We start from the raw sequence: 247,681 nt of genomic DNA, 5'->3' as shown, positions 1-247,681 counted from the left end.
CCCAAAACCTAACAGTATGAAGTTTGTTTATACAGAGCCTGAATTCTCTCCCAAGACTTAAGGAGCCCAAAGGGAAAATCAAAATGTAACTGGGCAGTGGGAATGTAGTATGTGATAAATATAAAGTTGAGGGATTGGTGTCGGACAAGGCTAATAGATGAATTCAGATCTGGGATCTTGGAGAAGCGAGCAAGAGATGGAAAAGTCTTAACAGGTTTGAGAAAGATTACAGCATTAGCAAAAACATAAAGGTGGAAATGAACTAGGAGTATCCGAAGAGCTGTTTGAAAGGTTTTTTTTTTTTTTTAAGATTTTATTTATCTAATTATGAGAGACATAGAGACAGAGACACAGGCAGAGGGAGAAGCAGGCTCCACGCAGGGAGCCCCACACGGGACTCGAACCCTGGTCTCCAGGATCATGTCCTTGGCCTAAGGCGGTGCTGAACTGTTGAGCCACCCGGGCTGCCCAGATTTTATTTATTTATTCATGAGAGACACGGAGAGAAAGAGAGGCAGAGACACAGGCAGAGGGAGAAGCAGGCTCCATGCAGGAAGCCTGACGTAGGACTCGATCCCGGTTCCCTAGGATCAGGCCCTGGGCTGAAGGCAGCGCCAAACCGCCAAGCCACCCAAGCTGCCCTGTTTTGAAAGGTTTTTGAATACTAGACTAAAGAGGTGTAGAAGAGCTGTAATAAAGAATACCTTACCATCATATGTTCTCAGGCCAATAGTTAATTAGTCTTCCCTTATCACTGGTTATAAGGATTTTGATTTTCTGTCTCGCTTCATCATTTTCTCTCTCCAGTATGAAAGAAACAGATGCTTGTTGAATTGAATTATCAAAGAATTATATGAAAGAGATCTTAAGAGAATATATGAGCTGTCCTTCTACCTTAAGGCCAATAAAATGGTAGCTTTATTACACAAGTAAGGGAAGCTTAGGACATGTAAATTATGTTTCTTGGATCACATGATTATTGAATGGTGGAGAGGGGTGTAAAATACACCTTTCTAGGGATCCCTGGGTGGCGCAGCGGTTTGGCGCCTGCCTTTGGCCCAGGGCGCAATCCTGGAGACCCTGGATCGAACCCCACGTCAGGCTCCCGGTGCCTGGAGCCTGCTTATGTCTCTGCCTTGTCTCTGCCTTTCTCTCTCTGTATGACTATCATAAATAAATAATAATAAAAAATTTAAAAAAAATCAAAATTTAAAGATTTTATTTATTTGAGAGAGACAAATAGTGAGAGAGCATGAGTGGGGAGGAGAGGGAGAAGCAGGCTCCCCACTGAGCAGGAAGCCCCATGTGGGGCTGGATCCCAGAACTCGGGACCACGACTTGAACTGAAGGTAGATGCCCAACCAACTGAGCCACCCAAGTGCCCTCAAAATTTTGAGTTTTAAGAAATGAGTTACTTTGGCAAGGAATGAAAAAATAATTTATGGTGCAGGATTATTTATTGAACCATTTTTTATGTTTGTATCAAGGAAGTAGCTACAACTTTAAAACTTTTGACCAAAGCTTTGATGTTGGCTTGAATATAAGAGTACAGCCCCCTGGGGCACCTGGGTGGTTCAATTGGTTGAATGAATGACTCTTGATTTCAGCTCAGGTCATGATCTTGGGGTAATGGGATCAAGCCCTGAGTCAAACTTTACCTTCAGTGGAGAGTCTGCTGGACATTTTCTCTCCTCACATCTTGCATGTTCATGCGCTCGCTCTCTCAAATAAACAAATCTTAAAAAAAAAAAAAAAAGCACAGACCCTGTAGTAGACTGCCCGGTTCAAATAGATCTCAGCTCTGCCATTTATTAGCTTCATGATCTATGGTAAGCTACTTAATGTCTCTGCCTCAGTTTCTTCATCTGTAAAGTGGAACTAATAATAAAATAGCACCTACCTCACAGAGTGGATGTGAGGATTAAATTAGTTAATATGATTAAATTGCTTAGAACAGTGCTTGGCACATAGTAGGCATTGTGTGTTAGTTATTTTCATAATTTGGAAGTCATTGTAAGGAAGATTTTTACCCTTTTGGTTTTGCTTTGTGGGTGATTTGTTTGCTTATTTATTTATTTATTCATGAGAGAGACAGAGACATAGGTAGAGGAGAATCAGGTTCCCTGTGGGGGGCCTGATGTGGGACTCCATACCAGGACCCCGAGATCACTCCCTGAGCCAAAGGCAGATGATCAACCATTGAGCCACCCAGCTGTCCCTGTTTATTTATTTTGAATGATTAAAAATTTACTGTAGCTGTTTTTTCTCTATCTTCCTTGATCATCAGGTTATGCTCAAGGTGGACTGAAGATGAAAAGATAAGAAAATTAAGCCTTTTTTTGTCATGGTGATCCAGTTTGCTGCTGATACTGGAAGGACTTTTCTTATAGATAGTGATACTTCCCAACCAAGGCTCCTCTTTTTAGCCTATTGCTAATCGTATTTTGATTTTTTTTTTCAATTTTTATTTATTTATGATAGTCACACAGAGAGAGAGAGGCAGAGACACAGGCAGAGGGAGAAGCAGGCTTCATGCACCGGGAGCCCGACGTGGGATTCGATCCCGGGTCTCCAGGATCGCGCCCTGGGCCAAAGGCAGGTGCCAAACCGCTGCGCCACCCAGGGATCCCGCTAATCGTATTTTGAAATAATAGCATTTATTCCCCCTGTATGCTCTGCTTTCTCATCTCCATTTCCAGTTAAAAAAATTTAAAACCTGAAAAACAGGGACTCCTGGGTGGCTCAGTGGTTGAGCGTCTGCCTTTGGCTCAGGGCGTGATCCTACAGTTCTAGGATCAAGTCCCACATCAGGCTGCATGGAGCCTGCTTCTCCCTCTGCCTATGTCTCTGCCTCACTCTTTCTGTGTCTTTCATGAATAAATAAATAAAATCTTAAAAGAAAAAACAAAAACCCTGAAAAACAGAATATTTCTAATTTCCTCCCTGAAGGTGATCCTCTTTCCATTGATGTTAGACTTGAAGAAAACATTAGGCCTTCTACCTTCTGAGAGAAGACTTTTCTGGTGTCTTTGGGATCTTTCTAATTAACTTAGAACCAAATGTCTGTATATCTACATCTTCCAAAATCCGTATTTAGCCAATATATTTTTATTTTAATTAACATTAGAGTTTTTCTTTTCCATTTTTTTTCCTTTTTTTCATTTTCTCTAAAAATCCTTCCTGATTCCAGGTGCAAATGGGTGGTAGGTGAGAGAAGAATAAATACATGGCAGAAGGTGAGGCATGTTTGGTTTTCTGCCATCTGGCCTGGCCTGGCACTATCTCAGATCTTGTTCTTAGGTATCTGTTTTCATATTGCTCTTTTTTTGTCTTTCTTTCTTTGATTCTTCTTTTTGTTAAACAGCAGCCCCATACTTCTTTTAAGATTCTCTTTGTAGGTGAATGGCAGTTTATGCATACTTTTTTCCTAGGTATAAGTGCTAATTTTAGTCAGAAACCGAAGGAAACTGGCCAGTGTGACACCATGTGGATTTCAACCCTGGCTGCCAATTTGGAATTACTTGGGGAACCTTTAAAAAACCTCTTGATGCCAAGGCCCCCCTCGAGACTAAGTCTGGGCAGTGGCATCTGACCAGCAGCATTTTTTAAAATGTCCCATGAGATTTTAGTTTTGAGCCAGGATTGTAATAAACTTCTTAAGAGCAGAGACCTGTGCATTTTCATTTTTATATCCCTTACATTTGCCAAAATGTCTGGCGCATAGAAAGCTCTCAGTAAGTGTCTATTTAATGAATGTAAATGTTTCTTTATCTTTTGTCAATCTCTTAATGTTTGTCAGACCTTCCCAAAGGTATCCTTAACAGCAAAGGAGAGTGAAAGAACTATAGGGATTCTGCTACTATAAGCAAACATGGGTTCTCTTTGAAGTTTCTCTTTTTTTAATGAAAATTTTAGGTGATTTTTTTTTTTTAAGATTTTATTTGTTCATGAGAGACACAGAGAGAGGCAGAGACATATAGGTAGAGGGAGAAGCAGGCTCCTTGTGGAAAGCCAGATGCAGGATTTTATCCCAAGATGCTGGGATCACAACCTAAGCCGGAGGCAGACGCTCAACCACTGAGCTACCCAAGCATGATTTTTTTTTTTTTTTAATTCATTGCCATTGCATCTGTTTTAAGGGTAGCACCTCCACCCCTGTTCAAGTTAAAATTGTTGGGTTTTTTTTTAGGATTTTATTTATTTATTTGTGAGAGACACAGGCAGAGGGAGAGGCAGGCTCCTGGAGGGGAGCCCAATGTGGGACTTGACCTCGGGACTCTGGGATCATGCCCTGAGCCAAAAGCAGACACTCAACCGCTGAGCCACCCAGGCGTCCCTAAAATTGGTTCTTTGGGCAAATGCATCAACTTTATCCAGAGACTTTTGTCTCTGGATTGTACTCTTGGCACACTGTCAATTATCCTAGTTAAGAAATATAGCATTTCTGGGGCACCTGCGTGGCCCATTTGGTTAAGTGGCAGACTTGATTTTGGCTCAAATCATGATCTCGGTGTCTTAGGATCAAGCCCCACGTCAGGTTCCTTGCTCAGCCAAGAGTCTGCTTGAGGATTCTCTCTTCCTCTCTTTTTGCCTCTCCCCTTACTTGTGGTTTCCCCTCAAAAATAAATACATATATCTTTTTTAAAAAGTGTGGCATTACTTTTTTAACTTTTATTTACTTTTTTTACTTTATTTCAGGTATTAGAACAATTTAGGAATAGCTTTTGGAAAAAAAGAACTACATATTAAAAAGGAAAGAATTTGATCAGAAAGAAGAGGAATGGTTAGAAACAAAAATATACGAATAGATTCAAGTTCCAGAAACTTAGGGCCTGAAGATCTCTTTTTGGCTTCTTTATGAATTTAGAAAATTCATACTTTGTGGCTGGGGTTATCCGGGATTATCTAGGAAAGCAGTACAAGAAGTGCATATTGTTGGGACACCTGGTGGTTCAGTTGAGCCTTTGGCTCAGGTCTTGATCTCAGGATCCTGGAATACAGCCCTGAGTCAGGCTCCCTGCTCAGAGAGTTTTCAGTCTAATGAGGGAGATGTTTATATAAATAACTATTAGAATGGAGGAATGAAACAATCGCTAAGTAGTTCTGCAACAAAATAAATGATTTTCTTTAAGAAGATCAGAAACTTCTGGAAAGGTGGCGTCTAGGCTTGGCATCAAGAAGATGAGGGAAATTTCAGAAGGTTGGCAACTGGAGGTGGGGTGGCATTCTAGGTTGTGGAAACAGCATGAATAAAGACTTGGTATCAAAGGGTGTTTAGGGAGTAGTCAGCAAAGTAGTGTGGTTGGAGCTTATGGTACATGGAAAAATGATGGGTGAGGCTTTTATTTAATGCTCTTATTTGTATCATTGGTGTGATAGCCTCTTTCCTTGTATTAAGTAGGTCCGGGGATATCTCAGGCCTACAGAACTTCAGCTGTGTCAGTTAAACTTTAGAGATGGGACAGCATTTGCTGTCTAGGAATCACTCCTAGTGATTTGTTTTTCCTACTACAAATGACCCACCCCATCTGAAGATTCTGAAATGACCCCTTGGTTGAGAATCATTGCTATAGAGAGCCCTTGTTCTTAAGGACTGTGTCACATCCCTCAGGCGTGCTGTGGTAGAAAAAAGGATAGAAATATGATCCTGACTATAAACTTCCCAAGAGCAAGGACTGTGTAATTAATTGCTTTGCTGTTTCTTACAAATTCCTATATAGGACCTCTATAAGTAGGCAGTTAATGCTATATAACCACCATTTCACATCATGATTTTTATAGACACCAATTGTTTGTCAGTTGACTTCTGGCCATCTGTGAAATTGGAAAAGAATAATAATGAGCCCACATTTCTAACTTCATTCCCTGCTTTAATACAGAATCCTCACCATGGATGGGCTCATTGAGGACATTAAGCGACGACGGTACTATGAAAAGCCTTGTCGCCGAAGACAAAGAGAAAGCTATGAAACCTGCCGGCGTATCTACAACATGGAAATGGCTCGCAAAATCAACTTCTTGATGCGAAAGAACCGGCCGGATCCATGGCAGGGCTGCTGAGGCCTGTGGATAGTAGGCCCAGTATGAAAATCCCTATCCAGCTAATCTCCTTTCTTTCTCTGATCCTATTTTCTCTTACTTTTCTTGTAATAAATTCAGTCACATATATGTAAGAAGACCTGCATACATAGAAGCAGTCGCATAGTTAACAATGGACTCTGTCTTTTATTACATGAAAAAGAAAGTAAGTCAGAAAGTAGTGTAAGAGTAGAATGGTAGTTGCCAAGCACTGGCCAGGAGTGGGGCATGGGTAATTAGTGTTTAATGGGTACAGAATTTTAGTTGGGGAAGCTGTACAAGTTCCAGAGACAGATGGTGGTGATAGTTGCACAACACTGTGAATATGCTTAATGCCACTGAACTGTACATTAAGTGGTTAAAATGGCAAATTTCATGTATATTTAGCTATAATAAAAATTTATGGGGGAGGGACAAAAAGGGGGAGGAGGGGAAAAATTTATTAAATAGTCTAAGAGAGGTGAGGAACTTTTCTAAAATGTAGTGAAATATATCTACCATTTCCTACCCAATTCTTATGAAACCCAAAGCAGGAAATTACTGGAAAAGCATCTGTTACTCTTTACTGAACTGTCCCCCCTCTACCAACTGTTAGATAAAAGGAGAGGAGGCATCTATGTATTTGGAATAAATTGCCACTGAAACACCCATCAACCAGACTAGTGCTGGAGTCCTTGTCCAGAGGAATCCTTAAGACCTAACATTTGCTCCTGTTTTCTGTCTTTTTTTCAGTTTTCCTAAAGGAAGCTAATGAAGGGATAGTGAAGAAGAAATAAAGCTGTAGGTGGATGGTAGAAAAGAGAGAATGAGCGAATATTAAGAAATATAAGGGCACAGAGCCAGAAATATCTACAGCAGTGATTCTCAAAGTCTGGTCTTCAGATCAGCAGTATCATCATCACCCAGGAAATTGTTTGAAATGCAAATTCTGGGGCCTACTTTAGACTCTCTTGAATTGGAAATTGGAGTTAGAGCCCAGTAATCTATTTTAACAAGCCCTGGAAGTGATTCTGATGCTTGTTAGAGTTTGAGAATCCCTGGCCCATCCAATTCAAAGTAGTTTGCAGGCAGAGATCCCTACTGTCTCCTCTACTCCTGTTCAACAAGCACTCTTTCGTATGTTATCTCTGTGGGAAGACTAGCTCCTCTGGTTCCTTTTTCCTTTGGCCTTGCTCCCTGATAGCTACGCTGCTAGTATAAGGAGAGTTGGTGCCAACCTCTGTAGGAGAACACAGTGGGTAGGTGGAGTGACTAGTCCATCTCTCCTTACCAAGGCTCCAGCCCTCAGTATGGTATTTAAAAAGGAGGGAGGGTAAACAGCAGACTGCCAAGCACTCCAGATTACTAGTGTTCAAACACTGCCCCCTTGTGCTATAAGTGCATGAAATCCAATTCTCTGGTCTTAATTTTAGTCTTCAATATCTTTTTCCCTTTCACAGTTAACATACCTAATTGACTTAGGCAGGCCTGCAAAAAGATATGCTGGAACCACTGTTCCTTGCCTTTCAGGACTTGATCATTTTTCTTACCCTCATCAGTAAGGCCCAAGGTGAACAAAGCATATTATAGGGCACAGCATAGAAGTAGCTTAGCTTAGAAATAGATCTCATCCTTGCCCTCCAGAAACTTACACTGTGGTTGAAAAAATTCTGTATACAGGTGGTGTTCAATTTTGTTACCTTTGTACAACTTCATTTTCAAGTTAGGTCCCTTTTTAGTCTCTGAATGTGGTTTTTTTTTTTTTTTTTTAAGATTTTATTTATTCATGAGAATACACAGAGAGGAGAGAGAGAGAGAGAGAGGCAGAGACATAGGTAGAGGGAGAAGCAGGCTCCATGCAGGGAGCCTGACGCGGGACTCGATCCGAGGTCTCCAGGATCACGTCCTGGGTTGAAGGCGGCACTAAACTGCTGAGCCACCCAGGCTGCCCTGAATGTGGTCTTTAATGTCACTTTTGAGTGATTTTGAGTCCAGGCATTGTTTCACTTCTGGCCAATTGCTGCTGCTGAAGAATAAAGTCTTGGCCTTTGACAAAATGGTAGGGTACCGTTTGTGATAATAGAGCCAGGCCTGTTACTTGGCAGTATTCCTCTGAGATTACAGTTGCTCCTGAGCCCCCTCCAAAATACCAAGGAGTGGTTAAGATCTAGAATTTCCTTAATCTCTGAAAATATCCCCTGCTTGTTCTAGTCACTTTCTTGACCGTTTTCCATGTCCCTCAGAGCAGTGAACAATGATGGATTTTAGCAGATAACCAGTTGAGAGGCCTCATGTGTAAAGAGGGTAACTGAATAGCTGCCTGAAGTCCAATCAGTTTGTGCTGTCATGGCAGGGAGAAAGGCCTTCCACTCCCTGCTCTGAGAAGCTAGAAGATACCTTATGGTCATAAAATGAATAGAAATTTCCCTAATCCTTTTATCCCTGCATTGGGTTCAGGAGAGTGGTGGTTTGGTACTTACCCAGTTGCAGAGTGGTAGATGCAGTACCTCATATTCTGATCTTAGGCATCTGTGACATTTCTTCAGTGTGCACTGGATTGCCTCTGACAGGTTGATTCCAATCACAATTTAAGAATCTCAAAATGTTTAGTGCTCTGGAAACAGGTACCGCTTTAAAATTGGGACTCTGTTGTGAAACTTTGACATTGTACTTTAAAGTTTTCAGAAGTGAACTAAGTATGAAACGAGAGTTTGCCTATATGTTAACTGAAAACACTAAGGAATAATACCTCACTGAATACTAACAAGATAAAGTAATTATGGAGTGATGTGTTAAATGTAGGTATTTGAAGGGAAAGGAAGATATTGGGACTTGCACTATGTGTATTTAAGTTTTTTTGTTTTTTTAATTCAATAATGAGAGACACAGAGAGAGAGAGAGAGAGAGGCAGAGACACCGGAGAGAGAGAGACAGAGACACAGACACAGGCACAGGCAGAGGGAGAAGCAGGCTCCATGCAGGATGCCCGATGTGGGACTCCATCCCAGGTCTCCAGGATCACGCCCCAGGCCGAAGGCGGCACTAAACCACTGAGCCACTAGGGCTGTCCAAGCTTTTTGTTTAGAAAGATCTAGATTTAATCATGATCTTGGCAAGTTATTTAACATAAGTTTTAGTTTCCCTTGTAAAATGAGAATAATTGTATATAGGGATTTGTGGAGAGAATTAAATGAGCTCATGCATGTCAAATGCTTAGCGTGGTTTCTGGCACAGATCTTAATAAATGTTAGCAATAATCTCTGGCCAGTTGTGCCAGACAGAAGCCTGGTCATTGAGTCCTCCTCCACACTCAGCCATACTTAGCATTCACTTAATTCCTGTGTTGAAGACTAAAGTACCACAATAGCCATTTAACTATTTTGCATCAGTGTTGCCTGGCCTTCAATCCCTCCACCCTTACTTATGTCAGAATGATTGTTCTAAAATGCAACCCTGGGGATCCCTGGGTGGCACAGCGGTTTGGCGCCTGCCTTTGGCCCAGGGCGCGATCCTGGAGTCCCGGGATCAAATCCCACGTCGGGCTCCCAGTGCCTGGAGCCTGCTTCTCCCTCTGCCTGTGTCTCTGCCTCTCTCTCTCTCTCTCTCTGTGTGACTATCATAAGTAAATAAAAATTTAAAAAAATAAAAAATAAAATAAAATGCAACCCTGATCATTTCACTTTCCTGCTAAGTAAGTAATTGGTTCCCATTAATTTATTTTTTATTTTTTATTTTTTTTTATTTTTTTTTAATTTTATGATAGTCACACACAGAGAAATTGATAGTTCTTAGTTTATATATAGTTCTTAGTTTATTTATATTCATTTATGAGAGGCATAGAGAGAGAGAGAGGCAGAGGGAGAAGCAGGCTCCATGCAGGGAGCCTGATGTGGGACTTGATCCCGGAACTGCAGGATCACTCCCTGGGCTGAAGGCAGGCGCTAAACCACTAAGCCACCCAGGGATCCCGGGTTCCCATTAATTTCAAGATAAAGTCCAAAATACTAGCATGGCATTTAAGGCCTTTCATGACTGAATCATGCTTTTCTGTCTAGCCACTTGTCTTCTCCAATGAACTCCTGGGACATGCTGTTTTCTCCCTCTGCCTATACACCAGCTCTCAGTTTGGCTGTTCTCTGAGATGACTTCCCTGATCTCTACCAACTTTTCTTTTTCTATTCCTTTTTTTGTGTGTGTCTTGAATTTATCTTTACAAGCTTACTTCTATATTAGTAGTTGATTTCTGTAATTTGTTGTGATGTATTGCTTATTTGCTTTTTTCTCTCCATTAGATTTTCAGTTACCTGGAGGTTGGGTCTTTATTGTTTTTTGAACCACTATATTCCCAGTGCCTAGAATAATGCCCAGCCTTTATATGCTTAATAAGTGGGGCAATGGGTTGCTCAGTCAGTTGAGCATTTCACTCTTGATTTTGGCTCAGATCATGATCTTGGGGTCGTGGGATCAAGCTCTATGCTTGAGATTCTCTCCCTTTGCTCCCCCTAAAATAAATAAATCTTTAAAAAATAATAAATGCTCAATAAAGATTTTTTTAAAGATTTTTTTAAAGATTTTTTTAAAAGTCCTCTCTAAAAAAAAAAGAAAAAAAAAAAAGTCCTCTCTACAACCAGCATGGGCTCAAACTTAAAACCCTGAGATCAGGAGTCACATGCTCTACTGACTAAGCCAGCCAGACGCCCCTCAATATATATTTCTTGAAGGAACAGATGACAATAGTAATAATCAATTGAGTCTTACTATGTGCCTGGCACTGTACTAAATATTTCTTTATTGTAACAAAATATACATAACATGAAGTTTACCATTTAAACCATTTTTAAGTGTATAATTCATTGGCATTAAGTACTTGCACAATGTTGTGTGACTATCAGAACTATCAATTTCTAAGACTTTCATCACCTGAAACAAACTCAGTCATCATTAAGCAATAATTCTCGACACCTCCTCTCCACAGCCCTTGGTAGCCTGTATTCTACTTTCTATCTCTCTTGTTTCATCCTTGTGCAGGGGCCATGCTAATCTTCTCTGTATCGTTCCAATTTTAGTGTATGTGCTGCTGAAGCGAGCACTCTCTCTACTTGTTTATTCTAGATAGCTCATATATTTGGAATCTTACAGTAGTTATCCTTTTGTGTCTGGTTTATTTCACTTAGCATATTTTCAAGGTTTATCCATGATGTAGCATGTATCAGAAGTCCGTTCCTTTTAATGGCAATAGCCCATTGTACATATGTACCACATTTTGTCTATTTTTTCATCTGTCAGTGGACACTTGGGTTGCTTCTACTTTTTAGTTATTGTGAATAATGGGTGTGAACATGGGTGTTCAAATATCTCTTTGATACCCTGCTTTCAGTTCTTTTGTGTATCCTCAGAAGGAGAATTGCTGGATCACATGGTAATTATATTTTTAATTTTTTGAGAAACCACCATACTGTGTACCATAGCAACTGTACCATTTTACATTTCCACTACCAGTGTACAAGGTTCCAATCCCCCCCCCCCCCCCCCCCATGTCTTTATATCCTCACCAACACTTGTTATTTTCTGGGGGTTTTTTGGAGGCTTTTTTTTTTTGTCGGTTTGTTTGTTTGTTTTTAGTAGGCTCCACACTCAGCATGGAGTCCAACGTGGGGCTTGAACTCATGACTCTGAAATCAAGACCTGGGCTGAGATCAATAGTCAGATGCTGGGCAGCCTGGGTGGCTCAGCGGTTTAGCGCCGCCTTCAGCCCAGGGTGTGATCCTGGAGACCCAGGATCGAGTCCCACGTCAGGTTCCCTGCATGGAGCCTGCTTCTCCCTTTGCCTGAGTCTCTGCCTCTCTCTCTGTCTTTCTCTGTCTCTGTCGTGAATAAATAAATAAAATCTTTAAAAAAAATAATTAAAAAAGAGTCAGATGCTTAACTGACTGAGCCATCTAGGCACCCGTTTTGTTTATATTTTTGATAGTAGTCATTTTGATGAGTGTGAGATGGTATCTCCTTGTGCATTTTTTTTCCTTGTGGGTTTTGATTTGCCCTTCTCTGATGACTAATGATGTCGAGCATCTTTTCATGTGTTTATTGGTCATTTGTATATCTTTGCAGAAATGTGTATTCAAGTCCTTCACCCATTTTTTTTTTTAAGATTTTATTTATTTATTCATGAGAGACAGAGGCAGAGACACAGGCAGAGGAAGAAGCAGGTTCCACACAGGGAGCCCAACATGGGACTCGATCCCGGGTCTCTGGGATCACACCCCAGGCCGAAGGCGGCGCTAAATCACTGAGCCACCTGGGCTGCCCCTCACCCATTTTTGAATTGGGTTGTTTTTTATAGTTGTTGAATTATAGGAGTTCTTTATACTCTCTAGGATATTAATAACTTATCATATATATGACTCAGAAATATTTCCTCCCATTCCATGGATTGTCTTTTCACTTTCTTGATAGTGTCCTTTGATGTACAAAAAGGTTTTAATTTTGGTGAAGTACAATTTATCTATTTTTTGTTGTTGTTAACATGTGTTTTTGGTGCCATGGCCAAGAAATCACTGTCAAATTTGATATGAAGATTTTCCCCTATGTTTTCTACAAATTTTATAGTTTTTGTCCTTAAGTTTAGGTCTTTGATCCATTTTGTGCTGATTTATGTATATGATGTGCAGATACCCAGTTATGTATATGATGTGGATACCCGGTTTTTTCTGCATCATTTGTTGAGCAGACTGTCCTCCCATTGAATAGTCTTGACACCCTTGTCAAAAATCAGCTGGCCGTATATGTGGGGTTTGTTTCTAGGCTCTATTCTGTTCTGTTGTTCTACATGGCTGCCCTTGTGTCAGTACCACAGTAACTGTTTTTTTTTCATTGCATTTAATCCTTAGAATATTCTTTTGAAGTAGAGATTTTTATTTTATAATTGAGGAAACAATCTCAGAAGAGTTAATTACCCGAAGGAATCATAGGTAGTAACTGAGAGACTAAGGATTTAAACCCATCCAATTCCAAACATTAGAAATAAAATCAGTTCTTAGAAAAACATATTCCTCTGGAGAATTGAACCCAGACAGTTAAAAGCACTGAAACAGAATAAACTTACAACTTTGCAGTTGGACTCATTAACCCATTCAGCAGACTTTGAATATTCTGAGAGACATTGGTGTTACATGCCATAGTTACAATGGGGAAGCTGAGTTAACGTAGTGGAGCTCCTTCAGTTTGTTACTCAAAACCAAGCTTTATTCCATTATGTCATGGTGCACCATCAGGGAAGGTGGGTCTTGGTATGTATTTCTAAAACTTCTTTAAAGCCAGCCATTAGATATAAAAATCTTCTCTGGGAAAGTCTAATAACTCCCTAGAGAATAATTGCATTTCCTGGTGAGTCTATCATTTAAGAAGAAAACTTGGAATTTTAGTTTCTATAGTTTGCAATCTGGTACAGAATGGTTTATTTTCCACATATGAAAATGTGCCATAATATTGGATGTGTTTTTTCCAAATTATACTTTGCCCACATATGTGCTTTTCAGAAGCAGTGGTTTAAAGGGTTTAGAGCCTTATTTTGAAGAAAAGGAAAACTGCAGGCTTACTGATAGAATGAGAAAACAAGTTCTGGCAAGTCTTACTGTTTCATCATTTTTTGAGCCTTTTAACTTTATTTGGTACTATCCTAGGTCCTGGAGACAATGTGAAACAAAATGCCTTAGGCCTTTCTCTTCTTTAGGTGAAAAACAGACTTCAGCAGGTTCTGAGGCCTGCAAGATCTGCCAAAAAATATTCATTCTTCAACAGATATTTGTTTAATTGTGCCAGGTGCTTCTGTAGGCATTTAGGATATATCAATGACAATGATTCCTCTCTTTAAGGAGTTTATATTCTAGCAGAGGGAGTCAAATGATAAGCAGTAAGCATAAATAAACTAGTACTGATATGGTAGGTGGTACGAAGTTCTATGGAAAAAAGAAATATAAGGGGAATTGAGAGTGCTAAACAGGCTTCAGAATTTAACAGGGTGATCGGAAAGGCTTCACTGAAGTCATATTTGAATAAAAATTTGAAGGGGATGGAGAAAGCAAATCCTATACTTGGATAAAGAGCAATCCATGTAGAGAATGTCAAATCCAAAGACCTTGAGGTGAAGTTATCCTTGGCATGTTCAAGGAGTAAAAGGGATTACGATTCTGGAGTTGAATGACTGAGGGAAAGAGTGGTGGTAGGTTGAGATCACAAAGGTAATAGAGTGGCACATTTTACTCTGAATTGTATGAAAAGCCAAGAAATGGTTTTAAGCAAGGACATAATGACCTTTTTGAGGTGTTTACATGGCCACTGTAATAGCTGCCTTTCTAGTACTAGATAATTTGCTTATTAACCTACGTTATGAGACAAAAGGGGGACAGACTGGAAGCAGGAGGCTCCTAAAATAATCGAAACATAAAAATGAGAGTAGTGGAGGTGGTGAGAAACAAGTGGGTTCTGTATGTATTTGAAAGTAGGATCAACAGAACACAGGAGTCCAGGATAATTCCAAGATTATTGGCCTGCCGAAACTGTAATACAGTTGTTCTTAACTGAGAATGAAGACTTGGAGCTGGTATTTTGGCAGGGCGGGTGCGGTGTGAAATCATGAGTTTAGTTTTCATCATGTAAACTTAAGATGTGTTACAGACTAAATAGGCAATTGACTATTATATGTAATATAGCTTATTTAACTCTATGAAAAGCACTGTTTTAAGTGCATTACCCTCATTCTGTCATTGTTGACCTCAGAGCAGCCCCTGTGAAGAGGATTTTTTTTTAACAGGTGAGGAAACAGGGCTTCAGTAATTTGCCTGCTTTCATAGCTAACGCGTGAGATCTAGAATACAAATCTCGGTAGTCTGACTTTAAAGCCCCTGTCCTTAGTTTAAGCAATATCGATTTTCAGAGGATGTCTGGCATATGGTGGTAGGCAGTCAATAAGTATTACGCCAATGAATGAATGAAACCATAAAAGGCACAGATGGAGGGCATGCTATCTTCGGAGTCGTCCTATGTTAGTCATTTTTCTTGGTGGTCTCTGACACTACACTTAAGTAAGGGAAAAAAGGTTAAAGGGGTGCCGCCTCTCAAGATGGTTTACTGCCTACCAGAAAGGCTCAGTTTAGCCCGAACGCAGAAGCCTCGCTTTTTAAAAAAAAAAAAAAAAATTTTTTTTTTTTTTGATTTTTATTTATTTAATCATGAGAGACGGGGGGGGGGGGGGGGGGTGGGCAGAGACACAGGCAGAGGGAGAAGCAGGCTCCATGCAGGGAGCCCGACGTGGGACTCGATCCCAGGTCTCCAGGATCACGCCCTGGGCCCAATGCAGGCTCTCAACCACAGAGCCACCCAGGCATCCCAGAAGCCTCGCTATTAGCGCATTTATTCACACTGAGTACTGCAAGCCCAATTTCTGCTTCAGGCAACATTAACTTCGCAGTAATCTAGTTACCAGATTTCGCTGGAGAAACCCAAAGACGCAGGAACTTTCATGCGCAAACTTTACTTCCCTGGCACGCATGCGCTCCGCCGCGGAGAAAGTAGCTACTACGGCTGCGCAAATCGGTGGCCCGGCCCTTTGCCGTCACATGTGGGGGACCGCGGCGTGGCGGCAGCTGTGGCGGTAGCGACGGCAGGCCGTAGGGCGGTCCGAGGGTTTCCGGTTCCGGTGTAACGTTCGGGCTCCGTCTCAGAGGCTGAAGTTTGTGAGGTGAGTAGTGCCCCGGGCCCTTTGAGGGTATCCTCCTGTCTGAGCAGCGAGGGCCGGGACTCAGCCCAGGGGGAGGACAGAGGCGGGAACGTTCAGTGGGAAGGAAGCTGAGAGAAGTACAAGGTTCTGAGGGAGAATGGGTTGGAGTGAGATTGTGAGGAGGAAAAGGGCGGGGGCGGGAAGGGGACGGGGTGGGGAGACTAGCCCTAAGATGAGGAGTTTGGGGAGAACAGGGTGGGGTAGGGAACCGGTCGGAGATAGCAAACAGAAGAATGGGAGTTGCAGGGGGGAAAGTCAGGTTAGCAAGGAAGAACACGGAGTAAGGAAATTTTTCAGAAGATTTTATTCTCCTACCTGTTCAGAGATCCTGCCTTCCTCTACTTCCACCCCCGCCCCGCCCGAGGCAGTTATTGTCGAACATTTGATTAGTGACAAAAAGCTAGTTACTGTTTGAAACTTTTATTTTTGCCCACTGACTGTTTAATTTCCTAGAGGATTGGGTTGAAGTTGAATACATTTGTTAGTATGGTACTTGAGCACACATTTCATCTCATAGAGTGGTACGTCATTTGTTCCTTGGATTTTCAAATTGCTTACCCTTTCTAGCCCATGATTCAATTCTGGTGGAATATAAGCCCCATTAAGGCGAGGATTGTCTGTTCACTTGTATCCTCAGCACACAGTACACTGCTTGAGACCTAGTACTTATGCAGTGTTTATTGAATGATTAAGGATTATTTAGATATGGCAATTGGCTTCATTTTGTAAGACAAGTAAACTGAGGCTCAGAGGAATTACTTGCCAAATAGAGTTCGATATTTCAAATGTTCAGTGTGAATTTTTTCTTCACTCATTTTGGGGTCTGAATCTGCTTCTTTTGAGTAACGTACATTTAATATGTATTGATTTATACAGTATACTGCTATATCATGAGAGGTGAGTAGAGCTGCCATAGAATTATTCATATAACATGTCCCTGAGGCACACAAAATCTTGCACTCCTATTTTCATTACGTTAATCTACTAGCTTCCAGTGGTTATACCAAAATTAAATACACAGTTTAGCAACAGGTCTTATAGAGAATAAACCTGCCAAGAAAGTAGAAGTTAATTAGACCATCTTTTAAGAGAAAAAAGATGTCTTAAAATATCTGGAGGGGTGCCTGGGTGGTTCAGTCAATTTGGCATCTGCCTTCAGCTCAGGTCATGATCCCAGGATCCTGGGATCAAGTCCGGATTCAGCTTCTCCCTCTCCCTTAGCCTCTCCCCACCGCTCATATGTTCTCTCTCTCTCAAATAAAGTCTTTAAAAAATAAACAAAAAATCTTGAAAGATTGACTCTCAGAGACCCTGATTTGGAGCATTGCTGTGAGGAAGTTAGCTTGGAAATTGAGGTCAGTGCTGTTTATTAGCTTTAGGCACTTAGTGAGAAAATCAGGGAAATAACATTTTCTCTCTGCTCATGAGCTTTGCTATTTTTTTTTTAAGATTTATTCATGAGAGAGACAGAGACATAAGCAGAGACATAGACAGAGGGAGAAGCAGCCTTCTCGCAGAGACCCCAATGTGAGACTCGATCCCCAGACCTGGGATCACTCCCTGAGCTGAACACAGACGCTCAATCACTGAGCCACCCAGGCATTCCAAGCTTTACTGTTTAACTAGGAGAGCAAAATGTAAACATGAACAATTTTGAAGAATTGCTAACTTGGGTAAATAATAAAAATTTGTTGTAGAGAGTTCTTTATGATAGTGTTTTTTCTGCTAAGCTAAAAGCTAAAAAGAAAGGAATAAAGATGTAAAGGGAGAGAGAGGAGTGCCTGGATGGCTCAGTGGTTGAGTGTCTGCCTTTGGCTCAGGTCATGATTCCACGGTCTTAGGATTGAGTTCTGTATCGGGCTGCATGAAGGGAGCCTGCTTCTCCCTCTGCCTATGTCTCTGCCTCTCTCTCTGTGTCTCAAATAAATAAATCTAAAAAAAAAAAAAGAAAGAAAGAAAGAAAGAAAGAAAGAAAGAAAGAAAGAAAGAAAGAAAGAAAGAAAGAAAGAAAGAAAGAAAGAAAGAAAGAAAGAAAAAGGGAGAGAAAGTACATCCAAAATGAGGGTATTCTTTTCTGAGCTGAGGGATTAATTTTGTGAAGTCAACTGACAGAGATCTCGTAGAACATAAAATGATCTGGGTACAGAATTTCCACGGGGATGACTATGACTACAGAGAAATGTGACAACATTCTTAGGTATTATGAACTTTATTGTTTTTAAAAAATTATTTATTTGAAGTAGGCTCAACACTCTCTCAATGCGGGGGCTTGAACTCCCAACCCTGGGATTGAGAGTTGCATGCTCTACTGACTGAGCCAGCCAGGTGCCCAGGATGATGAGCCTTTTTTTTTTTTTTTTTTTTTTTTTTTAAATAACCTGGTGGAGGGCCAGTGGGAGAGGGAGAAAGAGAATCCCAAGCTCCACACTAGGTGTGCAGCCCAGTGTAGGAATCTCAGTCCCATAACTCCAAGATCATGACCTGAACTGAAAATCAAGAATCGTATGCTTGACTCACTGAGCCACCCAGGCACCCCAGATTAAGAGCTTTATTTTATTTTTTTAAAGATTTTATTTATTTATTCATGGGGGTGGGGGGCGCAGAGATACAGGCACAGGGAGAAGCAGGTTCCATGCAGGGAGCCTGATGTGGGACTTGATCCTTGGTCTCCTTGGCCCTGGGCTGAAGGCAGCACTAAACCACTGAGCCACTTAGGCTGTCCAGATTAAGAGCTTTAATATTGGATGGCTTACCTGGATAAGCCCTCTTTTTTTTTTTTTTTTTTTTTTTTTTTTTTTTTTCATCTCTAAAAAGAAGGGAAACCTGCAGGTCAAGGCTGGGTTAAGGAATACCTGCCTGGAAGTAGGAGGAATAGAAAAGCTGGTCTTTGGGTAGGCTTTTCAGTCTTGTTTTCAGGTTGTATGTTTGCCAATCTTTGTTATGAAAGGATCAAAAAAGAAGCTAGAACTCATTTCTCAGACTGGGTTATTCCCAGGGTTTGCTTGTTTATTCCACAGTTTTCACTTATCCACTGATACTTACTGAGTTAGGGTTACAAATAGAATGTAGTTTTTTCTGCTTTGAAGTATAGGTTTTAGGAAAAGTATTTGGCTTGAAATGAAGTACAAGAACTCACCTAAGGATTGAGAATAGGGGTGGAGATGACATTCTTGATGTACTAAATATTGCCTGGAACGGTCTTTTCCTATCCTCTAAAAGAACTTTTTCCTGGTTTCTTTTTAGGTGCAGTACCGAATCCGATTTGAGCTACCATACTTTTCCTGAAGAATGGCTCTGTCTAAGAGGGAGCTGGATGAGCTGAAACCATGGATAGAGAAGACCGTGAAGAGGGTGCTGGGTTTCTCAGAGCCCACAGTGGTCACAGCAGCACTGAACTGTGTGGGGAAGGGCATGGACAAGAAGAAGGCAGCTGGTATGTCCTTTTATGAATCTTTGGACTTAACATACAGCATGACCGCAAATATTGATTTGAATTTTCCCAAATTCTCTATTGGAAGTATCTGAAAAAGATCAGGCCACATTTTATTTTCTCCTGCATTATAATGGAAATAGCCTAATGATGAATTTTGCTTTTTTTCTTATTTTTTATACTATTCATGACTTTTTTTTTTTTTTTTAATGTAAACTCTACGCCCAATGTGGGGCTTGAACTCATGACCCCAAGAGCAAGATGCCTGCTACCAGCTGAGCCAGCCCAGGCACCCCTTTGTGATCTACTTTGAATTTCATACTGACTTCCTTTGACCAATGTATTGAACTGGCTAAGTTATATTTACTTAGGAAATATGCTAAAGTCATATAGATATATTCAGATTCAAACTGACATCTGAATATATCGAAGTCTGAAAAAAACAAAAAAGTTGAGGAAAGCAGAATTTGTTTATGGTAGTCCCCTATAGCTTACTGTTTGGGAAGAGTTAGGTGATTATTCATCATAAACTTTGATGTTCAACCTGAATAGGTTGCTCTGGCCATGCTACTTCCTACTGCAAAAAATTCTAACTGTACTTTTACCTCATAAGGTAAGGTCTTTCAGTGTAAAAGGATTTATGGGAATCCTACAAAGAACTAACGAAAACATTTCCCTCCCTCTTGGGGATAAAATTGCAGTGTTGGCGTCTGCTATATGCCTAGTATTGGACTAAGTACTCTTTATTTTTTCAACCCTACCACCTCTTTTTATCCTGTCAGACCATCTGAAACCTTTTCTTGATGATTCTACTCTCCGATTTGTGGACAAACTGTTTGAGGCTGTGGAGGAAGGCCGAAGCTCTAGACATTCCAAGTCTAGCAGTGACAGGAGCAGAAAACGAGAGCTAAAGGTAGGTTACAGTTAACTATCTAATGAGCTTGGGAGTGTTTTGAATGGTAACAAAGTTGCTGAGCTTACCTGACTTACACTTTGATATTCACTATTAGAATACATAATATTCAAGAGAGGTACTTAGAAGTCAAAGGAGAGAGGTGAACTTGTATTATCATCATTTCATGGTGATAAACCACCTAAGTTCATGGGTTGAAATATTCCAAGGAAACCATTGGTAGCTTTGTCCTTTTTTGTGTACAGTTAGGGTTTTGGTTCTTATGTTTCCCTTTGTCTCCTCCACTCTCTCCTTTGCTACTACCTATACATTGATTGCTTTAAGGTTTTATGCTTTGAATTACTTGATAACTAATAGATTGATTGAGAATGTGACTCCACAGCTATAGACCTCACTGTTGTTCCTTTCAGAGGTTTCTCTGCAATGGACCTGTAGATGGGATACCTAACAAAAATTATTTACTGTATGTCTTGAGAGCTTACCGTTTGCTGTATAGCATAGCATATTGCTGGTCATCTGGCCCCATGAGTGGAGTACTTAAAAGGACCATCATTACTATCTGACCTCCTTCATTTTTTATTCGGTAGTTGCTAATTTGTCAGGCTTTCTTTCAATATTAGCAGCGTCAAGTGGCTAATTTCTCTATATCTTTTTTGTCTCTTCCATTAAAAATGTCTTTTCTGTGACTCTCACCAAACCTTCCAAAGTTCATTTGATACCTTGGCTATCCTGTTGCTTTTCCTGAGGCACAAAGAGTGAATAAGCAATGTCTGCTGGTCCCTGGCCAGGCTGTGGAACCAGGAGAAATAGAGAATTGTGTGCCTTTTGTGTTTAAGGCATTGTAAGGTGTTCAGAGGAAGGAGAAATAGGTCTTGCCTTAAAGGAATTTGCAGTTGGGGGGGAGGGAGGGCACAACAAAATAAAGTCACAAATTATAAATAAAATCTAAGTAGCAGTTTCTTTTAAATTTTAGAGTTGACCAGACAGTCAGACTGATGTTGAATTTTGTTATGTTTAGGGGAGGAATGCTTGATCCACAATATACACAGATCTATGGAGTGAAGTTAATGCTATAATAGGGTGTGTGGCTATGAAAATGTTGAGGCATGCTGTGAATGAAGTGACTACATTGGGTGGGATTAATAAAAATGGTTTCTTGAAGGAGGTATCTAGATAGCCTTGGGATATGGGTCCCATTTTGGTCCATTCAAGTCCCCACCCCACACAATATATTATGGGAGAGTCCTTTTTCTTGAACTGTAGGAGTTCCAGGAAGCGCTCGCCCCTGGCCGAGGATATGTCCTTGCAAAACACGAGCCCTCCTAGTGAAGAGGGGATGTCACCCAAAGCCTACCACCGGTGTGTACATTTGCTTTTTCCCATTGTCCCTTCCAGTTGGCCACTCTTCGTCCTGTTAAATTCACCTTGCAAATTAGTCAACATATTTGAGTTCCCATTGTTTAATGAGAACAAGTGTTACTGGGGAATACTGAAGAAGAAAAAGAAAACCCCTGTCCTGGAAAAGCTTAGACTCTAGTTGGGAGAAAGTACTAACATTGAAAGACTTAACACTTGGCAAGCAGAATGTCAGCAATGTAATTTTATGTAGTATGAACCCAGGCCTTAAATTCTAAGAGGATGTGAAGCAACAGTTTGATCAGAGTGGGATAAGATTATTAATGAAGAAAACTTCCTGGAGGAGGTGAGTTTTAGGCAGGATTTGGAACAGGGATATGACAAGTTGAGGGAAAATCATTACAATTGTAGGTAGTAGCGTTTCTAAAGACTTTGAGATGGGAACATTTATAAGGACATGGAGATGAAATTTGCTTGACTGGAGTAGGAGAATGATGAAGTTGGGTGAGATGGTCCATTTGGTGGAGGGTCTAGAGGACTCTGGGAAAAGCCACAAAATGCTGGTAGGGACTAGGATGATTCTTCCTTTGTCCCGTGGGCAGGGAGACAACTCTTATTTTGTCTTGGGTTTCCTTAGGAAGTGTTTGGTGATGACTCTGAGATCTCCAAGGAATCATCAGGAGTAAAGAAGCGACGGATACCCCGTTTTGAGGAGGTGGAAGAGGAACCTGAAGTGATCCCTGGGCCTCCCTCAGAGAGTCCTGGCATGCTGACTAAGCTCCAGGTGAGTAATTAGGAACTGAAAGCAGTGATTTTATGAGTTGAAGAAGCAAGAGATGCATGGGTCCAGATTCATTGTGACCTTAATTTGAATTAGTGTTTAGCATCGGGGAACATTTATTTCCTGTTTTATGTTTTGTCATTTCTCAGTTTAACGAGGAGTATTCCACTGAAGACTATTGAAATTGCATTTACTCGGGCACCTGGGTGGCTCAGTGGTTGAGCATCTGCCTTTAGTTCAGGTTGTGATCCTAGGGTCCTGGGATCAAGTCCTGCATCGGGCTCCCCACAGGGAACCTGCTTCTCCCTCTGCTTATGTCTTTGCTTCTCTCTATGTCTCATGAATAAATAAATAAAATCTTTTTTAAAAATTGCATTTACTGAGTACCTATTATGTGGCAAACAAGGTGTATTACACATATCATTTGGCCAGTTGTGTACCTCATTGGATCATTGAGAAAATTGTTGAAGTAGGGGCGCCTGGGTGGCTCTGCGGTTTGGTGCCTGCCTTTGGCCCAGGGTGTGATCCTGGAGACGCGGGATCGAGTCCCACATTGGGCTCCCTGCATGGGGTTTGCTTCTCCCTCTGCCTGTGTCTCTGCCTCTCTCTTTGTGTCTCTCATGAATAAATAAATAAAAATCTTTAAAAAGAAAAAAAATTGTTGAAGTAATCAGAACTCAGTTTGATGGCAGAGGAGAATTTGTAAATACAATGCAGAGACAGTATAACCCACTAAAATAATTTTTAAAAAAGATTTATTTATTTTATGATAGAGAGAGAGAGAGAGAGAGAGAGAGAGGCAGAGATACAGGAGGAGGGAGAAGCAGGCTCCATGCCGGGAGCCCAACGCGGTACTCGATCCCGGGATTCCAGGATCGCACCCTGGGCCAAAGGCAGGCGCCACACTGCTGAACCACTCAGGGATCCCCCACTAAAATAATTTTAAGTTGACTTAAAATTGTTGTTTTTTTAAAGATGTGATTTATTTAAAATTTTTTTTTAAAGGTTTTATTTATTTATTCATGAGAGACACAGAGAGAGAGGCAGAGACACGGGCAGAAGGAGAAACAGGCTCCATGCAGGGAGCCTGATGTGGGACACAACCCCAGGACTCCAGGATCATGCCCTGGGCTGAAGGCGGGTACTAAAGTGCTGAGCCACCCAGGGATCCCCCAAGATGTGATTTATTTAGAGAGCATGCACAAGTGAGAGAGGAAGGCAGAGGGAGAGAGAGAGAATCCCAAGTGGACTTTGCTGAGGTCAGTGCAGGGCTCCATCCCAGGACCCTGAGATCATGCCCTGAGCCGAAACCAAGAGTCAGACGCTCTACCAACTCAGCCACCCAGGTGCCCCGACTTTGTGTTTTTGTTTTTAATAGGAATTATCTATATCTTTAGAATGGACTCTCTTGGGGTGCCTGGGTGGTGCAGTTGGTTAAGTATCTGTCTTCAAAAAAAAAAAAAAAAAAAGTATCTGTCTTCGGTTCAGGTCATGATCTCCGGGTCCTGGGAGCAAGCCCTGCATGGGGGTCCCTGCTCAGCAGAGAGCCTGCTTCTCCCTCTCTCTCTGCCTATCCCCCCTACTTGTGCTCTCTGTGACACTCTCTCAAATAAATAAATAAAATTCTTAAAAAAAAAGAGATTAAGGTAAATTTTTTAAAAATATTTTATTTATTTAGTCATGAGACATACAGAGAGAGAGACAGGCAGAGACACAGGCAGAGGGAGAACCAGGCTGCATGCAGGGAGTCCGATGTGGGACTCGATCCCAGGTCTCCAGGATCATGCTCTGGGCCGAAGGCGGTGCTAAACCACTGGGCCCCTGGGGCTGCCCTAAATTAATTAATTTTTAAAAATGGGCTCTCTTGGGGATCCCTGGGTGGCGCAGCGGTTTGGCGCCTGCCTTTGGCCCAGGGCGCGATCCTGGAGACCCGGGATCGAGTCCCACATCGGGCTCCCGGTGCATGGAGCCTGCTTCTCCCTCTGCCTGTGTCTCTGCCTCTCTCTCTCTCTCTCTCTCTGTGACTATGATAAATAAATAAATAAATTTTAAAAAATAAATAAATAAATTAAAATGGGCTCTCTTAAAACAATTTTGATACTAGCGCACCTGAGCAGCTCAGTCAGTGGAGCATACAACTCTTGATCTTGGGGTTGTGAGTTCAAGCCCGTTGTGTGTAGCGATTACTTAAAAAAATAAAAAAATAAAAAATAAATATATAGAATAAAAAAAAAGGAACAAACAGGTTTGATACCATATGAACAGTAAATACTTCTTCAACCATTTAAGATTTCTTGGAAGGGGAATAGAATATATACATATGCATATTGGTGGGTGAATGGTGAATGAATTTTTTTTTTTTTTTTTTTTTTTAAGGTGAGGGAGGCAGAGGGAGAGAGAGAGAATTTTAATTAGGTTCCATGCCCATTGCATCTCCTGTCACCCAGCACGTTGCTTGTCTCTGGGCTCAGTCTCCTGGCCCTGAGATCATGACCTGAACTGAAATTTGGAGTTGGACTCTTGGGGCACCTGGATGGCTCAGTTGCTTTAGCCTCTGCCTGCAAATCAGGTCATGATCCCAGGGTCTTGAGATCAAGCCCCACATCAGGCTCTCTGCTAGGCAGGGAGTTTGTTCTACCTCATCCTCTGCTTGTTGCTCTGCCTGCTTGTGCGTGCGCGCCCACTATAAATGAATGAATGAATGAATGAATGAATGAATAACTTAAAAAAAGAGAGAGACTCCTAACTAATCGAGTCACCCAGGAATCCCTAAATTTGCTTATTTGTATCTGTAGATGATAGTTCTGCAAGGAAAGAAACTGATAACTGGTGCTTTATGGAGAATAGAGGTGGAAGAAATAATAATATACCCTACTGTACTTTTTTGCATTTTGAACTACTCAAAAGAAATATTAAGAAAGTAAATTTTACAGGGGTTCCTGACTGGCTCAGTGAAAAAAGCATGTGACTCTTGATCTTGAGGTCGTGAGTTTGAGCCCCAAGTTGGATGTAGAGATGACTTAAATAAATCTTGAAAATAATTTAAAGTAAATTTTAAAAAATAGAGGGGCGCCTGGGTAATTCAGTTGGTTAAGCCTCTACCTTTAGCTCAGGTCATGATTCCAGGATTCTGGGATCAAGCCTGGCATCAGGCTTCTTGCTCAGCAGGAAGTCTGCTTCTCCCTCTCTGCTGCCTCCCTGCTTGTGCTCTCACCGTTTCTTTTCAAACAAATAAGTAAAATATTTTTTTTTAAAGATTTTATTTATTTATGACAGACACAGAGAGAGAGAGAGGCAGAGAGACAGGCAGCGGGAGAAGCAGGCTCCATGCAGGGAGCCCGATGTGGGACTCAATCCCAGGTTTCCAGGATCACACCCCGGGCTGAAAGCAGGGCTAAACCGCTGGGCCACCGGGGCTGCCCTAAATAAGTAAAATCTTTTAAAAAAAAATCTTGAAGCACCTTGACGCCACAGTGTCTTTTTTAGAAAATTCAAGAGTTACTTGATTGTATTCTCAGAGTTTATCATTGTCATATTCTTTATAATTCTTTTTTTTTTTTTTAAGATTTTTTATTTATTTATTCATGGAAGACAGAGAGAGAGACAGACAGAGACACAGGCAGAGAGAGAAGCAGGCTCCATGCTGGGAGCCTGACGCTTTAAACTTCTTAAAGAAGGGTTTTACAAAGGCTGGGAAGCAGGTCTTTGCTTTGTTGTCTCCAGTTACCCAAAACAGAAATTCTTAAAAGGTAGGATAATTTGGGGCACCTGGCTGGCTCAATCAGAAGAGCATATGATTCTTGATCTCAGGGTCCTGAGTGTGAACCCCATGTTAGATGTAGAAATTCCAATAAGTAAATAAACTTAAAAACAAAAAAGTAGGATAATTTGTGTGGATTCTGTTTTGAATGCTCATAATAGCCATATAATGTAGGTACTGTTTTTACCCTTTTTAGACAGTTGGAGTTTTAGAGATTAAATACCATGTCCAAGGTCACACAAGCAGTAAATGGGAGAGTTAAAATTCAAGCTCAAGTTTCTCTTAACCTGAGCCTTTCTTTGGTTTTAAAGATTTCTTTGAGAGACGTGGGAGAAGGACAGTGGAAGAGGGAGAGAGAGAGAATCCCAAGCCGACGTAGGGCTCCATCCCTTGATTCATGAGATGAGATCATGACCTGAGCCAAAATATGAGTCAGACACTTAAGCATCTAAACTATCCAGGCACCCCTGAGTCTTAATCATCAAATTATGTTAACTACCTAACGTGCCAATCCTGCCACAGAATGATGGGTTGAAAAGTTTCAATGCCCAGTATAGTAGGCTTATCTTTACTAAATATTCTAGCCAGTGGTATGAGCAGAATATGATGGGTTCATTCGAAAACTTTTAGTTCTCTAGACCTGAAAGCCTTTTGCATTTAGGAACTTATGCAGGAGAAATAAAAAAAGAGATGTTAACAGTTTTTCAACTTTTCTCCCATCGAGCACAGATCAAACAGATGATGGAGGCAGCTACACGGCAAATTGAGGAGAGGAAAAAACAGCTGAGCTTCATTAGCCCCCCTACACCTCAGGTATTGTGCCCAGGTTACTCTGAAAAGAAGACTCTGTAGCAAAGCATTTCTTGCTATCCACTCATTTGAGAGTCTGGAAGGTTACTGCACGTTCCACCCCACAGTCTACCAGAGTGAGTCTGTGTGTATATATGTGTAAGTGACCTATCTGATTCTTCTGATTCTGACTTCTTTTTCTCTATCTAACAGCCAAAGACTCCTTCTTCCTCTCAACCAGAGCGACTTCCAATTGGCAACACTATTCAGCCTTCCCAGGCTGCCACTTTCATGAATGATGCCATTGAGAAGGCAAGGAAAGCAGCTGAACTACAAGCCCGCATCCAAGCCCAGCTGGCACTGAAGCCAGGGCTCATTGGTAATGCCAATATGGTGGGCCTGGCTAATCTTCATGCCATGGGCATTGCTCCCCCGTGAGTATCTGTTTCATGGAACTCCTTTTTATTGCTGAAGCTGGAGCAATAAATACTTTTGAAAGTGAAAACAACAACTTTGAATGTTATTGATCCTCTTCTTCTTCCAAGGAGCCTACATCATTTCTTAAAGTTTCATATTTCTTACATATGTTTAATACCAGTTGAGGGACACCTGAGAGGCTCAGTGGTTGAGCATCTGCCTTCAGCTCAGGACATGATCCCGAGGTCCTGGGATTGAGTCCCGTATTGGGCTCCCTGTGCAGAATCTGCTTCTCTCTCTGCCTATCTCTTTGTCTCTCATGGGTAAATAAATAAAATCACAAATAAATAAATACTAATTGAATTCTTTTAGCTTCCTTGTTGCAGAATTTAACTTTTTTTTACAATTGGTAGAACTGAGATTAAGATTATTCATCTATTGTTGGAGCTGGGAATAGAACCAGGTCTCCTGGTTCCTAACTCCAGAGCTATATCCATTAAACCACAGTGAGAGACAGATCTGAGAGTTCTCTACAATTGGATAAAGATGATAAACTATTTTTAGCATGTACAGTTGATTTGGCATACTATGTCTGACTTAGAAATTCAGAAGTGAAATAGAATTACAAATTCTTGTCAATGTAATTTCAATTCATCAGACTATAGTCTGTACTCAAATATTTAGTGTGATGTTTTCAATCAGAGTGTTACTATTCACTGATGAGCTTATGTTCCCTAGACTTGTGTAACCTATTCTCTTTGTTGGATTCGACTTGTTTTGTTTGTTTTTGTTTGCTGTATTGTCCCATATGGCATTTATTTATTTGTGCACTATTTCTCAGGAAGGTGGAGTTAAAAGATCAAACTAAACCTACACCACTGATTCTTGACGAGCAAGGTCGCACTGTAGATGCAACAGGAAAGGAGATTGAGCTGACACACCGCATGCCTACTCTGAAGGCCAACATTCGTGCTGTGAAAAGGGAGCAATTCAAACAACAGCTGAAAGAAAAGCCTTCAGAAGACATGGAGTCTAACACCTTTTTCGACCCCCGAGTTTCAATTGCCCCTTCTCAGCGCCAAAGACGTACTTTTAAATTCCATGACAAGGGCAAATTTGAGAAGATTGCCCAACGATTACGGACAAAGGTATCTGGTTTATTTTTTATTTTTTATTTTTTTCTGGTTTAGAATATAATCTAGAACTTCAAAGAAGTTAGGGGACAGAGGAAATTTAATACAGTCCTAAAATACTATCAATTCAATTCTCTTAAGTTTTAGGCAGTTAGATACATAAGTAATAAAGCAGTGACTAATTTTTAAAAACTTCATTTATTCCTGGAATACTTGATTTTTAGCTGATTTGTCTTCTTAATTACATTCTACTTATGTGAAAAGGAAAGTTTGAAAATTCACATACAAACAGTGGAAGGAGGTTATGCCTGGGTGGCTCAGCAGTTGAGCATCTGCCTTCAGCCCAGGGTGTGATCCTGGAGTCCCGGGATCGAGTCCCACGTTGGGCTCCTTACATGGAGCCTGCTTCTCTCTCTGCCTATGTCTCTGCCTCTATCTCATTGTGTCACTCATGAATAAATAAATAAAATCTTTAAAAGAAAATAGTGGAAGGAAATAATTCAAAATGCTCTGAGTGACTGAGGAAAGCTAGCCTGTCTTAACATTTACTGCAGATAAATAACTCCACACGTGAAGAGTTAAACTGACTATATATATTCAGTGAATTTTGCTTCTTGTTTTTATCTTCTTAGAATGGGGTTTTCATAAAATGCCAATTTTTGTGTTTTGCTACAGGTATACACTGGGGTGAGAGGTGGTGATGAGGGCAGTTGCATGTAAATCAACTAAGGATAAAATAAAGTAGAATGGCTCTTCAGAGTTTTCAGAAATTATGAATTCTTTGCATTAGACATAAACAGTTCAATGAGGGTGCTTTAAAATTTGGGATTCTTTCATGTCCTTGTTTTCTGTGACTCTGGTTTATCTTCGCATCTTGGTTTATCTTGTCTTTAGGCTCAACTGGAGAAGCTTCAGGCAGAGATCTCACAGGCAGCTCGAAAAACAGGCATCCATACTTCAACTAGGCTGGCCCTCATTGCTCCTAAAAAAGAGCTAAAGGAAGGAGATATCCCTGAAATTGAGTGGTGGGACTCTTATATCATCCCCAATGGCTTTGACCTGTGAGTTTGTTAGTTAATATTTTTTAATAAGGCTAGAATTTTATTGGGAGAGATGATACTCATGCATTAAGTAAAATCTTAAAATCCTGAGGAAATAGGTAACCATCCACAGGCTTATGTATTGGTGAAGAATATGTTGTATAGGTTTCTTTAGTTTTGGGGGTTAACAGAGGAAGGAATAGGCACAAATCTAAAAGGGAAAGGATGTAAATTTTGTACTTGCTTTTGTTATACATAATTATTTGTTTTCTTAATGATTTTTTTTTTTTTTTTTTTTTTTTTTGCTACTTATAATAGATTTTTATATTTCTTAAAGATCTGGTCCTAGAACAAGAGGAAGGATAATTGATTCGGGAGAGAATGGTTAAGAAACATTTGGAGAGCTTTAATTATATTTGTTCTGTAATTCTGATACATGGCTTTAAGAGACCGTGTCTCAGCCTTTCTCCTTTCCCTTCTTTTGTCAACCACTGTCCCAGGGAGTTCTTGTTATTTGTTAGAGAATTTTACATCCATCAGGGATGTTAGGGTAGGAAAAAAGTTGAGAATGACTAGTGTGGAGAGTATGTCCAACCTTAGTGGGACCCAGTTTTCTCATCTTAAAAATTATGTGTAATATAATTACATGTTGTAGATATGCAAACACTAAAAACTGTTAGAATGCATTGTGAAGAGTGCATTTTTTCATTGTGTTTCTGAGACTCCTTCTCTTGGAATTGTCTCTACCCACATATCTTGTTTTCCCTTTTTCCTCCAATTTTAGTACAGAGGAAAATCCCAAGAGAGAAGATTATTTTGGAATCACAAATCTTGTTGAACATCCAGCCCAACTCAACCCTCCAGGTAATGTGTAGATTACTCAACTAAGGTTCTAGTTAAATAGAACTTCATGTGATAATGGACATGTTCTCTACCTGTGCTGTCCATATAGTAGCCACTATCTACTAGTGACTTGAGCTCTTGAAAATTGGGTTGCACTAATAAAACTGAAAGACTGAATTTTAAATTGTATTCAATTTTAATTAATTTCAATTTAAATAGTGTATGTATCATGATCTTAGTTAGGGTTGTGGGATTGAGCTCTGCTAGGTATGGAGCCTGCTTAAGATTCTTCTCTCTCTCCCTCTGTCTGATGTGTTTTCTGTCTCTCTCTCCTATCTCTAAAGTAATCTTTAAAAGTAGATAGAATATGTGGCTATTGACTACAGTATTGGACAGTGTAGCTCTAGAGCACTGAGGCTTAATCTAAAGATAGTTTCACTGATATATATTACAAGTTAGGTTTTAAAAAACATTCTTGGGGTGGCTGAGTGGCTCAGTCAGTTAACCATCTGACTCTTGATCTCATTTCAGGTCTTCATCTCAGGGTTATGGGTTTATTTATTTCTTTTTATTTTTTATTTTTTTAAAAGATTTTATTTATTTATTCATAGACACAGAGAGAGAGAGGCAGAAACACAGGCAGAGGGAGAAGCAGGCCCCATGTAGGGAGCCTGATGCGTGATTCGATTCTGGGTCTCCAGGATCACACCCCAGGCCGCAGGTGGCGCCAAACTGCTGTGCCACCAGGGCTGCCCTTATTTTTAATTTTAATTTTAATTTTTTTTATTATTATTATTTTTTAATTTTTATTTATTTATGATAGAGAGAGAGAGAGGCAGAGACATAGGCAGAGGGAGAAGCAGGCTCCATGCACCGGGAGCCTGATGTGGGATTCGATCCCGGGTCTCCAGGATCGCGCCCTCGGCCAAAGGCAGGCGCTAAACCGCTGCGCCACCCAGGGATGCCTATTTTTTATTTTTAAAGATTTATTTATTTGTTTATTTATAAGAGACACACAAAGAGAGAGAGGGAGAGATCGCTAAACCGATGGTGCTAAACCGCTGAGCTACCCGGGCTGCCCAGGGTCATGGGTTTAAGCACCACATTGGGATCCACACCGGGCATGGAACCTACTTTAAGAAAAATAAAAAACATTCTTATCTCTGACTCCCAACTCCACTCTTGTATACTTTTACTAAATACCTGCCCTTTTTCAGTCATCTTTGTCTTTAGCCTTTCTCTCTATCATTTTTGTAGCAAAAGCTTATTGTCTCACTCAAAAGAGAAAGGTTTTAGTTGTGGCTGTGTTTTTAACTAGCTGAATCCCTTGGGTAAATCACTTAGCGCACAGAACTTTCTCATAAGTAGAGATAATATTAACTGTTATACCTTCTGTATGTATGTATGTTATACCTTCTGTATGTATACCTTCTTTTATGACCTTATGTAGGTCATAAAAGATTTTTACACTTTGATCAGATTTGGGATGAATAGAAGATATTTCAATTAGTAAATTTGGAAAAATAGATTAAGACCTTGAGGTGTTACAATGTATGATAATCATTCAATATTAGTTAATCAGAGTATACTTAGTTGTCATCATTGTGAATTATTAGAAGAACACGGGGGATTTTGTTTGTTTTAAAAAGTGAGTGGTGCCTGGGCAACTCAGTTGAGTGTCTAATTCTTGATTTCACCTCAGGTCATGATCTCAGAATCATGAGATCGAGGGGAGCCCTACAGGCTCAATGGGGAGTCTGCTTGATTCTCTCCCTCTACCCCTCCCCCTACTAGCATGTGTACAGGATCTTTCTCTATAAAATAAATTAACAATTTTTTTTTAAGATTTTATTTATTTATTCATGTGAGACACAGAAAGAGGCAGAGACACTGGCAGAGAGAGAAGCAGGCTCCACACGGGGAGCCCGATGTGGGACTCGATCCCAGGACTCGAGGATCACGCTCTGAGCTGAAGGCAGAAGCTTAACCACTGAGCCACCCAGACATCCCTAAATAAACAAATCTTTAAAAAATATTACTAAAAGATTGAGGACACACCTGGCTGCCTCAAATCAAAAGAGCATGAGATTCTTGATCTCAGGGTTGCGAGTTCAAGCCCCACTTTGAGTGTAGAGATTACTTAAATAAACTTTTAAAAACTAATAATAAATAAAATTTAAGAAAGTTAAATAAACTGCTTTGGGAGTCCAGAGGATTTTCCTGTAACTCCAAAATTATAAATTTCATCTTGGCCCCACCTAACCTAAATACTCATGCAGAGCAACTAGAGCAGCTCTAATTTTGTTTTCTGTATTTGCTACTTTTCAGTTGATTAAAGGGTTCACCTGCTTCAAGAAAAAACAAGTTAGAACACTTATGAAAGATAAGGATGCTTTTAAAAAATGTAACATACTACCATTATCCAACTTAAAAATAGCAAATTTCTTTTAATGTGAGTGATTGATTGTCACCTACCTTCCTCTAATGGGCTTCTTGCTTTTATACTTTCATTTCTCTACCTGGCAGTTGACAATGACACACCAGTTACTCTGGGGGTATATCTTACCAAGAAGGAACAGAAGAAACTTCGAAGGCAAACGAGGAGGGAAGCACAGAAGGAACTACAAGAGAAAGTCAGGCTGGGCCTGATGCCTCCTCCAGAACCCAAAGGTACGTATCTTGGAGGCAAAGAAGAAAGGGTGGTACATTTGTTCATCTCTGTATTTCTAGAGGAACTTTTACATCTCTCTGTATTTGGGTGCTTTTTGTTTTCTATGAATCATTCATTGATTTTTTTCTTCCTATTCTAAATTTTCTACAATCTTGTTAAGACAGGTCAACATATTTGGTGTAGAGGTCATTTAAGGTTTATTTGTAAAGTGTAAAAATATATAACACTCTGATCTTCCTGGAAGAGTAATGGTCTTGAAATTCATGAAGATAGTAGTTACAGTGTTTGCATAGAGTGTTTTGTACATAACTCTTAATATTTGAAAAATGAAAATACTGTTGATAGAAACCTTCACTCCTGTAGTTTCCATTATCACTCAGTAATATTTGAGTGAGCACTGTTATGTGTAGGATCTTTCATTAAATGCTGTGATCTGGGGCAGCCCGGGTGGCTCAGTGGTTTAGCGCCACCTTCAGCCCAGGGCCTGATCCTCTAATGGGCTGGAGACCTGGGATCAAGTCCCACATCTGGCTCCCTGCATGGAGCCTGCTTCTCCCTCTCTCCCTCTGCCTGTGTCTCTGCCTCTCTCTCTGTGAGTCTCTCATAAATAAATAAAAATCCTTATTAAAAAAAAAAATGCTGTGATCAGAGTGAAAAATACCAAAGAAATTAAAGTTCCTTATCTTTCATAAATTTTCAAGCAGTGTAAATAAATGTATACCAACTATATAGATTGTGTGACCTTCCACAAATACTGAGTTAATTGGATGGGCTTTTCAAGGTGTAGGGGTTTTTGGAGGAAATAAACTTGGAGCAGAGATTTGAAATAGGTGAATAGTTGAATTGATTGAGAAAAGGTGACAGGTTATCCCAGCTGGAGAATTCATTGTTTTCTATCCTCTCTCCACTTGCAGTGAGAATTTCAAATTTAATGCGAGTATTAGGAACAGAGGCTGTTCAAGACCCCACGAAGGTAGAAGCCCATGTCAGAGCTCAGATGGCAAAAAGACAGAAGTAAGTGCCATGGGATTGGGTGGAAACCCGGGCAAGTACCTTTCCCAGACTCTTCTGAGGGGATCCATATTTGGAGGGAGGGGAGAGTCCTCTGTTGCTCTCTCTTTCCCTCAGCTTTGCCTCTGATCTTCAATGCCTTTCTCACTTGTGGATGTCCTTCCTGTCACGACAGAGCGCATGAAGAGGCCAACGCTGCCCGAAAACTTACAGCAGAACAGAGAAAGGTCAAGAAAATTAAAAAGCTTAAAGAAGACATTTCACAGGGGGTACACATATCTGTATATAGGTAGGTGTCCAAACTGGGCCAGCCTTTGCCTTAGAAATACCAAAAACTTTTCCAAGTGCTTGAGGCAGAATCACTGTGGTCTAACGTCAGTCCCTACTCTCTTCTATGACCTCAACATGAATCAGGAGCTAGTAAATCTTTTTATAATGAGGGAGGGTTAAAGACTTACTATTCTATCTCTGAGAACTTCTCAGTGAACCAGTACTAGTTCTGAAGAATGAATGAATGAATGAATGAATGAATGAATGAATGAATGAATATACCTGGTGAGACCAACATATGAACTAAGGATCATTCTCTTTGTGAAATATAAATATAATCTATTTCTTCTGGTAACATTATAAGCATCTAGAAGGCAAAGAATTTGTTGATCATTACACTGTCAAGAACAATTAGCTTGCAAGTACTTTTGGATAGTGGTAATACCTCTTCTTTCTTAGAGTAAATTTTGATTACCTGCTATTTGTTGTGTGTGTGTACAATACTGGTCTTTGAAGTATAAGACAGTGGAGTTACTTCAAGACTTACTGATTCTGCCTTTCTTTCAAGCGTTAGTGTACGTGCTTACTCCAGAGGCTGTTGTTTGTAGAGAGAAAACCATTGTGGAACATCTGTTTATTTGCCATTCCATTCAGGCAGCTACTGATGCTAAAACAAAAGCCATAATTAAACTTTCCCTTCTCCAGAGTTCGAAATTTGAGCAATCCAGCCAAGAAGTTCAAGATTGAGGCCAATGCTGGGCAACTGTACCTGACAGGGGTGGTTGTACTGCACAAGGATGTCAACGTGGTAGTAGTGGAAGGGGGTGAGTCCGAAAAAACTGAGGGAGACTGTCCCCACACAACCCTAGGCCTTGAAGTGAATAGAATGGTGGGGAAAAGGAGGAGAAGATAAGTGTTTTAGAGCCACACCTAGGTATAACGTCCTGGGTTTCTGTTTCTGTGTTTATTGGAGTAGAAGAACTTAAATGTGGTTTCCAAGATTGCAACTACCACCTTAGGGTCTGAGTAACAAATGAGCTCAGAGGTTCTTTCTACTTCATCATCTTCCACCATTCTGGCAAAATTCTCCTTCTCTGTTTCCAGGCCCCAAGGCCCAGAAGAAATTTAAGCGTCTTATGCTGCATCGGATAAAGTGGGATGAACAGACATCTAACACAAAGGGAGATGGTGAATGGGGGTTAGAGGGGATTAAGTGGGAGGTGGGGATGGTACTCTGTCCATTCATCTATTCCCTCCCACTGAAACTTGATCACACTACATATTGTGGAGGAATGTTAGAAAGACCTGTTTGGACTATGAACATAGTAGACATTCATAGAGTTTTTATTGTGTGATGATATGTGTGAGGGTTAGTTATTCTTCTGCCTGACCTTTAAGGCCTTTCTATTAGCTGGTTTCACTGTCTGCCTATATTTACCCAGGTTATGGGCATATATTTAGTTTGTGAAATTTAGCAGGCTATGCATTTATATGTGCATTGTCTATATTATATTATTTTTTAAAAAGTTTTTTAAAGTTTTTTAAAGGCAAAAAATATATATACATATATATATATATATACACACACACACACTTTAGCCCAACTTTATATAGATATAAAATAAAAAATATAAAATACATGTATATATTTGATACCCTCCTGTTATTCTTCTATTAATATTCATTCTTAGCTTCTTTGAAGCCCTGCTTTAGCAATATGTGCAGAAAACCTTACTTTTCTTAATTTTACCTAGCTTTGCAGACCCTCTTATGTTTTTTGTCTTTATTTTTGTGCCCTACTTAAAGGACAGTTTTAAACTGATCTATATTTTCTTTTGCTTTGCAAGGTTTCTAAGATATTTTCATTTGGTTTATCTGTCCTTCTTCATTAGATTAGAAACTCCTTGATAAGGGACTCTGTCATGTTGGCATCTGAAGCCTTGCTCTCTCAAAGTGTTTAGGACAACTTTTTATTAACAATAAAAACTTGTTAATTGCTTGTGTTTTATTTATCTCCTTATTCCCAGTACCTGATGCAGCTCTTGATATATTGTAGTGCTCAGTAAATGTTGAGTTTGAAGCTTTCAGTCTAATTTGGGGGAAATAAAGATAATACAAGACATTTGATCCTGATATATGGCAAAGGAACATTTAAAAGAATTGGGGTAGCCTTGAATACTCTTTGTTTAGAACCTAAACCTTGGTCTCTAGTGTAAGTCTAGAGCAAGATTTAGCTATATTGTCTTTTCCAGATGATGAGGAATCTGATGAGGAAGCTGTGAAGAAAACCAACAAATGTGTACTAGTCTGGGAGGTAGGTGATTTTTTGTTAAACACTGAAGCAGACTGTTAGCTAATTCCTGGTTGTTTATACCATTCTAGTGGAGCAGTGGAATGGTACAACTACGCAATTACTGATTCCTTAAGTAATTCATGTTTCTTTTTGGAACCCATGGTAAATGTTTGGCAGCAGATTCTTCCTGATTATATTTTAGTGAAATTGATGAGTATATAGGATATGTCATCTGGGGAAGAGTATGAAAAACTGGTGGAAAGAATACAAATTCTCTACCAACTCGTTTATTTCACAGTCACGGATATGAGCCGTGGAAAGAGGGAAATGAATCATTGTGAGATTTTGTATTGTTTTGTTTTGGTCTGGATATAATGAAAGAAGTACTAGACTTAACAATATGAAGTTGGGGGTCTGGGCATTACCACTCACTAGCTCTTTAACTGGGCAATACACTTAACATCAATTACTGTTGTTTTATCTGCAGAATGTGGATATTCTTTTCTCTTTGTCAGTTTTTTCTGAGAGCAGGATTAGATTACTATGTAATAGTGCTCTGTAAAATGGAGCTTGTTTATGGTTATACAGTTCCCTCATCCCTGAAATCTTAGTGAATCAGTATTAGTTCTGAAGAATGAATTAATGAATAGGCTTATTCAGGCCAATATGTGAATTAAGGATTGTTCATTGTTTGTGAAGCATAAAATACCATCCTCTTTTTTCCAGGAAGCATTAAAAATTTCTTTCATGGGGCCCCTGGGTGGCTCAGCGGTTGAGCGTATGTCTTTGGCTCAGGGTGTGATCCCAGGGTCCTGGGATCAAGTACCCCATCAGGCTCCTCACGCGGAGCCTGCTTTTCCCTCTGCCTGTGCCTCTGCCTCTCTCTGTGTGTGTCTCATGAATAAATAAATAAAACCTTTAAAATTTTTTTCTTAATTAATTATATTCTTATCCTGATGTTTTGCAGTAATTCTTTAATTCCCACTCCAAAATACATTTTTTTACATTGTAAATATTTTGTACCTTTATGTTGATTTAATGTTTTCATTTTATTCTTTTATGTTGAGTACATATATATCCTTTTTTAAAAAAGTACTGATGTTTAGTACTAGTTCTTTATTATAAAAGTATTACATTATTTTAAAAGTGGTGAATGTTTATTAAAATAAATTCTAGGGATGCCTGGGTGGCTCAGTGGTTGCGCATCTGCCTTTGAAGATGGTCCCAGTTCTGGGATTGAGTCCCATCGGGCTCCCTGCATGGAGCCTGCTTCTCCCTCTGCCTGTGTCTCTGCCTCTCTCTGTGTCTCTCATGAATAAATAAATAAATAAATCTTAAAAAAAATAAAGTTCTAATAACACAAAAAAGCACTTAACTGAAATTGTCCCCTTCCAATTCTCTGATTCTTTAAGACCACTCTTTATAGGCAATTGTTACTGTTCTTCATGTATCCTTTTGTCTTATCCCAGACTCCTCTAATTTATGCATACAAATGCATACAAATTAGGCCATAATAACCATAATACCCCACCTGCATATTTAAGAACCCAACCCCTACATCTCTTCCAATTTCTCTTCCATTTATCTCTAAGAATCCACAGGAATTGTATCTCAGGTTCAGAAATAAGCCAGGTTCTACTCTAGCTTCTTATTATAATTTGATCCCTGAAAGCCTCTTGAGGTATACTTTATGACTGCCGTTGCTGCTGGTACCTTTGGTGAGAATGTGGTTACACCCAGTACTGTATATTTTTCTATTGTAATTTTCTTCAGGTACCTCCCTCACTGCTCCCATTCCCCTCTTTAGCTCACCCTTATACTGTTCTTGGTCAGTGGGCCCCACAGCCTTCTGCTTGCATACAGGACCTCACTGAGTCTGTGGAAAGAATCCTTTCAGCCTCCAGTTCTCTCTCCTTAAAGGCTCAAATCTAGGCCTAGAGGTGCCTGGTGGGCCAATATTCATCCCATTTTACCCAGATATCAGAGCACAGAATTCCTCATCCTCCATTTGGTTAAAAAAAAAGACCTGAAACCTTTTTGCCAATAAATTCATGAAGACTCACGCGAACATCTAAGGGAGTGGAGGTTTAAATAGCTTTTACCATAAACTCATGCTCAACTAGGCATATTGCTATGAAAATGTTATTAGGTTATACAGATTCATTTATTTAAGAGTTGCCTGGGTGGCTCAGTCAGTTAAGTATCTGCCTTTGGCTGTGATCATGATCGCAGGGTCCTAGAATGGAGCTGTGTGTGGGACACGGAGAGTCCGTTTCTCCCTTTCCCTCTGCCCCTCCACCCAAGTTGTGCATACATGTTCTGTCAAATAAATAAAATCTTTAAAAATAATAAAGATTCATTTATTTGTTTGAGAGAGTCTGTGTGTGTGTGCATGCACACAAGGGGAGGGGCAGAGGAAGAGGGAGAGAAGCAGACTCCCTGCTGAAAGAGTTAGCTATATCTGATTTAAATTAGAAATTGCAGTGTTGGGACGCCTGGGTGGCTCAGCAGTTGAGCGTTTGCCTTCGGCTCCGGTTGTGATCCCGGAGTCTGGGGATCGAGTCCCAGGATCAAGTCCTGCATAGGACTCCCCATAGGGATCCTGCTTCTCCCTCTGCCTATGTCTCTGCCCCCCCCCCCCCATCTCTCATGAATAAATAAACAATCTTTTTTAATTACAGTGTTTTAGGGCCCTGGCTGTCTCAGTACTTGGAGCCTACAGCTCTCAATCTTGGGGTTGTAGGTTGGAGCCCCACATTGAGTACAGAGATTACTTAAATAAAATATTTTTTATAAATTTACAGCATGTTTATTACAGATTTTGTCTCTTTCCCAGGGTACAGCCAAAGACCGGAGCTTTGGGGAAATGAAGTTTAAACAGTGCCCTACAGAGAACATGGCTCGAGAACACTTCAAAAAGCATGGGGCTGAACACTACTGGGACCTTGCGCTGAGTGAATCTGTGTTGGAGTCTACCGACTGAGACTACTGTGAGCCCTTGCCTCCCCTCCTGCCTTTGTCTCTTCAGTCCTCTTATTCTACTTCCCAGCCCAGTCCCACTTGTGTGTGTGATCTCAGAACTGTGCCAAGCTGACATTGGGACAAAGGAAAAACACCTTAGTCCCTTCCCCAGTCAGCCTGGTGCTGCCCCTTATTCCCCTTATGTGCATATGATTAAAGAGTTATTTTTAAAGTTGGTATGATATTTTTCACACACTTATAGGTATTGGAGTTTCGGTCTTCAGATGATCTTTTCTCCCAACTTCTAGAAATTGCTGTGGAAAAAGAAAATTTTATCACTGATATCTGTGTATATATAAATGGATGAATGGGTGGGTGGATGAATGGATGAATATGTATTTTTGATGTCTAATGGAAACTTCTGACCTCATCTTGGAACAAGAGTGATAAATACTGTTTTCCTGGAGCGGAGTGAAGCAGAAGGTGTTAAGTGGGTAAAAGAGTGTGGAACAAATGAGTGTCCATCTGTTAACCTACAGTAAAGTCACAAGGTAGATTACCTCTGATCTTGGCTAAGTAATCTTAACAGGAAGTCATTTCCTCAAGCAGGTGTATATATGAGGTGTGTTGTGGGTAAAGTGGGCACAGGGAGAGTCCAAGGAGGACATTATGGGTCAGCTTGTAAAATGGAATAGAATTCAGGAATTTTAGTCTGTTTCCTCTCTTTACTAATTAAAGAAACGAAAGAAAATCTTTTTCTAAGAAGCATTGTGTAGTTTCTTTTTTCTTTTCTGAAGAATCTAAGTGTGATTCTGTTTAAGAATTTAATGCTTCTGGTTTGATTTTAGGAGTATTTAGGTCAGCATAAGTATCCATTGGAATCCAAAATTCTTGCCACATCTACACTTCTATTTCATGTTGCCTGTTGAGGACATGCCTGGAAATGCATTGAACACAGGAGCCATTAGTCCTCCCATAAATTCCTGTAGTTTGAGCTTACCACAAAGTGGTGTTGCAAAATGGATATTTGATCAGAAGTTAAAACATTCTGTGTTGTAAAATTAACCCTTTTAAAAAAGTTAAGTGTTGGGATGACTGGGTGGCTCATTGATTGGTTGAGCATCTGCCTTCAGCTCAGGGCGTGATCCTGGAATTCCGGGATCAAATCCCACATCAGGCTCCCTGCAAGGAGCCTGCTTCTCCCTCAGCCTATGTCTCTGCCTCTCTCTTTCTGTGTCCTATGAATAAATAAAATATTTTTTTTTAAAAAGTGTTTCAGGTCCTAGTTAGAGTTCCAATTTTTTTTAAAAGATTTATTTATTTATTCATGAAAGACACACAGAGAGAGAGAGAGAGGCAGAGACATAGAGAGAGAAGCAGGCTCCTCGTAGGGAGCCCAGTGTCCCAATGTGAGACTTGATCTCAGGACCCCAGGATCACACCCTGAGCCAAAGGCAGATGCTCAATCGCTGAGCCACCTAAGCATCCCTAGAGTTCCAATCTTACAGCAGTATGAGAGAGCTTTAGGAGAAAAGGTGGAAAGCAGACAAAGACTGCTAAAGGCCTTAAAGATAAAGTAGTATGACCTTTTTTTAGAGATAGTAAACTATAACCCAGACAGGTGAAGTTATTCCTGGAGCAGGATGAAATCCAAAAAGCTCACCAAGCCTCAGCAGTGAACTGGGTACTTGATAGGAATCCTCTCGGTATATATGAGATGGAAGCCAGAGAATTGAACTTGTTTTTGATATTTCTTGACTTAAGCAAATCCAGGGGAAAAATTCATTGTCATAGAAATAAGTGCTTTTGGTTTTATTAAAGGGTTTACCACAATGTGTGTAAATAATTTATATACAACTTCAAAAATGTATTGCACAAGGCCTAAAAGGAATATTTATACTATAATACACAATTGTTTGATATAAAGTATAGTAGTATAGTAAGACTTCACCATGCCTTGAGCAAATCTTCAATCTCCCTGTGCCTCACGATGTTTTTGATTGTCTTTAGATTTTCTTGAACCCATGCTGTATTGAGCATTGTGTTCCATAAGCATTGCCTCCTTTATCAGAACAAATTTAAGAGAAAAGTAGATTTTAAAGATGAATCTGAGGCTTAGAGAAAGTAATTTGCGCAAGGTTAGAGCCAGTGAGTAATGGAGCTGAGTTTGAACCCAGGTTTATTTGACTAGAGCTCAAACTCTTAGCCCCTACATAAGCTGCTTTGTTTGTGAAATAAGGTGGTAGGGAGAGCTACGTTCTTTCAATAATATTCCAATATTCCGAATAATTATTTTTGGATAAGACAATTCAGTAATAATGCTGTTGAGCATTTTACAGTTTTCAAGGTGCTCTTCCATGTTATTCAATGCAGTATTCTGGGAGGTAAGAAAATACAAATAATTGCACTCAGGGTAGAAAATGTTATTGTACAGAGAAATTCCATTCCTGGTTGGAATGATCAGGGAAGTCTGCATGAAAGAAGCAATTTGGGCAGCCCAGGTGGCTCAGCAGTTTAGTGCTGCCTTCAGGCCGGGGCATGATCCTAGAGACTCAGGATCAAGTCTAGCATTGGGCTCCCTGCATGGAGCCTGCTTCTCCCTCTGCCTGTGTGTCTGCCTCTCTCTCTAGTGTCTCTAACTAACTAACTAACTAACTAACTAACTAAATAAATAAATAAATAAATAAATAAATAAAATCTTTTTAAAAATTTTTTTTAATTTTTTATTTACTTATGATAATCACAGAGAGAGAGAGAGAGAGAGGCAGAGACACAGGCAGAGGGAGAAGCAGGCTCCATGCACCAGGAGCCCGATGTGGGATTCGATCCCGGGTCTCCAGGATCGCGCCCTGGGCCAAAGGCAGGCGCCAAACCGCTGCGCCACCCAGGGATCCCCCCCCCCCTTTTTTTTTTTTAAAAAAAAAGCAATTTAAGATAGCTCTTGAAAGATGGGTAGAATTTTGATAACAGAAAAGGACATTTTAGGCAGAAAGAGCAGAATTATAAATAGAAAATTACCAGATATGTTTAAAGAAAATAAGTTTGGAGCCCAGGGAACCAAGGAGGGAAGGCATTTGAGATAATACTGGGAAGTTAGATTGGATCCTACTATGGAGGATTTTAAGAGCCAGTGCTTTTATTTAATCTGATAGGTAACGAGGAACACTTTTGTTTTGTTTTTGAGGGGAAGGGACTAATGTTCATCTAGTAATAATGTAGAAGTTAAAGAGATAGACTGGGAAGCTGATTGTGATGCTGTTGAAACATAGTTTATTAGAATGGTAATAACCATAAAAGTAAGTAGAGGGCAAAGGAAGTGGAAAGGGAATTGATACAAGAGATTTCTTGGTAAAAGTCTATAGGATTTGATAACTAGATGGAAGAGGTGGAATCAAAGATAACCAGAATATCCAACTTGAATATATCTGAATGCAGGTGATAAAATTTAATCTTTAGGAGAAGGTAAGGAGAAAGATGACAGAAGGGCTAAAGAATGGAACTCTGGCAAACCAGGGTAAGAAAATTAGCAATGGGCAGAGAAAGGAGCCATCAATTTAGTACAGTCTGATTAAGGATTATACATTTAACAAAAGCAAAAGGAAATGACTTTTAAGAAAAGTTTAAGTGTAGGGGCACCTGGGTGGCTCAGTGGTTGAGCATCTGTCTTTGGCTTGGGTCATGATCCCAGGGTCCTGGGGTCGAGTCCCTCACTTGGCTCCCCATCTCTGCTTCTCCCTGTGTTTCATGAATAAATAAATACCTTTTTTCTTTTTTTTAAAGGAAGCTTAAGTGTAATAATGATATCATCATCAAACCTTTTCTGACTCAGGTGCTATGCTAACTTATTTAATAATTACAGCACCACAGAGGTTAAGAAATTTACCTAAAATTGCTGCTGGTAAGTGGCAGAGGCTGAATTTCAGCAGTCTGGTTCTAGAGGTCTTGCTCTTAACCATTATGCTGTCAGAAAAATGGAAAGTGAAGCCTGTAAATAATACACTGGAGGGACAGCTGGGTGGCTCAGTGGTTGAGCATTTGCCTTTGGCTCAGGGTGTGATCCTGGGGTCCTGGGATCGAGTCCTGCATTGGTCCCTTAGGGGTTCCTTAGGGGGACCTTAGGGAGCTTGCTACTCCCTCTGCCTCTGTCTCTGCCTCTCTCTGTGTCTTTCATGAATAAATAAAAATTTTTAAAAAGTTGCATGCTCTTCCAGCCAAGCACCCCTAAATACTGACAATTTTTTTAAATGTAACATACAGACTTTATTTAACAAAAGTAACAAATAAGGTCAAACAGGCACTTATATTAATAGAAAAGCTGCATGGAAGGAACTTTATCTTAAACATCTTACAGTAACCTACTTGGATTTGCATTTAACTGAGTTCTGTGGCTGTGAAGACTATAGCTTGTGCACAGGTATGGATGAACAATTTGTACATTTTTTACATTTGCACAGGTATGGATGAACATTTGTACATTCATTGACTACTACCTTATACACACATACATTAAATTTGAAAAAGATTCTATTGATCTACTTCATATTTGTTGATCTTTTGGAAGAGGTCATTGGAAGAGAAGAACGTGTGGTTCTGGCTCATGAATCATGCAATCAACCCAGCCTGGACTCTGTTATATACCAAGTCTCCTCTATTCTTCAGATGTAAGATAGGTTTTTGGTACTTGTTTGGAAAGTTCTCTGGGTAACGTGACATGCCAGGTCACCAGTTTATCATAGAAAGCTACAACTCAGGAATTGCCAGGTGAAGAAATGCACAGGGCCAGGTATGGGGAAGGCCATGCAGCTTTCATGCCCTCTCGGGGTACTTCTCTCCAAATCTCCATGAGTTCACCAACCCAAAAGCTCCAATATTGACTTTTTTTTTTTTTTAAGATTTATTTTTGAGAGAAAAAGTGAATGTGAGGGGAGAGGGGCAGAGGGAGAGGAAGAGAATCTCAAGCAGACTCTGTGCTATGCATGGAGCCTGACTCAGGGCTCAATTGTGGGACACCTAGATCGTGACCTGAGCTGAAATCAAGAATCAGGGATGCCAGTGGCTCAGTGGTTTAGCATCTTTCTTCAGCTCAGGGTGTGATCCTGGAGTCCTGCGATCAAGTCCCACATTGGGCTCCCTGCATGGAGCCTGCTTCTCCTTCTGCCTGTGTTCCTACCTCTCTCTCTGTCTCTCATGAATAAATAAATGTAATCTTAAAAAAAAAAAAAATCAAGAATCAGATGCTTAACCAACTGAGCCAACCAGGAGCCCCCCAATACTGACAATTCTTAAATTGATGTTTCCTGCCTAGATCTTTCTCATGAAAGAGATACATTTATGTGTCTAATATCTCAAACTCAAGCTGTCTGTAGCTGAAGTCCTCTAACTCCTGCTTATTTCTCACACAACTGCTCCTCCATCTTTCTTCTCCTCTTCCATCTGAGAAAATGGAAACTCCATTCTTCTATTTTATGCATTTTCAATGGGGGCAATATCATTCCACAAAAGGGAAAAATTTGCTCTTTGGTGATGAAGAAATCTTAGATATTATGGTTTGTTTTTTTGTTTTGTTTTGTTTTTACGGTAGTTTGTAACCCTCCAAAACTCAAATATACCCAACACAATTTTTTTTTTCTGCAAAGATTTTATTTTCTTTAGAAAGAGAAAGAGCTGGTGCATGGAGAAGGAGGGGCTGAGGGGGAAGCAAAGAGACAAGGAGATTCTGTGCAGAGCCTGGGCCTGTGTTGGGGCTCAATCCAATGACCAAAATGACCCTGAGATCACAACCTAGCCGAAACCAAGAGTTGGATGCTTAACCGATTGAGCCACCCAGGTGCCCCTACTCAACACAGTCTTATTCCTTACTTAATTCTCTATTTTTGGGATGCCGGGGGTGGCTCAGGGTATGATCCTAGAGTTCTGGGATCAAGTCCCACATCAGGCTCCCTGCATGGAGCCTGCTTCTCCCTCTGCCCATGTCTCTGCCTCTCCATGTCTCTCATGAGTACATAAATAAAATCTTTTTTAAAAAATTCTTTTTTTTTTTGATATGACACAAGCAACAAGAACATTGAGTTCATAGAAGATATACAAAATGTATGCAAAGTCAGCGCTACAAAACTTTGAGGCTGTGACTGGAGAACTTTCTCTCCCTTCATTTTGAAATTCTAAACACAGGAAGTGGGGGCGCCTGGGTAGCTCAGTGGTTGAGTCTGCCTTTGGCTCAGGTCATGATCCCAGGGTCCTGGGATGGAGTCCCACATCAGGCTCCCCACAGGGAACCTGCTTCTCCCTCTGCCTATGTCTCTGCCTCTCTTTCTCAAGAATGAATAATTCTTAAAAGTAGATAAACACAAGTGGTCTGATTTTTTGGCTGTCATGTAATGCCTTGTGAAAATCATGTTTGATTCTGAGTGTTTTTGCATATGACTTGGCCTTTGAGGAGCAAATAAAAATAGTTTGTATTTGGGGCGTCTGGGTGGCTCAGCTGGTTAATATCTGCCTTTGGCTCGGGTCATGATTTCAGGATCGTGGGATCCAGCCCTGCATTAGGCTCCCTGCTCGTTAGGAAACCTGTTTGTCCCTCTCCCTCTGCCTGCTGCTCCTCCTGTTTGTGCTCTCTCTCATTCTATCAAATAAAATCTTTGAAAGAAAAATAGTTTGTATTTAATTATTTAATTATATTTTTGTTTTTCAGTTTATCATTAACTGTCGAATGCTGAAAAGGAAAGAACGTCAATATTTGAATGATTAAGCAGACAGTAATTTTCTCATGTCAAATAAAAGTTTAAAGTTCAGGGGCAGCCCGGGTGGCTCAGTGGTTTAGCGCCGCCTTCAGCCCAGGGCCTGATCCTGGGGACCCGGGATCGAGTCCCACATCGGGCTCCCTGCATGGAGCCTGCTTCTCCCTCTGCCTGTGTCTCTGCCTCTTTCTCTCTCTGTGTGTCTCTTGTAAATAAATAAATAATCTTAAAAAAAAATAAAGTTCATTAAAAATTTTGAAGAAATTTATTTTTTAATTGTTTTGCTGGGAATATAAACAATTATGAATGATTTGTAAATGATTACACTGCTATTATGTATTTGTGTAAACCACTAATTTGCATATTACAGTGTAATTACACAAGTTGCAATTTATGTAAGTAAGTAAATTACGTTAAAGTTCACCCAGCAGGGACACCTGCGTGGCTCAGAAGTTGAGCGTCTGCCTTTGGCTCAGGGCGTGATCCCAAGTCTGGGGATTGAGTCCCACACTGGGCTCCCTGCATGGAGCCTGCTTCTCCCTCTGTCTATGTCCCTGCCCCGCTCTCTATGTGTCTCTCGTAAACAAACAAATAAATAAAATATTTTAAAAAACAAAGTTTACTCAGCAAATGCAGTTATAAAGATTTTAAATATTAATATCTTTAAAATTTTTTATTTTTTAAAAGATTTTATTTATTCATGAGAGACAGAGAGAGGCAGAAACATAGGCAGAGGGAGAAGCAGGCTCCATGCAGGGAGTCCCATGTGGGACTCGATCCCGGGACTCCAGTATCACACCCTGTGCCGAAGGCAGGTGCTCAACTGCTGAGCCACCCAGGCATCCCATAAAATTTTTTATTTTTAACTGAAAGATATTAGTATTAGTATTAGATATTAATATTAGTATAAAAGTATTCATTTAAGTAATCTCTACACTCAACATGGGGCTCAAACGTAAGATAAAGAGTTGCATGCTCTTCCAACTGAGCCAGCCAAGGCACCCTAAAGATTTTAGTACCTCTTATTTTTGCATGGACTAAAACATAGAACACATAAACAGATAAACAGTGTATCTGTGGCATTTAAATTCACTGTAGGCTGCAAGATTAGGAAAAAACATATAAAAAAGAACTTTAGGGATAACAATAATGAAAAAAGGCTGAGAAATCCCTGTTCTAATGGCTCAGGTCACAAACCCTGGTATCATACTTGACTCAATTTGTTTTTCTCATAATCTTAAATCTATGAGCAATTTTTTAAAAGATTTTTATTTATTTATTAATGAGAGACAGAGACACAGGCAGAGGGAGAAGCAGGCTCTACGCAGGGAGCCTGATGCGGACTCGATCCTGGGACCCCATCCTGAGACCCCAGGATCAGGCCTTGAGCCAAAGGCAGACACTTTGACCGCTGAGCCACCTAGGCGTCCCCATGAGCAATTTTTTTGACTCTCTACCTTCAAAATATATCCAGGATCTGACACCATTTCTCACTATCTCTTTGCTACCACTTTTGTACAATCCATCATTTCCTTGTCTGGATTATTCCAATAGCCTCCTTGACTGGTGGCTCTTAAATCTGTTTTCAACATTGGAACCAGTTAAAAAATTACACGGCCTTGTAACTTCTCTCTCTCTTTTTAAAAAGATTTTATTTATTTATTCATGAAAGACACAGACAGGCAGAGACACAGGCAGAGGGAGAAGCAGGCTCCATGCACTCCATGCAGGGACCCCAATGTGGGACTCGATCCCGGGACTCCAGGACCATACCCTGGCTGCAGGCAGATGCTCAACCGCTGAGCCACCCAGGGATCCCCGCGTTGTTACTTTTCTTAAAACTCCGTTGCTTAAAGGGTCTCCGCATCTCCAACTTAAAAGCCAAAATCCTTACAGTGGCCTGCAAGGTCTTACACGAACTCTCCCTCTTCACCTCAGACCTCATATTCTGCTACTTGTGCCCCTTCTTACTCTTTCCAGGCACAGTAGTCTCCTTTTTCTTCCTCAAATATGTCAAGATATAGTTTTAAGTCCTTTGCCCTTGGCCGTTCCTTCTGCCAGCTGCTGTTCCTTCTTCTCTCCCTTCCCCATACCTGGTTGGTTATCTTATTCTCAGCGTTCAGATATTGTCATTTCCTTCCAGAAGCCTTGCTGGATCACCAAACCATTTCCCTTCCCATATAGGCTCACACACACAATATCCTCTCTCTTCCTTACACTGCTTCAGAATTCTTCATAGAACTTGTTACTTTCTGATACATATTTGCTTATGGCCTCCTGCAACTAAGCACCACAGGGAGATTTTTGTTTTGCTGTTATACTTACCAATGTCTAGAACTGTACTTGACACAAAACATTCAAGAACTTTTATATGAATGAATGAATGAATGAATGAATGAATACTAGAGATGAGCTTCACAAAACATGTTCCTTGCCTCAAGAAGCGATGAATCCATCGGGGAGAGGTAAAAGACTTAAATAATTGCATGTGCTCAGTGAAACACATGAGCCTCCAAATCTGTCCAGAGGATTTACATAGGCAGATACGATGGAATTGTTCATCCAGGTTGTGCTAATCAATAGAATAGCCAGGATTCTTGTAAACTATAATGTATTATGCCATAGTGACCGGCGAAGGTGAGATCACGTCTTGCTTTTTATTCTTTCCTCGTCTCGAAAATTTTACTAGGAAATTTTTCGCTTCACTTGAAACTTCCTCTTACCACATCTAAAGAACCTACTGGCTATGAATGGTATCGTCCAAGGGGAGTGTAAAATATTGTTTGGTCTGGGAGTCTGCGTAGTGAACGGCTCACTGGAGCTGGCGCATGCGCACCTTTTGAGACCCTGCAAGATGGCTGCCGGCCACTTTGTCGCGAGTCGGTGCCCCAAGGAGTTAGCGGCGGCGGCGGCAGCTACCAGAAAGTAACAGTAACCTCTGAGCGGTGGGAATTTCCCGGCCTGTTGTGGGAGCTGGACATCCCCAAGAGGGGGACCTCCCTAGGAAGTAAAGGGCAGGACAGAGCGGTGAAGCCCCTCCCCCAACCTCTCCTAAGTTTGACCAATTCCCTCACCCTTCCTCCGGTTTTTCCTCTTAGCCCGCTACACGCCGGTCTGCTGCGCAGGCGCACAAATAATCGTAGCGCCTCCTTGGTCCTTGGGACTTGCAGCCTTCTGCGCGCGCTTCTCGTTCTTGTCCTTTGATTGGCCAGGCCGCCCCGCCATCACGCCTCCTCTGCTTTCTAGGTTGAGAAGGAAGCGGGGAGGCGGGGCGAAGCAGCGCGTGCGCGATACTGTTGCTGTCCCTTTGCTGCTATTGCGTTGCAAAAAAAAAAAGTCCTGACTAGGTAGCCTTGGGCCTTTTCTGTGCTAGAGGAGCTAAAGGAGAAAGATTTCTGCAACTGAAGGGGTAATCGGATAGTATTAAATTTAAGGTATTAACGCCTACCCTTACAGGAGTGTGGCGACAGGAGTGGGGACGAGCCTTAGCTTTGAGAGCTGAACAGTGTAAAACCATTAGTTTCGGGGCCAGGCGTTTTGAAAGGCTTTGCAGGATCTGTTTTCTGCGCAATTCTTCCCGTGACTATTGACTGGTTTAAACACAACCCCTTGAACAATTCTGATAAACCTTCGATGCCCGCAGCCCCTCCTTACAGCGTGTAGGAGTCACCAGCGTGCCCAGCAGCTGGTCCTCCCGACCTACCTCCAGAAGAGCCTAGCGCGTGTACCCTCCCCACCCCCTGACCTCCCTCCCCACCTGCGGCTTTCACGCACTCGCAGTGATTGTTTTGCCCGCTCCGGCTCCGGCTCCCGCTCCCGCCGCCGCCGCCGCCGCCACCGCCACCCCGCCGCCGCCGCCGCCGCCGCCGCCGCCGCCAGAGGAGCAGCAGCGCTTGTGCAAACCGGGAAGATGGCGGCCGGCGGCGGCGGAGGCAGCAGTAAGGCCTCCTCCTCGTCGGCCTCTTCGGCAGGGGCTCTGGAGTCCTCGTTGGATCGAAAATTCCAGTCGGTAACTAACACCATGGAATCTATTCAAGGCTTATCGTCCTGGTGTATAGAGAACAAGAAACACCACACTACTATCGTCTACCATTGGATGAAGTGGCTCCGGAGATGTGAGTGTCGGGGGTGACTAGGGAAGGGGAGACTGGGGAAATGGGAGGAAATCCTTCCCGAAACGCCTGGGGTTTTCCCTTGGAGCCACTGCATTCGGTTGGCCTTGTTCACATTAAAGCTTTGACGCGAGTGTTCCCAAACCCAGACTCCATTCCTAGGTAGGGTTGTCCTGAGCTGCAGGAGGCTCATCGTTTCTTGAAAATTTTTATCAGCTACTTAACTGACTTGGTCTGTGTGACCTTGGGCCGTTGGGCCCAGATCTTCAGAAATTTAGGTATTATTTCGTTTCAGAGCCTTTTAAGGTGCTGTTATCTTTATTGAACCTTCGCGGAAATTATCGCGTCCGTTTATTTCACAGAGGCCTTGACGTGCTGATTTCTGGTTTTCTTGATGATGGACAAGCTATGGTTCAAGCAATAGCAGAGCCACTCACTTGGTTGGAATATTTTGGACCGCTCTGTTTTACACTGACCTAAAACTCGTGGTGTTATAGGAAGGGCCTTACTTGGATGAATGTTACGAAGTAACAGGAGCTCTACTTAGAACTGAGCCGACCACCTGGGAGGTTTCCTTGTACCTGAGTTTGCTGCAATCAGATAAATACGGGCTTCTTGATACCGGCCAGAAATAACTGTAGTCGGTATCATCATTAGTACCTTAAAATGAAAACATGTCCAGCTACTTTTCAGTCACTTGAAATACCTTTTTAAAGAAATGGGTTTGCCTTCAGAGGTAAAACAGGAAATCAGGAAATGGGCTTTTTGACTGTATAATACATCCCCCCCACCCCCCCGTTACTGCTTTTTTGTATCCATCGGAGATTTTTTTCCACTTTGCTTTTTTACTACAGAAAGGAGGTATAGTAAACTGTCAGGAAGCAGGGATTGTTTCCAAAACATTTCAAATCTCTTAGCAGTAAGTGTTGGAAAAGTCATTGTTGTTTCCTGCTGAGAAGAGGAGTTAACCCTAAATCCATATATATCTATTTGACTTTAAGGTCTTTTGTTGCTTCTTGCCTATGGCATGTTACCAGTGAGACCCATCATCCAGTTACTCTTCTTATTCCACTTCTACCATTGTCTTTGTAATGTTTTGATTTGTGTTTACGTCTTGGGGAACAGATGGATAAAACTTACAAAATCATAGGCCCCAATCTTCAAACTATTTGTGTATATAAAGTTATTGGTGGAGATGTTTTGTGCCACTTTGAATATATGCTGAAAAGATTGTAGGACCAAGACAAGATTATCTATATTTACTTTCCAAGAAGTAAAATTAGAACATACAATATAGGCAGCCTGGGTGGCTCAGTGGTTGAGCCCCTCCCATCAGCCCAGGGCATGATCCTGGAGTCCCGGGATCTAGTCCCACATAGGGCTCCTTTGCGAGGAGCCTACTTCTCCTTCTGCTGGTGTCTCTGCCTCTCTCTCTGTCTCTCTCATGAATAAGTAAATAAAATCTTTTTTTAAAAAAAGAAAAAGAACATACAATATAAAATACGGTAAGTCATTAAAGGCTCACATATTAAGTATCTGCTATGTGTATTGCCATTTACAATATATCTATTTCATTATATTTTAAAATAACTCTAAGAGGTAGATTTTTAAATTTTTTTATCTTTCTTTAAAGATTTTATTTTATTTTATTTTTTAAAGATTTTATTTATTTATTCATGAGAGACAGAGGGGGAAACAGGCTCCATGCAGGTAGCCCCATGTGGGATTCGATCCCAGGACTCCAGGATCACGCCCTGGGCTGAAGGCAGGCGCTAAACCGCTGCGCCACCCAGGGATCCCTAAAGATTTTATTGATTTGAGTGAGAGCACTAGTGGAAGAGGTATGGGGGGGCAAGAGAGAGAATCTCAAGCAGACTCTTCTCCCCTCCCTCCCCATGGGGCTCCATTCCAGGATACTGGGATCCTGACCTGAGCTGAGGGCAGCCACTTAACCATCTGAGCAACCCAGACACCAGAGGTAGATTTTTAATTTTTATTTTTTTAAGTTATTTTTTAAGATTTTATTTCTTTATTCATGAGAGACATAGAGAGAGGCAGAGACATAGGCAGAGGGAGAAGCAGGCTCCCTTTGGGGAGGGGAGCCTGATGCAGGACTCAATCCCAGGACACTGGGATCAGGACCTGAGCCCAAGGTAGATAGATGTTCAATGACTGAGCCACCCAGGTGCCCCCAGAGGTAGATTTTTTAAATCATTGATTTACAGGTGAGGAAACTAAGGCCCAGAAATGTTAGGTAAATTGTTTAAGGTTACACAGAAAAAGGGTGAAGTTAGAATTTGACTCCACCATGTCAGATGACAGTGACCACATTTAACTTTGTAATAATGGTTTCAAGATTTAAAAAAAAGAAAAGATTGTTCTTTAATGTGCTTGGTACACCAGTGGTAGCAAATGCTCCTGTGAGTCTGAGAACATGCGCTCTCTCTCTCTCTCTCTCTCTCTCTCTCTCTTTTTTTTAAAAACATTAGTACTCGGGATCCCTGGGTGGCGCAGCGGTTTGGCGCCTGCCTTTGGCCCGGGGCGCGATCCTGGAGACCCGGGATCGAATCCCACGTCGGGCTCCCGGTGCATGGAGCCTGCTTCTCCCTCTGCCTATGTCTCTGCTTCTCTCTCTCTCACTGTGTGCCTATCATAAATAAATAAAATTAAAAAATAAAAATAAAAAAATAAAAACATTAGTACTAAATTATACAAACATTTAATGTTTCCTACCTTTGAGTTCTGGTGCTTTAATCGTATGGTTACATCATTTGCAAGACTGAGTTGGTTCCTGTACCTGTCTTGTGGGATTTCATATGACAATTAGAGTTTTTTTCTAGTTAGCAGTAAGAGATAGACTGGAGCCAGAAGTTTTCTGCCTCTACTATTGTTGATATCTTGCCTGAGCTTATTTCCCTTGTATTGATATCTTGAGTGAAAAAGTGATTGCTGTAGTTAGATAATACTTCATTTTGAAGTGCATTATATATAATTTGTATAGGTAAATGCATTAGGCTTTCTAAAAACTTGATTCTTTTTTTTTCTTAGTGGAATAGAACTTCCTAAACTGTTAAGTTATTTGTAGTCATTTTGTCTTTACATTTAATGAACATCTATCTCAGGGTAAATCCTTTTGAGATAAAGTTTCAGGAGAGTGATGAAGGGCACAGTGAAAATAGTTTATGCATTAAGCCTCATTTAGTTTCATATTTCTTTACAGTTGGGATTATTTTAGTTTGAGTTTGTTTCTAAGTCAGCTTTAGGCAAGTTTGTGAAGGAGGTCTCTCTGATGGTCCCAGACTTTGTGTCGTTTTCCTGATGTCACTTTTGCCTCTCTTTTTTGTTCTGGCATCCATTACTTAGGAATTGTGTTTATTTTTTATTTTTTTAAAGATTTTATTTATTTATTTATTCATAGAGACACAGAGAGAGAGAGAGGGGCAGAGACACAGGCAGAGGGAGAAGCAGGCTCCATGCAGGGAGCCCGATGTGGGACTCCATCCCAGGACTCCAGGATCTTGCCCTGGGCTGAAGGGAGGCGCTCAATCGCTGAGCCACCTAGGTGTCCCAAGATCTAAACTTCTTTTACTGTGGTTTACAAGTTCCCACACCACCTGCCCTGCCTACTACCTCTCAGACTTCTTCCAGTTCTGTTTTTGCATCATTTAGAGGCAAGCTCGTGTATTACCTTCAGAAAGGCCCTTCTCTTATTTAACCTTATTCCAGGTGGTCCCTGCACTTGGTTTCCGTCACTTCACATTATTTTCAGTATATGAAATTACCTTGTTTATTTGTTTATATGTTTTTTTGTTTATCTTTTCCCACCAGATTACAGAGCTAGGTCTTCTTTGCTGCTATATCCTCAAGCAACTAGAACAGTGTTTGACACAATGTAAGCAGTCAATAAATACTTGTCAGCATAATTTTGTGTATTAATCAAGAACTTGCATTGTTTTAATTTCTGTTTATCAGAAAGAAATGTTTGTAATTCAGTGAAAGAAATGTTCAATTATGGTTGTCAGGTTCAAGATATGGCTCTTTTTGTTTTGTTTTTGTTTATTTGTTTTCTAGATATGGCTGTTTTTGGACTTGATATGCAGTTGACCAGATTTTCGTTTAATTTACTTCATTTATTTCTCATTTTAAAATGTGAAATAGGAATCAATGTAGAAAAATGCAGACATAAGAATTAGACCTATATTTAGACCTTAGTTCCTTCATTTAATACCTGGGTGAGGGGTGCCTGGGTGGCTCTGTGGTTGAGCGTCTGCCTTTGGCTTAGGTCATGATCTCGGGGTCCTGGGATCGAATCCCACTTCAGGCTCCCTGCTCCATGGGGAGCCTGCTTCTCCCTCTGCCTGTGTCTCTAACTCTCAATCTGTGTGTCTCATGAATAAATACAATCTTAAAAAAAAAAATGAAAATAGGTCCTATCATATAAAAAACATTCAGAGTATTTATTATAATGACAGTGATAATACAGATAAAGATTGTCTTAAAATCCTGAGTATCCAGAATAATTACAGCAGAACTTTGTTTTGGGTATAGTGCTGGAAATTCCCAGTTAGGGGCAGATGGATTGGACCAGACTCTGTAATGAATTAGCAAGTCCCCTGAAGAATTAGTAGGACAAAATCGAAATTATTGTGTTCGTTAAATTTCCATGTCTTCTAACCCTTGAATGAGTTGGTTTGTTTTAGAAGGTGTTATGAGAATTTAAGTGAGTTTTTGAAGAAAATGGGGATATAGGAGAGTAGTGTAATTTGTAGAGCTAAAAATCTGTTAAGTCCCTTCAGTTATTTTTGATACAAACTTTAAGTATTTACACCCCAACCTTGACCTTCTGTTGAGTATCCTATTTTAGTAGTTATCACCTTAATGACCAATCTTTTTTTCTTCTACTCCCCTTACCCTCCCCCTCCCCCTCACTTGAAGGAACTCTCAGTACAGTCTTTTTTTTTTTTTTTTTTTAAGATTTTATTTATTTATTCATGAGAGAGAAAGAGAGAGAGAGAGAGAGAGAGAGAGAGAGAGAGAGGCAGAGACACAGGCAGAGGGAGAAGCAGGCTCCATGCCAGGAGCCTGACGTGGGCCAGGGCCAGATCCCGGGTCTCCAGGATCAGGCCCTGGGCCAAAGGCGGTGCTAAACCGCTGAGCCACCTGGCCTGCCCATTCCACAAAAGAAATTGTTATATAGAAATAGTCTAGCAAAAAAAAAAAAATTATCTTTTTACAGGATTAAATTGTTGCAGAAAGTTTACGAAGTGTGGTTACCATTTTTTTAATTTATGACAGTGGTTTCTCAGTTTGGGCCTCAGGGATCCTTAGATAGACCCTGAAGATGGTGATAATTTTATAGCTAACTTTTATCCAGTGGTTCCTATGTGCCAGGCACCTTTCAAGTATTTAATACATACTAATTAATTTTAGTCTTCATAGCTCTTTGAAGTGTAGGTGTTATGATCTGCATTTTACAGATAAGAAAACAGACACACTAAGAGATTGATTAATTTGCCAGTGGTTACAGAACTATTACATGATAGAGCTAGGATTCAATCCAGGAATTCTGGATTTAGAGTGTGTATAGCCACTATATTATACAGCCATTCTGATTCACAAAATATTTCCTACCATGTAGAGAACTCTTGACTACTTGCTCATTTATTCAAGAGAAGGCCATATAGATTAACCAGAATGTTGAGATGTTAAATCTTTGTGGGTGTTTTGTTTTTGTTTTCTGTGGCACAGCTGATTATCTTGTGTGAATTTTGAGTTCTGATAGGCATTTTTGTTTTTGCTTGAAAACTTGTTAGCTATGAAACCTGACTACTAGATAAAAATTTCTAAATGTGAGGTGCATTTGGATTAAATAATAAAAGTAGTTTCTTTCTTTCTTTTTTAAGATTTTATTTATTCATGAGAGAGAGAGAGAGGCAGAGACATAGGCAGAGGGAGAAGAAGGCTCCTTGCGGGGAGCACCATGTGGAACTCGGTCCCAGGACCCTGGGGTCACGACCTGACCCAAAGGCAGATGTTGAACTATTGAGTCACCCAGGTGTCTCTCTCTCTCTCTCTCTCTCTCTCTCTTTTTTTTTTCTTGAAGTAATCTGTACACTCAGAGTGGGGCTTGAACTCATGACCCCAAGATCAAGAGACACACAGTATACAGACTGAGCAAGTCAGGTACCGCATAAAAGGGTTTTCTTGACAAAAAAATTTGAAGCGCAGTACTGATAAGTGGGGAGTGCGGTCTGCTTTTGTTTATTTGATATTCCACAAATCTGAGCGTCTGGGACCATTTCTGCTGCTTTGGTTTCTGAAATGTAGTTACTTCTTTATTTACTGTTTTTTGGGGGCACAGATTTTAGAATTTTTATTACTTTTTTTTTTTTTTCTTCAAACAGCAGAGGCCAGGACGCCTGGGTGGCTTAGTTGGTCAGTTAAGCATCTGCCCTGGGATCAAGTCATGATCTCGGGGGTCCTGGTGTCCAGCCCTGCACAGGGCTCCCTGCTGAGCAGGGAGTTTTCTCCTCCCTTTTCCTCTCCCCGGCTAGTGCTCTCTCTCTTTCTTAAATAAATAAATAAAATCTATAAAAACAACAGAGGTCAACCACAGATATGGACCTCCAACAATAAAAGCAGTATCTTGAAGCACCTTGGTGGCTTAGTCGGTTAAGATCTGCCTTCCGCTCAGGTCATGATCTCAGGGTCCTGGGATCAAGCCTCGTATCAGGCTCCCTGATCAGTGAGGAGCCTGCATCTCCCTCTCCCTCTGCCTGCTGCACCCTCTGCTTGTGCTCTCTGTCAAATAAATAAGTAAAATATTAAAAAAAAAAAAAAAAAAGCAGCCTGGGTGTCTCAGCGGTTTAGCGCCACCTTCAGCCCAGGGCATGATCCTGGAGATCCCCGACAGAGTCCCCTGCATGGAGCCTGCTTCTCCCTCTGCCTGTGTCTCTGCCCCTCTCTCTCTCTCTCTCTCTCTCTCTGGGTCTCTCATGAATAAAAATAAATAAACAAACAAAGAAATAAGTAAAATCTTTACAAAAGAAGTAAATAAAAAGCAATATCTCAAGTGCCAGATACTGAGTATATTAGGTTTCCTACTTAGTAATATCTGTATCTACCTAATAAGTCACAGGGTAATAGTTGTGAGTTTCTATGATGTGATCCAAAAGCCTAAAAACAGAAAACAAACGCAAAAGCCTAAAAGCAGCTGGCATAGTTAACTGTTTATTTTCTTTGTAATCCGTCCTTTGTAGCAGGTATGTAGGCTAGACATTTAGAATATATAACAACATTGTCATAGGCATAAAGCTTTTTATTTTTTAAAATATTTTATTTATTTGTTTGTTTGTTTATTTATTTGAGGGAGCAAGAGCATGAGAGGCGTGAGGAGTAGAGGGAGAAGCCAACTCCCTCCTGAGCAGGGAGCCTGATGCAGGCTTGGTGGGGGCTTGGTGTAGGGCTCAATCTCGGAACTCCACGATCATGACCTGGAGCTGAAAGCAGATGCTTAATAACTGGGCCACCCAGGTGCCTGGTGTAAAGCTTTTTAATTACATGTCATATGTATATGAACGAGTAATACAGGGGGACTAGATACAAAGTCTAACTATGAGTAGTATCAAGATGAATTTTACTTATAAGTCCCGGGATTATATTCAGTTCTTTTACGAATATTTGTTGAATACCTGTTGTACTAAGCACTGGAGATACAGCATGTGAACAAAATGGAGAAAAATGCCCTTTTGGAGCTTATATTCCAATAAGGGGAGATAATAAACAAGATAAATAGGTAAAATATTAAATATATTAGAAGGTAAAAATATTAGAAGTACTGTAGAGAAGTATAAAGCAGGATAGGAAAATACAGAGCGTTATAGGAGTTTGCAGTTTTAAATTAGGTGGTTAAGAGAAGGCCTCACTCAGAAAGTGATATTTGTGCAGACAGATGAGGTATTAAGCAATATAGATAATGAGAGTGTGAGGAGAATGTTCTAACACAAAAAGAACAGAAAAATACAAAGGTCCTGAGATCTGCCTGGGGAGTTTAAGGAAGAGCAAGAAAGCTTTTGTGGTGAAAAAGGAGTAGTTTAGCAGATGAACTCAGATTATGGTGGGTGATAGTGGAAGGAGGGGCACATCACAATGTTTTATAGGTATTTTAAGGACTTTGGCTTTCATTCTGAGTGAGATGGAGAGCTATTTGAGCAAAGGAGTGATGTGAACTGATATATATTTTTAAGTGAGCTCTAGGCCCTCTGTGGGGCTTGAACTCCTGTCCCTGAGATCAAGAGTCTCATGCTCTACCAACTGAGCCAAGTAGGCACCCCCCATGATTTATGTTTTTAAAAGGTCATTCCGATTGTTGCAAACAGGGATACCAATTAGGTGTCTGTTGTAGTAACCAATTAGGTGTCTGTTGTAGTAATCCTGGAGTAAGATGTTAGTGGTTTGGACCAGGTTGTGGCCTGTGGAAGTGATAAGTAATTTAATTCTGGATCTATTTTGAATGTAGATCTAATCAGATTTCTAGATGGATTAAACATCAGGTAAGAGAGGGAAGTAATCCAGAATGACTGTTTTTTTTTTTTGCCTGGCTAGAAAGAGTTGATATTTATTAATATGAGGAAGGCTATAAGTAGAACAGATTTTGGTAAGAAGATCAGAAATTTAGTCCTTTTTTTTTTTAAGATTTTATTTATTTATTCATGACAGAGGGGGGCGGGGCAGAGACCCAGGCAGAGGGAGAAGCAGGCTCCATGCAGGGAGCCCGATGCAGGACTCATCCTGGGTCTCCAGGATCACACCCCAGGCCGAGGGCGGTGCTAAACCGCTGGGCCACTGGGGCTGCCCAGAAATTTAGTTTTGAATGTTAGGTTTGGATTGCCTATGTTTTAAAATATCTTCATTGAGATATAATTCACAAATATAAAATTCATTCATGTAAAGTGTACAATTCAGTTGTAGTATATTCACAGAATTAGGCAACAGTCACCACAGTGTGTGTGTTTAATGTATAGGTTGTCTTTGGAGCCGCAGGGCTAGAAGAGATCTACATCAGAATTAAGTATAGATAGAGTAATACGTGTAGATAGAGAAGAGGTCGAGAGAGAAGGATTTATCTATTTATTTATTTATTTATTTATTTATTTATTTCAGATCCCTCTTTCTGCTTATTTAGTCTAATGTGTTCTTGGCTTATATTCTGAGGTTTAAGGTAAACCTTATTTCAGTTCCCCAAAGAAGTAATAAATCTATTTTGAGCTCTTGAATGTTTCTACTCTTGGTTTAGGCTAAAAGCACTTATGGATTAGTTAGGCAGTAGCTGTATCATAATTACCAACTATAAAATTATTGCATAACTGGTTCTCTCTCTCTCCTTTGGATGCTAAGATCACTTCTTCTTCATTCTATTGCCCTAAATTCATAGAGATATAGATTATATTTTCCATGTTTCCTGACAGTGTTCAAAACATGAACTACCTAATTATGACATATAATTATTGCAATGGTATGTACTAAATGAGCTTTTTTTACTTGGATTATGATACTTTTATAATCAGTCATTATATTCTTCATTTAGCTGGGTTGTCTCTCAACTGCAGAAGGGTGATGATACAAACGTGGCCCTAGGTGGGTTTGAAGCCTTGTATATGACATAATTTTGTTATATATTCCATAGTAAGCTAAATGTTAAATTATGTAGCAAGTAAACATTCCTATAACTAAAAGTGTGAAACAATATTGACAAACTTCAAATTATTCTTTGTTATGGAAAGGAAAATTTCATTGGCAGTGGAAAAATGCTAATTAATATTTGCTCAAATAGGTCACACCAAAATTACTGTTTTGTCTGCAAAGAAAGGGTAAGTGTGTATATGTGTATAATTTTTTTAAAATTTTAATTATTAGAGAGCATGAGCTGGGGAAGGGGGGGGGCTGAGGGAGAGGGAGGAGACTCCCCACAGAGGGTCTTGGGGCTAGATTTCAGGACTCTGAGATCTTGACCTGGGCTGAAGTCAGATGTATAACCAGCTGAGCCACCTAAGCACCCCTGTATGTGTACAGTTTCTTAGGGAGTAGAGGGTTACTGATTTTATTTTTAGTGATTGGCTTCCTGCTTTTCATAAACTAATAAATAATAGATGCATCCAAATTAGTTTTTCTCCTAAGCTTTTGTCAATTAGTTATGATATTTGTTTTAAAATTTCAACTGTCTGGGCAGCCTGGGTGGCTCAGCAGTTTAAGCGCCTGCCTTCTGCCCAGGGTGTGATCCTGGAGTCCCCGGATCGAGTCCGACGTCCGTCCGGCTCCCTGCATGGAGCCTGCTCCTCCCTCATGCCTGTGTCTCTGCCCCCCGCCCCCGTGTGTGTGTGTCTATCATGAATAAATAAATAAAATCTTTAAAAAAATAAAATTTTAGCTGTCTGAGGTGTCTGGGTGGCTCAGTGGTTGAGACGCCTTTGGGTCAGGGTGTGATCTGGGGATCCTAGGATCAAGTCCCTCATTGGGCTCCCTGAGAGGAGCCTGCTTCTCCCTCTGCCTCTCTCTCTCTTTGTATCTCATGAATAAATAAATAAAATCTTAAAAAATATATTTCAACTATCTGAGAAGTAAGGATATAAGAGGTTTTTTAATGTCTAGAAGAAGTTCAGAGACTAGTAAAAATTACTCAGGAACTTAATAGTGTTATACAAACCAGCTAGACTGAGTTTCTCATCCGTTTGTCAAGGAAACAAGAAATAGTTGGTGTTCTGTAGTGCTTTCAGATCCCACTGCTCCCACAGATTTTAATTATAGAACACTGGAGGAATGCACATCTTGTAGAGAAAGCAGTAGAACCTAGTTACTCTTTTTGGAAAAAGGCAACAATCCCATCTATACTTTGGAAAATTAAAGTTTTTCTAAGATATGACAGTTTTTAAAAAAAACAAATTTTGATGCTTACAAACATTGAAATAGAGCGTCTTTGATGAAAGAAAGTGTTCAGTGTGCTAGGTTTATTTTGTTTGTGACCTTTATCTTTCCCTCCTCTCTTCCTCCTTCACTCTCTAGTGGTTAGTTTCTTTTTTTTTTTTAATTTTTATTTATTTATTCATAGAGACAGAGAGAGAGAGAGAGAGAGAGAGGCAGAGGGAGAAGCAGGCTCCATGCAGGGAGCCCGATGTGGGACTCGATCCCCGGTCTCCAGGATCATGCCCTGGGCTGCAGGCGGCGCTAAACCGCTGCGCCACGGGGGGCTGCCCTCTAGTGGTTAGTTTCACTTTGACTCTTTAGTTCTTTGGTACCCACTAGCAAAGAGAGTGTGTTTCTTTATTACCCTTTAGTAGCACTGTTACAGGGAGATCTCTTATTTTTTTATTTTTTTAAATTTTTATTTATTTATTTATTCATGAGAGACACAGAGAGAAGGCAGAGACATAGGCAGAGGGAGAAGCAGGCTCCTCCCAGGGAGCCGGATGAGGGACTCGATCCTAGGATCCCAGGATCACACCCTGAGCCAAAGGCAGACACTCGACTGCTGAGCCACCCAGGCGTCCCGGAAAAGACCTTTTAATGTTAGAAATTAGAGCTTACCATTTTGAAAAAATATTTATTTATTTGAGTTTATTTAATCTCTACACCCTATGTGGGACTCAAACTCACGACCCCAAGATCAAGAGTCGGATGCTCCTCTGGCTGGGTTAGCACCCACCAGTTTTTATTTTAAAAATACCAGAATGGACCCTGTACCGTTTTTGTGTTCCCTTTACCATCAGGTTAATTTAAAAATTGTAGCATAATGCATTATTTTAAAATGATGATCTCTGTGTCCAGGGGGCAGTCATTATTTGAATTATTAAGGTTTCTTTTATAGTGTGTTCCTATGTCCAAATACAGAGGATTTAGAAAATGAAGTTAGAAATACTGTGTGCTTGCTCTGTGGAAAACTCTGTATTGGAATTATAAGGAACTTAATTCTTAGTAACTTAGGAATTGAACAAAAATAACTGGTTCTGGGAAGTCTGATAGTATGAGGTTTTTATAGGTTTTTATATGCTGTAACATTTTAGAAGAGAGTATCACTTTTTGGTTGGGGTGAAGTTGTCATAGGTATACAAACATAGATTACCTATAATCTTGACATCAGCTCTGCAAGATATGAATTGTCCCTAGTTTAAAATTTTATTTTATCTATTTTTTTAAAAGATTTTATTTTTTTATTCATGAGTGAGACATGGAGAGACACAGGTAGAGGGAGAGGCAGGCTTCCCTTGGGGAGCTTGATGGGGGACTTGATCGCAGCACCCTGGGATCATGACTTGAACCAAAGGCAGACGCTCAACCACTGAGCCACCCAGGCACCCACTTTAATATTTTACAAATTGAGGAAAGTTAATTGGTTATTTGAGGAAATTGTCAGAACATTTATTGCATAGAAAAAGGAAACCAGGGATCCCGGGGTGGCTCAGCGGTTTAGCGTCTGCCTTCGGCCCAGGGTGTGATCCTGGAGTCCTGGGATCCAGTCCCCCATCCCGCTCTGCATGGAGCCTGCTTCTCCCTCTGCCTGTGTCTCTACCTCTCTCTCTCTCTCTCTTTCTCTCTCTCTCTCTTTCTGTGTGTGTCTCTCATGAATAAATAAATAAAATCTTAAGAAAAAAAAAAGGAAAAGGAAACCATACCTGATTTCAGAGTAGCTAAGCTGTAAGGCTAATTTTCATTTATTTGTTTTATGTAGGCAGAAGGTTAAAGTGAGAGAAAAAAGAAATGCAGTGGATTCAAAGCCTGAGTTACTTACAAGTACTTTGTTATTATTTAGCAACATTCTTTATTTAATTTCCAGTCATTTATATAGTCAACTTCACAAATGTCACTAATAAATTTAATGATAGCTAACAATGGTACACTAGAATGTGCAACTCTTGAGATCTCAGGGTTGTGGGTTCAAGTCCTATTTTGGGTGTAGAGATTACTTAAAAATAAAATCTTAAAAGAAATGGCCTACATATATCAAGTTCTTATGTGATCTCCTTCAGTATAAAAACTCATGAGGTAGGTACTGTGTAATTTTTATTACTGTGTAAGTGTACAATTAACTACACTGATGACAGGCAAAATAATATAAATGATAAGTGAAATACTTCATATCTTAGTGAGGGAAAATAAATTGAAGGTACAAGGATGGTAAACAGTAGAGCTAGGATTCAAATCTAAGCAGACTTTTTTTTTTAAGATTTTATTTATTTATTCATGAGAAACAGAGTGTGAGAGGCAGAGACACAGGCAGAGGGAGAAGCAGGCTCCACGCAGGGAGCCCAATGCGGGACTTGATCCTGGGACTCCAGCATTACGTCTTGGGCTGAAGGGAGGAGCTCAACCGCTGAGCCACCCAGGCATCCCCCTTTTTTTTTCTTTAAGGAGTGAATAGGAGCAGTGCGAGAGAGGGAAAACGTAAGCACACTCCATGTTCTGTGCAGAGCCCCACATAGGGATCAATCTCACAACCCTGAGATCATGACCTAAGCCAAAATCAAGAGTTGGATGCTTCACTCACTAAGCCACCCAGGCGCCCCCAAATGTTTTTTTTTTTTTTTTAAGATTTTTTTTTATTTATTTGAGAGAGAGTAAGTGGGCATGGTGTAGGGTTGGGGGAGGAGCAGAGAGAGAGAGAGAGACCTACCCAGATGCTTCACTGAGTGTGGAGCCCATCATGGGGCTCCATCCCACAATCCTGGGATCACAAACTGAGCTGAAACCAAGAGTTGGATGCTTAACCACCTGTGCCACCCAGGAGCCCGCAAATCTAAGCAGTCTGGCTCCAGAGTGTATACTCCACCATCATGCTAGATTGCTTCCCACTTCTTTCCAAGTTTATTGGTATTTTGTAGTGTTCCATAGGCAGTATGTTATATATGGTGTAATGGTTTCCGAACAGCATTGTGCTTATTTTTTTCCAATTTCATTGAGATATATTTGATGTATAACATTGTGTAAGTTTAAGGTATATATTGTGATATTTGACACACAAATGTATTGCAAAATAATTACCACAGTAAGGTTAGTTAACATATCACCTCACATAATTACCTTTTTTTTTTTTTTTTTTTAGTGTTTTTTAAGATTTTATGTATTTCAGGGAATCCCTGGGTGGCTCGGCAGTTTAGCGCCTGCCTTTGGCCCAGGGCATGATCCTGGAAGTCCTGCATCGGGCTCCCTGCCGGGAACCTCCTTCTCCCTCTATTTAAGTCCCTGCCTCTCTCTCTGTCTCTCATGAATAAATAAATAAAATCCTAAAAAAAAAAAAGAAAAGATACAGAGAAAATTAAACATGACAGTGAACAGAAATAAGAGTATGAATTTGTACTTTTTTTTTAAGATTTTATTTAAAAAAAAACGATTTTATTTATTCATGAGAGACACACAGAGGGAGAGACAGAAACACAGGAGGCAGAGGGAGAAGCAGGCTCCATACAGGAAGCCTGATGCAGAACTTGATCCTGGGACTCTGGGATCACACCCTGAGCCAAAGGCAGATGCTCAACTGCTGAGCCATCCAGGCGTCCCTGAATTTGTACTTTTTACAAACTGTAGCATTTCCCCAAAAGTGATATTTACATGTCAGTATCAGAGTTTAGGAACTATCATGTTAAACCTTGTTTCGTGCTGCTGAATGTTAGTGCAGTTAATAAGGTGCTTTATGAATTTCCAAGAGGCAGGGGGATAAAGATATTCAGCATTTTCCAAACTTACTTGACAATGGAATCTTTCTTCTTTAACCATCTCACATGATTAGTGTTCCATGGAACACATTTTGGGAAACTTTGTTAAAGTTTTTTCTAGGGCAGCCCGGGTGGCTCAGCGGTTTAGTGCCACCTTCAGCCCAGGGCATGATCTTAGAGACCCAGGATCGAGTCCCGCTTGGCGCTCCCTGCATGGAGCCTGTTTCTCTCTCTGCCTGTGTCTCTGCCTCACTCTCTCTGTGTCTCTCATGAGTAAATAAATAAAAATAAAAATTGAAATCAAATCCGTGAAGCCAGAGATTTAATATAGTTCATATTTTTAATATTATCATTAAAACATAAAGTAAAATATAAATTTATACTATATTAAATATAGATAATCTTCTAATATAAATCATTAGCAGCTCCTGGCTTTGCTGCTTCCTTTGACTTTGGGCTTTTTGCCTGGGTCACCTTTATAATTGCCCTGTGTGATACAGGTGGCTAGATTGGACTTAAGCACCTTTTTTGCCATGTTTAATTACCCTGACTAGTGCTTTCAGAACCATCTGTCTCTGTTCAGTAGTTCAAAATTACTGGTTTTCATTTTTTTAACCAAGTTTGGAAACATTAACCTAGTGGAGATCTAAATCCTTTCTTTCCCCAAGGATCTTTCCTTTGGGTTCTTGCCCTGAGATGCAGACTCACCCTATAAGTGGGGGGGGGCGGGTGTGAAGAGTGGAGGGGATTGAGCCCAGGGAGTTTCTGAGCTGGGTAGTAAATAGTAGTAAATAGGGTAATGAGTTTGTGGTGAAAGTGAGAGGGGTGGTGATGGATGAGTAGGTGAGGGAAAGATAACCAAGGAAGATGAATGAAGCTGCTTTTGTATAATGCCAACAAAAGTGTTGTATTTTGGGATTTAAAATAGCACAGTAGGGGATCCCTGGGTGGCGCAGCGGTTTGGCGCCTGCCTTTGGCCCAGGGCGCGATCCTGGAGACCCGGGATCGAATCCCACGTCGGGCTCCCGGCGCATGGAGCCTGCTTCTCCCTCTGCCTGTGTCTCTGCCTCTCTCTCTTTCTCTCTGTATGACTATCATAAATAAATAAAATTAAAAATATATAAAAAAAAAAATAAAAAAAAAATAAAATAGCACAGTAAACTGTAATGCCTGAAGCTGATTATAGTTACTAAAAATAAATAATATATTTCGGGAAAATGTCAGGAGTCCATTATAAAATCCAACAAATGACCAAGATTCGAATTAGTATAGCGGTAATGGGGAAGGCAGAAAAGATCTAAAAGGTATTTAAAATGTGGAATTTGATAGAACTGGCTGACCAGCTGGATGTTGGGGATAAGAGGAAAGCTTGGAAGACAGAGTCTGTGGATTCTGTCTTGGATGGCAGAGAATTTGGGAGGAAGAGATAGATAATAAAAGTAGGCTTCAGTATATGGATTTGGGAATGTTTGGAGAGCATCTGAGAAGAGTTGTTTGGTAGATAATTAGCCTTATAAATGGTGCTTATAATCCTAGTATTGGCTAATATTTATTGATAGTTATGGGCTTGATGCTCTCCTAGAAATTCTATGTGTATTATGTCATGTAATCTTGACAACCTTTGAATGGATAGGTACTATTGTTATTCCATTGTGTATGAGGAAAGCACTGTTTAGAATGGGTCATACAGGGGCACCTGGGTGGCTCAGTGGTTGAGTGTCTGCCTTTGGCTTGGGTCATGATCCCAGGGTCATGGGATCGAGTCCCACAACGCTTCTCCCTCTGCCTGTGTTTCTGCCTCTCTCTGTGTGTCTCATGAATAAATAAATAAAATATTTTTAAAAAAATGGGTTATTCAGTTGGAAATGGGGCTGGGCTTTGAAACTGGTTCTGACTCAAGAAAGATGTTCATAACCACTTTATTGTATTTGGTGGGGGAGGGGGAGATTTGAACTAGAGTTGCAGACTTGGGAGTTGTAGACATATTGGTAGTAGTTAACGAATGAATACTTCAAGGAACAGTGTTTGAGAAGAGAATACGGCCAATGAAAAAATCTTGGGTAACACCAGAGTTTCAGAAGTTAGCAGAAAAAGAGTTGTCCTAAGTAGATGCGAGAGGATCAGAACAAAGTGATTTTTCAGAAACTAAGGAAAGAAAGTTTGCCAGAGGAATTTTGGTGGAGATGGTTTTGGGAAGGAGCATGATTATTTTGGGCAGAAGGGTAAATAGAAAGACCTCTATTTCTGGTGATACGTGACATTAGATTTTGTAGGATCTTCCCACTAAAAACAGCAACAACAAAACAACTAAATCCTGCAAAAATTGCAACAAATATTATTTTTTAAAAATATTTTATTTATTCATTCATGAGAGACACAGAGAGGTGGAGGCAGAGGGAGAAGCAGGCTCCCTGCAAGGAGCCTGATGTGGGACTCGATCCCCGATCCCAGACCATGCCCTGAGCTGAAGGCAGAGGCTCAACTGCTGAGCCACCCGGGCATCCCCAAATATAATTTTTTAAATAAACTTGTAATTTAATTAAATTTTTTATTTTTTCATTTTTTAAAGATTTTATTTATTTATTCATGAGAGACACACGCACAGAGAGAGAGAGAAGCAGAGACACAGGCAGAGGGAGAAGCAGGTTCCATGTAGAGAGCCCAACGCGGGACTCGATCCCAGGTCTCCAGGATTATACCCTGGGCTGAAGGCGGCGCTAAACCGCTGAGCCACCAGGGCTGCCCCCTAATTTTATTTTATTTTATTTTTTTTTTCCTAATTTTATTTTTAAAAGAGATTTTAATTTTTTTGTTTGAGAGAGAGCAGGTACATGTGAGCAGGGGGAGGGACGAAGAGGGAGGGGAAAAGAATCTCAGGCCGACTCTATTCTAAGCACAGAGCCCAGTATAGGACTCGATCCCAGAACCCTGAGATCATGACCTGAGCAAAAATGAAGCATCAGATGCTTAACTGATGAGGCATCCGGTGCCCCAGTAAACTTTTTATTTTATAGTAGCTTTAGATTTACAGAAAAAGGGCAGCACCACCTTTGGCCCAGGGTGTAATCCTGGAGACCCAGGATCGAGTCCCACGTTGGGCTCCCTACATGGAGCCTGCTTCTCCCTCTGCCTGTGTCTGCCTCTCTCTCCCCACCCCCCACCATGTCTCTCATAAATAAATAAATAAATAAATAAATAAATAAATAAATAAATAATCTTTTTAAAAATTTTACAGAAAAGTTATAAAGGTTGTATCACCTGTGTCTGCTCTTGTTAACATCTTACAATAGAAAAAAAAATAACATCTTACAATAGTATGGTGTCTTTGTTAAAACTAATGACTTAGTATTGATACATAATTATTAACTAGAGTCTGTACTTTTTGCCTAATGTCTTTTTCTGTTCTAGGCTCCCATCCAAAATTCTGCATTATATTTAGTCATCTTTCTTTAGGCTTCTTTAAACTTCAACAGTTTTAAGCAGTACTATTTGGCTATTTTGTGGAGCATCCTTCATGATTAGCTGAGGTTATAGGTTCTTGAGAAGAAGCATGCAGAGGTAAAGTGCTATTTTCTTCACACCATATCAAGAGTATCCTACAAGACGACTTATCACTGATGATGCTAACCTTGACTGAGGCAGTGTTTATCAGGTTTCTTCACTGTAAAGTTATTCTTTTTCCCCTTTTATCATACTGTATACTTTGCAAAGAAGTCACTGTACACAGTTCACACTTAAGGAGTGGGGAGTTATGCTCCATCTCCTTGAGGGGGCAGTATCTATGTAAATTATTTGGAATTCTTTTTTTTTTTTTTTAAGATTTTATTTATTCATGATAGTCACACAGAGAGAGACAGAGAGGCAGAGACACAGGCAGAGGGAGAAGCAGGCTCCATGCAGGGAGCCCGACGTGGGATTCGATCCCGGGTCTCCAGGATCGCGCCCCGGGCCAAAGGCAGGCGCCAAACCCCTGCGCCACCCAGGGATCCCTGGAATTCTTCTATATAGAAGGTTCCATGCATAATTTTTAATTCATTACTGGGTATGCTAAAAAAGTAAGGATGCTCTGTAAGGGTCTGTTCTCACTTATAAGAGTGAAGAATCCGCTAAAACAGGACAGTGAACAGTGAGCCAACAGAAAAGGCAAGATTGCCTCCAGGGCAAATGGCCATATTAGCATTAATGGGAGATGTTGTCTTTGGCCCATAGCAAATATAAGAACCCTCTGAGAAGGATGCTAAATTGGACCAAGGACTAGTTTCCATCCTCAGTTCACCAGAGCAAGTGCAAATACATTTTGAGAGGTAGCCTTTTCTTTTCTCTTTTTTTTAAAGATTGATTGATTGATTGATTTGACAGAGAGAGTTTGCGTGCACACACAAGCAGGAGGAGTGGCAGGCAGAGAGAGAGGAAGAAGCAGGCTCTGTTCAAAGCAGGGAGTCTGACACAGGGCTTGATCCCAGGACTCTGGGATCATGACTCAAGTTGAAGGCAGATGCTTAACCGACTGAGCTACCCAGGCAACCCCAAGAGAAATAGCCTTTTCTGGTTAAGCTCTCTGAATTACCACAGATAAAATTCAACAAAATATAAATTCAAAATTAAAAAAATAAAAACTAAAATAATAATAATAATAATAATAATAATAATAATAAAAACTACCAAACACAAGGAAATAAGCCAGTATGAGTGAGATTTGGTAGAAAGAAACCCCTAAAGATTTAAACTATTAGAATGATAAAATATAAAATATAAAATGTTTAAATCAATAAAAGGTAGAATCTAAAATACAGTAGGAAATGAAAGACTCTCAGACTTGGTTATATAGATTTTGTAAAGGAACCAAGTGAAATGTTAGAAATGAAAAATATAGGGGTGCCTGGGTGGCTCAGTCTGTTAAGCAATCTGCCTTGGGCTCACATCATGTTTTCAGTATCCTGGAATTGAACCCTGCATTGGACTTCCTGCTCAGCGGGGAGTCTGCTTCTCCCTCTCCCTCAGCACCACCCCCCCATCATGAGTGCTCTCCGTCTCTCTCAGATAAATAGATAAAATATTTTTTAAAAAAGAAATGAAAAATATAATTGTTGAAATTAAAAGCCCAATGGATGGATTGACTGAAAAATCTAATTTCTCAGAATATAATGTTGAAAGATAAGTTGATAAGAATGATAATGAATCTAACATATGTGTGATTGAAGTCCTAGAAGGAGAGAATGGAGAACAGGTGATACTTGAAGGAATAATGCTGAGAGGTCTGAAGAATTAGTGAAAGACCTGAATGTACAGGAAGCAGAATGACTATGAAGGAGATTAAATAAAAAGAAATGCATACCTATACACTCTGTGGCTAAACTGAATACTAAAGTAAAAGGGAGGCCCTTAAAAACAGATAGAATAAATAGCTTGCAAAGGAAGATAGACCAATAGCAACAGTAGTAGCTAGAAGACACAAGATAAAACTTTCAAGTGCAGAGAGAAAACAACTATCAATTGAGAATTGTATACTTAGCAAAGCTATTTTTTTTTTTAAGATTTTATTTATTCATGAAAGACAGAAAGGCAGAGGGAGAAGCAGCCCAATGTGGGATTTGATCCTAGGACCCAGGACCACGAACAACCCAGCTGAAGGCAGATGCTTAACCAACTGAGCCACCGAAGTGCTCCCTCTAAGTTATGTTAGATGGAGAGAAAAGTATGAACTTTAAAATATTTATTTATTTATTTTAAATTAATACCTCTACACCTAATGTGGGGCTCAAACTCAAGATCAAGAGTTGAATGCTTTTCTGACTGAGCCAGCCAGATGCTGCAGAATGGTTTTTAAAGATTTATTTTCTTATTTTGTGTGTGTATGTGAGAGAGAAAGCATGCATGCACACAGGGGTTGGGGGGAAGGAGGAGGCATAGGGGGAGAGAATCTCAAACAGACTCGGATTCTGTGCTTAGTGCAGAGCCCTATGTAGGGCTCGATCCCATGACCCCGAGATCATGAGCTCAGATGCTCAAGCAGTTGCACCACCCAGGTGTTCTCTGCCCCAGAACAATTTTTTAAATCCATGAGCAAACAGCTCAGCTGTGTGATTAACCAACATTGAATCATGTATGAGCAGAGTTTGGGTTATAATCAACTTTTTAAAACATTTTGCTGATTAAATGATATGTGCATAATTATTATTCTGTGTGGTTATTAGGTATAAGTAATTAAACAACTCATGTAAATCTCTGTATTTAGTGTTACTATAGCAGACCAAGGCAGACCAAACATTTTTGAGGTCACCTGAGAAGACAATTGACTTGAAGCTCTAAGACTTCTTTGAAGATGAGAGTTTCCAGGAGATTGGGCCTCTGATTTTTTTGCAGCCTAGATGTTTCAAGAGCCAGAACAGAGCAAGGGAGTTGTAGGATTGGAGGAGGTAAAAACCATAAAGCCTTTTTCTTTCCATTTTCAGAGGCCAGAGTTAGAAGTAAGAAACTTGTCATACATACTTAGTTTAATTCAATGGCATTTTTTTTCATATACTTACCTGATACATACCAACCTAGAAAGAAAACTGAGAGAAAACAACTACACTTAGTGAAGTATTTCACTTGTTCTGTAACAGTAGTAGGTACTACAGACAGATATTTCACATATATTATTTATTTATTCCTTCCAAATGTATTTTGAACTATTGCGTTCATTTATTTTAAAAGTATTTTTTATTTATTTATTTATTTGAGAGAGAGACTACAAGGAGCCTGATGTGGGGCCCAATTCCAGGACCCTGAGATCACAACTGAGCCAAAGTCAGACACTTAACCCACTGAGCCATCTCAGGCTACCCCTATTGTGTTCATTTTTAAGATATGGAAATTAGGGGCACCTGGGTTGCTCAGTGGTTGAGGATCTGCCTTTGACTCAGGATGTGATCCCAAGGTCCTGGGATCAAGTCCCACATCAGGCTTCTCAGGGGGCCTGCTTCTCCCTCTGCCTATGTCTCCACCTCTCTCTGTGTGTCTCTATGAATAAATAAAATCCTTAAAAAAAAAAGATGATACGGAAATTAGGGCTCAGAGACATGTCATGACCCAGTTAGTAGTTACTGAGGTACAGTTTGAATTAATGTCTATCTGCGTCTAATTTCCAACGCCATCCTCTGAAAGGAATGAGAATTCTGATATGTGGATTTGAGAGAGGATTATGCTTAGCACTTAAGATGGGACAGATTACATTATTTATTTGATACTATTTGATACTCCTCTTTTCATTATTTTCATAATGGTGAAAAATTAGGTCAAACTTTGAAAGAGTAAATGTTTTATTTTTTTTAAATGTTTTATTTTTTAAAGTTATTTATTTATTTATTTATTTATTTATTTATTTATTTATTTATTTATGAGGGAGATAGAGACACAGGCAGAGAGAGAGAAGCAGGCTCCACGCAGGGAGCCCGACGTGGGACTCGATCCCTGGTCTCCAGGATCACGCTCTGGGCTGAAGCAGCTCTAAACCACTGAGCCACCCGGGCTGCCCAAGAGTAAATGTTTTAAAAGAACCTGGGGCAGATTATCTGAGACTCTATAATAACAGACATAGAAGGTGGAGTTGGTTAACAAGGGACAGGAGTAAAAGATTCCTTCTCCTTCATATCTTAGGTCATTCCTTAGTGTCATCTAGGGGAACCCAGAAAATTTGGGGTTAGTTGATGAGAGAGAGAAGCAGACAGTTTGGAGCAGAGGGGAAGAGGATGCCTGGATGGGGGTGATTTTATTTTATTAAAGATTTTATTTATTCATGAGAGACTCAGAGAGAGAGAGAGAGGCAGAGACACAGGCAGAGGGAGAAGCAGGCTCCATGCAGGGAGCCCGACAACGTGAGACTCGATCCCAGGTCTCCAGGATCACACCCTGGGCTGAAGGTGGTGGTGCTAAACTGCCGAGCCACCTGGGCTGCCCATGAATGGGGGTGATTTTAGAGGGATGTCTTGGTAAGTATTTATCCAATAGAAAGTGTTGTATACCTGCTAAGTAGTTGATTGGCATTGAGATGCAAAGCCACTGTGCTCAAGATCTCTTGGTCTGGTGGGGAGACATTTGTCAATGAATATTTTCAACTCCAAGTGAACAATACCATATCTATGCACAAGGTGTTTTAAGCAGTATTAAGGAAGAACATGAAGTGTAGCAACATAGTGGAATTTTCATTTTATTTTTAATGTATTGTTTTGAATAAATAAATATATTCCCAAATCAAATTCCAAAAAGTATATAGTAAAAAATGAATTCCTCTACTTTAACTGCCCCTGCCTCTCTTGGTCCCTTGGTTTCTTTATGCTGAGGCATTATTATTAACAGTTTGTTATCTTCTCAGAGGTATTCTCTATGAATATAAAATATGTTTGTATTTTTTGTGTACCTATAGTGGCATACTTCACCATTGTGCTTTTCACCTTATATCTTGAAGAAGATTCTAAACTTGTGTTTAATAGTTATGTGCTATTTAGTTGGATTTAGCCAATCTTCTTTTAATGGACTTGCAGGATATTTCTAGGCTTTTGTTGGAAGTAGCACTGCAGAGAGTATTTTTATACGAAGTTTGTGCATGGGGGCAAGCATATCTGTGGGATTAATTCTCCAGTAATGTGGAGGATGGATTGAAGGGTAGTCAAACTAGAGGCAGACATCACTTATTAGGAAGTATTAATGATGAAATACTAAAGTCAGTGGCAAAAGGAGTGGGGAGGGAGAGAATGAATTACAAATCATGGATTCTATCAATTCTAAGATGCACATTTTTCCCCCACATTTTAACATGTTTGAAATCAGTGTGTATTTTATAGTCAATAGTTTCATTGAGTTATTTGGAAGTACTTTGTAATTTTCTTCATGGTTTATAAAATGGTGCATGTTATAAACAGTGGTATCATAAATTCAATAAAATACAGTGAAAAGGAGGAAGGATTGACAGGAGTTAGATGTAGAAAAAAGGGGGAAGTAAGAGTCAAGATCAGCAAACCGTTTTTGTTTTTCACATTCAGTATTAAACCATTTTACAGTTTTCATATGGTCTTCATATTTGATTAATGGTTACATCAATTTGTTAATTTTATAAACCAATTCCACTCTTGATGGATATTTAGATTCTAATTTTCTTTTGGCTCTTTATAGATCATTGATAACACCAAACAGTTTTCTGTTTAGAATTATGGAAGGTGTGACACCTGGGTGGCTCAGCAGTTAAGCGCCTGCCTTCAGCTTAGGGCCTGATCCTGGAGTCCTAGGATTGAGTCCCACATCGGGCTCCCTGCATGGAGCCTGCTTCTCCCTCTCTGCCTGTGTCTCTGCCTCTCTCTCTGTATTCTCTCATGAATAAATAGATAAAATCTTTATTAAAAAAAATTACAGGGGATCCCTGGGTGGCTTCAGCGGTTTGGCACCTGCCTTTGGCCCAGGGCGCGATCCTGGAGTCCCGGGATCGAGTTCCGCTTTGGGCTCCCGGCATGGAGCCTGCTTCTCCCTCCTCCTGTGTCTCTGCTCCCCCGCCCCTCTCTCTGCCATAAATGAATATATAAATCTTTAAAAAAAATTACAGAGGGTTTGGGGCCCCTGGGTGGCTCAGTGGTTGAGCCTCTTCCTTTAGCTCAGGTTGTGATCCTGGGGTCCTGGGAGGGAGTCCTGCATCAGGCTCCCCTCAGGGAGCCTGCTTCTCCCTCTGTCTGTGTCTCTACCTCTCTGTGTCTATCATGAATAAATATATAAAATCCTTTTTTAAAAAATTTGGGAAAAAAGAGGATTAGAGAAGATTTGATTTAGTAGATTTCTAGATAATTGTGTATAATGATATTTAACACACATCCTGAGTGGCAAATTGTTTAAAGAACTTCTAAGTGGATACCTTATGAATATTAAGAGACTACTTTGAAATTTTTAGTTTAGATGTGGCTCTTTCAATGTACATTCAAGTCATTTTATTCAAGACTCAGGCTCTAAAATCAGTACTTAAGAGAAAAGGATTTGCTTTCTAATTTTTCACTAATTACAATATTCATGTTTTTTTTTTTTTGTAAACACCTTGTACAAAAAAAATATATATATGATGAATACTGTAATGGGTTGTGTATAATTCCTTACAGTGAGTCATTCAGAAATTAAATCAGTTGAGTGGGGGCACCTGGGTGGCTCAGTGGTTGAGCCTCAGCCTTTCGCTCAGGACGTGATCTCGGGGTCCTGGGATCAAGTCCCACATCAGGCTCCTCGTAGGGAGCTTGCTTCTCCCTCTGCCTATCTCTCTGCCTCTCTCTGTGTGTCTCTCATGAATAAGTGAATAAAATCCTTATAATAGGATAAATATAATAAATAAGTATCCTTACAAATAAATACATATTTTTTAACCACTGAGCCACCCGAGGCATCCCTCCTCACAAAATAGATATATTTTTAAAGATTTTATTTATTTAAAATTTTTTTTAAGATTTTATTTATTCATAGAGACACAGAGAGAGAGGCAGAGACACAGGCAGAGGGAGAAGCAGGCATCATAGAGAGAGCCTGATGTGGGACTCGATCCAGGGTCTCCAGGATCACGCCCTGGGCTGCAGGCAGCGCTAAACTGCTGCGCCACTGGGGCTGCCCTATTTAAATTTTTTTAAGATTTATTTATTTATTTATTTGAGAAAGTGAGAGAGCACTGGCACGCAGGGTGGTAGGAGGGGCAGAGAGAGAGAATTGTTAAGCAGATTCCATGCTGACCTCAATCCCACTACCCTGTGATAGTACCCAAACCAAAGCCAAGAGTGGGTTGCTCAACTGACTGCAGCACCCATGTGTCCCAAAGATTTTATTTATTTTGTTTTGAGAGGGCGAGTGAGCAGAGGGAGGGACAGAGGGAGAGATTCGCAGGCAGCCCTGTGACAAGCACGGAGCCCAGTACAGGACTTGGTTCCACCATGCCGAGATCACAGCCTTAGCTGAACTGAAGAGTCAGACACTCCACCATCTGAGCTACCCAGGGACCCCTGTTTTTCCTTTCAACATCCTCATTTTACAAAATAAGTCAGACTAAAGATAATGAAAATTATTACTTTTGGGTGCCTGGGTGGCTCAGTCAGTTAACCATCTGCCTTCGGCTCAGGCCATGATCCTGGGATCATGTCTCTGCCACCCCTCCCCCACCCTGTGTCTCTCATGAATAAATAACTAAAATCTTTTTTTTTTTTTTTTAAGATTTTATTTATTTGTTCTTAAGAAACACACACACACACAGAGGGAGGCAGAGACACAGGCAGAGGGAGAAGCAGGCTCCTGGCAGGGATCCTGACATGGGACTCGATCCAAGGTCTCCAGGATCACACCCTGGGCCGATGGCGGTGCTAAACTGCTGAGCCACCCGGGCTGCTCAAATAAATAAAATCTTAAAAAATTTTTTTGTCTAAATTTTTCCCTTCTGTAAAACCAAAGATAGACATTGGACAATCGTTTTCAGCACCTTTACTCATGACTTGTTCTTGCTGGAGTACTCTTCCTCTTTGTTCCTGTCTACAAAAATTTAACGTCTTCATCAGACATTTAATTATTATTATTATTATTTTTAGCATTTTATTTATTTATTTGAGGAAGATGGAGAAGCAGGCTCCCTGCTCAGCAGGGAGCCCAGTGCAGGACTCAGTCCCAGGATGCTGGGATTATTTTATTAATTTTTTAAAAAGATTTTATTTACCTATTCATTAGAGACAGAGAGGCAGAGACACAGGCAGAGGGAGAAACAGGCTCCATGCAGGGAGCCTGATATGGGACTCGATCTCGGGACTCCAGGATCATGCCCTGAGCCAAAGGCAGACACTCAACCGCTGAGCCACCCAGGTGTCCCTTTTGTTTTGTTTTTAAAGATTTTATTTGTTTATTCATGAGACACACAGAGAGAGGCAGAGACATGGCAGAGAGAGAAGCAGGCTCCTCACAGGGGGCCGAATTTGGGACTCAGTCCCAGACCCTGGGATCACACCCTGAGCCAAAGGCAGACACCCAACTGCTGAGCCACCCAGGTGTCCTAGGACCTGGGATCATGACCTGAGCCAAAGGCCAACTGCCTGATCCATCCAAGGCTCCTAACTAATATTATTTGAGCACCTGTCAGATACTCAGTCATTGAGGACATAGCAGTAAACAAGACAGAATTCCAGCCTTTAAGGAGCTTATACTCTAGTGGAAGATACAAACAAGTACACTATAGTGTGATAAGTATATGATATGTATATTTTCAGGATGCACTAAAGGCCTTGTCTTATGGAGTCAGGAAGCTTTATGGAAGATGTGACATATAAGCTGAGAATTGAAGGAAGAAAGAATTAGCCAGTTGAAGTAAGTGGCAAGATAAGGAAAGGAAGTGGGGCTTGATGTTAAGAACAAAGTATAGCTCACTAAACTGCAGCTGTTAAGGAAGAGTAGCTAAAGTTGAGGCAAGAACTAGGTTGCAGAGGAAAAGCATTCATGATGGGTCTTCTTAAATCCCATTGCTTTTAGACATCGTCTCAGACAACCTCACCATTTTTCTCATTTCCTCCTGACTTTCTATAATGATTTGACTATAGAGTATAGGGTATGCATTGGGAAGAAGCTGCATTAAAATAGTTGGGGGTAGTTTGTTTGGAGAAGTAGTAGTGATAAGATGGGAGCAAAATCTGACATGAATTTAATTTAAAATTTTGGACTTTTTCCTATGAATGAGTAGAAAACACAATATATTCAGGATGGGATATCTTAGAAAAGGAAAATTCAGAGAGAAAGAGTGCACATGCAAGGTTTCTGCTAACTATACTTCATTAAAGATAGAACTTTGAAAGCGAAAAGATGAGACTAAAAGAGAAGGTAAAGGTAAGATGCAGATCATAAATGGAGACTAAGGTGTTTAGGCACTTCCCAGTAAGCATTTGGAAATCATTGATGGATTTGATATGAGAAACAAATTGGATAATATTTGTGTATTAGAAATGAATTTAGAAATTTAGAGAGTAACTGAGGGGATTAAGTCAAGAGGTAAGATCACATTAGGAGGGTACTCCAGTAGTAGTCTAGGTCAAAGATGAACCAAGCAAAGAGCAATAGTAAGAAGAGAAGGAAAAAACGAGATAAATTTGACAGATATTATTGGAGACAAAATTGGCTGGACTTGGAGATGTATCAGATGTGAAGAGGGTCAGGTAGGGAGCAAGAAGAGTCAAAAAAGATTGCTAAAATTCTGACTAAATACAAGAGCAGGAATGATGGAAGAGGAGGACAGTTATTAATACTGAAAAATTAAGTTCAGGGTGCCTCTGAGACTTGGATGTGGATGTGTGCCTTGACTGATGAAAAGGAAATCCAGGCTTGGTATCTATAGATCTATAGACATGGGAGTCATGATGTATAGGAGTTAAGTGGATGATTATGCTGATAGCATTTCATTTTCTGCTAAGCACTGGCCTGAATGCTTTATATACATTGTTTCATTTAATTCTTGTAACAACAAAGAAAAAAAGTGTCATATAGAAGAGTCAAGTAGTGTATAAAACCCCAAAGCTAATAAGGGACAGTCAGGAATGGAACAAACTAACTTAAAACCTGAAATCTTGGGCAGCCCAGGCTGCTAAGTGGTTTAGCACCGCCTTCAGCCCAGGGCGTGATCCTGAGTACCCGGGATCAAGTCCCACGTCAGGATCCTTACGAGGAGCCTGCTTCTCCCTCTGCCTGTGTCTGCCTCTCTCTCTGTGTCTCTCATAAATAAATAAATAAAATCTCTCTTAAAAAAAAAAACACCTGAAATCTTAAACATGATGCCATGGGTGAATGGAGAAGAGTGCTTAGGAGAGAACGCTGGAGAGCTTCAACATTTAAAGGAGGATGGTCACATCTCCTATCTACACATTCCCACCCAGTAGAGAAGGAATCTGAGAGGTAGGAAAACTAGGAAAGTGGTTATACAAACTGAAGGAGGAACTACCATAACGGATTATTCTGTGTGCCAGAAGCCACAAAGAAATAATATTTAAAAAAATTTCATCAGGAGTGCCTGGGTGGCTCCCTTGGTTGGGTATCTGACTTCAGCTCAGGTAATTATCACCGGGTCCTGGGATCGAGCTCCACATCAGACTCTCTGCTCAGTGGGGACTCTGCTTCTCCCTCTCCCTCTGCCCCTGCTCATGCTCTCTATCTCAAGATTTTTTTTTAATTTTTTTATTTATTTTTATTTATTTATGATAGTCACAGAGAGAGAGAGAGGCAGAGACACAGGCAGAGGGAGAAGCAGGCTCGCTCCATGCACCGGGAGCCCGATGTGGGATTTGATCCCGGGTCTCCAGGATCGTGCCCTGGGCCAAAGGCAGGCGCCAAACCGCTGCGCCACACAGGGATCCCTCATGCTCTCTATCTCAAATGAATAAATAAAATCTTTAAAAAAAATTTTTTTTAATTTCATCACATTTAATAAGTTGGAATTTATTGGTAATTCCTTGTTTGAGTGGAGTGGTGGCAACATAAATGAGATGGCATTATTTATATAAAGCTCTTGAGCATAGTAGATTGCATATTTTAAGTACAGGGGAAAAGAGTAGTTCCTACAGTTATGAAGTTAATCAGAGTTAAAGTGGAGACAGTGAGAACTCTTTCAGATACTTGAATCTGAAGGATCTTAACTAACTCAGGTAAGTTGATTTGGTTGGATATAAATAATGGATACATTTTTATTGAGAGAACAGAATTTCCATCTATGATTTCTGCTTTCTCTGTGAAATAGCATGTAAGCTTATCTCTGCTGAGAGTGAGAAGGAATGTGGAATGTGGTGAAATAGGGGACTTGATAAGAGTGGTCAAAATTTGAGATCCCTCTTACTGCAGATGAGAGAGGATGCTGATTAAGAACATGTGGGGGACACCTGGGTGGCTCAGTCAGTTAAGCATCTGCCTTCTGCCCAGGTCATGATCCCAGGGTCCTGGGATCGAGCCCTGTGTCAGGCTCTCTGCTCAGAGGGGAGTCTGCTTCTCCCTCTCCCACTGCAGCTCCCCCTGCTTGTGCTCTTTCTGTAAATAAATTTAAAAAATATTTTTTAAAAAAAGAACAGAACCTGCAGAAAAGAGGTATGTGGATGACTCATTGACTGGACTTCTAACTCTTGGTTTTGGCTCAGGTCATGATCTCTGAGTTCTAGGATCAAGCCCTGTGTTGGGCGTCACACTCCATAGGGAGTCTGCTGGGGACTCTCTCTCCTTCTCCTTTTGCCCCTCCCCCATGCTCTTCCTCTCTCTCTAAAATAAATAAATCTTACCCAAAAAGAGAGAGAGAATATGTAGAAGGAACAGTATAATGTAGCATTATATTGATGAGGGCCCAGCTAAAGGAACTAGACTTATATGGTTTCAATTCTCTTGATATGATTTTTCTTCAGGAGATCCCAGGAGCAGAAATAAAGATGCAGTAAAGGTATCCAGTTAGGTTGATCCAGATTTAGGATTTTGTTGAATGTGTGTGATAGAAAGGCTAAATAAGGGGAGAGGTGAAAAAAAAAAAAAAACGAAGGTTTTGATGAAAGAGTGATTTATGGGGCACCTGGGTGGCTCAGTGTTTTGAGTCTGACTCTTAATATCAGCTTAGATCATGATCTCAGGATTGTAAAATCAAGCCCCATGTTGAGCTCTGCACTAGGCATGGAGCCTGCTTAGGATTCTCCCTCCTTCTGTTTGCATGTATGTTCACCGCTCGCTTTCTCTCTCTCAAAAAAAAAAAAAAAAAAAAAAAAAAAAGTGGTTTCAATAATAATCAAAGACTGTGGAATTGATAGAGGAAAAATTGAGTACTAAAAGTGACTGTAAAAAAAGTAAAAGTGACTGTAAAGCTAGAAAAAATATAGAACTGAGATTTTGATAACAGTGACAAATATAAGGGGAAACAGAGGCTATGGTCAGAAAGGGAGATTTTAAAATGTACAGAGCAGTGGTTCTTGGAGGTCACCGAATTTAAGATCAAGATGCTGAGAGACTAAAAAATGTGATGGATCATCCAAATGGACATTAAAATTGTCCAGGATATAATGAAACTTGGGGTGGTTTTGCTTGAAAGCAAATTGACTGGGCCTCGTCATGGGCCTTTGAAAAACTTTACCTCCTTGTGCATATGGGATCAAATTACTTATTTCCCAGGACCTGGTGCTAAGAGTAGGGAGCAGATCCTCTCTTCCAGTTAGATGGCAGGATTTAGGTGTACCCCAGGAGTATCTGGTCTAGTTGATGAAAAGAGTCTATCTACAATTGCAGTGTAGAGGAGGTTAAGCAGTTTGCCTAAGGTCATACATTCTTGGTGGTTGGAAAACCTCTGCTCTTTCCACTAACCCTGGTGTTTGCACGATGAGTTGAGCTGCTTCAACAGTTTTTCTTTCCAAATGTTTGGGAAAACAGTTTTGTTTTATTATAGTTAATAAGTTTTTTAGTGCCAAATATCTGTAAAGTGAGATGGAAATCTACTCAGGGAGCACCTTGAACAGAGAATTAACCGAACATTTTTTAGTTTCAATAAATTGATCCATTAGTTCATTTGCCTATTCTCCACCCACGTAATAGTGGTTACACCATTAGAGAACGTTTTATTTGGAATAAACTGAATTCAGTATAATTTGACTCATTTGGTTTTATTTATTGTGTTTTATCAACTCTAGCTGCCTATCCCCACCGTTTGAATCTCTTTTACCTCGCCAATGATGTCATACAGAACTGCAAAAGGAAAAATGCAATCATTTTCCGTGAATCATTTGCTGATGTCCTTCCTGAAGCAGCTGCTTTAGTGAAGTAAGTACATTCTTACTGCTTTGGGGGAAGCTAAGCTTAGAAAATTAGGAATTTTAGTTTTCCTTTTTTACCTGTCAGTAAGAACTGTTAACAGTTATACATGCTTGAAGATCCAAGGATATTTTGTCCAAATTGTTCATTTAATTTTCCCACTGATAGACACATTTTTTTCTTTCAAAAATACTTCTCGGATCCCTGGATGGCGCAGCGGTTTGGCACCGCGCCTTTGGCCCAGGGCACAATCCTGGAGACCCGGGATCGAGTCCCACATCGGGCTCCCGGTGCATGGAGCCTGCTTCTCCCTCTGCCTCTCTCTCTTTCTCTGTGTGACTATCATTTAAAAAAAACAAAAAAAAACAAAAAAAACTTCTCTCTCTTTAAGGTTTTATTTATTTATTCTCTTTTTGAAAGCTTGCTATTTACTCTCTGTCTCTTCTCTCCTACCTTGACTATATATATCTCCTAGTTATACTCTTTAGTTGGTACTTTGTTCCAATTACTACTTCTGTTTTTCATAATTTTTTAATACATTTCCTTTCTTTTTTCAGTCCTCTTGAAATCTTGCCCCCTCTATGACATCTGTATAATTAATTAAAAAGAAATGGAAATTTTCATCCTGAACTTCGTATTTATTTATTTATTTATTTATTCATTCATTCATGAGAGAGGCAGAGACATAGACAGAGGGAGAAGCAGACTCCTCACAGGGAGCCTAATGCGGGACTCTGCCCCCAGACTGGGATCATGCCCTGAGCCAAAGGCAGATGCTCAACCACTGAGCCACCCAGGGGTCCTGCAAACTTCATATTGATTTATTTCATCCTTGAGGTTTTCTCTATCATTTCTCAAAGTGCTAGAATACTTATATTTGATGTTATTTTTACTCTGTATTAATAGTGTCTTCCTTGTTTTTCATCCATATTTGCAAGTTATTTAGATGGTGCAAGAGACATACACACAAAATTAGAGGATAGACAATTCTGTAAAACAATCAAAATTGCTAAGTATTCCTCAAATTATAACTCATTAACACATTATATATTTATATAAATATGTGAACATTACACGTTATCAATCCATTTGTTAGTATTAACCCATTCAAAACTGAATGATCGGGAGACCTGGGTGGCTCAGTGGTTGAGTGTCTGCGTTTGGCTCAGGGTGTGATCCCAGAGGCCCAGGATCAAGTCCCACATCGGGCTCCCTGCATGGAGCCTGCTTCTCCCTCTGCCTGTATCTCTGCCTCTCTCTCTCTGTGTCTTTCATGATAGATAAATAAAATCCTGTTTTAAAACAAAACAAAACTGAATGATCCTTTTTCCTTCCTTTGGATTGTTAACTTGTGTTTATTTTGGTACTACATGAATGTACTAAAAGATTTACACGCATGTCAGAGGAACATAAAATAAGGGTACCCAGCTGGCTTAGTCAGTAGAGCATGTGACTCTTGATCTCAGGGTTGTGAGTTCAAGCCCCACATTGAGGGGAGATTACTTAAAAATAAAATCTTAAAAAAAAAAGTACATAAAATAATAACAGTAACACTTAGCATTTATTGAACACTTGTAATTGACCAGATGTTATATAGAGTGCTTTGTCTGCTTTAAGTCATTGAATCTTGAGAGCAACTTTTTTTTTAAGATTTATTTATTTATTTATGATAGAGAGAGAGAGAGAGAGGTAGAGACACAGGCAGAGGGAGAAGCAGACTCCATGCCAGGAGCCCAATGTGGGACTCGATCCCGGGACTCCAGGATTGCGCCCTGGGCCAAAGGCAGGCACCAAACCGCTGAGCCACCCAGGGATCCCCATTGAGAACAACTTTTTAAAGTGGCTACTACTGTTGTCCCCATTTAAGGAGGAAGAAACTGCTTTAGAGAGATTCAGTAGCTTGCCTAAGTTCTCACAGCTGGCAGGGTTGGGGGGAGGGCAAGGAGGGAGCAGAATTCCCACCTAGGCCTGTCTAGGCCCCAAAGCCCATGTTCTTTGCCACTTAACCACAATCTGTGTTGTTTCTTTATATATATATAAACCCAGTATAATATTGAGTAAGAAAAGCAGTATGCGATGGTTTCCACTTAAAGTTTCTGCTATAAATACCACTATAGTCCTTTTATAACTTAACCTACTGTTTCCTAGACTTAGATTTTGTGACCTAGTTCATGGGTTAATATAGGGTTGTCAGCTTTTACTTTACTAGGTAAAGATATTTTTTTTAAACAACTGCTTTGTTTTACTATAACTGATTTCCAGAAAAAGGTTGAGAAGGACATATTCTCAGAATAAAGATCAGTCCTTTAAAAAAAAAAATGAATTTATTTATTTGAGAGGGAGGAGGGGCAGAGGGAGAACAACAAGCAGAGACTCTGCTGAGTATGGAGCCAGACACAGGGCTCCATCCTAGGACCCTGAGACAATGACCTGAACTGAAGGCAGATCCTCAGCCAACTGAGGTGTCCCCAGTGCTCAATGAGAGTACCTTCAGAAACCTGGAATAAACATAAGACTTGGCAGTGAAATAGAAAAAGCATTCCGAGACAAGGATGCCTTCTGACATCATTCATATTATGCTGGAGATCCCATTTTTTTCTCTTCTTTTTTTAAATTTTTTTAAGACTTTATTTATTCATAGAGACACAGAGAGAGAGAGAGAGGCAGAGGCAGAGACACAGGCAGAGGGAGAAGCGGGCTCCATGCAGGGAGCCCGACGTGGGACTCTATCCCAGGTCTCCAGGATCATGCCCCAGGCTGCAGGCGGCACTAAACTGCTGCGCCACTGGGGCTGCCCCCCATTCGTTTCTAAATAAATAAACAAAAACTACATTTAAAAAGAGAGGTATGTTAAGGCTTTTATAAAGAAAGCTTTTAGATTTTACTAAAGGGAATTAAAGATTTGGATAAATGAAAAGATACATATGTAACCATTTTGAAGGAATATTTGGTATTGTTAAAAAATAGATTCCCAGTATGTAATTTATAAATTCATCGTAATCCCAGTCAAAATCTCAATAGGGTTTAATATGGAAGGATAAAATAGATAATTGTTATAAAGAGTAGTAAGGCTAGATTTCCCCTATCAGTTAGTAATATATACTTTAAAACTAATAGAAACAGAAGACTGTGTCAGTGAAACAATATAGTCTTATAAAGAAATTAGTTACACAGTATACGATAAATGAGATTGTAAAATACGAGCTTTAGTATTCCATAAACATCCCATCCCAAACACTACTACCCTCTTTAAATTTCTTTTTTTTATAGAATTTAAAAAAAAAATTTTTTTTTATTTATGATAGTCATACACAGAGAGAATGAGAGACAGAGACACAGGCAGAGGGAGAAGCAGGCTCCATGCACCGGGAGCCCGACGTGGGATTCGATCCCAGGTCTCCAGGATCGCGCCCTGGGCCAAAGGCAGGCGCTAAACCGCTGCGCCACCCAGGGATCCCCCTCTTTAAATTTCTATTCATTTAAATTTCTATTCAGACTCTAGATTCATTTGTCTTGTGAATTCTCTCCCTAATTTAAGGCTATTGTTTTAATCCCTTTAATTCAGGAGGAGCAAATGACCAAAAGTTTCAGGCAGGTCACATAGATGAATGAGATGGGTTGAATGCGAAGAACCCTGCTGAAAGGAGCAGCTGCTACTCAGGCCTAGCCCGTGGCCATAAAGAAATAGGAATCCAGTGTTAACACGTACTGCCAAACCTTCCAAGGACTTTTTCACTTTTTATTTTATTTTATTCTCTTTATTTATTTGAGAGAAAGAGCACAGGAGCAGAGGGAGGGGCCCAGGGAGAGGGAGAAGCAGACCTCCCAATAAGCAGGGAGCCCAACACAGGACTTGATCTCAGGATCCTGAGATCATGACCTGAGCCAAAGGTAGACACTCAACTGACAGAACCATCCACGTGCCCCAGGAGTTTTTCACTTTTTAAGCTAGGTCAAAATCTGGAGTTTTATATGAAGTCTTTCAGTTGTTTTTTGTTTTGTTTTGTTTTGTTTTTAAGATTTTATTTATTCATAAGAGACACAGAGAGAGAGGGAGAGGAAGGCAGAGGCACAAGCAGGCTCCCTGCAGGGAGCCTGATGTGGGACTCAATCCCAGGACTCCAGGATCACGCCCTGGGCCGAAGGCAGGTGCTAAACCACTGAGCCACCCAGGGATCCCTGTCTTTCAGTTTTTAAAATATGGGAAGCTGAATTACCTTTTTAAAAAAGTTATTGCTAGCCAAACAAAACATATCTGTTGACTCAGGCAACAGGCAGCCTGTTAGAGACTTCTGCATTAAGGCATTCATTTTATTTCTTTACTCGCTTTAAGGATTCCTTGGTTTCACCTGACTGAAAGTTGGTATGGAATGGACTCCTGCCTTATGTTAAGAGAGATGACCAAAGAGGGAAATTAGTGCTTTCAGATGGGTTAGAAACTTTTTTTTTTAGGAAACTTTTTCTTTCCAAATAATTATCTAATTATTCCAGCTCTTTTTAAATTAAATTTCAGTTTATTCTTCCCTCACTGGTCTGAAATTCCATAGAGTGAGAACCTGGAGATTTTGTTTTGGACATACTAGTCATTATTCTAGTGAAAATTGTATGTGAGAGGGCCGGACATAAGTGAAGGTAAACCAACCTGATGGTATTTGCTTTGCCATTTGTGTCCTAGAGATCCTAGTTAAAGACAAAAATACCATTCATCTGAACATGTACATCATGGAACAGAGCAGTAGAAAATTCATTTTGAAGCACAGGGAAAGAGTGTTTATGAATGTCAGAGTTGAGTTGGAAAACTATAGCCTATTCTCCCGCCAGCAGTGATGTGCATGTGTGTGTGTGCATACACGTTATATGTAGATGAATCCCTATGAAAACTGAAGGTCCACTTGTATTACGCCAGGATCGTATGAAAGTGGGTTATATCTTTGATATGGGTGGAGCTTACCTAAGTCCTATTTCTATCCCAAGCTTTCATAAAAGGCAGTTTTTTTTTTTTTTAATTTTTATTTATTTATGATAGTCACAGAGAGAGAAAGAGAGAGAGGCAGAGACATAGGCAGAGGGAGAAGCAGGCTCCATGCACCGGGAGCCCGATGTGGGATTCGATCCCGGGTCTCCAGGATCGCGCCCTGGGCCAAAGGCAGGCGCCAAACCGCTGCGCCACCCAGGGATCCCAAAGGCAGTTGTTTTTGTTTTTTAAAATTCTCTTCTTTAATTGAACTGAAAAATGAATTTATACTAATTATTATTTAAAGTTTAATGATATCTTTTGACTCTCAGGGTGTAGAGAAAATTGCATATATGTCTGACCTTTGTTGGGAAAAGATGTCATAACAGATTTGGGAGAAACTGTGAGCTTGGTACTTTGAAATAAAGCACCATAAGAAGGGCTTCTTATGACTTTATGGCTAGTTGGTTAGTGAAGAAAGTCTTGAAACCACTTGGGAGTTTGAATTTGGACAGTTTTATTTCTTTCTCTCTGTCTCTGTCTCTGTCTCTCTTTTTTTTTTTTAAGATTTACCCATTCATTTTTAGAGCACACGTGCATGTGGGTGTGAGTGAGGAGAGGGGCAGAGGGAGAGAAAGAGAGAAAATCTCAAGGAGACTGTTTTCTGAGCAGGGAACCTGACTTGGGGCTTGATCTCAGGACCCCGAAATCATGACCTGAGCCAAAACCAAGAATCTGACACTTGGCTGACTGAGCCACCCCATTTTTCTAACTAAACTGACAGCTGCATTTTCTTTCTTTGTACACATTCTCTTGGAGATTTATCTGCTCATGGATTTAACTTTTACTCATGTACTAATAACTACTATATTTCTCTATCTAGATTTTGGGGATTTTGTTTTGTTTTCATTTTTAAAATTAGTATTATTATTTAAGATTTTATTTATTCATGAGAGACACAGAGAGAGAGAGGCAGAGACACAGGCAGAGGGAGAAACAGGCTACATGCAGGGAGCCTGATGTGGGACTCGATCTCGGGACTCCAGGATCATGCCCTGAGCCAAAGGCAGACACTCAACCGCTGAGCCACCCAGGTGTCCCTTTGTTTTGATTTTAAATATTTTATTTTTACCTAGTCTCTACACCCAACATGGGCTCGAACTTAGAACCCTGAGATGAGGAGTCACCTGCCTCTACTAACTGAGCCAACCATGTGCCCACCCCCCTTGACCATGTCTTCAGTCTCTTTTTGTGAATTACTGCTTCATTATTATACGATGATATTCGGCTTAGAACATCTACAATAATATATCTTTCATTCATATAAAGCCCTGTTCCCCAGTTTATGCGAAAATTGGTTATAAATGGGAAATTGTTATACAAATGTTATATGAAACCTACGGTAACCAACTTTGCAGGTAAGCAAATTGAATTTTATTATTTCTTCTTACAAAATGAGAAAACTGAAGCCCAGAGCAATTAAGAAATTGTCCAAAGTAAAATACCATTTTAGTAAGAGAGGTGAAAATAGAACTAAGATTTTCCTGACTCTTAGTCTCCTGTTATTTCTGTTTTACAATATAGTCTGCCTAAACTTAATGTACAGTTTTGATCTTAAAATGGCCGCTAGGTAATTTTAAATTCTTGTCCCTTCATTTCTTAGTCACTTAGCAGAAGCTGATTCTTTGCCTATTTCTTCCTCTTTTTTTCTCTGTTTTTAAATTTCCCATTACCATTTCTATTATTAAGATAGCTTCTAACTACTTTCTCATAGTCTGATATCTTTTTCATTCACTTCAGGCTATGTACACATTGATGTTTAGAGATATGATGATTTAAGATTATAGGCTCTGGCACCACTGTACATGGGTTTGAGTCCCAGATTCTGCCACCTTCCAGGTATATAACTTTAGACAATTTAAATTAGCCTTTTTTTTTTTTTTTTAAATCTGTATAAATCTGCCAATAGGGGCACCTGGGTGGCTCGATGATTGAGCCTTTGGCTCAGGTCATGATCTCAGCGTTCTGGGATTAAGTCCCTTATCAGGCTCCTGAGAGCCTGCTTCTCCCTCTGTCTATGTCTCTGCCTCTAAATAAATCAAATCTTAAAAAAAATATCTGCCAATACAGTACCCACCTCACAGAGTTTAAGAACTACTAAATGAGTTAATACTACAAGATAAAATGAGTGCTTAGAACACCAACTGGCATATAATGAGTACTTAATAAATGTTAGCTGGTGCTGTGATAATGAGGTTGATTAATGACAATTACTCCTACAATTATTTTTTTTATATAAATTTTTTTTCAATTTTTATTTATTTATGATAGTCACAGAGAGAGAGAGAGAGAGGCAGAGACACAGGCAGAGGGAGAAGCAGGCTCCATGCACCGGCAGCCCGACGTGGGATTCGATCCCAGGTCTCCAGGATCGCGCCCTGGGCCAAAGGCAGGCACTAAACCGCTGCGCCACCCAGGGATCCCACTCCTACAATTATTATTAACAAATTAATGTTACCAAATCACTGCTTTGATCATTCTTTTAAAAATATTTTTATATTACTATATAATTTAACAAATTCCTTTCCATGTTTCTTTTTTTAAAAAAGATTTTATTTATTTATTCATGAGAGAGAGAGAGGCAGAGACATAGGCCAAGAGAGAAGCAGGCTCCCCACAAAGAGCCCGATGTGGGACTCGATGCTGGGATCACACCCTGAGCCAAAGATGGGCACTCAACCGCTGAGCCACCCCAGGCATCCCCCATGTTTGTTACTTTGTTTGACTGTCAAATCCAACTATATAAGATAAGTAGGGGCAAAGAATATTATTCTCATTTTACAGATAAGGATATTGATAATAAAGTAAATGACAAAAAGATACTTCAAGATAGGAAATTGAACATTTTAAAAAAATAAGAAAGAGTGAGATCATGTTAGTAGGGTTTTTTTACTGGGCAGTCCCGTTTTCCAAGCTCCTTGGGAAGGCACTTAAAACCCTTTACATTCAGTTGTCAACTTCATATCCTTGTCACCAGCTCTCCTATGTTCCAGTAATGACCATTGCTCAGCCAAACACTCATACAATGTGTCTTAATACAAGTGCTTGGGAATTTTTCTTCTTGGAATATTTTTCCTTTCTTGAGAAGCAGTGAAACTTAGAAGAATCCAAGTTTGGGGATCAGGTTGCCTAGGTTCAAATTCTTGTTAGCCACATGTTAAACTGTTTAATTTTTTTGTGCTTTAGTTCTCTCACCTATAAATGAAAATGATAGTACAGTTTGTATCTTGGGACTGTTGTGAGGATTAAATAAGCTAATATATGGAAAGCACTTCTAAAAGTATCTGGATCACAAAAGTGCTCCAAAAATTAGTGAGCTCTAAGTATGTATCTCAAGAAGTTCACAAAAGAAGAACAAAATAAGACAAAGGAAGGAAGAAGATATAATAAGAGCAGAAGCTCATGAAATTAAAAAAAAAAAAAGCACACACACAATGAATAGTCAGATTTGTAAAGAAAGCAGAATGGTAGTTGCCAGGGACTGGAAAGAGGGGAAGTGGGAGTTTAATACCTATTGTTAAATAGTTATAGAGTTTCAGTTTTGCAAGATGAAAAGAGGCCTGGAGATGGATGGTGGTGATGGTTGCCCAATATGAATATACTTAATACTACCAAGCTGTTTGCTTAAAAATGGTTAAGATAATAAATTTTGTATGTCTTTTACCACATTAAAAAGAAAAATGGGGAAAAACCATAACCACAACACTGAACAAACATACAATTGAAGGGTTCAACAAAGGAAAATGTTTTATTTTTTTTCTTTTTTGAGGAAATAATAAAATTGATAAACTTTAGATTAGTTTGACCAAGAAAAAGAAGGCATAAATAAACAGTATTAGAAATATAGAAGGTAGAAGTGATTACAGATGTTGCAGACTATGAAAGGATAATATAAACAGCTTTATTCCAATAAATTTGAAGATATAGACAGAATGGTAAAGTTCCTCGAAAATATAAGTAAAATGGCTCGAACTAGGGGTGCCTGGGTGGCTCAATCGGTTAAGCGCCTGCTTTCAGCTCAGGTCATGATCCCAGGGTCCTGGGATCAAGCCCCACATTGGGTTCCTTGCTCAGCAGGGAGCCTGCTTCTCTGCCCCTTCCCTGCTTGGGCTCTCTCTCTGTCAAATAAATAAGTAAAATAAAATAAAATAAAATAAAATAAAATAAATAAATAAAATATATTTTTTTAATGGCTCAAATTAAAAACTGCGGACCTTATAATCCTATAACCATTGAATAAACTCATTCAGTCATCAGAAATCTTCCCAAAAGAACATCCCCCTGGGGACGCCTGGGTGGCTCAGCAGTTAAGCATCTGCCTTTGGCTCAGGGCATGATCCTGGAGTTCCGGGATCAAATCCCACATCGGCTCCCTGCATGGAACTTGCTTCTCCCTCTGCCTATGTTTCTGCCTCTTTCTCTCTGTCTCATGAATAAATAAATTAAAATCTTTTTTTTTTTTTTTTTTTTTTTTTAATTTTTATTTATTTATGATAGTCACAGAGAGATAGACAGAGAGGCAGAGACACAGGCAGAGGGAGAAGCAGGCTCCATGCACCGGGAGCCCGACGCGGGATTCGATCCCGGGTCCCCAGGACCGCGCCCTGGGCCAAAGGAAGGCGCCAAACCGCTGCGCCACCCAGGGATCCCAATAAATTAAAATCTTAAAAAAAAAAAAAAAAAAAAGAACATCCCCCTGTTTTGCAGTGGGTTTGCCACCAGAACACAAGTGTTGTGAAAGTCACCGCTAAAGCCAAACCAGAGCATAAAGGAAAAGATTTATATCGACATTGTCATTGGAAAATAAGTCCACCACTCACAGCCATTTGATCACAAATGTGATGGGATCAGAAAATTTGAGAAGGTGGCTGCCAAGGTGGGAATAGGCTCCTTCAAGTATGCCTGGGTTTTGGAAACCTGAATGTGAGCATGGTATCACTGTTGATATCTCCCTGTGGAAATTAAAAACCAGCAATTTATGTGACCCTTAGTGATGTCCTAGGACACAGACTTTATCAAGAACGTGATTACAGGTACATCTCAGGCCAGCTGTGCTATCCTGATTATTACTGCTGGTGTTTATTGAATTCAAAGAAGGTAACTCCAAGAATGGGCAGACTCATGAGCGTGCCCTTTTGGCTTCCTCACTGGATATGAAACAACTATTTCTTGGTATTAATAAAATAGATTCCATCAAGCCACACCACAGCTAGAAGATACACAAGGAAATCATTAAGGAAGTTAACACCTGCATTAAGAAAATTGGCTACCACTCTGATACAGTAGTATTTGTACCAGTTTCTGGTAGGAATAGTGACAGTATGCTGGAACCAAGTACTAATATGCTTTGGTTCAAGGGATAGAAAGTCACTGGGGAAGATGGCCATGCAGTGGAACCACACAACTTAAAGCTGTGGATTGTCTTCTCTCACAGCTTGTCCAACTAATAAGCCCTTTGTCTGCCACTCTAGGGTGACTACAAAATTGATGGTATTGATACTTTCCCAGTTGGCCAACTAGATACTAGTATTCTCAAACCCAGCATAATGGTCTTCTTGGTTCTGGTCAGTGTTACAGAAGTAAAATCTTTTGAAATGCACCATGGAGCTTTGAGTGAAGCTCTTGGGAACAGTGTGGGGTTCAGTGTCAAGGATGTGCCTGTCAGAGATGTTTTTCATGGCTCACATAGTTATTCCAAACCATCTGGTCCAAATCAGAGCTGGCTGTGTATTAGTGCCAGATTGTCACATAGCTTACATGCTTATAAGTTTGCTGAGCTGAAGGAGAAGATTGATTACCATCCTGGTAAGGAGCTGGAAGATGGACCCAAACTCTTGAAATTGTTGATACTATTTTTGGCAAGCCCAGTATGTTGAGAGCTTCTCTGGCTATCCTCCTCTGAGATAGTCTTTGTTGTTGTTTTGCTGTTCATGGTATGAGACCATTGCGCTGGGTGTTACCAAAGCAGTGGACAAGAAGGCTGCCAGAACTGGCAAGATCACCAGTCTGCTCTGTCTATAGAAAGCTCAGGAGGCTAAATGAATATTATCCCTAATATCTGCCCCTCTGTTATTTTTTTTTTAAGATTTTAATTTTTTTTTAAGATTTTAATTATTTGAAAGAGGGACAGAGCATGAACAGGAGAGGGGCCGACAGCGAGAGAGAAGCGGATTCCCCACCGAGCAGGGAGCCCAAGACAGGGGCCCAATCCCAGGATCCTGGGATCATGACCTGAGCCACCCTGGCACCCCACTGCCACCCTGTTCTTAATCAGTGGTAGAAAACCTTTCTCAAAACTGTTTGTCTTGGGATGCCTGAGTGGCTCAGCAGTTGAGCATCTGCCTTTGGCTCAACTGGATCGAGTCCCACGTTGGGCTCTCTGCATGGAGCCTGCTTTTCCCTCTGCCTGTGTCTCTGCCTCTCTCTCTCTCTCTCTCTCTCTCTCTCTGTGTGTCTCTCATGAATAAATAAAATCTTTAAAAAAACCTGTCTCAGCTGGCCATCAAGCTTAATAATAATTTAATACTTAATGCCTCTAAAAAATAAAGTCTAGGGACATCTGGGTGGCTCAGTGGTTGAACGTCTGCCTTTGGCTCGGGCCATGATCATTCCCACATCAGGCTCCTTGCATGGAGCCTGCTTTCTCCTCCCACTGCCCATGTCTCTGCCTCTCTCTCTATGTATCTCATGAATAAATAAAATCTTTTAAAAAATAAAATAAAAATTTTAAAGTCTATTAAATTAAAAGTATCACTTATATGGTAATAAAAGCTAAAGGACAGGGCAAAAGAAAAAGTACTGATTAATGGTAACAGTAGATCATAAAACCTTCAGAATAAAGGGAGAATATTTTGTAGACAATTTGTTTTGTGTGTGGCAGTTTTAAGTTACTAGTTTTCAAAATCGGTACTTTTCAGTGGGAACAACCTGACCAAAAAAATCTGTCACAGAATTTTGAGACCCATTAAAACAGTTTAATGAGAAAAACAAAATCTTTAACCTAGATGCTTCACCAACAAGTTCACCAGATATTGAAGAAGTAATTCCAATCTTACATACACTTGTTCAGAGAAAAGAAAAAGATGTTCCTCGGCCTACCTTAATAAGACTAGCATAACCTTGATGCCAGAGTTTAACTAGGAAATATGAGGAAAGAAAATTATAAACTGATCTTATTACTGAACAACTTGAGTCTAGTGGAACATAGAGTATAGTACATCATAACTATGTGGGGTTTATCCCAGGAATGGAAGCATGGTTTAATATAGAAAATAAATTCATCATAATTCACTGTGCTTAAAAATAAAAAGAAAAATTGTATGACCTCAAAAGATATAGAAAAAGTAAATTAAAAGTCCATTCATATAAAAACCAGGAATAGAAAGGAATTTTTCTTTTTTTTTTTTTTTTAATTTTATTTATTTATCCATGAAAGAGAGAGAGAGACAGAAACACAGGCAGAGGGAGAAGCAGGCTCCATGCAGGGTGCCCAACATGGGACTCGATTCCGGGACTCCAGAATCACGCCTTGGGCTGAAGTCAGGCGCTAAACCGCTGAGCCACCCAGGGATCCCCAAAAGAGATTTTTCTAGTCTAGTAACATGTATCTTCCAAATATAAAAACCTATAGCAAACATGCTATCTATATAAGGAACAAAGCAAGGATAATGCCCAGTATCAACATTTCTGTTCAACTTTATAATGACATTCCTAGCCAGAATAGTAAGGCAAAAGGGAGAGAGGGAGGGAGCAAAGTGTATAAATGAAAGGATTAGGAAAGGAAAAAACGAAAATCGTCATTAACTGCAGATAATATGATGAGCAAGGTTGCTGAACACAAATCAATGATAATAATTATTTTAGCCATATACCAGAAACAAAGTAAGAAAATTTTTTAAAAAATCTTAATTCTTTATACTGGGGAGGTTGGGGGAGAGATACAGTTGATTCTTATTATTCACAATAATTATGTTCCATGAAGTTGCCTTGCCCAGTGAATCAGTGAATACTGAATCATTGTTCCTGGGGCTGATACAGAGTTAGGTTCCTGCAAACTCCCTGGTCACAATATTTTTATCAACTGATCAGTACATAACCTTATTTAATGTAGGTTTCTATATACAGCTGTCTTATTTAATATATATTTATTAACATTTTTGGCTCATTAACATTGAATTCATAGCTAACAGCACCATAATTCTCAAAGTTTATCGAATACGTGTATGTTTTCTGTAGGGCACATCACAGCCTTCTTATGCTTAGAACTCTAGACAGAAGGGGCACCTGGGCACCTGGGTGGCTCAGTCAGTTAAGCATCTGCCTTTGACTCAGGTCATGATCCTGGGATCTTGGGATTGAACCCTGCTGAGCAGGAAGCTTGCTTCTCCCTCTCCCTCTCCCCCTCCCCCTCCCGTTTGTGCTAGCTTCTGTGCTCTCTTTTCTCTCTGTCAAATAAATAAAACCTTTTTTTTTTTTTTTTTTTTTTTTTAAGGAACTTTTGACAGAAGAACTTTACTATGCTTGGGGCAATTTTTTTTAAAATTTTTTTTATTGGAGTTCAATTTGCCAACATATAACATAACACCCAGTGTTCATCCCGCCAAGTGCCCCCCTCAGTGCCCATCACCCAGTCACCCCAACCCCCTACCCACTTCCCCTTCCACTACCCCTTGTTCATTTCCCAGAGTTAGGTGTCTCTCATGTTTTCTCACCCTCACTAGTATTTTCACTCATTTTCTCTCCTTTCCCTTTATTCCCTTTCACTAATTTTTATATTCTCTTGGGGCAATTTTAAACAGCAAAATCATCTATCTTTAAAAATTTTAAGATAAAATTTTTTTTTAAGATTTTATTGGGCAGCCCAGGTGGCTCAGCAGTTTGGCGCCGCCTTTGGCCCAGGGCATGATCCTGGGGTCCCCGGATTGAGTTCTGTGTCAGGCTCCCTGCATGGACCCTGTTTCTCCCTCTGCCTGTGTCTCTGCCTCTCTCTCTCTGTCTGTCTCTCATGAATAAATAAAATCTATATAAAAAAAAGAGAGAGAGGAAAATGACACCCCAGTAATTTAAGCAAGGACATTTTATTTTATTTTAAGATTTTATTTATTCATGAGAGAGACACACAGAGAGAGGCAGAGACACAGGCAGAGGGAGAAGCAGGCTCCATGCAGGGAGCCCGACACAGGACTCAATCTGGGGACCCCAGGATCATGCCCTGGGACGAAGGCAGGCTCTAAACCGCTGAGCCACCCAGGCGTCCCAAGCAAGGAAATTTTAATATAGAGAGTTGTTAAGTAGGTAAAATGTAAATTACTACTAGAAGGAATAAGAGAACTCTAAGGTGTAATGGGATAGTATGTGCTGAAAGCAGCTGCTACTTTTGGACCTGAGGGGAAAGTGAAGAAAGGGTCCTCTGCTCCCAACTGAGATTCAGACCTGAGGAAAGGGTGGATTTCTGCAAGAATATGCTACCTGCCATTGTAGCAGCAGAGACTGGCTGGGGAGCCCTCATCACTGACTGCAAGAACAACAACACTGCACTGTGCTCAGATCCAGCCAGGATGCCTATATGCTGATCCATTTGAGAACAGAACACCAAAAAGAATCCCAACCACTTCTTTCAGCCTGTCAGTGTGGCTCCAGGGACCTCTATTGGCAGAGATTAACACTGAACCAAGGGGAAATAGAGTTTGCAGTCTGGCTCATCTATCACAAAGAAGGGTGGGTTTAGAACTGAGAGGCAATATATTAATAACTGGCACATACAGCTGCCAGATAGGGCATACATTTTAAAGTCTACCAATACCAACATTAGCAAGACTGTGGCACAGTGGAAGCTCTCGTATACTGTTAGTTTAAGATATGATTGGTATAAAACCGTCTCCTTTTTGAAAAATTTGTTATTTATGCACTGTGATCTTCGTATTTTACCTAGAGGCTTTTGCTCCTGAGAAACTTGCATTCATACAGCAAGATCACTGGTAGAGAATTCATAGCAACATTGTGGTAATAAGAATTTGGAAACAATCCAAATGTTTTTCTGCATTAAAATCAATGTGTTAGGAAACCTGGGTGGCTCAGTGGCTCAGTAGCTGAGCATCAGCTCAGGGCATGATCCCAGTCCGGGGATCAAGTTCTGTATTGGGCTCTCTGAAAGGAGCCTGCTTCTCCCTCTATGTCTCTGCCTCTCTCTGTGTCCCTCATGAATAAATAAAATCTTTAAGAAAATCAATGTGTTGTGGCATATTGGAATAATCAGACAGCAAAGAATATTAATGAATTTCAGTTATATGCAACAACATAGATAAATCTCAAATTATTAATTTGAAGTATAAAGGAATACATATATGGTATGGCATGACATATGTGATATTTATTCATGAGAGACACACAGAGGCAGAGACACACAGGCAGAGGGAGAAGCAGGCTCCATGCAGGAAGCCCGATGTGAGACTCAATCCCAGGACTCCAGAATCACATCCTGAACCAAAGGCAGACGCTCAACTCCTGAGCCACCCAGGCTGTCCCTAAACATGATTTTTTTTTTACAGCCTAAACATGAATTTTAAATTGCAATATTGAGTAAATAGAATAAGTTGATTCCTTTTAAAAATTGGATTGGCAACCTATAAGTATAAATTATATAATAACCCATAGAGCAGTACAGTATTCCTACTTAGGTGATAAACTCTGTGAGATTTTACTCACTCCATCCCTCTTTGAGATTCAGTATCAAGAAATTTTCCCTTCCTGACTTCTTTGTTTCAGTCTAGATTAAGGAATTTTTTTTTAAGATTTTATTTATTTATTCATGAGAGACACAGAGAGAAAGAGAGGTAGAGACACAGGCAGAGGGAGAAGCAGAGGGAGAAGCAGGCTCCATGCAGGGAGCCCGACATGGAACTCTATCCCGGGTCTCCAGGATCACGCCCTGGGCTGAAGGCAGCACTAAACTGCTGAGCCACCTGGGCTGCCCTAGATTAAGGAATTTGTATTCTTTGCTACCATTATACCTTGTCTCTTCTATTCTGGCACCTAACATATTACATTATAATTGATACAAGTGCTTTTTATCACGAGTTTATGCTCCTCTGACTTTGAGGTTCTGCTCATAGAAGTGCCAGGCACTTCCTAGGTGATTGGTAAATGCCTGTAAAATGGATGACTGATGATGATTGGTTGGGATGGAGATATTGTGGAGTGCTGAAAAGCCTTGTGTCTTTAACTACAGGCCCCCCAGTTATTCCTAGAATGTAGTCTATAAATATCTTAGTCTATGAGAAAGAAATTTTTAAATTTTATTTTGTAATAATTCAAAAGTAATTATAAGCATATTTAGTATCATCTGTATGATTATCTTACAGAACAGTTCTGCAGCTCCTTTTCAGTGGCTGTATTAATGTATTTGTGATTGCATTTTTTCTTTGGTTTTTGGGGGTTTTGTTATGATTGCATTGTGGCATGAGGCAGTATTTAATCAGAAGCTAATGAGAACAGATATACATAATTGTTTGCATCAAGTGAAAACATTAATGATTTCACTGTACACTATGGAAAATATTTCCAGTAGTTCAGATGGTGAAATAATTGAATAGTAAGGGTTGGTAAATTAAAAGCAATGTATACATTGTCTTGCTCGCATTGTAATTTGTAATTTGTTTCAGCAAAGTCAGTCCCTTTAATGTCAGTAGGAATGGTATTTGCTTTATATTTAATTTGTAAATTCTAGTTTGTAGTTGTTGAAGAACTATAGAATGTAATCAGTGGGATCCTATTAGGGTAAAAAGATATATGGAGATTTTGTAATCATCTTCATAGGAAATCCCAGAGAATTCAGACTAAAAAGGATTTAGCGGGGTTGTGGGGTACAAATCAACGTCTAGGAATTAAGAGCATTTCCATGCACCAGAAATAATCAAAAAATATAATAAAAGAACAGATATTATTAACAGTAACAACAAAAGCAAAGTAAAGTGTCTAGAATAAAAGCATGTTAAGACTTGTCTGGAAAAAAAAAAAAAAAAAGACTTGTCTGGAAACAAAAAGACCTGTCTGGAAAAAATTACAAACTGTTACAAAAAGGTAATAACTAGCATGTAAACATAGTGGACTTTAATAAAAATCCCAACAAGACATTTTGAGAAACTTGTTATAATGATTCTAAAATTCATATAGAAGAGGCACCTGGGTGGCCCAGTTGGTTAAGCATCTGCCTTTGGCTCAGGTCATGAACCCAGGGTCCCGAGATTGAGCCCCACATTGGGCTCCCTACTCAGTGGGGCATCTGCTTCTCCCTCTCCCTGCCTCTGCCCATTCTGTTTCTCTCAAATAAATAAATAAATAAATAAATAAAAATATTTTTTAAAAAATTCATATAAAAGAGTGTCTAGGAGTAGCCAGGTAGCCAAGTCTATTTGATAAACAGTAAGTAGAACCTAACCTATGAACATGAAGATTTATTATTTGGCTATAATAATTATAAAAGAATTTGGTATCAGTATAAGGTAGATTTAAGAAACAGAGAAAGCCCAGAAATGGACCCATACATATATGGGAGAAGTTGCATTACAAATCACTGGGGGAAAAGATGAACTGGGACAGATGTCTGGGACATATGCTTTCCGTCCAGAAAAAACACAATTTATTGTTAAATGTTTTTCAATACCATACACACAAATATATTCCAAATAAATTACTTAGTGTATAAAACGAAACTTTTTAAATGTTAGAAACAAATGTTTTTATGACTATGAGGGTTAAAAACTCTTTTAAAGGGCACCTTGGTGGCTCAGTCAGTTGAACATCTGACTCTTGATTTCAGCTCAGATCATGATCTCAGGGTTGTGAGATTGAGCCCCTTAAGATTCTCTCTCCTCTCCATCTGCCCCTCCCTGCATTCCCTCTCTTAAAAAAAAAAAATCTTAGAGAGACACAAAGAACAGTACAATAAAGAAAATACTTACAAATATAATGACATACAAATTAGACTTCTGCATTATAGAAAACACCATAAAATAAAGACAGGTAACACGCTAGGGAAGATATTTGTTATAGGCAAATAAAAAAGAAAAGTTGTATAAATAGGAACTATTAAGGAGACACAGAATAGCAAGTTTTTACAGAAAAAGAGCTATCCAATTTCTGAGCTCCAAGGTTTTTTAAATGTTGATTATTTCCTTAAGTTGCCCTATTATTTAGTCTTCCATTTATTTATTTATTTTTTTAGTCTTCCATTTAGTTAGCAGGTATTTACTAAGAACCTGTAAGACTTAGCACATGACTTTATAAGAATCCCAGAATAAGATCTTAATAAATAAGGGAGCCTGTTTCTCCCTCTGCCTGTGTCTCTGCCTCTCTCTATGTCTATGAATAAATAAATAATCTTTAAAATAAAAAATCTTTAAAAAAAAAAGAATTTTAGAGCTAACAAATTATCTAATAAAATCATTTTTACAGTTGAAGAAACCTAGGGGCACCTGGCAGGCTCAATTGGTAGAACACATGACTTTTGACCACGGTGTTGAGTTCAAGCCCCATGTTGGTTGTAGAGATTACATTTTTTAAAAAAAATTTTTTTTAAGATTTTATTTATTCATGAGAGACAGAGAGAGAGGCAGAGACATAGGCAGAGGGAGAAGCAGGCACCATGCAGGGAGCCCAACATGGGACTCGATACCAGGACTCCAGGATCACACCCTGGGCCAAAGGCAGGTCCTAAACCGCTGAGCCACCAAGGGATCCCTCCCCTACATTAAAAAATCTTAAAACAACCTCATAAAAATAAATAAGGAAACATAGCCCCCAAAAGACTACTTACTAAAACAGAACTAAAATCTCTAGTTTCTCCATCTGGTGCTACTTTTACTATATTATACCCTAGTCTTACTTGTATATTTTCTAGCAGTTGCTCTTTTTTCCAGCATATTTTACTTAAGGACACAGAGAATAGTTTGGTTTGACAGTAACAAAATCCAGCTGCCATTTATTCAGTTACTATTTATTATTTTTAAGATTTTATTTATTTAACAGAGAACACAAGCTGGGGAAGCAACAGGCAGAGGGAGGAGAAGCAGGCACGCTGGAGCCTGATGCAAGGGCTGATTCCAGGACCCTGAGATCGTGACCTAAGGCAAAGGCAGACGCTTAACTGTCTGAACCATTCAGGCGCCCCAGTTACATTCTTGACAAAATAATAAGCTGCACTAGCAACAGTGGACATACTAGAATGACATTAACCAGAGACACCCGGGTGGTTCAGTGGTTGAGTCTCTGCCTTCGACTTAGGGCATGATCCCAGAGTCCCGGGATCGAGTCTCACATCAGGCTCCCTGCATGGAGCCTGCTTCTCCCTCTGCCTATATCTCTGCCTCTTTCTTTCTGTGTCTCTCATGAATAAATAAAATCTTAAAAAAAAAAAAAAAGAATGACATTAACCAATATGCCTATGTCAGTAGTACCATGTGGTACTACTGTGGTCTGGCAGTTAGATTAAGACTCTGGAAAAAACGGTTTCCTCAGAGTCATAAGAACCCCCTGGCTTCTGATAAAATTTTCTCACAAGGACTGCATCACCTACTTAGATCACCTGGAATTCCACCAGATCAAACAAATATGTGCTTACAATAAAAAAATCACCAAACACATTGGGAAACAAAACACCATAAAGAAGAATCAGCAGACTTAGCTCATCTGCCCCCACCCCTATGAGATTCAGAAGTTAGCATTATCAGAATATATAAAACAACTATATAAGAAATTTTAAAGAATGATTAATAGAGGGGTACTGGGTGGTTCAGTTGGTTAAGTGTCTGGCTCTTGATTTTGGTTCAGGTCATGATATTGAGGTGGTGGGATTGAGTCACACATCAAGCTCTGTGTTCAGCACAGAGTCTGCTTATCCCTTTCTCCCTCTGCTTCTCTCTCTCTCTCTCTCTCTCAAATAAATGAATAAAATATTTTTAAAAAAAAAAAGGAAAAAAGAGAAAAGGGCACTGGGGTGGTTCACTGGTTGAGTGCCTTTGGCTCAGGTCGTGATCCCAGAGTCGGGGATCAAGTCCCACATCAGGCTCCCCACAGGGTGCCCCTTTATCCCTCTACCTATGTCTCTGCCTCTCTCTCTCTCTTATGAATAAATAAATAAAATCTTTTAAAGAGATTAATAGAATAAAATGAACAATGGATGTTTGGACAGATTTGAAAAAGAACCAACAAGAATTCTAGAAAGAGGGGATCCCTGGGTGGCTCGGCAGTTTGGCACCTGCCTTCAGCCCAGGGCGTGATCCTGGAGTCCTGGGATTGAGTCCCGCATTGGGCTCCCTGCATGGAGCCTACTTCTCCCTCTGCCTATGTCTCTGCCTCTCTCTCTCTCTATGTCTCTCATGAATAAATAAATAAAATCTTAAAAAAAAAAATTCTAGAAAGAAAGAAAGAAAAAAGATTAAGCTAGAAATTAGTTCTGAAGAAATTAGAATGCAGCAATTAGGAAGAAGGAAGTGAAAAAAAGATTGGAATGAGAGGCCTAATTAACATCAAATTAGCTTCCAGGAGGAGAGAACCTTTGAGGTTGTCTGAGGAGGTAATAGCTGATGACTCTGAAGGTGATGAAAAACATGAATCTGCAGTTACAGCAACCACAACATGTACTAAGCAGGATAATTTAAAAGGAAATTCACACCTAGTCATTGTAATGAAATTACAAAACCAAACCAAACCAAAAAATAACAAGTGTTAGGATGAGGGGAAAGTTCTGTTTCTGAAAGGCATGTAAAATGGTAGCACAGCTGTGGAATACAACTTGATGGTTCCTCAAAAACATTAAATGTAGAATTCCTGTATGATCTAGCAGTTCTGCTTCTGGGTATGTACCCCCAGAAATGAAAGCAGGGACTCAAACAAATATTTGTACACCAGTGTTCAGAACAACATTATTCACAATAGCCAAAAGGTAGAAGCAAACCAAGTACCAATTTTTAGAGCAGTGGATATGTAAAATGTACTATATACATAAAATAGAATATCATCTAAACGTAAAAAGGAAAGAATTCTGGCATATGCTACAACATGGACGAACCTTGAAGCATTATGTAAGTGAAATAAGCCAGTCGCAAAAAGGTAAGTATTGTATGATTCTGCTTAAACTACAATAGTGAAATTTACAGAAAGTATAGTGGTTGCAGGGGAATGGGGGAGGTGATGTTCAGTGGGTATAGAGTTTGAGTTTTGCAAGGTAGAGAGAATTGTGGAGAGTCCTTATACAACAGTGTGAATGTTGTATGTGAATGAATATATCCATAGAGATAGAAAGCAGATGAAAAGTTGTCAGTAGCTGGAGGGAGGTGGTAGTGGCAAGTTAATTGTTTAATGGGTACAGAGTTTCTGTATAGGATAATGAAAATTTTTGGAAATAGATGGTGGTGGTTGTACAACATTGTGAATATAATGAATACCCCTGAGTTGTACTTTTAAGAAGTGGTTAAAAAAAAAAGTGGTTAAAATGGCAAGTTTTATTTTATCACAATAAAAAATAAAAAGTAATGCCAAAGAGAAAAGACAGAAAGACAAATCACATACATACACAAGCCTGCAATTAGATTGACAACACACTTTTCAACAATTGCAATTGTTGAAACAACTGCAATTGTGGAAGCCAGATGGCAGTTATGAAAAGTATTCCATAGCATTTCTAGAAAATAGCTGTCAATATAGATTTGCATACAAAGCAAAACCTTTCAAGAACCATTCAAATCATATAAAAATATTTTCAGAGAAACCTAAGCTGAGATAATTCACCATCAACAGACTTCTGAATCAGTTTTAGTCTGAGAAGTTAGCAATAGGAGGGTTGGTGAGTCAAACTGGCAGTAAAATAAAACATCTAGGAATAGCCTTAACAGGAATTATGTTGAAACCTACATGAATAAATTATATTTGGGAATGTTGAATATAAATTCATAAATATTAGTGTTTTGCTGCAGTGAAGGATAATGTGTTGATATGTTATATCATTGTTAATAGATAATACTTTCTCCAAATTAATATATCAGCCTAATATAATCCAAATTAAAAATACCAAAATTTCCTCTTTGTAACTTTTATTCTAAATTTACTCTAGAAAAATAAGCAAATGAGAATATGAGAAATGTTTTGAAATGCAATTGGAATGAGGGAAGATAAGCTACAGTTTTGAAGATAATACAGTAACAGTTGACCCATGGAAAATATGGGTTTGAACTGCTCAGATCTACTTATACATTGATTTCTTTTATTAGTTGGCACAGTACTGTAAATGTATTTTCATTATGATTGTAATAACATTTTTTTCAGTTTAATAAGAATGCAATATATAATGTACAAAAACACGTGAACTGTTTATGTTATTGGTAAGTCAACAGTAGGCTATTAGTAGTGAAGTTTTGGGGGAGTCAAAAGTTATGTGTGGGGATCCCTGGGTGGCGCAGCGGTTTGTTGCCTGCCTTTGGCCCAGGGCGCGATCCTGGAGACCCGGGATCGAATCCCACATTGGGCTCCCGGTGCATGGAGCCTGCTTCTCCCTCTGCCTGTGTCTCTGCCTCTCTCTCTCTCTCTATCATAAATTAAAAAAAAAAAAAAAAAAAGTTATGTGTGGATTTTCAGTTATGGGGGATTGGAGTCAGTGCCCCTAGCCACCCCCCCTACATTGTTCAAGATCAACTGTATAATTTAAAAATGGATTAATAGAACAGAATTCACAGCCTAGAAAAAGATTAATATTGAATATATGCTAGAGGAAGCAGTAAACCAATGAGGAAAAGAGAAGTTATGATATTGGAACTATTAATAGGAAATCTGTTTATAGATTAGAGTTTGGCTTTTACATTCTGTATCAACTAGATTTCATTATTTTATTAAAAGAAACATTTTTATTTCTTTCTTCATGAGACTCATGGAGAGAGGCAGAGACACAGGCAGAGGAAGAGGCAGGCTCCCTATAGGGAGCCTGATGCAGGACTCGATCTCATGACTTCGGGATCTCTACCTGAGCCAAAGGCAGTCGCTCAACCACTGAGCCATCCACTTGTCCCTGTACCCAGTAGATTGTAAATGAATTACACAACTTAATTTTTTTTAAATGTTAATCATTAAAAGAAAAGTAAAAGAAAATAAGTTATACTTTTTAAAGTTTCTGGTAGGCTTCCTATACTTAAAACGTGGCACTAGAGAGCACTTTTTATTTTAACAAGGATACATTTTAAAATTATATGATTTAAAATGTAACTTAAAAATTAAAGTGCAAAGTGGAGAAAAGATACTTGCGATGTTGGCAACATAATATTTTATGTATAAAACTTGTTTAATCCTCAGATAAACACTAACATGCTAGTGAGTAGATAGGCACAGTTTGTAAGAGAAAGTACTGCCTTATTCCATTGATCAGGCTTAGTGTTACTAAAGGTGGGATATCAAGAGATCGTGTATGTCCTGATGGGATGCAGTATGAACGATATAGTATCATTTATTTAATATTTGCTCCCCCAAATTTGAAAATCCAGCTGATTTTCAGAGGAAAATTCAGGCAATAGTGGAATAAGCTCAATGACTCAAGAGAAGCAAATAAGTAAAGCTGGAGAATGTGGAATGTTGTGCTGGACTGTAACATCAATGAATGTCATGGGAAAAATACTGAGAACAGTTTAATCTAATTGCTCTAGATTAAAAGAGATTGAAGAGACATTACCAAATGCAATGTGTTGACCTTCTTTGGATCCCGATTCAAACAAACCAGCCGTGGGACGGGTTAGCTCCCATCCAACTGGCTCAGCTCAGCAGTTGAGCATCTGCCTTTGGCTCAGGCTCACAGTGGTGTGATCCCAGGATCTGGGATCGAGTTCCACACTGGGCTCCCCGCATGGAGCCTTCTTCTCCCTATGCCTGTGCCTCTGTCTGTCTCTCTCTCTGTGTCTCTCATGAATAAATAAAATCTTTTAAAAAAAAACTGTAAATTGACAGTTTTGAAGCATTTAAGAAAGTTTTAATGTTCAATTAAAAATATTAATAGAATATGTCAATTGTACTCCAGTTTTGAAAAATTAAAATCCTAGGATCAGTCCCGGCATCATGCTCCCAGCTCAGCAGGGAATCTGCTTCTCTGTCTCCCTCTGTTCCTCCCCTCTGCTTGTGCTCTCTCTTGAGCATTCTCTCTCTTTCAAATAAATGAGTAAAATATTTAAAAGTTTTTTTCATTTTACTAAATTCACCTTCCCTTTTGGGATCCCAGTTGTATCAATGAGCTCATTGACTAACCCTCATAACTTCATATACATCAGAAAGCTTGGTGTGCTGTCATAGCCTCATGTATGTCATTGATAAAGAGGATTAAATAAGAATGTTTAAGATTTTATTTGTATTATTTGAGAGAGAGCATGCACACAAGCGTGGGAGGAGCAGAGGGAGAAAATCCCAGGTTGACTCCATGCTAATCCCAACTCAGTGCTTGATTTCACAACCCCGAGATTATGGCCAGAGCGAAAACCAAGAGGGTGATGCTGATCTGACTGTGCCACCCGGGCACCCCAGAATATTTAAGATTCTAAAGTGTTAACTATACTTCAATTAAAAATAATAACAAAGTGTGTCAACTATACTTCAATTTAAAAACTTTTAAATTAAAAAATTTTTTTAAAGAGTGTTTAAGATTTTAGTCCTGCTAGGCACTAGGAAAAAAGTCTTAAACATCAGAAGACATTTGGAAAATAATTTTGTTGACCACTTTATTTTCTGAATTCTAGTTTGAGACACAAATTAACATTTTTATATTGTCTTTGTCACTTTTCTCCTCAGGGATCCATCTGTCTCTAAATCTATAGAACGAATCTTCAAAATCTGGGAAGATAGAAATGTGTACCCGGAAGAAATGATTATGGCATTGAGAGAAGCTTTGAGTAAGTGTATTTTCTCTTCTAAAAGAAAAAATTGAGTCTTGAGTCTTTATATATATTTTTATAGGTCTGGTCCTGTTGCTTAATAATGAAAAATATAATTCTGGATTGGGTCCTATTTATTTAAAATTAAGTACTTATAAAATCTGTTTGAATTAAAATTTAATTAGAATTAGTTTGCGGAGGATTGGATTTTGTTCATATTAACTAGAGAAAGTCAAGCATATTAAAGAATGGTGGCTATCTGATTATTTTTCTTCATTTGTTTTACTTTGAGTGTTTTAAACTACTCATTTTTGTGTGTGTTTAATAATTACTGCCCTGTCCTATTACTGTTGGAGAATTTTTTAATGGGGTTTCTGTTTCCACTAAGTTATTTAATATTAAGCATATATTGACATTCTTTATCTCTTGGTTTAGATTTCCAGTAAGTTGTGTACTTGTTTTTAAAAAGTTATTTATTTCCTATGTATTAGATGCATGTAGTTGAGCCATTAAATATAAGTTGGTGATATCATGACTCTTATTTGACTAGAAATTTGCTTTTAAAAATAGCATCTTCTAAGAAGCTGTTAAATTCTATTTTGAATGTGTTAACTAGTATTTTTAAGCTTCCTGCCCTGTTCTTCTCAAAATCAGTAGTTTTATTGATTATAGAAATCACGTTTATTTGACAGCTTCTTAGATCTGGTGGGAGTTTTTTATTTTTTAAAAAAAATGAAAGAAAAGGAAAGAAAGAAACAACACACAGTCTCGGATTGCCTTTTTTCAATGCTACAACTTTGACACTGAAGTGGACAGACAAAACAGCTTCCCATAATGCCAGATTGCAAAAACTGAAATGTTTTCCAGGTACCACTTTCAAAACTCAGAAGCAGCTGAAAGAAAATCTGAACAAACAACCGAATAAGCAGTGGAAGAAATCACAAAGTAAGGAACAAAATCTCAACTAATATAAAATTACCTCCTCTTTTTGGAGCAGAAGAAAATGTAGACCATTTGACATCGTACCTGGCATAAACCATGGGGAAGCCTGTGTTTTCCAGGCCTGGGAGAGTGACCCAGTGACTTATACTAAACAAGCCATCATGGAGTTACTTCTTTAAAAAAACAAAACAAAAAACAAAAAAACAAAACAAAAAAAAAACCTACTTTTAAACAAAGAAAATGCAGAAAAAGGGTTTAAATGAGTGAAGATTCAAGAGTAGTTGGGGGATTGAAAGAAGAAAACAAATGCTTGATAGTGCCCAGGCTAACTCCTAGGTTGAAAAATATATATGAAGTTAGAGGCAGCTGACATTAAACAACAGAGCTGAAGAGGAGACTAGGCATTAAGAAGCATTTCTGTGGGAGCCATGAAATCCTTCAGATTTGGGGATACCCTCTCTACCAGATTAGACATGGGCCTCAAATCCTGGCCAGAAGCTCATTCTCTAACAGGAGCTCCTTTTATGTTTATCATATTTACCCAGCATGAGATCAAGGGAGTGGAATACTGCATGTGATAGGCTGCTGTGGGCCAAACTGAGGAATATTGAGAAAGACTTGAAGGTGTGGAGGGAACAAGGTAGAAGACAGTGAGAATTGGGAGATAAAACAAGACACTTGATATTCATATGATATTCATCATGATTCAGGGAGTCCTCTGACATCCTTTTGGTCGTAAGTTGCATGCTTAGGAACAGCAAGAGTCGTCATTTCAGCCAAAGTTGAACCACAGTGGTAATGTACTTAGAACTTTCCCTGCCTATTTTTGCTGTGAATTGAGTCAGCAGAAAAAAGAAATCCAAAGCTAAATCATAGGAATAGACTTGATGTTTATAAGTAATTTTCTTCAGCCAGTGCTCAGGATTAATTGGATGCCCTGCTCCTGAACACTCTTAATTTGAGGTACTGAGATCCTCTTAAACTCAGTCAGACTAGGAAAAAAGGGTACTTCATGTATCTCAGTATCTCCAAATCAGTAACTCTAGGACTTGATGACTTAAAGGGTTTTTTGGAGGTAAGTAGGTTAGACCTGTCTAAATAGTATATTTTTATATTGGCCACCCTTGGGAATGTTTAAATTTCATATTATAGGAGTATTTATTCTAGGAATTATATTATTATTTAAATGTACATATTTGACATATGTTCAAAGTGTTCACGTTAACTATAGAGCTGAAAAATTACCTGAATATTAGCCAGTTTTTTGTATCTTTATTCTTAATGACTTTTTGTTTAATTCAACAGCATCCACGAATCCAAAAGCTGCTCTCAAGTCTAAGATAGTTGCAGAATTTCGAGTAAGTTATAGAATACATTTAACATGCCACAGCTTTATTCACCCATCCCTTTTGTTACAGTTCCCTGTATAGTCCAGTAAGATTAATTTTTATTCAGAACACCTGGGTGGCTCAGTGGTTGGGCTTCTGCCTTCGGCTCAAGGTGTGATCCCACAGTCCCAGAATCAAGTCCCACTTCGGGCTTTGTGCGTGGAGCCTGCTTCTCCCTGTGCCTGTGTCTCTGCCTCTCTCTCACTCTCTCTCTCTCTCATAAATAAAATCTTTATTAAAAAGATTAATTTTTATTCAGTTGTACATCAATTATATGGGTTTTAAGTACTTCTTTTTTTGTTTAGTTTTATTTATTTATTGGAGAGAGAGTGAGAGCACAAGCCGGGGAGAGAGTCAAATGGGGGAAGCAGACTCCCTGCTGAGCAGGGAGCCAAACAGAACATGACCTGAATAGAACATGACCTGAGCCAAAGGCAGATGTTTAACCAATTGAGCCACCCAGGCACCCCTTCATCAGTTATATTTTAAACAAGTTTAAACTATTCTGAAGGAATCCAGATTGAGACAGATTACTTGGAGTTTTATATGTTCCCCTAAGGGAAGAATTAACCTTCTTCCAGATTATCTATTACCCGCCAAGTTCTATATTGAAATCGCACCCCCCCCCAACGAGATGTTCATCCTTCTGTGAAGTCCTACTAAATTAGAACTTGCTTAAAGTTAACATAATTAGACTATATTTATCTAACTAAAATTTAAAGAATAAGTAGATCTTTGTCTTAGTCTTAGTCTTAACCTTATATGCTCAATTAGCTTCGAGTAATAAGGAAAGGATATTTTAAAGTATGTAACTAAAAACAATGGTTTTGACATGGATATTGATATTGCTATCCCCAGTTATGAGGAAATGCAAAGGGTTTCTTTCCCCTTGGTTTTACTAGGTTTTAGACATGTTTTATGTTAACGGAGGATGATGGAATAAGTGAATAACTTCAAAAATAAAGTAAGACTCTGGTCTGTGTTCAGTCCCAGGCCCTCATTGAAGAACTGTTGCTGTACAAGCGCTCAGAAGATCAGATAGAATTGAAGGAGAAACAGCTGTCAACCATGAGGGTGGATGTGTGCAGCACAGAAACTCTCAAATGTTTAAAAGGTAATACTTCTTTTTAAGTAGAATAACTCCAATTTTCTTCCCAGACCTGTCATTTTAAGTCATCAGACTGGCTTCTCCCATAAAGAGAACCTTAGGTTTTAGGAGCAGTTGTGGCACTTCTCGTTTTTCAGGTCGTAATTTCATGCGTATAAATTTCATAAGTAAATTCTTGTCTTTCACATTGCACACCTTAAACTTAACACAATGTTATACGTTGATTGTATCTCGATAAAGCAGAAGAAAATATTTTTTAAAAAATTAAAAAAATAATCAAAACAAATTCGTCCTTTTCCTTGTTTCTAGAGCTTTCTTAATGTATTGGGTTACATATAGACAGATGTGTTTCACATGTGTGATAATGTGGAGAGGGTATGTTCTTTAATAAGATCACTGTAATGCCTTATAAAATTTGGCTCGTTGCTCTCGTCCTTAATTGTAAATTAAAAATGATAATTGTATTAATAAATTATTAGAATGTAAATCTCATGAAGGTAGAAATTACCTTGATTTGTTCCTTGCTGTATCCTAGCGCCTAGAACAATGCCTGCTACATACATTAATAGGCATTTGATAAATATTTTTGAAATCATGAGTAAATGGCTGCCCACTATTCATTTGGGTGCCTGTTTTGCTCTTGCACTGTACTTTAACAGTTTTTACCTAATTTAATCCTCACAACAACCCAAAAGCATGTTAAAGACCTCCATTTTGTACATAAGAAATCTGAGGCTTCATAAAAAGATAAGTAGTTTACACAAGTTACAGCTGATAAAAAAGCCAAAATTTGTACCCACATCTTAAAATCCAGTAGTCACTGGGAAAGATGTATATTTGGGAGAGTTAAGTAACAGTTTGTAATGTCACTATTGTTGAAAAAACAGTTCATGGTTTGTATACTTATCAGGGATCTTCTTCAGAGAGGAAAGAAGAATTTTGAGTATGATACACACAGAGGTCACTTTATCTTTCTTTACCTTTCTGAACCTCCCATTTTCTCACATTCAACCGTGAATCTAAGGGAACAGAATAGAACCTCACCCTGTTACTCCTAATTAGCAGTTCAATATCCAATTTGTGAAGAAAACCAGTTAATAGACTTTCTTTTAGTTGAACTTGGTTTTCTTTACCTTAATGATAAACTTCATGATATACTATTGGCTGTATCCTAGCAGATTCACATGAATTGTTTTAATAATCTGTTTTGTGGGTTTTATAACTTGGAGAATCTCCTTTAAGGTGAAACTGAGACTAAGGTAGCAAGAACAGGTTCACAGATTATGTAAAAGGGGTTTTCTTTAAAACATTAAATTTTTTTACATTTTGTTTTATCCTAAAATGAATATTTCCTCTTATTTTAGATAAGACAGGTGGAAAGAAGTTCTCCAAAGAATTTGAAGAGGCAAGTTCCAAGCTTGAGGAATTTGTGAATGGATTAGATAAGCAGGTGAAAAATGGGCCTTCACTAACAGAAGCATTGGAAAATGCTGGAATTTTCTATGAAGCACAGTACAAAGAAGTAAAAGTGGTGGCCAATGTAAGTGATAATTGAACCTATCTTATATCAATTACTTACTATAAATCAGTGACTGTTTATATGATTTATCTAACTCAGTGAGGGCATGGATGAAAAAATTACTTTTAAAGGTAAGTAGCCTTGTACAAGGTAATAGAGCCAGCAAGTGGAAGAGTCTGAATTAAGACCTGGCTCTTTTTGACACTAAAGCTCATGGGTACCATGACCATTAATCTATACTAAAGCCTTATGTCATAGCATTTCAAAGTGAGGGTGCCTGGTTATTGTTACAGGATATGGGAATTGGGCAGAAGTATATATACTTTACTGTCTTACCAGAAAACTTAATGGAAACATTGTTACTAGTAGCCTCAGAAAGAAACTGTTTTATAACGAAATTTTTTATAGTTTTATTTATTTTTCTAGAGAAGGAGTGGGTGGGAGAGGGGTAGAGAGAGGGAGAGAGAGAATCTTAAGCAGGACACTTAACCAATTGAGCTGCCCAGGCACTCTGAATTTTTTTATAATAGTTTTAATCACTGTGTATGGTCATAAAAGCAGATGGTAGAGTAGATCCCACCAGCCCCACTTCCTAGAAGCAATCCATTTTAACTCCTTTTTTTTTTTTTTTTTTTTTGGGCATTTGCCTCCGTGTTTGGTTTGGTTTGGTTTGGTTTTTAAGATTTTACTTATTTGGGATGCCTGGGTGGCTCAGCAGTTGAGCTTCTGCCTTTGGCTCAGGGCGTGATCCCACTTCGGGGATCAAGTCCCACATCAGGCTCCCTGTGAGGAGCCTGCTTCTCCCTCTGCATGTCTTTGCCTCTCTCTGTCTCTTTCATGAATAAATAAATAAAATCTTAAGGAAAATAAAAAGGATTTTATTTATTTATTTGAGAGAGGGTATGCACACCAGGAGGAGGAGAGGGAGAAGCAAACTCCCTGCTGAGCAAGGATTCCAGTGTGGGGCTCAATCCCAGGATTCTGGGATCAAGACCTGAGCTGAAGACAGATGCCTTAACTGAGTGAACCACCCAGATGCCCTAGCCTTCATATTTCTGAATAATATGCCTTATATTTCTTTCTTGATTTATCCTATTTAAGAAATATCTACTGACTTCTTGGTATGACAAATGAGGACTTAATTTCTACTCCACTGCCTTCCTTCTCCTCCCAATAGCCTTATGTAACTATTTTAAATCTGTTGATTACTATATTTGATATTTTTTGACCACTAACTCTAGACTCTTCACTTTATGAAATGAGGTTATTTACATCTTTCTCCTTTACTATTAGTTTTCATCTATCCCTTCAATTTCCCAACTTCAGTAAACTGTACTTTTACATCATCAAAGTTGACAATATTTATATTTCACTCTATAATCATAATTAAATGTTACTTCCTGCTTTAAAGGCTGAAAATTTGGGATGCCTGGGTGGTTCAGCAGTTGAGCATCTGCCTTTGGCTCAGGGCGTGATCCCTGGGGCTTGGGATCGAGTCCCACATCAGGCTCCTCACGGGGAGCATGCTTCTCCCTCTGCCTATGACTCTGCTTCTCTCTGTGTGTCTCTCTGACTAAATAAATCTTTTAAAAAATAATAAAGGCTGAAAATTTATAAACAAAGCTTATGGTACAACTGTGTAAACATTGAACACCATACAGTCTATGATAGCTGTGGTTTTATTAGACAATTTTTGATTTTTTCCTAGAATTTTTTTTGCCTTTTCATAGCCTTTTGTGTCTAGATCTCACTCTAGGACTGCTGTTTACTGATATTGAGTTGAGCTCTCTCTTTTAGAGTCTAGGTCTTCTTTAATTGGTTTTCTTTCTTGTTTTGATGGAGTACATCCTCAGTTAATTTCCCCATAGAGAGGGCTTATGGGAGAGATAAATTTTCCGAGTCCTTGGATCTCAAAATCTTTTTATTCTGTTTTCACATTTGCTTTTGTAGTTTAGTTGGTTGAAAATCACTTTCCCTCAGCTTAAAAGGCATTACTTCATTGTCTTTAATATTATTATTTTTTTGAGTTTCTTTTTTTTTTTAAGATTTTATTTATTTATTCATGAGAGACCGAGAGAGAGAGAGAGAGAGAGAGAGAGAGAGAGAGGCAGGCAGAGAGAGAGAAGCAGGCTCCATGCAGGTAGCCTGACATGGGACTAGATCCTGGGTCTCCAGGATCACACCCTGGGCTGAAGGTGGCACTAAACCGCTGAGCCACCCAGGCTGCCCTGTCTTTAATATTATTGATGTGAAATCTTTGCAAGATCATTTATAGGTGACTTTTTTTTTCTGCCTGGGAGCTTTTAGGGACCCCATTATAGTGTCCTGAAATTTTTACGATGATGTACCTATATATGAGGTTTTGTTTTTCATTTATTATGGATTACTTGGAGGGCTTTCTGTCTAAAGGTTCTTCAGTTGTGGAATAATTTCTTTCTCTTTTATGTTCTCATGTTTTCTCAACTTTGATCTTTTTGTACTGCTTTCTGGAAGATCTTAAGTGTTTCCTCCTCCCCCACCCCCACCCCCATTATCTCCATCTTTGGCTTTTATAATTCTGGCTTTCATCAAAAATCAGATAATGGGGGCCCCTGGGTGGCTTAGTTGGTTAGGAGTCTGCCTTAGGCTCAGGTCACGATCCCAGGGTCCTGGAATCAAGCTCCATATCAGGCTCCCTTCTCAGTGGAAACCTGCTTCTTCCTCTCCCTCTGCCATTCCCCCTACTTGTGCTCCCTGACTCACTGTCAAATAAATAAAGTCTTTTTAAGAATTGCATAATATCTGTGTCCACTCATATTTAAGAATGAGGTATGAAAAAATTGAGAAGCTGTCTGTACATAGGTAGGTATTATTTACTTTTGGGTTTGACTAGTAGTAAAGTCTGTGTAGGTGAGGAACTAGCATTATTTGGGGCAGGAGGGAACCCTAAAAGAAGGCTGGAGTCTTCTTACCAGACTATTTTAACTCTTTAGAAAAGTCACAGTTTTTGCCCAAGGCATAGTGCCTTGGCTGCCAAGTGTGGAGATTGCAAGGGAAGTAGTATTGTTTGGTAGAGACGCTTTTAATTAATTTTCCTGATTTCAAACCCACCACTCATTCCACCCTTCTGTATTCATCATGCCTTAGATGAGAGCTGCTCAGTGATTCTGCAAGTCAGATCAGCTGCTTTCTTAGGTGTAGCTCCCCCTCTGTACATTCCTAACCTCATTTTCCTTTCCCCTGCTTCATCCCTTCTTTTTCACTCTTCCAACCTCCTTTTGTCTTCTAAAAATTCATAGAAACATTTTTCCTGGGTATGCTTCTGGTTATTTGTTTATTCCTTTGTTGTTGTTGTTTTTAAAAAGATTTATTTATTTATTTATTTATTTATTTATTTATTTATTTATTTATGATAGAGAGAGAGAGGCAGAGACACAGGAGGAGGGAGAAGCAGGCTCCATACTGGGAGCCCGACGTGGGACTTGATCCCGGGACTCCAAGATCGTGCCCTGGGCCAAAGGCAGGCGCTAAACCGCTGAGCCACCCAGGGATCCCGTTTATCCCTTTGTTTTTGTTTTTATTTTATTTTAATTTTTTTTAAAGATTTTATTTATTTATTCATGATAGACATAGAGAGAGAGAAAGAGAGGCAGAGAGAGACACAGGCAGAGGGAGAAGCAGGCTTCATGCCAGGAGCTCGACGTGGGACTCGATCCCTGGACTCCAGGATCGTGCCCTGGGCCAAAGGCAGGCACCAAACCGCTGAACCACCCAGGGATCCCCATGTTTTTGTTTTTAACTATTCGTTTTATAAGAGTCCCGGCGGGGGGAGAGACAGTGAATGGGAGTGGTCAGTTCACCATTTTGACCCAGAAGACCATTTAATAATTTTTGAATACTGACCTGTGATCTCTTAATTAGGAAATCATTTAGGCTACTTTAGAGGATCTTCAACAAATGGCTGGGATAGGTTTATCCAGCAAGGATTTGTTAACTACACATAATTGCAATTCTGTATGATAAATGCTATAACAGAGGTACCTGTAAGATGCTATGTGAATAGATTGAATAGGTGCTTTAATTTGGGAGTCAAGATGGAGGATATGGGGAAAAATTTCTCAGAGGAACTAAATACTGAAATTACAGTAATTAGCTAAATGAAAGGCCATATTCTCGGCGATCCCTGGGTTGCTCAGTGGTTTGGCACCTGCCTTCGACCCAGGGCATGATCCTGGAGTCCCGGGATCAAGTCCCACGTCAGGCTTCCTGCATGGAGCCTGCTTCTCCCTCTGCCTGTGTCTTTACCTGCCTCTCTCTCTCTCTCTCTGTCATGAATAAATAAATAAAATTTTTTAATTAAAAAAAAATGAAAGGCCATATTCTCTGAAGAGTAGAGTTGAAAACATGCAAACATAAGAGTATGGCAAAATTGGTGGACCTGAGAGTAATTTTTTATTTATTTATTTTTTTTTTAATTTTTTTTTTTTTTTTTTTTTTTTTATTTATGATAGTCACACAGAGAGAGAGAGAGGCAGAGACATAGGCAGAGGGAGAAGCAGGCTCCATACACTGGGAGCCCAACGTGGGATTCGATCCTGGGTCTCCAGGATCGCGCCCTGGGCCAAAGGCAGGCACTAAACTGCTGCGCCACCCAGGGATCCCGAGAGTAATTTTTTATAGCTGGGCATGTATGCAGAAGTAATAAATAAAACTAGAGCATTGCTTAGGAACATCGTTCTGAATGGTGTGTATTCATTCTAAGGTCTTGGAATTTCGGGCAGCCCAGGTGATTCAGTGATTTAGTGCTGCCTTCAGCCCAGGGCATGATTCTGGAGACCTGTGATCGAGTCCCGCATCAGGCTGCTTCTCCCTCTGCCTATGTTTCTGCCTCTCTCTCTGTGTGTGTCTCTCATGAATAAATAAATAAAATCTTAAAAAAAATAAGGTCTTAGAATTTACCCTGAAAGCAGTGAGAAGCAGTTGTAGGATTTTAACTTTGCTAATGATGTGATCAAGTTTGCATTCTCCTGATTCTAAAATCAGGAGAACAGAATGGAGAATAGGAGAGTATTAGAAGCAGGGAGACAAGTTAGGAGGTTATTGAAGTAATCCAGATTGATTTATGTTGAAAAGCTGAAACCTCTATGCAGTATTTTCGAAAAGATTTTTTATCACAATCCAGAATAAGGGAAGATTTTACATGGAAACTGAGAACTGTACACACATGCATGTACATATATACCGCAGAAGTTTTCATAAAACAAGATTTAACCCCTTTTTTTTTTTTTTTTGATTTAACCCTTTTTTGTTCAGTACATTGAGAGAGTCTTCTATTTCCTGTACTCTAATTTCTTAAGATGGCTATTTAGGTAATTGATTTCAGCTTTTAAAAAATGTATGCAATAAATTTCCCTCTAAGCTGCATCCCATAATTTTTTAATTGTAAATTTTAATTCTAGTATAGTTAATATACAGTTTTTTATTCATTTCAGGTGAACAATATAGTGATTCAACATTTCTGTATTACTCAGTGCTCATCATGAGAAGTGTACTCTTTAATTTCTTTCACCTATCTCACTCATTCCCCTCCACCACCACTACCACCTCACCTCTGCTGTTTGTTCTCTATAGTTAAGAGTGGGGGGGGGGGGGAGCTGGCTGGAGACTTTGACTCTTGATCTCAGGGCTATGAATTCAAGCCCCATGTTGGGCATGGAGCCTACCTAAAAGAAATTTTTTTACATATCTGTCTTTTAAAAACAGCATGCAGTTGGATCCTCTTTTTGTTTTGTTTTTTAATCCTGTTTTTTTTATTGTTGTGTTTTAATTTTTATAATGTAATTACATCTTACCATCTTTACCTTTTCATTGGAGTGTTTATGGCATTTATTGATATGCTTGAATTTAATTCTATCATCTTGAGACTAGTTTTCTATTTATCCTATTGTCCTTCGCTTCCTTTTTAAACCTTTTCTCCTTCTTCTTTGATTAATCAAGTGTTTAGGTTTGATTTTATCTTTCTTTTGCTTTCTCTCTTTCCCTTATTTTCTCTCTCTCCTTCCTGCTCTCCTTTCCTCCCTGTTCACCTCTCACTCTCAGTAGTTGCCCTAGGGACTATAATATACATCCCGAACATTTCCTTAAATGAGATTATCTTAATTTAATATTAACTTATTATTATATCTTAAATTAATATTCTGTTATTTCATATGCAGTTGAAGACCCTTAAAATAATAGCATTTCCTTCCCCCCAAGTCTTTGTGCTTTATTTACATATATTTTATAGTTTATAATTTTTTAAACAGTACACTTTTTTTAAGATTTTATTTATTAAAAAAATTATTTATTTATTCATGAGAGACAGGGAGAGAAGCAGACACATAGACAGAGGGAGAAGCAGGCTCCATGCAGGAAGCCCTATATGGGACTCAATCCTGGGTCTCCAGCATCAGGCCCTGGGCTGAAGGTGGCACTAAACTCCTGAGCCACCTGGGCCGCCCCATTTTTGGTGTTCTTCATTCCATTTTACAGACCCATTTTCCATCTGGGATCATTTCCCTCTAGCATTTTTTGTTATAGAGTAAGACTTCTGATGAATTTCTTACATTTTGTTTATCTGACAATGTTTTTAATATTTATTTCTGAGAAATATTTTTCTTTCGATTAGAATCCTAAATTGGTCATTTTTTCTTTTATTACCTAAAAATGTTAATCTGTCTGGCTTCCCTTGTAATGGGAATTCAACTGTGCCTGGATGTGTTCTTTGTAGTTACCCTACTTCGGGGTTCACTGAGCATTTTGGATCTTAAAGTTTGGTACCTTTCATATAATTGTGGACTATTATATTTTAAAATATTTCTTCTCTTCTCTGTTCTCTCTTCTCTTTCTAGGATTTAATTACATACCTCATGTGGTATTAGATTTCTGCTATTTTATTCATTCTTTTTTTCCCTCCAGACTAATTTTTTTTTAAGATTTATTTAGGACAGCCCAGGCGGCTCTGGTTTAACACCGCCTTCAGCCCAGGGTGTGATCCTGGAGACCCAGGATCGAGTCCCACATCAGGCTCCCTGCTTGGAGCCTGCTTCTCCCTCTTCCTGGGTCTCTGCCTCTCTCTTTCTCTGTGTCTCTCATGAATAAATTAAAATCTTTAAAATAAATAAATAAATATTTATTTGTTTGTTTGTTTGTTTGTTTGTTTATTCATGAGGCACAGAGAGGCAGAGACCCAGGTAGAGGAAGAAGCAGGCTTCCTGCAAGTAGCCCAATGTGGGACTTAAACCTAGATCCCGGGATCACGACCTGGGCTGAAGGCAGGCTACCCAACTGCTAAGCCACCTAGGCGTCCCTTTTTTTTGTTCCCCCCACTTTTTTTTTTAAAGATTTATTTAATTATTCATGAGAGACACAGAGAGAGAGAGAGAGAGGCAGAGACACAGGTAGAGGGAGACATCCAGACTAATTTTTGGCTAATTTGTACTTATCAATCTTCAGGTTCAAATATTCTTTCTTAAAAAAAAAAAAAAAAAAAAAACAAATATTCTTTCTTCTACTGAGCCAAGTGTGCTTCCTTGTCTTTGGTTTTCAGTAGTTATGCAGTGATATGTCTAACATGATCTTCTTTGTATTCATCTGGTTTGGAGTTTGCAGAACTTTTTGAATCAATGATGTATTTGTTTACTAGGGCTGTTGTAACAAAGTGTCTCAGACTGGGTAGCTTAAACATTAGTTTGTTGTCTGTCTCATAATTCTAGGAGCTAGAAGTCCAAGATCCAGGTGTTAGCATGGTTGATTCTCCTCCCCCTCCTCCTCCTCCCCCCTCCTCTTCCCCTCCCCCCTCCTCTTCCCCCTCCCCCTCCCCCCCTCCTCCTCCTCCTCCTCCTCCTTTTTTTAAAGATTTTATTTATTTGAGAGAGAGAAAGAGGAAGCATGAGTGAGGGGCAGGATACAGAGGAAGAAGGAGGGGTATAAGTAGACTCAGTCTCAGAACCCCTAGATCCTGAGCTGAAGTCAGATGCCCAACTGACTGAGCCACCCAGGCACCACAGCGTGGTTGATTCTTTCTGAGGACTATGAGGGAAGGTTCTATTCCTGGCTTCACAGTTTGACTTGTGGATGGCCATTTTCTCCCAGTATCTATTCACATTATCTTTTCTTAGTGTGTTTCTGTACCCAGATTTCCTCTTTCTCTAAGGAGATTGGTCATTTTGGCTCAGGGTCCATCCTAATGACCTCCTTTTAACTTGATTACCTCTGTAAAAACTGGTCATATTCTGAGGTTATATAGAGTTAGCACTTGGACATATGACTCTGAAAGGTCATAAGAAATTCCTTTGTTTTTCACAATTTTGGGGAAATTCTCAACTGTTACCTGTTCAAATATTATTTCTATTTCATTCTCTCTCCTCTCCTCCTGGAACTCTATTAATATATATATTAGATCTCATTACTGAGTTCCAAGTGTCTTTTTCTGTTCCTTTCTGTATTTTCCATCCTTTTTCTCTTAGTGCTTCCTCCTAGATATTTTCTGTTAACCAATCTTCTAATTCATTAATTCTCTCTTTTTCTAGACCTTATCTGTTGTTAAACCCATGATTTCTCAAAGAAATAAAAAAAAAAAAAGAAATCATCTGAGTATTAGATATACTCATTGATGTTGGGATGTCACAGGTGCCAGACCATATCAATATACAGAGCTAAGAAATAGATATATGTATATACATTTTAATCTATATGTTAATGCACATACACATTTACATCTATATTAATTTCTGTATCTATGTATATATTGAAAACCATGAGTTCATGCTGTTCTCTCCAATCCCAGTCCAACACACAGGATTCATTCAGGTTTTCTCCCTTTCCCTCTTTGTAATTGCTTTTTCTAACAATGCAAAACCTTGTTCCTCTTTCTTTTTTTTTTTTTTTTTTTTTAAGGTTTTTTTATTTATTTAATTGGGGGGGGGCGTGGCGCGGAGGCAGAGACACAGGCAGAGGGAGAAGCAGCCTCCATGCAGGGAGCCTGACGTGGGAGTATCACGCCCTGGGCTGTAGGTGGCGCTAAACCGCTGAGCCACCTGGGTTGCCTAACCTTGTTCCTCTTATCTTCAACATAATCACTTATCTGATCAGTCCCTGTGTGTAGCCAGACTCCTAGCACTTCCTTTCCTCATCTACCTCTGGGTTTTCTTTCTTTGTATCTTGCTTAGGCTTCAACATCCCATGCAATGCCTTCCTGCCATGCATATATTTCCTTCACCCCATTTTGGCTCCATTATCTTGCTCTAGGCTACCACGTCTTAATGAATTTCGGAGTGAAGTGTTCAAGAAGGGATTTTTCTCTATTTTCTTGAACATGTGAAACGTAACTATTTGGTTTTTGTCAGTTAATTCCAATACTGGCTTCACTTGTTACAAGTCTGTTTCCAATGTCTTTTCTTTTAGGTCATTTGACCCTGTCTCTTGATGCGCTGGCTAATTTTGTATCGAGTGCTAACATTGTATATGAAAGTGTTTATAGAGTCTCTGGATGATTTAAAAACTCTTTCCTTTAGAGTGCAGATACTGTGAGAGCTGATTATGTTAATCCAATCTGAAACTGAACTGACTTGGGCTGAATTGTATGTACCCTGAGCATGAGTTTGTCTTCTGGTTCTTCCCAGCTTTTAGAACATAAGAGTTTTCCAAGACTGAGAGGCTGGGGTGAGAGAAGAGAGTACCTCTCTTCTACTGCATGATTTGAACTCTAATCCTTGTCTCCTTAGTACATGAGACTGTGTTAAACTACTCTTTTCAGAAGTTTTCTGCATAACTTCTTAATTCCCTCTGCAGAATTCAAGAAATACCTTGAAGGGATAAAGTAACATGTTGAGCCATTTCTGTCCTCTCTCTTTCACCAGAATCTTGGCCTTTCAGGTCTCTAATTTCTATCTCTATAGACCAGCAAGACTGTTAAAAAGTTCTCCTTTTTCTTCATATTTAGTAGTGGCCCTCTGCCTTGTCCTTTACCTGAATTCTCAGATTCTTACCTGGCTTCCCTAAATCAGCGGAACCCTGAGAGAAAAGGCAGCTGCAGAATGTCAGCTTAGCTTTTTTTTCTCATGGTTTCTCCCTGTTGTAGGATTTGCCACTTAAGTTTTGGTTGCATCAGCACTACCTAGCACATTGAAGCACACGCGTGCACGTGTGTGTGTGTGTGTGTGTGCATGCACGCACACGCAAGTATGTATGTCTATATACCTGGCTTTCCTAGTTGTTCTTGGTGGGAGCATTGCTCTACCTCAGGCTACTCAAGTATATCCAGAAATAACAGCTCAACTCTAGTATATTCTTTTCTGTTCCATTCTTTTTTCTTTTTTTAAGATTTTATTTATTTATTCGAGAGAGGCAGAGACACGGGCAGAGGAAGAAGCAGGCTTCATGCAGGGAGCCCAACGTGGGACTCGATCCTGGGTCTCCAGGATCACGCCTCGGGCTGAAGTCCTTGCTAAACTGCTGAGCCACCTAGGCTGCCCTGTTCATTCCTTTTTTAAAATAATGTTTCTCAGTTGATTAAGTGTCTGCCTTTGTCTCAAGGTCCTGATCCCAAGGGTCTGGGATTGAGTCCTGCATTGGGCTCCCTGCTCAGCAGGGAGTCTGCTGCTCCCTCTCCCTCAACCCCTCCCACCTACTTTTGCTTTCTGTCTCTTGCTCCCTCCCTCTTTCTCAAATGAATAGATAAAATCTTTAAAAATAAAATAAATAGGGACGCCTGGGTGGCTCAGCAGTTGGGTGTCTGCCTTTGGTTCAGGGCATGATCCCAGTTCTGGGCTCGAGTCCCACATCAGGCTCCCTGTGAGGAGCCTGCTTCTCCCTCTGCCTGTGTCTTTCATGAATAAATAAATAAAATCTTTAAAATAAGAATAATAATAATTTTAAAATAATAAAATAAATAATGTTTCTTATTCATCCACCCAAAATGATTTCACAATCTAATGGTCCAAGACTCTTAACCAAAAGAAAAAGACACACAGTTTTAAGGTATTGACACTAAGATAATCAGATCAATAGGATTTAAGCCAAGTGGTGAAGAGTAACATCAGCAATGGTATGTCGTATTGATTATATGTAACCTTGATATGCCGTGATAACAATAGCACTTTACCTCTGTGGTCTTCCTCCCAAAAACCTATAACCCCAATCTAATCATGAAAAAACATCAGTCAAATCTCAAATCTAGCAGTCTACAAAATACCCGACTAGTACCAGCAAGGTTATTAAAAACAAGGAAAATCTAACAAGCTCACAAACAAGAGGGACCTAAGAAGACATGACTATTAAATGTACTGTGGTATTCCACATGGGATCCTGAAATAGAAAAAGAACATTGGATAATACGGAGGAAATCTGCATGAAGAATATGGACTTTAGTTAATAATTTTCAAAATTGGTTCACTAATTGTGACAAATGTATCATATTAATGTTAGAGTTTAATAAAAGGGATAATCAGGAACTCTGTATAATCTTCACAGTAATTTTTTATATATAAAACTGTTCTAAAATCAAAAGTTTATTTCTTTTTAAAAATCCATACTATTTGACTCCCCAGACTGTACCTTATTTATGGATTTGTTTTTTGTCTGTATGCTTGCTCCTTGCCATGTCTCCAGTACCTAGAAGATGGGCCAAAACATTTAGGCTCTCATTAAATAGTGGGCTAGTTAGATTGGTAGAAGAGAGCCAAGGAGGATTAAGGATCTAAGTTTCTAACTTGGGCAACTTCATGGATGGTAATACTTCATTCAGAAAGTACAAAAAGCAGAGATTGGAAACTATTCCATGCTTGACAGATATGATATTTTTTTGTTTTGTACCAGAGATTATAGTTACCAGAGATTATAGTTAATAATAAAGAGAGAACCTGGTCAAAGTCAGAATGGTAGCATCTTGGTCCTTTTCTTAGAGAAATAACTCTTCTTTTCCTCTTTCAGGCATATAAGACCTTCGCTAATCGAGTGAACAATTTAAAGAAAAAGCTGGATCAATTGAAGTCAACCCTTCCTGATCCTGAAGAATCACCAGTCCCTTCCCCAAGCATGGATGCTCCTTCTCCAACTGGTTCTGAGTCTCCTTTTCAGGGAATGGGAGGTGAGGAATCCCAATCACCAGCCATGGAGAGTGAGAAATCTGCCACACCTGAGCCTGTCACAGATAATCGTGATGTAGAAGACATGGAACTCTCAGATGTGGAAGATGATGGGTCAAAAATCATTGGTATGTCATTATGTGATTAATAGGCAACTTACTCCTTATTTTGCTTTCCCACCAATGAATCTATCACAGGCTGGTATTAAAAGATAGTTCAGGGATGCCTGGGTGGCTCAGAGGTTGAGTGCCTGCCTTCAGCCCAGGGCATGATCCTGGAGTCCCTGGTATCAAGTCCCACATCGGGCTCCCTGCATGGAGCCTGCTTCTCTTTCTGCCTATGTCTCTGCCTCTCTCTCTCTGTCTCTCTCATGAATAAATAAACAAAATGTTAAAAAAAAATCAATCCTTATAAGATTAGAAGAGCAAGGTATCATTATCCTGGTTCAGGATTTGGTATGCCACATGGGCTGAGAATCATTGCTCAAGATTTTGCTCTATTCAGTATGGTAGCCACTAGCTACATGTGACTATTGAACATTTGAAATATGGCTTATCCAACTTGAGATGTGCTCTAATTTAAAAAAATATAGAGGAGGGGCACCTGGGTGGCTCAGTTGGTTAAGCCTCTGCCTTCTGCTGAGAGTCGTGAGATCGAGCCCCCACATGAGGCTCCCTGCTCACCAGGGAGTCTGCTTCTTCCTCTCCCTCTGCCTATCCCCCCACTCACGTGTTTTTTCTCTCTCTCTCTCTCTCTCTCTCTCTCTCTCTCAAATAAAATATTTTCAAAAATAAAAATACACAGTGGATTCTAGAAACTTAGTATCCAAAAAAAGTAAAAATATCTCCGTTATTTTTGTATTTGTAACATATTGAAGTGAAAATATTTGGGGGATCCCTGGGTGGCGCAGCGGTTTAGCACCTGCCTTTGGCCCAGGGCGCAATCTTGGAGACCCGGGATCAAATCCCACATCGGGCTCCCAGTGCATGGAGACTGCTTCTCCCTCTGCCTATGTCTCCACCTCTCTCTCTCTCTCAATGTGTGACTATCATAAATTAATAAAAATTAAAAAAAAAAAAAAAGAAAGAAAAAGAAAATATTTGGGACATAATTTTTTTTTAATATGGCCACTAGAAAATTTAAATTTATGTGTGTGGCTTGAATTACATTTCTGTTGAACAGCACTGTTCTGGAGAGAGGGGCACTTATACTGGAATTCCTTACCTCTGTCACTCTTGACCTTCAAGATTCCAAAGCCACAGTATTAAAAGGAATATATTGCAGAGGCAATTTATTGCAGTTTCAAGTTAATGCTTGTAATTGTATCCCACAATTAGGTCAATTTCAGGAAGTCAAAGGAAAATACAGTAAAGTATGTACAGTTCCTATGTCTTAGAAGGCTTTCAGATTAATGAAAAGACAGGATAATTTATGACTATAAATATCATTACTAAAAGAATACAAATGTGTACCAAATAATATGATCCCAGAAATGTCTAAATTTAATACACAGACAGTAAGAAAATGCAAAGAAATCTTTGAAAAGATAAAAAATGAATTGGAAATTTTATTTATTTATTTTTAAAGAATTTATTTATTCATGAGAGACACACAGAGAGGCAGAGACACAAGCAGAGGGAAAAGCAGGTTCCACTCAGGGAGCCTGACGTGGGACTCAATCCCGGGTCTCCAGGATCACACCCTGGGCTGCAGGCTGCGCTAAACCGCTGCGCCACCGGGGTTGCCCCTGGAAAATTTATTTAAAGCAGGTATTAAGGGGTGCCTGGGTGGCACAGTTAAGTTTGACTGCTTTCAGCTCAGGTCATGATAAAGCCCCAGAGAGTCTGCTGCTTCTTCTCCCTCTGCTCCTCCCCCCTGTTCATGCTCTGTCTCTCTCAAAGAATTAGATAAAATCTTTTTAAAAAAATTAATAGGGACGCCTGGGTGGCTCAGTGATTGTCTGCCTTTGGCTCAGGGTATGATCCTGGAGTCCTTGGATCCATTCCCACATTGGGCTTCCTGCATGGAGCTTGCTTCTCCCTCTCCCTCTGCCTGTGTCTCTGTCTCTGTCTCTCTCTATCTCTCATGAATAAATAAAATCTTTTTAATAAATAAATTAATTAATTAATTCAATATTGAAGGTGAGAAGGAACATAAAGAGTATGACTTATTTAAAATCATGAAGTGAATGATTTTTCTTGAAAGCATAGTGCTTTATACCCCCAAATCAGGAAATATTAGGAAATCTGTCATCCTGGAAACAGAGTGTGGAAAGCAATAATGTAGTATCACTTCTTTTCTTTAAACAGTAGAGGACAGGAAAGAAAAACCTGTGGAGAAGTCAGCTGTATCTACTTCTATACCTACAAAGCCAACAGAAAGTATCTCAAAGGCCTCTTCATGTACCCCAGTAGCTGTGACCATGACAGCAACCCCATCTCTTCCAAAGCCTGTGAATACTTCTCTCCTGTCCTCTTCTCCAGCATTGGCTTTGCCAAACCTGGCTAATGTGGATCTGGCAAAGATCAGTTCCATCCTTAGCAGCCTAACATCAGTCATGAAAAATACTGGTAAGTAAGCCCCATAAAGAGAATAAAAAGCTTATTTCCATCTTTCTCATTGAACCATCAGTCTGGTTTTTTTGTTGTTGATTTTTTTTTTCTTAAAAGTATTTTTTCAAATCAAAATCAAACCAATAACAATAAAAAATAATAAAAAAATAAATAAAATAAAAAAACAAAATAAAAACAATACATGATCGTTGTAGAAAAATTGAGAATAAAATAAATATCTGCAGTCCTGCTACCCCCAAAGGATACTACTTGTGCCTACTACGTGTGTGTGTGTGTGTGTGTGTGTGTGTGTGTGTGTGTGTGTAAGGGGGGGTTGATTAAATATTTGTAATTTTCTTTCAATAATTGAAGTATTTAAGTATACTATATATGAATTTATTTAAGCCTGGGCATCTGATATGTTTCCAGTTTTCACTATTATAAAGAACATTGAACAACCTTGATGCTAAAACTTTATGCACAATCTTTCCTAAATGGTTGAGTATATAGGGCTTTTTTTCTCCCCATTCATGAAAATTTTTTTTTTAATTTTTATTTATTTATGATAGTCACACACACAGAGAGAGAGAGAGAGGCAGAGACATAGGCAGAGGGAGAAGCAGGCTCCATGCACTGGGAGCCCGACATGGGATTCGATCCCGGGTCTCCAGGATCGCGCTCTGGGCCAGAGGCAGGCACTAAACCGCTGCGCCACCCAGGGATCCCTCATGAAAATTTTAATGAAAATATACAAAAATAGAGCACCTCCATGTACTCCTCACTCATCTTCAACAGTAGAAAACACATGACCAGTCCTATTTTACTCTGCCTTACCCAATCTTAATTATTTGGAAGAAAATCCCTATAATTTCATTTTTTATAAAAGCTTAAATATAATTTTCTAAAAGATAGAGACAAAAAATCATGTAGGTTTTTAATCTTTTTGTGTTATAACTAAAATGATCACCAAAAAAAGTACCACTTTATGTACCAAACACATGAAAGTTCTCATTGTTCCTCACCTCTGCAGCACTATTTTGTCTTATTTTAATACTTTGTCAACTTCACTCTTAAAAAGTCATTTATTTGGAGATGCCTGGTTGGCTCAGTCGGTAGAGCATGCAAATCTTTTTTTTTTTTAAACACGTAATCTCTACACCCAACATGGGGGAGATCAAGAGTAACATGCTCCATAACTCAGCCAGCCATGCGCCCCAAGCATGCAACTCTTGATCTCAGAGTCGTGAGTTCGAACTCCTTGTTGGGTGTAGGGATTACTTTTAAAAGTCAGGCGCCCTGGGATCCCTGGGTGGCGCAGCGGTTTGGCGCCTGCCTTTGGCCCAGGGCGCCATCCTGGAGACCTAGGATCGAATCCCCGTCGGGCTCCCGGTGCATGGAGCCTGCTTCTCCCTCTGCCTATGTCTCTGCCTCTCTCTCTCTCTCTGTATGACTATCATAAATAAAATAAGTAAAATATAAAATAAAATAAATAAAATAAAATAAAATAAAGTAAAATAAAATAAAATAAAAAGTCAGGCGCCTGGGTGGCTCAGTCGGTTGAGTGTCCTCTTGATTTCAGATCAGGTCATGATCTCAGGGTTGTAAGATTGAGCCCTATGTCAGGCTCCTCGCTGAGCATGGAACTTGCTTAAGATTCTCTCTTGTCCCTTCTCCAAACATCATTTGTTTTAATTTCTCTCTCTTTGATTAAGATGTTAAACTTTTTTTTCATTTATCATTTAGTTTTCCTTGTGAAATACTTTCTCATATTCTTGATCATTCAAAAATTATTTTCTCAAAAAAATATTTTCTCATCTTTTTATATACCCTTTTTTCTAAATTAAAAATTAACCCAGAAAAAATTTTTTTAAAAAATTTTAACCCAGTGTTTTAAAATATAAAGATGTAAGGGCGCCTGGCTGGCTCAGTCCCTGGAGGATGCAGCTCTTGATCTCGAGGTTGAGAGTTTAAGCCCCATGTTGGGTGTGGAACCTACTTTAAAAAAATTAAAATGTAAAGGTGTAAAGGAAGTTGCTTATATAATCTCATTTTAGGGCAGCCCTGGTGGCTCAGCGGTTTAGCGCCTGCCTTCAGCCCAGGGTGTGATCCTGGAGATCAAGTCCCACGTCAGGCTCCCTCCATGGAGCCTGCTTCTCCTTCTGCCTGTGTCTCTGCCTCTCTCTCTCTCTCTCTCTCTCTCTCTCTCTCTCTCTCTGTCTCTCTGTCTCTCATGAATAAATAAATAAAATCTTTAAAAAAATAATAATAATCTCATTTTAAAGGTCATTTCAAAAGCAAACAACTTATTAATCACTTAGAATTATGCAGTGACTGAGTTACACAGGTGTAATGGCTCTGATCATAATCAGCCATTAAGATTTATTGAACTCCTATAGGCCTCTGAAGTATAGGTTCTTGGTATAGAAAAAAGAAAAGGTTCCTTTAGTCTCTTTCTACTGACTTTTTTAAAATGAATATGTATGAAAAGAGCTTGTTTATTTTAAGGGTGTTCCAAGTCAACAGGAGCAGATTTTAATTAATTTTCAGTTTTTCCTTTGTACAAGCCATGATATGCCTTATTTGTGGATCTGTCACAGAAGTATTCCTGTTTGAGTGAGTGGAAAGTATCACAAATTCAATGGTCATTTTGAGTCGAATTTTCTTGAGTTATTCTTTCTGCCACCAGGGGTCAGTCCTGCATCAAGACCTTCTCCAGGAACTCCAACAAGTCCCAGCAACCTCAGCAGTGGCCTGAAAACACCTGCACCTGCCCCAACAACATCTCACAACCCTCTGGCAAATATCCTCTCTAAGGTGGAGATCACCCCAGAGAGCATTCTGTCTGCTCTTTCTAAAACCCAGACACAGTCGGCCCCAGCGCTGCAAGGTAAACTGACATGGGCCAGAGGGACTGGAGTTGTGAATGCTTGGCTTAACCTTGGATTCCATTCCTGAAAAATCCAAAGCCATGAAATGTATAGTACAGTTCGCTTATTATCTTCTTTATATTTATCATGGCATTGATAGAATTAGGAAATGTCAAAGCTGAAAGAGAATACTGTCTAGTCTAATCCCCTCTTTTTCAGGTGAGTAGATTGAGGCTAGTGAGGTGATGTGATCTGCTTAAGGTCACACATTTATCTATTCAGTGATGAGCTGAGACTAAAAGCCAGGTTTTTTGATTGGAGTCCAGTGTTCTTTGACCTACAGCATGACCCCTCACCCCCATGCCCAGGGGTTGCATTTATGTGAGCTCTTATGGAGCTATGTTGAGATTTACATTTTTAGTGTTAACCAAATCTAAAGAAAGTTTAAAAAGGTCACTCTACTATCAAAAATCTTATGAGATGGGTGCCTGTGTGGTGTAATCTGTTAAGTGTCCCACTCTTGGTTTTGATCATGACTTGATCTCAGGGAAGTGAGATCAAGCCCTGTGTCGGGCTCTGCACTTAGCACAGAATCTACTTAAGACTGTCTTTCCCTCTTCCGTCCACCCTTTTTTCTCTCCCTCTCTCCCTCCTTTTTCCCCCTCTCTCCCTCCCTCCTTTCTCTCTCTCAAATAAATGTAAAAAAATATTATAAGGCATGACTTTCCTTTTTTATATCCTAATGTTTATAAAATTATAGAGGCCTGTATTATAGGTACAGCACATCTTTTTTGTGTTCACCTACCTATAGTATCTACCTTATTTGAACCTCTCTATTCACCTTTGCTAATTATGTACTTTGTGTCTAAAACTGTCTGCTTCTAACATTTTTTTCATTAAGTTTATCTGCTCTCTCTTCTCAGACCCTACAAATACCGACATAATCTTTATTTAGCACCTAAGTATAATTACGTAATGAATTTCATATAGCAGAGCAGTATATATATACATGTATACACATATGTATATATGTATATACATATATATGTATGCATGCATATATATGTATTGTGTGTGTGTGTGTGTGTGTGTGTGTATAGCCATTTAACTCTCTATAGAGGTTCTCATCCAGGAGCCTCCAGGGGACATTTGTCACTATCTGAACACATCTTTTGTCACAGCTGGGGTGGGGGTGGGAGTACTACTGCATCTAGTAGGTAGAGGCCAGAGATGCTATGAAACATCCTGCATTACACAGAACAGCCCCCACAACAAGAATAATCCAGCCCAGAGTGCCAGTAGTGCTAAGGTTGAAACACTCTGCTTTATATGAATATAAAATATAGCCATTCTGTAAATGGATCACACTAGATTATAGTGAACTTTGCCTTTAGATATTGGAGAATTCTGTTACACAGAATTAAATGCTATTAACTAGTAATCCACAGCTGCCATATATTGGCACTAGCAATAAAGGATTAATGATATACTACAGCATAGCTAATAGTATGAATTTTAGAGTTAATTAGTCTGAGGGATTGGCATGGTTCTGATTCTCCTTTCAAGGCCCTCTTCTGTCACCATCCTGCAGTTAAGGTAAAAATGTTGAACTCATTTGTTTTTATTAGCCTCTTACATAGATATAATAATATTTACAGCTTTTCCTTTCAGTAGATTATTGTACCAGTGTTATGTGGACTTTCTCATCAGGCAATCAGGCAACATTTGAACAGAACTAGGTGTGTTCTGACAGAATGTGTTTCTGGAGACCCCAGAAAACCACCTCTGTGGAGTAACAGCGTAGTTCATCACCTTTCATTTCCTTGTGGAAAGTAGAATTCTTGACTTTTAAAAGAATTTGTCCGGCAGCTTAAATAGATGCATTCTTAAAAGACTATAAAAGGGATCTCTTACAATCTGATTGTGTCACCCACAGCTATTATTCACAGATATTTAACACAAAAGAATGACTTCAATTGGCAAAAGGTCCATAGAGTATGGCCTGTAAGATTGAAGAAAAGTAATATTTAGTAGTAAGAGACTATCTCACCTATTACCAGAAATCTGAGAGTGTCTATCTTTACAAGATTTCATCCCACAATATCCGAAAGATAAGCTAAAATATCTTTTAAAAATCACATGACATCATATATCACATTCTAGTGCTTGAGGACTTCTGTTTTTGGTATGAACAGTGGCTACTAAGAATTAAATGAAACTGTTAGTGGTGGAAAGTTATATAGCCAGAGAACTTTTTGGAAATGAAATGTGGATTTTATTTTTTCTGGGGGTAATTGAAATAAACGATATTTCAATTATTCAGATATTAGTGAATATCTAATCATGCACTTATTATCTAGAAGTAGTTGGCAGTTAAAAATATTCCCAGGTTGGGGGCGACCAGGTGGGTGCAGTCAGTTGAGTGTCTGACTCTTGGTTTTGGCTCAGATGGTGATCTCAGAGTCGTGAGATCAAGCCCTGTGTCAGCCTCCTCACTTAGCACACACTCTCCCTCTCCCCCTTCCCCTCCTTTTTTTCTCTCTAAAATAAACAAATAAATATTTTAAAAAAAAAAAAACTGTTCCAAGGATGGAATGATCTCAGAATTCTTCAGAGCTTGAGTCTCAGTAAATATCGGATTAAAATTAAAATGTTGAAGTGTTTCTTTGTTTATTAAAGTATCCTATGAAATACTATTTTCTTTGACCATAACATTATGAAGGAATAGTTTTAGTATATGACTAAAAGCTATAAATCTTGGTGAAGTATGCACAAAAAGTTTTCATTTATAACCAGAAATTGGGTGAATTTTCCAAAATACGAATTTTCGGATCCCTGGGTGGCGCAGTGGTTTGGCGCTTGCCTTTGGCCCAGGGCGGGATCCTGGAGACCCGGGATCGAATCCCACATCAGGCTCCCGGTGCATGGAGCCTGCTTCTCCCTCTGCCTGTGTCTCTGCCTCTCTCTCTCTCTCTCTGTGACTATCATAAATAAATAAAAAAATTTAAAAAAAATTTAAAAAAAAAAAAAGGGATCCCTGGGTGGCGCAGCGGTTTGGTGCCTGCCTTTGGCCCAGGGCGCGATCCCGGAGACCCAGGATCGAATCCCACATCAGGCTCCCGGTGCATGGAGCCTGCTTCTTCCTCCGCCTGTGTCTCTGCCTCTCTCTCTCTCTCTCTGTGACTATCATAAATAAAAAAATAAAAAAATAAAAAAAAATACGAATTTTCCAAAACACTTTGTCAAGTATTTTTGTAAAAAATTTTCTACAGGAGCAGTTTGCTTTGATGGGACTTCATCCTTTGCCCCAAAGAATTCTTTCTCAGAGCTTCTGAGGTTTTGTCTTATCAGTGAGTAGGGTTGAATCTCATCAGTGTCAACCTGGGTAGATGAATAATTTGTGAATTTTCTAAGCTATTAGGTGGTCTAGCTTTATAATTCTTTGTAGTGTGTGTTTGTATGTTTACTATTGCTACATTTTACAACCAAAAATGATAGGTAAAAGCATTGTTTCCCCAAAATCTAGCAAGAGATACTTGAAAAAAAAATGACCCTATTGAAATAAATTTCAGGGGCAGCCCGGTGGTGCAGCAGTTTAGCGCTGCCTGCAGCCCAGGGTGTAATCCTGGAGACCTGGGATCGAGTCCCACGTCGGGATCTCTGCATGGAACCTGCTTCTCCCTCTGCCTGTGTCTCTGCCAGTCTCTCTCTCTCTCTCTCTCTCTCTCTCTGTGTGTGTGTGTGTGTGTGTGTGTCTCATGAATAAATAAAATCTTTTAAAAAGACATTTTAAAAAAAGGAAATAAATTTCAGTGATGCGTATTCTCTCCACACACACACCCCCGGTCTCTCCCTCTCTCCCTCAACAGTGCCCATTAACTTATTAGAGATAATTGCAGAGGCTGGAAAGGAAGGATTGGACAGAATATCTATTTGCACTTAGAGAAACAGTTCCACAGATCAAACATTAAGAAATACTGGCTTAAAGTGTTATTTTAAGGATAATTTTGCCTCCTTTCTTTTCCTGCCTTGTCTTGTTTAAACCATGAATGATTCTGACACGAAAATCTCCCCTTTCCTGTTGCCTTTATTGTGCCACGTTGAACTTATTTAATGGCTGTACTACAAACATTTCAATAATTTGCTCACTTTATATTGAGAAATAGGTCCAGTATTTTCTATGACAGTTCACCATTGGTTGATTGGTCTAGATTCCCGTTGGCCTCATATTTTAATGTCTGTCTGGTTCCCACTGGAATGAATGGGAATATCCAATCAGCCTACATTGTTTTTATTATAAGGTAGGCAGTTGTTCTTTTTAACTCCTCTAATCTGTTTCTACAGGCCTGTCATCTTTACTTCAGAGTGTTACTGGGAACCCAGTCCCAGCCAGTGAAGCTGCATCCCAGAGCACTTCTGCTTCCCCTGCCAACACCACGGTCTCTAGTGTAAAAGGAAGAAATTTGCCCTCCAATACCCAATCCTTTATTCCCAAAAGCTTCAGCTATTCTCCTAATTCATCAACTTCTGAAGTCTCTTCAACATCAGCCAGCAAGGCCTCAATTGGGCAAAGCCCAGGGCTTCCAAGCACTCCTTTTAAGCTACCATCCAACTCGATGGGGTTTACAGGAACCCACAGTGCTAACCCTGCTGCCGCACCTACTGAAGTTGCCATATGCCAATCTTCAGAGATCTCCAAGCCAAAGCTGGAGTCCGAGTCCACCTCTCCAAGCCTGGAAATGAAGATCCACAACTTCTTAAAAGGTAATCCTGGTTTCAGTGGCTTAAACTTAAACATCCCAATTCTGAGCAGCTTGGGGTCCAGTGCCCCAGCAGAAAGCCACCCATCAGACTTCCAACGTGGCCCTACTAGCACGTCAATCGACAACATTGATGGAACCCCTGTGCGGGATGAAAGGAGTGGGACACCCACCCAGGATGAGATGATGGACAAGCCCACATCCAGCAGTGTAGACACCATGTCCCTGCTTTCTAAGATCATTAGCCCTGGTTCCTCAACACCCAGCAGTACAAGATCACCACCCCCTGGGAGAGAGGAAAGCTACCCCCGGGAACTCTCCAATTCTGTACCTACATATCGACCTTTTGGCTTGGGCAGTGAATCACCCTATAAGCAGCCTTCTGATGGAATGGAGAGACCATCTTCCCTGATGGACTCTTCACAGGAAAAATTCTATCCAGATACTTCTTTCCAGGAAGATGAGGATTACCGAGATTTTGAGTATTCAGGGCCTCCACCCTCTGCCATGATGAACCTAGAGAAGAAACCAGCCAAGTCTATCCTGAAGTCAAGCAAGCTTTCTGATGCCACCGAATACCAGCCAATCCTCTCCAGTTATAGCCACAGGGCCCAAGAATTTGGGGTAAAGTCTGCCTTCCCTCCATCTGTAAGGGCCCTCCTGGACTCTAGTGAGAATTGTGACCATCTCTCCTCTTCCCCTGGGCTATTTGGTGCCTTCAGCATAAGAGGGAGTGAACCGGGGGCTGACCGGTCGCCATCACCGAGTAAGAATGATTCATTTTTCACCCCTGACTCCAACCACAATAGCTTGTCTCAGTCTACCACTGGGCATCTCGGTTTGCCACAGAAGCAGTACCCAGACCCTCCTCACCCAGTCCCACATCGTTCCCTTTTCTCTCCGCAGAATACCCTTGCCGCTCCCACGGGCCACCCACCCACACCAGGCGTGGAGAAAGTCCTGGCCCCCACCATTTCCACCACGTCGACGATTGAGTTTAAGAATATGCTTAAAAACGCCTCCCGAAAACCCTCAGATGATAAGCATTTTGGCCAGGCCCCCAGCAAGGGCACTTCAAGTGACGGTAGCGGTCTCTCAAACCTCACCCAGCCCAGCTTGACAGCCACTGATCAGCAGCAACAAGAAGAGCACTACCGCATAGAAACCCGAGTCTCGTCCTCCTGCTTAGACTTGCCTGATAGCACCGAAGAGAAGGGGGCCCCTATAGAAACCTTGGGTTATCATAATGCAGCCAATAGGAGGATGTCAGGGGAGCCCATACAGACCGTAGAGTCCGTCCGAGTTCCTGGGAAGGGAAATAGAGGACACGGGCGCGAGGCTTCAAGGGTGGGTTGGTTTGATCTGAGCTCCTCAGGCAGCTCCTTTGACAATGGCCCCTCAAGTGCCTCTGAGTTGGCATCCCTTGGGGGTGGGGGCAGCGGAGGCCTCACTGGCTTTAAAGCAGCACCATACAAGGAACGGGCATCCCAATTTCAGGAAAGTGTCGGCAGCTTCCGTTCCAACAGTTTCAACTCAACATTTGAGCATCATCTCCCCCCATCCCCCTTGGAACATGGGACACCCTTCCAGAGAGAGCCAGTGGGGCCGTCATCTGCCCCACCTGCCCCTCCTAAGGATCATGGTGGTATCTTCTCTCGAGATGCACCCACTCATCTACCCACTGTGGATCTTTCGAATCCCTTCACAAAGGAGGCGGCCCTGGCCCATGCCGCCCCACCCCCTCCTCCTGGAGAACACAGCGGAGTTCCTTTCCCCACCCCACCCCCTCCTCCACCCCCTGGGGAACTTAGCAGCAGTGGTGGGAGTGGTGTTCCCTTTTCTACTCCACCTCCTCCTCCACCCCCTGTTGACCACTCTGGGGTTGTACCCTTCCCAGCCCCACCACTGGCAGAGCACGGAGTGGCGGGAGCTGTGGCAGTATTTCCCAAGGACCATAGTTCCCTCCTTCAAGGGTCCCTGGCTGAGCATTTTGGGGTGCTCCCAGGACCCAGGGACCATGGGGGCCCCACCCAACGGGACCTCAACGGCCCTGGCCTTAGCCGTGTACGAGAGAGCCTCAGCCTACCCTCCCATTCTCTGGAACACCTGGGCCCAGCCCATGGAGGAGGAGGTGGGGGAGGCAGCAACAACAGCAGTGGCCCCCACTTGGGTCCCTCACACAGAGACGCTATCAACCGGAGTGGTATGATTTTGCGGAATCCCCGGCCAGACTTTCGGCCTAGGGAACCTTTTCTCAGCAGAGACCCGTTCCACAGTCTAAAGAGACCCAGGCCACCTTTTGCTAGGGGCCCTCCGTTCTTTGCACCAAAACGCCCATTCTTCCCTCCCAGGTACTGATGGAAACCAAGGGAAAAGCATTTTGAACAGTCTAGAGAGCATTGGAAGTAGGAGTTTGGTTTATTGTTGTTTTGTTTTCCTACCTTTGATTTTTTTTTTTTTTAATGACAAAGGGCCTCCCTTCCAAATTAAAAAGTCATACATGCTTACATTTCACTATTCCATTCAGTCCTCCCTCCCACTGCACTTACCAACCTTCCCCAAGCTACTTGTATTTTAAAGGGATGGGGGGCGGGCAAAGAAACACAACCAAAGCCACTTCATTGGCTGGGGGTTTGAGGGGTGGGGGTGGGGGGACAAATCTTATTTTGCCCCATTTATTGAAGAGTATTACTACATTTGAAATAAAATTTCCATCAGTACAGAGAATAACATGTGCAATGTTGGGATGTTATTTTGGGCTTGGCTTATCAAGTAGCCAATAGAAGGATTCCTGTCCCCTTCTCTTTCCCATTAAGTAACTACTGTGACCAGTGTGGCTCCTTTTCCTGTATGCTCTGTGCCCTGCTGACAAGCCAAAAGATGTTGCAAGGGAGGATAGGTGGGAAACCATAGACCTGTCAAGTTTGTTTTGTTTTTAAAGACATATTGAAATTGGATTCTTTACCTTTCTCCTAAAATCCTAATTAAAAAAAAAAAAAATCAGCCTCTTCTTCTAAAGAACCATCAGTGTGACTAACTTTGTGAGATACAGATTTCATTCTATCCTGGTAAAAATTATTCCTCTTTATCCTTGGAATGAAAGAGCGGTGGCTGGATATAATCTCCAGATTAAAATAAGGTGTAACTCCAATACAGAGTTACAGAAAGGAACCATCAACCGTGTGATGTGACCTGCCCATCCCTCATAAATGAGAATGGGAAACTCTGAGTTAGTTTGACATGTCTTGCACCAAGCTCTTGCTTCCTGCTTTTTTTTTTTTGTGAATGACTTTTTCCCTCTCAGTTTTCATTTCTGCTTTCGCCAGAAAGAAAGCCATGTAAGTTGACAACTGATACAGAGGCACAACTGAAATTATTCTTAAATTTTTTATTAATGTAATAAGTAGACATTTTTATCATGGTGCCTCCCTAATGTGATATTTGTTGGTGATTTTTACAAAGGTTAACTACTAGGGGAAAGGAACTATTGGTCTGTATCTTTCCTCCTTGCCCTAGTCCTGGATTTACTCCTGTTCTTGTTATTTCAAAGGAGGAGGTTCAATAGCCTCTTCCAGTGCTTTACACCTCTTTAGGTGTGTCTTAATGACAAGTGGGTATTACTATGCATTTCTTTACAGAGAACCAGGAGGGCCTGAGAAACCCAGACTACCCCATTCTACAGCTAGCAATCTGTCACATTTTAAGGCTCAAGGCTTATCCTCACCTTCCACTCCCAATAGGAAATAATGTTTCTGCCCTTAGTCATTTTACACGAGAAGGATGTGCTTTCCTTCTCTCCAAACAGAAAGGCTTCTTTGTATTTCTACAACTAAAACTGGGAAAAAAGACAATCAGTATGCTTTTAGTGTCTGTTAACTTTAAGAACACTGAAAAGCAAAGATTGCTTTACTATTATTTTGTATTATTTACTGTCTTACCCCAGGGTATACACACTGGTAATCTCCAACTAGATAAATAAAACCGTATTGGTGTTTTTTTTTAGGGAATCCTAGCAAGTTTCATATTTTCTTCCAAGGGAGCATAGAACTAACTGTAGGAAGTATGAGAATTGTTTTGGATTCCTCTAGTGAAATATTTAAAGATGGGGGAGAGTGGACAATACAGCAACAGAAGATGATTCTTTGTGTCAGAATAAACCTGGTTTCAGAGAGCAGCTTAAACCAGTTGTGGGTCCTAGTTTGGGAGTTTTTGTGTAATTTATTCCATGTTATTTATTTGGGCTTGCCATGTGTTCTGTGGTTAGGAGGCTGCAAGTCCTTCATCTTCCTGATGGCATTTCTGGTCTTAAGTCAACTGTTCTGTCTTTGACCCTCTCCAGCCTCTCTGCCCTGTAGCTCTCCCCACAAAAATGCATGATACCATGACTTTATGTGTGGGATGGGGTATATAGTGTAGCAAAGCAAAGAAACAATATAGTTATCTTGAGTCCTGAGACATTTGTTTAGGGGAAAGTGTGATTGAGAATAAGGGTAAAGGTTGGGGGAGGGGAGGGGAGTTCTAATTGACTCAAAACTGAAACTTTTTTTGCAGAAATTAAGTGGGATGTTTTTCATTCTAGAATAAAAGAATGTGAATTCCTTCTGCTGCTCTTGTTTAAGCTAAAAGTAGTGTTTACTTGAAAAGGCTCTCTATTTGATTTTATCAGAAAATGTGGGGATGTCAGGAAAGTGGCTTCCTAAATGTTGAGGCAGGGTAATTGTCCTCAAAAGCATGATGACTAATACATGGAAAGGAAGACCTTGTACAGTTTAAAAGATGGACTTTAAAGGGTTGGTGTTTTTTTGCAAGGTGTTTTGTTTTTTAAGCTACAAAATCCTCATTGAGTTTGTTTCGGGATGGAAGTGAGGATTTGTATGTGACTGTCAGCTGTTAACTTTAAGTCTGTCTACAGCAGTAAATGAAGACGACAATGTATATATGTGATATAGTGAAACAAAAAAGACAATTCTGGTATTCATAACATGAAACAAAGGGGTTTTATCCTTTCTGTGTCTGTGATTTAAAACTCCATGCCCATGCTCTGACTTTTGTATTTCAACCTGAATTTAAAAATGTAATAAATAAGATTTTTTTTAAAGAAAGCATAATATAGTGTGTCTTGGCAAGGACATGATATATATGAAAGCAGAATATGCAAAGTTGTTACTAAGGTCCTTGGTGCTCACTGTAAAATCACAGACAGAGAATTGGTCGGGGGGTCGTGAATACACTGGTACCACTTAAAGCTCAGTGATACTATCAGAAATCAAGTCCTTAAGTATTGTATAAGAGTTTACTCTTAAGTCAGCTTAGATGAGAGCCCTCTCTCCCTGCTCCCTTTTCCCCTCCCAAAAGGTGAGCATAAATAGAATTTGGTTTGATGCCAGGAAAGGTAAAATGATCAGAGAGTAGGACTTTGATCCTTTCCGATCCCAGGAATACAATGTTTGTGATATATATATGGTACAGCTAACCTATCTAGATAATGTGAATATGCTAAACTTCCTAATTGCAGAATATTCACTATCAAGCCTGGAGTTACCGGTTCATGCAGAATTAAGCTTCAGCTGTTAATTGTTTTGAAGCCGCTGTAAATTACTGCTTTTTCCCCCTTTTCCTCCCTTCCCCCCTTTTTTGAATGGGCGGGAATGCCTGTTAAGATTAAAATTAGATATGTTGGATGATACTCTCGACGTGTTCAGTGTGGAAAACAAAACAAGTACATGCTTTAGAGGCAACAACAATGAAATCCTTTTGAAATGTGTATTAATATCATTTAATAAAATAACTAGTTCTGAAGGTTTGACATTTTTCTTTGAGATTTGGGGCTTTGACCAAGGGCTCCTGGCTTCTGTGGTGAGTGCAACTAGAACGGAACTTCTCCGGAAGCTGAAACTGCTGCTTTGCGGAGCGGGCCTATGGTTGGAAAATTTAAATTTTCTACGGCAAAGACCCTACTACATGACTGTCCAGGGCTGAAGGTGAAACCAACAACAGGATGCAGAAAGAAAGCCTGGATAGATCTCTGAAGATCTGATTGTATTGGCTTTTTGATCTAAGTGCAAGAGGTATCATGGGGACCATGTGTGCCTGCACATTTCTGAGGCACACAGATACCACAGACCACCCTTGTCCCTTCTTTGTGACCTTGCCTCTCTCCCAGCCGTTCTTCCTTTTTTCTTTTTTATCTTTGTCCCCAATACTATGTTTTTGTTCTCCAGTTTAATAAAGTATGGTTTCCTTTGTTGTGTGGTTGGCTTCCCCACACACACACACATTGATCTCATCCAGGTGTCCCCTTTGACTTCAGCATTCAGTGTTCCTGAAGGCAATTTGAGCCTCTCAGATCTCCATGACCTTGTGGGTTTTCTGTTTGATCCTTTGTGTAACTCACTTTTGGAAAGGGATGGTGGGTGGGGTGAAATCATGTTCAAGAAGTGGTTGATAATGAAGCGGGATAATACTGTATGGATAATTATTTGTGTATGTCTTCAAAAAGTTGTACAATTGCCAGCAAAGAAGTATTTTTAAAGCAAGCATAGAAGGGGCGCCTGGGTGACTCAGTGAAGTGTCCAACTCTTGATTTTGGCTCAGGTCATGATCTTCAGGGTTTTGAGATTGAGCCGCACATTGGGATCCACACTGGATGTAGAGCCTGCTTAAGATTCTCTGCCCACCTCCCTCAAAAAAAAAAAAAAAAAAAAAAAGATTAAAAGCACGCGTAGAGTTGGCAGGGGCGGTGGTAGTAAGGGGTTCCTTCTGGTCAATTCTTTGCCCACATCTACCCGTCTTGCTGTATGTTGGCAATCTGTCATACGTAAGCCACACTTAACCCCTCTCTTGCCCCATCCCTTTTTCATACCCCAGTGAGGTTTAATAAATGGAATGTTGGTGTTAAGGGATAAAGAGTCACCACGTCTAGAGCCCACCTGGGTCAGTGGCAGGGTAGAAGGCTTTAAATAGCAGCCTTCGTTACATGAAGCTACATGCGTGTGTCACCAGACACTTAGGAAATAGCCTAGGAACACACCCAATATATAGGGTGTACAATTGTACTGGCTGCTTCTGGAATCTGGCTCACCCTTTTTCTTGTCCCCACTTGGAACCTTGACTTGCCCAACTGATTTCTTTCTCCATCTCCAAGGAAGCCACAGCTTTTAGACTTCTATAGTGGTCTTTCTGGGCGTGTTGAAAATGCCTAATTTCATCCCCCTAAATTGTCTTATTTAAGCCAATCTTACATAAGAGGGATGAGTTACCCCTCATGTATGTAGACAGTAACAAACACCATCCAAATGGGTGTTGGAGTATTGGGGCGTTTCTCATACTTGCTTATGAGTAACTGTATAGATGAGTCCCATCCCCTGCTGTTCACAATTGCTGAGTAATAACTCATTAAGGCTTCATAGACAAAGCCACAAGAGATTCACCTGCAAGTGAGATAGCAGCTCTTAAGTAAACATCCTATTCTCCCTTCCCCCTTGTACAAGTAAGGAGAAACACACACTCTTTAAAGGAAAGAAGCAAAGTGCAAGTTACATCTGGCTGTTAGGGGGAGAGGAAAACATTTTATGCTTAGGAGTCTGCAGGAAAGCCGGTAAGAAGCCTGGGATCTATTTAGGAATTGATACTGCAATTACTTTATGGCACTTTATCGTATACCTTTATTTCTTTTTTTCTCTCTCCCTTTGTTCATACTGTAACAAGAGTCAAAAGTTGAAAATACAGATGTGGGTGGAGGGACTAGTGAGCAGTGGCCAACAGAAAACACAAGTGCAGGCTGCAGGTTTCTGTTTGATTCAAAAGTGTCCTGGCTAAACCAGTCGGCCCTGGGTCTGTTGGGGTCATAGCAAATTCGATGTTCCAGCAACTTTACTTCCTCATCCCCACTCTGTCCCCTTTATTTTTGTGAATTACTCAAATCCTTTGCTGCATAATTTGTGGGAAAAATGAGCTCAGATAACTTGAAACATTCTACATTTTCCTAGCTGTATTTTGGCTGCAGTGGGTAGAAAGAAACAGATGCAGCATCCAGTTCCTTGTTTCTTCCCTGGCTAGGAATCCTTTACACTTAAGATCCTCTATCTTCCAGATAGCCAATCATTGTCATGGGCACTAGAGATTAGTAAAGGATTAATCTGAAACTTTGATTACTGGGTAATGGGCCTTAGTTGTACATTGCTTTATAGAGGTGTATCTAAGACCTTTCACATTACTTTGTGCTTGCCTTTTTATCTCATCAACCTAAGCTGACATCCCTGCACTGGCGCCAGACAAATAGAGTTGTCTTGGAGAAGGGAAGGTGTAGTAGAGATTCTAGATAAGCCAAAGGCTCATCCCTGTGCCTTGGTAGGAAGCTTCCCCCTCCTTTTTTATCAGCAAGTGTGGCTGGACTTACTGTTTTTGGCATCTTTTTGTTTGTTTGTTTTTGGCATCTTAAAGCAAAGTTAAAAGCTTGGCCCCATCCTACATCTCATCACTAAGGAATTTGTGTGTTGGGGGCTGCGGTTGTTTTTTGCTTTTAAATAAATCTAACCTCTCTACACCACCTACTGCACTTTTAGCCACTTGGCTAGTTCTCTGGGCTTCAAAATTATTTAGTGACAATGACATAAACCTTTATATATTCGACTCTCTTACGTTTCCTTTTTTTTTTTTTTTACACCTCTGGTATCTTTTCTACTTCTTGGGTGCAGGGAAATTTTGCGAAGAGCTAAGATAGACTTGGAGGTATATGCCAATGACAAGAGGAATTGGACTTTACCTTCAATGGAGAATATTCTTACATATAGTTTAGGAATACAAAAATAATACTTGTTCAACCAAAGCTTTAGCTAATTTGTGATGCTGATTCTAAGAGTAAAGCTGAGAATTTTTAAAAATATGACCAGTGGTCTTGGATACCCTTAATTGAGGATTGCCTTTTCTCTGGACTCTGAAATCTGCTGGCATTATTTTCTCATACTTACTTTTCCTTAACTTTGATTAGAGAAAATCTAGTTAGATGCTTTTCTTGGCTTATCTTCTCCCTGTATATTTAAGGCCTCTTTGGCCCTCCAAGTGGCGTACCCTGCAGAAAAAGAGCTCTGCGATGCATTAGGATTATTCCAGTTGCTGAAAGGTGGCATGGCATAACGCAGGTTTTGGATTCAGATGGGCTAGGGCTAGGGCTAGGATTTGACTTCTCTGAGGATCATTTTCCATGTTTTAAAAGGAGCATAGGAGGAGCATTTGTCAGGGTTGTTCTTGAAGTCAAATATGATAGGTGTAGCACTTGGCACATAGTAGGTGTTCAGTGATATTCTGGGTGGAAGGTAAGAGCAATTTTAGGGATAGACATTTCCCAGACAGACTAATGGGTTAAAATTCCTGAGGCTGACACATGGTAGTCAGAAGTCAGAAATTGTAAAAGAACTGGTGATTAATGAATAGGCTGTAGCTAGCTTGCTATTCCTTGATGGCTGGCTGGCTTGTTGCTACAAAAAGAATAAAATAACTCCTAACATTCCTTCCTCCGCTGCAACACAAGTTACATAGGTGATGATGTTAGTCATTGATTGATGGGCATCCTATGAGCCCTCAGTTCAGGACATTGCACACAGTAAGTCAGTACATGTTTGAGGGATGAGTACAGGGAGCCGCCATGATTGTGTAGCCTATTTATTCTACCATCTTTCTACTATCCTAAAAGAGGACAGTGATTAAAGAATGTATGTGTCAAATGTATCCTTTGGAGTTTTAGGTCAATACAGTTATTGATACATTCTTAATTCAATAATTATTGAGAACCTATCACTTTGTTACCTGCAATATAACATTCCCATTCTTTTGGGTGCAAAGCCATCGGAAAAGTTCTGCCTGTTGTTACACTTTCTGAATGTCATTTTAAATCCTGTCTGCCTTTTTCCAACCCTCCAGACCACCCCTCCCACACACAAGTAATCTTCCTCTTCCACAGTCTTGTCTATTTCTTTTTGTATTACAGGGTGTCAGCAGATGGAACCAGATCCAGAGTGGTGCCTGTGATTCACGTCAACTACTGCCTTCACCAGAAAGAACCTCTGGCCTCTGGAAGCCTAGATTAAACAGCTTTCTCTGACAGCTCTTCTTCCACAATCCTTGATTCTATCAGCACTGGAAACTTGAGAACCATCTCTAACCATCCCCACCCCCAGGTGAGGGGATGAAGGGGAGTTATTGAGAACATTACAGCTGCCCCCCAAGTCCATTTCCCCTCCTACTTTACCACAAATGTGACCGTGTTTCAGTTTTTACTTTGCAAAATAAATCAAACATGCCTAGTCCTCTGTCCTAGATATTGCAGGGAGTGGGGAAGAGATCAAGGAAGTGGAGAGCTAGGATGGAAATGAGGGGCAAGGTCTTGTGCAGGAAGCAGACAGCTGAGGTTCTGGGGTCAGGCATCTCTTTCTGAAGTGATGGGGAGTACATTGGAAATCAACCCTACTGTTAGAGAAAGCATGGTGTGATAGAAGGGTGTACAAATTGGATTCAAAATCTTGAACCAGCACTTACTGTTTGACCTTAAGTCACTTATCTTTTCTGACCTTAAAGTCTCCCATCTGTAAGATTAAGAGGTCTTTAAGGTCCCTCATAAACACTAGGACTGTGAAGAGATTCCAACAAGTGCCCCCCGCAGATTCTCGGCTCCAGCCTCAAAGTCGTTGAATTCATTTATTCTAATTGCTTGTCACCATTGTGGTGAGGCACGGTTTCCATAAAATTAACCTCAGCAGCTGGAAGTTTTATTATTATTCCCATTTTATAGATGAGGAAATTGAAGCTTAGAATAAATTAAATAATCCACCCAAAATTCCACAGTGAATGGCAGACAGATCTAAGATTTACAGTGTCAGGTTCCAAGGACTATGCTCTTACCTCTTTTCTACCTGCCAGTAAAGACTATGTAAAAACCTATGGTTAAAAGGAAATGACTAGCTTCTCTTTCCCGTCCGTTTTTCTCCCACTCTCATTTCTCAGGCGTTTTCCTGCCCCTGTCATCAAAGTTGCAGAATACGTTATTGCTACTTTGGGCTGGGATTTCAGGTTTCGGGATTGCGGGTGTGTGTAACAGTTTAGGTCTTCCGCTCACCCGGAACCACCCGCACCGCGGCTCGCGCTGTGTGGGGCGTACCTCTGCGGATTTCCTGAAGGCGGGCCCAGACTAGAGTGGCAGCCTCAGGAGCCCATAGGCGTGGGTGGTGTTGGGCCAACAGCCAATGAGGAATCCGGTGAGAGAAACGGCGACAATTTGTTTAAGGATGTAGGCACCGGTCTGAAGGAACATGGGGTTGTATCGCAGGTGGCGGCAGCTCCGGCTCCCGGTCTTGCAGATCTGCGGGCTACGCACGGTGCGTGAGGTACCCAAAAGTTATGAACCGCTCGGATCCAGCCCAGCTGTGGGCTGAGATGTAGGCTCTTAGCCCAGCCGGACACCCCTACCCCTGGACGGGCTTCCCAAGTCCTTAGGTGCAGCCATCTTTTTCCCTAGGGTCAACGGGTGGAGGAACAAGGGCTCCCAGCCCTGTGTCACCCAGTCCTCTTTCAGACGAGGGATCGGGACCAAGACCACTTCCATGCCCTCATCTCCCACCAGCCCCAATCCCAAAAAGGAATGATGGACCCTGTTACCTCCTAGCATCTTTCCCTCCAGGCACCGGTGCCGAACCCGCCACATTGGTTGGCAGAGCGGCTTGGCCTTTTTGAGGAGCTATGGGCTGCTCAGGTGAAGAGGTTAGCGAGCAGGACACAGAAAGAACGGCAGACTATTAAGATAACCCTCCCTGGAGGCCAAAAGGTGGACGCTGTGGCATGGAACACGACTCCTTACCAACTAGCCCAGCAGATGAGGTACCAGACCCACCAGGAGTATCCGGTCTCTGTACTTCGCAGGACTTGAGCGGGGAATGAAAATTCTGCTTGTTTCTCTTCCATTCTTCTCGAGATCGCCTTTTCCTGAGGATTCATTTTTATCTGCATTAGTTTCAGAGTGCCTGCCCTTCATTTATTATCCATCAGGAAAAGCAATTATAGATTTTGTTGCTCTGGTTACACCTTTCCCCATTTGCAAATTTGGAGTTTTGAGAGATTAGTCCCTCTCTTCCCCTGTGGATTGTAACCATGTCTTTTTCTTTATCCTCTCCCCTCCCTTCCACCAAGTTCAACAGTGGCAGATACTGTAGTGGCTGCTCAAGTGAATGGAGAGCTTTATGATCTGGAGCGACCCTTGGAGACAGATTCTGACCTCAAATTTCTGACATTTAGTTCTGCAGAGGGCAAAGCAGTAAGTTTCTTTGTTTTGGGGAATGCCATAACAACCAAACTAAGGGATATGTGTATATTTTAAAGATTTTGTTTATTTGACAGCGTGCACAAGCAGGGAGAGTGGCAGGCAGAGGGAGAGGGAGAAGCAGGCTCCCTGCTGAGCAGGAAGCCTGATGCAGGACTTGATCCCAGGACCTTGGGATCATGACCTTAGCCGAAGGCAGATGCTTAACTGAGCCACTCAAGCGCCCCAATATGTATTTTTTAATTTAAAGGTTTACTTACTTATTTTAAAAAGAGAAAGAGTTGTAGGGGGGTTACAGAGGGGCAGAGGGAGAAAGAGAGAATCCCAAGCAGTCTCTGCGCAGAGCACAGAGTCTGACACAGGGCTCCATTTCAGGACCCTGAGATCACAACCTGAGCCCAAACCAAGAATTGGACACTTAACAAACTGCATCACTCAGGAGTACCTAAACTAAGTGATATTTAAGTAAACATATTTCTAGTATTTCTTTTGCCTCAGTTTCTCCATTTGCAATTAGGAGGGAAACATACCACAGATAGCTTGTCTTGACTAGCCCTGCCTAAGCTAGAAACTTATGAGGGACGCCTGGGTGGCTCAGTCAGTTAAGTGTCTGCCTTCAGTTCAAGTCATGATCCCAGGGTCCTGGGATTGAGGCCTCAAGTCAGGCTCCGTGCTCAGCAGGGAGCCTACTCTCCCCTTCCCCACTCCGCCTGCTTCTGCTCACGCTCTCTCTCTGTCAAATAAAAAAGTAAAATCTTAAAAAAGAGCTTATGATGAAAGTTTTCAGACTGAGTCTATTAAGTAGACATCATTTGTGCTAGTAGAGAGGAGGGATCATAAGCTGAAAATAGAAGGATATAATGCCAGTTCAGTCCCTTTGATTTTATAGACATAAACATTATAAGTTCTCTGTAGCATATATTTTTTAATTCTAACTTGGCTTCCACCGCTGACCTCCTTCCCACTTTGTCTTCTTCAGGTCAGCTTAGGTAATATGGACCTCATCTATTAGGATCCAGAAAAATGGAATTTTGTCACCTACAAGTGGTGACAAACAATAGAAAAGGGGTTGCATCACACTAGATTCCTGGGATAGAAAAAAATAGAACTCAAAGACCAAACAGAGCCCTTAGGAACTACTATCTTAAGAAGGTAGTTTACTCTGAAGCCCTAAAGGGGGTTGTTATAGGACCAACAAAAGAAGATTGGGCTTGTGCTTCTGAGCTCCGGGACTGGGAAGCACCAAGGAGTGGCGCTGAGGGTTACTCTCATCTGTGCATTGCCTCTACTAGCTTTTCGTTCTCTTTTCTATTCAGTTTTTTTGTTTCTTTTTATTATTTAGCGTTCACCCCAAGGTCAGGTTCCCCATTTTCTGGTAGTTTTCTGTAGAAGAGCCATACTGATTTCACACCAGCTTCTCTGAGGGCTTGAAGGAGGAGGGTATGAATTCCTTCCTTGTGAACCCAGGTGTTCTGGCACTCCAGCACCCACGTCCTTGGGGCAGCAGCTGAACAACTCCTTGGTGCTATCCTCTGCCGAGGTCCAAGTACAGAATGTGGCTTCTACCATGATTTCTTCCTGGGAAAGGAGCGGTGAGTAGTGCAAGAAAAGAGAATGATTCTGGGGTGGTTTCTCTTTTAGATATTTAACTGTGTTTTATTTCATTTTTCAACTTTTTAGAGTATAATTGATAAAGTAATATATTTCAAGTGTATAGTGCTCACTTTGATAGCACCTATACTAGAGTGTGCAATGTGAGGGGAGCCTGGCTGGCTCAGTCAGAAGAGCATGTGACTTCATTTTGGTGTTGTGAGTTCAAGCCCCATGTTGGGTGTAGAAATGACATAAACAAACAAACAAACAAAATTTTAAATATAAAAAAGTGTACAACCTGATAATTTGATGTTTGTATACATTGTGAAAGGATTCTCACAATTGGGTTGATTAAGTGTGTGTATGTATAAATGCTTAAGGTTTACTCTTACAAATTTTAATATATAAACAAAACAATTATCAATTATAGTCACCATACTATACATTAACTCCTCAAACCTGATTCATTTTATAACTGAGTGTGTACCCTTTCACAGGGGTGTTTTCTGCCCCTTTTTTCTGGGGTGTCAGGCATGTTCAGTTTGGAGGAGAAAGTTTGGGGAAGGGCTTCCAAAGGCCTCAGCTGTGACATTGGTGCCATTTTCTCCACTGGTCTTTGCCTTTCTTTTCCTATCTAGTTCTGCTTGAAATTCTCTAGTCTTTATGAATTCTTTAATTTTACTTCATCCTTCATTACTGTGGCTCCATTTTTGTCCATTCATATTGCCTGCGTCCAGCTTTTAATTTCATACATAGAGCTTTTGCTCCTGCTGGAAAATTTATACCTGATTTCCTAATTATGTTTTCTCTCAGTTTGTCTCTCTTTGCCAATAATTCTGAATGTCTCTGGAGAGCAGGATTTCACCTCCGATCAGCAAGTTTGGCACCAGGTGATGCTTCTCAGCAGATGCAGGCCAACCAACTATCTTCTTTTCAGGACAGTCCGGGGCTCAGAGCTGCCTGCTCTGGAGCAGATTTGCCAAGAACTTGTAGCTGCTGCTCAACCCTTCCGGAGGTTAGAGGTGTCCCAGGATCAACTTCGCCAGCTATTCAAGGTAGGGTGGAGGGGCACACATTTAGGAGGAAGATCCAGAAGCATGAGGGAAGGGGTAGCTCTCTTCCAGGACATCTTTATGGGAATAAAAACTTATCCTCACTCTCTTTCCAGGATAACCCCTTTAAGCTTCGCCTGATTGAAGAGAAAGTGACAGGTCCCACAGCAACAGTATATGGGTGAGAGTTGTCAAAATGGACAGAAAGAGGGAGAAGCGGGATGCACCAAAGAAACCCAGAGATGGGATGAGGGAAAGAAGGTAGAAAGTAATCTGTTCCTCCAGAAAAGGAATAGGAACAAGAAATAATTTTATCTCCCATTGTTCTTGCTCCCTCTGTAGAATAGTTCTTTACTTTCTTTCCTGTCTACTGAAAGCCGTGAAGAGGAGAAGACTAGAAGCTCAAGAATTTGAGAACCACTAAGTGGCCTCTTCTTTCTCCCAGGTGTGGAATGCTGGTTGATCTTTGCCGGGGCCCCCACCTTCGGCATACTGGACAGATTGGAGGACTGAAGCTGCTAACGGTCAGTTGTGAGGGCAGGGTTAGGTTGAGACTCCTGTGTTCACTGGGATAAGCAGAGGAATAGGGAATATGGTCTCTTAGCCCCTCTCTCCTCTTATAGCTGAACGAGGAATCCAGAAGGAGAAAGATTTTTCATTCATACCTTCTGCAAACTCCCAGTCTGATGGTAGATGCTGGGCACCCTGCCGGGACCCAGAAGCCAATTCACATTCTGTAGTTGGACCTCAGTGGTAGGGAGATAGGGAATATGTGAACAAGTTGGACAAGGTCATGTAGGGGAGGCTTCTGTGAAGAGAGGGTATATACAACACCATTTGAAAGGTGCAGGGAGTATACTGTAAGTCAAAGGCATGCTTTTTATGAAAATACTGTTCCTGGGTCAGGCGAGTTATTTATTAGGTGGAATGGGAGTTGGGAGCAAGGGGAGAGGCAGGTATATACAGCCAAAAGCCCTGGACTGAAAACCTAGCCATCTGTGCTTAGTCCTAGCTCTCCCACCAGTGAAGCATATGGCCTTGGGTGAATCTCCTTACTCATTTTCCCCATCTCAAAATCAGGTTATTGTTCTTCTTTTCCTGCCAATAAATCCACATCACTGAGACAGAGTCAGCTAACACAGGAGAAAGTGTGAGGAAAAACTAAAAGTGCTATAAAACACAGGCAATTTCTTATTAAATTGTTCAAGAAAAGAGCAAGCAGAGGCATTTGAATTTCATGTGGCTAAGAAGAGTAGGACATAGTGTGGGAGATTGATAAGTGGATGGATAGATGGACATTTGACCAGAGCTTAGGGTTACTCCCATGAGCAGTCATTGATTAGAAGTTGGGGAATGGGTGAGCATCTCTAAGGCTATAAACATGGCAGGGAGTCTGGGGGGATAGTAGTCTGGTGATGGCAATGGGAAACGGAGTGAACACTGAGACGGGACAATTGTGCTTAAGCTCAGTATCAGATTAGCACCATTGAAGGAGAGCTTAGGTGCCTGCAGTCCCCGCCCCCCCCCATCTTCCCTTTGACTCCCTGTGTCCTCTCATAGAACTCCTCATCCCTGTGGAGGTCTTCGGGTACCCCAGAGACACTGCAACGAGTGTCAGGGATCTCCTTTCCCACAGTAGAGGAGCTGAGGGCCTGGGAAGAACGGAAGGGGGAAGCGGAGTTACGGGACCACCGGCGCATTGGGAAGGTACAGAGATTGGGAGAAGGGGAGTTGGTGTGAGGGAGTCTGATGGCAAAGTTGGGAGCAGATTCCAAATCCAAGAGATTGAGCAGCTCCATCAGTTTCTTCTGGATTCCAAAGTCCTCACTTTCTCCCTTGAGTGACACCGCCATTCCTGCGCACAGGCACAGGAGCTCTTCTTCTTTCATGAACTGAGCCCCGGGAGCTGCTTCTTCCTGCCTCGAGGGACAAGGGTGTATAATGCACTGGTGGCTTTTATCAGGGTAAGGGGGACCCACGTTGAGAGGAAGGAAGTCCAGGGAGGAAATTGGGGCCCAGAAGAGGCCAAGTGTTAAAAGAGCGAGATTAAACATAAACATTGTAAAGTGCAGGTGACCTTTAACAAGGTCCTAGGAATGTGTGGTCCACAGGATGGGAGTGCAGAAAGAGAATATGGTACTTAACAGATTGTGGCTAAGATCTCAGGAGAATCATATCCCTGCCACCCTGCCTCCTCCCCCAGTCACTCTGACCTGTGTCTATATCCTCCTCTGCAGGCTGAGTACACCCGCCGTGGTTTCTCAGAAGTGAAAACCCCCACACTGTTTTCGGCGAAACTCTGGGAACTGTCAGGACACTGGGAACATTATCAGGAAGATATGTTTGTCCTGCAGCCCCCAGGCTCTGACAGGCTTGCCAGCTCCCTGAGTGTCTGCTCTACCAGCCATTCTACAGACACGCTTGCCCTCAAGCCCATGAACTGCCCTGCACATTGGTGAGATAGGAGTCAGGAGGTCTGGGTCCTCCCAGGGCTGGGGATAGGCAACCAAGTTGTCAAATATGAAGTAAGAGGAAGCACTTTGGCAGAGCCCTGGGACACCTGATTTGTGTTCTGAATCTGCCCTTCAGCTAACCATGTGGAGTTGGGAAAACCATCTTACCTCCCTAAGTCTTAGTCCCTTTGTGTAACATCTGGAGTTTGGAGCTGCTGTCCAAAGTTCCTCTTTCACCTCAGTCGCTGTCACAGAATAGCAGTACAGTAAATGAGGTCTGCTACTGTTGTTTCTAAGAAATGAACTTTCAAACAGGTCAGGTTCAAACTGTGCTGAGTGGGGTGGACAGGACTCAGTGGGAGGGCATGCCAAGGCTGGAGAGGTTGTTCACTAAGGGGCAGAGAAAGGAAGCAAGCACATTACATAGAGGGGCAGTCTGCAGGGGCTACTTTTTCCTGTGGCCCTGACCCTCCCATACCCCATCTTTAGCCTGATGTTCGCTCACCGGCCCAGATCCTGGCGAGAGCTGCCTCTGCGACTGGCAGACTTTGGGGTCCTGCACCGGGCTGAGGCCTCTGGTAGTCTGGGGGGACTGACCCGGCTGCGGTGCTTCCAGCAGGATGATGCTCACATCTTCTGTGCACCAGATCAGGTGACCTTTCCCCAGCTCCACCAGAGCAGTTCTAAGCCACTTTCTGTGTTCCGTATGAACTGCCAACATTCCCAACTGCCAGTCACCCTCTTCATATACTACAGCTCGGTTACATGGGAGCCCTAACCATTCTCTATTTTTGCCTTGTGTTTCCTCCCCCAAACTCCCATCACTCCTGCACTCGGTAGTGTACAGCTCACCCACTGTTTTTTCTGCCTCCAGCTTGAAGAAGAGATCCAAAGCTGTCTTGATTTCCTGCGTTCTGTCTATGCTGTCCTTGGCTTCTCCTTCCGCCTGGCACTATCCACCCGGCCGTCTGGCTTCCTGGGAGAGTCTTGCCTTTGGGACCAGGCTGAGCAGGTAAGCAGGTGAAGAGGCAGATAAACCACTCTCTCATAGGGGTGGGGGAGATAGGAATCAGGGTCCTCCATAGGGGCATATGCTAAGCAGGTCATTTGTTGGGGACTGGAAGGCTCTATTGCTCATAAACTCTAAGATGACACATTCCTCTCCTATCTCATTCCCTCTGAAAGGTCCTTCAACGGGCCCTGGAAGAATTTGGAGAACCCTGGGACCTCAAACCTGGAGATGGTGCATTTTATGGGCCTAAGGTATGCAGGGGACCCTGCTACGAGTTTTATTTATTCATCTCTTGTTTTGTCTTATTACATATTTAGTAGGCACAAAGGGAATATTTTTAAACTTGTCTAGGATATAAAGAAGAGCAGTATGTCTCCTGCCCACGTGGAGCTTATGATCTTGTGAAGGGTGTGGGAGGTAAATAGGCATTTTGGGGCCACCGAATCCACACTGTATAGGTATCAAGGAAGCATGTCATTCAGGAGGGTCAGGAAAGGCTTCTTGCAGGATAATAACCTGGAAGGTCATTATTGGCCAGGTATGGAGAAATTCCAGAGCAGGCTGAGGGCAGGGTAAAAACTTGCAGGGCAAGCTAGAAGAAGTTAGGGGGGAAAAGGACTGGAAAGGACTGTCTGCTGGTTTCATTGAAAAGGCTGTTAGATGTTGAAGGACCGTTTTTGGTAAAGTAGGCTGGAGTTGGGAGTCAGAGGTGAAAAATGAACTTAACTCTTTTGAGAATTTTGGCTCTTGAAAAAGCAAAGGAGAGTAGCCAAAGGGGCCTGGGTAGTCAAAAGAGATTTTGATAGAGGGAGAAATTTGAGAATGTTTAAGTGTTCTGATGAAAGAGAATCTGTTTGGGTCTGAGAGAAGTAGAAGTTGTAGAGGGGTTTCAGTAGAGGGAATTTCCTGGTGAGGCTTGAGGAGTAGGATTGAGAGCCTTCAAAAGACCACCTTTGCCATTGTTCCGGAGGCAGGAAGAAAGGTGGGGGTACATGCAAGGAAGTCTAGGTGTGGTGACAAGAAATGGAGACATTTTTCCATCTCGTGACATCATTATCTGATTTCACTGTGAGATAGGAGACAGGATCATTTGCTGAGATGGGAGTAGGGCAGAGGGGGAGTTGGCAGTGAGGGCAGTGACAATAGGAAGAAGAGAAAGCTTGAAAATCCTTGAGAACAGGACACAAAACTGACTTGGGCAGCAGAGGATTGCTAACAATAGCGAGGGCCCAGTTGAGGTTCAAAATAGGGCAGCAGTCCCCATTTATGCATTTGTGTGGTATAGGACATGTTGGGCAGCTCTGAGGGGTTCTGTTGCAGGGCCAAGGAGGTGGGAGGCAAGAGTGCCACCAGGTTAGGGTATTGCCATGGAGATGTGACAGAACAATGGTAGAAGGGAACCAGGTTCCATCTGCATGGGGAAAGAAAGGTGGGTAGGGGCTGTGAATGGGAAGGAAAAAGAGGAGTTAAGGAACCTAGAAATTGAAGAGCCATTGGTAGGAATAATTGTCAGAGCCAAAAGACCAAAAGATAGTAATCAGAGCAGGGTGTGTGATGCACTATTGCAGAGGTGCAGCCATTCTGAGCAATGACAAGATGAAGGCTGTATCCATGCATGAGTGCACATGAAGATCTTTGAGATGACAAGCTTAAGGAATTCAGAGGCCAGGGTGTGGGTGGGTCATTCATGTCGGTGTTGATGTCCCTTAAAGTTCTGCCATTACTGAGTAGAAAGAACCACCGCTGGAGTGCCCAGTGAGTGATTTAGAGTATATTATAGCTGGGTGATAAGTCTCCCAAAACAGCCTGGGATGTGGGTAGGTAGAGGGTGGGTGGTACATTCAGTAGAGGGTATATGCTGCTTCTGGTTGCTCTTCTGTCCTCCCGTCTGTCTCTTCCAGATTGATGTGCACCTCCATGATGCCCTGGGCCGGCCTCATCAGTGTGGCACAATCCAGCTTGACTTCCAGCTGCCTCTGAGATTTGACCTCCAGTACAAGGGGTACAGAACCTTGCCCCATCTCCTTTACCCTTGGCTGCCAACAGAATAGGTGGAAATCAATTTTCCCTTCTTTGTCCCCAAAAATGAAACCCCAATCCTCTACACCTTTGCTGGAGCTGAATATTTCTTGGAAACCTGAATATTTCTTGGAAACCTTTTGGGTGCACATTTTGTGCACTTTCTTTATTCCATTCATCTCCCTTTTTCCCTCCAAGGCAGGCGGGAGTCCTGGAGCGTCCAGTCCTCATTCACCGAGCAGTGCTAGGTTCTGTGGAAAGGATGTTGGGAGTGCTGGCGGAAAGTTATGGGGGAAAATGGTGAGACCGCTGGCCCCAGATTTCTGTCAGTGCATGCTCCAGATCCTGGTCTCCTCAGACTCCCTCTTCCATTTTCCTCTCAAGTTGACTCTGTAGCCACACTCATGGTCAAAGCTGGAGTAAATAGTTTGCCTTCCTCTCCTCTCCACCAGGCCATTGTGGCTGTCGCCGTTCCAGGTAGTGGTCATCCCCGTGGGAGCTGAGCAAGAAGAATATGCCAGGGAGGTGAGGGGAAGCAGGGCTGTGTGCACAGGCGCTGAAGCAGGACTAGCTGTAGTCCAGGGCTGAGCAATGGGTAGGCCGGGGTCACACAGAATAGCACTTGGAGCCCAAGGCTGGGCTCAAATGGTTGCCAGCCTTTATGCTAGAAATTCCACATCTGAGAGTTGCCTGTGGAGATGCGTGAAAATTAAACAAATTAACAAATGTTAAACTCTGACAGCAGAGTACTTGGCACAAAAGGGGCTTAGAGAAATGTTGGTTTTGCGTTTGCTTTCTAGAGAGAAGTAAGAATATGGATGGTACCAGAGTCAAGTAGCTGGTTGGGTGGCTGTGTGGCTACAGCAGGCAGAATTGGGGAATTGGTCACAAGCTTGCCTCCAGAAGGAGGCAGACCAAACTACAGGGCTAGGGAGGGGCCTCGGTTTAGAGATGAACAAGGAGTGGTTGTCCACAGGAAGTGAGAGGCTTGAGGCAGAGGACGGAGGAACAGATCCAGTGCATGGGGAAGATTGGTTTTAGACTATTCTAGCTCCTCAGCTTTCAGTTTCTGTCATCAAACCTCTGCCTCTCTGCCCCAGGCACAGCAGAGGCTACAGGCTGCAGGACTGGTTTGTGACCTGGATGCCGACTCAGGACTGACCCTCAGCCGTCGAGTCCGCCGGGCTCAGCTCGCCCACTACAACTTTCAGTTCGGTAAGAAACCAACAGCACATGCACTCGGAGCCCTGCATTCTCCCACTGGCTTCCTGCACTGCTCTTTCCTTTTATTTTATTTTTATTTTTTAATTTTTATTTATTTATGGTAGTCACAGAGAGAGAGAGAGAGAGGCAGAGACACAGGCGGAGGGAGAAGCAGGCTCCATGCACCGGGAGCCCGATGTGGGATTCGATCCCGGGTCTCCAGGATCGCGCCCTGGGCCAAAGGCAGGCGCCAAACCGCTGCTCCACCCAGGGATCCCTGCTCTTTCCTTTTAAATTTGGTCATCTGCATATTTGGGTTAATTACTGAGCTGGATTCAGGACACCTGAGCCATTTGGACCCTCGGGTCGTTCACCCTCCTGGCAACCAGTTCTCATTCTCAGAAGAATTTTTCTTTTTTCCTACTACTGATTTATTCTTTGCATTTGTGCCAAGTCATAGAGAATTATGGCACGAATTCGTCACAGGCACGAAAAGTACTTTTTCACTAACACATAGTATAGAATATTCTCAGCAGAACAAAAAATATATATAAAAGACATTTGAGAAAACATTTGATGAGATTTAGGTTATTACAACATATGGTAAATAGTGAGCACCTTCAAAACTAAGGCTGGGGTTTTTATGTAGCCAGCCAGTATTTGAATTTTACCTGCTGGGCCCATATTTTCAGACATCTCCCCTAAAGTGCCCCCCCCCTTTTTAAGATCTTTTTTTATTAATTTATTCATGAGAGACACACAGAGAGAGAGAGGCAGAGACACAGGCAGAGGGAGAAGCAGGCTCCATGCAGGGAGCCCGATGTGGGACTCGATCCCGAGTCTCCAGGATCACGCCCCAGGCTGCAGGTGGTGCTATACTGCTGCGCCACTGGAGCTGCCCTAAAGTGCCCCTTAATCTTGAGCTGGGATAGTGTGAACCACATTGGCTCTGGGGATATTGCCCAAAGCTATCAGCATTTTGCTGCAAAAATAGCATTTCTTTTTATTTTATTTTTTTTTTTTTTAGCATTTCTTTTTAGACTCACATTTTATCCTTTTAATTTTTGTATATTTTGCTGGTTATTCTTAATTATATACATAGTAACTTTAACATTAATCTATTTTTTTTTTTAAGATTTTATTTATTCCTGAGAGATCGAGAGAGGCAGAGACACAGGCAGAGGGGGAAGCAGGCTCCATGCAGGGAGCCCGATGTGGGACTCCATCCCGTGTCTCCAGGACCACGCCCTTGGCTGAAGTTGGCACTAAACTGCTGAGCCACCGGGGCTGCCCCATTAATCTATTTTTTAAATTAAATTTAAAAATTTTTAATTGTAGTATAGTTGACACACAATGTTACATTAATTTCAGGTTTGCAGCATAATGATTTGATGCGACTATACATTACTAGGTGCTCATCACAATAAATGTAGCTACCATCTATCTGCATATAATGTTATATTATTGACTATCTCTATGCTATATGTTTCATCACTGTGGTTTACTTATTTTATAATTGGAAGTTTATATCTCTATTCCCCTTCACCTATTCTGCCCATGCTCCTACCCTGCTCCCCTCTGGCAACCATCACTTTTTTGGTTCTCTGTATTTATAAGACTGTTTCTGTTGGGAAAGTGTGTGTATGTATTCATTTGTTTTGTGTTTTAGATTCCATGTAAAAGTGAAATCATACAGGGTACCTGGCTGTATCCATGTGTCTGTTGATGGCCACTTGGGGTTGCTTCCATATATTGGCAATATATATTTTTAAGATTTGTTTATTCGTGAACCCTCCATCCTGTTTTTTGTAGTAGCTGCACCAGCTTGCATTCCCACCAACAAGGGTCCCTTTTTTCCCCATCCTTGCCAACACGTGTTATTTCTTGTCTTCTTTATGACAGAGAGACAGAGAGAGAGAGAGAGGCAGTGGCGCAGGCAGGCAGAGACTCAGGCAGGCAGAGGGAGAAGCAGGCTTCCTGCAGGGAGCCCAACATGGTACTCAACATGGGACTTGATCTTGGGTCTCCAGGATCACGCCCTGGGCTGAAGGCGGCACTAGGCACTAAACCACTGAGCCACCCGGGCTGCCCCTCTTATCTTCTTGATACTAGCCATTCTGACTGGTGTGAGGTGATAACTCATGTGGTTTTGATTTGCACTTCTGTGATAATTAGTGTTGTTAAGCATCTTTTTAAGTGCCTGGTGGCCATCTGTATGTCATCTTTGGAAAAATGTCTATTTAGGCCCTCTGCCTATTTTGAACTATGACTGTTGGGGGTTTTTTGGTGTTGAATTGTAGGAGTTCTTTATATATTTTGAATATTAACCTCTTACCAGATATATCATTTGCCAATATCTTCCTCCATTCAATAGGTTGCCTTTTCATTGTGTTGATAGTTTCCTTTGCTATGCAAAGCTTTTTTAGCTTGATGTGGTCTCAGTAATTTATTTTTGGTTTTATTTCTCTTGCCTGAGGAGACACATCCAGAATAAAGTTGCTAATGCCGGTGTCCAAGATATCACCACCTATGTTTTCTTCTAGGAGTTTTATGGTTTCAGGAAAAAAGTTTTCATCCTAGCTTTTGATGTCTGTTAGGTTAATTAACCAAAGGAGCATTACAGAGAAAGGGACAGGACGAATTAAAAAGGTGTTAATTAGTTAGCTTTGTTTATTCTATACCCAGAGGGAGTCAACCCTAAGGAATGATGAGAAAGACCTTGAGTAAAGTCAGGCCACCTTGTTCCTTTTTTCATTTCTCCACTCAGAGCTCTGTCTTGAAGACAAGGAACAGAAACGCCTCTTACTAAGGTTACTCAGTTCTCTTGTTTTACACTCTCACTCACCCAATGGCACTTAGAGCAAGTTGCCCATTACCCCCTGGACTTGCCTTGAGCTTTGTGCCCCTACTACCTTCCCCTCTCTAATGTCCAAACATACAGTTTCTGAGTCTGCTTCTTGGTCTGTTTGTCTTTCTCTGGCTGACCCCACTATCTGTACTCCCTAGGCTCCTTACTGAAAGTGCTAAGGCATGTGGAGCATGTCTGGAACATTTCCTTATTTAATCAGGATGATCGGGGAACTGGAGAGCAGGAGGCATCTAAGTATCTCCTTTTCCTGAACTATATCTGGGCTGTGCTCTCACTCTTCCTAAAGATTCAGGTCTCTTGAATGTTTGCATATTCCATGTGGATAAGTGTACCCTAACAATCCCAAACCTCCCCTCTTCCTGCAGTGGTTGGCCAGAAAGAGCAGAGTAAGAAAACAGTGAACATTCGGACTCGAGAAAACCGCCGGCTCGGGGAGCGGGACTTGACTGAGGCTGTGCAACGGCTGCTGGAGCTCCAGAACACCAGGGTCTCAGATGCTGAGGAAGTGTTCTGAGCTTTTGTATATGGATGTGGCAGGAGCCGCCCGCCTCCCTCCATGCAGGAGAGCCTGACCTCACTGCCAGAATCTAGAGGCACCCCCACCCCCCCACCCCCTCAGAATCATGTGGAGGCATGAGTTTGCTCTCCTGGAAAGTCATTTGATGTGGGGAATGCTGTAGCTGTTTGGATGTGGGGAGAGTGAAAGTATAAAGAATAAACTTGAAGCTCTCAGGTATATGTCTTCATCTTCATCTCTGACTCCTGAGCAGAGGATAAAAGGGAGTTTAACTCTGCCTCTCTCTTTTGTCCCGGGGCCCTGGCGAAACAGAGAGGAGGTAGCCATGGCCTCTCACCAGTAGGGGGCTTTTGGGGTAGCTGTCCTGTCCCCCACCCTGGACTCCTTCGTACCCTGTTTCCTCAACCCCAGTCTAGCAGGTTGTACTGCTCCACAGCGGGCAGCATGCACAGAGGAACTGAGGCGTAAAATGACATCTCAACATCTTTTTTTTTTTTTTAAGATTTTATTTATTTACTTGAGAGAGAGGGTGCCCAAGCCAGGGGGAGGAGCAGAGGGAAAGCAGACTGCTCACTGAGCAGGGAGCCCAACTCTGAGCTCAATCCCAGCATGCTGAAATCCTGACCTGAGCCAAAGGCAGACAGACGCCTAACCAACTGAGCCACCCAGGTGCCCCATGTCTCACCATCTCTTACTCCATGAGTTTCAGAACCCATTTCTCTGAGGATCAGAAGAATGCTCTCCTCCCCTCAGCCCTGTTCTCCTCAGTCCTCTTAGGAGGCTGCAGGGTGAATTTGGGAGGAATGGCTGCCAGAGGAGGAGCAGCTGGGACTGAGTCATGGCAGGAAATAGGAGGGAGGGAGTTATCCCCAGATAGCCGTATAAAAGGAGAAGGAACCAGCCCTGAGGTTCACAACAGCCGTAACAGCAACCGGAGAAGCAGGCTCCCAGCAGCCCAGCCCTTCAAATCCAGATCTACCTGAGACGACCCACCTCCTGGCTGCCACTGGCCAGTCTTTGCCCCAGGATGGGGACCATGTCCAGAGCAGCCTTGGTCTTGGCCTGTCTGGCTGTTACTTCTGTAGCCTCTGCAGGAGGTGAGTTGGGGTTGGAGCCAGCTCTTGGGAAGAGGCCCTGGCCAGTGTGGGCCTGGAGCCAGGGGCCAGTCATCCCCTAAATAGTTCATCACCAGCAGGGTGATTGTATACTTGGCCTTGCATTTCTGAGCAGACTTAGGGTGGGCCTGGGCCCTAGAGCCTTTAACCAGGGAGGGGAGCAGGTGCACCAAAGGAGAGCAGTTCCTAGAGATTGCTGCCGGGAGACATGAAATTGAAGTCAAATGGACAGCTCTTCAATAGGCAGGTGGATTCCCAGAGTGAGGGAGGTCTGCCTCAGGAAGATAGATACAGGGCCATCAGGCAGGGGAGGGAGAAGGAATGGGACCCCCAGGCGGCTCAAAACTGGTTTACTGACCCAGAGAGCCTTGGCTGACTCCTTGCCCGGTTAGGAGAGGAGTTGAGAGGGTGTCCATCCACAGGGGATCAGACGCAGTCACTCACACATCTGCTGGATGCTGGACAAAATGCTTCCAAGGGAAACTTGATATTTGGTCCATATCTCTGTAAAACCCGTGTCATTGTCCCGCCTACATGCTAGTCTTCTGTGACAGATCAGCTACAGACAATTCCTTTCCCTGTGGCTGTGGGGCGATTTGCCTCAGAAATTCTGAGTCATCCCACTCTCCAGGTCCTAAATTGAGACCTAAGCTAAGGAGGATCTGAGACCAGCTGTAGGGGAGGCACAAAGTTCAGGGTGGGCTTCTTATCGGGAGGCCCACAGATGTTTAAAGGGCCTAAGGAGGTGAGCAAAGGAAGCCCCAACCACTTCAAAGTCCAGAGAGAGGCTGAGAGGAAGCAAGCCCAGAAGCCCTGAGGGAGAGACACTGACAGGAGATTGGGGCCTCCACCACCCCACACCCCCTACCCTTAACCCATTATGTCCCATTCCCTTTAGTCTAGACTCAGGAGACCCAAGGCTTTGAGCCTGGTGGAGGTGAGGCTGTCTCAGAACCCGATTGGTCATGCCTAGGTCGGTTTGGGTGGAGTGGATCCATCCGGAGACAAGGGATAGGAGGAATACAGAAGGGCTTCTGGTGTCTCAGTCATCTTGTCTACACTCTTGACATCTACTGTCCTTGTATCCTGTGCTTGGAGCCAAGAAAAGGCTCCTCAAAACCACCCATGATTCACCCTTCATCTCCCAGGCTCCAAGGCTCCAGGGAAGAGGGAGATGGGGCCTGAGCCCCTTGCCTATCACATTCAAGAAGGTAAGAGTGTGGGGGAGCATGGGATGGGGGACCAGGAGAAGCTCAATTCTGACCATCTCCCTCTTACCTCTAGTTGGCTATGCAGCACCCCCCTCCCCACCCCGGACCCAAGCCCTCTCCCTAGATCACCCTGCCACCCCTCAGCATGGCTTTCACTCTGTGGGACAGAGTGAAGGTAAGTCCAGCACGCACCCTCACACCCTTTCCAGTTACCCCTCCCAGGTTTCTAGTCTGGATCACTTCCTATTCTCCAGGTGGGGAGCGGGAGAAGGCCCTGCCCACTCCTTGCCCTGATTAGAAGAAGGGGTGGTCTGCTCACACACTTCCCCTTCTGTAGTGCAGCCCCTTCCCTCTCTAGAAGCTGTCCGTGCTCCAGAGGAGGAGCTGCCCCCTCGCCAGCTCCCTGTGGAAAAGAAAGGTGAGTTCTTGCCCATTTCCTCCCTCTCAGCCCACAACCATCTTACTGACCTCAGTCTAATCCTTGCTTCTTCGTGCCTTCATTCCTGTCTTGTAGTGGATCCCCCTCTCCCTCAGGAAGCCATCCCCCAAGAAGAGCTGCCCCGTCCCCAGGTCCCTGTTGAACAGGAGGAAAGTAAGTGACTCCCTCTCCTCTTTACCTCCTGCCTGACGAGCACGGGCTTTGTAGGCTCTGCCCCTCACTAGCTGTGTAAGTTTGGGTAAGTCACCTCTCCAAGCCTTAATTTCCTCATCTGTAAAAATGGGGAAATACGACCTATTTTATAAAGTTATGAGATTAAATGGCATAAAAGTAGTATTTATTTTTCACTTGCTTCTGTACTGACTTCCTCTTCATGAGTGGTAACTGGCCAGGTCCCCCTCTTCGAGCCCATCCCAACTTGGCTTCTGCTTACACATCCCCTTCTATCCCAGTAGACCCACCTTTCCCACTTCAAGAGGAAATGACCTTCCCATCTAAGCAGAGAGAGGGTGAGTGACAGCTCCTGTCTGGTCTGTCCATCCCTCTGCTTTAGCGCTCAGGATCCTGGGGAGGGAGGGCAGGAGCTGGTCTGTCTTGTAGGGGCTATAAAGGTGACATGTTTCTTGCCCTAGTTCTCTTTCCTTTCCATCAGTTATTCTGAAGGTAAAGGCCACCAGTTCATTTCTATGTCTTCCCCCCCCCCCCCCCCGTATCTTCCCAACCCTTTCTCCTCAACCCCCATTTCCTTTAATCCTCCCAGCTCATTCAGACTTTCTCTGCCTCCCTACTCATTCCCTTTTCCATGGTGTTTTTCCCGTTCTAGAAAAGCCAGCTCCTCCCATGGACTGGAGCTCTCCTGAGCCTGAGTCTTGGAATCCAGCCCAACACTGCCAACAGGGCCGACCCCGAGGGGGCTGGGGCCACCGGCTGGATGGCTTCCCCCCTGGGCAGCCTTCTCCAGACAACGTGGACCAGATCTGCCTTCCTAATCGTCAGCGTGTGGTATACGGCCCCTGGAACCTGCCACAGTCTGGCTTCTCCCACCTTACTCGCCAGGGTGAAACCCTCAATTTGCTGGAGACTAGATATTCCCGCTGCTGCCGCTGTCACAGCCACACAAACCGCTTGGACTGTGCAAAACTTGTGGTAAGGATTGGGCTCTTGATGCCAGGGGTGTCTTTTAACCTCCAGACGGTATGTGTGTGTTTGAAGGACTAGAGGCCTAGGCCTGGGTATGTAGGGAACTCAGATCCCTTTTCTTGGCCCTCCCTTGGGCCTCCCCAGTGTGCTGGGAGGGCAGAGGACAGCCTCTGTGTCTTTCTTATCTACCTGTCCAGGGTCCTTTTCTGGAACCTGGGAGGAAGACAGGAATGTGGACAATGGGCTGCTGGGCTGATCCATCCCTCTCGCTCTAGTGGGAGGACGCAATGACCCGATTCTGTGAGGCCGAGTTCTCGGTCAAGACCCGACCCCACCGGTGCTGCAAACAGCAGGGGGAGGCTCGATTCTCCTGCTTCCAGGAGGAAGCCCCCCGGCCACACTACCAGCTCCGGGCCTGCCCCAGCCACCAGCCTGGTATTTCCTCGGGCCCTGAGCTGCCTTTCCCCCCTGGGGTACCCACACTGGACAACATCAAGAACATCTGCCACCTAAGACGCTTCCGTTCTGTGCCACGCAACCTCCCAGCTACTGACCCCATCCAAAGACAGCTGCAGACATTGATCCAGCTAGAGGGGGAGTTTCAGCGCTGCTGTCGGCAGGGAAACAACCACACCTGTACATGGAAGGCTGTAAGTGGGTGTCCTAGTCCCAAGAGCCTGTCTGCCTGCCTGTCTCCGACCTCTGATCCTGCTGGTCCGTTCATCCATGCGCCTCCCCATGTGAGCACGTCTGCCCGTTCATCATCTTGCAAGTGTCCATCCATCCATTGTATTGGTCATCTAAGTCTGTTCATCTTGAGCCTTCATCCTGTACTCCTGGCCTCATCCACCCGTGATCCTACACATGTACCCATGTGCCACCCATCCGTCCAGCTCTGGTTTATCTGACCCCCTTGTCTACCATCCCAGCTCATCTCCTGTGGTCAGCTCCAAGCCTCATTTGTGCTTCCATCCTTCTGCCTCCCCAACACCGTACATCCACAGCTGCCAAATCCTTGCCCTCTGGTTCTTTGCCCTTCCCTTTAGGCACCTGTGGCCAGGTCCCTCATCTCATAGCATAGGGCAGTAAGGGGAGCAGAGGGTCAGAAGAGAAGGGACCAAGTGTGCAGGCATCTGACTTCCCTTTCTCTGGCCCACAGTGGGAGGATGCCCTTGATGGATACTGTGATCGGGAACAGGCTATAAAGACCCACCACCACTCCTGTTGCCACCACCCTCCTAGCCCTGCCCGCGATGAGTGCTTTGCCCGTCAGGCGCCATATCCCAACTATGACCGGGACATCCTGACCCTTGATTTCAGCCAAGTTACCCCCAACCTCATGCACCATCTCTGTGGAAATGGAAGACTTCTCACCAAGCAGTGAGTCTTGCCCAATTCTTCCTCAACTCTCTTCCCTTCCCCCAAACCTCTCCTCTGGGGCACCCTCTGGGGCATTCTTGTTAGGAGCAAAACCATAGTCTCCACCATTCTGATGCCTAGGAATGCCTAAAGACCCTGACCCCTTCCTCTTTCCCACCAATATAGTAAACAGATTCCTGGGCTGATCCGGAACATGACTGCCCACTGCTGTGACCTGCCATTTCCAGAGCAGGCCTGCTGTGCTGAGGAGGAGGTGAGCGGGGGCAGCAGGAGGTCATAGTTTCCAAAGAAAGGCAGAGGAGTGGGGAGAGAAGGCTAGAACTGCAGGCTACCCCTTCTCTTTAGTACCTCAGACCTGCCCACAGAAAGAACTAGTGGGGAAGATCTTTTCTTGATTCCAGAAATCTTCATTCCTGACCTGATCTGCTCCCCACCTCTGGGTTCTTATTACACTTTTTCTGGGCCTCAAGCTTCAGGCATTTCCAGATGTGCCCTTATGTCTGTCACAAGGAATCTAGCTGTGCAAGGCAGCCTTGCACTCTCTCTGGGCTCCAGGGAGGCAGCACTAGAAGTTGAGGGAAGGGGAACTTTGAACACCCAAGTATTGATGCTTGACCTCAGACACCACCCACCCCATCATCTCTGCTTTACTTTTCTCTTTCAGAAATCGGCCTTCATTGCAGACTTGTGTGGTTCCCGACGTAACTTCTGGCGAGACTCTGCCCTCTGCTGTAACCTGAATCCTGGAGATGAACAGACCAACTGCTTCAACACTTATTATCTGAGGAATGTGGCTCTAGTGGCTGGAGACAATGGGGATGCCAAGGGTCAGGGGGAGCAGGGCCAACTCGGGGAAGAACTATCAGCCCCACCCCTGAGCCCAAAGAAGAATGAGTCACCCCAGAGCCTTGGAGGATCAGATTGGGGGAACCCCACCCTCCTTGAACACTCATTACAGTAAACACCTCTTGGATTTGGCATCCTCATTGTCTTTAACATCTCACATACAAACACACCCTCCTAAGCCTGCTTGGATTTTCTTCAGTGACTGGCCCCTGAGGCCCACTGCCCTGCCCCTACTGACTGAGCAGAACCATTCCATAGGCTATGATGGTACCATAACTAAACGGCTTAACTTCACTATTTGTCATCTTGAACTTATTCACATGCTTCAAAAGGAGAGCCACTTTGTTAGCTAACTATCATCATTTAAAGAAAAACATATGGTTTTGTGTCTTTGGTGAGCTCCAAAAGTACCACACAGCCCAGCCTAATATTTTTTACTTTGTTTTACTTGGGGGGAGGAGGAGCAGAGAGAGAGAATCTTAAGCAGACTCTGCTGAGAGCAAGGCCAGTTGTGGGGCTAGATCTCACAACCCTGAGATTATGAAATCAAGAGTCCAGTGGTTAACGGACTGAGCCACCCAGGCACCCCCAAGCCTAACATTTTAAAATCTCCATTTTTGATCCTTATAGTCCATGCCTTGATTCATTTGATATCCATTTATTGAACATTTAGTGTGCACTGTGCTAGACCAAAGGATATACATCCAGAAAACAGCTCCTTCAGTCAAGTTGCTCATATCCCAGGAGCCTAGCAGGTGTGTTGTATAGGGCTGTCAGATTGCCAGTATTCTCGGGGCACCAGATAAGATGGTCCAGAAGTGGGAGCAGGGCTGAGGGCAATATGAGTACACTGGGGAAAGCTGTGGGATTGAGGTCGGAGCTTCTCCAGAAGTACAAAGTGCAAATGGGCAGAGACAGTCCAGGTCAAAGGACCATTCAGGCAGAAAAGCACAAAGCCTGAGAGGACCTGAGGCTTTGGTGGCCTCCTTTGGAGATGTAGCTGGCATAGTAAGCAGGATGTAATTACGAATGCCTCATCTGCAAGGGTTTAAAGTGGATCTTGGCGCCCACAGAAGCACTGGTGGTTTCAAGCAGATTTGCCTTTTCCAACCTCTAGTGGACAGCCAGCCAACTCTCCAGCTCGGAAAGTATCGGGCCCATGCCTGAGGGGAGGGGGCTGGGCTACAGGGTGGCAGGACTCTTCAGCCCTTGGAGGCTGTCCCCAAGAAACCAGAGCTGAAAGGATCGAAATGAAGACTCCAGAAAGTGGGGCTTTCCCGGCCCCAGTTACGGCGGAGGAGGGTGAGGCAGAGACCGCCGTCCCGACCCACCCTGAAACAGGCAGAAAGCCAACGACTCCCAGATACCCGCCGCTCCCTCCCGAGCCTCTCAGTTAGCTACTTTATTTACACTTTGCCGGAACACTGTTTCTAGGCACGCTGCGTCTCAGCCGCTCCGTGGCCTTGTCCGTCGGCACGAGGTCCAAACAGCAAGCGAGAGCCGCGCTAGATCCCGCCCCTGCGGCCTTAGCGCTGGGGTCACGCGCTGGAACAGCGTCACTGCGCCTGCGCAGATGTCCGGTGGAAGTCTCGCGATTTTCCGGCCTCCTCCGGGACCCGGGACCAGGCACGAGAGACAGGCCCATGCTCCCCTCACCTCTCGAATACGCCTGCGCACCGGGCCCGGGGTCCGACTGGCCCTGGCGGGGGGAGGGCGGAGCTGCCGGCAGGGAAGTCTCTAAAGGGCTCGTTCCCTTCGGGAGCTTCCCGGAGATGGCTTTACGGCGGCACTTGTAAGGCGCAGTGCCAAGTGCTGCGTGGCGGGGGGGTTCGGGGGTTCGGAAAGGTAGGGCCATGTTCCCAGCTCCTAAGTGGTGTCAGTCTAGGGACGGACTGAGAGGGAGCCGGGGAAGCGGTAGAAGCAGCGGTCATGAAAGAGTATTGGGCGCTTAGACTGTAAGCGTCGTGAGCTGAGAGTTAAAAGGAGTAATTCGTTCCAGGGATCAGGGCTTGGGTAGAACGAACGAAAGGAGGAGCAGGTTTTAACAGGAGGATGATAATGAGCTCAGTTTTGGATCTTCAGTAGCTGGTGTCTTTAGTGAAAGCACCTTAAGAAGGAAGATTAAAGCCACATTCTAGGAGTGCCCGGGTGGCTCAGTCAGATGGGCCTCTGATTTTGACTTGGGTCATGATCTCTATGTCCTGGGATCGAGCCCCATGTCAGGCTTCCGGGGGGGGGGGGGGGGGGGGGGCTGGGGGCCTGAACCCCTCCATCACCATCTCCCTCTGCCCTTTCCCTCTCTCCCCTGCTTGTGCTCTTTGTCTCTCTCACAAATAAAGTCTTAAAAAAAAAAAAAAAAAAGCGCCACATTCTAGGGCCCCTGGCTCGCTCAGTCAGAAAAGCATGTGACTCTTGATCTCAGGAATTTAAGAGTTTAAACCCTATGTTAGGTGTAGGGATTACTTTAAAAATAAGTACCGTTTTTTTTTTAAGACCCAATTCTAGGGAATTGAATATGAATGGGAGGTGAAGAAGAGATGGCAGCTTGTGCAGCCTACTCTTTATTATTTTTCAAAAGATTTTATTTATTTGACAGAGAGCACAAGCATGGGGAATGGGAGAGGAAGAGGGAAAAGCAGACTCCCTCCTCAGCCGGAGCTCCTTGTGGACGGAATCCCAGATCCATAGGGTCTGTGACCTTAGCTGAAGAGAGTTGCTTAATCGACCAAGCCACCTAGGTGACCCCAGCCTGCTCTCTAAATGTACTTCTGTACTCTATCTAGATCAGTAGCCTACTAGACATGATACTTGGAAGTCTCTTAGATACCACAAATTCAACTTATTCAAAAATGAATTCCTCTGGGTAAGTGGGAAGATATGAAAAAAGAAAATGTAACAGTAAGTGAGTTGTAGAAATTTGATGGTAGGTATATGGGTGTCCACTATATAATCTGTCAATTTCTCTGCATTTTTGGAATTTTTCATAAATATTGAGAAAAATAAGGAATCATCTCTACCCTCCATCTGTTCCTACCTCAGTGGGCCCCATCTCAATAAACTGAACCACTATCTACTCAGTTGTTTAGGCAAGAGATCTGAGGATACCATTCTTCAATTAATCTTTCTCCTTCTTCCTTTTATTCCAGTGAGTCACCAAATCTCCTAAATATCTCTTAAAACCATCAACAGTAGAGTTGTACCTTACACCAAGGTTAGGTTCTTTTTTTTTCCCCCAAGGTTAGGTTCTAAAGTCAGTACATAAGACAAAAGTTACATAGTTAACATAACCTTTGGAAATCTCTTTTTTTTTTAATAATTTTTTTAAATTTTTATTTATTTATGATAGTCACACAGAGAGAGAGAGAGAGAGAGGCAGAGACACAGGCAGAGGGAGAAGCAGGCTCCATGCACCGGAAGCCCGACGTGGGATTCGATCCCGGGTCTCCAGGATCACGCCCTGGGCCAAAGGCAGGCGCCAAACCGCTGTGCCACCCAGAAATCTCTTAAAATATCCAGAAAAGACAGTGGCCATAGTCTTGTGTACATAACTCTGTACAAAAAAATGTATGTACAAGTTTATATGTATATGGTAGGTTGCAGGATGTAACAGGATAAACAGTAGGACGTTAAGATATTTTTAACTTCATAAAAAAAGGAAGATAGTGCTGCATATAGTTGAACAGAGTTGTTAAATGAACACAAGGCCCAAGGACACAGTATTCCTCACCTCTCTAGAGTCTCCACTTACTTCAAACTTCTACCAACCCTCACAATCTTTGCAATGGCTTCCTAACTAGTTTCCTAGTGCTGTACAATCCATTCTCCAGGCAGAATGACCTGCTAACTGATGTTATCAGGCCACTTCACTGCTTTAAAATACTTCAAGTTTACTTGTTTTCTCTTTATATTTTTACCACCTAAATATGAATCCTAAAAACAGTCATTTAGGGTTTTAGGGTTTTTTTCAATAATCATTTAGGGTTTAAAAAAACTTTTAAAAAATGTTTTCTTTTTTTTTACATATTTAATGCACAGTTACTTTAGTTTCAGGTGTACAGCATAGTGATTTGACAAGTTTATGCATTTTGCTGTGCTCACCACAAATGTAGCAACCATTTAGGTTTTTTTTTTTTTTTCTTTAGAAAGCTCTTGCCCATGGGATCCCTGGGTGGCGCAGCGGTTTGGCGCCTGCCTTTGGCCCAGGGCGCGATCCTGGAGACCCGGGATCGAATCCCACGTCAGGCTCCCGGTGCATGGAGCCTGCTTCTCCCTCTGACTATGTCTCTGCCTCTCTCTCTCTCTCACTGTGTGCCTATCATAAATAAATTAAAAAAAAAAAAAAAAAAAAAAGAAAGCTCTTGCCCACCTCCCCCCAGCCCCTGGTAACCTCTCATCCACTTTCTGTCTCTGTAAATTTGCTTGTTTTAGGAACTTGATGTAAGTACTTCAATAATTGGAAGTACTTCTGTGTCTTGCTTATTTCTTTTAGCATAATGTTTTCAAGGTCCATCCATGTTGTAGCATGTATCAGACTGAATAATATTCTGTTGTATTGCTATACTACATTTTGTTTATCCATTCATCCGCTGATGGACATTCGGGATGTTTCCACCTTTTGGCTATTATGGAGAATGTGTAGACACTTAATTTTACCCATTCTTTAGAACTTTATAAGAATGGAATTAGGCAACATTTTTTTTTGGTCTGGCTTTTATTTTATTTATTTATTTATTTATTTATTTATTTATTTATTTATTTATTTTTAAGATTTTGTTTATTTAGGGCAGCCCCGGTGGTCCAGCGGCTTGGCGCCACCTTCAGCCCGCGGTGTGATCCTAGAGTCCCGGGATCACACCGCGGGCTGAAGGCAGGCACTCAACCGCTGAGCCACCCAGGCGTCCCTATGTCTGGCTTTTTAAGCATGCATTCATGTTATTCCATATACCATAGTTCATTCATTTTCATATAGAATTCCATTTTAGAAATATACCACAAGTATCCATTCTATCGTTATTGGATATTTGGCTTGCTTCCAATTTTAGACGATTTCAAATACGCTAAAATTTTTTTTTAAATGCATGTATTCTGTTGTGTATACAGTACAGCTAGGAGTTGAATGCCTGGGTCATAGAGTCTCTTCAGCCTAACAAAATAAAGCCGAAGTGGTTGTACTAATTTTTACTCCTATCACTGGGGTTTGAGTGTTTTTGTTACATATCCTTACCAACTCTTCCAGTTGTCTGTTTAGCTATTCTGGTGAATTGTATTGAGTTTAATTTGCATTTCCAGGGACATCTGGGTGGCTCAGTGGTTGAGCGTCTGCCTTCAGCCAAGGATGACTAAGGATGTGATCCCTGGGTCCTGGGATAGAGTCAGCATCCGGCTCCCTGCAGGGAGCCTGCTTCTCCCTCTGCCTATGTGTCTGCCTCTCTTTCTCTTCATCTCTCATGAATAAATAAAAGATTAAAATTTGCATTTCCATGTCTATAAATTAAGTTGAACACCTTTTTATATGTTAATTGGCCATTTGGGTATCTTCTGTGAGATGTCTCCTTGAATCTTTTGCATATTTTTCTACTAGACTTCTCCTTACTGATTTTTATTTTTATTTTTTTTAATTAATTTTTATTGGTGTTCAATTTACCAACATACAGAAAATACCCAGTGCTCATCCCGTCAAGTGTCCACCTCAGTGCCCGTCACCCATTCCCCTCCAACACCCGCCCTCCTCCCCTTCCACCTCCCCTAGTTCGTTTCCCAGAGTTAGGAGTCTTTATGTTCTGTCTCCGTTCCTGATATTTCCCAACATTTCTTTTCCCTTCCTTTATATTCCCTTTCACTATTATTCATATTCCCCAAATGAATGAGAACATACACTGTTTGTCCTTCTCCGATTGACTTATTTCACTCAGCTCCTTACTGATTTTTAGTTCTTTATTCCAGATAAGAACTCTTTGGCAGATAATATATTAGAAATATATATATCTTACCCACTTTTTGGCTTGCCTGTTCATGCTCTTAACAGTATCTTTGATGAAAAGATGTTTTTAAGTTGAATGTCATTGTAATTATGTTTAGTGCTTTTTCTATTTTTTTAAAGTAGGCTCCACACTGGGTGTGGAGCTCAACTTAGGACTCGAACTCACGACTCTGAGATCAAGATCTGAGATCAAGATCCAGAGTCAGATGCTTAACTGACTTAGCCACCCGAGTACCCCTCTATCTGGTTTTAAAAAATCTTCTCTCACTTTCATCCTATCTCACTTAAGACTAGTATTCACCTGATTACTCAGCCATTAGAAACGACAAATACAAAAAAAAAAAAAAAAGAAAAGAAACGACAAATACCCACCATTTGCTTCGACGTGGATGGAACTGGAGGGTATTATGCTGAGTGAAATAAGTCAATCGGAGAAGGACAAACATTATATGGTCTCATTTATTTGGGGAATATAAAAAATAGTGAAAGGGAATAAAGGGGAAAGAAAAAAATAAGTGGGAAATATCAGAAAGGGAGACGGAACATGGAAGACTCCTAACTCTGGGAAACGAACTAGGGGTGGTGGAAGGGGAGGTGGGCGGGGGGTGAGGGTGACTGGGTGACAGGCACTGAGGGGGGCACTTGATGGGATGAGCACTGGGTGTTATTCTATATGTTGACAAATTGAACACCAATAAAAAATAAATTTATTATTAAAAAAAGACTAGTATTCACCTGGAGTTGATTTTTATTTATACTAGGAGATAAGGATCATGATTCATATATCATTCCATCCAGAGATTCACTTTCCCAACACCATTTGTTGAGGAACTGTTATTTCCCCCCTGCTCTACAGAGCCTTATCTGTGATAAATCAAGTGTCATGTTTGCAGGGGTTAATTCTGGACCCTCTGTTATATTACTTGTTCATCCTTGCACAATATTACACAGTCTGTAGCTTTGCTTTTTTTATTTTTAGGTAGGCTCCACACTGGAGCCTAACATGGTGGGGGGCTTGAACTCATGACCCTGAGATCAAGAGTCAGATGCTTAACCAACTCAGCCATCCCAGTGCCTCCACAGTCTGTAGCTTTTTTTTTTTAAGACTATGTATTTACTTGAGACAGAGCACGCACATGCAGGGCTTGATCCCAGGACACTGAGATCATGCATGCCCTGAGCTGAAATCAGACACTTAACCCACTGAGCCACCCAGGCGCCCCACAGTGTGTAGCTTTACAACAAATTTTGTTATCTAAGGCAAGTCCTCCCACTGAGTTCTTTTTCAAGAGTGTCCTGGCTATTGTGTAATGATCAGTATTAAATGTTAGGAATAGCCTGTACGGGGGATCCCTGGGTGGTTCAGCGGTTTAGTGCCTGCCTTCAGCTCGGAGTATGATCCTGGAGTCCCCGGATCAAGTCCTGTGTCGGGTTCCCCGCAGGGAGCCTGCTTCTCCCTCTGCCTCTCTCTCTGTGTCTCTCATGAATAAATAAATAAAAATTTTTTAAAAAGGAATAGCCTGTACAAATTATTTTATATAAATATTCAAAATAGAAAGCCCAGGGCACCTGGGTGTCTCAGTGGTTGAGCATCTGCCTTTGGCTCAGGTCATGATCCTGGAGTCATGGGATAGAGTTCTACATTGGGCTTCCCATAGGAAACCTGCTTTTCCCTCTGCCTATGCCTGCCTCTCTTTCTGTGTCTCTCATGAATAAATAAATAAAATAAAATAATGATAAAAAATAAAAATAGCCTAGGTTGTTGTAATCTTTTTCTGAATAGTTATTCCAGTGACTTTTTAATTTAGTAGCTGGTCATGCTGTCCAATAGAGTAGCCACCAGTCACTGTGGTTATTGAGTACTTGACATGTGGCTGGTCTGAATTGCAATGTCTTGTAAGTGTAAAGAACACCAGATTTCAAAGACTCTGTATGAAAAAAGAGAATGCAAGGTATCTCAGATATCTTGTTAATAATTTTTGTGTTGGGGCAACTGGGTAGCTCAGTGGTTGAGCATCTGCCTTTGGCTCAGGGCATGATCCCAGAGTCCCGGGATCGAGCCTACACCTGGCTTCCTGCACGGAGCCAGCTTCTCCCTCTGCCTATGTTTCTGCCTCTGTGTGTGTGTGTGTGTGTGTGTGTGTCTCATGAATAAATAAATAAAAATTTTTTAAAAATAATTTTTGTGTTGATTACATGTTGATATGATATTTTGGGTATATTGTGTTAAATGAAGTAGATTATTAAAATTCTTTTCACCTGTCTCATTTGACTTTTTTTTTTAAATTCCAGGGTATTTAACATACGATGTTACATTAGTTTCAGGTGTACAATATAGTGATTCAACAACTCTATACATTACTCACTGCTTATGATAAGTATACTATTTTATCCATTCCCATACATCTTCCCTCTGGTATCCATCAGTTTGTCCTCTATAGTTAGTTAAGAGTCTGGTTTTGGGGGGTGCGCCTGGGTGGCTTAGTTTAAGTGTCTCATTTGATTTCGGCTCAGGTCATGATGTCAGGGTCATGAGATTGAGCCCTGTGTTGGGCTTTGTGCTGAGCGCGGAGCCTGCTTAAGATTCTCTCTCTCTGGGTGACAGAACATGAGAGACTCCTAACTCTGGGAAACAAACAAGGGGTAGTGGAAGGGGAGTGGGCGGAAGGATGGGGTGACTGGGTGACGGGCACTGAGGGGGGCATTTGACGGGATGAGCACTGGGTGTTATGCTATATGTTGGCAAATCGAACTCCAATTAAAAAATATACAAAAAAATAAAAATAAGGCAGCCCCGGTGGCTCAGCGGTTTAGCGCCGCCTTCAGCCCAGGGTGTGATCCTGGAGACCTGGGATCGAGTCCCATGTCAGGCTCCCTGCATGGAGCCTGCTTCTCCCTCTGCCTGTGTCTCTGCCCCTCTCTCTCTCTCTCTCTCTCTCTGTGTGTCGTGAATAAATAAATAAAATATTTAAAATAAATAAATAAAATAAAAGGTGCTTAATATTTATTTTATTTTTTTAGGTCCTACGACCTACAACAGAAGGTGGCAGACTGTTGGAGAAGCGGTAGGGCCGGGTGCACTGCCGTAGCAGGGACACCAGGGGCCCAGGCCCCGTCGTGTAGCCCCCTGAGGCTCCACCCAGTGCCTTCCCCAGTGTTGAGTTGATGATGGTGACCTGGTCCATCACGCCCAGCAGCTCATCTGTGCCTCGTCCTGTGGCCCCCAGGAAGCCAGTAGCGTGGCATTCATCCACAAAAACCAGGGCACCATATCGAGAGGCAAGGTGGCAGATCTCCCGCAGGGGTGCGATGTCCCCGTCCATGGAAAAGGCCCCGTCAGTGGCCACCAGGCGCAGTCGATGATTCTGGGCCTCCTGCAGCTTGGCCTCCAAATCAGCCATGTCCAGGTGGCAGTAGCGGTACTTACGGGCCTTGCACAGACGGATGCCATCGATGATGGAGGCATGGTTCAGCTCGTCTGAGAGGACTGCATCCTGTGGGCTCAGCAGGGCCTCAAAGAGGCCAGCGTTGGCATCAAAACAGCTAGGATACAGGATGGCATCCTCCCGCTGGTGGAAGCGGGCTATCTTTGCTTCTAGATCCTTGTGGATGCTCTGGGTCCCACAGATGAAACGGGCAGAGATACAGGCAGAGGGAGAAGCAGGCTCCCTGCAGGGAGCCTGATGTGGAACTAGATCCCAGGACTCTAGGATCACGCCCTGAGCCAAAGGCAGCTGCTCAACCACTGAGCCACCTGGGCGTCCCAAGGGTGTGGACTTTGAAATAAGATTATCTTGGATTATCTGAATAGACACTAAATGTAAATCACAAAGGTCCTCATAAGAAGGAGGCAGGGTGAGATATGTCAACCAAAGGGCAACTGTATTTGACTATAGAAGCTGAAATTGGAGCAATGTGAGCAGCTACCAGAAACTGGAAGAAACAAACAAAAGATTCTTCCCGGGAGCCTCCAGAAGGAACCAGGCCTGCTGACACCTCGGTTTTAGTTCTGTAAGATTTTGGCTTCCAGGCTTCCAGATTTCTGGCCTCAAACTATAACAAAATAAATTTCTATTGCTTTAAGCCACTAAAATTTTTAAAAAGATTTAATTTATTTATTTGAGAGATAGAGAGGGCAAGTGGCAGAATGAGCAGAGGGAGAGAAACCTAAGCAGACTCCTTGCTGAGTGGAGCCCAATGCAGGGCTCAGTCCTAGGCCCCTGAGATCGTGAATTAAGCCAAAATCATGAGTTGGACACTTAACTGAGTGAGCCACCCAGGCACCCCTTTTAGCCACTAAGTTTACAGTAATTTGTTACAGCAGCCATAGCAAGTGAATACAGATAGCATTGGTCTAAATTTTAAAAAACGTATATTTTAGGGCAGCCTGAGTGGCTCAGCAGTTTAGTGCTACACTCAGCTGAGGTTGTGATCCTGGAGACTGAGGATTGAGTCCCACATCAGGCTCCTGCATGAAGCCTGCTTCTACCTCTGCCTCTGTCTCTGCCTCTCTCTCTCTCTCTGTTTCTCATGAATAAATAAATAAAATATTTTTTATTTTTAAATTTTATTTAAATTTAAATAAATTTATTTATTTAATAAATAAATGAATGAATGGAATGAAAAATGGCAGGAATGAAAAATGATGGTCACTTTGGAAAACTGGCAGTTTCTTAAAAGGTTAATATGCATTTAGCATATGACCTAGCAATTCTACTCTGGTATCTACCCAAGAGAAATAAAAACATATCCACAGGGATCCCTGGGTGGCGCAGCAGCTTAGCGCCTGTCTTTGGCTCAGGGCGCGATCCTGGAGACCCGGGATCGAGTCCCACGTCGGGCTCCCGGTGCATGGAGCCTGCTTCTCCCTCTGCCTGTGTCTCTGCCTCTTTCTCTCTCTGTGACTATCATAAATAAATAAATTAATTAATTAAAAAAAAAAAAAAACATATCCACATAAGGCTTTCCACACAAATGTTCTTAGCAACCATATTCATAATAACCAAAATGGGAACCAAATTGGAAACATTGTAAATGCCCATTAACTGGAGAACAGATAGACAAATGTGGTATGTCCATACAATGAACTACAATTAAAAGGATAAAATACAGATACAAGCCATGGTATGAATGAGCATCAAAGCCATTCTGCTCAATGAAAGAAGTCAAGAGACCGTATGGCATGATTCTGTGTATATAAAGTACACAGAAAAGGCAAAAGTCTCCCTTAATTCAATATGCCCCTAATTTATTTGTTTGTTTGTTTATTTATTTATGTATTTATTTATTCACGAGAGACACACAGAGGCAGAGACATAGGTAGAGAGTCCCCTGATGTGGGACTCGATCTTGGGACTCTAGGATCACACCCTGGGCCAAAGGCAGGCGTTTATCTGCTGTGCCACACAAGCTTCCCAATATGCCCCTTATTTATATACAGAACAAATCAATAGCCTCATAAAAAATGAAGTTTACATTTATCTAGATTGGTAAGAAAATCATGAGTTAGAATTTCCTCCTTCTTGAAAACTTTGTTTTTAGCTACTAAAAGACCCTAAAATTTCATTTCTGGGGCTACTAAAATGTACGTTTACAAAACAGTTTATAAACTATGTTGAAGGACCACCAAAAACTGATGCAAAATGCCCCAGATTTGGCTTCCTGTCTCCTGTGTACCTCATTTTCAGTGTCTCTGTTCCCTAGTGGGTCTTCCTTCCCTCCTCCTTCCTTTCCTCTGACGTGGTCTTCACACCATTCTTGGTTTTGTTTTGTTTTGTTTTTTTCTTATTTAACTGTCTCTTTTGCTTTTACTTCTTTTTTATTTTAAGACTTTTTTTAATCCGAAGACTTATCTTTTCCTCTTTTTTTTTTTTTTTTTTTAAGATTTTACTTATTTACTCATGAGAGACACAGAGAGAGGCAGAGACACAGGCAGAGGGAGAAGCAGGCTCCATGCAGGGAGCCCAATGCGGCATCTATCCCAGGGGCCCCAGGATCACAACCTGAGCCAAAGGCAGACACGCAACCACTGAGCCACCCAGGCGTCTCCTTTCCTGTCTTTTTTGACTTAGCTTCAGCTTTTTCAAAGCAACCTTGCTCTCCCCCTCAGTGGAACATGCTTTCAATGGAATTGGCTTGTGAAGAACTACAAGGGAACTCATGTTTGGGCATCCTGGGTTGGTTGTGAGAGGGGAGGGTACATCTTAGCTGTAGAGTCTTTGGGATTTTCTAGGCACACAATCTCTGTAAATATCAACAGTTTTGTTTCTTCACTCTAATTCCTTTGCCTTTCTTTCTTTCTTTCTTTCTTTCTTTCTTTCTTTCTTTCTTCTTTCTTTCTTTCTTCTTTTTTTTTTCTTTTTAAGTAAGCTCCGTGCCCAATGTGGGACTTGACTCAGGACTCTGAGATCAAGAATCACATGTTCTGCTGACTGAGCCATCCAGGTATCCCAATAATTTTGCCTTTTATTTCTTTTTCTTTTTGGCTACCCTGGACAGACGTCCAAGTAATGGGAGGCAGGAAGTAGAGATAGAGGGCATCCTGACCTTGTCTTGTTCCTGAGTATGGTAGGCAGCCTCCAAATGGACCTCAATGTGAACACCTCCTACTGGTATTCACACCCTAGCATAGTCCCCTTTCATATTGTTTGTGTGACCAATGGAGCATAATAGATGGAAGGGTACATCATTCCTGAGACTAGGACATAAAAGACATGGGGGGAATTTGCCTCTCTCACTTGGAAACTAGAGCTTCTGTGGGAAGCCAGCTATGATCTTGTGAGGAGAGGTCAGGTCCACGTGGTGAGAAACTGAGGACTCTAGCCAACAAGTAAAGAACTGTGGCCTCCTGCTAACAGTCATGTGAGTGGCCTTGAAGGGATCCTCCGACCCCAGTTAAGTCTTCAGATGACTATAGCCCCAGTTCACTTTGGAACTGTGACCTCATGAGAGACCCTGAGCCAGAGCCACTCAGTCAAGCCACTTCCAAATTCCTAATGCACAGAATCCATAAGATAATATATATGTGTTGTTTTAATCCACTAAGTGTTGAGGTAATTAATCACACAGCAATAAATCACTGATCTCAAAGGAAAAGCTTTCAACATTTCACCATTAAAATGATGTTTGCTACTGGTACCTTGTAGTATCCTTCATCACATTAACAAAGTCTCCTTCTAGCTCTAGTTCATAAGAGTTTTGTTTTGGTTTGTTTTAAGTAATCTCTACCCCCAACATGGGGCTTGGATTCACGACCCCGAGATAGAGTCACGCACGCTCTACCAATTGAGTCAGCCAGGTGCCCTCACTAAGAGTTTTGTATCATAAATATATGTCAGTTTTTTTATTAAATATTTTTCTTGCAACTATGGAGATGACCTATGATTTTTCTTGTTTGGTTTGTTGATATGGTGAATTCATTAACTGATTTTTAAAAAAATTAAACTGAGCTTGCATCAATAAAATAATAATAAACACAACCTGGGCATAACATTCTTTTTCACATATTCCTAAATTCAACTTCCTGGTATTTTCTTTAGAATTTTTGTGTCACTGTTGATGAATGAATTGTCCCTGTAATTTTCCTTCCTCACAGTGTCTTGATCAGGTTTTGATATCAAGATTACATATTTTGTGGGTTTTATAAGTTAGCTGGTCGAGTGCAACCACAGAGGAGACAGAAAAGAGTAGAGGAGAAGAAAATCCCAAAAACGCACAGGTCGTAGAGACAGGAGACACAAATCCATTTCTGCTAATGAAAAAAAAGAGAGAGAGAGAGAGAAAGAAAGAAGAAAAAAAAGGAAGAAGAAAGAAAGAAAGAAAGAAAGAAAGAAAGAAAGAAGAAAAGAAAAGAAAAGAAAGAAAAGAAGAAAAGAAAAAAAGAAAAGAAAGAAAAGAAAAGAAAAGAAAAGAAAAGAAAAGAAAAGAAAAGAAAGAAAAGAAAAAAAAGAAAAGAAAAGGCTTTTACAGAGCCACTTTGGAAAGACAGCAGGGTGGCCAGGAAGTAGAAGACAGTGGAATGTGGGAAGATTTAGGCCAGAGCCTTCATAAGGGTGTCTGGGGGAGAATGTGTAATAGGGCTGGTCCCTAGCTGCCTGGCACCTGGCCCTGGGATGATGAAGGCAGAGGAGTATTGCTTCCCAGGATGCAAGGTCCAGACAGAGGAGGGATGGCTCTGGATGATGCTCCCAACAGGGCACTTTGCCATTTCTTAAGAATGATCTCTTCCAAGCCAGGAAAGGTTCTTCTAGGCTATCAAAACATAGTAATATATAGAAAGTTTTAGGGACACCTGCGTGGCTCAGTGGTTGAGCATCTGCCTTTGGCTCAGGGCATGATTCCAGGGTCCTGGGATTGAGTCCCACACTGGGCTTCCTGCACAGAGCCTGCTTCTCCCTCTGCCCATGTCTCTGCCTCTTTCTGTGTCTCTCATGAAAAAATAAATAAAATCTTTTTTAAAAATAAAGTTTTAGGTTATTTACATTGATGTTTAACTAGTTGTATCCATTGGACAAGGTGAGCTTAAGGTCCTCCTACTTCTCCATCTTCCCTTTCTTCAAAAATTTTAAAAATATATATTTATACCACATTATACAAGGCTCAAAATGAGTTGGCTAAAGTAATTGCTTCTCTTCTCCAAAAGGATTTGTACAATATTGACTTATATCTTCCATAAATATTTGATAGGAGTTGCCAATGAAGTCATGTGGGCCTGGAACCTGGTTTGTAGGAAAATTTTAAATTGGTGTTTCAATTCTTTTGAGTTATTGGTCTATTCAGAATTCCTGTTTCTTTTTGGGTATTTTATAAACTGTCCTTTCCTCCTTGGGAATTTATCCATTCTGTAAAAATTTTCCAATGCTTTAGCATAAAGTTCATAATATCCTGTTGGTTTTTTCTGAAGGTCTATCCAGACTATAGTTATACCCTGTTTTTCATTCCTGAAAGGGTTCATTCCTGCCTCCTCTCTCTCTCTCTCTCTCTCTCTCTGTCCCCTATTTTATTTTACCAAAGTGTTATGTTTTATTAGTCTTCTCAAAGTGCCAGCTTGTTTTATTTTTATCCTATTGTGTGTATGTGTGCTTTCAATTATCTTTATTATTTCCTTATTTCTAATTTCAAGTTTAATTTGCTATTCTTTTTCTACTTTTTGATGCATGTTTAGTTTATTAATTTTTTAATTTTCTTCTTTCTGATTTAACTACATAAGGATGTAAATTTCCATCAAGAGAATAGTTTGTATCCCACAACTTTTGATATGTAGTGTTTTTAAATTATTTATTTCAGACTCTGTACTTTCATTATAATTTCTTCCTTGATTCATGAATTATTTAAAAATTTTTTTCTTATTTTGATTCATGAACCATTTAGAAATATATTGGGAGCGCCTGGGTGGCTCAGTTTGTTAACCGTCTACCTTCAGGTCATGATCCTGGGGTCCTAGGTAGATATCTAGCTGGAGTCGGGCTCCTTGGGCTCCCTGCTCAGTGGGTAGTCTGCTTAACCCTCTCCCTATGCCCCACCCCTGCTTTTGCACCCTCGTGTACTCTCTCTCTCTCTCAAATAAATGAATACAATCTTTAAGAAAAAAAAGAAGTAATAGGGACATCTGTGTGGCTCAGCAGTTGAGCACCTGCCTTTGGCCCAGGAGTGGAGTCCTGGAGTCCCGAGATCAAGTCCCACATCAGGCTCCTTGCATGGAGCCTGCTTCTCTCTCTACCTGTGTTTCTGCTGCTCTCTCTGTGTGTCTCTCTTGAATAAATAAATAAAATGTTTAAATAAATAAATAAATATATATATATTATAGTTTTATTTCCAAACATCTAGGGTTTTCTAGCTATCCTTTTGTTTTTTATTTCTAGCATAATTGCATTGCAACTGAAGAATGTCTCTGAATGATTTTATCCTTTAGGTTTGTTGAAACTAGTTTTATGGCTTAGTATATGGTTGATTATCATAAATAATAAACTCTACCCCCAACATGGAACTCAAAATGACCCTGAGATCAAGGGTTGCATGCCCTACTGAGCCAGCCAGGTACCCTTTCTTTTCACTTTCACTTTCTCTTTCTTTCTTCTTTCTTTCTTTCTTTCTTTCTTTCTTTCTTTCTTTCTTTCTTCTTTCTTCTTTCTTTTTTGTATATTCTTTTTATTGGAGTTCAATTTGCCAACATATAGCATAACACCTAGTTCTCATCCCGCCAAGTGCCCCCCTCAGTGCCTGTCACCCAGTCACCCCCACCCCCTGCCCACCTCCCTTTCCACCACCCCTTGTTCATTTCCCAGAGTCAGAAGTCTCTCATGTTCTGACACCCTCACTGATATTTAATAATATGGAATGCTTCATAAATTTGCATGTCATCCTTGCGCAGGAGCCATGCCAGTCTTCTCTATATTGTTCCAATTTTAGTATGTGTGCTGCCAAGGCGAGCACTCTTCACTTTCTTGATGGTATCCTTTGAACCACAAAAGCTTTCAATTTTCATATAGTCTAATTAATGTATTTCAACAATTCTTTAGTTGTTTATGCTTTTGGTTTCCTAGCTAGAAAACCACTGCCTAAGGGCAGCCCCGGTGGCTCAGCGGTTTAGCGCCGCTTTCAGTCCAGGGCATGATCCTGGAGACCTGGAATCGAGTCCCACGTTGGGCTCCCTGCATGGAGCCTGCTTCTCCCTCTGCCTGTGTCTCTGCCTCTCTCTGTGTGTCTCTCATGAATAAATAAATTAAAAAACAAAAACAAAAACATTGCCTAACTTAAGGTCACAAAGATTTACTCCAATGTTTGTTTTCTTCTAAGATTTTTATATTTTAAGTGCTTACACTTAGGTCTTGTCTCATTTTGAGTTAATGTTTGTATATTATATGAGGTGGGGTCCACTTTCATTTACTTGTATGTGGATATACAATTGTCCCAGAACTGTTTGTTGAAAAAACTATTTTTCCCCTTTGAATTTTTGGCACTGGCGTTGAAAATCAATTGACCATAAATGTGAGGATTTATTCTGGCCTCTGAATTCTATTCCATTGACCAGTATATCTACCCTTATGCCCACACCACACTGTCTTGATTACTGTTGCTCTGTAGTAAGTTCTGAAATAGGGAAGTGGGAGTCCTTTGAATGTTATGGCTTTTAAAGGTAATTTGTCCATTTACTTTGAGTGTTTTTACTATTTTCTTTTTGCAGAAAATTGGTTTTCTGCAATTTTACGGACATATAAATTTCTTTTTTATTTATCCTTCTTAGTATTTGTTAGATTCTTAAATGTATGATTTCTTGTGTTTCATCAGCTCTGGAAATCTTTGAACCATTTTTCCTTCAAATATTGCCTATGCCCATTCTTTCCTTTCCTCAAGGACTCTTTCTAGACCTTTTCATTGTGACATCCATGTTTCTTACCCACTTCTCTGCATTTTCTTTCTTTTTACTCCATTATGCATTGTTCTGGTTATTTTCTTCTGACCTATTTTCCCTTCTACTATATCTAATCTGCTGGCAAAACTGTCTTGGTTCTTTTTTTTTTTTTTAAGATTTTTAAATTTATTTATTCATGTGAAACACACTGAGAGAGAGGCAGAGACACAGGCAGAGGAAGTCTGATGTGGGACTCAATTCCGGGACTCCAGGATCATGCCCTGGGCTGAAGGCAGGCGCTAAACTGCTGAGCCACCCAGGGATCCCCATCTCAGTTCTTAATTTTGGTTATTGTGTTTTAATTTCCAAATTTACCTTTTTTCACTGTTTAACATTTGCAATATCGTTTTTTAAAAATTTCTATTTCTGAGCCAAATTTTCCATTCTTGGCTTTTATTCCTTGAACATAACAAGCATAATTGTTTTGTGATCTATACTGATCATTTCAGTATCTCGAGGCCCTGTGAGTCTGTTTCTATTACATATTGTATCTACTGTTTTATTCATGCTGTCCGATATCCTTGGGTTATCTTTGTGTACTGGACATTGTTTTAGAAAGTTATTTATAGAAATACCCTGGCGTTCAAGATAATATTGTCTTCCTCTAAAGAGAAGTTATCCTTTGCCAGTTCCTGAGGGCACTGCCAGTCAGAACCACTTGACTTTGAAATTTCCACCCTAGCCCCTGGAGGCTGCCAGAATTGCAGCTCAGCCTTTTCCAGAACAAAGCCCTAAGGCATGAGGAGGCTTCACTTGTCCACTTTCCCATCCTCTTCAGTAGCTCAGCATCTCAATTCAGCAATTCCTCAAATCTTGTTACTTCTTTGATTCTTTTAAGATGACTTTTGAAAGTTTTATTGGTATGAAGTTTTATTTATTCAGATTACCTAGGTGTCCATATACAGAATTGATAGACCCTTTGATTCTCATTTGAGGGATCCAGTAGGCAGCAATATATTCAGGAAAGGTAGGGTCCTCACTATGCTATGGGATCAGTCCTGATTGGTCTAAGTCAATCATGGTAACCCCTTCTCCTTATGCCTGGGGTGGGCATATGATCCACTTTCGGGAGAAAAAAACACAAGAGAGAAACTCCTGGGAATTTATGGATGAATTTTGTGCCCGTTTGAAAGAGAGCTGCTTGGGAACCAGAGCCTTTTGTCTTCTTTGTGCTTTGAAATGATGTTATGCAAGAAAGTCACACTTGAATCTATGGCAACCCTCTTATGACTGAGGGAAAAACCAAGAAAATTGTAGGAATATCAACTCATGGCTCTTGATAATCTTGTTGAGCCACCTAAAAGCCCTGAAACTCTTTGCTTCCAGGCTTCTTAAGGAAATAATAAACATCCTTATGGTTTCACTGTTGGTCAGATTTTCTGTTGTGTGCAGCCCAAAGCATTCCAAACTGACATATCATCCTTTGGGACTCTGCTGGAAATGCTGCTTCCTTCAGGGAGGCCTTCCTGAAACCTCCACATCAACATATTTGACAATATCTCTCCTTTCCCTTTAGTGTCTCTCATCAGATTTGTAATTATTTTCTCTCTGGGCTGTAAACTCCATGAGAACAGAAACCGTGGTAGGGTCCTCAAGCACAGCCCAGTGCCAGGCATGGTAGCCTCTAAATAATTATCCAAATAAATAAACAAAATAAAGGGTCAAGAGCCCAAGTAGAGGGAAAAACTGGATAAAAGTCCTGGAGGATGTGAATTAAAATTTGTGCAATTGTGCTTCTAACACATGAAAACTTTTAAAGCTCAAAGAATCATTACAGAAGGGTTGGAGTGGCCATTGGGAGAATGGGTGTGAGTTTATCTGGTACAAGTAAAAGCTGTCAAGCAGTGTTAAAGACCCAGCTGGGACTAGACCCCATAAATGTGCATTGGCATAAATTGGCAGAATTATGAGATTTTCTCCAGCAGTGTTCAACTGTCTAGATGTGTGGGAGATGTTGGGTAATTGAATTGATCCAAAGATGGGGACTCTCAGGACAGGCTGCTTTCTGTTCTGTTCACTAGTGAAGTATATAAAAGTAGCTATGGAATTTTATTTCTATTCTCTCAATAAAGTAAATCTCTTAGAATTCAAAGTCTTTTGACTTTTTTGTTCTAGACTGGAGACTATCCCCGGCTGAAACACTCACCTAGAAGTCTTCCTCCATCACCCACTTGCCATGGGAAGGCTCGTGTGGGCATCTGTGAATTTCCTAAGGGGTGTGGGTGTATGTACACCTGCATGTTTTTCTGGGGAGGGTGTCCAGAAAGGCAAGAACCACTGACTTGGGGTTTGTTCCCAGCCACAGACCACTGTGTGGATCAGGGCTTGATGGACGAGTGGTCTTGGCTCTGCTTATTGACAAGAGGTAACGTGGCACAGTTCCTCACCTCAGAGAGCTGATACTAAGATTAAATGAGTTAATACATGCAAGTGCTTAGTACTATGCCTCACACTTAGCAAGAGCTGGTTTTTATAATAGCTAATTGTTAGTGATGCATCAGGACACACATCGTGGACAAAGATCTTGAATCAAGAAGCAACATCCGAGGGTGCGTGGTTGTTGCTGATCTTGGGCAAAGCAAACAACGTAAGCATTCTCTCCCCTCCGGCAAGTTCCTTAACTGCCCTGTACTTCAAGTATCTCACCTGTAATATGGAGACGATAATAGTAACTACCTCAAAGGACTGTTGTAGGGGTTCTATGCAGGCTCAGAGCAGTGACTCCAACTCAGTAAATGATGGTTTTAATTTTTTTTAAAGATTTATTTATTTATCCATGATAGACAGAGAGAGAGAGAGAGAGAGAGGCAGAGACACAGGAGGAGGGAGAAGCAGGCTCCATGCCGGGACTCCAGCATCGCGCCCTGGGCCAAAGGCAGGCGCCAAACCACTGCCCAGCTACATACAGTCTCCTCATCTGGGGGAGAGAGGCCCTTTCCAGGTGATTCCCACAGCCTTACCTCATGCCTCATGCTGAAACCTTCACAACTCACATAGCACCTTCACGTGTACCATGCATGTCTGCCTCCCAGCAGCTCTCCACAAAACAAGTGAGTGACTAACCTAAGGCCACTCCACCTGCCCCCTGCCTTATCATCTTCCCTCCCAAGAGTCTCTCCCCATCTCTCCCCAGGTCCACTCCCGAAACCCCACACTGACCACAAAGCCTTCCCAGCTCAGAAGACCCATGCCAGACCAATCCTGGGGTGGGTGGACAGCTCAGTTCTTGGCCCGGCCTCCTCCTCTTCCTGCACCTCACAACCTTCCTTGAACAGCAAGGACCTTCACCAGAGAGCTGCTGAATGCAGGAAATCGAGCACGCAGGGATTCTACTACCCCAACATGTTCACACACTTGAAGGAAGGAAGGAGGAGTCACCGAAAGACTGATCTGCACTGTAAATTAAGAGACCTTGGCCAGACCAGATGGAAAACAGAACTCCAACCCACGCCCTGCAGAGACCTGCCCATGGAGCTGACTCTTTGTCAACAATAAATCACTCAGGCAATCTGTAGGTCACATGTGTAAGACCACCTCTGGTAACAATTCGGAAAGCTAAACACTGACTTTCTGGAACAGTCTGCTCAAGATGGCCAGGACTGACAACTTCCACAAGTTTTGTGCCCACTGCAACTTCGTACCAACCAGAGAAAGTTATATCCGCACTCCAACCAGTCCTACAGAATGCCCAGCTCCTAGTCACCTGCCTTACAGCTTCCCACACCAACAGCCTCCAGAGGAGGCACATCTGCACCCTTCCCTTTCTTTTTTCCTGCTGGAGGTAAAGCCTTCCCATTCCTCTGCCTGCCCTTGAGCCTCTTTTAAAACATCAGTGACCATGGCTGACTGACTCCCTTGCTGCAGCAAGCGTTGAATAAATAGCCTTTGCTTTTCTCCTTCGCTTGGTCTTCATTTAGTTCTACAAGGCCCAGGAATGGCAGCAGAGTGGGCAGCGAGGCTGCAAGCATCCTGTCAGTACCCTGGTTCCGCTGGGGATGGAGCTCTGAGCCCTCAGACGGTGGAGCTGCTGGCTGGTCCACTGGAAACGCTGATCAGACCTTTGGACTCAGCGGAGCCGAGCTGGAGAAGCCAAATTGACTCAGATTAAATCCCCCAGGCATAAAATCACAAAGAGTTTTTGTTAGATGCTGATTGGGAAGGAGGAGCCCCAGAGGTCTGGGGAAAGGGTAGGACATCTGGGAATAGAGAAATGAGGGAGAGGCAAGAACTGTGCCTAGAACATTAGCCAGGGATTGCCTGGAGCTGCTTTGGTGGGATGGAAAAGTGAGTCCAGATTCTTATCTGACCTCCACCAAGATTCTTTCATTCAGTCCACAGACATTTATTAAGCGCCTAGGATGTGCCAGGCCCCGTTCTGGGTGCTAGAGATGGGGCAGACAAGGCTGCCGACTTCCCAGCGCTCACACCCTAGCGGGGGAGACTGTAACGCCAAAGAAGTTAAGATGTCAGAAGTGGTAAGTGCCCTGAGGACAATGGAAGGGGCTGGGATGCCCTAGAGGGGGGTGCCAGGAGTGGGGCATGGCATTAGGAGGAGTGGCTGGGGAGGGCCTCTCAGAGGAAGGACATTGGGCTGACGCCAGAAGGAACCAGCGATACAACTTTTAGGGCGAATAGTTTTCCAGGCAGAGGAGCAGCTGAAGCAAAGACCCTAAGGTGAGACCTGGGTTTGTTCAATGAGGATAGAAGTAAGGTCACCATGGCCAGAGCTGCCTGTGCAGAGAGTGGTCCTTGGGGGATGACACCAGGAGGGAAGTTCAGGGATACTTGTTCAGGGCCTTCCAAGCCATTCTAAAGAGTTGAGATTCTGTTTTGTCCTCAATCTAATAGGAAGTTACTGAAAGACGGCACTGGCTGGCTGGCTGGCTTGCTGAAGCTACTTTGTCAAGGCCTTTGAAGCTCTCCTTTGTCGAAATCTTGACAAGATCCGGGCAGGTAGAGGATGTGTGTATGTGGGGAGACAGTGTTAAGGAGAGAAAACATGAATCAGACCCACTTGCTACAAGTAAACCCAAAATCCCTTGATGAGTAGGACAAAAGGGGCCACAGAGTACATAAAAACCCCTGAAATCATACACTAATTTTGTGTGTGTACCCTATTTTAGGGAGGAACCCAGAGTTTTTCCAGACTCTAATAGGAATCTCTGCCACCAAACCAAACCAAAGCAAGCAAACAAACAAACAAAAAAAAAAAAACTCACAAAACCAGAAAAGGAGAATATTGACTTATATGCTTGTATATGCATGTGCCATCTCATGCACATGTTGGCCTGAGCAGGGGGAAGGATGGCAGGGCCGGACGGGACTTTTCACTGTGTACCATGTGCTTTACCTATTTTTAAAAGCCCACTTCAGGGATGCCTGGGTGGCTCAGCAGTTGAGCATCTGTCTTTGGCTCAGAGTGTGATCCCAGGGTTTTGGGATTGAGTCCCACATTGGGCTCTCTGCAAGGAGCCTGCCTCTCCCTCTGCCTATGTCTCTGCCTCTCTCTCATCTCTCATGAACAAATAAATTAAATCTTAAAAAAAAAAAATTTAAAAGCCCACTTCAGCATAAAGGACCTAAGCTGGAGAGGAATGGATGGGGTGGAGAAGAAGGTGCCAGAGACTTGGTGTGGCCAGGGAAGGGCAGAGACACATATCTGCTGATCCTGACTTGACTGCCCGACCCCTAGCCTGCGCGCACATGCCTCACTGTAAAGCGAGTCCCAGAGAGGGCCACACCTCACCCTGCAGAGGGCTCAGCTGCCTAGCGAGCACCAGTTGTGCTGTTCTGGGAGAGTCACAAGAACAGATCCTCTGGAGATGCCCTTTGTTCAGGTCACTGAAGCCACTGTCCTCCTCTGCCCATGCCCCAGGATCTTCTGATCCCCACACCTTCATAGAGAGAAGCCCGGGCCTCCTAAGCATGCACTGAGCCCCTCAGGAGCTCTTGGCTCAGATCTGAACACATGTCCATTCCCAACGTCTTGGTTGGTCATTTTGCTTTGAGTAAAAGTTCCCCTGGCTCTGTCTGGTATCATGCAGTCCTTGCCAGACAGATGGAAGCTGAGATGGGGCTGTTTACTCAATTCTCTCCAACATCTCAGCTTGGATGTGCTTTGCCTCCCCACAAATAGGGCTGGCCCTGCCTTCAGGACCCACCTGTTCTCAGCAATCAGCCAGTGGGTGGGGGCCAGCCTCCCTCGGGCATTCAGGTCCCTGGTAATCCAGGGCCACAAGGCAGGGAGCAGAGTCAGCTGCTGAGGACAGGTCCCTGGCAGGACACGGAGCAGGCGAGGGCCTCCTGGGCCACACTTGGGGATGGTACCAGGGTGGCTTTGTGCAGCTCAGTTAAATCACAGAGCTGCTCTCTCCTTCTGTGGAACAATTCAGACCTTTCAATACCTTCCTCCTGAGGCCTCTGGACCGGACAGGGGTACGGGCACAGTCATTTATACTTGCACGGCCTAACCAAATTTTACTGCCTCTTCTTCTAACTCTGGAATAAGTACATAATAACATCAACCAATATTTGTGGGGAGTTACTGCGGCCGGGCGCTATACAGTTAAAGACTTTATGTGTATCACCTCCTTAAAAACCCCACAGAACCCTGAAGCGGTGGCATGGCCAAGTCCCCTGCACACACAGCTGATCAGTCAGGGAGCTGGGACGTGAGCCCAGGCAGGCTGGGAACACCATGTGGGAACACGGTGCCTAAAGCCCCTGCTCCCAGGTGAAAACAAAATGATCTGTGGGAGGGCCCCACAGTCTCGCACCAAATGGGATCCCATCCACAGCCCAGTCACCAGAGAACAAAGGCACGGGTTCTTGACTGTTCCACCCGGAGCTCAGTGCAGTGTGGGGCACCTGCCAGCCTGGACCAAGGGTCCGGGGGCTCTCCCCCTGCCCTGCACGTCAGGACCTTGTGGCCCCGGGCAGCTCACGGCCTCCTGGGCCGTGTCTCCGGTAGAATAAGAGGACAGCCTGTTATTCTCTGGCCCTCCCAGCTTGGAAAGGCTGCTCCTCACTTTGGCTAACAGCGTCCCTCATCCCCTCCATCCCTCATCCCCTCCAGCGGGTGCTCCCAGCTGGAGATTCCGGGCCGAGGCTCTGAGCCTTCTCCCCCCCAGTGCGGGGAAGGTGCGGGGAAGGCCCCGGCCAGGCCAGGAGGCGGGAGGCCAGGGCTCTGCTGGGCGCAGTGCTTGGCGTCTCCTGCCTCGGGTTCCGCATCTGACACACATGGCAGGATGTCCGCGTGCACCCCCACTTTCTGAGGTTTGGGGGAAGATCCGATGAGATGATGAACCTGGAAACCCTGTGGAGACTGTGAGGCACAGGACGAGTTGGAGAACTTGGGGGTGCGGCGTGGCCCCCCTCCCCTGAGGGAAGCGGCAGGCGGGGCAGGGGAGGTGGTGAGGGGCGAGGAGCTGCCGGGCGGCCGCGCGGTTTTCCTCCTGGGCTCGCTGCTCCAGGCTTCAGAGGAAACGCCTCAGGGCGCTGCCCCCAAACCGGCTGCTGGGGGAGGGGGGTGTGATGGTGCACCCGCTGCGTCCCCGGGCCTGGACCGCGAGCTCCAGGTGACCAAGGCCGAGGCCCCTGCTGGTTAGGAGCGCGGGGGCCCGAAGGGCCGGCGGGGCCCAGCCCGCGCGCTGTGGACGGGACAGGGCGGGCAGGCCGAGGCCGCACCAAGGAGGGAGCAGCGCGCAGCTCGGCCGCTCGGTGGGAAGAGCAGCCATCACCGGAGGAGAGCCCGGGAAATGCCCCCGGGGCAGTGACTGGCTGGTGGCTGCAGGAGCAGAGGGACCTCCTGCCCCAGCTCGCTGGCACCCTCCCGGCTCTGGCCCACCGTCCCCTATGTGGTCTCCCCTCTTGTCCTGGGACACCTGCCGGCCTGCTGCCCCTCTGTGTCCCCCCAGTTCTTCAACTGCCCTTGGAGTTCGCTCCCCCACCCCCGCAGGGTAAACGTTCCCCGCTGGGCTTGTGTCCCCATTTCTTTTGTCCTAATGTCTCTGTGGCCACTTGTAAGCATTGTGCTGAAGCTTCCCTCGCATACACCACAGGCAAGAGGTGGCTATCCCGGGGCCTCAGCCGGCCTGCAGGGGAAACCAGGAAGTCTGAGGCAGAGCCCCTGCCCCCATGTGAAGCTCCTTATTGAAGAGTGAGCGGCAGGAAGATGCAGCCTGCCTGCCGGGCACTCCATGAAGCTACCGGCGGCAGGGACCACCGGAGCCGAATGCAGCTGGAGGTTGGAGAGGTCATGTCCCACCAGCATGTGCTCCCTGGAAGAGGTGGCATTTGAGCTGACCCTGAAGAGTCGGGTATGAGGAATGAGAAGGAGAGGAGGCACGCCATGGAGGCTCTGAGCACAGTGTGACGACGCATCTGCATTGATCACTGCCACCGTCATCCATGTAGGAGGTGAGGTGGTGGCCACAGAAAGGACGAGGGCACATAACTGTGTGAAGGACAGGAAGTCTTTGGGCTAAGAGCACTGGATTTCATGTCTGTGACCTGACCTGAGACTTAACTCTGGGTTTGCCAGGAACTGCCACAATCTCTCCACTTATAAAACAGAGGACTGGGCAAAATGCTTCTGAAGTTCCATGCTACTCTAGAGCAAGGAGAGAAAGGACTACAGATAGATGATTCTGGGATTTTGAAGAACAGTCCAGACAACAGGAGGTGAGAAGAGGTAAGAAGTCAGGAGAGGAAGCAGATTTGAGAAGACTTCAGTTGTTTTGTGTGTGTGTGTTTTAATTTTTATTTATTTGAGATTGAGAGAGGGTGAGAGCACGAGGGGCAGAGGGAGAAGCAGGGAGTTCTGATACAGGCTCAAGCCCAGGACCATGACCTGAGCCGGAGGCAGATGCTTAACCAACTGAGCCACCCAGGCACCCAAAGAAGATTGCAGTTGTAAGTAAACTGAGTGGACCTCCCCATGATGCTTCCTTCCCCTGGGTTCCAGATCACCATCACCAAAGGCTGACCTGGTCTGTCCTGCTGGCGCATCCACTGCATCCCTCCTCCAGGACTGTGACCCTGGCTGCAGCAAGGTCAGAGTAAGAAACAGGAACTGGCCTTTGCTGCACATTGGTCAGCTTCTCCCTCAGTGAATAAACCTCTATCATCACCAACACACAGTTTGCTGGAAGAGGAGCCAGTGCTGTGAGGGTGGGATCCCCTAAATCGACAGTTAAGTTTCCATCACCCCAGGGGACTAGAAGCCTGAAAAAGAAATTATTGAGAAATACACTGAAATGTGGTTCCTTCACACCTGGGTTCCTGCACCCATGTTAGTGCCTGGTTCACAGGCAAGCCCCCCCAAAGAGTGGGTTAGACAAGGGGTGTCACACTTGGCTGCACACACAACCCCTATGGAGCTCAGGAACAAGATCGCAGAGGCTGGGGACCCAGCTCCAGTCATTTAATAATCTGTGCATGCTGGCAGGCTGTTGTTGGGTGCATTTAAGTGAGAGGCTCCCTAGCTTGGAGAGAACCGCCGCGGTCAGGGGTTTGGGCCAGGGAGGGGCATGGACGGAGATGGTCCTGGGAGAGGAGGATTTGGCTCAGAGACTGAGCTGGGGCTCGGGGTGGGGTGGGTAGATGCTGCAAGTGCAGAGGGGAGAGGGGGCAGAGGGCCTTCCAGGCGAGGAGACACACAGGCCCTGGCTGAGGGGCTCAGTCTGTTTGGGGTGGGTGAAGCTGGAGGGGCAGGCTGGGGCCACAGGGCAAGGCTCTGGATGCCAAGCTCAGAGCCAGAAGAGATCCCGAAGCTGCCAAGGGCAGGAAAGGCTGTGAGCAGAGGAGGGAGACCCTCTCCAGCACCGTGCAGATGGGGCCCTTGAAAAGGTGCCTGAATGAGCCACGGCCTGTGGTCAGAGGGCAAGCCTGCACTATATCCTGCCTCGACTTGCCTTTCCTTCACGTCATGCCCTGACTCTTCTATTTCTGACTTCAAGTACTTGGTATGTATGAAATTCTTGCCTCTCCTTTGGCAGCCCTGCCTGCCTCTCTGGCCACAGTTTTGAGTTTGTACCCTTGTTCTTACCCTTTTATGTCTGGTTTCTTCGGCCTTCAGCACAATCTGTCAAGATTAATTTGACACCAAACTGGCTTTCTCTAGAAAGGCAGGGAAACCTCTAGGCATGAGAATAAGATCCATGTGGGGAGAATTACCATGGCCCCTTCCCTAAGGCAGTTAGTGTCCTCTGTGTACAGGGACAGACAACCCATGGACCTTGAGGTGCAGGCAGCAGAAATAGTTGTTCAGATTCTGGCCCATAGAATCTAGCGCTTGGCGGGCCCTTCCCTGCTCTGCTCTGTAACTGTGAATTCCTCAAACCATGAATGGGACCCCCATCACTTCCAGAACCTGTTCTTGCTGTCTACCCTTGCTCTGCTGGTAAAATTCTTAATTTGCTTCTGGAATTAGGTGAGGGATTGGGAATTGGGTCCAATTTTATCCCATGGACCTTTACTCTCTTGTAGGAGCCTCTCTGGGCTGGGAAGATGGGTTTCTGTCACCTTCCTTACTTGTGACAATCCACTATTTCCTGCTCTTCACTCACATCTGTAGTTGATCTTGAAATTGGTCACAGTACCATGTGTGGCCAGGACACTGAGTGTACTTCCAGAGACTCAAAAAGGAAATAATGGGTTGCTCTGTTTTCTCAGAATGCTTGGAGTCCTGAAGCCTTGTCCCCACCACCACTAGGCAGCACCTGCCCTGCTTTTTATGACCCGGCCCATCTTCCCAGAGCATCTGTGCCCTCAGCTACTGCTGACCCCAGGCCAGCCCACTGTACCTCACTCTTTGGTCCGGGAACCCCCATGGAACCAGGAGCCTGCCAAGCCAGGAAGCTATCACAGAACTCAGTCCTGGTGGCGTAGCCGCTGCCAGATGTCTTAGCAAGGAAGACAGCTCCTGCCCAGACAGCAACCTAACTTTCTCCCTCAACCCCGGGTACAGAGGCTGGGCCACGATCTCAACCTGCTGTGAAAACCTGAGAATGTGTACATGTGTGCTCTGTCGCTGGCAATCCTTGCTGAATCCCACTGGGCTCTGAGGGTCCCCTGGGCAGAGAACTGACGGGCCAGCTTGTACATCTTCACACAGTGCAGAGTCTCGATCTCTGTGGCACACCAGCTAAAAACCAATTTGAACAGCACCGTTAACCATAATAACACTGACTCACTTCTCTATGGGACTCTAAGCTTTCACATACGTGCTATCATCTTTGTTTTTTTTATAAAGATTTTATTTATTTATCTACTTCAGAGAGAGATCATAAGCAAGAGGAGAGGCAGAGGGAGAGAAAGGGAGAAGTAGACTCCCCACTGAGCAGGGAGCTCACCCCCAGGCTCCTGGGATCATGACCTGAGCCAAAGGAGATGCTTAACTGACTGAGCCACCCAAGCGTCCCTTGATTTTGGTTTTTATGATAAGCTATGAAGTAGATAAGCTGGGTACTGTTGTCAGTCCATTTTTAGAGATGACCAAGCTGAGTATGCCTGAGGCCACACCAGTCCCCAAATGACAGAACTGGAACTGGAGTCTGGAGCAGTGCCAGTTCTCCTGCACTTCATCCTTCGGGCCCCAGTGCAGTGTCACCAGCTCATAGCAGAGCAGCAGCACAGACCAGCGTGGGCTCCCTAGGACCTGGTAGCTGCAATGTCCTGTGGATACTTTGAATCTTCTCTAAGATCCTAAAGACAGGGTTGAGTGGAAGCTTCTGTCAGAGGGACAGGCCCTGGCCAATCAGTCCCTATCCGTGGTGATAGGTACCATTTTATTAAATCTGTAAACTGGCTGTATTGAGACTATATCAGAGGGATGCTGTCTGAGAAATCTTCCAACCTAGCAGACAATGAATATCCGCAAACATCTTGGAAGCCTGTTCCAGAAGCTCTAGCTGATGGCCACGTCTTCTAAACACATATGAAAGAAGATATGCACATGAGCCCAAACCACTTCACACAGTTATAAAATACAGATGATGCTATAAACCTAATGACGGCCAAGGTTATGTCCAATCAATTCATTCAATTCCATTAACATTTACTGAGCACATCTTGTCTGCGGAATGCTGATGAACAGACAGACATGTGGCTCAGGGAAGTACTGAGGCAGGCTTTCACCAAGGACCCCAGGACCTGCCTGAGAGGCACTATATAGACTGAAGCATGGAAATCAAATTGAGAAGAATTCTGACCTTGGGAGTTTTCTGACCAAATTTAATGTCTCCAGAGCAGTAACTAGGAAACCAGAGCGTCCCATCCGTGTCTTGGTCCTCATTTACCAAACTACTCACATTCTGTTTCTGCATCATTTTATTACCCTAGAGCCAGCAGAGCCGTGCTAGGACAAGACTGCACCAAAAAGTACTGGAATGTGGCCAGAGCTGAGACAGTACTCCCTATCTCTCATTCGTGGGCTCATCCCACAAGCTTTTAATAAATGCCTACTATGTGCAAGGTGAGGTGGGAGATAACAAGGTAAACATGGTCCCCACACTGCAGGTTCTGTTCTCATAACTTGTGGGAAGTGAGCTAATGGGCCAAAGGCAAAGCCTGATGGTCAGAAGAACGGCATCAGTGAAAGAAAACAGCGTGAACCAATGTGACAGGACGTTAGAAATCAACAGTTGGAGACCAGCCTGGTGTGTAGCAATTGGGAAAAGAGTGGCTCTTCTGGAACAAAGGAGTTGAGCAAACTGTGATTCTGAGAGGCAGAAAAGCCAACACCAGGCTTTCTGAAAATGGTTGCTATGACCACAAACCAAAAGACAGTTTCGTGTGAGCTCCTGGGTCCCACCTGTAGGCATCAGCATTATCTGGAATAGGGACAATGTCTCACAGGAAACATTAGTTAAAAATGCTACTTTATTTAACACAACACTCCCTTAATCTACTACGGGGGCGGGGGGGGGGGGGAATGGTTAAGCCAACTCAGCTGAGTTTCTCAAAAATCTCACTTGCATACAACATATACAGATAGTAGCTCCTACCTGTGATGAGATTTGGGAGCAAAGTACTGCATTTCTGTGTCTTTGTTTCCAAATCTGTTAAGATGAGCACTGTGCACAGAGTAAGCACTCTATACATGTGAGCTATCTCACTGTGTTAAACCACTGTGTTAAAGTCAAAGTCAAACGAACACTCAGCCTGTCCCCCTCTTTTTCTTTTATCTGTCTTATCTCTAGAGGTACTTTAGGGTAAACATCTAATTATCCCATAATCTTTGAAAAACAGTTCTTTTCATCATCGAGGCAGTGTCCACAGATTGAATATGATACTTCCCAAGTTGCTGAAGCATAGGAAATTCTTTCCTTTGTACAGTATTTTCAGACCACCAAGTCATGGGAGGTGACAGCTATAGTAAATCTTGTGAGCTCTTCTTAGCGGAAAGGACTATTTCTGACCTTCAGTTCATGAAAGTTGCAAATGTCAGAGGCAGACCTTACCCTTCTCCCAGGCTCCCTCCCCCTCCACTGTGTTCAGGGGCACCCTTCTGTTCTGCAGCTTGCCTCCTCCTAGATAAATGACTGTTAATGGGATGTCGTTCCCAGGGCACTGAAAGGTCCTGGCCCTAAAATATCTTGCTCTGGCCCTGTGGGCTGGTCATTTCATCACCTGTGCATTGTACTCTGAGGTCTCAGCAAAGGGGCTTCCTCTCCAAAACCAGGTCTATAAATATGCCTCTGGGTTAGGGCTGTTTGTGGGCAACAGTCCCTAGATAAACTAGACATGTAGGCAGGGCAGATTAACCCATGATCTTCCCAAGATCTTTAGGAACACAGAACCATCACTGAGGATGTTTTAAGGAAGGGCACAAACTCGAGGTTTGTAGACAAATCTGATCAATAGTCATGTTTTGTGGAATGTATTTACTGTCCTAAGAATTTTTTTAAATGGCTTTTCAATATTTTCAAACCAGGGTATAACTTCTGAAAAACAAAAACAAAATATAGAAGCTCTAGCAACATTGTCCTGCATCCCCACAAAATCACAGGAGTCTCTTGTGTCCCCAGTCTGCTCACCTATCTGCCCACAGGCCTCTGAGCTTGGGTGGAAAAGTTGGGAGACCAGGCCTGGGCACCTAGGACTCATTTGTCTGTTCTGTAACATTCCAATTCAAATATGTATTTTAGGGCAGCCCCGGTGGCGCAGCGGTTTAGCGCCGCCTGCAGCCCAGGGCGTGATCTTGGAGACCCTGGATGAGTCTCACGTCAGGCTCCCTGTAGGATGCCTGCTTCTCCCTCTGCCTGTGTCTCTGCCTCTCTCTCTCTCTCTCTCTCTCCTCTCTGTGTATTCTCATGAATAAATAAATAAAAATCTTAAAAAAAAAAAAAAGAATTGTTAGGAGGGGGGCGCCTAGGTGGCTCACTGGTTGAGTTATCTGCCTTGGCTCAGGTCATGATTCCCGGGTCCTGGGATCGAGTTCCACATCGGGATCCCTGATCAACAGGAAGCCTGCTTCTCCCTCTCCCTCTGCTCCTCCCCCTGCTTGTGTGCTTTCTCTGTCGTGTTCTCTCTGAAATGAATTTACAAAATCTTTAACAACAAAAGAATTGGGCAGCCCCAGTGGCCCAGCGGTTTAGTGCCGCCTGCAGCCCAGGGTGTGATCCTGGAGACCCTGGATCGAGTCCCACCTCAGGCTCTCTGCATGGAGCCTGCTTCTACCTCTGCCTGTGTCTCCACCTCTCATTCTCTCTCTGTGTCTCTATGAATAAATAAATAAAAATATTTAATAAAAATAAAAACAAAAGAATTGTCAGGTAGGAGCGTCTGAAACCCTGTGATTTTGTGGAGTTGTAGGACAATGTTGCTAGAGCTGCTGCTGCTACTGCTGTTTCTTTACTTATTTAAGAGAGAGTGTGAGTAAGAGAGAGAGAGAGAGAGAGCATGGGAGGGGGTGGAGCAGAGGGAGAGGGAGAGGCAGACTTCCTGCTGATCAGGGAGCCTGATGTGGGGTTCCACACAGGGACTCTAGGATCACTACCCCAGCCCAAGGCAGGCCCTCAAATGACTGAGCTCCCCAGGCTCTCTTAGAGCTTCTATTTTTATGTTTTTATTTTTCAAGAGAAGCTATTAACTATCTGGTTTTAAAATATTGACAAGTCAATAATAAAAAAAAAAAACCCACAAAGCTTGAAAATACTGTGCACTTGGGTAGCTCAGTCAGTCAATTAAGCCTCAGACTCTTGTTTTGGCTCAGGTCATGATCCCAGGATTGTGAGTTTGAGCCTGGAGTCCAGCTCTGCATTCAGCAAGGACTCTGCTTGAGTTTCTCTCTCCCTCTCCCTCTGGCCCTCCTGCTCTTGCTGTCTGTCTGTCTCTCAAATAAATAAATAAATCTTTAAAAAAAAAGAAAAAGAAAATAGTCAACCCAACAATCTGTGACTATGGTTCATGAGTAGATGGCAAATAAAAATCTTAAATAGTAGTAACCATTTATTATCTACTCTATGTCAGCCATGTTGTATAAATTATTTATTTATTAGCCTAACTAAACATAGAGCTTCTGGGTGAAAACTCAAACAATACATAAGCGGACAGGGTAAAAAGCGGACAGGGTAAAAAGCTAAAGCCTTTTTTTTTTTTTTTTTTGCTCCCCAGGTGTGACCACCCTGAGTCTGGGGTGCATTCCTCCAGATCTGGGTGGGCAGCCCTATCTCCAAGCCCATCAGACACGTCAGATGAGTTCCATTTTACAGACAAGGAAACTGCAGCACAGAAAGTTTGAAGTCTTCACCCAGGATCACACAGCTGGTGCCTCCTGGAGCTAAGATTCACATCCAGATCCTCTGACTCCTAAGTCAGCGCATTTCTTCTGCTACACGCCCTATGTGTGTAACGTTTTTTAAAAAAGATTTTATTTATATATTCATGAGAGAGACACACGCACAGGCAGAGGGCGAAGCAGGCTCCCTGCAGAGAGCCCAACGCGGGCTGCATTCTGGGACCTGGGGTCACGCCCTGGGCCGAAGGCAGACAGACGCCCAACCGCAGAGCCAGCGTCCCTGTGTGTGACATTTTATGGATGAGGAAATCGAGGCTCGTCGAGGTCCCCGAGCCGTCACACCGCGCGGTCACAGCCCCACCCGGGACAGGCAGGGCTGATCCGCCCGCACGAGGCTGCGCGCAGCGGCGGGGGGAAGCCTCAGCTCCGAGCCAGTGGGCGGGCCGGTCCCGAGCCCCGCGCCCCCCGCCCCAGCCGCCCCGCGCTCGTGCCAGGGACCCGCGGGGCCCGCACGCCGGGTGGTCGCCGCCCGCGGCGGGGGCCGGGGCGGCGCAGGGGCCGGGGCGGGCGGGGCGCCAGCAGGCAGGGGCGGGCGGGGCGGGGCGGGGCGGGCGGGGGGCGGAGCCGCGGCCCGAGGCCGTGGTGTCCCAAGCGCGGCTCAGGGGCCGGAGTGGCCGTCGCGGAGCCGGGCCGCCTCCAGACAGCGCTCGGGCACAGAAGGGTTAACGGCCGCCGGGGCCGCGCGGAGCAGGTACAGACCCCCTCCCCGAGACCCCGGCCGCCCTCCCTCCGGGCCCGGTCAGAGCCCCCCGCCGCGCCGCCCCCGCGTCCCGCGGTCGCCACCCCAGCCGCTACTCCGGCCCCAGCTCTGTAGTCTTCCCGGGGAGGGGATTCCGATCCTGCGGAGCTCTGGCCCCATCACCCGGTCGGAGAATCAGCCAAAATTCCTACTAAGTCGCGGGAGTGAAGTTGGAAAACATACCCAGGACCTCCCCGCACGCGCTGGCGCCTCCTGCCCTCCTCCTCTGGGGGGGTGCTCCTTCGAGGATGTGTGCCTCTGCCACCCCCTCAAGTCTCGGGGTTGGGGCCAGGGACGCTGGGACCGGTGCCGAGGGTTGCCCTTGATCCAGCTCAGCCTGAAGACTAGAAAAGGAAAGACACCTGTTTGGATGGTCCTCCGGACCAGGGAATGGAGGGCACAGTGAGGACCAAGAAGTTCTGACCCAGGAGAGGGGCTCTCCTGGAACCCGCTGTCCCACCCCTCCCCTGCAGCAGCAACCCGTTTCCCAGAAGTGGGTCCCTCTGGGGGTGAAGGGGTTAGCCCTGCCTGGGTCTCTCCTTGATCCTCACTGGCCAGTGTGGAGCTGTGGCCAGGAGGAGCCCAGGTTTGTCCAGACCAGTGTCTAGCCTGGTGCCGGGGTGACCACTTCTGACCTCTCCCTTCCTCACCCTGGGCAGTGAGACATCCCACATGAGGAACATGAAAAGGGGTGAGAATCACAAATGTATGTCTGTCTCTGCAGTGGAGGGGGTGTCGGCCCCCTGCCCAGCTGTACAGGGGGTGGGGTAGGACTTTTCCAGAGAGGGAGCCAGGCCTGGCCAGGGCTCCAGGAGTTCACGTCACCCCCACCCCCCACCCCCCACCCCTCACTTCTCCAGGGAACTGCCAAAGCCAAACCCAGCTCAGGACGGGATTATGTGTACTGGGTAGACCCGCAGAGAGAGACAGCAAGATACAGAGCCGGGGTAGCAGAGAGAAGCAGAGACTGTCCAGAGGGAGTGGAGAGGTTAGCCAGCAGCAGAGAGGGACAGATGGTGACCATCACCCCCATGTCTCCTCTTCAACCACAAGGAACAGAGGCAGGCCAGAGCCAAAGGTTTGGGTGGACCGTTGGCTCTTCTCAGAGCCCCTACCCCCCCATCAGGGTGGAGCAGCCATCAGCAACCCCTTCTCAACCTAAAGCCGCTGAGGTGACCCTGAGCACCCAGGCACAACCTCTGCAAACCCTCCCGCAGACTTCCAAGTCTTGGGGTCTCAGGGAGGAGACTGGGGCTTGAGAGTGTCCTTACCGCCAAGTACATTCCTGCCCTTCCGTCTCATTCTCCTGCCCCCGAGCTGGCCCACCTCGGCATCAGCTCCTTGGATTCCTCTCCTGGGTGCCTTTCAGATCCAACAGAAACATTTTTTTTTTTTTTCCTGGAAAGCAGAACCAAGAGCAGGTTGAGGAGTGGGGGTGGGAAGGGCTCAGAGTGAGCAGCAAGGGGCTGGAGGGCTGGCAAAGCCACCCCTTTGAGACCAGGGGCGGGTTCCATGCTCTACTTTGCTGATGATGAAAGGTAGGATGGACTTCCTTACTCCTCAGAATTATAGGCCTGTGACTGGGGAGCAAGGGCAGCTCTAGCTGCATCTTTCCTTCCTGGGTACCCCCAGCCTGTCATCGTTGGGCCTGACATAAGCTCTCATTGCCAGTGCAGAGGGACGGGGAAAATCACCTGCTTCTCCAGAGATTAAATCATCAGCCCACTTAGTTTATCTCTTGGCTACAAAGTGTTTGAGTCCGGCAGAGATGCCTGAGTGTTCCAGAAGCAGCTTCGTTAAAAATGGGAGAAAGAGGGCAGCCCCGGTGGCCCAGCGGTTTAGTGCCGCCTTCAGCCCAGGGTATGATTCTGGAGACCTGGGATCGAGTCCCATGTCGGGCTCCCTGCGTGGAGCCTGCTTCTCCCTCTGCCTCTCCCTCTGCCTGTCTCTCTCTCTGTGTTTCTCACGAATAAATAAATAAAATCTTTAAAAAAAAAATGGAAGAAAGAGCTGGGTGGCAGGTAGGGAAAGGAACTCCCATGGGGCTTCTGGTCCACTCCTTGGAGTGGGTGTCCCACATGTTGTCACCCATGCCTCCCTCGGCCATCGGGGTCCTCTGGGAGGGAGGAGGGCAAACCAGATCAGAATCATCTTCAGGAAGAGGGTGTGCTGTGTGGCCCAAGCTGTCCCGTAAACAGTCCCTAGTGGGGAGGAGGGAGGAGCTGAGGAGTTCCTGCAGGCTGACAGGAGGGGACTGAGCCACTGAGCCACGGTCTGGAGGCTGAGGTCAGCCCCCCACCTTCCAGCCTCAGCGGCCCAGGAAGGGCAGCATTCCTTCCTGCTCTCACCCTTAAGGTCAGAGGGGGTGGACCACTCCCCCCACACCCCTCCATCCTTTCTCAGAGATGCCCTTCTGAGTAGCCCTCCGTGCCAACCCCCTGGCTTTCTGGCACCTGGAGAAGTGACCACATGGCTCCTGTCCCCACAGAGCGTGCCCTCTCAGCGCCCAGATGCCGGAGTAGTGTGTTTACTTCCGGTCCTCTGTCCCCTGCCCCCGGGCATCCAGGGAGGAGCAATGGAGAAGTGGGCGGGCAGGTAAGTGTGGGGCTGCCAGCTGGAGGGCCACTCTGTCCCTGGAAGTGAGGGGACGGCCACTGCTGGGCAGGGCGGGGGCAAGTGATGGGCAACTTCTGCTTTCTGAGAAGCTGGCGCCGGGATGCTGGCTGCCCGCTGCGGGGCCGGGGGGGGGGGGGGTGTCACAACACCTCCTCTGGCTGGTTGGCAGGCCCCGGTTATGTCTGATGCTGCTTCTGTCCCTCCCGGAGCTCTGCCTGGAGCAGGAGGTAAGCCAGGGGCCAGAGGGTGTGATCCTTTCTTCCTCCCTGGCTCCCACCCCACTTCTCCAGGCCACGCAGCTGCCCTGCACGGCTTCAGATGAGCCGGGGCGCCTCTCACGTTCGCCCTCCCAGCCTCCCTTTCACCCTCCTGGCCACATCTCACCCCTGCTACTGAGTGTGACCTCAGTCCAGTAACGACTGCCTGACCTTAGGCTACTGGACCAGCCGTCCAAACAGTTCCCTCGAAAATCCTTCTCATTTTGTCTGGTCTTCTTGTCTACATAGATATCGTCTGGACGCTCTCTTCAGATGCCCTCGGAGGAGGGTCAGGGGCCTGAGGGTGTCTGGGGTCCTTGGGACCCGTGGACCTCTTGCTCCCAGCCCTGTGGAGTCGGGGTGCAGCGCAGGAGCCGAACTTGTCAGCTCCCTACGGCTCAACTGCACCAGGGCCTACCCTTCCCACCCCGGCCCCCAAGACATCCTGAGGCTCTGCTCCCCAGGGGTCAGAGCCCCAGACCCCAGCCTTCCCAAACCCTCCCCCTGTACAAGCCACAGCCTCGGGGAGCTGGTGGCCCACGCGGAGGCCCTGCTGCCCAATCAGGGAGAGCTGAGGCCGCAGAGATTCCAGGCGCTCGGAGGTGAGGTGCGGGGCGGGGGTGGGGGGGGGGTGGCGCAGAGCTCGGGAATGAAGGGCCTGGAGCCAAGGATGTGTGGCTGTGGCTTCCGGAGGCCCCTCTTTGGTGCTAGGAAGCCAGCCAGGGAGACAGGGTCAGAGGTGGCCAGAGCTGTGACCCCACATCTGCTATACCTTCTCAGGTCCCGGGTTCGAGACCCCATCAAGCCAGGAATGTTTGGTTATGGGAGAGTGCCCTTTGCTTTGCCACTGCATCGGAATGGCCTGCACCCTCGGAGGCTGCCCCGATCTGAGCTCTCCCAGACCTCAGATCTTACATCCCTGACTCCAAGAACAGAACCGTCCTCTACAAACCACACAACTCAGACTCAGCTCCTTCCTAAGGAACTGTCTACCCGCCCCCCATCCTCCCTTGCAGAACCCCCAAACCCTGAAACTGCTCAGACAGAGGTGCCTTCCAAAACCAGGCCTGCCCCCACGCGGCCCCACTCCAGAGCCCAGGGCTCTGGCACAGAGCCCCCCTCATCCATTTCCTCGCTGGGAGAAAGTAGCTCCTTCCATGTGTCCCCTCAGCCAAGAATACCAAATTCCCAGGGTTGGGCCAGTCTCTGGGGGGCCGAGAGACACCCTAATCCCTTCCTTTCTGTCCCTCGGGGCAGAGGCCACCAGAGCCAGGAGCACTGGAGACCCGGGGGAAATCTTCACAGGCCTGTCATGGAGTCTGCTCCCCATTACCCAGATGGCTGGTTGCCTCTGCTGAGTGATGGTCCCCACTCCAGTTCCCTCTGGAGTCTTTTTGCTCCCAGTAGCCCTGTCCCAAGATGTTCTGGGGAGAGTGAACAGCTGAGAGCCTGCAGCCAAGCGGTGAGTTCTTCCTCAGACCATCCCCTCCCCAGACTTGTAATTCTGCTTCCCTGACCCTGAGTCTGGGTCCTCAACTTGTCAGATCTGGACCTGAGGCAGAAGGGCCTTGGCATCTGACCTCCTCAGGGTAGGGGCCTTGAGCTCTTCCACAGACCTGACCTGCCCTTCCATATCCCCAAACCCAGCCCTGACCCACACCCCCATTTTCCTCCCCAGCTTTGACTCCTCTGTATCCCCCCACCTCAGCCCTGTCCCCCTGAGCAGCCAGACCCCCGGGCCCTGCAGTGTGCAGCCTTTGACTCCCAGGAGTTCATGGGCCAGCTGTACCAGTGGGAGCCCTTCACAGAAGGTGAGGTTTCCAGCCCCCCACCCCCTGCCCCGGGAAACTGAACTGGCTTAAGGTTGGGGTAGATGGAAAGAGGGAGACACCAGCCCCTCTATTTCTCTTCTGTAGGCCTTTGTATTTCCCTTATGGGTAATGTTTTCTTTCTCATTTCTCAGGGTTGAGGTGAAGAGACAGCAGGGCCCGGAAAGGGGAGTGGGTTTCAGACAGGGCTGATGGGTAGCTCAGTAAGGGGATCAGGCTGCCGAAGGGAGTGTCAAGAGGAGCCCTTTGTCTGGCTTCCTCTGGGAAGAAGTCCGTTGTCCCAGGAGGTGGGGTGGACATGACAGGAGAGGAGCATGCTCAGGGAGACCCTGTCTGGTGGTGACAGCAGATGGGGGTACCCTGTGGGCCCTAGCCAGTGTTAGACCACTTGCTCCCAAGTTACCATCCACTTAATTTTAGGCCTGTGTTAACCTGATGCCAAGAAACCCCTTCATAAGCTCACATAATCATAGGTTTCAAGAATCTCTCCTCTCTCACAATTCTCAATCCCTTTGCTGATCTAAGTGACGTCAACTGACCTGAGTCAACTTTTGTGTGACCCTCGAAGCAACCTTTCAGAATATAGAATTGTCATATTCCCTTCATCCATAGAGACGTGGGCCACCTCCAGATGTCCTCTAGCTAATATGGGACCTTTGTCAGCTAACCTCCCACCAGGGACCCCAGCTAACTACTCTCCCACCCTGTTTCTTAGTTCAGGGCTCCCAACGCTGTGAACTGAACTGCCGTCCACGTGGCTTCCGCTTCTATGTCCGTCACACGGAGAAGGTCCAAGATGGGACCCTGTGTCAGCCTGGAGCCCTAGACATCTGTGTGGCTGGACGTTGTCTGGTGAGAGAGGATGGAGTATGTATGTGTATGTGTGTATGGACACACATGCACATACACACGCACACATGCACGCACACAGTCTCCTTTGTCATCGTCACAGAAACAAACCACTAGGCTGAGATTGCAAAAAGGAAGTTCCCAGGTGGCTCAGCGGTTTAGTGCCACCTTCAGCCTAGGGTGTGATCCTGGAGACCCGGGATCAAATCCCATGTCAGGCTCCCTGCATTGGAGCCTGCTTCTCCCTCTGCCTGTGTCTCTGTCTCTCTCTCTCTCCCTCTGTGTGTGTCTTACATGAATAAATAAATAAAATCTTAAAAAAAAAAAGGGAAGTTCTCACCTGCCCAGGTGGAGGTGAGAGCAGAGCCAGTAGGTGGATGGAAGGAACGGCCCCCCCAGGCTCATTCATGCTTCCTCTTTGGGGTTGGTGGGCTGGTGGGCTGGCATAGAAACACCTTCCCACTTGGAGCATACAGATTAAGATGCAGGGAGAGCAGGTGTGTGTGTGTCAGGGGGTGGGTCTCAAGAGGGCCAGGCGGGGTTGTGGTGGTGCCTGGTTCAGGCAGTGCCTCTTCACTCTCCCTCAGAGCCCTGGTTGTGATGGGATCCTCGGCTCCGGCAGGCGTCCAGATGGTTGTGGGGTCTGTGGAGGTGATGATTCCACCTGCCGCCTAATCTCAGGGAACCTCACTGACCGGGGGGGCCCTCTGGGCTATCAGAAGATCCTGTTGATTCCTGCCGGCGCCTCCCAGCTCCGGATTGCCCAGCTCCAGCCCAGCTCCAACTACCTTGGTGAGCTCTCCAGATCCGAGTGTTGGGTGTCTATGCCATTCCTGGTCTCTTGGTTCAGCCCTGCACACCACTTGGAGCCCAGCAAGTGGACCAAGAGGAGAATAGTCAGGGGCTCCTTCCCATGTGGCAGTGGTGTGGAAGCCAAGAGAGTGTGGGGTGCCCGGGGCTCGGCGTGGCTGACCTCTGTCCTGATCCCTGATCGGCAGCCCTTCGAGGCCCTGGGGGCCAGTCCATCATCAACGGAAACTGGGCTGTGGATCCCCCTGGGTCCTACACGGCCAGTGGGACTGTCTTCCTGTACAACCGTCCTTCTCGAGAGGAGGGCAAGGGGGAGAGTCTGTCAGCCCAAGGCCCCACGACCCAGCCTGTGGATGTCTACGTGAGCTTGGGGCCTGGGGAAGCTGGACAACTGGCGGGGAGGGAGGGAGGGCCTTCCCTCTGGGACACAGCTGTGGGTCACGAGATGGGGGAGAAGGCTAGCGGTGTGTCCTGGCCGCCCCCACCCCGGATAACTCCTCCCAACTCTCTCTCCAGGTGATCTTTCAGGAGGAAAACCCAGGCATTTTTTATCAGTACATCGTCTCTTTGCCTCCTGCAAACCCTGAGAGCACCAGCCCAGAGCCGCCCAGCCCCCAGCTGCAGCCAGGTGAGGCTCTGCTCCCCTCACCTAGGGGGCGGGGAGGGACTGGAAGGGGAGCTGTGAGGCAGTGGGCTGTATCTGATCTGCCTGCGTGACTGACCACCCTACACAGAGATCCTGAGGATGGAGCCCCCACCCATGTCAGTGCCCCGGCCGGCCCGGACCCCAGGCACCCTCCAGCGCCAGGTGCGCATCCCCCAGGTGCGCGCTCCACCGCTGCCCAGGACACCCCTGGGGTCTCAGACTGGGTACTGGAAGCAAATGGGACACTCGGAGTGCTCGGCCTCCTGTGGAAAAGGTGAGACTTGATTCACTAGGCCTGTACTCCTGGCACCTTTAGCCTAAGATCCTGACAGGGCACTCCAGACCCCACACCCTGGATTGAGGATCCATACCTTGACTCTGTGCGAAGACGAATTCCAGTGTCTGGAGCTGCATGGACGCTGGGCTCTGGGCCATCCTGCCTCCCCTGGCTTCCCTGTCATCTCTTCAGGTGTTTGGCGCCCCATTTTCCTCTGCATTTCTCGTGAGTCAGGGGAAGAACTGGACGAACACAGCTGTGCCATGGGTGCCAGGCCCCCGACCCCTCTGGAGCCCTGCCATGGTCCCCCATGCCCGCCCTAGTGAGTATGACCCACAGGGAGGGCTGGGGTCCTAGGAGCACAACAGTTGTCCCCGGCAGATGCATCCACACCGCCTTAGCATATTGCCCTGGACTCTGCACCCAACACACTAGGCCTCCTGGCTGCAGAGACCCAGTGTTTGATTGGAAAGGCTCACGCTCCCTGGACAGGAGGAGAACCCTGGCAGCCCAAGCCCCACAAGGGAAATTGGGCTCCAAGTGATGAAGATACCCCCCTGCCCTGCAGGGTTTCCCTCCCCCAGGACTGTCATCCCTTGCCCCACCCATGGCAGCCCTGCACACCTGTGTTTTCTTCATCCGTGTCTCTTTTTCTTTCTTGCCCTGTCACCCCACAGCTGGGAGGCTGGTGAGTGGACGTCCTGTAGCCGCTCCTGTGGCCCCGGCACCCAGCATCGCCAGCTGCGCTGCCGGCAAGAATTTGGTGGGGGTGGCTCCTCTGTGCCTCTAGAGCGCTGTGCACATCTCCCTCGGCCCAATGTCACCCAGACCTGTCAACTGCGCCTCTGTGGCCACTGGGAAATTCGCTCCCCCTGGAGCCAGGTGAGTGGGGCCCGGCAAGGGAGCTGCCAGGGTGGGAAGGACCCTAGGTGGACGGGTGCCAGTGAGCTAGAGCAGTGGTTTTCCCGATCCTTTTTAACTGGCAGAAGCTTTTTTACTGACAAGACCTGAGCGTGTGAAACCCCAGCATATAAGTCAGATGAGACCCAGAACCGGGGATTGGGGGCCCAGAGCCACCTGTGGAGTCTGCCCCTCAGCCCATACAGCCCTATAGGCGCTGAGTTAGGGAAGAAGGCAGGTCCTGGTTGCAAGGCCCTGGAGCCCGAGGCCAGAGGCCCAGAGGCCTGGAAGCTGGGTTCTCACAAGCTCTCCTCCCCAGTGCTCAGTGCGCTGCGGGCGGGGCCAGAGGAGCCGGCAAGTTCGCTGTGTGGGAAACAATGGCCATGAAGTGAGCGAGAGGGAGTGTGCGTCAGGCCCTCCGCGGCCCCCCAGCAGAGAGGCCTGTGACATGGGGCCCTGTACCACAGCTTGGTTCCACAGCGACTGGAGCTCCAAGGTGGGCCCCACACCCCTTACCCGAGTCATGCATCCCTGGTGCCCACACCCAGGACCTTTCCAACACGTTTTGGTCCACATTTACCAAACAAGCCCTGGTATGTGCTAGATGTTGCTGATGCTGGGATTCCGAGTTAAGTGAGAAGAACTCACATTAGGGTCCCGGACGGACCATTACAGGTTCTTCTTACCTGGGTAGTACCCGGGGCACTCCCCAACTCAGGGGATCTAGGACAGGCCCCCCTCAACCCCTTTTCCTCCTCCCCTACCCATCACCTTCTCAACAGTGCTCAGCCAATTGTGGGACTGGAATCCAGCGACGGTCTGTGGTCTGCCTTGGGAGTGGGGAGACCCAGGGGCTGGGCCAGGAGGAAGCAGGGACAGGGCCCAGCAAGCAGAGCTGTGCACCGGGAAGCCGTCCCCCAGACATGCGTGCCTGTAGCTTGGGACCCTGTGAGATGACATGGTGCTGGTACACGGGGCCCTGGGCCGAGGTGAGCCAAGAGCTTGGGAGGGGGCTGGCAGGAGTGATCCCTGTTCTCCCTTCCTCTTTCACACCCTGCCCTTCCTCTGTATCAGTGCTCCTCAGAATGTGGTTCTGGCACGCAGCGTAGAGACATCATTTGTGTGTCCAAACTGGGAACTGAGTTCAATGTGACTTCCCCCAGCAACTGTTCCCACCTGCCCAGGCCCCCTGCCCTGCAGCCCTGTCAGGGGCAGGACTGCCAGGACCGATGGTTTTCTACTCCTTGGAGTCCGGTGAGTGCCTGACTCCCCTGTCTTGTTGAGCTTCTAAGGAAAGTTTGGAGGCTCCACTCCTGGTATCCCCACTGTGTCCCAGCATGAGGCCAGCTGCAGCTGGTTTATTATTGCCCCACTTCCTGTATACATGGAGGACAAGTGGGCCCTGTCAATGTGGGATTGCATAATGGTCCTGGTGAACAACCCCCCCCCCCCAACTACTTTCAGAGAAGGAGGTGGCCTGAGGTTCAGGAGGAACCTGGGTCACAGCAGAGGTCTGATTTGATAGCGGGGTCTCCGCAGTGTTCTCGCTCCTGCCAGGGCGGTATTCAGACCAGGGAGGTCCAGTGCCTGACCGCCAACCAGACTGTCAGCATCCGATGCCCTCCTCACCTTCGGCCCTCCAGGAAACGACCTTGTAACAGCCAACCGTGCAACCAGCGCCCCGGTAAAGAGCCTTTTCCCCCCTAATCCCCAGTACAGTAGAGTTAACTGAAGTATGGGGGAGAGGAAGGAGAAAGCAGCAGCGAGAGTGGACAGTGCACCTCCAGAGGGAAGGGTCTGGGTGACACGCCCCCTGGCCTCCTCTGTCCCCAGATGATCAATGCAAGGACAGCTCTCCACATTGCCCCCTGGTGGTACAGGCCCGTCTCTGCGTCTATCCCTACTACACAGCCACCTGTTGCCGCTCTTGCGCCCAGGTCCTGGAGCGTTCTCCCTCAGAGCCTGCCTGAGATGGGTCCGAGAGACCCTCTCCTCATGGTTTCCTCATGCTACCCTCAGTCACCTGCCCATCAACCCATGCCATACCCTCTGGCTCTCATCAGGGATGTCCCCGAGTGTGGCTGAAGGTGGTAAGATGACTATCAGGATGTGTGGCTGGGTCTGTGTGTGGTGTGATGGTTATGTGTGCACATATGCCTCAAATGTGTATCGAGGGCCTGCATGGATCCATGTGCTCATACACATATATTACTTCTCAAAGAAAGAAGTTAAACATTAAGACTGAAGAGGAGTGGGGAGGAGACAATGCCTGTTTCCCTGAGACTTTTCTAGGCTAAGAGGAAAGCAAGTTTGCAACTTCTTAGTAATCCAAACTGCCCAGCAACTGGCCTCCCCATCAACCCCAACTCTGTGCCCTAAGCTTATGTTCAGACCTCACATCTTCTAAACTGTCCATCTGACCCTCTGGCCCCTTCTCCCCGTTCTTAGGCTATCCCTACCTCTCACAATCAGCTTGGGATGGGGGTCAGCCATTGCCAATCCTGCCTTACCCCAGGAAGAGACCACCTACCCAGAGCAGGGAACAGCTGGGCAGATGATGGGCATAAAAAGGAAAATTAGAACAAGATACCCTAGCCCCTGTTCCAGCTCCCCACCTCCTAAAATGGTTCCCACCTCAGAACTAATTTATTTTTTATTAAAGATTATGACAAATGAGACACAGGCTCTTTATTGTCCTGATGGGCACCCAGTCGCCTGAGCACCTAAACAAGCAGTGTGAAGCCAGAATGAGGGGTGAGAGGGGGACCAGCACCTAGAGCTAGGGCGGAGAGAGTCTGGGCCAGATTGGGCGGGGAGCCCTTGTCCGGGGAGAGGACCCTGGACGCCCGGAGGCCCTGCAGGTTGCTCATCGGCCACTAGAGGTCACCACTTCTCCCACTTTAAGTATGGAGTTGGGAGCTTGGTTCCGAGGCTTAGGAAAAACTGCACGGCCTATAGTGGGTTTCTCTACAGGCTGAGTCTTTCTATAAAGCCACTTAGAATCTAGTAGCCCTGCGTTCAATCTGGTGAATAGCAGTTGGCTTTTCGGGGTCTTTTCTCCTGTTCTCTCTTTGGCCCTCCCTCCCCCACACTTTCTGCTCTGACCCATTTCCCCATTGGGTTCTTGGTTTATTGCTTTCGCTAGGGTGGGGGAGAAAGGAAGTGATTCCGCCCCACCCCCTTCCCTCCGCGGAAACGGCTGGAAGGGGAGGAGCCTAGCCTGGCTCTAGGGGACTTAGGGACTTAGGGCGGAGTCGAGGGCGGAGCCAAGGCAGTACTGGATGTTCTGCCAAAGACGCATTCTTCAGAGATGTATCATGCTAGTCTCCCTTCCTTCCCTCTTGTCATCTCTCAAGGTAAATAGGTTACTGGAGGTGGTATGAGAGCGGGCAGCCTTTTCCATGACAAATCCTTTCCCTGACCCCTGCCGTTCTGACGTCTGAGTGCCAGGTCTCTGCTTCTAGAAGCCAGACATCTTGGGGGTTGCTGTGTGTAGGAGAGGAAGGGGTGACAGTGCAACAGAATCAGACTGATTCTCATTGGAGGCATCTCTCCCCTAACTCTGCACCTCCACAAGTCTGACCGTGTAAGACCCTTAATAAAGGCCTGTGGAAATCGTTGAACTCAGTGACTACGATTTCCTGAACTCACCAAGACCCTGTGAAGACCAGAGTTGTCTGAGAATAGAGGATTTCTACTCTAGCAGCTCCCTGGTGTCATGCTGTTGCCTTGGGACTTAGACTTTCTCTGGGTTGGTAGTGGCTGAGAAGGAAGACTTTGGGCAACATTTTGGGAGGAGAGTCGGTGAGGAAGGAGGCCAAAGGAGTGGAGGGGGAGGAAAACGAAACTGACTAGCCAAGGGGAAGGAGTGAGGAAAAGGGGTGCAAGGCAAGCCCAGTCGGTGTCAGACCTGGTCCTCTCTCTGGGGAACCTGTAAGGGGGTCAGAGATGCGGGGGCCAGGGAAGTGGAACCTGAGCCCGCCCAGTAGATACAGAGGGCTGAAGGCGGAGTCCTAAGACTGAGGGAGGGGTGGCAGTGAATAGCTGGGCCCTCCCAGCGATTCCTGGAAGCTGCTGCCTGGGCGGTGGCCCCAGCTCAGCTGACTTCTCCGAAGTTCCCCTCCCTCTTAGGGCCTCTCAGGGCTGTTGCTGGGCAGGTTTGGAGTTTGGCCTGAGCCTGAGAACCAATCACAGGTGGAGAATGCAGCCACAGCCCCTCTTAGGGTTCTCCCAGCTTCAGTACCTCCTGGCTCTTTGTGGCTGCCTCTGAGCTCCCTCACAGCTGCCAGCCTCTGACTTCTCAGGATATGGGCTTTCATTTGGGGGATTGCCCCCTTTCCCCTTTCATTTTAAAGCTAGGATTCAGTGCAGCCCCCAAGGATTCTTTCCTGTGGTCACTGAAGTCAGTATGGGGTCAACGTGGATGCTTTCAGGAAGGGGAATTTGACCCCTGAGCAACCCCTTCCCCTGGTCCATTAGAGGGGAATTGTGTGGCCAGACACCTCTCTGTTGACCTCTGAAACCCTTTAGAGGGACTCGAGAGAGAGGAAGCTGCAAGCCAAGGCCAGAGAGGGGCCCTGAGGTTTGGTGCACTAGGGGGAATTTTGGGAAGGACAGAGGAACTGGACCACTGAGAATTGAGGTGGGGGTGGGGTGGTTATAGGAACAATCTTGATATGCACAAGAGAGCTCAAGCGTGCAGAAGCCAGCCAGTGTCTTGCTGAGTGCTTCTTTACTGAGTGTTTGATGGGGGAAGGGGATTGTGGTTCTGTATCAGTGTACTTGGGGGTGCACTTGTGAGGTCTCAGTTTAGCTGGGTCAGAATTCCTCTCTCCTACCCCCCTTCCAGCTTCCCCCCTCCCGGGGTAATTACCCACCCCATTAAGCTACAGACTTCAGACTAAATTTATCTCCTAGACTTCCCCCACCCACTGGGCCTCCCTGAAAGCAGGTGCTCACGGCTGCAGGGGTGGGTCTGTGGAGATCCATCCTCTTCACTCAACCAGCTTCAGCCTTCCTGCTAACTAGGAGTGAGGCAGAGCACAGGCCACCTTGCTGACCTAGGGCATGAATGTTCGGACATGAGGCTCCCTCTCTCAGGAGCCCTTGAGAGCAGAAATATGGTCGGAGGGTCTAGACAGTGGGAAGAGGGCAGGGGGATAGAGTGAGAACAACATGCAAGGAGCAGCTCCCCTCCAGGTTCTTTCCAACCAGATACTTTCATTTCTCACTCTTCCCCTCTGCCTAGTTTTACAAATCGAGACTTCGTTTTCTTTTTATTGATTATTTAGAGACTTAACTTCAACATGCCCCAGATCAGAGAGAACTGAATCAGGGAGACCTCCCCTCTCCTTGAACCACACAGAATCAGGCAAAACTAGAGATTGTAGTTTGGGTGTGGAGGTTCCCATGTTCCTACCCTCTCTTACCAACACCCCCTCAAGTCCACCAACTCTGGTGCTGGGAGGAAGCTGGGTGGGTGGGTGGGAAAGTTAGAGCAGAGGGGGTTTATTTGTCACAGGTTGGTGATGAAGAGGTGTTAGCTTTAAAGGGAGGGGGGCAGGGGCATCTTCCACAGGAAGTAGAAAGTCTGAGGAAAGTACCTAAGTCTGAGTCTATCAAGAGCAATAAACAGTTTGGTTAACCTCAAACTAGACAGCACAAGTTCTGAATCTGACTTTGGGTCCTTGACCTGGAAGACTGGGGAAACTAGAGGGTGTTTCGGGCCTGAAGTCTGAAGGTAGAATTTGAGGGAGGAATGTGCATGACTAGGCCAAAATGAGGTTATGCATGAGCCATGGCAGTCAGATCCCAGGGAAGCAACCAGGCATATCAGCTGAAGGGGATGTGCAGAAGGAAGCAGACAGACCAGAGCATTTTCTCAGGTAGCACTAGAGAACTGTTGAGTGGTCTGGGAAAAAACCTCAGTAGTTAGAGGAGGGATCGGCTCAACTTCAGAAAGATCCTAGGTTGGGGTTGGGATATGCAATGCGAAGAGTATACTCTTCTTTGCCTTGCCTGAATCTCTTTGAGACACAGCTCTACAGGGGCACCTGGCTGGCTCAGTCTGGCTCATGTTTAGGGTTATGGGTTGGAGCCCCACATTGGGTATAGAGCTTACTTAAAAAAAAAAAAAACAGCTCTATAGAACTTTGAATGAGGTGGAAAAGAAACCAGGAAAGATGGTAGGATTGCTCCTTAGAAGGAGCAGACCATGTCCCTGGAATCCCTAGGCTAGAAGGCATGGTGGCAAAGACTCCGTCATTGATGGTAGGGACAGAGTTGATCTGCCCTTGGCAGCAGAGTACCCCTCCTTTCATCTTTCCCTCCTAACTCTACTACTGATTCCTGGTTGCTTGCTTCTTTTTATCACATAATGAGAATCTTTTTTGGCTCTAGTAGAGTGAGCAACCTTTTTCTCTAAAGGACCAAAGTGTCAATATTTTGGGTTTGCAAGCCGTAGAATCTCTGTTGTGACCAATCAACTGCTGTAGCACAAAAGCAGCCAGAGACAACATGTACACAAATACGCATGGCTGTGTTCAAATCAAACTTATGACACTGATATTTTAATTTCACGTAATCGTAACATGTCACAAAATATTTTTCCAACCATTTAAAAATGCAAAAATCACACTTAGCTTGCTGGCCATATAGGCAGTAGGGCAGATTTGGCAGGCAGGTAGTTTACTGACCCCTGGGACCTTTTCCATCTGGCTGAACTTGCGCTCTGCCCAGCCATGGAGAATCCTGTTTGTGTCACCTCTGGCCTTCAAAATATAGCTGTAGAACCTTTTTAAGGTCCCATCTACTGATGTCTGCTTCCCAGTGGCTTCTTGTAGGGAACTCAGTAACTTGGAAATGGCTAAGAATAAAGCCTTAAGGGACATTTCCTGAAATTCCTTGTTTTGTTTAGTACTTTAGGGTAAAGGATTCATATATATTCTCTAAGTCATCACGATAATAAAATAGGGAAGAGGGCAGCTCTGGTGGCTCAGCGGTTTAGCGCCGCCTTCAGCCCAGGGCCTGATCCTGGAGACCCGGGATCGAGTCCCATGTCGGGCTCCCTGTGTGGAGCCTGCCTCTCCCTCTGCCTGTGTTTCTGCTTCTCTGTGTCTCTCATGAATGAATAAATAAAATCTTAATAAAATAAAATAGGGAAGACAAATCCAGTTTATAAGGGAGAAAAAAGGCCTGGGACCTAGGGTAGTCTTTTCACTCTTTAAATTCTACCTAATTCCTTTGTTCTGTTACTCAATTCATCCCCGACAAGGCACCCTTTATCAAAATACTCAGTAATTTGGGCCACTGTGATCCAGAACTTGGATGGCTTTAAGTGTTTTTGTTGTTTTCAAATGCCTTTCATGACTTGCCAGCATTTTATGAAAAATCCTGTAAAATTTTTATTTTTCAACCCAGTTTCAGGGAATTAAAATAGTTTCAAATGTATTCAGCATTTTAGGTCCAAGGAAATAATATACATGGTCTGTGTTTAAGGTATACTGTCATGGGACCACACTTATGTATTACTACTTGAGTCAGTTTTTCCCCTAAGACAAACTTTATCACTCAAAGTTCTGTACTTAAAAGTAATGCAACTGCATTGCTTTTTAAAATAACCTATATCTGGGATGCCTGGGTAGCTCAGCGGTTGAGTGTATGCCTTTGGCTCATGGCCTGATCCCAGGGTCCAGAATCTAGTCCCACATCAGGCTCCCTGCAGGGAGCCTTTTCCCTCTGTGTCTCATGAATAAATAAATAAACGCTTTAAAATAAAATAAAATAACCTATATCTAGGGTGCCTGGTTGGCTCTAATCAGTAGATCATTCGATTCCTGATTTTGGGATTGTAAATTTGAGCACCACGTTGGCATAGAGATTACTTAAAAACAATACCTTAAAAAAATAACCTATATCTGGGATTGCTTACCAAATACTTATTCTGTATTTGAAGTTGTTCTTTCATTCAGTAGCACTGATACGTCCTTCATGACTCATCATGGGGAAGGAAGATACAGAGACCTCTCTTCAGTTTCGGACCTGACCCCAACTACCAAACTTGGTGGAGGGGGAGGGGAAGCAGAGGGTGAGAAACCTTCCTTCCCATGATTACCAAGTTTCTCCAGAGCTGTTGTTCCTTAAAGCTGAAAACATGCCACCTCATTTCAAAACACACACACACACACACACACACACACACACACACACACACACAAAACCTCATTTCATTTCAACACGAAAGTTATTTCCCTCTTTGTTTCTCTGCTTTGCCTGATGAGGGATTTCTGAGAAATGAAATGTCACCTCCCACAACCTCAGTATGCAGTTTTGTTTTTTGTTTTTCAAAATGAAGAGAGGGTTAGAGGAAAGGAGTATACTGCCATAAGCATACAGTGCTAATTCAGAGCTTTACCACATAAGAGAAATGCCCTTCCCAAAGCCCTTCAGCCTGGGTGGGCCCACCTGGCCTTAGATCAGGGCTTTCAGGGTCTAAGGAAATAAACAAAGCATCCTCTCAGGAAATTTCCCTAAGCAGTGAAACCTACCAGCTGCTCTTTATAGCAGCCCAGCTGTCCTCCTCCCCACCATTCTCACTAAGGATAGGAAAGAGGTAGGATTTGCTCCAGGCAACCTTAGGGGTGGAAGTGGGAGCTGAGGATTTGCGGGGGGGGGGGGGGGGGGGGGGGGGGGGGGGCGGCGGGGACGGGGAGATGGACAAAAAACCTGGGCATAGACACTCAGGAATAAAATGTACACCAAGGCAAGGTTTCCCAGATAAAACCCGTACCTCCCCCTGAATTCTGGATACCCAAGAATCAGATAAGCCGAGTAGGGGAGACTGAAATGGGTAGCAAAAATTTCAAAATCAGCTCCTCCTACTAGAGAAGAAAATTAACTTTTTTTTAGGGGCACAGAACCGAAGGTGTTTCTTAATCAAAGTAAAGTGGAAAAGTTGTCAAATCCAGGATGAAACCCAACAGTTACACATTCTTTTCCTCATCTGCTTTCTTGGCTGGCTTTCCCAGCACACCTTGTCCCAGGCTGACTTGAAAAAACACACACATGTGACCACATGAGGGCGGGAAGAAAACCAAGTGAGGGTGGTGAAATTCTGAATGGAATGCAGCCCCAGCTAGTTAGGGGGCCCAGGCTGAGACCTCTGGCACTGGCTGTGGATTGATACAGACAGAGAAGCCAAAACAATGAGCTCATGGGCAAGAATGCAGCCCGAGGGGGAAGTCTGGGCAGTCAGAGCAAACTGGTTTTTTAACCAGGATGGGAATAGCTGTAATCAAGTCTCCCACGGGAACAGGGTTAGGGAAAATGGAGCCACCATTCAGTGTCTTGGGGTCCAGTTAAATAACTTTAGGAGGCTGTAAAAGTCTGTGCTCCAGAGCACAAGAACTGTTGGGTCTGTATTCAAGAAGTTGGTTCCTTTTCCCTGGTTATGTGAACCTGAGTAGGTAGACCAGTAGATAGCTGATGAGATGTGTGAATGGGCTACCTATTATAGGTGAGGCTCTTAAACCCTTAGTCAAAGTGACTGGATCCGGGCAACCCGGATGGCTCTGCGGTCTAGCACTGCCTTCAGCCCAGGGTGTGATCCTGGAGACCCAGGATCGAGTACCACATCAAGCTCCCTGCATGGAGCCTGCTTCTCCCTCTTTTATTTATGATAGTCACACACAGAGAGAGAGAGAAAGAGAGAGAGACAGAGACAGAGACAGAGACACAGGGCAGAGGGAGAAGCAGGCTTCATGCACCTGGAGCCCAACGTGGGATTCGATCCCGGGTCGACAGGATCGTGCCCTGGGACAAAGGCAGGCGCCAAACCGCTGTACCACCCAGGGATCCCTCCCTCTTCCTGTGTCTCTGCCTCTTTCTGTGTCTCTCATAAATAAATAAAATCTTAAAAAAAAAAAAAAGTGACTGGATCCAGAGCAGGTCCAGCTCCTACACCAAGATTCAGCGATGATTTATGATCCCAGAGATTGTGGGTATTCGGGGCTGCCACTTTAATGTGATAGAGGAAACGGTCAATAGAGTCTGTCTTCTTTACTTCCTAAATAAACATGATCCACCCAGTTGTGTGTCATTTCAGACTTTCAAGACCAAAGACACATCTTTTTTCTTTCTCCCTTTCACCAGTGTTTTTTTTTTTGTTTTTTTTTTTTTTTTTACTATTTTTATGAGGCCCCAAATGGAAGAAACTGAAGAGATACTACATTCAGTGTGGCTATGTATGGTGAAGGGGAAGGGAAGCAGGGAGGGAAGAAATGAAAAGAAAAAATATCTACATTTCTCCACCCTCACCCTATACTCCCGAGGTTCCTTCCCAACTCCATTAATTTGTGCATGTTTGTTTTCTACTCATTTAGGTTCAACCTAAAATGTTTGAGGCCTTGACCACGTCTGCTTCCAGAAGTGGTCACCCTGCTTTGTCCCACTCCTTATCTCTGGATATCGTTATCGTAGCATTTATGCAACATATTCTAATTATTTTTGTCCATGGTTATCACTACTAGATATTTTATAAGCTTTGACATCTTGCCACAACTGCTTTCTCATTCTATGGTTTTGTGATTTGTTCAACTCTTCAGCATGTATTGCCTGAGAACAAGAATGTTCTCTCATCTAATCCCACTATAATACACTCAAATTTAATGCTGATACAGTACCATTTAGCATATCGTCCATATTAAAATTTCCCCATTGTGCACATGTCCCTTATAGCTCTTTTCATCTAGGATCCAAAGATCATTCTACAATTAGTTGTCATTTTTCTTTCCACTGTTTCCAATTTTTAAAAAAGTAGTTTCCATGCCCAATGTGAGGCTTGAACCCACAACCCTGATATGGAGTTGCATACTCTACTGACTGAGCTAGCCAGGCACCCCAATTCCCTAGTCTTTTTTAACCAAGTTTCTTGAAGGGAAGAATTATTCTCTTTAGAATTCCAGTGTCCCAACACTGCATGGTAAATAGCAGGCAGTCCACAGCGATGTAATGAATAAATGAAGAGACTCAACAAACACCTGGCTGCCTAGAGCTCATTAAATGTCCCAGATCATCGCAGAGTTGAAAAGTTCTTGATAAACTAAGGTTATCCCTGAACAGGAAATAAGAACAGGCAAAGAATGCAGAAATCAGAGGGAGAAACGAGCCATGGAACTGGGATACCTGGAAGAGGTAAAATCTGTAGTGTTCTTGGCCCTGACACATTTCCCACCAGTCAGGAACTATTATTCTATGCAGGTTAAGAAAGGAACAGCAAAAGGAAACCAAGTATAGTGGGAATAAAAGCCTGCCATATGCATTTTTTTTTTTTTTACCTTACAAGAATCATTAGTAAAGAACTCTGAATTCCCAGGGCACCTGGCTGGCTCAGTCGGAAGAACATGTGACTCTTGATCTCAGGGTTTAAAGTTTGAGCTTCACATAGGATGTTGAGATTACTATAATCTTTAAAGAAAAATTTATTTAAGTAATCTCTATACCCAACATGGGGCTCAAACTCATGACCCAGAGATCAAAGAACTACACTCTATGACTGAACCAGCCAGTTGCTCCTCCTTTTTAAAAACTAGGCTCTCTATGCGTGCTCAAGGTGGGGTTTAAACTCAAGACCCTGAGATCGAGAGTTGCATGTTTTCAACTGAACCAGGCGGGCGCCCCAAAAATAAAGTCTTAAAAAAACACAAAAACCCTACTGAATTCCCAGGTCTGTTCCATCTGCCTTGTGGCAGATTCCCAACCCTCATCTTTCCACATGCTTCACATAACTAAGATAACACTGTAACAACTCTGAAACTAAAACAGGTCCAGTTCAAATTTCGAAAACCAGGAGCCTTTGAACAGTGTGGGAGGATCCAGGAAAGTTCTGTAATCACTGAACAAGTGGGGCCAAAAAGAACTCAGGATAAATCAAGACAGCAGATCGTTTTGAACTCCAGTAATTAACGCCCATGCTCTGAGCATTTGGCTGGAGCCATGCTACACATTAGTTGTACAAGTTATTTCACTTAAATTTTTGTAAAATTCAGCTGTCACAACTGCTATAAAATTTTCTGAAAGGAAACAGTGTGAAGCAAGAGTTGGCTCTAAAGTCACAAAACAGGAACTGAAAGACAAAATTCTGGTTGTGTCAAATTAAGGGAAGTGTTGATTACTTTGACTCCCTCAGTGACTCATGTTAACTAGTTACCATTTGAGCCAAGTTTTTAAGGTGTTAAACTAAGGAACAGGATAAAAGAAACAGCTCCACATCACAACCTGCCAAGGGGAGCAAGCAATGGCACTGCCCTGTACTCAACTAGGGCCAGCTTGGGTCCTACCCTACCCTACCTGCTTTGGAGTGCACTGGTATGTAACAGCTTTGTAATGATAGAAAATTGCAGTCTTCTACTAGTTAAGCTCTAGAAAAAGAGGGCCTCCAAGCAGAAATACACTTTTAAATGTATAAAAGCACAGAATTCCGTTTGTACAATTAGCATTTGGTGCTCAGGGCTTGAAACCAATATGCAAACTTCGTATTTGCACATTTCCATGGTGATTCAGCTCCCTTTCAAGGAAGCTGAAAATAAAGATAGGATAGGGTTTCTAAAATTGATGGGTTTATTCTCATTTTGTTTCTGGAAGAAAGGGTAAGAAAGGAAACATTTAGTACCAAGAACCTTTATCAAAACTCTTTAACTGTGGGTGTTAATTCTTCTAGCTCCTTCACCTAAGGCTGAGTTGGGGAGACAGAATAGCTGCAGTAATGAAACAGCACATGATTAAATTGTACAGAACTACTCTGAAATACAGCAATACACTTCAAAACCCAACAGCTCTAATTTGAATGAAAGAAGGGGTTATCTGGAAGGGAACCATCCCTTGGTCTAAAGTAAATCAGCTTTACAGGGCTTTTGCTTGTTAATTCACCTATATTTGTTTTATTTGCTCAGCTGACTTCCCTAAAACGCTTGTCTAAGTGGGGGAAGGAAGACAGTCATTGATTAGAAAACACCCGTACCACACCTTGCATTTGAATAAAAGATTTATTATTTTCTTCTCAGGAAAAAACAGGAAGTTAGGGAAACATACTACATTTTACAGCCCACATTAATTTGTAGTTGGTCCTAACTCTTCCTGGCACAGCTGTCAACAGCATTAGCTAACCAGAACCAAGGTGTTTACCCCAAACAGAGTGTACATGGACACTAGAGGATTGCATGTTTTTCCCTGAGAGAAGCATAAGACAAGTTGCTGAGAGCCAGTTTCCAAGCAGCCCCTCCCTTTCCACTTTGAAGGACTTGCCTGAACTATGCAACTAGTCAGCACTTAGAACACGTGCCTCCTCTCCCTAGAAAACCACCCACCCTTCCCTAAAGCACTTGGGCTCCCTAAGCCCTGACAGCCCCGAACCAAAGTTTCAACTAAGAACCTCCTCTATAATTCAGCAGTCACACCTAGTAAATTGGGAATTGGGTTCCTTAAAACTCCAATTTACATCTATGCACTTATTTCCACAACTGGATATGGGGAGACAGACCTTAGTCACCTTTTCCAGATCTTAAAATTAAAAACTACATAAAGTGCTTTTAGGTCCTTAGAGATAGACATAAATAAGTGGTTCATGATCAAGAACGATAAATACATAGGTAAAAATAGTTCTAGCTAGATGACCTTATGGCTCAAAGATAGGCAGGCAGGGCAGTCCTTCCCTATTACATTCTTAGTCATTTTATTCATGCCTATTTTCATCTAGAGTCCACAGATTAAAGGTCGTGTTCTGCAGATGAAGCTTTCAAATGACCCTAGGTTTACTATAGAAGCTGCCTTCAGTTTACCAGTAGCTTTTACATAACTCTTTGATGTTGAACAGAGCCCATCTTTCTGTAATTCTAAATGGGCATTTTCTAATGCAAAGAAGCGGAGACAAAGTCACATAATTTGTTGTCCCACCTTTGAAAATTCCTAAAAGGACTTTTACAACATTCCCCCCAAATATAGGATAAAACAACTGAAAAGGTACCAATCCAAGGAAAAGGGACTCTTGCCACCACATGACTGTTATGGTCCTGGCACCCACTGTACTACCACCTCCCAAGAATAAAATTCATTAAGGATGAAAGTCTCTGGACAACTGGGCGGGGTGTGGTGGGGTGCGGTTTACTTAGGGTTCATAGTGCCAAAAAACTAGGTCTAGTAAGCGTTCAGGAATGGTGGGATAAGGATGTAGAAAATGATATAACTATCTGTAGATGGAGAACAAGCAGCAAATATTTCAAGGAAGGACAGAAAATAAAGTTAAGTCTAATAAAATATCAAGTCTGAAATCCAAAGAGATGCCAATACAAAAATCTGAAACAAAGTGTGGGAATCATTAACAAATGAAATAAGTATTTGTTTTATTGATATACTAGGCTTAGACCTGTGTTTAACAAGCAAGCCTAATAATAGCACCATGGTTAGACTATAAGCCTGCTTTTCCAAGCCATCATTTTACAATTTATTAAGCAAACAAGGGATCAAATGTCTCTCATCCACTGATGTGATCTTTTTATATACATACTGTTAGTAAGTCCCATTTGGAACAGCTGAAAATCTTCTAGCAAAAGTTTTGAAGATGAGCTCATAAACTCAATTTAAATTTCACCAGTTAAATTAGGTCAAATGGAAGGAACTCAAATGAGTAGCTGCCCAATCAGAGCCCATTATTTTTTTAAGCTATCAACCCACACACGCCCCCTGCCCCCAAACTTCAAACTTCACCTTGACTCAATTATTGTAAACCCACATGTAATGAAGTTAAAGGATGAATTTCCATTCATCAACTTCTCAATCCCAGGTTTAAAACAAAACAAAACACCCCAAACCACTAAAGAATACTTACCAGATAGGAAAATTAAAAAGTCTGCATAGTTATGAATTGGAATTGTTCCACTACAACCAAGTTGCATACAGTTACATCAATTGGTTCTGTATACAATCTAGAACTGACCAGGACAAAATTTAGAAAAGCTGTAAGAAATAGATTCCTAACTACAGAAGTTGTAAATTTCAAACGGGCATGAAAAAAAAAACTAATATATTTTGAGACTCTTCATCCCTTTACATTTCAAAGAAATAGACTTTCTGTAAAAATATACACAATTTTTACAGACAAATACATTTACAATTTGTTTTTGCCTTAAAAATTGAGGCTATTCCCACATTTGCAATTGTAATTATTGACCCTAAGTCAAGTATTGTTGGCCATTACTAGGCTAATAAACTAAACCACTCAAACCAAGCCAAAGTAGAACAGGTAAAAACGTCCTGAGCACTTGGACTTTCAAGAAGTATACTTGGAAAAGCTAATTACAGAGAAAAAGCTTTCCTTCACACTGTTGTACAGTACTGCGGCTTCTAGTCATAGTTCTATCACCTGTAGCTTAAATCCATTTCATACAGATCAATGCCATTGTTAGTGCTTCTCTTTTAACACTATATGGGAAGTTAATGAATTCAGTGGACATATTTAATGGACTCTATGACTAGCCTGGCTACTGGCCACTCTCCTGTTCTAGACAAGGAAATTAAGTCTCTTCAACCCTACCAACTTTACTAAATCTAAAAGTCCTCCTCCATGGCCTCCCAAAGTTTGCCTGTTGCTGAAACTGAGCTCTGCTTCTTTTAGACAGTGACTCTTCAAGGGGGACTACTTTTCCCATGTATTTATTCCTGTTAGCCATAATCCTCTTGCCACTTGCTTTTCTACGTTGCTAGAGTAGAACTCTCCGAGGTTACAGCCTGGACAGCTCAAAGTCCAACTTCATAAATACATTTGATTTCACAGCAGTCATATGTGGTTTTGGTGCCTGGGGTTGTTTAAAAGTTAATTATTGCACTTAAAAGGCTATCTTATTAGATATGCCAAACCAGCTCCTACTCCAGCAACACCTGCAAAAGCCAGCAGCACATTTCTGATGCCACCTTCTAGGTCCTCTACATGGAAGAACTCCACAAACCCATCCTAGAAAACAAAAAAGAAAAGCACATTTTCAAGTATGGGTTTCCAATGACTTAAAAACACTATCCATAAAGAAAAGATGAATTAAAACAACTAAGGTTCTCCCCAAACATAATGAACCAATTATTTACCCCAGGCTACAAAAGACATTCAATTAAGGGGGGGAGGGGTGGCACAGCTCTCAGAAATGTAGTTTACTAACATCCTCAAGTGATTCTTATTTTTTCATAATTTGAATCCAATGAAGCATCCAGCTGAATTACAATACCAAAAGCAAAAGACTCAACAACCAGTAAAACTGGGATTTTTTGATGCAACAATTCAAGACTATCATTCCACACTATCTCTGTGAACCCACTACTTACATCAACTTTAGGCAAACAGGTCCTAAGTTAGTGCCTGAAACCCGAGTTGTGCATCATAGAAAGAGTTAAATAGCCCGACTTTCCCTATATAATCCTTCATTCCATTTCCACTCGAAGACCCCCTTTCGACCTTAAAACAAACTTACCCAGCCTCTTTGTTTGACTAGCCAGTCTCGTTTCGTCCTTACGAGAACATCTGTGATGCTTTCTGCTAATGGTTCGATGCAGCTTTCTTGGTTTATACTCTTCAAGTGTTTGGCCACAAAGGCACCAAAGGAAATAAGAGTCACAATCCTGCCCCAGTTTGTTACTCCGTCACTGAAAACATGGACAATCACTCGAGACAACGATTTGACATCGTCTTCGTTTTTGATGTCCAGTTTCCGAAGCATGCCTGAGAGGAAGAAAAGCACGCAGGTTCTCACGACCTCCTTTGTCTAAACCAGGACATGACTTGTCTGCCCACCCACGGCGGGGGAAATCGCTCTCTGGGGTCTATACAACTCAGGACGACCCCGGTTGAAAACTGACATCCCACCCTTTCCGGGCTTTCAACAGAGCTGCCATTTCCAAAAGAATTAAGATGGGCGGAAACAATGACTAATGGCCAGAAAATTCTGGTTTCAGAAATAGATTGCGAAGTCGTTTCAACACGGACTTGTTTTCGGTTACCACCCACCTCTGCTGGGTGAGTCCGGGGCAGGTGAAGCAAGGCAGCACAGCCGCCGCCACTCACCGCTTACCTTGGAAGGCTGTCTCGTGGTTGCGCTGCACCCCGTCCCCGACTCGCCGGAGGGTCTCTAACGCCTTCCGGCTGGCCGCCCGAGACCCGCCCAGTGGTTTCGCGTCCTTGGCGCCTGTGGCCTGTTCCCGAAGGTACCGAGAGATAATCTCCAGGGACTGCCGGTACAACTCATCTTCCTCCTCCTCCGCCGGGGGTGGCGTCGAGGGTAGCGAGCCGTCCATGCCGGGGCCACTGCTGGCCTCCCCCACCAACTCCAGCAAAGGCAGGACCGCCGGCCGCTTCCCCAAAGGTTCCGGCTCGTACCCGTCTAGCTCCTCTTCGGGCGACATGATGGCGTCGGCTGCCGGGCCTTCCATCTCTTCAGGCGGCGACGCGCGGCAGGGGGGCGCGAGCAGCAGCAGCCTCGGGGGGGTCGCGCTGACGTTGGGGCCCTCAGCGCCAATGGGTGAGGGCCGCGCGACCCTCCGGGCGTCCGGCGCCAGAGTGGTCGGGGGACTTGCGCCGGCGCTTCCGCCAATCACCGCACCGGCTTCCCCTCCCCCTCCCTCCCGTCTGGTCGTGGCCTCCTTCCCCGAAGCCAAAAGCCGCCCTCCCGAAGAGGAGGCGCCGCCGCTGCGGTCCCCCAGCCCGGCCCCCCCACAGTAGAGGTTGAGTCCGATTACTGCGTTTCTCTTGAGGCCGAACATCGCAAGCTCCTGCCGCCGCCGCCGCCGCCGCCGCCGCCGCCGCCGCCTCCTGAGTGAGAAAAATGGGGATGGCCCCGATTCCTCAGTTGAAGGAAGCGGAAGTAAGGACTGTGAGAGGAGCTTCTATATCATGGTTTTAGGGCCAGTCCTACCCGGTGGCGTCAGCAAGTCTTTAAAAAAAAAAATAAATAAATAAATAACCGTAGTCCCATAAAAGGGGAGAGGGGCGGAAGCTTCCGGAGGGTTGCGCACGGCACCTCACCGGCCGGTAGAGGTAGAGGCGGGGCTTCAGGGTGGGGCGGGGCCTTCCGGCGCTCGAGGGGAGCGCGGTCAGTTGCGTAAGGGCGGCTCGGGCGCATGGGCTGGTGGGCTTCCGCTCTTCCTCTATGCCGGAGCGCGCGCTGCTTACTTACTGGATGTCTCGCTGCCTCCCAGATCCCTGGTTTGCGAGCCTCTGCTGTTGCTTTTGTGGCAGAGGCCTTTTTTTCCGGTACCAAAGTCAACCCAATGAATTACTCAGAGATAGAAGAAAGGGGATGGGGAAGTAACAGCCTAGACGATAAAGGTACTTAAGAGGGCACGGTTGGAGACCTGCAGTTATTTTGCATAACCTATGTTCTCAGTCCAACAATGTTTGGAAATGAGGACTTTGCAAGAGCTGCCCTATGGGTCATTTATGTGTAAATTGTTTAAACAAATTGTTCTGTCCCTGGTAAATTTTATTCCCGTCTCCGGACTGGCTTTCTCTCATCCCCCTTCTCTGCTTCACACTCTGGATATTTACATGCAAGCCTTAGCCTGTTAGCATCTCTTCTAACCTTCTATTTTTGTATTGAGTATGAGGCACTCTTGACGCTAGGGGTAAAACCTCTTGAGGACAGGGATCCTGCTATGTGAGTTAACATTAATGGAAGCAGCCCCTTTTTGTTAAAAAGATCTGTAAAAATAGCTAAAATTCAAGAGCCAGGTGTTTGAGGGACATAAACTGGAAAAGTGAGCAAGGTTCTTGTTCCCCAAAATATTACAGTTTAATGAGATAAAGCTCCCATATACATAATTTTATGTATTTGGGCAAGACCTAGAACAATGGGCATTTATAATATGTGGCAGAGAGGATGGAGAAAATATCCTGTGATTGTAATGAGTAAGAAATGGTCTCTCTAAACCAGTGCAGCCACCCTGGACAATAGTATGGAGGTGCCTTAAAAACTAAAAATAGAACTACCCTATAATCTGGCAATTATACTAATAGGTATTTACCCAAAGGATATAAAAATACAGATTCGAAGGGGCATATGCACTCTGATGTTTATAGCTGCGTATAACCAAACTATGGAGAGAGCCCATATGCCCATCAACTGATGAATGGATAAAGAAGATGTGGTATGTGTATGTATACACAATGGAATATTACTTAGCCATCAAAAATGAAATCTTGGGATCCCTGGGTGGTGCAGCGGTTTAGCGCCTGCCTTTGGCCCAGGGCGCGATCCTGGAGACCTGGGATCGAATCCCACGTCGGGCTCCCGGTGCATGGAGCCTGCTTCTCCCTCTGCCTATGTCTCTGCCTCTCTCTCTCTCTGTGTGACTATCATAAATAAATAAAAATTTAAAAAAAGAAATAAATTCTAGAGAATAGCTCATCTATTAAAAACAAAAATGAAATCTTGCCATTTGTAATGACTTGGATGGAGCTGAAATGTATTATTGCTAAGCAAAATAAGCCAGAGAAAGACAAATACCATATGATTTTACTCATGTGGAATTTAAGAAAGAAAACAGATAAAAGGAGAGAGGGAAACAAACCATGGAGCCTTTTTTTTTTATATATATATATATACCATGGAGCCTCTTAATGATAGAGAACAAATTGAGGATTGATGAGGGAAGTGGGTGGGGGATGGGCTAGATGGGAGATGGGTATTAAAGATGCACTTGTGGGATCCCTGGGTGGCTCAGTGGTTTGGAGCCTGCCTTCGGCCCAGGGAGTGATCCTGGGGTCCTGGGATCGAGTCCCACATCGAGCTCCCTGGGTGGAGCCTGCTTCTCCCTCTGCCTCTCTCTCTCTGTGTCTCTCATGAATAAATAAATAAAATCTTAAAAAAAAAAAAAAGATGCACTTGTGATGAGCACTGGGTGTTGTATGTAAGCGATGAATCACTGAATTCTCTGAAACCAATATTGCACTGTAAATTAATTAAATTTTTATTATTTATATATTTTATTTATTCATGAGAGAGATATAGAGGCAAAGACATAGGTAGAGGGAGAAGCAATCTCCCCACAAGGAGCCCCATGTCGATCACACCCTGAGCTGAAGGCAGACGCTCAACCACGGAGCCACCCAGGTGTCCCTAACTAAAATTTTTAATTAAAAAATTTTTTTAAAATAATGGTTTTTCTAATTTAAGAAACTTCTAATCTGGGCAGCCCCGGTGGCGCAGCGGTTTGGCACCGCCTGCAGCCCAGGGCGTGATCCTGGAGACCCGGGATCGAGTCCCGCATCGGGCTCCCTGCATGGTGCCTGCTTCTCCCTCTGCCTGTGTCTAGGCCTCTCTCTCTCTAGTTGCGTCTCTATGAATAATTAATAAAATCTTTAAAAAAAAAAAAAAAAAGAAACTTCTAATCTTGCACAGCACTAACCATTTGAGATGGAATATATGCTCTATAGGGGGCGTCAACAATTTTTTTTTAATAAAGATTTTATTTATTCATGAGAGACACAGGCAGAGACATAGGCAGAGGGAGAAACAGGCTCCCTGTGGGGAGCCCGATGCAGGACTTGATCCCAGGACCCCAGGATCACGCCCTGAGGTGAAAGTCCCACGCCAGCCCCTTGAGCCACCAAGGTGCCCCAACAATTTATTTTTGGAATTGAGAGGCTGGAAAAATCACTTTGGGCTAGGAGAGCTAGAGGACCTTATGGAAGAAGTAGCTTATTTAGTGGGCTTTCTAGAATGCAATTTTATCAGACAAGAGGAGAGAGATTGAAAAAACAGCAAGTACAAACACTTTTTAAGAGGCTGAAAAAGGAAATGCATTGCCAGAAATCTCATGTGCTCAGCATCCCTATTGCATTTCTTCGGTCAGTTCACTCTCTTATGGTCCAAGATGACTATTGCATGACTTCTCTTGTCCCTAAACCTCCAACGTTCCCTCCTATATTCCTCATTCTCAGCTGTTTAACTTACTTTACTGAGAAAATGGAAGCAATCAGAAGAGAAAAACTTCATTTCTCTCCACCAAATCTAGTATGACTCCTTATATTCCCATTCTTTTTGTGTGGTTAAACTAAATGAACCTTCCCTGCTACCTCAGATCAGCCTCTTGTGCATTGGATCTCACTTCTTTGCCTCGAGTATTTACAGTTATCCCTTTACATTTTTGTTTTTGTTTTTTAAGATTTTATTTATTTTTAGAGACAGTGCATGTGTGTGTGCAGGGAGAGGGGCAGAGGGAGAAGGAGAGAGAATCTGAAGCAGAGTTCATGCTGAGCACACAGTCCAATGCAGGGCTTGATTTCACTACCTTGAGATCATGACCTGAGCCAAAACCAAGACTGGACGCCTAACAGACTGAGCCATCCAGGTGGCGCCCCATCCCTTTATATTCTTGCATCAGTTTCTCTCTGTTGAATCATTCTCACCAGCATATAAACCTGATGTTCTCTCACATCCTCAAGAAGACTTCCCTAGAACCTAAATTCTTTGATTCTCTCCTTTATAGCAAACATCTTTAATCTCCTTACCAGCTTTCTCTCTTGAACCCATCCCAATCAAGCCTTCATTCTCACCATTCCACTGAAATAATTCTTGTCATGTCATCAATGATTTCCACATGGCCAAATTCTTGGGATTAATTTGCAATCCTCATTTTATTTGACATATCACATTATTTGATGTGGTTGATCATTCCCTTCTTGGAACTATTTATCTGCTTTTTAGGACACCACACGCTCCTGGTTTTCCTTTTTCCACCCTGGCTACTCTTCAGTTTTATTTGTCTCTTCCACTGGCTGTCCACTTGATGGGGACACTTACTGTGTTTCCCTTTGTAACCCTAGCGGTGCCTAGACATTCCATTGTTGAATGGATGAATCTGAATGTTTACTAATATGGGATATATAAGGCTAGAAAAGTGGGACAGGGTGATATTATTGAGGGCTTTGAAAGCCAAAGTTTTGAACTTATCTTTTCTAGGCAGCTGGAATCCACTGAGCACTAGAGTACTGTGATATATGTTCTGATTTAGGTTCAATATTCTAATTGTGGGTTTTAGAATGGATTGAGGGAGAGGATTGGAAGCAGAAAAATTAGGAGGTACTACAATATGATAGGCAAGAATTACAGTGATCTGTGCTTAGGTGATGGTAGTAGAAATGGAAAGGATGACACACAGAGATACTGGAGGCAGAGTCTAATAGTGCTTAGTGACTAAGAGAATGACAGAACAGTGTGTGACATTATCATAATGTAGGCATCTATATTACACAATATGAACAGGTAGAACACCTTCCAGACTCCTGTGGACTGCCCTCATGAACCACTAAACTCACCAGTAAGGGGAAGGGTCTGTTCAGCTTAGAGGCAAGGAGTCAGCATATCTTTAGGATATCTTGGAGGTCCTGTCCTCAGGGAATCTGAATTCACTTAGGACTTCTGATCCCGAGTATTGTTGAGTCAGAGTAACCTCTGAATTTGTGTACACACCCTATCAAGAATGGTTCCTGTTCTTTTTCTTTTTTTTATTTAAGATTTATTTATTTATTCATGAGAGACATAGGCAGAGGGAGAAGCAGGCTCCCTGCGGGGAGTCTGATGTAGGACTGGATCCCAGGACCCCAGGATCATGACCTGAGCCAAAGGCACATGCTCAACTACTGAGCCACCCAGGCACCCCAAGAATGGTTCTTGTTCTTAGGATAACTATTTTGGCCACAGTCCTGACCCTCAAAAGAAAGGCATTGTTGACATCCTGACTGTGCCAATCTTTTTTTTAGGCATGTATTAAATCCTTTGAAACTTCCCCAATCTGTGAGCACATTTCCTCCTCAAAATGTGCCTTTGTTTCAGGGAATTCATTTACATCATTTCTTTTAAAATAGAAAAAAAAAAAAAAAAAAAACTAGGTCTCAGCTTAGGAACTAAGATGTATTCTTTTGTTTGTTTGAGAGAGGGGGTATGAGTTGGGGATGAGGAGCAGAGGGAAAGAGAGAGATCTTAATAAATAAAATCTTTTAAAAAATGGGATACATAGGTGACTCAGTCGAGTTTGGACTCTTTCAGCTAGGTCATGATCTCAGGATTGTGGGGTGAAGCCCCACATGGGGCTCTGTGCTTGGCTCAGATTCTAGTACTCTCTTTCCTCTTCTTCTGCCTCTCCCCTCCCCCTGCTCTCTCTTTAAATTAAAAAAGATAAAAAAATTAAATCTTTAAAGATTTATTTATTTGAGGGAGATTTACGTATTAGAGGGGGAGGGGGGGATCCCTGGGTGGCGCAGTGGTTTGGCGCCTGCCTTTGGCCCAGGGTGCGATCCTGGAGACTCGGGATCGAATCCCACGTCGGGCTCCCGGTGCATGGAGCCTGTTTCTCCCTCTGCCTGTGTCTCTGCCTCTCTCTCTCTCTCACTGTGTGCCTATCATAAATAAATAAAATAAAATAAAAAATTTTTTTTAAATTAAAAAATAAAAGAGGGGGAGAGGGGCAGAGGGAGAGAGAGATCTTCAGCACTCTGCTGAGCATAGGGTTCCATGCGAGTCTGGACCCCACAACCCTGAGATCGTGATTGAGCTGAAATCAAGAGTCCAGTGCTCAACCGAGCCACTCAGGTGCCCTGGAACTGAGATGTTTTCCTATTTTTTTTTTTAGATTTTATTGTGTGTGTATTCATTCATAAGAGACAACAGAGAGATATAGCTTTGTTCTCCACTCTTTTGGGGCCTGAAATTTAGTATACTTAATATTTCATGTTGCCTTTCCCCTTCTGTAATGAAAAAACTTGCTCCTTATTGCCTCTCTTAATTATTAATTAATTATTCATCCCTTTTATTCCTCATCCTGGGAAAACAGTATTTTTTTTTAAGACTTTATTTATTTATTTATTATTTGAGAGGGAAAGAGTAAGAGAGCACAAGCTGAGGGGGAGGACGAGAGGGAGAAGCAGGCTCCCCACTGAACATGGAGCCCATTGAGGGGCTTCATCCCAGGATCTTGGGATCATGACTTGAGCTAAAGGCAGAGGGTTAACCAAGAGAACCCCCCAGGCATTACCTTGGGTTTCTGTTGTTGTTGTTGTTGTTGCTGTTGTTTGGTTTGGTTTTTGTTTCATTTCATTTTAAAAAATTTTTTTTAGGTCCTGTATATAACTTGAATTTTGGGAGGCTCTCTACTCTGCTAATAGAAATTTCCAGAATTAGTGGAACACCTGTCTTCTTCCACTAAAGTAAAGCTGATCTTTTGCTTTTAAACTCTATGTCCTCTTTATGCCATACTCTTTCCTTTTTTACACATTTCAAATTTTATTTACTTCAATAAATTAACAATGCCAAAACTGATTTCCTGAAGATATGAAAATTGAGATTTATATTATTAGGGAAAGAACTGCTAAGGAAGGACTGCTAAAATTAGGTACAAGAGCAGTTAATGTCCAGTAGGGGAATAAATTATAACTTTGGGATTATCTTTTTTAAAATTATTTATTTATTTTCAGAGAGAGCATAAGCAGGAGGGGCAGAGAGGGAAGGAAAAATAATCTCAAGCAGACTCTGAGCTGAGCATGGAGCCTACTGCAGGGTTCAATCCCAGGACCCCGAGATCATGACCTGAGTCAAAACAGAGCTAGACACTCAACCAACTGCACCACCCAGATGCCCCTAGGGTTATCTTCTTTAGTAGACTAGAAAAAAAATCTTTGCACTGGGCAGCCCGGGTGGTTCAGTGGTTTAGCGCTGCCTAAAGGCCCAGGGCATGATCCTGGAGACCCGGAATCGAGTCCCATGTTGGGCTTCCAGCATAGATTCTCCCTCTGCCTGTGTCTCTGCCTCTCTGTGTGTGTCTCATGAGTAAATAAATAAAATCTTTAATAAAAAAAAATCATTACACTAATTACCCTCTAACTTTTGAAGGTTGTAAAAATTTTGGGTGCTAATCAAAATTATATTCTGCTAGATAAGTTGGTGACCCTCATGCGGATTTACTTAAAAATGCTCTAGCACGATATTAAAAGGTAACATAGTCATTTTTTGTCCTTATTTCTAAGCTGTGCATAATTTTTCCTAAACAGTCACCCCATGACCATATTCTGTAATAGTTACTCTTGCTTATACACTAAAATGGTTTATCTCCTGTTTTTGTATCAAAATCATTAATTGAACTTCTTGCATAGTTGACTATTTCCTACACTTCTTACTGCATATCATACTCTTTCACACAGTGCCTCCAGCATCAGTATTTTCCTACCCTTCCATCACAACGCTAATTGTTATCTTTGCCTACAGAATCATAATTTCAGACCCTAGTCCTCACAGGTGAAACTAGCATACAACTAGGGTTCTGTAGCCTCTCAGAACATGTGACAAACATTGCTAGTTGTCTTATCCAGTGTCCATTCTTCTTCCTTTCTGACGAACCCAAAGTTGACATGGTTGTTCCATTTTGATTAGGAACTTTTCTTTCTTCTAATATGTTCTGGTATCCTCATAAGTGCTTTTTTTTTACTTCATGGTCCAAGACTGCTAGCTTCATTTATGTTACCTGCATTCCAACCAGCAGGAAGGAGAAAAGAGAAGACAAAGGGTATCTAGCTCCCTTTAATGGCACTTCCCATAAGTTGCATACTATTTTTGCTATTATCATGTTAGCCAGAAATTAGTCATGGGAGGCTATGAAGTATAGTCTTTGTTCTGAGTGTCTGTGTGCCCCGCTAAAAATTGGGGATTCTGTTATTACAGAAGAAAGGAAGCACAGTTAGCAGATTCTACTATTATGTGCAAAACTATGTGGAGAAAATTATAAAACTCTACTGAAATACATTTTAAAAACCCAAATAGAAAAAAAATAAAAACCCAAAGAGACATAAATCATGTTCACATGTAGATGGACTCATAACTGTGAAAATCAGTTCTCCTTCAAACTGATATACATATTGAATGCAGTTCCAAATAAGGAGTAGGGTAAGTTGATTCTGAAACTTATACAGAAGACCAAAGGACCAAGATTTGCCAAGACACTCTTGAAAGAGAGAGAGAAAAAAAAAAAAGAACAACAATAAGGGGAGTAGCCATGCTGGACATCATGACTTATAAGTCTATAGAGAAAAAAAGATGGGACACCTGGGTGGCTCCATGGTTGAACACCTACCTTCAGCTCAGGGCATGATCCTGGAGACCTGGGATCGAGTCCCTGCATGGAGCCTGCTTCTCCCTCTGCCTGTGTCTTTGCCTCTCTCTGCGTGTCTCTCATGAATAAATATTTTTAAAAAGAAAAAAAAAAAAGACAGTGGTATTAGCAGGGAAAGACCAGCAGATTAATATGACAGAGTAGAGAGCCCACAGGTAGACTTATATGTATTATGGGAACTTGATGACAGAAGCAACATTGCAGGTCAGTAGGGAAAAGAAGGATTGCTCAATATATGGAGCTAGAATACTGGATATTTATATGGAAAACAATAAAGCTGGATCTCTGACTCATACCATATATTATATAAACAAATATTCAGGTGGATTGAAACTGAAAACATTATATATAGGAAACATTATATATAGGAAAAGAGTTATTAAGCAATATAAAAGCAGTAACTATAGAAGAAAAAATTCACAAATACAATGGTATTAAAATAAAAACATATTTAGTGCCAAAAGACTTATGAGCAAAATATACAAGCACCCAGAGGAGGGTGCCATGGGGGGAAGTGATTTTGAGGTAGGTTTTGAACTGTGTGTGAGTGTTCACTGGGAGTACATGGGGCAAAACCTTGTAAGCAGAGAAGAACCTAGGCAAAGGCACAGAGCCAAAACAGTGTGGTGTATTTAAAGGACTACCATAGTGAAATATAGAGTGGGGCTGCATGACAACACAGCCTTACAAATCATACCAACCCAGCTCTGCCAATTACCACTTCAGTGACCTTGGGCAATTATTTGGTTTCTTTTTTGTTTATTTTTTTCAAGATTTATTTACGTTAGGAACGCCTAAGTGGCTCAGCAGTTGAGCATCTGCCTTTAGCTCAGGTTGTGATCCTGGAGTCCTGGTATCGAGTCCCACATTGGGCTCCCTGCATGGAGCCTGCTTCTCCCTCTGCCTACATCTTTGACTCTCTCTCTCTGTGTCTCTCATGAATAAATAAATAAAATCTTAAAAAAAAAAAAAAGATTTACTTTAGAGCACACGCACATGCACGAGTGAGGGGAAGGGCAGAGAGAGTTGGAGAGAATTTCAAGCAGTCTCCCTGCTAAGCACAGAACTCAATGTGGAACTTGATCCTACGACCCTGAGATAATGACCTGAGCCAAAACCAAGAGTCAGACACTCAACCCGACTGAGCCAACCAGGCACCCCTAGTTTGTTTGTTTCCTTTTTTTTTTTTTAAACAAATTGAAGTATAGTTGATTAGTTTCTGGTGTGCAACATAGTGATTTAACAATCATACATTACAAAATAATCACCATGATAAATGTAGTTACTATCACCATACAAAGTTATTATAGTATTATATTCTTTATGCTGTACTTAAAAAAAAGATTTTATTTATTTATTCACAAGAGACACACACACACAGACAGAGAGAGAGAAGCAGGCTCCATGCAGGGAGCCCAATGTGGGACTTGATCCCGGGTCTCCAGAATCAGGCCCTGGGCTGAAGGCGGTGCTAAACTGCTGAGCCACCCGGGCTGCCATATGTTGTACTTTTTAACTCTGTGACTTATTTACTTCATAATTGGAAGTTTGCACTTCTTAATCCTCTTCATCTATTTTGCCCATCTCCTACTCCCCTCCTCTCTGCCAACCTCCAATTTGTTCTCTATGAGTCTGTTTCTGTGTTTCATTTGTTTTTTAGATTCTACATAAAAGTGAAATCATGTGTTATTTCTTTTTCTTGGTCTGATTTTTTTTCACTTAATACCTTCTAGGCCTATCCCTGTTGTCACAAATAACAAGGTTCATCTTTATTTATGGCTGAGTGATATTCCATTATGTACATAATACCACAATTTCTTTATTCATTCATCCATTGATGGACACTTAGGTTGTTTCCATATCTTAGCTATTGTAAATAATGCTGCAATGAACACAGGGGTACATATATCTTTTGAATTAGTGTTTTTGTTTTCTTCAGTAAGTACTCAGAAGTGACAGTACTGGGTTGTATGGCATTTCTACTTTTAATTTTTTAAAAGTTTTAATTTATTTATTTGAGAGAGTGAGTGGCCGAGAGAGAGAGAGAGAGAGAGAGAGAGAGAGAGCAGAAGCAGGGGGAGAGGGAGAAGCAGACTCCCCACTGAGCGTGGAGCCTGATGCGGGGCTTAATCTCAGGACCCTGGGATCAGGACTGGAGCCGAAGGCAGATGCTTAACTGACTGAGACACCCTTCTACTTTTAATTTTTTGAAGAACTTCTACAGAGTTTTTCATAGTTGTTGCACCATTTTACATTCCCTCCAACAGTGTACAAACGTTCCCTTTTCTCCATATCCTCACCGACACTTATTTCATGTCTTTTTGTTAGTTTTAGAATTTATGATAGAAATCTTCACTATTCCCTGTCTTTGATATTAGTCCTTCTAACAATTGTGAGGTGATATCTTATTGTATTTTTAACTTCCATTTCTCTTATGATTAATGACGTTGAGCATCTTTTCATGTGCCTGTTGACCATCTGTATGTCTTCTTTGAAAGAATGCCTATTTAGGTCCTTTGCCCATTTTTAAATTGGATTATGTGGGGTTTTTTTTAGTATTGAGTTGAATGAGTTCTTTATAAATTTTATTATTTATAAATAAAATATAAATTTATATTTATAAATTATATTTATAAATTTATAAATTTATTATTTATAATATTAACTCCTTATCAGATAGAGCATTTGCAAGTATCTTCTCCCATTCAGTAGGTTGCATTCTCATTTTGTTGATGGTTTCCTTCATTGTGCAAATGTTTTTTACTTTTCTAGCTGTTCATTTTTGCTTTTGTTTCTCTTGTCTGGGGAAAGATATCCAGAAAAATACTGCTAAGGCCAATGTCCCAATAACTTACTATGTTTCTTTAGAGTTTGATGGTTTTAGGTCTTACATTTAGGTCTTTAGCCCATTAGAGTTTATTTTGTGTATGGTGTAAGAAAGCAGTCCAGTTTCATTCTGTTGCATGTAGCTGTCTGGTTTTCCCAACATCATTTATTGAAAAGAGTGCCTTTTCCCCATTGTATATTCATGCTTCCTTTGCTATAAATTTATTGACCATATTAATTGTGTGCAGGTTTATTTCTGCGTTCTTTATTCTGTTCTTTTGGTATCTGTGTCTATTTTTGTATCAGTTACCATAATGTTTTACTATATTTTGTAGTATAGTTTGAAGTCTGGGATTATGATACCTCCAGTTTTGTTCTTATCCAGGATTGCTTTGGCTATTTGGGGTCTTTTGTGGTTCCACACAAATTCTGGTATTTTTTGTTCTAGTTCTGTGAAAAATGCTGTTCATATCTTTAAAAAAAATTAAAGCAATCTCTATAACCATTATAGGGCTTGAACTCATAAACCTGAGATCAAGAGTCTTTTATGCTCCACTGACTGCTCCTAAAATGCTGTTGGTATTTTGTTAAGGATTGCGTGCAACTGCAGATTGCCTTGAGTAGTATGGACGTTTTAACAATATTAATTCTTCCTATTTATGAACATGGAATTCTTTCCATTTGTTTGTGTCGTCTTCAGTTTATTTCTTCAGTATCTTATAGTTTTCAGAGTACAGGTCTTTTGCCTCTGAGGTTAAATTTATTCCTAGGTATTTTATTCTTTTTGATGCAATTGTACATGGAATTGTTTCCTTAATTTCTTTCTGCTAGTTTTTTTTTTAAGATTTTATTTATTTATATATTCATGAGAGACACAGAGAGGCAGAGAGATAGGCAGAGGGTGAAGCAGGCTCCCTATGGGGAGCCTGATGCGGGACACAATCCCTGAGCCAAAGGCAGATGCTCAACTACTGAGCCACCCAGGCGCCCCTCTGCTAGTTCATTAGTGTTTAGAAACACAACAAATTTCAGTATATTAACTTTGTATGCTGCAACTTAAGTGGATTCATGTATTAGTTATAATAGATTTTTGTTAAGTCTTTAAGGTATCACATCATCTGCAAATAGTCATAATCTCTTTTCTTCCTTATCAGATTGGATGCCTTTTCTTGTCTGATTGCTGCAGCTAGCACTTCCAGTACTATGTTGAATAAAAGTGGTGAGAGTGAACATCCTTGTCTTATTCCTGAGCTTAGAGGAAAAGCTTTCAGCCTTTTACCATTGTGATGTTAGCTGTGGGTTTATCATATGTGAAGTTTATTATGTTGAGGTTTGTTTCCTCTAAACCATTTTGTTGAGAGTTTTTATTATGATTGGATGTTGAATTTTGTCAAATACTTTTTTCTGCATCTATATTGATGATCATGTGATTTTTATCCTTTGTTAATGTGGTGTATCGTGTTGATTGATTTGTAGATCTTGAACCATCCTTGCGTCCTTAGAATAAATCCCACTTGATTGTGAGGAAGTATCCCTTTAATTAATTTTTGAATTCAGTCTGTTAATATTTTGTTGAAGATTTTTGCATCTCTGTTCATCAGGGATATTGGCCTGTAGTTTTCTTTTTTGTAGTGTCTTTGGTCTGGTATTAGAATAATGCAGGCCTCACAGAGTGAATTTGGAAACATTCCTTCCTCTTTTATTTTTTGGAATAGTATGAGGAGGGTAGGTATTAACTCTTTTTTATATTTTTGGTAGAATACACCTGTGAAGCCATCTGGTCTTGGACTTTTGTTTCTTGGGAATTTTTTGTATTATACATTCAATTTCTTTACTAGTAATTGGTCTGTTCAGATTTTCTATTTCTTTTTGAGTCCATATTCAAAGGTGTATATTTCTAGGAATTTAGTTGTTTCTTTTAGGTTGTCTAATTTGTTGGTGTATAATTGTTCATATTAGTCACAGTAGTCTGTGGTATCACTTATAACTTCTCTTTTATTTGAATCCTCTTTCTTTTTTTCTTAATGAGTCTGACTAAAGGCTTACCAATTTTGTTTATCTTTTCTAAGAATTAGCTCTTAGTTTCATTGATCTTTTCTATTGTTTTCAAGTCTCTATGTTATTTATTTCTATTCTAATCTTTATTATTTCCTTCCTTCCTGGGAATTGGTATTTTCTCAAAAATGAACAAAGTGAGCCAGTCACTTTAAGGAAATCAAACAGTATTTGCTGCCAATGATAAAATTTGAGATTTCAGCAAAACCTTTAATTTTGGAAAACTTATATCTACTATAGTGTGCTTGACAGCTTCCCAGCACTTAAAGATTTGCTGATGGGATTGATTGTGATTTTAATGAATGAGTTTTTTAAATTTTTTACTTACTTTTTTTTTTTTTTTTTTTTTTTTTAGTAATTTATACACCTAGCAAGAGGCTTGAATTCATGACCCTGGGATCAAGAGTTGCAAGCTCCTCTGACTGAACCGGCCTGATGCCCCCTTAATGAACTTTTTAAAAAATTGGATAATGAAATGTGTCAACATTTGAAATATCTGCATGACTGAGTGAACCACTATTTTCCAAATGACTAAAATGCATGCTGTTTTAAAGTAATGCTTGGGTAAAAGATTCATTCAAATTGCAAGATAGACCAATGGGTTTTACCTAACAATACAGAAAGTTCACTGATATGGTTTCATTTTTTTTTTTTTAAGATTTTATTTATTCATGAGAGACAGAGAGAAAGAGAGGCAGAGACATAGGTAGAGGGAGGAGCAGGCTCCACGCAGGGAGCCTGATGCAGGACTCGATCCCAGGACTCCAGGACCATGCCCTAGGCTGAAGGCAGGCACTAAACCGCTGAGCCACCCAGGGATCCCCACTGATATGGTTTCAAATACAACATTACAATTCACTTTGGAGAAACTACCACTATGTTTTGGTGTATTATCAAAGAAGAATATCCAAAATTATTTGGAAAGGGTATTAAAATTCCTCTTCCTTCTTCTAGTTACTGATCTGTATGAGGACATATTTCCTCCAAAGACTTCAGTCAAAATGTATCAGGGGTGCCTGGATGACTCAGTCAGTTAAGCATCTGCCTTTGGCTCAGGTCATGATCCCAGGATCCTGGGATCGAGCTCCACATCAGGCTCTCTGCTCTCCTCCTTGTGCTTGCACACGCTCTTTCTATCAAATAAATAAATAAAATCTTTAAAAAATATCAAAACATTAAATGCATAGATAAGAAAATGATGTTTTTAATTAAATTAGATATTAAGAGATTTGCAAAAAATATAAAAAGATACTTTTCTTGAAAATATGTCATTTATATTAACCTAAAATTGGTTTATTATTATATTAGGTTTATTACTGTTGTTTTAAAGTGAGTTACTATTTTAGAGGCACCTGACTGGCTCAGCCAGTACAGCACGCAACTCCTGATCTTGGGGTTGTAAGTTTGAGCACCACGTTGGGTATAGAGATTACTTAAAAATAAACAAATCTTTTAAAAAATGAATTATTATTTATATTTATATTTATTTTTATTTTTTAAAGTTTTCCATTCTTAGTAATTTTTTAAAAGATTTTTATTTATTTATTCTTGAGAGACATAAAGAGAGAGGCAGGGACACAGGCAGAGGGAGAAGCAGGCTCCATGCAGGAAGCCCAGTGCGGGACTCGATCCTGGGTCTCCAGGATCCCACCCTGGGCTGAAGGCGGTGCTAAACTGTTAAGCCACCGGGGCTGCCTGAATTACTATTTTTATATGTTAAATTTCTAGATCTTAATTTTACCTTTTAAAATCTGTCTTGTCATTTTTATAGTGTTTTATCCTTTAGTCATACTTATATTTCCTTTAAATATATTAAACATACCTATTTATATGCTGTATTACAATTCCAATATCCAAAGTCTCTGTTGCCTTGTGTTTTAGGATTTTTATTTGAGAATTCATATTCAAAGAAACTTTGGGGAATTTTTGAAGTCTGGATTGAAGGTGCCTTTCTTCAGAGAGGATTTGTGTTTCATTTCTTTCTTTTTTTCTAAAAAAGGTTTTAGTTATTGATTCATGACAGAGAGAGAGAGAGAGAGAGAGAGAGAGAGGCAGACACAGGCAGAGGGAGAAGCAAGCTCCACACAAAGAGCCCAATGTGGACTTGATCCTGGGACCCTGAGATCATGCCCTGAGCTGAAGGCAGATGCTCAACCGCTGAGCCACCCAGGCATTCCTCTTTTTTTTTTTTTTTTTAAAGTAGCTCCATGCTGGGTGTGGAGCCCAATGTGGGGCTTGAACTCACAACCTTGAGATCAAGCCTGAGCTGAGATTAAGAGTTGGACACTTACCTGACTGAGCTTCCAGGTGTCCCTGTGTTTGTTTCTTTCAAATGCCTGGGAATAGTATCCAACTTGTAAATTACTTTAAAATAAAATCTGAGCTTTAAGGATTTCTGTTAATTTAGGTAATGTGAATTTAGCCTATAAACCCCTGGGAGGACTAACTTGTGATTTCTAAGGAGAGATCTTTTCCCCTTTATTCTGAGCTATGACTGAGATCAGGACATTTCTTTTCCATCTCTCTTCTCAGGGTGGGTATTTTCTGGTTTACCTTTTCACTGAGAGTGAAGTCTGCAGAAGTCCTAGCCTCATTCAGGGGCATTCCAATCCAACTGTTCTTTTTGTACAAGCCCTAGGCTTTGTCTGCTGTCCTTGAAAAACGATTAAGATGGACGCTCTGTCTCTGAGGGTTAGCAGATGTCTGTAGAACAGCCACCAATTTCAGCCTTATGTTTTTGGATTAATGCTTTTACTTTTTATATTTGAGCTAGTGTTTTTAGGTGTTTTGTTATGGAATAGTTCTCAGGCTATCTGGTCTGTTATACTGCTAGAATGGAAGTCTGATTCTTTGTTGCATGTTGGTTCCCCCACACCCTCCTGCCTCCTCCACTGCAAATTCCATAAGAGCAGAGGCTAGGTCCGTCTTGCCATAGCTATTTTCTTTTTAAAGATTTTATTTATGGGATCCCTGGGTGGTGCAGCGGTTTAGCGCCTGCCTTTGGCCCAGGGCACGATCCTGGAGACCCAGGATCGAATCCCACGTCGGGCTCCCGGTGCATGGAGCCTGCTTCTCCCTCTTCCTATGTCTCTGCCTCTCTCTCTCTCTCTCTCTGTGACTATCATAAATAAATAAAAATTAAAAAAAAAAGACTTGCAGTTGTAAAAAAAAAAAAGATTTTATTTATTTATTCATGAGAGACAGAGAGAGAGAGAGAGGCAGAGACACAGGGAGAAGCAGGCTCCATGCAGGAAGCCCGATGCGGGACTCGATCCCAGGTCTCCAGGATCATGTCCCAGGCCAAAGGTGGCGCTAAACCACTGGGTCACCGGGGCTGCCCCTTCATTGCTATTTTCTGTATGAAAGTGGAAAGAAAGTTAGGAGTTCCCTGAAAGGCAAGAGAGGAAAACAATTCAGGTAAGGACGGAAAATAGGCCATTGTACTTAGCAATTAGGTCATTTTGAGAATAGATTTTGTAAATTTTTTAAAAAAGATTTTGTTTATTTGACAGAGAAAGTGAGAGGTGCATTCACAAGCAGGGGGAGTGGCAGGCAGAGGCAGAGGGAGAAGCAGGCTCCCACTGAACAAGGATCCCTAGGTGGGGCTTGATCCCAGGACTCTAGGATCATGACCTGAGCCAAAAGCAGACACCTAACTGACTGAGCCACCCAGGTGTCCCAGATTTTGTAAATTAATGAGGGCAAAAGCTGAATTTCACTGAGTAAAAGAGTAAAAAGTAGTTAAACATTTATTTTTCAAGAAATTTTGGAGTGATGAGAAAGCAGAGGGTGGTTGGGTTGAAGAAAGAATTTTTTTTAGAATAAGAGTTTCAAACATTTGTAGGTTAGGGAGAATGATCTGGTATGAGAGAAATTATAAAGGAGAGAAGGGGGGCACCTGGGTAGCTTAGTCAGTTAAGCATCTGACTAGTGATTTTGGCTCAGATCATGATCTCAGCGCTGTGAAATTGAGCCTATGCAGAGCCCTGATGGGGCTCTGCACTCATTGGGGAGTCTGCTTGGGATTTTCTCCCTTTTCCTCTGTCCCTCCCTGTCTCAAGTAAATTTATTTGAGAGCGCACACATGCATGAGCACAAGCATGAGGAAAGAAGAGGGAGAAGCAAATTTCCCACTAAGCAGGAAGCCTGATGCATAGGATCATGACCTGAGCTAGGGTCAGATGCTTAACTGACTGAGCCACCCAGGAGCCCCTAAATAAATAAATCTTTAAAAAGAGAGAGAAGAGAGAAGGGACGATTGATAGGCACAGTATTCCAGAAGATACTGATAGGAGGGCAAAATTAATGCCTCTATAAGGAGTTTCTCTACTTAACTAGGCAAGAAGATACAGATGAGGCGCCCCATTCCTTTTGAGGTGTAATACAAGGTAGTCTATAAAAGGCAGAGGCTAGGACTAGAGTGGGGTACTTGAGAACAGCTGTGGAAGATTCACAAGGAACCTAGCTTCCCATGCAGACTGCCAAGTTAAGGCTGGAAATCGCACATGAGTACTAATTCTGACTCTCATAAATGCTATCCCAAAAAGTAGCAGGCAAACCACAAGTATAGAAAACCCACTTGTATCCCCAATACCTAGAAGAACTCTTGGCACATCAATAGGCAGTTAATAAATTTCTTGAATAAACAAACACAAAGATTAGATTAATTAGAACTGGGGTGTGGTGAGGTAGTTGGGACCAAAGAACAAAAGACAAAGGTAATTGAGGGTGTGTTAAAAGTGTTTTGAAATATATCATTGTCCATGGAGCCTAAGATGGACAGGGTAAGAAGTGAAGCCACAAAGGATCTGACAGACCAGAACTGTAGTTAGTATAAACTAAGTGCTACAAAATTGAAGAATGAATGAAATTTTCTAAGATTTTTTTAAAGGTTATATTTATTTGAGAGAGAGAGTGAGAGCACAGAGTAGAGAAGCAGAGGGAGAATGAGAGGGAGAAGCAGACTCCCCACTGAGAAGGGAGCCTGACACAGGGCTTAATCCCAGGAACCTGGGATCATGACTCACTCCGAAGGCATATGCTTAACTGACTGATCCACCCAGGAGCCCCCATTTTCTAAGTTTTTAGAAAATCTATAGGTTCTGAAATGGAATTAGTAGATCCTTAGAGAAGCCTGACCCAGATGATTGAAGTCTAGGAAAGGGGTAGTAAACCAAGTTTACTTGTTACTTTTGGCCTGGGACATAGAACTCAGACTAACATCTCTTATATAAAGTCTGACAATGGGACCTGCAGGTGCAAGTTCCAACTGAACCAGGCTCCTGATTGTTATAGGGTGAGAAGGCAATGTGAGCACCATCTAGAATCCCATTAACTAATAATAGATTAATACTAAATTAGAGGTCTCTAGTACATTCCACCGGGCTCTTCCCCGCCCCCCCCCACCCCGGGCTCTTGACCTGGGGGCTATCCTTTTCAATATTTGCACAAATGGTTTAGTTAATATTGATGACAATTGCACCTGGCTCAGTTGGTAGAACATCAACTCTTGATACGATGTTCAACCCATCGAACTCATGGGGCTGAATTTGAGCCCCATGTTGGGTGTGGAGATTACTTTAAAAATTAATTTATTTTAGAAATTTTAGAAAAAAGAACATTGATGACATCATATTTGTAGATACCAAGAATATGGGAGGGATAATGAATACAATGTTGGAGAACAGAATCAGAATGCAAAGGGATCTTGGCAGGCTAGACCAAATCTAACAAAATTTAGTTTAAATAGGTTAAATGTAAAGTGTAGCACAAAGCTTGTGTGTGTGTGTGCGTGTGCGCACGTGCATGAATATGACATAGAAGATAGATATGGCATAATATGGGGACACCTGGGTGGCTCAGTGGTTGAGCATCTGCCTTTGGCTCAGGTTGTGATCCTGGGGTCCTGGGATCGAGTTCTGCATCAGGCTCCTAATGGGGAGCCTGCTTCTCCCTCTGCCTGTATCTCTGCCTCTCTCTGTGTCTCTCATGAATAAATAAAATCTTTAAAAAAAAGATATGGCATAATATGTTTTGAAAATTACCTAGGAAACTGAATAGAAATATGGGCAAAGTAGAAGGCGCCTGGGTGGCCACATCAATTAAGCTTCTGACTCTTGGTTTCAGCTCAGATGGTTATCTCAGGGTCATGGGATTGAGCCCCATGTTGGGTTTATGCTCAGTGCAGTCTACTTAAGACTCTCTCCCTCTCCCTTTGCCCACTCCCCCACCATGTGCTCACACTCTCTATTAAAATCTTAAAAAAAAAAAGAAAAAAAGAAAAGAAATATGGGCAAAGTAGGCAATTCAAGTAGAGGACATACAAATGGCATATACATTCATAGACACTTATACCTATATATACATATATATGTGTGTATGTGTGTGCTATTATATGAGATAACTTTTATTCACCTTTCTTATTGGCAAAAATTTAAGACTGCTAATACCAAGTGTTAGCAAAAGTATGGGAAAGTGTCCAAAGTATCCTCACAAGGTTAGTTGGTGGGAATATAAATCATTTTAGGGCTATTTTTAAGTATATATTAAAAATTTTAAAGTACATATTCTGTAACCTAGCAATTGAATCTTTTAATATTCCCCCAGAGAGACTCAGTTGGTTAAGCATCTGATTCTTGATCTCAGCTCAGGTCTCAATTGCATGGTTGTAAGGCCTGTGTTGGGCTCCATGCTGGGTGTGGAGCCTCTTTAAAAAAAAAAAATCAAGATACTTCTCTATAGCACTAAGAGTCATAAAGAATTTTCAATGAAACACTGTAATAACCAAAAAAAAAAAAGGAAACAATCTTGTGTCCAACAGAATGTCTAAACTGATACATCCATACAATAGGATACTATAGAGCAGTTATAAAAGGGAGATAGCTTTATAACCTACTGATGTGAAAAGTTCTCTGTAACATATTAAAACATAACCAGAAGAGAACTATGTATCTCTGGAGGGAAAGGACCAGGATTTGGGATAACGGTCAAAGAAAAGTTTGAATTTGTCTGTAGTGTTTTTGTTTTTTTAATATTATATTTATTTATTCTTTTTTTAATTTTTATTTATTTATGATAGTCACACAGGGAGAGAGAGAGAGAGGCAGAGACACAGGCAGAGGGAGAAGCAGGCTCCATGCACCAGGAGCCCGACGTGGGATTCGATCCCAGGTCTCCAGGATCGCGCCCTGGGCCAAAGGCAGGCGCGAAACCGCTGCCCCACCCAGGGATCCCTATTTATTTATGAGAGAGAGAGAGAGAGAGAGAGAGAGAGAGAGAGAGAAGCGGAGACCCAGGCAGAGGGAGAAGCAGGCTCCATGCAGGGAGTCTGATGTGGGATTCGATCCCGGGGCTCCAGGATCATGCCCTGGGCTGAAGGCAGGCACTAAACCACTGAGCCACCCAGGGATCCCCCCCGTCTGTAGTGTTTTTGAATGAAGATTTTGATCCCTATTATTTACATGTTTTATAAAGTAAATGCATTCATGTTATTCATGAAGTCAAAACAAATTAAAATAACCCTACCTCACCCCATAATTATACCTGTAGGTATTATGTAGTATCAGTTTTAATGAGTCAATAGTGTGGGGCGCCTGGTTGGCTCAGTTGGTTAGGTATCTGCCTTTGGCTCAGGTGGTGGTCTTGGGGTCCTGAAATCAAGCTCAGTATTGGTCTCCCTACTCAGAGGGGTCTGCTTGTCCCTCTGCCCCTCCCCCTGCTTGTGCTTTCTCTTTCTCTCTCTCAAATAAATAAATATAATCTTTTTAAAAAATGAGTCAACAGTGTGATAGGGCAGGCAGTGAATCTAAGGATGCCTAAAGGCTCTTTTACAGTCCAAGTCCACAACCAAGCAAGTGATGGTTTAGTTCTCCTTGCCTCAGTCAGGCCACATCTGGACCAAACTTAGACAGGCACATTGACATATTTGAGCTATTCCAGAAAGCAGCAAGGGTCATGCTAGACATCAAGGAGAAATAACTGAGGGGAGAATGTTTAGACTAGTGAAATGAAATGTAGAGAGATGCAGAATATTTCATACTTGAATAATCTTAAAGATATTTATTTATTTATTTATTTATTTATTTATTTATTTATTTATTTGAGAGGGAAGGAAAGAGCACCTGCATGCACATGCACACGAGTTGGGGGAGGAGCAGAGTGAAAGAATCTTTCAGCAGAGTCCCTGCTGAGCATGGAACCCACAGGGGCTTGATCTCCCGACCCATGAGATTATGACTTGAGTTGAAACCAAGAGTCAGATGCTCAACCAACTGAGCCACCCAGGCACCTCTGTATTTGAATAATTTTATGAGGGCAAAGATAGTAATAATGAGGGTGAAGATAGTAGTAAATTTTAAGACACTGGAGTGTCTTTCAAGCAAAGACCAAATGATCAGTTGTCAGGGATGCCGAGGAAGAGATTAATTCAGGAGGAATTTGTTGGAACTAGATGATAGTCAAGATTTCAACTATCAGGGAAGCCTGGGTGGCTCAGCAGTTTAGTGCAGCCTTCAGCCCGGGGCCTGATCCTGGAGACCCGGAATCGAGTCCCATGTAGGGCTCCCTGCATGGAGCCTGGTCCTCCCTCTGCCCATGTCTCTGTGTGTCTCTCATGAATAAATAAATAAAATCTTAGGAAAAAGAAAAAAATTCAACTATAAGAGTCTATTTTAAATTCCCTTGGCCTTAGCCAGATTTGCCAAACCCCAAATCCCTAAAACTATTTTCTTTTTAGTTGTCTTATTATAGATGTTAACTTTTCTTTCTTTCTTTTTTAAAAGATTTTATTTATTTATTCATGAGAGACACACACACACACAGAGGCAGAGATACAGGCGAGGGAGAAGCAGGCTCCATGCAGGGAGCCCCATGTGGGACTTGATCCCAGGTCTCCAGGATCAGGCCCTGGGTTGAAGGTGGCGCCAAACCTCTGAGCCATCCGGGCTGCCCCTGTTTTGTCTTTTTAAGTAGGCTCCAAACCCAGCATGGAGACCAATATGGAGCTTGAAATCACAACTCTGAGATCAAGACCTGAGCTCAGATCAAGAGTTAGGCACTTAACTGACTGAGCCATCCAGGTGCCCCTTTAAGATTTTTTTTTTTAAAGATTTTATTTACTTATTCATGAGACACACACACACACACACACACACACACACACACACAGAGAGAGAGAATGAGAGAGAGGCAGAGGGAGAAGCAGGCTCCATGCAGGGAGTCCCATGCGGGACTCTCCCCAGGACTCCAGGATCATGCCCTGGGCCAAACCCAGGTGCTAAACTGCTGAGCCACCCAGGGAACTGCCCCCCCGCCCCCTTTAAGATTCTATTTTTAAGTAATCTCTACACCAAATGTGAT

General features: G+C 42.7%; 8 protein-coding genes, 1 long non-coding RNA gene and 2 other non-coding genes across 25 annotated transcripts; 6 read left to right on the top strand and 5 right to left on the bottom strand.

The window, feature by feature from the left end:
* Nucleotides 1-5,846: 5,846 nt before the first annotated feature.
* MRPS21 (mitochondrial ribosomal protein S21) lies at nucleotides 5,847-9,267 on the top strand. Its single transcript, XM_072766641.1, has one exon. It carries the CDS (start codon nucleotides 5,890-5,892, stop codon nucleotides 6,058-6,060), a length of 171 nt encoding a protein of 56 aa, XP_072622742.1. The 5' UTR covers nucleotides 5,847-5,889; the 3' UTR covers nucleotides 6,061-9,267.
* A 1,773-nt stretch (nucleotides 9,268-11,040) lies between these two features.
* LOC112907800 (U6 spliceosomal RNA) lies at nucleotides 11,041-11,147 on the bottom strand. Its single transcript, XR_003232822.1, has one exon. It is a non-coding gene; the product is annotated as a U6 spliceosomal RNA (small nuclear RNA).
* A 4,160-nt stretch (nucleotides 11,148-15,307) lies between these two features.
* On the top strand, nucleotides 15,308-40,265 carry PRPF3 (pre-mRNA processing factor 3). Of its 2 annotated transcripts, XM_072766640.1 has the most exons (17): nucleotides 15,656-15,793; nucleotides 19,076-19,265; nucleotides 20,045-20,175; nucleotides 21,439-21,534; nucleotides 22,169-22,315; nucleotides 26,802-26,885; nucleotides 27,075-27,295; nucleotides 28,120-28,426; nucleotides 29,306-29,472; nucleotides 30,236-30,315; nucleotides 32,821-32,964; nucleotides 33,880-33,979; nucleotides 34,152-34,265; nucleotides 34,952-35,070; nucleotides 35,351-35,434; nucleotides 36,499-36,560; nucleotides 39,376-40,265. In XM_072766640.1, exons 5-17 carry the CDS (start codon nucleotides 22,298-22,300, stop codon nucleotides 39,520-39,522), a joined length of 1,647 nt encoding a protein of 548 aa, XP_072622741.1. In that variant the 5' UTR covers nucleotides 15,656-15,793; nucleotides 19,076-19,265; nucleotides 20,045-20,175; nucleotides 21,439-21,534; nucleotides 22,169-22,297; the 3' UTR covers nucleotides 39,523-40,265. The 2 variants fall into 2 exon arrangements, with proteins under 2 accessions (XP_025838790.1, XP_072622741.1); XM_025983005.2 differs by lacking the exon at nucleotides 21,439-21,534 and having other exon boundaries at nucleotides 15,308-15,793.
* Nucleotides 40,266-49,067: 8,802 nt separating this feature from the next.
* On the top strand, nucleotides 49,068-144,284 carry RPRD2 (regulation of nuclear pre-mRNA domain containing 2). Of its 6 annotated transcripts, none has more exons than XM_072766636.1 (12): nucleotides 49,070-50,352; nucleotides 81,713-81,842; nucleotides 106,660-106,760; nucleotides 107,610-107,687; nucleotides 108,990-109,042; nucleotides 110,060-110,186; nucleotides 111,545-111,720; nucleotides 123,649-123,931; nucleotides 126,113-126,373; nucleotides 129,042-129,242; nucleotides 133,567-134,748; nucleotides 134,889-136,709. In XM_072766636.1, exons 1-12 carry the CDS (start codon nucleotides 50,148-50,150, stop codon nucleotides 134,975-134,977), a joined length of 2,886 nt encoding a protein of 961 aa, XP_072622737.1. In that variant the 5' UTR covers nucleotides 49,070-50,147; the 3' UTR covers nucleotides 134,978-136,709. The 6 variants fall into 6 exon arrangements, with proteins under 6 accessions (XP_025838787.1, XP_072622737.1, XP_072622734.1 ...); XM_072766633.1 differs by adding an exon at nucleotides 143,968-144,284 and having other exon boundaries at nucleotides 49,072-50,352; nucleotides 133,567-136,333; XM_025983002.2 differs by having other exon boundaries at nucleotides 49,068-50,352; nucleotides 133,567-140,226.
* An 876-nt stretch (nucleotides 144,285-145,160) lies between these two features.
* TARS2 (threonyl-tRNA synthetase 2, mitochondrial) lies at nucleotides 145,161-159,226 on the top strand. Of its 6 annotated transcripts, none has more exons than XM_025983132.2 (18): nucleotides 145,161-145,351; nucleotides 145,654-145,850; nucleotides 146,160-146,283; nucleotides 147,757-147,881; nucleotides 148,820-148,937; nucleotides 149,051-149,115; nucleotides 149,380-149,458; nucleotides 150,495-150,641; nucleotides 150,800-150,898; nucleotides 151,172-151,389; nucleotides 151,877-152,039; nucleotides 152,262-152,399; nucleotides 152,573-152,650; nucleotides 154,301-154,401; nucleotides 154,617-154,718; nucleotides 154,871-154,943; nucleotides 155,519-155,633; nucleotides 158,856-159,226. In XM_025983132.2, the coding sequence occupies exons 1-18, from the start codon at nucleotides 145,286-145,288 to the stop codon at nucleotides 159,002-159,004; spliced, it is 2,157 nt and encodes a 718-aa protein (XP_025838917.1). In that variant the 5' UTR covers nucleotides 145,161-145,285; the 3' UTR covers nucleotides 159,005-159,226. The 6 variants fall into 6 exon arrangements, 4 of the variants coding, with proteins under 4 accessions (XP_025838917.1, XP_072622740.1, XP_072622738.1 ...); XR_003232815.2 differs by having other exon boundaries at nucleotides 145,213-145,351; nucleotides 154,621-154,718; XM_072766637.1 differs by having other exon boundaries at nucleotides 145,224-145,360.
* A 658-nt stretch (nucleotides 159,227-159,884) lies between these two features.
* Nucleotides 159,885-165,272, top strand: ECM1 (extracellular matrix protein 1). Its single transcript, XM_025983133.2, is given in 11 exon segments — nucleotides 159,885-160,104; nucleotides 161,271-161,333; nucleotides 161,407-161,508; nucleotides 161,671-161,751; nucleotides 161,848-161,925; nucleotides 162,596-162,918; nucleotides 163,188-163,562; nucleotides 164,072-164,292; nucleotides 164,458-164,545; nucleotides 164,957-165,134; nucleotides 165,137-165,272. Coding segments are annotated over 11 exon segments (1,629 nt in total). The 5' UTR covers nucleotides 159,885-160,034; the 3' UTR covers nucleotides 165,187-165,272.
* Nucleotides 165,273-174,135: 8,863 nt separating this feature from the next.
* GCAT (glycine C-acetyltransferase) lies at nucleotides 174,136-185,493 on the bottom strand. Its single transcript, XM_072718816.1, has 2 exons — nucleotides 185,489-185,493; nucleotides 174,136-174,787 (listed from the first exon to the last, which is right to left on the bottom strand). Exons 1-2 carry the CDS (start codon nucleotides 185,491-185,493, stop codon nucleotides 174,136-174,138), a joined length of 657 nt encoding a protein of 218 aa, XP_072574917.1.
* LOC112907799 (U6 spliceosomal RNA) lies at nucleotides 181,443-181,549 on the bottom strand. Its single transcript, XR_003232821.1, has one exon. It is a non-coding gene; the product is annotated as a U6 spliceosomal RNA (small nuclear RNA).
* A 13,392-nt stretch (nucleotides 185,494-198,885) lies between the features above and the next one.
* On the top strand, nucleotides 198,886-209,929 carry ADAMTSL4 (ADAMTS like 4). Of its 3 annotated transcripts, none has more exons than XM_025983071.2 (18): nucleotides 198,886-199,021; nucleotides 201,558-201,664; nucleotides 201,855-201,912; nucleotides 202,192-202,544; nucleotides 202,723-203,404; nucleotides 203,651-203,753; nucleotides 204,487-204,623; nucleotides 205,208-205,412; nucleotides 205,619-205,791; nucleotides 205,947-206,058; nucleotides 206,165-206,350; nucleotides 206,546-206,675; nucleotides 207,031-207,235; nucleotides 207,573-207,749; nucleotides 208,036-208,242; nucleotides 208,328-208,507; nucleotides 208,793-208,937; nucleotides 209,087-209,929. In XM_025983071.2, exons 2-18 carry the CDS (start codon nucleotides 201,645-201,647, stop codon nucleotides 209,221-209,223), a joined length of 3,210 nt encoding a protein of 1,069 aa, XP_025838856.1. In that variant the 5' UTR covers nucleotides 198,886-199,021; nucleotides 201,558-201,644; the 3' UTR covers nucleotides 209,224-209,929. The 3 variants fall into 3 exon arrangements, with proteins under 3 accessions (XP_025838856.1, XP_072622733.1, XP_072622732.1); XM_072766631.1 differs by lacking the exon at nucleotides 198,886-199,021 and adding an exon at nucleotides 199,690-199,760; XM_072766632.1 differs by lacking the exon at nucleotides 207,573-207,749 and having other exon boundaries at nucleotides 198,893-199,021.
* Nucleotides 199,252-200,426, bottom strand: LOC112907745 (uncharacterized). Its single transcript, XR_003232807.2, has 2 exons — nucleotides 200,341-200,426; nucleotides 199,252-199,413 (listed from the first exon to the last, which is right to left on the bottom strand). It is a non-coding gene; the product is annotated as an uncharacterized lncRNA (long non-coding RNA).
* Nucleotides 209,930-220,274: 10,345 nt separating the features above from the next.
* MCL1 (MCL1 apoptosis regulator, BCL2 family member) lies at nucleotides 220,275-225,180 on the bottom strand. Of its 2 annotated transcripts, XM_025982938.2 has the most exons (3): nucleotides 224,359-225,141; nucleotides 223,762-224,009; nucleotides 220,275-223,253 (listed from the first exon to the last, which is right to left on the bottom strand). In XM_025982938.2, exons 1-3 carry the CDS (start codon nucleotides 225,044-225,046, stop codon nucleotides 223,137-223,139), a joined length of 1,053 nt encoding a protein of 350 aa, XP_025838723.1. In that variant the 5' UTR covers nucleotides 225,047-225,141; the 3' UTR covers nucleotides 220,275-223,136. The 2 variants fall into 2 exon arrangements, with proteins under 2 accessions (XP_025838723.1, XP_072622731.1); XM_072766630.1 differs by lacking the exon at nucleotides 223,762-224,009 and having other exon boundaries at nucleotides 224,359-225,180.
* Nucleotides 225,181-247,681: the final 22,501 nt, after the last annotated feature.

Source organism: Vulpes vulpes, chromosome 8 (assembly GCF_048418805.1).
Source record: "Vulpes vulpes isolate BD-2025 chromosome 8, VulVul3, whole genome shotgun sequence".
NCBI lineage: Eukaryota > Metazoa > Chordata > Mammalia > Carnivora > Canidae > Vulpes > Vulpes vulpes.
Note: the sequence above shows the minus strand (reverse complement) of the source record. Positions and strands in the feature narration are given on the sequence as shown.

Coding starts and splice junctions, on each gene's coding strand:
- MCL1 (XM_025982938.2), bottom strand. CDS start 225,046: ATGTTCGGCCTCAAGAGAAACGCAGTAATCGGACTCAACCTCTACTGT. Junction 224,010..224,358: donor CCACGAGACAGCCTTCCAAG/GTAAGCGGTGAG, acceptor TCTTCCTCTCAG/GCATGCTTCGGAAACTGGAC. Junction 223,254..223,761: donor TAGTCAAACAAAGAGGCTGG/GTAAGTTTGTTT, acceptor TTTGTTTTCTAG/GATGGGTTTGTGGAGTTCTT.
- TARS2 (XM_072766637.1), top strand. CDS start 145,286: ATGGGGTTGTATCGCAGGTGGCGGCAGCTCCGGCTCCCGGTCTTGCAG. Junction 146,284..147,756: donor GTTCTGCAGAGGGCAAAGCA/GTAAGTTTCTTT, acceptor TTGTGAACCCAG/GTGTTCTGGCACTCCAGCAC. Junction 154,944..155,518: donor AAGAAGAATATGCCAGGGAG/GTGAGGGGAAGC, acceptor TCTCTGCCCCAG/GCACAGCAGAGGCTACAGGC.
- MRPS21 (XM_072766641.1), top strand. CDS start 5,890: ATGGATGGGCTCATTGAGGACATTAAGCGACGACGGTACTATGAAAAG.
- ADAMTSL4 (XM_025983071.2), top strand. CDS start 201,645: ATGGAGAAGTGGGCGGGCAG. Junction 203,405..203,650: donor TGAGAGCCTGCAGCCAAGCG/GTGAGTTCTTCC, acceptor CCCCCACCTCAG/CCCTGTCCCCCTGAGCAGCC. Junction 206,676..207,030: donor GGTCCCCCATGCCCGCCCTA/GTGAGTATGACC, acceptor GTCACCCCACAG/CTGGGAGGCTGGTGAGTGGA.
- RPRD2 (XM_072766633.1), top strand. CDS start 50,148: ATGGCGGCCGGCGGCGGCGGAGGCAGCAGTAAGGCCTCCTCCTCGTCG. Junction 81,843..106,659: donor GAAGCAGCTGCTTTAGTGAA/GTAAGTACATTC, acceptor TTTTCTCCTCAG/GGATCCATCTGTCTCTAAAT. Junction 110,187..111,544: donor AACTCTCAAATGTTTAAAAG/GTAATACTTCTT, acceptor CTCTTATTTTAG/ATAAGACAGGTGGAAAGAAG.
- PRPF3 (XM_025983005.2), top strand. CDS start 19,121: ATGGCTCTGTCTAAGAGGGAGCTGGATGAGCTGAAACCATGGATAGAG. Junction 22,316..26,801: donor GCATGCTGACTAAGCTCCAG/GTGAGTAATTAG, acceptor CATCGAGCACAG/ATCAAACAGATGATGGAGGC. Junction 26,886..27,074: donor TTAGCCCCCCTACACCTCAG/GTATTGTGCCCA, acceptor TCTATCTAACAG/CCAAAGACTCCTTCTTCCTC.